The sequence below is a fragment of the Corvus hawaiiensis genome, chromosome 1 (genome assembly GCF_020740725.1).
Source record: "Corvus hawaiiensis isolate bCorHaw1 chromosome 1, bCorHaw1.pri.cur, whole genome shotgun sequence".
In the NCBI taxonomy this organism is placed as follows: Eukaryota; Metazoa; Chordata; class Aves; order Passeriformes; family Corvidae; genus Corvus; species Corvus hawaiiensis.
In genome coordinates, this window is record NC_063213.1 from 71,660,758 (window position 1) to 71,949,115 (window position 288,358).

Below are 288,358 nucleotides of genomic sequence, written 5' to 3' on the forward strand. Positions count from 1 at the left end.
CCACACCGGGACTTCTAAGTTTCCATTTTGATCACACTGCTCAAACATGAGAATGAGTCACCCACCATACTGAAAACCATGACCTTTGTATTTACACCGAAAAAGGAATGATAAGCTTAGGACAGGGAAAGAAAACTAAAGGGAAGGAAGGGAAAAAAACCCCATAAAACACCCAAACCCAGGCATGTGTTTGCTCTTTGAAACACAGTCAGCTGCTGTTATTCACATGCAAGTTAAAGAAGTTGTGGCTGTGGTTGGGTTTGTTTAGTGTATCCACATGAACTCCAAGGGAATCATGTCAGCAGCTCTGCAGTACCTGCAGCAGGCATATTCTGGTCACAATAAAGCAGGGCAAAGCTTTTTGTGTCCGTTCATCCGGTAAAGGAACCATGTGAGATATTTCATTTAGAAATAGAGTCCATCTTTAATTTAGTGCAATCCTGCCCCTCAGCCGTCCTCAGCAGCACACAATTATCCTGTGAGTGAACAAAATGTTGGCATGGAAGAGTGGTTACTGTCAAAGAAACCAAAATATGAAGATCCAAACGGAAACAAGTCTTATAAGACTTTTAAAAACTATTAATGGGACAGAATTCTTTAGTGTGTTTTTCCATCTCCTTCTAAGGAAGAACAAAAAAATACTAAATTGATTTCTAGTACTTTTCATCAACAAACCCCCAGCTGTAGTACTTCCTACAGAGCAGAGAGAATTGTAGTGTGGTGGACCTGAATAGCACCTGGCAAAGAACATGACTTTGAAGAGAACAGACTCCAAGTGCATCAACATTCAAATATAGTAGGCCAACCTGACTGAGAAAACCCAGCCACTGACGTGGATTTATTTTTTATGCCTCCGTCATACTTGGACCATCCCTTCAGACAAAAGAGACAAAATCCTTGCAATGATTGTTTTGTGTAAGTGAAGACAATGAACTGGACAGGTTTCTAATGTATTCCTGAAGTGTGGCCCATCCAGCAGACAGTTGGATCCATGGGGTGAGGATGAAAAGAACAGGGGTTGCAGGAAACATTTATGAGCAGCCTGCTGAGACAATCATTAGAGCTACTTGCATCCATCTCATTCTCCAATACATTCAAAGAGTGTTCTCAGAAGAAAATTTGGCTGCGCACCAGTGGGCAGCTGCATTTTTAAGTGGAAAACCCTGTTAAGTAAAAATTTTCTGTGTTATAGCATGAGCTCTACCATCTGTTGTCTAGCTCATTTATGACCAGCTAAGCTTGCAAAAAAACCCATCGAGGAACTGAAATGATGCAAAAGGCAAATGTCCCTGAGGAAACTGTTTTGTATTTCCCACAGGGAGCAAGAACTTTTGTGCTTGAGTGGTGCCTACAACACTAAAAGGGAGATAAAATAATGCTAGAACTGAACAAAACCAGAGAGAATGAAGAAAGTAAGCTGCTTCATAAGGCTATGTAATTGAGAACTGTAATACCTGCATGCTAAAAAACACCTTCTAGATACTCATTTAAGGTGCTTCAAATAATTGACACTTTGTATAAACAGCCTTCCATTACAATCCAGTGACTATCAATAGGAACAGTCTATTGATGCAGTGGTTTCTGCATTTGAAATGGTTTGTCCCCATGTGCTGCTTATGGCAAATTTCAGTTCATTTTGTATTCACTGGGTTTTTTTTGAGAGACACACACAGGCCTGATTTCATCTGATGGAAACCCTGGATGAGTTGCCAGCTGCTTCTTCCCCTGCAGGAGAGAGGAGACTGAGGTCTCATTGGATAACACCTGGTACTGGACACCGGGAATGACAAAGCCTCCAAGATGCTGCTGGCCATGCTGCCATTTCCACCAGCAGCAAGTTGCTGTCTTCTCCCCACATCTCTACAGGCCAGTGGGAAGATGGAGCACAGCTCTTTCAGCCTCTGCTCCTTACACCACCTTCAGCCCTTGCCTCCCACCCTCTCAGAGGTGGGAAATTTGAAGGCCCATTCCCAGGCACGAAATAAAGTTTACTGATCTATAACCAGACAAAGGCACAACAGTGGGGAATTCGGTGAAATGTTAGTGTTTTTCTTTCATTTTAGAAACCAGTGGAGGAAATAGCTCTGTTAGTAAAAATAGCAGTAGCTTCCAAGCTTTTGAGGGAAGACAGAAAAGGTGGAAGAGGAGGAGGGATTATATTCTATGTAAAAGTGCTTTGAGGACATGGGCAAGAGGACGGATCAGCTGGGTGCCTTTGGGTCAAAATTGGAGGAGTCACCACCAAGGAAGTGCTTGTGGTATGTGTCTGCTATGGGGGACCTGATATGGAAACCGATAAAATCTTCTTCAAATAATTGAAGACTGGCAGTGGCAGCCTTGGCTGCACTAATAAGATTATCCTAAGGAGGGTGAAGAAGGTGAATAGCAGAATAAAGCCCCAGACCTTCATAAGAGCAGAGTTCATCTTGTTCAGGGAGCTGTTAGGAGGTATCCCAGAAGTTTGCCTTGAAAACCAAAGGTGTTCAGGAGCATTGGGAGACTTTTGGAGACATCATGCTCCGAGCACAAGAGCAGTCCATCCACCTAGCAGGAAAAGGAGCAGGCACAGCAAGAAACTAGCCTGGTTAAACAGTGAGATACTGAAAGAACTCAGATGCAAAAAAAAGGAACATGAAAGTGATGGAAAAAGGAACAGGCTTCCACAGCAGAATATAGAAATACCACTCAGGCATGCAGAGACACAGAGGGAAAGGGTAAAGCTCAGCCATAGCCTGAGCTGGCAAAAGATGTCAAGAATAGCAAGATAGTACTAACATCCTGTATTGTGTGCTAGCAAGCAGAAGGAAAAGGTAGGTCCACTGTTGAGTGGGGTTGGCCAGTTAGTTACAAATGACAGGGGGAGACCTGAAGAGTTTCCTTTATGCCTTCTTTGCCTAGATCTTCATCAGGAAGAGCATGCTTCCAAGTCTCTATGGAATTAATGATGAAGCAAATAACAAACTGCTGACAGTGGGAGAGTGCTGAGTTAGCTGAGGTATGTGTTGACTTCTCCCAGTTGCCTTCTTCTTCTTCATGCCTGGAAATAGCTTCCAGGAGGGCCCACTCCATAATTTTTCAAGGTACTCAAGTGAGGTTGACTCATCTGTAATTTCCCAAATCTCTTTTTTTTCCCCTTTTTGTAGATGGGTGTAATATTTGCCCTTTTCCAGTCAGCTGGGACTTCCCCTGAACTCCATGACCTGTCAAAGATGTTGCAGTGTGCCTCTGCAATGATGTTGCCAAGCCCTCCCAGCAGCCTCAGATGCATTTTGCCAAGTCCCATTGACTTGTATATGTCCCACTTGTACAGGTGGTCCCAAACACTCCTGAGCTCCTTTGCTCTCCTTGGAAACCTTTCTAACAGTTTCTTGTGAAGCCGAAATCAGGAGTAATTTCATGTACGACCATCTGCATATATTGTATAGAAATGTGAGACCACCAATAGAAACATGATGGAACAGACCTGTCAACTTTGATGCAAGTAGAAACTGGTGCAACATCCATGGATTGACCAAGTGGTCAGGCAGGCTAAGAAATGAACCAGAAGAGCTGTGGTAATCCTCAGCCAAAACAAAAAAACCATAAGCCAACAAGCCAGAAGAAGAAGAAATAAAAAAGCAGTGTTAAAACACATCCGATCAGACATTCTGGCATCCTCACCTACTGCAATGGGGCTCCTTAATGTCATGCTGTCACTGCCTTGTTCAAAGGCAGAGAGAATTGTAATGAAGCATTTCTTCCCAAAGTTCACGCTTATGAATGTTCACATTTTACAACACAACAGATGTTTAATAATGTGACAAGTCAGCTGGACGGCCTGAAGGCAAGACTGCAGCAACCCTTGCTGCAGAGACAACACAATCATGTTGGAGGCCACAACCAACTTGGATGCCCAGCAGAAGGAAAAAACAAGCCACCACACTATCAAAGTGAGAGCAGGGGGAAACAGGGGTATATGCTGGGGTCTGCCAAGGTGCTGCAGAAGTGAATTCTCTAGTCATGGTGGATGATTTTTACAGGGGCAATGCTGCCTAATTTGCATGGAGGTATCTGATAAAATGAGAGCTCTATTAAATACCTGATTAGCACAAAGATATATTTCAGCAGGGTTCTGTTTTATGATAGACACAGGGGTGTAATTGCTCAGATACCATCAATATGTTAAAAAGGAGGAAACCTGAATGGACAAGTAAAAATTACATTTCAGTGGTGATACTCCCAGGTATGCTGTAAGCCTTGCAGAGTAACTTCCAGTCTCCGTGTGAACATGTAGCAAAGTACACAGATTAACAGCAATTATTGTCTATATTGATCTTCAGTGCCATATTGTGTTCCATGGGGGTAAGAAGGGCTGCTCCAGTGCCCTTGCTTTCCCATGGCTATATGCAGAATTACTCCTGTCCTGCCAGGTCTGAAGTGGCTGACTTTCAAGAACATCTAGTCTATTCACCAAGGATAATGCATGTGACTCCTCAGACTAGAAGACTTGTAAAAGTGCATGCTGTGGAGGAGGAGACTTCAGGAATGAGTTGGAATCAGTGCCTAGTTCTCAGCAGTAAAGCATTACCACACCAGCTCTATGAGAGCTCCTATCTGGTTCAGTGCAGGTGCAGAATATGCATTGCAGCACACACTGTGGAAGGGAAGAACTTCTTGTTAAAACAATTCAACATACAAAAATGTTACAAAAGCCTAACTAGAAATGTAATTATATTCACATTTTGCTCTTTTTTCTTTCTTTTTTTTTTTTTTCAAACAGGCACAGGCATATGCTAATGTATTTCATTTTCCTTATTTATTCAAATAAAATCTTCACCTTTTCTCAAATAGATATTTCAGATTTTTATTACCATTAATTATGTGTATTACAACAGCAGCCAGAAGCCTCCAAATTAGTGCCCAAGGCACAGGTCCCTGTTGTACAAACAGATGCTAAAAACCACCCTCAGCTCCAAACTGATGACAAATGAAATCACGAGGATAAAGAAGTCCCTTTGGGATCCATGTCTAAGGAGTCAGGCAGAGACTCAGGGAACATGCAGCATGTTAATGGCTGTGATATTGTTTTTTCACTTTGGGATAGACTCTAGAGGAAGAAAAAGAACTGGATCTGCATCCCATTTGCCATATGGGACTTACTACTTCATGCTTGCTGATGATCCTAGTTTCAATCCTTGCTCAGTAGGAACCTGAAATTCGATGAGTGAAAAATGTGTCCTCATTGAGGACACATCGTAAATTCCCACTGTCTCACTTCAAACCAGGATTTTGAGCCTGCTCTCTGGTGGCAGATACAAACCCAGGGAAGAAAGAAGCTGCAGAAGGAGAAGAAGGCAGACCTGCAGACAGGTAATTTACCCAGAGATGAGCACAAGAATTCAGTCCTGCCTGTCCTGTAAATGGGGCTGGTTGGACACTTTCCAGCAGGGCTGATGCCTTGGAGAATGCTTTCCAGAAAAATGCAACTGAAAAAATTAAGATGAAGTGGGAAAATAGCTACACCACCTTGCCTGAAGGTGATGGTGGTTCTGCTTCCTTGTCCCTATTGTACCAGTGCCTAGGGGATGCAGAACTACTTCAGAAGAGGCTAGAAAGAGGTTGTAAAAGATCCAGCAGGAAAGAAAAAAGAATACCACAGATAAGAGAGCCTCAGTTACACACCTTCAGAGAGGCAGAGGTAGCTTGGGCCATCACTGAATGGGACAATCTACCTGCCTGGCTGAGTCTAGGCTAGGGTGATCTAGTTTTTTGAAGGCCACATAGAGGTGAAAGTGAGACTTGGGTGAAAGTGAGGTTGTTCATTTGCCCTTTTTGCCAGTCACCCAAGAGAAGGTCTTGCACATTTGTACTGAACTTTACATCCCAGATATATAAACAATGCAGAATTATTCTCCTGAGAGGTGAAGGTGGTTAAGTCCATCCTTTTGTTTTATGCATGAGAAGCTCATTGTGACACAGTGATCACCTTGTCAGCTTTATAGGTGCTCTTTCCCCACAGAGCAGTACTACTGCAAACATTGCAGCTATGCAGTGAACCCCTCAGCTTTAAAACCTTCCTGAGGAGAAGCCTTCTGACCAGAGACCTTTTCCATCAGGGAACCCAAAACTACACTAGGTAAGAGATCCCTTTGCCGTCTGGCAGGAAAAAGAGCACTTGCCCTCCTGAAGGCTCTGGCTGCAGATAGATTCCTGCAGCACTCATACCTGCAGGAGAATGTCAGAAAATTATCCTTTGTCAGGAAATCATTAAAAATGTTATCTTTTTCTCTTGGGAGTTCCTTGACACTCTGTTCCCTTTATCTTTCTCTCCACAGTGGCTGCTGGAGAAGGCTACAGGATATTGGACAGGAACCAAAGCCAGTTGAGTAGTCAAGATTCCCTTCTAAATACAACAACTATTATTGTTTAATGCCAAACCTTTGGTCCCATTGCTCATCAGCTTTCAGTGTTACAAAGGCTACACTCTGACTTCAGCTCACACAGGCCAAGCTCTGGAAACAGCTTCATGCTATCTAAGTAAATCTCTGCATATTAGTGAAAATAGCAGAGGGAATGACAAAATTGTTTGGGCAGATAAAAGAATGAATGTTTGACCCTGACCAAATTCTCTGTCTTTGGGTAATCCCTCCCTCTCCTGTAACTCAGGAAATATCCACAGCTGGTTGTAACAGACCCTTTCTCCACCTGCTAGCAGCTGTTTGTCTTAAAACTATAGTGATGTTATTCCTGCAGCAGTATACCAGGCACACATCACTCTCATCTCCAGAGGTCTGAACTCCTCTGGAGAGGTGCAATAAGGCAGAGGTGAACCAGGGTCACTATAAATGCTCTTTGCTCGAGATTAATCTGATATGCTTTTAAGGCACATCAGCTGTATTTTGCATGTTATCATCCGCTCGTGGCAGCATTACACACACCTATTTATACCCACAAGTCAGTAAGTGGCAGACCAGGACCTTGGATCTGGCGCTGGTTTGAGACTGGAGTGTCTGCTTCCTTGGGGAAAGATGAGAAGGGATGATGCCACCTGCCACATGACCACAGGGAGGCAAAGGTTGGCAGCAGCACCATGGCTTCCTTCCACCTCCAAGACCCAGCAAAATGGGTACAGCTTAGTTGCAAAAAGGAAACCCCAAGGCAGAGTTCAGGGGCCCCCATCTGTCCAGTTCTTGGCCACGTCGTCCCCTCTCTGGGAGCATCCTGTGCACCTGACCAGCAGTGCTCTCCTCCTCACAGAGTCCCCAGGTGGACGAATCCCAGCTCCCTTTTGCCACTTGCCAGGGAGAGGTGAAAGGGAATGGGGGGCAGGCAGGGAGCCCATCTCCCCTGGGGGAGAGGAGAAAGCCCAGCTGCTGCTTCTGCAACAGGGGCAGCGCGCCCGGCTTCACGCGTGCGCCCGTCCCCATCAGCCACCTCCACCCAGAGCACCACCACCACCGACATGTGCACCATGAGGGTCCTTCCAGCTGTAAAATTTCCCAGGAGACACCAGGGGCAGCAACAGTCTCGCAGTCTGTCGTGACACCCAGGATTTTGGCAGCACGGCAGCAGCCCCACACTCCATCGGGGGCTGCCTGCCGGTGCCCTGGCCCGCAGTGAGGACACCGTGTCCCCTCAGTTCAACACCTTCTCCGAGAAGTGTCCCAGCTTCCCCTCCTCCTGCACAGGCTGGGAGGCTTGTCCACCACAGGACGGGCCCCGCTCCTGGGCCAGGGCTCCACCAGGCCATCGTGGCCCCCCGCTCCCCGCCGCCGGGTGGGTGCCCTGCAGCTCCGCACACTTCTCCTTGTAGTGCTGGGCATTGCCGGCGAAAGTCTCACAGCGGCTGAGGTTCTCCTCCTGCACGGGGCTGCCCACGTTCTCCTCGCTCGGCCCTGAGGCCGTTGCCCCCTCCTGAGAGTTTTGGCTAAGGTAGACAACAATGATGTCGCCCTTGAAATTCATTACTTGTCCACTTGAAATAAAGGTGGAGTTACTGTTTCCAGTCACATTTCCTAGGAAAGGAGGGGGTAGAAAAGAAGACACACATGATTAATATTTTCCCCTCACAAGGTGGACACTTAGTGCAGTGAACTTAATCTGCTGTGGTGGCTTTATTCTTGTTCCATTATTTTTTCCCCCATGACATGAGGATGCTCTTATAATCAATGCCTTCCACTGGACCTTTTCATTATTTCCATTTTCATCTCCTCAGGACAAAGTCTGTCATACACAGGGAGCCTGTCTGGAAGGGTTGGAAACATTTTCCCTTTGAGCTGTGATCTGGGAAGCCAGAGAGAGAACGACGATCTCATGTTCCCTTTGCTGCCTGATGCACAAAGCTGTGTCCAATCTGCCTCTGCCTGTGGTTTGTGAGGAAATGCTAATTATATCTGATTATGAGATTTATTTTTTCCTAGAGTCCCAGAAATCACACTCTTTACCAAAGAGGCAATAAAACCCCAATCAATCCTACTATTTGGGTTAGATAGCAGGCTTACTGAATAAATAATGAAAGACTTAACATCAGATCACACAGTTGCATAGTGTTCAAACGACACAGAGCTTATACAATTATTTCGTATAATCCAGATCATCCTTCTAGGTACACTCTGGCACTCACCTAACCCCCTCTTGGATTTAGCTAGATATAGACTGACGCCAGGGAAGACACAGAGTCTATATTATAGCAACTTAACAGAGTTATGGTTTCAGTCAGTCTGCCTGAGGTTAGAGATTTTTCAGTATAAATTCAATCTTTCTGCTATTCAAAGACTGGGCTGGTGACCTAAGTGACAGCAGGACCAAGCTCTGGGAATTAATAAACTTTCCTCAGAGCAGAAAGAAAATAACCGAGAATAAACTTCCAACATCAAACTAACAGGCTTGTTAAAGTTTGAAAATGAAACAAGCTGAAGAAACCAAGTAAACAAAATTTTCCTGGCCTGTGAACACACTTACTAAGAAATGTTTTTCCTGCTGTGCTTCACTTCATCATTACTTGCAGACTGATCTGACACCTTTTAGACATTTTGTGCCTTTCTTGATTGCACTCCTCAACACTCGAAACATTCCCATTTTCCTTGCAGATAAGCATGGCCCAGCCCAGAGAAATTCTGTTTTTCCAGTGGCCATGGGTGATGTTTGCACACCAGCACTAGGCACTGGTCTCCAGCTGTGTGGAGGAGTCAGGATCTGTGCCTGCTCAGAGCTGAGCCTGGGCAGCACTTGAGTGTCTCTCTAATAGGCCCTCCTTAAGCAATCTTATTTATTTCACCTAAACCACTGCACTGGCAGCTCTTTGCTTTCTTTCCAAGTGCTGTTGATTAACATGAGGTGTCCATAAGGGTTTTCTCTGCGGGAGATTTTCCCTGCTGGTTCTTTCCCGTGTTTGATTCAGTTTGGCTGTTTGCCACAAACAAAACTCTTGGGCATAATGGCAGTACAAAAATAACTGTTTGTCTTTAAACAGATTGCCTGTCGCTTGCAAAAGGTGCTATGAAGGTTAGCAGTGCTCAGCATGAGATCAAAAATTCAGAAGTATATATGACAGTGGGGAGGGAAAAAAAAAGGCAGATTAACACATTTATAATGTTTAGCTGAATGTGGCTGGCAAACCTTCTGTGCTTTCTGAAGATACTATGCTGAAACAAAAGGATATTTGAGGCCCAAAAGCACAAAAAATGGACACAAGAGCTTCCTAGACTGTGCCAAGAAAAGTGCTTCCAACCTGAAAGTATAAGGGACACATTCAGAGTGAAGGCATTGTTCTCTGCAGCGTTTCAGGCTTTTGATCTCTTCAGACTATCTGATATTAATTACAAAGACAGATTAATTTTTGTGGTAATTGTACTATGAACTGGAACAACGCAGGCAAATAATTTTCTCTGAGACATTTAATGGCCTCTAGGTGGTGAGAACTGTTCGTCACTGCCAAACCAAGCTGGTTTGGGATCTGGAAGTGAAAGACTTTGCAAATCCAGTCCCAACTATGAGTCAGCTAAGCCTTCCTGTACTCATGTGTTATGCTGTAGCCCTGCACAGGCCTTGAGGTGGGCCTGAACTGACCCTTCATGTTCTCACTGCCTTCAGTGGGGTTTGAAAAAGTGCTTGAAGGCTTACCTCCATCTCCAGTGGTGACCCCTGGAAGGGACACCTGTCCAGAGGTTCACTTTGGTCTTCTAGGATTGTTACACAGGAGGGACAGAGTTTACCAGTTCTGTTGTCATTTTGAGTGTTAATGAACTAAGAACAAAACTTCATGGAATTTCCCATGGTCTTTTTCCTCCCATTTTTCATCAACCCTCTTCCATACCATTCTGATTTAGCATAACTGTGTGCAAAACCTGGTGGCTTCAGTTGCTTTGAGAAGCTTTACAGAAAATTATTTTACATGCACCTTTATTCCATCTGGGCATGTCACAAGGTCTAGCAAAATGAGAGATGTTGATGCATCCACACGTGCAGCCCCGGTGGGACTGGGGTACTTCAGTGAGGAACCTATGGCTAAGCCCTGTCCCAGTCCTCATGCAACCAGGCACTGCCAGGGGGGCCACGGCCATTCTGTGGGCAGAAAAATTACTCTGCCAGCAAGCCAGGTTACCCACAGATCAACTAACCCACGCTCTGATGCTGCCCACAGCTCTGTCAGTATCTTCCTGCAGTCATGAGTAAAAACTGGCAAATTAGGAGCACGGTATCTGTGCTCAGGTTTCACCAGATGGCACTATAGCATGTACACATACGAAGGCACAGGCACAATGAAAATCCCATAAAAAGAATTATGCTGCAGATCTAAGATGGCACTTGATAGCATGGCCCTTATATCCAAGCTCTCCTGTTTGCTCTATTGCTCCTTAACATTTTCTCTTTCTCTTCGTGTCATATTTAGAAAGAAAAGCAGTACCAAATATAACTTGACTTTCAGTTGTACCTCAAGAGTCACCTTCCAACAATAACAAAAAAGATAATCTGTGTTCTCTTTACTCCTGCTGCATTTATATAGACCAGACTGTGAAACTGTGTCAGGATTTCAGGGAACTGAAGCAGCAGAAAGTTTCTGCTCTTCAGAAGATGAATGCTGTACACTTTCAGATTCCCATATGGAATGCATGTTGAGAGAAGAAGGGCCTTCAAGTGTGTTGTTTTGGGGCTTTGGCAGACTGACAAGAATGTCTCCGTAAGAAATTTAAGGCATGACATGGTTTTAAAGAAGGGCAACAGCTTACAACTGCTGTGGGTATTACAGTAATACTTGGATGTCCCACTCAACACTAAGGTCTCATTATGCTTGGCAGTGCACTGATATAAATAAAAATAGAGCATCCAACTTTACGAGATTATAATCTAAAATGACTAATAACATATGACAAGCAGATTGCAGACTTTTATATTGAAGAGAAGTCTGGGGAAGGAAAGTTTCATCCAGAGAAGGCACATAACTTCCCTTCTGCTGGTTTTGCTTCAGTGATTTTTTTTCCCCTGTTTTCATTTGACAGTTGTGATATATTTACTCTGCATAAACTAATCAGTGTTTCAGAGTTGTTTAGGGGACAAAGCATATGTGTATGGAGAAACAGTGTCTGTATGAAACTATTTTATGTGGACGCTTATATCCTAACAAATAAAAACAAAGAGCTATAAGCAGAAAATTGTAGATAATCTCTTAGTCCCAGTCACAGCCACCAATTTACAGCTCCAGCTGGAGTTTCACTGACCACTGTATAAATGTAACCGGACTTAAACCTAATGGCAAAAATGTGTGTGGACACTGGTGAATGGAAAGTATCTGCCTGAGCATTATGCATCCTTCCTTAGCTCAGCCTCTACGTTCCTCTATTGTCTTCTTTCTCTGTTTTCTCCAATACACACACCTGCTAACAGAACTGCCTGGCCTCTGCAGTGACAGCCAAAAGGTGGGTTCTGCATTGCTGGTTAGATCAGGGTGGGACAATGCTCCCTTGCTGGGCTCATTCTTCTTGCAGAATTCAATACAAACCAAATGGCCTTAACATTTCAGATTTTTTTTTCAGACTAGCTTCAGGGCAATTAAGTGAAATAGGATCATTTTATTCTTCTCCTAAATCAGATCCTCTGAATACTACTGAGCTAGCAAAGAGAATAATCCTACACAACTGAGTATGGGTGAAGCCTAATGGGCTTACCAGATGCTGGAGGGAGGTCTGAAGTGCTGCTGTTTGTCCCTGAAGTGCTTCTGTGTGTCCCTGAAGTGCTTCTGTTCGTGTTCTGGTGCTTCATGTTGGTAGTATCTGAAGATGCATCTTCCATACCAAGATCGTTTGCTAGAGAGCTCTGACCAGCAGAGAGAAAATTCAAACCACAGGTGCACTGTGCACAGGAACCAGTTTCTGGGGAGGTGGAGGTGCTGTCAGCCACAGAACAACAGGGTTTGCTACACTTTTGGGGAGATTCTCTGTACAAAATGCCACACCTCGCACAGATCTTCTCCGAGTCACAGTTTGTTGCAAAATGATCTGTGTCTTTGTTGCCTGTTTCCTTCAGGCAACTGTAGGCATGTTGGCAAGATTTCTGAAGAAGCTGGTCTGTGGCAATGTGTGCCCCATCTGTGTTGGAGGGAGGGTGAAAGCTTTGAGAGACTGATATGTTCTCTGTGCTCCCAATACCTGAAAAGTACTGGTTCAAGCTGTCATTCTCCCCTGCCTCCATTGGTTCTGAAAATGACGACACGGTTTTACTGGCAGTCCGACTTAGTAAAGATAAATAATCAGTGTTATTGAGATCCTTATCCATGTATTCATCTTCCGTGGGAACTGGTGGGAATTGGTAATCATCAGTCTCGGTTACCACAGAAAAGTCTCCTGCCTCACAAGGCTCTGTGCTGGGGCTCTCTTTCCTGCAAGGAGTGTGACCAGAGGTGCAGCACAAGTTTCCAGGGACAGGAGAGCCAGAGGGGCCCAGGAGACACGTGTCTTCAGAGGTCTGGGGGACAGCAGCATTCGTGATGTTCACAGTAACAAATGCATCTCTGGGGGGTTCCTGAAAGAAAGTTAAAGTAAAAAGGTCTTTAATAAAGAGATCACCAAAAAGTTATTTTTTAGACAAAGAAGGAAAAGGCAGATCATGGTCGTTCCTCTGTGTGGAGCTGCTGAGGTTGAGCAGCACTGCTATATTTGAGTCTTGAAGTGTAATTCTATTCTTCTGTAAAACTGTGGCTGGTGATGCTAGGCTCAGCAGGTGTTCAGAACAAAATCTGGTGGCCTAGGGGGTAATAACATTTAATCTTGTGAGACAACTATTCCTAGTTTTTTTGAGGGCACTTAAGAAGAGTTAATAAATCTAGAAGAATTGCTGGATTCTGCTGTTCCTTATGGACCATTAGTAAGACCCACCTAACTGCTTATAAAGTTTTGGAAACACTTGCATGTGTCTGAAGGGCTGTTGATCTGTGAAGGCCTTACTGCGGGCTGAATTTTTAATATCAGCAATGATTGAAGAAAGAACCTGGGTTGATTCAGAAGTTCCGGGACAAGCTAGAAAAAACCACAAGGTTGTATTAACCTGAAAGGTTAGGACAACAAATGCAAAGGCCCATGACATCATGTTGTCACAGTACTCGAGAAAGTAAACCTACATTTTTGGTAGCAGCTCCAAAAAAAGGGTTGGGAAGTACTTCAGGGGTTTTCTTCAGTTGATACAAGTTGTGCTTTAAAGATGGGTATTTGGGAACTGATACCTTTAATTTCTAGTGTCTGTTCAGATCTTCCAGGATAGAAAAGAGATTGTAAGTGCTGCCAGCCACTAATTGCTGTTGATTCACTCCTCTGTCCCAGAGGATCTGAGCGGCTGCCAAGACAGGAGGTTGCATGAAGACTTACGAGACAAAAGAGGAACTGCCTGCTCAGAAAGGTGGGTTTTTTTGGTATGTTTGGTTTTTCTTTTACGCAAAGAAATTTGAGTCTTTCAACAGCTAAGCTCATCACAGCTCCTAGAAGGGATGGTGGGACACTTGGGACACCTCAATCCACATCCATGGTGTCAAGCAGGCTGTGCACAAGAACTTGAACCAGTGCCACCAGCTGAGTGTTTCAAGCATGGGGCTGGTGTACTTCCAGAGCAAAAGCTCCTACTTATTTCATATTGGAATGCACAAGCAGGATTTCTTCCTCCCTAGAATTAAGGAGTCAAACAGCCAGTTTCTTCAGCTGATGGCTCTGTGTTTAATGCCTTGCATGCCTGGCATTTTTGGCATAGACCCAAATCCAGGTTTCTTCCTTGTGAGCACTCTGGTATATAACAAGGGGCAAACTCAGCTGAAGCTTTTCCTGCACTTAGAATTTAGATAGGCTCTCTCCTAGGCAGTCTCAGGTATTCAGCAACCAGTGGGTTCATGTTTAACTTTCTCGTCATAAATACTAAATAATCACGAGACCTTTATCTCTGTTAAAACTGGCTGAAACCAGAGAGCAAGTTCAGAAGCTATTTGTGAATGGTGATTTCACATGCCTCACATTTACAGAAAACCAGACTGAAAAAGCCAAAGCTGCGAGCAATTTTTGAGGAACTCAAAACTTGTTTTCTAGCCAAAGTTTACCATGGAGTCTGCTTCAGAAGGGGTGTCAGGAATGTCATGAGGAAAACACAAACCAAAGAGAAAATGCCACCATCTTTGACTTTACCTTTGTTCCTTTTATTTGGCTGCACACTTCATTAGCCCAGTTCTGTAGATCTGCTGTAGGGAAAACAAAAGAGTAGCTGTAACATATAGCAGGCACTTAAGTTAACCACAGACCTAAACACCCACAGTCATTTACAACCCGCAATATCATATTAAATAAAACCAGCAAGCCTGTTTTTACTGCTTGTTCAAGTGTCCCAGCATCGGTCTAGCTGAAGATTCATTGTAACTGGAACAGGGATATATTTCTGTGGAACAAATGTTTCCAAGCTCCTAAAATAGACCACGGTTAAACTGTGTTCCACATCAAATGGGGTTTCTTTCCTGGTCATATGTCACACCAAGCTATGACTGGCCCAACAACGACCCGCTCACAGCAGAAATGGTCTATTTCAAGAGAAGTCACATGGAAGGCCCAAAGGCCCTTCCCAGACAGGAGTGAGAAGCCTGGAGAGAAGAGGGTAAGCCATTGAAACCACAGGATGGCAGGCTCAAATATAGCATATTCTACTTAATCAGGGTATGCTTAGTGGGGAAATTCATTCCAATTTCTTTAGAATATCTCCCAAGGAAAACCTGTAAGTCCAACATGCTTTAGGGCAACAACTGACACAGTGAGCAATTCTTGTTTTGTGTTTATACATTCAGGAGACTTTGCAGGGCTCAAGTCCCATGTACATTTGAAGTTTACAATGTTTTTGCATGGCTGAAGATAGATCAGCTGTGCAGCCACTGCCAGTTCCCAGCAATGACTCTGTTGCTCTGATGTTGAGTCTGCACATTTACCACCAGTACCCACACCAAGCAGGAAGGGCTTCTTCCTGAGCCTGCAATTCTCCCAGGCTCAGGTGAGCAGGATTCCCCATGCAAAGGCAGCGAGGGACTGTCACTGCGGAGCAGCAGGGCAATAGAAACACCAAAGAAATTGCATTCCCCCCTAACCTGCTCTGCATCGCAAGTATTTGGTTTGAGAGCAGAGTCACCATTTCCTCCAGCCCATCCCAGAAATTCCAGATTTAGCACAACCCATGTTTAGTGTGGCAGAGGCAGCCTATTTCTAAAACACAGGCTGAAATATGCTTTACAAGAAGTGAGTTCTGTCTTCCTTTCCACTGCTCCCAACACTTTTCATAAATTGCTAGCGCTTGGGAAAGGAAATGATGGAAAAAGCTTTCCATGTTTAGGAGGGCAAAAAATTAAAAATGAACAGAACAATAGAGGTATGTCCTTCACTAAAGAGACCCAGGGCTTAACAGAGAGTGGAGGAATGTGAAGGTATTTCCAGTTTATTAATAATAAACTCAGCATCCCACTGTTATCCAGTATGCCTTTGGCTAGGATTTTTCTATTTTTCTACTTTAACTATTCATTCTATTTCCTTCTAGTATTCCTTCCATACCTCATCAGAACTTCAGCTTTCAGCTAAAAACATTGTCTCCATCATGTTCTCAAATACACATCAGGCCTTTGTCTTGAAATCCGTATTTTCACCTGTCCAGATGTAGGTTTTTGGGTAGAATGGAAAGTAAGGTGAAGAAGACAGGACTTATATGTGTCACTGCTTCCCTTCAGCCAAGGGGTCAGCTGTGCCAGGTGCTGCAGAGCAGCCAGGCTGCTGTGAAAGCCCTCAGCACCAGCCCTCCTCCTTCCAAACATGGTCAAATAGCCCTGAGGATGGTCACTCCCTGGGTTAAGCATAATACACTGTAAATCACTGCCTGCCTAGAGGAAAAGAATTTGGAGCCTGGCTTTGTGCTAGGTAAAGCATATCCATATAGACAGACATAGGGATAGCATGGACCTTCCAGTGTAATTCCTGAGCTTCTTAATCTGTTGGTTACCCATGAAATCAGAGTGCACAGAGAGCCACAGTTGTCACACTCATAAATACCATTAGCTATGATGTACCTGTCAGCTTTTTCCCCTTCTTCTTGTAGTATACGATGAAGACGACAATGCCAATTAGTGTCACAAAAAACAAGATGACAATCAACACGTATAAGATCCTGTTTGTTCCTGCAGGGTGTGAAAAAGATAGTGCCATCAACACGCAGCCTGCACTCAGCAGTATGACAATCCTTGCTCATTTTACCTGCTTTTCTACAGCAGAGGGTTGTTTTTCCTTCCTACTTGATCTTTAGTTTCTATAATGAGAACAACAGCTCTAGCACTCGTGCAGTTCTGTGACAAGCAGCCTCACTGAAGGTACCAGGTACCAAGATATCTCCATAAAAACCAGAATCTTGGTGTTACAGAGCAATGTTGTCCGGTCAGGCTTCTCTCAATGTTCCCTTTCAAGCTGCCAGCAAGCCATGGGGCTGAGGTTGATCTCACTCAGGGAACAGAGGACATACATCTTGTGGAGACTATAGATATAGGTGGAAAAATTTGTCCTTTATCTCAGGTTATGATGGATCACTGCATGCCAGGAAAGCAACCTCCTTGGTACCATATCCACATTGGAGAAGGAAATGGACAGTGGGCAAGAAGAGATATCTGAGAGGGATTAGGCTGAGACTGTATCTGCTGCTATAAAATAAGCAAGGAGAGGAGCTGCTACTCTTTATACATGTAATGTGTATGTGGAAAGCACATAAAAATGAACAAGCTGTAAACATGATGGAATCATGGGTATAACATGGCTATAACAGCAATGCTGCCATGCAGTTTCGGTGAGAGGTGTAAAACTCATCTTAGTAGTGGATATAGGCCCTAGAGTCACCAGGTCTGAAGCAACTTTTAAAGGTGGGATTTTCCAAGAGCATTCTCTTGGTCTACAGCTGCTCTCCCTAGAGTCACCCACAATGAGAATGGATTTAAGCCAGCCAAAACCTCTAGTAATCAGATCGCTCCTCCTCCCTGCTACTTTCCAACAGACAATCTGTATGAGGACACAAACCATCTTCTGATGGCTCAGGCATCTTCCGTTCTTTACAAACTGCATCAGACTTGTCAGTCCCAGGCGTGCTTTCTTCCATTCCTAGAGCTGTACAGCTAAAAAAGAAAGACAAAGAAGCTAGGTTCTCTCAAGGAAACTTGTTGTGCCTCCTACGCTTATGCAGAGCAGTACTTTCTGTTGTAAAACACATTTCTCCACCCCTAAGAGCCTCAGATACTTTCTTTATTTTTGGCTCAGTAGTTCTGTTGTCACTGCTCTCTCCTGTTCTCCTCTAAGGAGAATTCAAGCTTCAGCCTGAGAATGCTTTCATCACTGCACAGCCAACGTTGATGCTCCGTGGGCTCTACAGGCAGCCTGGAACACCCCACTGAGAAATGCTTTTGCCCAAGCTTCTCCCTGTCTTCTGGCCAGTGTGGTCCTTTTACAACACCCAGGGACTTACTTGGTCCAGGATTTACACTCGTCAGTGGATGAAGAGACATCTGAGAAGTAGCCTCTGGGACATGGTATGCACATTGTGTCCTTGTCTTGTTGCACTGTGTGTAGCAAAGGAAGAAAAATGTCATAGATGAATTTCTGTGGGTTCCTTCCAAGAGAGAGGAAGGTGACTATGCTCCCCATCCTCTTGCTCCACTCTCCCTCCACAGACGCCCTAAAAGCTTTCCTAAAGACTGGGGTCTTAGGTTATATCAGGGCAGCAATGAGAGTCCCATGTAAGCCCTGGAAAGTCTCACCTGAGCACTTCTCTACATGACCAAAATGAGAAATGACCAGGAGCCATTTGCAGTTATTGTAAAACAACACACAGCTGTTAACATCCTTCCCCTTCTATCAATTCCCTCACGATGATGCTGCGCCGCAGACAGTGACGCTGACTGGTATTGTCACTTCTATGAAGACACAGTAAACAAAATGCTGTATCAGGCTTTGCTAGGCTGGAGAAAAAACAGCAACTGTCCTCCAGGCCCATACAGCATTTCTTCCTCTGTTACTCTATTACTTGCTGTATTTTTGGGGTTCCTTATGCCTGATGCAGCTGTTCCCAGTGTTCACTAGAATTCTGAACTTGACTGTCTATTTTCTACCCACAAAACACCTGCATCTTATTTTAATTAGACTTGAGAGGAAATTAAATGTCTCTAATAAACCTTTGCATTACTAGCCATACAAAACAGAATACTTGCTAAAACAGAACACATGAGCTACCTGAAAAGTGTTAATCACTTTTAACTTGCTTATAACATTAAAAAATGGCAAAGCAAAGTCACTGCACAAAACCAGATTGCAAAATTGGACCTCAGGAACAACCCCCAAAAGAGTGCCTCTTTGAATACGGGAGCGACCCATGACCTAGTGACCCACAGTCAGACACCTCAGCAAACATCAGAAATGTACTGGACACCTTGCAACTACTGCCATGTCCGCATGACATCTTGCAGAAGTCACTTGATCCAAGATACTATTTAAACTACAGAGGCAGAAGCCTTCAAAATGTGAACAGTCCAGGAGGGTTATATGCAGTAGTAGTAACAACTCAGACATGCATCTTCTGCTGACAGTCCTCTGAGAGTCTAAAGTACCCTCCCTAATGTCACAACCCACACGATGCTGGCCTCATCCAGTAGGCCTGAGCTGGGCATTTTGTACCTCCCCTTTCTGTATCTTACCAGGAGGCTTGACTCCGAGGCCGGGAGCACACATGGTATTCCGCTGACAGCAGTCGCAGTCCTCATTCCAGTGGTAGCCCATCGTACAAGCACACTGCCGCTGGAACGTGCTGTTCCCTGGGTTCACTTCTTTCAAGGCTTTCCCTACAGGAGAAAGCAGATGAGAGTAAAAATCTCTCTGATAACAAGCCTCAAGTTTCTGAACTACCTACTTGCTTTGCTTGAATGGCAGATGCAAAACCATTCATGTTAGAGGAAATGGTGTCTTTCAGGCAGCACGGGAGACCCTTGATCAGCACAGGGCGCCTCACCAATTGCACTCCTGAACAATACATTTCCTTGTGGCTTGTGTAGAAAATAAACACAGCATTTGCAAGGGTGAGACAAACACATTAGGGGAAGTGAATGCAGAGTGTGCTGGGCAAAAGGACAACTTCTAAAATCAGCTCACAAGGGTGAATGGCCCCAGTGAAGATAATCACTATCAGCAGCACAGAGACTGCAGTCATGGTGCTCTGCACAGCACAGAATCTCTGCTGTATGAGGACCTCTTCCTCTCCCAGGCTCTTCTGCAAGCTCAGCCTTCAGTGTTGGGCACCTGAACAAAGCAACTTCCCTAGATCCACTTTCCCATCTTCACGCTTCACTAATTGGGATTAAAAGGTTCTGTAGTATGAACAGCTCACCTTGATCACATATTTTATGTAGCAAGCATTTATCTTCTTCATTCCAGACATCCATATACTCGTTTGGGCCACACGGCTGGCACACGCTATCAGAAGTAGCAGTGCATCTAGCAGACAAGTACTTCCCTGTGATTGAGGAAAGGACAAGTCAGTCATCTGGAAGCTGCAGAGCATCTGTCTAAGGAGGACAAAAATAATAGGTTGGGCGCTAACACTGCTGCGGACAATCATTTCTTCCTGTACCTTTTCAGTTTGTCAATCTGGTCTCCACTTAGTCTGGCACTGAAACATCTGTGAAGTGGATGGCCTGGGGAGCACAAGAATTGAGCTGCTTTCCATCTCCCGCAGTAGTTAAGTGCTATTCCAACAAAGCAGGTGCTGTGGCCCTTGCTGAGGCCAGCAGGAGTACTCCTGCACTAGGAAGGCACTTGTAAGCCTGAGATCAGGCACCTGCAGGGCATGTGCCAATCCATCAGCAGTCACGAGAGCCGCCTGCCTCACCGGCAACCCACAGAGCAGCTCCTCATGAGCTTCTCAGCCTCACAGCCCAGTCAGCACTCACATACCTGGCTCACACTTCCTGCAGCACCGTCCAGAGTACTCATAGTGTTGTTCACTTTCACATGGTGGAGTGATTTGTAGTGACAACTGGAGCAGGGAAGGAAAGAGAGGACATGAGAACCAATACGCCTGGAGAACTTCAGACCTACCCAGTCATGGTGCTGGCAGAGAGAAGGAAGACTTTCCTTCTGTATAGCATTGTGGATAGCCAAGCAATAAAAGTTACCCAACATTTGTGAATTCAAAGGTGCTTTGTAGACATGCTAAGGGTATGTACTTGACGCTGTAGACACAAGGACTTTTAATAGAGCCAGGTGACAAATAAATAACCCATCTTGCAAATTGTCATGAACTTTTGGCCTGCTAAATAACTTTTTCTTACAGTACTCTATTATTTAAAATCTACAACTTTAAAAGAATTGTAAAGAAAATAAAAGGCATAGAGATACCTCTGTAGTCTCTTCCACAGGAATTACCTCAGATCAAGACCTGGGAAACTGCCAGTTTTAATGTCGAGCATTAAGCAAACAAGCAAGGTGAATGATTTATATTCCTGAAAAAGAAGAAGTTCCCAACTTCCCACTGGGATACAAATGTTCCTGGCTAGTCCCATAAAATACTGGACTTAAATTTTGCAGCTTTTTATGGCTCCCACTGTTGTCCTGCAGAGGTGGTCTCATGGAACTGAGGCAGCCATCCAGAAAGGTGATGCAATTAAGCCAACAGCTTTTTGTGTCTCAAAAAACCCAAAACAAAACCAACACAAATCAACACAAACCATGCCCCCCACCCAACCACCTGAAATGGGTACATGACAGGGCATTTGCAAAGTGGGCAGCAGGGTTGCCTCTGGCCCTCATGGGCCTTTGCAGCCCGCCCCAGCTCTCAGCTGCCTGTAGACACAGTGGGCTCACCCACAGCCCAGGCTTCAGGGCTTGTGCTGGAGATCCTGGCCAGCCAAGCATTGTGCCCAGCCCTTCCCTGACCCTGCTCTGGCAGCCCAGAGTCCTCAAGGCAAACTCAACACTGTCACAACCAGTTGTTGATCTTGCAATTAGATAAGGTGATTCAAAATCGAGCCCGTAGCAAGGAACCCTTCACTCTTGGATACAGCTCTTAAAACCTCATTGACTTGGACAAAGCTGCAATAAAGCTTCTGCTGCTGGTTAAAGGGAGCTTTTGCCACCTAATAGCACATGATAACCCTGTGCCTGCTGGTACTGGTTCCCATTCCTCTAGTTAGCATTCTCCCCTTGTTTCCTCCAAGTCCTTACATCTTCTCTTTCCTCCTTTTCTAGTTTAAGCAATAGCAATCTCTTTAAAAATAAAATAGTTTTCCCTAAGCACCTTGCCCTCTTCTAATGCTGGGAAGCATCTTGTAAATTAAAGATGACCAAAAAAGATTGATTTTTTTTTTTTTAAAGACCACCTTTTGGCTTGGAGTTTGAGCCATGGGTTGGTGCATGACTTCTGTTTATCAAAACTGTGTTAGCTGTGTCTGGAACAGAAAAAGTAGCACAAGTCAGAGTTCTTGAGTTTCATATTTTTGCAGGGTATGAACAACTTACAGCCCCTTTTTTAATCATTACAACAATTCCAGGTCAAATTAAGAGTCTAGTCTTCTGTTGTCTCATCGTTTCCTTGTCTCTTACTTTGCATTCATTAGCAGAACCTTTCCTGCAATTAGATAACACATTTTTGGAACAAACACTGCATTCCCTGTTTACACAGCACCTCCAAGGAGGGGCACAGGATAACAACCAGCGCTGGAGAGGGAAGAGGCAATCTTGGAAAAGGAAAGCTGGGCCAGCCTGGCAGCTGAACAGTGACACAGCTCAGTGACCCCTACACTCGAAGGAGCTCGTCTTCTGTAGCGCACTTCAGGCTAAAACCCCGAGATGGCCAGCAAAGGGTTGAGGTGACGATGTGGAACCAAGCACAAAGAGTGTCTTGAGCAGTTGATTCTCTACCCAGTCATCCATAAAGGTAACAAATGTGGTGAGACCAACAGCAGGTCCAGTCACTCACTTTTTGTTACAGAATGTCCTCTTCTTCCTCGTTTGCCCCTGTTTAATAGTTCCTCTTTAGACAAAATGACTAAAAAAATTACTGAAGTGTCAAACAAGGGCAAAGTCATCCTTTTTACGGAAGGATATGCAAATCTGCTAAAGAGCATTCAGCTAAAGGGTCTGGAGTAATTTCTGAGAATCACAACTCAGCCTGAGGAGAAGCAGCAGGGCCCTGGACCAAGGCGAAGGGAGCAGGCTAATTGCTCGGCCACCTTTTGGAGATTGTTTCATACCACCAGGCTTTAGGGTATGATGAGGGCTGTTGTTATGGAATAGCTCGCAGCTGCATTAACCTGTGCTCTGTGCCAATAAGCAGCCTCTTCTGTGCCCGTGTCCTTCCCCTTCTCACACAAGCCAACACATTCATGAAGCTGCAACACTCCCTCTTTTCATTTATGCCCAGTGGTGCAAAGACAAGGCTCGCAGCACCCACAGGCTAACCCCCATGTGAAGGTGAGGGACTTTAGCCTGGTATGGACTGGCTGGACCTGCTGAGCATGAAAGCTGGGGGACAGAGGACAGGAAGGGAAACCAAAGCAACCTGGAGTTTTCTTATGGTGGGAGCCAAACTCAGGACTTTTTACTAACACAGCTCTGTTAATGTTAGGCTATCCCTTGTTAATCCCTCTGCCAGGCAGACGTGTCTGTCTCAAACTGTACATTAACTTCCTTTGGAGGCTGAGAAGTACTTGTGCTGCTGGCAGCACAATGACTTGATGCTTCACCATCACCAGCACATTCCTGCCAGTGTGTCCTTCTGAGACGGGGAAGTGCAATTCATTTACAGATGAGGAACTTGTACCAGGAGGCCATCTGGCTTTACAGAGGTGACAGGAAACCAAACCAAGTCTCCCAAGGCTCAAGTTTGCTCCGTAACCCCTGGAACATCCTTCCTCTCATCGGATGCTGGCCTATGGGTCAGAGTGATTTGGACACCACCAAGTTCTTATCTAGAGAGAGAAAGTGCCAACTTCCTCTGAAGTGCTTAAATGAGATAAAACCCAGCCTGGTCATTCTTTTAATGGTCTTGCTATTGACAAAGCTGCTCATTAAATCCCACCACCATGTGCAAGTAAGTGCTTCAAAGAGCTCTAGGTATCCTGTGTAAGTTTAATTTGTCACTTCAAAAGTGTGCAAAGCATCCAGATTTGCACCAGTTCCTAAAAAACCAGGCAGCTTTCCCATTTGATCAATATTACCTCAGAACAAGTTTATCCAACAGGGGAAGAGTCCAGGGGAAAAAAAGACAAACCTCCTCCAGGCTTGGTAGATATAGTTTGGTAAAGCACACCAAGACCTGCGTACCTTTAAGCACATGAGTACCACAATGGACTTCTTTGTAAAGCCTTGCTTACATCAAGGCTTGCAGAAAGATTGTGTTTTGGTGTCGAGTTGCAGGCAGCCTTTTCAGCTTCAGGTTTGGATATTTTTCTTGCTTATTTGTTGAAAAGGACACTAAGCAAGAGTGTGCTTGTGCTTTTAGGATTGGAGAACATTGATGACAGCACTACAAAGCAGCACTGTGTTACTCATACCTTAAAAAACCACACACACAGGTGCTTCTGAAGGGGAGAACCAGCAGCATTCAGACTCCTGTCCTCAGGCTTAAGGAAATATTTATTCTTTGTGCTGTTGAGCAATCGGAGGGCAGCAGAAGCTGTGTGTCATGGATGCTAAAATTACTCTTCTTGCTCTTCACATTTCAGAAAAGATAGAGTTGCATGGGCCTCTTTCCCTTAAAAGAAAAAATCTGGAAGAACAAGGTCGGGGGTTTCCACAGTCTTTTTCCCATGACACTTTTGAACAAGAACCTGAGGCCTCAATGAGCATTGCTCATTAGCAATAATCTGAGTTTTGCAAAAATTGAGATGTAAAGAGACATGTCAAGGAGTAACTATCTTTTAAGATGACACCTTCTTGATCAGTGCAGTTGTTTCTGGAAAGTATTCAAGTAATCTGTCATCATTTCACTGAGAAAAGCACATTTTTTTCTCCATTTATTGTTACAGCATCAAAGTACCTATGGGAAAGATAACTACAGTCTGTCCTGCTTTGCACACCCCACTTCTTCTTTATACTTTGGAGCCCAGGTTTATTCAAACCACTTGCTTTTGAGGTCCTTAGACTTGCTTGCTGTAAAACTGAAAAAATCCATGGATTTGGGGCCTTATTTGCCTTTGTTGCCAGGAGTGAGCTTTGAGCAATGTTTCCCGAACTGAAGTAGCCCCTGCAAGCACAGAAAGACAGGCTCTGCACTCGTCTGCTGCTGCTTCTTCAAATATGAGCCACTGCCTCTGCTCTCACAGGTACCGACTGTGCCCGCAGCCTTCCAGCTTCCTACCCGATCTGGGTCAGCAGTACGGCTAACCAGACCCCAGATTTCTTCAGCCCAGACCCCAGATTTCTTCAGCCCACTGCCAGTTTCAGAGGCTTTCCTAAAAAATTATTTAAGAGTAAAAATAGAATCTGGCTCTCGACGGGCGCTGCTCTGTGGCTGGTGCTCCCAGCACTCTGTAGGGGCACATAATAGTAACAACTCTGGAAAATGTTACAGTTGCGGGTGTACCAGGGGAAAGAGGAGTCCTGTGTTAAAGACTTAATCATAATCACGTTGCATGCGACAGTTCCCTCACGGACAGTCTTCACTGTCGATAAAAATTAAATCAAAGCAGCGCCCAAGTCACAGCTTTGCAATTCCGGTTATTTGCTTGCAGGCCTGTAATTCATCACAAAAATCTTAGATTGTGAATGAAATGCTTTTGGTGATGTCAACTTTCCAGTGACCAGTAAACCACATCACAGAACTACCACCACGTGGTAAAATAGAGCCGGGAAATGGCAACAGCTTAAACTAAATATTATTTCACTTTTAAAAATAGGTCCTTAAAACCTTGCTAGAGCCTGAATGCCTGAAGAGGCCAGAAAGAGTGTGAGGGATAAAACCGATAATGAAGAGTTGAAGAGAAAACTGTAACGTGCGGCCAGGACGTGGGCAAATGGTGGCAAAAGCCCTGTCCTCGCTATTCCCCTCGTCCCTCTGTTCCAGCATGCAGCCAAAAGCAAACACCTGAGCAACTGGTGCTGCTCCACCAGTGGGAAGGAGCATTCCTCAATCTCAAACCCACCAGAGCTATTTCTGGCCAGCAGCTACGCAAAGGAGAAGTGCTGCACTGACGGCTCTCACGGTGGGGTGAGGGCAGGCAGACAGGAACCTCAGGTATATCAGATATATCAGATGGGAGACAATGGAGGTAAGGGACAGCAGGGCTGAAACAGCAACTGACTGAAGCTGTGAATCAGTCTGCCTTCTTCTGTGGGCTGAAGATTTCTCATCACGTGCACAACATTTGTCATTCAGAGACCAAGTCATCTCCACACGGCAGCCAGAGGGGCATACTTAACATTTTCACTGCCTGGGCACTCAGTAGTGCCTGCATGTCCCCTGCACTTTGGTGCAAAACCTCATGCTTTAACCTATGTGCCCCCACAGCCACAGCAATTCAAAGACTAACAGCTACTAGGTAGAATACTCTGAAGATGAATCAGAAAATAAGAATCAGAGAATAAGGCAAGACCAACAGTTCATATCAAGCAGAAATAAAGACTGCAGAATAATGACATGATCAAAGATAATACCTAGGTGTGCTTGTGGTAAGGCTTGCAGAGGCAAATCTCTTCTAAATTAAACAGGTGCAAGAGCAGTGCTCCAAAGGAAAGTTTAGCAGCCTTACCACTCCAGGTACAGTCCCAATGACTCATGAGTAACTCTACGCCCTAAATTAATTAAAATTTAAAAAATTAATTATACTTAATTTAAAAAAAAAAGACACTAAAGCCACAATGATTTAGGGAGAGCATGCTCCTCTTGCATTTTAGTTCAGCAGATCATTTTTCTATGCTTCATCAGCTGAAGTTGAGTCTTAATGAAGAAATGACCATGATGGACTTCTTGGGCTGGATGCCAGATTAGGAGTCCAATGGGGACTTTCTAGGCTTTTATGTACCCTTTCCTTCCAGCACGCCCTAGAGTGGAACGTAACATACTAATCTCTTACGATATGAGGCGAGATCCCACAATCCTACCTGAGCTGCTGGGCAGAATGAGAGAGCTTGTAGAAGAGGGGAAGTTTGCTTTCACCACCTGATGCTCTGCTTTGGCTTCCTTCTCTTGGATTTTAGCATTGCCTGCAGAACAAATGCTGAATACTCTGCAGGCAGAAATGTGAAGGGCAGTGGTGGGGCTGCAGCCCTTGCCTGGGATGATGGCTGTCCGGAGGGACGCATGTATCACCCACAGACCATTCTGCTTCAGTGTGAGTTAGAGGGAGGATTGTATGACTGTACTGCACCTTCTCCATCGTGAAGGAATTGCTGCCTTTATTAAAGGGCTCAGGACTGGACTGAGAATGTATTAATTCACTCTTCAGGTGTCATCATGAGGAACCGGCTCTGCCAGTGACTGTGGGCCAGTAATGTCTATGGAAATATTCTTCCCTGATTTGAAGAGGCTCTGGCTCCTTTTCATAAGCAGCCTGTTTTACAACATGTGGTATTGCAGGGGAGAGCTTTTCTTCCTGTGAGATCAGATTCAAGGAACCATCTCATCCTTGCTACCAAACAATGCAAAGTTACTGAAGAATATGTTGCTCATAGGGCAAAACTCTTAGCTGTGGCAAAATAATGCACTTAAAATAATTTCCTTGTGTGCTACACAAGCAATTTTAGGACTTCATATGAACCTAGTTGCACATTTTTCCCTATCTGTATTTCTGCATTCCAGATTAATGGGTTGCCTAACAAAACTTCACAGTATTTTTATTTCCATACGAGATTTTTTTTCTTTTCCCTCCACTTTGACCACTGACTAAATATATTCTGCTCCCATCTGCAGTCACAAATGTTGTTCTTTGTCATTCTTGAACAGACCCTATATACTTTTTTTTTTCTTTTGGAGTAGCCACAAAGTGGTGAGGGTGAATGACCTCTTTTTTTTTTTTTTTTCCCCTTCCTTGGCTAATTGGCTCTTGCAGGGTGGATTAAACTGGCTAGCTTGGCTCTTTTACCAAAACACAGCCTTTCCTGGTCTCTTTTATCTAGATTTTAAGAGGGGAGGCAGCCAGAGGGTTCTGCAGAGGCTGAGAGGCAACCCTGGGTCTCAGCTCTCTGCCTGCCCACTGTGCTGCCATCCTCTGCCACAGGCCCTGCTCCAGCCACTCCTTTGGGAACGTTGCAGGGAGGCACCACAAACACATCTGGCCAAGCAGTGTAGGGAATGTGCCTCTGCCGTGGGGATGCTGCTGGGCTCCTGGGCAGCAGAGGACCCAGAGAACAAGGATAAGGGTTGGGTGCTGCAGCCTACACCGTGGCATCTGGCCAGGGCAATGTATCCACTCCCTTCCCGGGCCTGCACGGGCAGACCTCCCTGTAACTTTGGTGGGAAACGGATGGGGCGCTATCCCAAGGTGATTAATGACTCTCCAGCTTCGTTTGCAGCCATGACACCCTGGGCACTGCACAAACACCAAAGAAAGCCATGCTGAGGACTCACACCCTGAGAAGGCAAACAAAAAGGAAGTCCTGCACAAAGCAGCTTAGGTGACTACACAGGTATGGGACACAAACCAGGATGTCCTGGAGTGCCAGGGTGATGTCAGCATTACTCCTCCTGTGCAGTGCTGAGCCCTCCAGAATGCACCCCATCACAAATGTGATAGCATACTGCGGTGACACACAGACAAGGAAAAATCAGGAAACCTGCATATCCCCAGTGCCGAGGCATCGCACCAAGTCCTGCTCCCACAGGGCAGACACAACAGCAGGCTGCCCTGAGTGCCAGCGCAGCCAGCAGAGCCGGATTCCCACCTGCAGCCCACCTTGTGACTTCCAGCCATTGCTGCTTGTGGAGTTTTTCTTCTACTACATGAACTTTGGACCATTGTCAAAGAAGAGTAAGTCATAAAAAGGGGCAAGTTCTTGCAGGCAGGCTATTGTGTCACATAGACCAAGGCCTACTCAAGTCCAGAGTGCAACCTGGTTAAACATCACTTAAATTTTATCTTGCATTTATAACACACAAATATTTGCCTTTGCGTTTTCCATCAGCAATGATGAGCCATTCTCAGAGCAGCTGCTTCTCTGTGCAAGAAACGCCAACCAAGGCATCCTTAAAAATAGGGGTGCATGGCTGCAGCAGAAGCCAGTGCTGCCTGGCAAGCTGAGTTTCCATGGAAAGGAAGGGGACAGTCTATGCAAGGAGCGGAGCTGCAGCTGAGGTCATGATGAACCAGCTATCTCTGTTTCCCTCTTCCCTCCTGTGTAAGCTCAACCAGCTCCTGAAGCAAACATCTCCTCCAAGTGTCCAGCCAAGTGGAGCCTTTGCTGCAGAGCCGCCCCTTGCAGCACAAGGCCTGGGATGGAGGGAGATCTGGATTCTGTGGTCACAGCATGTGGTGGCAGGAACCCTCCTGGCTCTGGTCACCAGAAAGACTTCCTGGAGACCTGGTCATACAGAGAGGAAGTGGGCAGGGAGAAGCAGGAGGACAGCTTTGCAGTAAGCATTACCTTTTCATTGCATCTGCCCATGTACCTACTACAGGAGAGTCTTTCACCACTTTAACTCCAAGGGACGGATGGATAAACATAGCAAAGTGACTCAAATCTGATTCCTCTAAATAGTGTTAAGGTGTAAATGCCAGAGGGCACCACTTTGAGGTTTCCATGATTGTCTGTGTTGTGGTTATGCACGCATCCCTTTTACCATCTGTATTGGTTCTTGCCCAGCTGTCAAATTACATCCCACTTTCCTGAGCTTGAGGGTAATAGACAGTAATGGGCAATAGAAACAAAAAAAAAAGATCCTTAGGGATGCAGTTAATCTCTCTGCTTGACCTGTTCCTTTGGGTTTTTTTTCTTCTGGCACAGTATGAAGAAAGCCCTGTGCCCTAAATGACATTGGCCAGTACCTTGAGATGTCTGATAAGCTTTGAATTCTACCAACTTGTGAAATGTAGCAAAGGTTTGTTTTGGTCCTGTAGGTGGGAAAGAAGAAATTACATCAGACAGAAGATGCTTAACATGAAAAGAGAAGTGGGACAGATTTCTTAAATTGTGGGTTTGATGATGTAGTTTTACATACATTATATTCTGTTGATATGAGGTGCTGTAAGATTTTCCACACATTCTGGGAAGAACTGCAAAACAATTAAAGAGTTGCCAGTGTCCCTCATGGGAACCATTGCTGCAAGGGAATTTTTACAAATGAACTAATTGAATTACAGTAGCTTTGAAGCCCATGCTGTTAATGGTAGAATAAAGCCAGGAGTTTATATCAGATATTGTAGAAGTTTTGCTCTACTGAATGATTCCTTTGACTCTGATCGGAGAAGGAATAAGGGACCAGGAGAGCCCATGATGTAACACAGTATTGTCACTGTTACACTCTTCTTTCCCCTCTCTCATCATACAGACTGTGCATTTTAAGAAGTTAAAGAAAAATCTATATTTTGGCCAAAACTTTTCTATATTGCAAAGAATTCCAGATGCTTGCAATGAGCAAACCTTCCCTATGAAGTAGATGTTACAGAGTAGTGGAATGACCCATCCCGTGCCACAAAAGGGGAGATGAATCTGTGGTGCAACTGGCTTATTGCACACTTGCAAATGCACATTTCTCAGATACTTTGACTCCCATCTGATAGTAATGCTGATGCTCTTCACTGGTGTTAAGCAAGGAAAGGGATGTGACTATTCTGTGCAAAGAAGCTGAGCAGATCATGCCTCAGAAAGCAAAATGTCTCTGACAGGTGTTCAAAATCAATCACTTGGAAAGATCATGTTGTGGCTGAAGCACAAGATAAGCAGGGCTGAGCTCTGCTCCCAGAAGTTCTGCTCCACACTCGGTGTGTGACCTAGAGCAAGTCACGAATTCTCTGTTCCCATTTCCTCTTTGGTGAAAATGATGACAATGATCATGTCTGTTCTCAGCAGAATTATGAGTGAGTATGCAATAACTTACATTTCTAAATGTTTTTCATTCTTTGCAGGAAATGCATTGCAAATATCACTGTTTGAGCACTGTTCCACTTTATTATCAAGTCTAAACTAACACAAATGCATCAGAAAGACTTCAGCCCTCCCACAGGTATTCGCACATTTGTTCCATCAGAAAGCATCACTCTTCTAAGAAACCACTATTCAAATCAGTCAGACAAAGGAGAAAATGAAAGGCTGTCCCAGAGCAGCACCTCTCTAAGCTTGCCTTGCTTTCACATTCTTGGCTTGTAGGTTCTGCTCACTGTTGAAGGCAGAATATTAAATTAATGGGCTCTTTGACAAATTACATCTTATCCTTATCCTTACACTACAGCTTTCCTGGAGCTCCCTACAGCTTTGTGCTGCTACTTGTCCAAAGCAACGGCTATGCAAAGTTGCACTGTGTACAAACACAGACTCAGAATTAAGCACGTGTTGGATGCAGTGGAAAGACTTTACACATCAGCCCAAAATAAATACAAGTTCCTTGTTTTGTGTCTTGTGAAAAGCTATGAATCAAGAGGTGAGAAATGATGAGGAGCTGTGGCTCCTACATCAGGGTACCTGAAACATGCTAGGAGCTATACCATGGAAATCTGAAAGTCAAAAGCTAAGCCAGTTCCAGGCAGTGAGAATATTCCAAAGGGAAAAACTGCACTAAAGCCAAATGGCTCCAGAGGAAGCAGGCAGGTAATGGTTAGTGACCTGATGTAAAGGTACGAAGAGCACTGAGGTCTGTTCTTCCTGCTGCATTGAACAGTACTGAACACCAGGGCAGAAAAAAAGAGACACAGAGGATACCGAGGAACAAGACAAACCACCTGAAGGCTTTGATGTAAAAGCCACTTTTGAAATTTGCAGGCTCAGTCATATACATATGGAGGACACCTGGAAAGCAGCAATTTGAGAGAAGCCTGAGAGTTAGGGTGGACAAAATGAAATGTATGTTTTAGAGGGGAAAAAAAAGGCCTGTGTGGTTTCAGGCAACATATTTAGGACCAGGGATCCAAAGGAATGGCTCTCAGGACTGTGTGGTCAGACATTAAATTGTAAGCTGTAGACAGCAGAGGGTTTTTTGTTTTGGTTTGGGTTTTCTATCTTTTTTTTCTTGAAGCTGCACCTTGCTCTCAGGGAACCCAGCCATGGCCCGGTTACAGCACCATGCTGGGGGAAGCACTTCAAGTTACATAAGTCATCAAGAATAACAAGACACAGAAAAATACCAGAAGTTCAGATGAAAGAAATACAAATGGTAGCAAGGCTGCCAAACATTGATTAATGGAGGAAATAAAATGTAAATAAAGGGTAGCATGGGATTTGTAAATCCTGCCAGTCTAGAAGGGTCTAAAAAACCAGAAGGGAGGGGTAATTTTTAAGCTGTATAATTAGAAAGAGCAAAGCAAGATTCTGCAGATGTAAACCTCTGGAGGAAACGCAATGTACGCCATTCACAGGGCTGAGCAAGAGCTGGCTGTAGAAAATGGTCTTTCTGAGAGCAGGGGAAGACCAGCCACGATCCCAAGTGCAGCATGCTGACCAGCGGCCACCTGGCATCTCACAGAGCTGCAGCCAGAGCACGCTGTGTTTGCAAACAACCGCAGAGCCAAACCTCGCTCAGATCTTCCCCCGTCAGAGAAAAGGGCTGCCCTTGGGGGCAGCTGACCTGGCACCGGGCTTGGGTTCGTGGCGCTGTCATGAGCAGCACATCAACCTCCAAGCGAGTTCTGCGGCCGCTCTGAGCCTCAGCCGCCCGCTCGCGGACCCGGGCTCACAAGCCCGTCCCATGTCCCGGGGCCGCTCGGGAGCTGCCAACATTTGGGATGGCGGGATGGCCAGAGCGTGAGGGGACTCATCCCGGGGGGGAAGCTGCAAAGCTGAACCTGGGCTGCGAAACCCCGCGTCCCACGCCTGAGGGACAAGTGTGCCCACGTTCTCTCGAATAAATCTGTTCGGTAGGGTGGAGTCTGCCTTATTTTTACTCTACACGCAAATTATATCCCTCAACAGCCTCATTGCAAATATTTTCTGGTTTCTCACACCCTGCCCTGGGCAGAAGCAGGCTGTTTTCCCTGCAGATCCCCTGGCTTCCTTTGCAACTTTGGGTTTGGACTACTTTGATTTTACAGAAGCGAGAGAAGCTTGTGAGTTGCTGGGATAAAAACAAAACCAAAACCCGAACAACCAGAGCGGGGGGGAAAGGCAGGCGAAGCTGTTCTGCCCAGCCCCGCAGGATGCGGCGGGCTCCGACCTCGCCGACTGCCCCGAGCAGCGGGACGAGCAAACCAACCCCGCGGGAGGGACGCGACACCCACCTCCCCCCTCCGCCGGCTCCCAGCCTTACCTGTTTGCCAGCGGCAGCGAGGCACAGGAGAAGGAGCCAGCAGCCTGACGGGACGGGCATGTCTGGGTGTCCGTCTCTGCCTCCTCCCGTGGCTCCTTTTCCTGCCACCGTAGGGAAACTAGATCCTTCCAGCCAAGCCCCCGCGCCCCGGCAGCGCAGCGAGGCGCATTTGAGCTGACTACTTCTCTTTCTTCCTTTCCTTCCTCTCAGCTACACGAGGGGAGAAGAGAGAAGAAGAAGACGAGAAAGAAAAAAAAAAAAAAAAAAAAAGGCGCCTGGCTGTAGTTCCCACAGCATTTCCTCAGACTTGACATGCAGATTTTTTTTTCCTCGCTTCTTGTCCCTCCCTTTCCTTTCTCCACCCCCTTTTACAAGAAGTTTAGTCACCATGCCCACGTCTCTCCTCCGGCCGGTGGGGATTGCGTTCCCGGTCAGTCCTTCTCGGCAGGGCCATGCATCCACCTGCCCCCGCCTCCGCGCCCTCCCGTTCCAGCCCCCAGCACTTTCCCTCGCTGTGCGTCTGCCCTGGAACTGCTGCCTTCTCCTCTCCACCCTGGGTATCGCCTGTCACTGTCAGAGGACATCTTGGGCCTCAGGCAGCCTCCCACCTCGCCCCCTGATCAGCCCTGGCTCTGCCCGCAGCGCTGAGGAAAGCTCCTGTCCCATCCTTTCCCATGCCCTGTCCCATCTCCGCGCCCGTGCGACATGTGGTGCCAGCCTCGGCGTTCTGGCACAGCTCGAGGTCTCCTCCCTTCCCCCTCCACGTACTTTAGTTGATGTCGGGAGCTGGCGGACGGGATTGCTGCCAAGAGGGGAAGAAAAGCGGAAGATGTGCTTTGGGAGCTCTCCCAAACCACTCCACGCCGTGCATGGGCCAGTCCCTGCGACCTGACTCGGAACGGTGCAGGGCGGCCTCTTGACCCCCAGAACAGCTTCCACCGCCACCACCGCCAGCCCTGCGGCAGCCACCCTGCCTGGAAAAGAGTGGCTGCAGCTGATGGCATGCCCGGCACGGCCCGCGATGTCCCTCGTCTCACAAAGGGACAGGAATCCTCTGCGGTACGGCAGGACCGGGCTATTTACAGAGCTTGAGGATCCAGCAGAGCTGACCCTGTGGATACAAAACCTGCCCTGTGTTCTCATGCTGAGAAATAAGCTTGGGAGCATGTTTCTGACTTAGGCAAAGAAGGAAGTTATGTATTTAGATTTAACCCTTGACCAGGAAAAAAAACTAGTTTTGCTATGTTTTCAAATAAATAATTACATTCAAACACAAAAGATGAAGAGAATATTAAAAACTCCTCCTTCCTTGGTGGTGCTGTTGTCTTATATCTGCTCAGAGCAAGGATACACTCAGGACAGAAAGGGCTGCTGGGCTTTTTTCCTGTAGCTAGTGGAGGGCCTGCCTGCACAGCAAAATGAAGCTATGACCTTCACACCTACATAGTTTCCAGGGGCCGTAAGGCCTTTTTAATCTCCCTAAAGTTTCTTTCAATGTTTGACACCCCCATTGTCCTCAGCAAGCATTGGGCCCTGCCTGATCTGTGCTCAAGCTGTTCCTGGTATCCTCATTCCCCTGCCTGGCCTCTGACACCACGTGGCTGTGTGGTGGGTTTGATGCTCCACAGTGGGCTGTGGCTCCAAACAACGCTGCATGACGTGCCTGGCTTAGGGCCAGCGGCTGCTCGTGATGCCCTCACTCTTCTGGAGGTGACTGGGCAAGGGTTGTGCTGATGGGTTTCAGCAAGCCATCGAGCTTGCAATTGCACTGTCAGAGTCCTGTCACCCTGCCCAAGGAGTCAGGGTCTCACCACACTTGGGCTGGACAGGCTACAGCTCTGGTACCAAACGGAACTGAGCTGGGAGCGAGGAGGAGGGGGGATGGCCACAGCACCCAGCTTGCCTGGTAGGCAACAAATGCAAAGCTGACTTTCACCAGGACTTTGCAAGGTAAGTGTGTGCCCACCTTTGCAAGGGAAAGGTGTGTGCCCGGCTGCTGGCAGCGGTGTTAGCCTTGGCTGGTCCCGGAAGGAGCCCACTGAGAGGGAGGGACAGCACCGGGGGGAGATCCTTCTGCCAGAGCCTCGTCCACCCGTTGCTGAAAACATGCAGCTCTGTGCCAGCCGGGATGTTTTAAAATGTTTGTGTTTATGGTACAAGGAAATGTTTCTTTTAAAACAGAACAGTCTGTTAAGTCTCTTCCCCTTTTCACATTTAGCACAACACCGAGGCTATAGGCTGTGTTTATTTACCAGCTGCTCGTTCTAACCACAGATTTACAAGAGCAAACTCACACTCTCATGAGCAGTTAGATGTGTTATCAGCTTGCTCTGAAGGTGTCAAGTGAAGGGTTTGAAGGCATTGAGTAAAGCCAAGCCCTGTGCAGCTCAGAGGAACTCCAGACCATTCAGTATTGCACATCAGCTTGATTTACTTTTACATTCTCACCCCTGATCCTGCCTGAAATATTTCTTGTTTGGGCTGAAATTTCTCTCATTTTCTACCACTATGCGAAAACAGCCTCTTTTTGAAAGCTTAGACATTTTCCTCTGAGTTAAATTTTATGTTTCTGAGCCAAAACCCGCAGAAGCCACTACTGGGTGCTTTACAGTCTTAATTATGGATTGCAGTAGATTGTTAGAAACTAAAATGTGAATGCTATAAAATATGAACCAGGGATGTGTAGCGCTGTCAATTCTCTCACACTTATCACATATATCATTCTGTGTAGCACAAGTAAAACCTTAAAATTTATACCAAAACTGGTTTGTCAGCCTGTTCTAGAATTTTTTTTCTTACAGAACGTTATGTTTTCAGCTACCTTTGCAAAGCACCTGTTCTGAACAAAACCAAAATGCTTGAAATATTAAGGTTTCAAACTTAACAGTGATATTTGGGTGCCTCTTGTTTCTGTTCACCATGTGGCACATAAGCATAAACTGGACTTGCCTTTGGGAAGCTCTTATGAAAGAGGAGAGATGGAAAACCCTGTGCAACCTTAGAGGTGCAACAGAATGAAAATAATACCTTGGAGAATTTCAGGATCCCGTCTTTGGTGAAGCCTGCCATAGAAAACAAACCATGAGCCTGGCTGACCGATTAGCAGGGCTGCAGTCAGTATGGCCGAGAGAGAGAGAAAAGTGGGTATTACCTGCTAAATGCTATTCTAAAAGAAGCACATCAATGTAATACTGTGAGTTTTGCAGCTGTGTGAAAATTAACCCCCTCAGCACCAGTGTAAAAACTCCTCTTTTACAGGAGCTTGGATAAATGGCAACTCACTGCCAGCCAATGCCTGAATTTGTCTCCCATCTTTCCAAAAGTTTCGACCCAAAAAGCAAAGCTCAGGAATGGTTTGGTGGATACACCAGGGCATCTGAGCAGCACCTGTACACTCATGTTCACATCCCCAGCTGTTCCTTCACTTTATCACTGCCAATGATCTCCCCTTACCTGCACATGGACACCAACACCTTGTGATGCCCCATTTACCCAGGGGGGAGAACCTGGAGGCTCTGTGTTAAATCCAAGTATTCAAAGTGATGTGATGGAAACTTGGGCAGAGAAGCAACACGGATAGGCAGATAGTTTCAGTCTGGGAAACCTTTTCACATGTGCAGCAAGGCATCCCCTTGCCTCTCACATGCTGTTGAGGGATAGAGAATGAGATGAAGGGTTTTGATCAATCAAGATCAATGTTTTTTTATCAATATGTGTCACAAAGGTTATTTGGGGTTTCAGACTATGGACTAAATACAGGCTTTGTAAATACAAGCACCTGTTCCTCTGCAGGTGAGCAAGAAAGGCAGTGCAGTGCAAAGTTAGAGCTCCATGAAAGATCTAGATCTCTCTAAACCAGGTGGATGCTCGCAGCTTCTTGAGTGCCAGCAATCCATGCAGAGTCTGCCATGGACCAGGGAGAAAGGCTGCCTTCAGCTGCCTCATCACTTGCCACAGGGAGGGAGCCCTACTGTATGACCCAGCACGTGGATCTTTCTACACTTGGCTGAAGAAAAAAGGCTGAAAAATATCTGCACATTTTAGCACAGGAGGCTCTAGTTTTATTTGAGAACTCTAGCTATTAAAATAAATAAATTTAAAAAAGGTAAATCTATTATTTGCAAAAACCCCAACCCATACACAAAATCATGTTATCAACTTGAAACTGTTTTCTTCCAGTGAAAGGCAAGTTTCCATAGCATTCTTTTGCCAAGTCTCCTTGAAATTTTCAAACACACAAATATTTCCCATGACAGAGCAACTATAATAAAGCTCCTTAGTCACACTGGTGTGGTTTACACAACACACCTTTTACAATCCCACAAAAATGTACCACTGCTAAATGCCTGTCCAAAAACCTCAAGTCTGTAGTGTTCAAAAGAAAAATGCTCTCAACCACCCACCGCTAGTACGTCAGATATCTGAAGCACGTGCAAGCAGATGCTGAGCTGATAGGTTATCACCAGCCACTGTGGCAGTAGTTATGCCTGTGTACTTCTGGAAGGAAATACAAAGTCGTGGTGAATTTTTAACTTTGATGTTTATAAGATACCTGTTGACCTCCAAGACTTGAGTCATATATTCATCCTTGGGACAAGAGCAATACTGGCATGAACTGGGGAGCGTGCTCTGCCCAGGTTACTCCTCAAGCCCTGGAGATGAATCTTTAAGGCTGGCAAACACCCACCAACCCCTCAGCAGGGCGACTGAGACCCTAAATCCTTTACAACACCCCATTACCAGCTCCCCAGAGCCATCCTGCCATCTTATCTAACAGCACACTTGATCCCAAACTCCTTCGAAAACTCACCTGATTGAGATGACTCATACTTAGATCAATGGAATACATTCATCTGTCAGCAAGGGATCAGACCTAAATGAGCCCCTACTGCCTATTAAACATTGCAGCTGCTTGTTCCCCACCACCACTTCCCCTCCCCTTGCAGCGTATTTAAAGGGAAGGTGCAAATGCCTGACAGAACAACCCACATGATCCTACCAGGCACAGACTCTGCTACAGCTGCTGTCACTTCAGCAGGACTCGGCTCTGCTGCCTCCATCTCCTGAAGAGGCCTCTCAGGGGTTGTGGAATGGGAAAAATCTCTGTGAAAGTGCAGGACAAGGAGCAGCAGCACAAGACCACAGTCACAATAGTTTTGGGAATGGCAATATTCAAGTACCCAGCAAACTGTCCTATTTGCAAACACACAGTAAATGGTAGAAGAAACATTCTACCCTCTGCCCGTGTGCGATGGTGAGGTCAGAGGGTAGGGCACAGACCACCCTGACATGGGGTGACTGAGGGATGCAGTGGTGAGCACGTGCAATCCCAGTGCTTGGTGGAGTGCTGGGAAAGGAACCAGACTGACCATTGCCACGGTGTCGGCCCTTGACAACAAGCGGTGAGTCACTGTTTCAAGTCACTGACTTCTGCAGTAGAACTGCTCATGCTCAGAAGTTTCTAGGAAATGGAAATCTTCAGTCTAAGGAAGTCTTTCACCAAACTGGAAGTGTGATGGACGTTCAAGCTCAGCATGTAGTGCAGATGCCTCCAAAGATAGAGGCTGTTTACTACTGACCTGCCTGTTACTAACTCTGTAAGCAGAATCATCTTTTCCTACAGCTTACCTGTATGGATGAAAACTGGCCAGCATTAAACCTAAAGGCAGAGCACTGTAGGAACAGCTTCTCTGGAAAAATGATTACCCATTCATGGTTACTCATCTGGATTAATTAACACACGATATATAAGTGTACACTGCTGACATCCAGGACCTGAGCGGCTTTATTCAACAACCATGCTCCTCTGGGCTTTTGTTGACCATTTTCATTGTCTAAACCAAATTAGCTATTGATAAGAATGTCTCTGCTAGAAATACTAGCCAAATGCACTCAGAAAAACAGTGGATCAGTTTCCTTGAAATCTTGTTGCCTTCATTCCTGTTATTCATCAGCACTTATATTTGGTGCAGGAAATTCTGTGAATCCACCTCGGATCAGTCTCATGCCAATCAGTTTGCTGTATCAACACATCAGCAACTTTCTGCTCCATGAACCTGTGCTAGTACTTTGTGGTTTACTTAAATACCAACATCAGTAAGTTCCATATGGGAAATTACTTAAAACATTTTGAATGCATTATACTCACCTTAATAAATGCACTAAAATGTAGAGCCACTGACTCCTAGAACAGAAAAATGCCATTAACAGTGTCACAACAGAGACAGTAGAAATATCCCACAAATCCGCTTTTCTGCACCTTTTTGAATCATCATCCCTATGTAGCAATGAATTCCCACAATATATTACAAAACCTCTTTGTTCTTCACAATGGATGTTTTTCATGGATAATTTTTAATCTTTCAATCCATTAGCTTCCTCACCTTCCCTAGCTCCAAATCCATGCAAACACTGCTTTTAGTTCTCCTAACCACAACAGACTTTCATGTACAGTAATAGCATGATTGTTTTTCTTCTTGGGATAGAAGGTGAGTGGGAAGAGACTGACAGAAGAAGACTGAGCAGCTTTTCTTAAGGAGCTCCCTTTATTCACCTTGATTACAAGATACAAAAAGAGCAAATTGCCTAATTTAGAGTTCTAGAAAACAATCTCTTTCAGAACAAAATATAGGCATAGTATCAATTAGCCTTATGCTCAATCTACAGAAAACATATATTCAGGCAGCCAGGTACCTTCAGCCCACTGACCACTTTAGCTTAAGAACACAAGAGTCAATATTTTAAATAAAGATACTAAGAATTTGTCTGAAATTTCACTAGAGGCAGCATGAGACCTTCAACATTTAAAATCATCAAGTTGAAGAAGTTCAGGCAATGCCAATAAAGCAAACATTTAGGCTTCTTAGAGAATCCTTACTCAGGCAGAGCCATTAGCAATTAAAGACAACCCTTAGGGGATGAACTGCTTTCTTTTAACAAAACATTTTCTCCCAAAAGGTTCACTTATTTTGAACAGGAAAGGGGGAGGAGGCGGGGGGGGGGGGGGGGTGGGGGGAAAAGTTAATTTAAAATATTCTGGTAATTCTTCTCATTAAATGGGTCTCTCCCTTCTGTTCCAGCCCTGAATGCTACAGTGCCATAGTTTGGATGAATATTCAGAAAAAAACCAAATATCCCCAAACACCACACGGAACAACTTCTTGCAATCTTGAAAATCTGCTCATATTTGAAAAGTAATAAGCACTTTCAAAAACTCCTGCAACCAACATATACTAACAGACACCTGAAATTTGGAAGGCAAAACTCCTGAAGACAACCTGCATTGGAAGTTTGCTGCCTACACAGTAATTTTTTCACTTCAGTAGTTACTTTGTTGCTCTTCCTGGGATCCTTGCTCAAATTCCTACAACCAGAGTGAAATAGAACCCTGAGTAGCAAAAGCTACACTTTTCAAGAGAGACTGAATCTATTTGGGGTAAAGATGCTACATTTATACTAACAGACTAAAGAGTCTCATCCCGCTTTCTTTACAGTTAAATTGCTGTCCCAGTCTTTTGGCTTGTGCTGATTTGCAAGTTTTCCAAACACCGGATGAAGTTCAGTGTAGGTGAGCAGCCCTGCTCTGGAAAACAGAAGCTTAACCATGGATGTGTTATTTCAGTCTCATGCCTACAAAGCTGTCTCTGGCACTGCAACTGCTGGAGAAGTCAGAAAGAGAAGGAGAAAAAAGCCCCAAACCAAAACTGTAACACAGGAGACACAGGAGGAGACCCTGCATGAAAATGGCAGTGAAGCCGCATGTCTAGAAGCCAAGCACACAGAGAGGAAATTGAGCAAGTTCAATCTACCAGCTGCTATGTAAAAAGAGTTAAGGCTAAGGACTTTCTGTGCATTAGAGGTCTCTCCTGTAATAGCTCTGCTGATGTGATAATCTTATTCAGGGAAGAGCAGAAGTAACAAGACAAGGCAGGTATACAAAACTTTTTATTGACAACAGAACAATAGAGAGGAATGTCACCACTTCCCATTCCTCAGGAATGTCTCCATTTCACAGTCAGTCTGCTAAAAGCATACTTTCATGGTAACGAGCAACACAAAGGCATGGAGCTGTCTGTAACCTCCAGAAAAATGCTTCATCAGTGCAGTGTAAGGGGACGGATGGTGTGCACGTGAGCAACAGGCCCTGTCACAACACAAACGTGGCAGGCAACAGCACAGGCACAAACATGAAGCACTCAGGAGCCTCAAGTTATTTCCATTATTTCCATCTAAGGCTGATACCCGACGTGCTATTCCATCCCTATTCTGTTTCAGGAGGGAATATTTTATTCCCTCACTCTTTTTGCTTTCCCTGTCCTCAAAGATGTCCATACTTCCAGCTCAACGGTACCATGTCAGAGAATGCCTGAGCTTTTATATTTTGCTACCTCACACCAGTTCATGCATGCACTTGAGTTTACTTTCAGAAGCTTACATTGACATAGAGAGGGGGAAAAAAAGTGCTGCGTAAGAAGAAAAGGATTTAGTTGTTAATGCTTCCTTGCAAACAAAAGTATTTAGTAGTTGTTGAATATCCTCCCTGTAATGTCATTTTCAAAAAGTATGTAGTCAGTCTACTTAACATTTTAAAGAAACTGCACATCAAACTCAACATAATTTCAAATATTCCAAAATTAAATATGAACTGAAATTCAATCTAAACAACACAGTATCTTCAGTTGTCACAGTTCGCAGAACTGCACACTGAGTGCAGCTGTGAGCTGTCTCTCTCCTGCATAAGGTTTCCTCTGCCTGCAGAACTATACTGGGGACCCTGTGTAGTAGCTTACACATTTATTAACATTTATTAATTTATCATGTTTTTCCTTTACTTAATGGAAGTGCCTGTGGATGTGTGGACTTGTAAAGTGCTTTAAAATAAAACAAAAAACCCAACAAAAGAAAAGAAATCCCTCAAAAAACCACATAGATGTGAGAATTTTATCTGAAGGACTTTGTACAGCATTTACAATGTCAGCATAAAGCATTTGAAACATGAGCATTCCCTGCAGACTGATGCAGTGCAAGCAGTCTCATACATAAGATACTGCAATTCCTCTGGATTCAAGATGCACAATACTTACAAAAACAACCCTAGAAGCACAGACAAATGCTGGTGGCTCTTCCTCTTCTTTTTAGAAACATAATTAAAAAATCTGCATTACTCTCTCATAATTTAAATACATAAGTAATCTCCACTTTTATTACTTCATGACAATGACTTCAAATTTACATTATTTTAAGTACCGTCAGAATAGCTCCATGTATAATACAGATATTTGCTGATATCCTGTCCGAAAATAAAAAAAACCAAAACCTTCCACTATATAAAAAAAATTATGCTGGAAAGACAAGAACACAGAACAGGGACTTGGTACAGACTATGATTTCAGTTTTATATCAACCACAGTTAACCCAAAATTAACAGATACACAGCGATATTCAAAAGCAGTGCAAATATCTTTGGAGGTTAGAATAAAATTATACTACAAGAACATAAGACAGAAGAAATTAAAAGGCAAGTACTTCAAGTACAGGAACCAGTCTCTGTGAGGTCCACCTTAGTGTTAGCTGGGAGTTCCTTTTCCCATCTTACTTCTTCCTCTGGAACACATTAGCCAACATTGCACCTGATGTAGTCAGCTGACCCATTTTGTTCAAAAACTTGGTCTTTGTATCTTCACTCACCAGGCTCGCTGCAATTGACATTGAGCTAGGAAAGGAAAACATTTAGTGGCATAAGACTACAAATTAAAAAGAACGTTATGCTGTTATGTTACTTATTAAGCAATTAAATTGTCTTTGTGTTTCAGAGGTTTCAACAAAAAAGACCAGTCTGTGAAGAAGAATTGAAAACCCATCACTACTTAGTTCCATATATACGCTGTTAAATTGATTATAATGTGTTCACAGTGCCTGTGAAAATGGTAAAATATTTTTGTGCACACTAATTTTTAGTAGCTTTGGATGTCACCACACTAGCATTCGCTACCTGTTTGGGAATTGCTGTAGTGACAAATACCTCTGTGAAGGACTGGCTTTGCCTTCTCACCAGAAATGTCAATCCTTATGTTTATTTAGTCTAAGTTCAATACTATTAGTTCAGACACAGACCTTTCTAACTCAAGTACCCTGCCTCCAACAGTGACCATTAGCAGATGTGTACAGAAAAGCAAAAGCAAGGTAAGTACAAAACAGTGAGCTCTCTCCTTAATTTTCAACTCTATTTTCCAAATACTTGCACCTGAGCAGAGTTGAAAATTGGTGAGGATTTTCAACCTAGTAACTCTCAATAAATCTTTATTTTACATTACTTAATCAGCTTTCCTTTGATCTCCTTATAAATTTCTTGCAAACCCCACTCTGAGTCCTACTGGGTCAGCCTCTTGATGGGTAAGGAGCTTCTCCTTCTGGTTGTTGTCAATGTGGCTCCTGTTACCTGTGCTTGGATGTTCCTACTTGAGACATACTAGATAGGACAATAGAGAGTCCGTAGGTTTCCCACAAACTGGACTGGAAGGAGCAATCCAATCAATGCTGAAGCTACAAGATGCTAAGCTTTGAACAATATGTTAAGAAATTATCCTAATGCTGTGAAATTTACAGATTTTTTTTTAAATTAACAACATATCAGTGAGCTCAACTTCAGATATATATGACTGTTTAACACAGCAAGAGTCATCTGTCTCAAGACAGAGCAGATACACATAGCAGGAATATTAATAAATATTCCATATTTCCTATATTTGTAGTCAAAATGGCAAGCGTTTTTCAACATTAGACAAGGACAGTTTAAGAAAACACCACCAAATAAATTCTCCCTTGTGAACTCAGCATGGACTCTGCATTTCAAAATTATAGCTAAGACCACAAAATCTGTCTTACTGGCAAAGGCCAGATTGCAGGAACTGACCTTTCAGTCTGAAAAGTTATAAACAGTTCTGTTAGATACACTTGCATCAAGGAGATCAAACTGAAGTTAACTCTGAATTGTTTCAACAGAACTTGAATGATTTCTTCAAAGGTAGAAGGGATGCACCCAGTACTTTCTCCCATTTCACACCACAAAGAAAAGATGTTTAGTGATAACGATTTCTGGTTCTTTTTAAAGCACCTTAAAAATAAAGGGGAAGCTTTTCACTAAAGCTGTACTGTGGATTTGCAGATAGTTTAATTATAAACTTCTAAAGTAAAATATTTATTTCAGGAACAATCAGGCAGCCAGACATCTTTGGCTTGATTAAACATCTCCAGTCAACTAATGAATCACATATTTACAACTGATAAAACTCAGCAGAGAAATTACTGCTACTGTAAGATGGATGTCTTATGCAATTCCCTTTGATTTCATGATAAAGCAAGGCCGTATAAATTATGTAAATAACAGTTTACACTATCAGCTGGTTAAGGACAAGAAGCTATCTCAGACTATGAGGTATCCTGGAATTGTTTGTAGCTACAAAAACTTATTTGGGAAATACTGTACATTCCAAGCATTAGCAGCATTAAGAAAATAAAACTGCTCACTTCAGAAAAGAAAGCCTAGCAACTGGTGACAAACCTATAGTTTTAAACAAACTGTGCTTTCATTATTCTAATGATCCCATATAAGTTTGAGAAAAACAAGGAAGTATTCCATTGATTTTTGAAACAGTTTGGGGGTATCAGCCATCTGATGTCAAAAATTAAAAATCAACAACTGCAGAGTCAAGTTGTTCATGTTTTCTAATACTATGTAACTGTAAATAGAAACATAATCCACAGCACCCAGCATACTTAAAAATTTAAATATGCCCCCAAAGTACTTCCATTACTATGCAAATTGAATATTTAAACTTAGTAAAAATTAATATGGAATGGAATAATTTGAGTCTCACACCTTTAAAAAATAATCAAAGAACCCAACACAGCAATAGTATATCTTGTTAGAAACAATCAGCCCCACAGAAAAGTCCTTGCATTTATTCATTATTTAAAAACCCAAACAAAACCCAACCCACAAACAATGTGTGAACATCAAATTTTTTCCTGGTGTGTAGATAAATCAGATGTTAACACAGAGTTCTGCCTGTTTTATGGGGAAGCTCTAGGCCAAAACAAACATTCCTGGTGGGCATTTTATAACAATCAGTTTGAAACATAAGTTGTTGCCCATGATTGAAATACCTTGTTAATTACTAAATAAAATGTTTAACAAAATTGGCTATCCAATACTTAAAATTGCAAAGTTCTGAAAAAACCTATTTCTTTGATCCCATATCATTTAACTAACTTTTTCTAAGAGTAAAGGGAAAAGACAAGATAACATCTTATGATTGCTTTTGCATCCATTTTGATTTCTGTACATGCATTCCCATGCTGTTAACAAACCCCAGTGATTTATATCCCAGTTGCATTTAAATCCTTTGTCAAATATGTATTTGTCACTGAAATTAGGAACTGAAATTAGCAAAGGCTTAGCAAGAAAACAGAGATATTTATGTATATGAAAAGGTCATTTCTTCAGTGGTAAAATATTTCTTGTTAATTTTGTACAGTACAAGACTGCAACCATAGCCTGATTTTGAATAAGAAAGGGGAAGGCTAATTAAAGAACAAAGGAACACATTGCGAAGACTTATCCTTTGCATATCTTAGTTTTCAGCAGCTGCATTCTAGAAGAAAATACACTAGATGTTGTATCAGGTTTGGATTTATCTGTTTCTGCAATGGCTTAATAGGACTGACTCTGATTTTGAAGTATTTACTACTAGTAAAGCCTGAAGTATTTTACGTCGTGCATGAGAGACTGACCCTTTTTCTAATTTACGCTTCTATTCAATTCTTGTACACCTGTCCCACTTTAGTCATTCTCAAACTACCAGTTGCTTCCAGGACTATGGGCAAGCTCTTTCAAGAAGTAAATTCTATCAGTTTCTTACAGATAAGGAAGCATGACATGAACAAGCTTAAATAACTGTCTCAATTCTCGTGACAAAGTATTGTGATTGAGAACAGATTCTCTATTCAGATACCTTCTCACACTCTTCCTGGCAACACTGCTAAGGATTTATTAAGCTATACAACAATCCACAAGAATTTACCTGCTGGCATGTCATTCCAGGCAATAAGCAGGCAACAGAGCACATACAACTCATTGTAATGACACTGAACTTTCCGAATTTCCATGTCCCACGTGGGTCTGTTGGTTACTTTTGTTATCAGAAGTGCACACATACGATACCATCTCTACCATGTGAGGCAAATGGATGCACATGCACCATGTGTCTGATGCCTCCCTGGAGAGCTGGGTTTGCTCTGTTTGTGGAAAGGATGTTTTACCAAAGTGCAACACAGGTGGCATTTTCCCAAAGGCAGCATACTTCCTAGCCAGCACACTCAGTTGATACACTGAAGAAACTGTTCTCATGTGCACCAGTCACACACAAACCAGGACAGCAGCCTGAAGCAAGCCATTCCCAGAACCAGAACAATTCCCTCAGCCTGCAGGCTGCCACCCCCATGGGTGGCAAAGTGTCTGCTACATACACTGCTCTAAGCACTTAGCCAGGTACTCCCTGCTTTCTCCATTCAGGACAGAAATTTAAATACTGCTTTAAATGAATAAAAAATTGAGAACAAAGAACATAATCCCTATAAAAAAATTTGTTGTCCTGTGTTTTACACTGAAGACAGAAAGAACCACTTTATTAAAGTTTCTAAAATCTGTTTTCAAATACAGCATATGTCAGTGCAGGATTTCAGGTCACAAACCTTGGACACCATTATGGAATACACTCTGCAGAACTCTCCAGAATTACTCCGGAGGCGCATAAAAAAAGGGAAGTGGAAGTCTTACCCTTGTGGTTCTTGGACGGTCTTGTTTTCCACTTTCTGTTCACATTCTTTTATCATAGAACTCAAAATAACCTAAGACACATAAGGAAGAGAGAGATACATGACATTTGACATTCTTCCTTTAACATTAATACTTCTTATGAAATCTACTCTGCAAATGATTCTGACATTAGCAGAACTGTTCAAAATGTTTCCCTGTTTTTTTTTCAAGTGCCTTTGAGTTCCAGTTATCTGATAATGCCTTGTGGTTAGAAACAACAAAAACGTTCAAAACAACTTAAAGAACAAAACATTTTCCAAATAGTTACAGAAGTTCAAGACTCCCTCCTTTTACCTTAGGCTTTTAAAAACAAAGTTAAAGCACTCACTTCTGTGACACACTATTATCTTCATGAACATTATGCATGAAAGAAAAAGCAAGAAAAAAAAAAGTGTGATGGCATCCTAAGACAACCTCTTAATGGAAGGAAGTGCTAAAATCAACTCAGTATCATTCCACTGGTGCCTTCCAGAGTTCCTATGACTCCTGGCTTTTTTCCTTTATTTAAGCAATTACAGTGCTAAAGGTTTCTGCAGAGTATTTAAGACTGAAAACACCTCCACACTGACATTTTTAGCTTTCTCCAAAAATAAAGGAATGATTCCTAATAGTAGGCTTTAAAAAAAAAGAGTAAAAAAATCCTACAATTAATTCATGGGACAGGTAAATGCCTCCCTGCCCTGCTCACAACGGTACTGTTTTAAAACATTAAGACAAAAGCATTTGAAACATTTAGGCAAAAGAGTTAGAATGCAAAGTATGAAACTATAAATATATATATATACACACTGCATAAATGGAAAATTCCTCTGCTCACAGCTCAGAAAAAAGCTAAATATTTTTTTAAGACACTAAATTTAAAATCTAAAAGCTACAAGCAATTAAAATTAGTAGTGTCTTACCAAACCTGAATATATACAACAAAGGAAAAAACCTATTTCCAATCTCTAAAATACAGATCAGTCACTAATGGTTACTACCAACTGGTAACTATTTTTAAATGTATTTGTATACATTAAAATGCTGGTTTCTGTCAAGTCACTTTGGACATCTGCAGCACAACCATTAATTACACTGATAAAATGTGGCCTGGTCTGCAGATCTGTGCCACTGCTCACTCTATTTCTCCACAAGTATTACTTCAGCATTTTGAAACATTTCAGGTAGCAGGTGTTACATACCCTCGAGTGTTTCAGAGAGTGGCATTCAAATTGGACTATAGATCTTCCTGCTAAATTTGCTGTCCTCCATTTACATAAAATGTTATACACATACTTAATGCTCAAGAGTACAGAGGTACAAGAGAAATACATTCAGAATTCCAGAGAAAAAGAAAGCTTTTTGTTCTGTATCAAAAAAGCCCTGAAATTTCTAAGCACAGTCACCATAATTTTTGTTACTCAGCATTTCTACCTGTGCACTGGAGTTTCCCTACATTTTTGTACATCTATCTGAATCCAGATGTTCCAATATCAACAATATAAAGTCTTGATCAAAGAGGAGAATAATTTGTCAAGGACCCAGGATCATTTCAATAACATGATGGAGTTCCCATCCATTGCACAGCTCCTTCTGGGAAGGCTGTGTAATTCTTGGATGAAGTGGAGCAATTTTTCCCTCTTCCCCAAATTAATTTCTAAATTTCCACATTATGGCTTTGCATATACTGCTCAGAGCTATTCCCTTGGGTTCTCTTTATTTGGTCATAGGACTGATTATGAAATTGCATCTCCTTAGAGAGAGATATTTCAGAGCACTCACTATATTTAGGGACACTTAAGAGACTTAACATGCTTAAGTCTTATAAACAATACTGCAGTATATGGACTAAATATTTTTATCAAGTACTGACGCACTATCATGCAACTCAAATCCAGTTACTTTGAAAACCCATAGAAGGCAAGTGGAAAACAAGGAAGAAGGGACTTGACATTGAACTAGAGACACTGGTAAAGTATCTGAATGTTTGCACAAGGTGAAATGTTTCTTTTAAAGATGAGAAGGTCTGACCTAAATGCCCAACTTACACTTTCATTTATACGAAAGAAAGGAAAACAATCATGAGGTATGAGTGGTAAATGCTGCCTGACAGGACCACACAAGCCAATTCCACAATGTTACCTTTCCAAGATGAGCATAAACTCTGTACTGACACTAGAGCTAAGGCTCTGTAATTTAGAAAATGTGTGTTTGTCAAGTGATATGCCATTTGAATAAGGAATAACACCACAGTAGCCAAAATAATGAAAAAAGGCTTAGTTCTGTTTATGCAAATGTCTAATTATTTGAGCCAGTAAATGGCATTCATTTCAGAAAACATGATTTTAAGAGAGAAGGCTACCAAGACAGACACTAGAACTCACTGGGGCCTCAAAAGCCTCTATCATGATGCCTACAAACATCCTGTTGAAGCAGGAAGCTGATCAAGCACCAGATACCCATTTATACAAAAAAATGGATAAAAATTGTAAAGCCTGTAGTGAGTTTTCTAGCCCACTGGAGCAGGAGTAAATATTTTTAATTTTGTATTTCTCTCTGGCTAAAAAAACAAAGCACTTGGCATTATGCCTGAAGTCACACACAGTAATGCAGAATGTGGTAATGGAGGATTGAGAGCTGTCTTTACTTACTGATTTATTTTTAATCCTATTCCAGTCCTCAAACTCAAATCAAACCTCTTGTTCTAATTCAGGGCATCTTTTGAACTGTCCCTTTAAATCTTAGAAGTTACATTAACTACAAAAGTGAAGTAGCAGTATTTGTATCAGTGATCCCATTAGTGAAAGAAAATGAAACTTTTGCCTACTGCAGCTTTCAGACATATGCTTAAGACTTCCCAGTCCATCTTCCAGCTCTCTCTGAACACAGAGTACCTATCACTGCCACATCTCCAGTGCTGCCTGTAGTAAGGAAACACAATTCTGTTGCCTTTGAGTGATGCTCAGGTGACTACTGTTCCTTCCAACTCAGCCTCCTCGACTCAGATTCTTTCCTTTCAGGTTGAAAAGTTCTTCCAATAATACACAGAAAATAAGATTGATACTACAGGCTTTTAGATAGAAAATGTAACTGGAAGAAGAAACTTTGTTCTGAATATAAGAACTTAGGACTCCTAGAGAATACAGTAATCTCAATTCAGTCACTTTTGCAAACACATGGAAAATAAATTAATTTTCTCACATACAAAGTAATTCATGAAAGTGCAGTATTAACCTTCAAAGACTACAACAATATTCCTCTATACATTCTGATTAAATCTTTTCCTCCGTTCCTTGAAATGTCCATCCTGTTAAGATTTTCCCCAACATGCAACTAAATGACATCTCTTTGTTTCAATCTCTGTTAGTATTCAACCTCTTCAAGGATGTACCAAAAAAGTACATATGGCCAAGAATTTCAAGTTGCTCAAGTTGACTTCTTCAGCTAACTTTTTTTGTTTTTTGCTGCTTTCTGTAAGCTCCCACTACCAGAGAAGATCTTGTTCACTCCCATGTTGTCCTGTCTGCTTCTTTTAATCTGCTCTTTACAATTCACAGAATCACAGTGGCTGAGGTTGGAAAGGACCTCTGGAAGATCATCTGGTCCAACTCCTGCTCAAGCAGGGCCATCTGAAGCCAAATGCCCAGGAAGAACATGTCCAGATGGCTTTTGAGTATCCAAGCACGGAGACTCCACAATCTTTGGACAATGTGTGCCACTGTTCAGTCATTCTCACAATAAAAAAACCCCCCAACTCTGCCCATGGTCTCTGCTCCTGTCACTGGGCACCACTGAGAATAGCCTGGCTCTGTTCTCACTGGACCTTCTCTTCAGGTATTATCTGTACACTGATAAAATTCACCCAAGCCTTCTCTTCAGCAGGCTGAACAGGCCCAGCTCTCTCATTCTCTCCTGCAGCCCATCACTGGACTCTCTCCACTAATACCATGCTTCTGTACTGGGGAGCCCAAACTGGACACAGTACTCCAGATATGAAGTGTATCCCAGGTATTTTAGGACTCTACTTCCCTAATCCTTAATAGTTTCTTTCCCGCACTGCACCAAGTTTCATCGGCATTTCCTTGGATATATTGTAGCCAGTGATTTTAGTGTATCCTTTGTTTGATTAACTTAAGGACAGTAAAAATGTTTCCTTTTTCTTCAGCCTAGGAAGACCTGTGTTTTTACATGCATTTCTGACAATTGAGTATTTGTCTGCAGAGGTCCTCAGCTTCGAAATACATTTTACAAGATTTTACTGGTGTTGGAATCATGTGACCCTTATAAAAAAACTCCTCAATGCCATGTTTTGATACCACTTATGAGCAGCTCTCCTTAACTTCTGGTTTTAAATGCCATTACATTTCAACTTCTGCCACCTACATCTCATACTCAGTTAGTAAACACAGCTGCTCACCTCATGCTCTGGAGAGAGATGTTCCATGTCAGTTCGTAAACACTTCAGTCCTGGTAAAAAGTGATTGACCATTAAATCCTCTGAAATAACTAAAATCCAGGTTGTTAAGGTATTATAAGGATTGCCTTCTGAAATTATACTTTTTTGTTTTCTGTCCTCTGATAATGTTGCTCTATGGAACACAAGGACAGTAGCAAAACTAAGAAAATGGAATAGCATTTGACACTTCATGACTCATAAAAAGGAAAAAAGATCTTAAACATATTTAACATAATGTATTTCATACATCCATACAATTATTTTAATATTTTTTCTTGATTTATTGGTTAAGTTTAAGAGTTTTGTTTTTGCAGCTTTGTTTCTTAAAGGATCTATGGGATTCCACTGTATGGGGTCTGGCTGAGCTGGAGTTCATGTTCTGCACAGCAGCCCTCGGTGCTGTGCTTTGCACTGGTACCTAGAAAGGTGTTGAGAACACAGCAGTGCTTCGGCTACGGCTGAGCAGTGCTGGCACAGCATCAGTGCTGTCTCTCAACATTCCCCCCATCAGCAGGCTGGGGGTGGGCAAGATCTTGGGAGGGGACACAGCCTGGACAGCTGACCCAAACTGACCAGAGGGATGTTCCATACCATATGATGACTGCTCAGATATAAAAAGAGAAAGTAGGAATGGGGGCAGGGTCCATTTATTATTATGATGTTTGTCTTCCAGAGCAACTGCTACATGTGCTGAAGCCCTAACTCCCAGGAAATAGCTGGACATTGCTTGCTGATGGAAGATAGAGAATAAATCTTCTGTTTTGCTTTGCTTCCATGCATGGCTTATGCTTTATTAAACTGCCTTTATTTTGACCAACGAGGTTTTCCTCCATCTGATTTTCTCCCCCACCCTCACTCCATCCTGCTGAGGAGGGGAGTGGGAGTGGTTTGGTGGGCACCTGATGTCCAGCTAATCCATGATATTCACCATCTCTGAAAACCTCTCCCTTATGCTGAATAGATCATGTTTTACATCACAGATTCAAAGACAAACTTATTTATTTCCCAAATATTAAACTTCTCTCAGCACCAGAGAAATAACAGCTAAACTTCCCCAGAAAAAAGGATACAACAACAGGAAAGAGCACTGTAGGATTCAAACAGGTGGGTAGCGATATCCAGTCTCTTCGAATCAACAGACTGCTGGTTGTTGACCAAGGCTAACTTGTGCAAGTGTGGAATAACAACTGGAAAAGTAAATACAGAAGTAAGTTGTGGTTCACAAGTACACAAGTGGTACACAAGTAAGTTGTCTGCTTTCCACAGACTTGTTTAGCATTAAACAGGTGCTATGCAGCAACTGCAGGCACCTGAAACTTCACACATCAGCATGCAAGAACTGCAAACAATTGCTTTTGATGGGATTGCCCTTGCACATTTAATGGATTGACTCAAACTTGAAATAAAAATTTGTGGTAGCACCACCTAAAATAAAAAGATACCTTTGAGTATCTTTTTATTATTACCTTTGAAATAGTAACTGTTTGCAGAAGAAAAAGGAAAACCCCTTCATATAACCAGCATACTTATTAGCTTTTGGACAGAGAGAGGAAGACTGCATCTTCCCATGAATGCAACTTACATTCGTCTCTAAATCTGGGCTCAGCATTAGGTCCAACTCTTCCAAATGTTTTTATGATTTCTGTATGTAAAGAATATTGGTCTTGATACTGAGGGTCCTCCAGGAAAGATGCCAGCTGCATTTTTACTCTCTCCAGAAGCTTAAATATTTCCAGAGAAACAGAAAACACAAAAGAATGAAGATGCTAGAAATTGTTAAGATCGGTTCAGAGTATGTTTATAACCTTCCATATTTCAGATGACAGATCTTAAGACTTTTTTCTAATTTACAGATTTTTTTCTAGCAGATGTTCCAAGCTCATAAATGCACCTCTATGTTTTAAAGACTGTTTCCAGGGTTTTAATCTGATCTATCTTTTAACAACAGACAGGTGCTTCCATACAGCTGATCTTTCCTCCTGAGGTTTCCTTGAGTCTGATACTCTCTTTTGTACCTCCTATTACAGTTTCCCTCTTACTACTAATAACTACAGAGTTTTCCTGTTTAATTACAACTTAAGTAATGGAGTTTTTTGTAATGTATCTCAATTAATAGGCTGAAAATGTTGTTGCAGAGGACAGAGATTCAAAAGTAACCATCACAAAATCAATGGAATTAAAAAGATTTCTTCAGCAAAAGGCTAGAAAACTGAAAATGACATAGGTATCTAATTTGCATTCAAAGTTGAAAAAGTAACATTTTATGATACATTTTGGAAGGTGCTATCACCTCTGTACTCTAAGGCTTATTATAATTAGTGCAATGGATACAGTAATTTCTGTGTGGCAGCAAAACAATATTCTTCCCAACTGATTATAGGCATGCATTCCAAGCTACAAAATTCTAACTTTTCCATCTTCCAAGTACGTGTGAGTCATCACTGACTTGACTCACATTACTCACATTTCCTCAAACACATTCTTTTAGAATGTGTTGAAATTACGGGAAGAATGCAAGCTCTGCAAAAAGCTGCAAGGACTTACAGAAGCAATTGGATTGCACAGTTGTTATATGAAACAAAATCCAGCTTTCTACTGCTTACAGCAGAATCCTGAGTATCTTCAGAGTTCTTATCTTTTACCATAGTATCATCATTTAAAAAACAAGAAGGAATTGCATCTCTACATTATCTTCAAGGAATACTTTGGTAATGTCATTATGTCCTTCAGTGCCATCTCAGACACCAAGGGCTAAACCAGCAAACCAGCAGATATGACTGGAACAACAAGAGTCTTGCGCTCTTCTAAAGTACTTGGGAGCCAAGCAGGATATCCTAAAGCACCTAAAATAGTACAAGATACTTATGCAGACGTTTTTGGTCACCATTTTAAAATAGAACTATTTCATTTGGAAATAACTGAGTTAGATTTCACAACTGTACTGGAGAAGGTTTTAAAAAACATTCTGAGCATGAGATTTACCATCTTCTAGCACAGGCCTCCCCTCTACTTATCTGTCTCTGTTTGTTTATGTTTGTTTGAGATTTAGAAGGAAATGCTTTTGTTAGTTATGAGGGCTGGTTTGTCTAAAAAAAAAAAAAAAAAAAAAAAAAAAAAAAAAGAGGCCATTGCAAAACCAGAAAGCATTTTGGAAGAGAATATGACAACAAAAGAAAGAAAGAATTTATGAGTTGCCCTTTCTTTTACCCTGGATTTATAAAAAAGTCATCCACTTCTTATGCTACAAGAACACAGGTGGCAACAGGCGTCTTACCTCTCTCTGAGTAACAGTTTCCATGATGGTCCCAAAAGCAGGGATTGTAGCAATCCTTACTGAACTACAATGGAAGAGCAGTCTTTAAGATGTATTCAACACCAAGAACAAAATTACTTAAAGCAAAATTTAAAAATTAGTACTTTTAAGTTACATTAGTTTCTAGCAATGACAAAAAAAAAAAAAAAAAAGCAGACCAGGAAAAAGACAGGATTAACTCAAGGTCTCAGTCTGACACTCACAATTCAGGATCACTGGACAAGGTAACAAGGGCCGGAGCAACCCGCTTGTCAACTAATGCTTCACTCATGCCTCGAAGAGTCAGCTGTAAACCAGTCAACATGCAATAAAAAACGCTTTGGTAAACTTGAAGAACTGGGTTAGCTGTGACTGAGGATGGGCAGGCAGACTCTTGGGGTTGTTCTTGGTTTAGTCACCCACACAAGACTTTAAAGCCACTAAGACTCTACTCATGCTGTAGCATCTGTTAGTAACAAATTGTTAGTGAGATTAGCAAAGCATCCCTCTTTAGCTTGAAAGAAATACCACATCAGAATGTCCAGGAAATGAAGTGCCACAGTTGTCTATCAGAAATGAGATGCAGCCAAAACTACTTTGCATTTCATTAATGCAGATGATACTTAATTTTGCAGCAGCAGCAAAGCTGATAGCATTAGTGAATAATAGTATCCAGCTTTCTGCTAGAAATGATGTAAGCAAATTTGAAAACTGACAACATGATTAAATATAGAAAACAAAAATTAAATTACATGGATTTAAGTTTTCTATTTAAAGTTTCTTCAGCATTTTTATACAGTTTAATTCCAGGTGTTGCAGTAATGCTTTTTATTTAGAAATAAGTGATTTAAAGGTTACTTTCCTTTAAAAGTAATTCAATTTTTGTTCAGCTAGATTAAGAGACATAACTGATGGTTATTTCTTTCTATGTATTAAGAGGGATGCTAGGTATATAAGACAGGGAACTTACATTTCAGGGTCACTGGAGAGAGTAATGAGAGCAGGAACAACTCTCTGAGCTACCAGAGTTTCATGTACCCCCTTCACCAACAGCTGAATGGTCGGAGCAGGGGGGTATCACAGGTGATGCACGGAAAGAGCGAGCACAGTATCATGGGAAGAAGAACGGCACAACCAAGAGAGAGAAAGAAAAAACACAAAAAGCAAACCAAAATTAGAAGCTAAGCAAATACTGCTACACTAGAGCTTCATAAATGCAAAGGAGTGAAGAAAGCTAAAGTGGTCTGGCAATCAGCACAAACATGACAAATTCAACAATACAATGTTTTCTCTATTTTCAGATATTTTAAAACTTGAACTCGACCCTTTAGCAAGTAACTGCATGTCTTATTTCAGATACTAATGTAATTATGTATTACAGTTATAAATAAAGTTATGCATAAATAAGTACTAAAGCAATGTCAATTTGAATTTGACAATTTCATGTAAATGCTGTTCCTAACTCAATACAACAGCATTTATCATAGTGGGTGGCTGTCACATGCAATACGGAAGTCTTGACTAGGCCAGATGTGTGCAGATTTCCCCACACTGAGTGCTACCTTTCACACCTTTTACAACATGACAAACAGCACCTTCCCAGATGCCAAAAAGCTTTCCTGAAAGTCATTCAGGACTACTTGATATTTAACTACCATCCAAGCAGTATGCATGCTGGTCTATGCAGGCAGAAAACAGAGAATCCTTAAATTATCCATGAAGTGTATTTCCTCAAGTCTTTTTGCAAACTAAGAGATATATTTGTTGCAGTGCATCCCAAATGTTAAAAGCTTGAAATCACAGTAAAATTCATTATCCCTGAACACAACAAAGTTGTTTGAATCCAGATGTTCCCAGGCAATTTTTTTACATTACCTATGTAGCTATACACAAGCATTTGCTGCATATATTGCAGATGTCCTTTACATGCTTTATTCCTATGAAAACCTACTAATTTTCAAAAATGTCAAGCTGCAAATTTTTTTCATATTCAACAGAATGGTGGGTTTTGTATTCATCAATAAAAATAGGAAAGATTCAATATTTACATTTTGTGTCTCATGTAAGGAAGTCTGCATGTATTTGCTGGTTTTAGGAGATAAATATAAAAAGCTTATCAGTAAGTTTACATGAGAAATATGAAATGTCTTTTTAATATTTAGCTGTAGTCTAATTACTCATATTGCATAATGAACACAAATTATATTCTAAGATCTTCCCCTGGGAAAAGTGGTAGCTGTCAGTTTATCAGTACCAAAACCAGGCATTATTTATTTACATCCTCTAACTAGAGAAGATTTTACATTCAGCTATTTGTTAGAACACTCCTGCTTTACGAACTCTGAATTTAAACCAAATTAAGTTGTGAAAGATTGGAAGGAACCTGACTTTGCAGAAGCTTCCATATAAAGCAGTCATTCTTATTAAGCAACATTTGTGTGTGCCTTTATGTGAATGCATGCATGAGTGCACACAGACATAGAACAGAGTGTGGCCTCACAGACAGTAACTGGAGAAGGAAGAATGGGGAGAAGCAGAGTAAAAACATAAGACACTGTTGCTGCAAAGCACCTGGAGGAGCAAAGTTGCAACATCCTATACTTGTTATTCAGAAAGTATTAGGATGTCAATTCAACTACAACATTTTAACATTAATACATTTCACAATTATTTACACTGGCAAGAACTCCAAGTGCCAATCTGTTGAGTTCAGGGGCTACTCTTCAAACAGCTCTTAAGGACATAGCTCGCTGTTTGCTTGTGATGGTTTTACTCTCATATACAGCTTTACTAATTTTCATATTTATTAAAATAGAGAATGCTTATAATTTTCAATCCTGGACAAACAGGGACTTGAGTTTTCTTTACCAACCTTCATTTTGAGAAAAGCCTAGCAGTTATACAGTGCTTTGAAAAAAAAAAAAACCAAACACTTGGGATTTGTATAATTAGCAAATAATGTAGAATGATCTCAGCTTCATTCCCTTCTGGTCTGCCACATTTCTAAGTATGGTAAAGCATGATAAACAGATGCGTTCCATCATACAGAAAGTAAAACATGCTTTATAATACAAGTGTCATTCTGAAGATGTGTGCCTAGCCCTGAACCCAAACAGACCAGCAAAGCTTATGTGCTTCACGTTCAAACCAGAGCAATCAAATCTGTTTGTATCAGCATTCAAATGGAAACTACTGACCAAAAACATTAATACAGAAGCAACAGGAACAGCTGGATGAGCAAAGCCATGTAGCAGCACGTAAGGTTAGAGTGAGACAGACAATGTAAATTTTTATCTTGTTTTGATTCCTCTAAATCATTACTTACGCATATTAGAGCTTAAAAATGGTAGCACAAAGCTTCCTGCCCCAAAGGAGCAAAGGAGTGGAAAGGCCCCACATCACTTCTGTGTCCTTCCAACCCTTAACAGACTAAAGGTTTGGCAAAGCAGTTGGGCCTGCACTCTCCATGCTGCTCAGAATCTTAACTGTTCTCATATAGCTGTCCTGCAGGTCACATACTCTTCATCGTATTATCTAATCATAAATGGGCTTTGCCATTCAGCAGCCTCTGAGTGATAGAATCTTCCAGTAGTGAAACCAACTATTACCACCTCTTTGCTTAGGTGACTTCCCAAATTTACATAATGCCATGTATAAATACATATGCTATGGCTATCCAAGAAATGGCAATATGCTACTATTTTCAAGTAAGAAAAGCATCTAAAAGAAAGCTGCCTAGGCTTTAGTTAAAATTGAAGTATGCTAAGAAACAAGATATGAAATAGCATGCATAGACTGCTTAAAAATAATCAACATGCAGCTGAATTTGAAAAGAAGCTGCAACAAAGACAACAGCCTGTTGTAACTGAGGTCTTTCACATGTTTGGCTAATGTTTATTAGGGAAAAAAAAGCTGATTATTACAAATATGATATAAAAATTGCTTTTGCGAGATGGAAACTATGCAAATACATTTTAAGGGTGTCCAAAAATTGCCATCTCCTTTTTAAAAGGAGGGGCAAAAAAAAACCCCAGAAAAAAAGGACCTTGTTGGATGTTTTTAACTGAAGTCTAAGGATGGAGCTTGCTGTGGTTGTTTACTGTTCTCTCTGCTCTGACTTGCAGAGTGCCAGTAAAGAAAGTCAATGGGTAAGTTAAGTGCTCTTTTTTTCTGAGGCAGACTTGAGATTAATTTTTGCAAATGGATACAAGATGTTCAGGTTCAGCTAGAGGTCCCCTGCAAAGCTATCCAAACGAGTCAATGTAGAAGAAATGCACAAAAAAAGAGAGAAGGAGAAAGTAATGGTGATTAGAATATATGTTTCTAACATGCAGAGGACAAACAGTTCTCCTTGTTCAGCCAATGGAGTACATCCCGGAGTTTTTGCATATGCCTTTTAAAATGAACATGTGATGAAACAAAGGCATGATGTGAAAATAAAAACAAACTTATTAGGTATATGTTTGAGTCTTTATTCTGACCAAAATTTATAGATGTTAAGGGAAAGATGAAGCTGTCATTATGAAGCAAGTAAAGTAACTGTAAATTCTTTAGAATTCTTTTAATTTTTACAAAAAATACAAAGTTGGTTACATGTGTGTCTTCACCACCATATCTGGTACAAAGAAAACTAGTTTGAATTACAATGTAAGTGCATTGTATGAGCATACACAAGACCTACTGCAAATGGTAAGTTGTATATTAGACTACTGATGATGTGCTGTATAGCAAAAGTAAAGTTAAAACTCAGAGATGCTTATGTTCAACTACAGACCTATAGAAAGATGTGCTGTTGAACAGAGAACACATACAGAAACAACTGAACAACAACCTCCTGCTCCATCACACAGTACACAGCTTATGTCTTTGTAATTATTAAGAATGTAGCAACATTGTCTGATTGATCCCTGTTTTAAAAAATAAATTCTAGTTTTAAAAAGGTGAAAAAAAGTTTGGATAACACTTACCTCAAACATTCTAGCAGCTGTACATCGAACAAGAGCAGAAGTATGGACAACCCCATACCATAAAACAGTTAATAGCAGCTCATGATAAGCTGGGTTTGCACTAGAAGAAAACAGTTGGGTAATTGATCAAACAAAAATACTCCCAAGCCCTAGATATGTTCTTTACCTAAAAAATGCAGTCTTAAGAATTCCTTGTTCAACAAATCTAAAACTCCAGCACTTATCCATTCTGAAGGATACGAATACTTATCTCATTCTGAAGGACTTGCAATATGTTGCAGTCTAGAAAATATGCTGCATTTTTAAGTTAATTAAAAAAACCCAAGCCCAACTTTAAGACCATAATTTTCAATGAATTATTATATTGAATACAAATACATACCTAGAACAAATGAAAATAGTATGGTAAATACAAAATTAATTTCCATTCTCAGAGTTATTTTTGTGGAAAATTTTTCTTCGGGTTTTGGTGTTCCTATTTTACATTTCAGGTTTGTGTTTTTTTTAACTGCTACATTTTTAACCTAGAAATTACATTTACACCAGGGGAAAAAAGCAAGTACACCCTTTATTCACCCAAAGCATCAGAGTTATTTAAAATTACAAACATATTAGCAGCTTTTAATAAAAGCTTCTAATGTATTTAGATGTAGTCAACCCCAAGGTATATTCTTTACCCTAGTTCCACAAAGGAAGCTTTCAGGCTATCCAGAGGAGCATGGGACAGTGAAAGCATGGTCATTACATCTTCTAGGAATCCAACTAACAGCTTGCGGTCTTCTTCCTGAAAGAAGGGAAGAAGGCAGTACAGTGGTGAATGTGCTGGAAGGACTGCTGAGGTTTTGATGACAACCAACAGCTACAGAGTCAACAAACTATGAAAAAGAACAAACAAGGTTAAACGTTTAACAATTTTCTTAGGAACTTCAAAAATGTGGTTGAAGAACAAGAGCCTTTCAAAGCAAACACACAAAGAGATTGTGTTCCATCAACTAAGCACATACTCGTGCATAAATCGTTTTGCTAAAGAAACTTTAGGAACAGTACTTAAGCACATTTATGACTCCTGAAGGTTTATAATTGGTCACAATCCACTAAAAATTTGTAGGATTATGAAGAATTTCTTTTTTTCCTGTAAGGCATATATATACTAGAACCTGACTGATCATTGCTGGAGGATTAGGTAATATTTATAGTGTGTTTGTTTCAGTACCACGTAACACTAAAATTTTAAGACTGCAAGTAGGCCCTAAAAGGCAATCTATCTGTTTCAGTAAATTTTGCACAATGATGTTTGCAAAGTTCACAGTTAAATGGCTGAGAACCCAGTTCAGGAAAAACATTAATAGAGTTTTGACAGAGGGACATAGTAACAACATGATCTAAATGTGCATCACCATCCAACTAGAAAACTTTGCTTGTAAATGTATTTACAGCTGCCCATTCATCTACCTATCTTCAAAGCACAAGAACAGTAAGTTTTCAAAGAACACAGTAATGTATAGATATTTTTTTAAAAATAAATTTTTCACACCATTCTATATTTAACAAGGAAACAGAAACCCAAACCTACCTGAATATAACATGTAAGGACCCCTGTTGCATAGATGGGAACCGTGGCTTTTGTTAGCACTCCATTACCTGCTGTGGAATCTAATGAAACAGTGAAGAGTTTAGGTTTTATACATACATATGAGTATAAAATATATATATCATATATAGTAGACTTACATATGTGTATTTAAGTATTATATTTAACCACCTTTTTATATATACACCAATTTGCTAAAATATTGCTATTTGGATTTGAGATTTTTTTTACCTTACATACAATCTACAACTTCAGAGTGTTCCATTCAGATTAAGACTAGATTTTTCAGCATTTCACAAAGATAACAAATTTGAGAACTGCAGCCTAAAAATGTTATTTGAACAAGAGAGTGAAAGTTATTTTCCTGTTGCAGTTAAGATGAATTCATTTGAGTAAAAAGCTACTTACCTATGTTTTCCTCAGACAGTCTTAAGATTTCCTGGAACTGTGGTTTTACCTATGCAAAGGATGACGAATCCCATGTAAGAAAACTTGTCACCAGTGTCAATTAACTTAGAAAAATAAAAGAATTGCAAAACAAAGCAAAATAAAATTTAAACCCCCCCCCCCTAAAACCCAAACCAAAACAACAATAATTTCCTCTCTGGAGGCAGCACATACTGCTAACACTTCTATAAATTTATCTTTAGGTAATCCTCTCATGTTTGACAATTTCCCTTGAAAGCATTTTCTAATTATATTCAGAAGTTATTTTACTGAGAACTATTACATAATTCCTTGATAAAAATGTTTAGATATCACCTACAGAGAATATTTCAGGCTGGGAAGGCATCGATTTTAAATTTTTTAATCAAGTAAGGCTGGAGTACTTATGCACACCACAAAGAGTGAACAGTATGCTGCTCTGAAGAAAGAAAGTTGTTAAATAACCAGAATTACTTCTGGCTATTTATGATCTCTCCTACTCTCTCTGTCATTCACAAAGGAAATATGAAGAATAAGAAAGTTAAAAAAATAAAAATTGTCCCTGGTTGGGCAAGATGAGAAGGCCATTCCAAAATGACCAAAACCAAAATAGGACACAAATAGAGCTCTAAAAATAGCAGGTTTAAATGTACTTATAGAAAAGCATCAGTGTGACGTGAAAATACAAATGGTCACAAAGTGGGGGTGTTCTGACATACCGTAAATATAGAGAATATGTGTTATCAAGGTACTATTTATGTAGAATATTTAAGATAATATCTTACCTTAGTGTTTGTAAAAATTTTCCCAAATGTCCTACAAAGTCTCCAGAAAAATCTAGAGAATTCATGGACACAGGCAGTTGATGCTACATTGATCTTGCCAACTATTTCTATAAGCTGCGGTAGCCTAAAAATCAGGAAATGAAAGGATAGTAAATCCTACTCTAATTTTTTGCTTTTGTCCATTTACATTTGTATAGATCTACTGCTTATATTAATAAATACATGCACACACAGAGCACTACTGGTTCTAGTAAAACTAACTACATGTTCTGTACAATTCCTGACCTGTGAAGAAAGCAAGAGTTTAAGTGCCAGAAAAGTCTGACTCATATTTTCAAAGATCTGTTGCTATCATGAGATAGTCAGAATACAAAAATCTTTACTTCACAAGAGAACTATACCAATGCAAAAATAAAAGAAACAAGTTTTCAGTGAAAACAGTTACCTACATGTTCTGCTAGACTTGATATTTTCTGAATAAAATCAAAGTCAATTCAGCATGAAAATTAGAACTCCTAAAATAAAGTTTCCTCTTTAGTAATTCTCAAACACAATCATGTTTAGCACTCTTATATTCAGTAATTGTTAAACATGACCACGCTTAAGAACTATTAACTTTGACACATTTTAAAATTAGGTATCCTAAGACACAAATTAACTCACAGCTGATTCACTACCCATAACAGAGTCTCCCAGCCTGTGGTGCCCTCATGTTCTAGCTGATGGTCGTACAGTTGCAACAACACCGCCAGTTGTTCGCGGCTTCCAATTATGATGGCGACATCCTGAAGAGGCGACACGGGTCGGGGAAACCTAGTGACTGTAACAGCACAGACCAAGCAACCATGAACGAAAGAAGATGAAAAGACCATGGAGGTGATGTCAGAAACAACAGCTAAGAAACTGTGAAACTCATTAAGTGCCTTCTCTATAAGGTTATCAATTTGCTTGTTAAAAATCAGTGAGTTAAAATAATCTCTGAAGAGATTATGTAACCCTCAGTTAAAAAGAGAAAATACCAATAGAGGGAGGTTATGTTATTATTATACTCAGCACAGTCTGACCAAGGTCAAACTCTGCCTGACCAACCTAGTGGCCCTCTGTGATGGAGAGACTACATCTGCGGACAGGGAAGAGCTATAGATGTCACCTATCTGGACTGCTGTAAGGCCTTTGACAGTCTCCCAAAACATCTGCTCTAAACCGGAGAAATATGAATTTGATGGATGGGCTTTTCAGTGAATGAGGAATTGACTGGATGGTCACATCTGGAGGATAGTGGCCAATGCCTTAATGTCCAGACGGACATTAGTGACAAGCTGTGTCTCTCAGGGATCCATACTGGGACCAGTAGTGTTCATTATCTTCATTAATGACATGGACAAAGGGATTGAGTTCACCCTCAGCAGGTTTGCAGATGACACCAAGCTGAGTGGTGCAGCTGACACATCTGAGGGACAGGATGCCATCCAGAGGGACCTGGACAAGCTTGAGAAATGGCCCCATGGGAACCTCATGAGGCTCAAAGGCCAAGTACAAAGTGCTGCACACCTGGGTCAGGGCAACACTCTGCACCAATACAAGCTGTGGGATATGGAGGGATTGAGAGCAGACTTGGGGGTGCTGGTGAGTGATAAAACTGGACATGACCCAGCAATATTTTCCTGCAGACCAGAAGACCAACACTATCTTAGGCTGCATCCAAAGCAGCGTGGTCAGCAGGATGAGGAAGGTGATTCTGCCCCTCTGCTTCTCTCTCATGAGACCTCACCAGGAGTGCTGCATCCAGCTCTGGGGTCCCCAGTACAGGAAAGACATGGGCCTGTTGGAGCAAGTCCCAGTGAGGGCTACAAAAATGTGAACAAAAAGATAGAGCACCTTTCCCATGAGGAAAGGCTGAAAGAGCTGTGCTTGTTCAGCCTGGAGAAGACTAGCCTGAAACCTGAAATTTTTGAATGCCTTATTTAAGTAGTAATCACTCAGTGAAAAAGTGCTCATCTTCAAATTACTCAAGTCAGCTAGATGAACCTTACCATGGCATGTTCAGCATTTTCAAAGGAGTATCAGACAGTAATGTACCACTAGCTACTTTCCAAATTCTCCTTCAAGTTGTTACCTTTTCTTTGCATCTTCACACAGAGCACTATTATCAGCATGTGGCAGGTGTTACCAATAACATCTTTAAAAAGTATTTGCAACAGTAGAAAACACTCTACAGACTAGGACTGCTGATCTAAGGACAACTTCACCATGAGGCCATTCAGTCATAGAGTGGTTTGGGTTGGAAGGCACCTTAAAGATCACATAGTTCCAACCCCACTACCATGGGCAGTGACACCTTCCACTAGACGAGGTTGCTCAAAGCTCCACCCAACCTGGCCTTGAACACTGCCAGAGATGGGACAGTCTTCTAAGATATTACATAGATAGACAACAGATGGTGATGCTGCTGCATTATGCTGTGTTTTTCCCACTACATAAATTTGTAAGAATTAACTGAAACTGAGGCCAGCCTTCCTGAGCTATTATTGGCTATTAATGGAAATTAGTTATTCAGAAACCTTTAGGAAGTACAATTAAAAATTGCTTTGCTTTCTAAAAGCTTTGTATAAGAAGTAGAGAAAAACAGACAAATTTTTTTTTTTTTGTTGATAATCAGGTGTCTCAAGAATAGCATGGGGTGGAAAAAAGCAGCATTACTTAAGAGTTTGCTAAGGCAGACCAATATGAAAAGAATCCATGTATCAGAAATTAATCATTTACCTTCTATCTGTGGTACTTCTCCCTGAAGTTTAGCTTTGCTTGTAAAAGGTGCATTCTGTAGCACCAGTGCAAACAGTGACGGAATCAATGACTGCAGGGCAGACAGATACATGTGGAGCTTATGTTCATCCAAGCCATGTTCTCCTTCCTGAAACAAATGGGACATTTACTTCAAAGTTTTCAGTTTGGATGATGTTCCTTAGGTATGTATTCCCTGGCAAGACATCAACACATCTGTGATGAGCTACTACACATACACACTAATTATAAAGTGATTTAGCCTAATAATAAGCATATTTTGTCACCCTTAAGTCACCTCTACTCAAAAGATTCAGGCAATACAGCCTTTGGCATTTAGCAGTTCATGCTGATGAACAGACAGATACTTTGAAAGAACATTTTTCAGCACATTTCCGAAACGTGGATCCTTTGCCTCAGAGACCAAGGCACCTAAAGTGAATAAACTAGTCCCCTGTACTCTGAAAGCAAGCATCTTCTTTCAGTTTGTTAGATAGTTATGAGATACCAAATTTTCCCAGAACTTTTGAGATATCTATCAAATGAAATGTGCAAACTGGATCATAATTGGAAATGACCTACCATAACCATTCAAATATACTTTTATTGATTATTTAATAAAAACTGAAGTTTACTAAAATCTACACAATTTAAACATGGGGCAAATGCTATTAGGCTATAAAACAAAACATTATTAAAGAAGAGTATGTTTAGTCTGGGAGGTTTTGGGGTTTTTTCTTGTTTTTTTTACCTTCTTCCACAGTACAAGTACAGAATACAAAGAAAATTCTCCAATGTAGAAACAGCTGAGGACATACCCTGAGCAATTTTTCAATTTTATTAAGCAGTGTAGGTATAAGATGGAACTGTAGATTTCCCAGTTCTGTTGTCCAGGCAGCATAAGCAGGTAAAAATACCTGATGTGTTGCACTAACCACACGTTCTGAAGGGTCTCCTAAAGCTGAAAGCAGCAGCTCAAAACCCTGGTAAAAGACATTAAAGAATGCTATTATTTCTCAAAAGTTTATATACATGTTTTACCACTCTGCCTTCAAAAACTCAAAGAGAAAGTTCTTTATTTTCACTTATCTGAAACATTATTGGGCAGCATTAAGCTGACCTACAGGTAGGCTTTGTTGTAGCAAACGAATCTGTGTTAGCAAGTGATGATATCAAACTGGGTAATAATATCAGGTGGGCAGTTAAGTGGTATGTTCTTAAAGGCAAATTATGAACTATTAGAGCAGCTTCTGTATAAGGCTTACACCTGAAATTCTAATGCTACTTGTAGTTTTTCTGTTTTGTCTTGGTGATATAGTAAAATCAACATTCATATAAACAATCATAATTTTTAAAAGTATCTGGAAAGACTTGATAAAAATACAGGAATTTATACAACCTCCTATTATTATACAACCCCCTGTTCATGAAATATCACTAGCAAGCATTTTATCCCTACAGAACCCAAACCAAATTATACCTGTTGATATTTATCTGGATCATCAATATAGCCCATAATGATGCCAAGGCTCTTGATCACAGCTTCTCGTACTAGATCTGCCTTATCTTCCATTAGCATTTGTTGCAGCATGGAAAGTACTAATGAACTACGAATTTCTTTCTGTTCATAAACAAGAAACACATTTGTTAAATTCAATGAAACAAGCAATGTGGGTTTGTACCAACTATTACAAATAGTTTGCACTTCTATTAGTGCCCCTCCCTCCTACCATAAACTCCTCTATGAATATTACATGTTCAGTTTTTACAACAGAAGATGAATGAATATAAAATGTCAATAGCTTCATTAGAGACTTTTGTCCTACTAAGCAAGAACTAAGGTCCTTTAATTCACACGGAACCAAAAATAACTAAGAGCAATAAAACTACTATAGACCTAGACTCACTACATAATCACTGCATTGCTAAATTGGAGAAGTGGGAGTTTTAATTTAGGTTCCCTCCCCCCACCCTTTCTCTGAAGCTTCAAATTCTAGTTTACCACTGACGTAATTTTCGCTGCTTCTTCCAACTGGCAGCACTCTTGCTGTAACATTCCACAGTGCATGAAGAATGCTACAGTTGAGTGTCAATTCTTTTTTCATAGATTGTTTTCCTTAACTGGTCCTAAAAATCTCTTTTTTACATCATTTTTACTGAGTATTCGTATTGTTTTTAGAAATATTTTATAGCTAGGTTAACCTGCACTTCATTATAAACTTTCTCCTTCTTAAAGTGACTTAGTAAATCTCACGTGTGATACAAAGTAGCAAAGTGACTGTCTATGCATAACATACATATTTGGTAACGTTTAAAATTATATAGGATGCTTACATTATGCATCAGTTTTTTACCTTGCTTTCACTAGCAGGTATTCAGAGTCTATTAATACTTACTGGAAGGTAAGGTGCTAGAGCTCCACAGGATTCTGCTACCAGTAGCCGTCGCTCTGGGTATTTGTGGTTGATCTGGTAAAGAGAAACAGATGGACTATTTGCTTTGCAGTAACCAACATTCAAAATTTGTTAGAATGAACTGCGATGGAGGCATGTGTCTGCACCTCTTCAATAAACACTGACTGAACTCAGAAGTTGCACCTGGGTACTAAGCAGCCTCAAATACTTGCACTGAGGCATAAAGGTAAGGCAGCTATCCTGTAAGACAGTGCTTATAGTAAGGGAAGAGTCAGAGAAGCACATATGTGTATGAGAAGCATGGATGCATATGCAATAAAAAGGAAAGCAAGGTATGGGCTGCTGTACTCTAAACAATTTGCTTAACTCCTGAACTGGCATGAAATGAAATACTTTGTCTTACGAAGCCCTCCAGGAGCACAGTTCCTCCAAGAGCTACACAAGTGCCCTCTAGTGCTCTGAGCCAACCAGTGTAGCAGAGCTGCCCAGGTCTTGCTAAGGAATCAGAGTCAAAAGAAGACACCTGTACAAAGCCGAACTCATTTGCATGCTATTAAAGTTCTGCTCTCAAGGCCAGCATAAATATGTCACACCTCTAAAAACAATGCGTATTACCAAGAACCTCTTGATCCTGTGCTATTTTCCCTTTCTACTCAAAAGTTGCTTGAAAATTCTGCCTTACAAATTTAATATTGACACTTTGGAATCAAATTTGCCTTCTGCTGGAGTCAGATCTAGTGGCCTGTGTAATGGCTGTACAATGAAACAAGCAATATATTTCAATACACTTTGTGAATAAAAAATTTTACGGTAAAATGCTGAGAGCGAAATGTGAATTTTTTGCTGCTGTCAGATAAAATAGGATATGCAGCATATGGTGCAACTGTTTCTTTCTTTCTTGCTATGCAGTGTATAACCTTGGTGAGGCAGCCATCTCACCACGAGAAAAGACCAAAGTTCTCACTGCCGCCTTTGTCTCCATCTTGAAAGACCTGCCTTCAGTAGTCTGAAGTCCCTAAAAACCATGCCAAATTCTGGCACAAGAAGGAGCTTTGGCAGAAAATAAGCAGGCCAGGAAACATTTGACGAATTCGGACATACAGTAGTCTGTGGGCCTTGATGGGGATGTATCCATGAGTGCTCAGGGATCTGGCTGATGTCATTCCAAGAACACTCTTGACAACTAACAAGATGTTGTGGCAATGGGCGAAGTTCCTGAGGACTGGAACAAAGCAAATGTCACTGCTACCCTCAGGAAGGGCAAGACAGGGAAACCAGTGAAGCACAGGCCAGTCTGCCTCACACCAGCTCCTGGGAAGGTGTTGGAGCAATCAGTCTTACAAAACATTTCCAAACATCTGAAGGACAAGAAGGTGGTTGGAAATAGCCAGCATGTATTTATATGGAAAAAATGACACACAACCAACCTGACAACTTTCTGAGATGACTTTCTCAGCACACTCAGCAACGATGCCTGATTCCAGCTGTTCTGGTATGAAATTACTGAGAACTCTCTCAAGAATGAAGTGTGAAAAAGATGATTTCAAAGAAACTTAAATTAATAAATCGTAAGCTTCAGGACTAAACTGAAGTCTCAAGCATGAGAGAATGTTCTTTGAGTGTGTCTATCATTATTTTGCATGCATTCATCTAGAGCACCTGTAATAATTTTGGAAGTATGGAGATTTCATAGATGAAAAATACTATGGACAAGTGAGAGGCTGCTTTAAAACCTACTAGGCTGTGAAGGTTGTGAGGCACTGGAACAAGCTGCCCAGGAAGTGTTCAGGGCCACGTTGGATGGGGCTTGGAAATGGATGATCTTTAAGGTCCCTTCCAACCCTAATTTTTTTATTATTCTGTAAAATCTTTGACTTATGTGCCATCTTTTCAAATGCAAATTCCCCACTGGCAACAGAGATACACATCCTCTTCTGGAGCTCTGAGGGAAACAGCAATGACTAGTTTTCAGCTGGTAGGGCAATATAAATACCACCCTTGATATTGCAAAGACATACTGGAGGAAAAAAGACTCAAATTTCTGTCAGGTTTGTCTTCAGGGAAGATAAGCAGCCCTTGGAAACTAAATGTAACTAAAATGTTTATTACAATTTATTTTCCTTTTGTATTTAATAAGCAGTATTCCAGTTTTGGAAGCCAGTAACTGGTCACTAGTTTTGAGTGACCTTTTTAGCATTCACAGAGCCTTCCACTAAACTGAGTCAGTTACCAAGTCTTACCTGCAAAAGAGCAGGTAGAGAGTTTACAAAGACTAGCCTGATAACTCTGAGCTCCAGAAGGTATCAATGAAAATGATGAATTTTCTGAGGGCCCAGTCCTTTGCATCTGTAAATAGATTTTGGCTGGAGACCAAAGGCATGAATCCTTTTCATGATTTACACATCTACTGCGAAAAGTAGAAAATTATGTCTATACTTGAGTTCCTTCTATAAACTTGAAGCTTGTGACAATAAGATTCAGCTGGTATTTCACGGGAGAAAATAATGACTTGGTTCCAGCACTGCAAATAAAATCTGGCAAACTGCATTACATAAGTGCACTATGACATAGGACTTGGCAGTCTGATATGCTGTACTGTTACAGCTAGACTAGTTTCTCTTTTGCATCAGCAATTAGCAAGAAGTGGATGAGAAAAATGTGCTCTTACTGAGGTGAGATAGTTTTTTCAAACAGTTTAAATTTCTTAAGGACTAAGAAAACAAAATGCTGCTTACAAAATTAGGCAAAAATACAAAATTCTTTGTATGGCTCCTTTCAAACTACTGCTGTCATGAGACCTCTCAATCAACAGATACATCAGTCATTCACAACGAGCACAAATGCTGCATAGAATTTGTACTTCTACTGTCAGAAAGCATTAAGGCTATTAAAGCTTAGACTTTATTGTGAAACACAGATTGCTGTGTTATGCAAGAAACAGTAGAAAACTACCAGACCAGAAAGACTCTGCCATCAAAGCAGGCATTCCCACTCCGTCATGGCTTAGTTATTCATTGCCTTTCCAGGCAGTGATGAACTCCATTTCTTTCACTGTGGTAGGAAAATACAACACATTTTCACCTGAACTCATGTTGTTCTGCTTCTATACCTCAGATGAAACAGTAAAAACATTTCAGTTTGGTTGTTCAGTTATTTCTAATAATTTGGAGTATCTGTGAAAAAGATCACTGTGATTCTACAAGTGACATGTAAACTTCAGGCTCATCTCACAGGTGCCCATCTACAAGAGACTTGCTTATGACTACTTTGGTCTTTGATTTTCTGTTTAAGAATTTAAACTAGCTCAAGTGTGGACACTGCTCCAGGGACTTAATACAACATAGAAAGAATCAGCAAATAAAATATTTGAATGAAAATGGATTTCCAAGAGGCTGGAAGGTACAGTAAAATTATGAAGGTACCTACCTAGCAATAGGTTACACAACATTGATGATGAACATGTGCTTACCTACACTTCCATATAACAAGCTTATGCAGGTACAAGCAGGTAACTACAATCTCCAGACAGTCTTTAATAACCTTTCTGCTTCTAAAGTGTGTGTAACGTTAGATAAAAATATATATGATGAGAGCAAAGAACATTCCAGTATCTTTTTGAAAAATATTTTGAACTGCCATTCAATGAAAACCAAACCCAAAACCTTCTCCTCAAACAAATAAAACTCAAATTTATGAACATTTACTTGACTTTGGAGCGTAAAGCAAACAATAATCAGTTACCTGCTCCCAACACTGTGGTAAAAGTTCAGCTTCTACACGTGTTGGTCCAACATGTCGGGCAAATGCCACGCACCCAGTCAGTATCATCTGTCTGAAAATACAAATTTAAAGTTTAATCTGTTTATGAAGTTCTGTAATATATAACATATGTTCTTTAAGTTAGGAAAAGCACATGCTGACAGGCAATAGATAGCTGTCTGCAGTCCCAGTCAAGATTTCACACCATTCACACTGACTTACCGACTAAATATTAAATTGAAAGCCACTATTATCCCTGCTCATTGCAGGGTGGGGATTTGCTTTCATGACCTTCAATGTCCCTCCCGACCCAAACTATTCTATGATTTTACCTTGTTTTATATTCAAAATGCCTTTCCCAAAATCTTGCAGATCCTCAACTCCATAAACCAGTCTGAGAATCTCTGATTTGGGTATTTCTGATTTTCTAACGTCTGAGATTGGGAGTCTCTGATTAAATCTCTCATTTAATTCTTAGTACTGAATACTATCATGCAGTAAAGGATCTAAATTACCTAATACTATCATACCATCAGTATTTTATGGAAGTAATTTGATTTTACTTAGAAGCATTTGTGAGATGGAATGAATTTTCTTCAAAGCAAGAAGCTTGTTTCTTTTGTGACAGTTTTGCAACATTCTAACATGCAAGTTACTGTCATCTCCCACAAAATACTGGACTTCACTCTTGTGAGAAATCTTCCAAAGCTCATTAAAAAAGCAAGTAATCAACCAGTAGTATCTATCATCACCTGTTATTTGTATTCATATTCTTCCATTTTTTATCTTTCATTAAAGATTGCAAGAAATTGCCATTGTTCCATCTATTTCATAGGCACAGAGGTACATTTAAAATTTCAGTAAGATTGTACTTAACTGTCATTTGTGATACTTTATTTAATGAGTGGCTATCTTGTTAAGATGTTTTTTACTTCTATTTCTCCTGTTGATAGGATTGGAATAATATCAACTTTGAATGCAATTCACCAGTCCTATTTACTTTTAGTGCCTACATGAACTCTTAAATACCCAGTTTCAAATGATAATGTGTGGACATGAGACTCAATTTTATCACCTCCTCAGTAAGATTAGGACACTACTCAGAGTTTATTATTGTTACACTAAGAAATGTAATTCAGAATTAATTTGTTACCATTTTAGTGTCATGTCTAAACTCCTAAATTTTTTCTGTACCAATAGCACCCCTTAAGGTTGAAAGGCAGCGGTTCTGCTGGTTAGTTTTGAACCCCTTAGAGAACATACACCATCAAAAAAAGATTCATTTGCTTTAAGAATTTTTTTAGGACAAAGATCCTATCAAAAAGGTTGTTTCATTTTAATCCCAGCATTCTTTAGGCCAACAATCAGAGCACACTCTTTTGTTTTGTGTTGTGTGTATTTGGGTTTTTAACCTCACTACCACATTCAGAGAACCAGGCCTTTGATCAAGGTAAAAAGTAGGGAGAAAACAAAAATGGTTAGATAAGACTCAGCAATATGGAGACAAAGGCCTGTGGTAATTCTGGGTTCTACTGCAAACAAAACAGGCATTTGAATTACTATCTTTGGTTCTATACACTGCACCTAATCACAGAAATGAGCAATAGACTATACATTTTTAACATATTAGAAAAAAGCAGAACACAGCAATCCCTTGAAATTTTCTGCATTAGAAATGGAATAAAACAAAGCATTTTTTCTTAAATCAAACCGTTTAAAAAAAGATTTGAAATCTCAAAATTAAATCAGATTTCCTTTTGCCCTGCCTACAGAGATGAGAATTTGAAGATATTTCAAAAATATTTGAAAATAAGATTTTAAATATTTTTGCAACCATTTTAACAGTATATGATAACAGTCAGCATTTCAGGGAAAGGAAAGATATAAGGATCTCAGTAAGAGGTGACTAAAGCAAGGTTTTAATCTTGTCCTATTAGAGCCAAACATTAATATCACTTCTTCATGGCTCCTAGCCTCCAAAACTACCATAATTGTACAAAAAGGAGGTTATGTGAACACATTTTTGTTCCTTTGCAAAAGAGAATTTGATAGACATTTTGAAAAGTTGAATGGGACATTAACAAGCAAAGCCTTGAGGATAAAAGTGGCCTTGTTAAATATAAGGTTAGTGTACAAGACTACAGCAATATGCCAAGCACCAAAAAGCATCTCCCATAGGCAAGAGGCATAATCCAGGCTTTCCGCATAATTGTAAACATACTTCAGATATTTGACCTTGTAAAATAAAATACTTCTTCTAATGGGTTCATTTTTAGAAATGCAATGTCACATTTCAGTCTCTTGCATTTAGCAAATTAAAAATGTCATCAACTAATCAGCTGCTACACCAAGGTACAATGTAGTAGGCCTGTACAGTGTAGCAGAAGGTAAACAAATTAACAAGAGATAATTGACATAATCCTTCTGGTGACTAAATCTGAATGTCTTTGCTCACTTCATATTGCACAAGACTGCTAAAACATTACTTAAGCGTATTTAGATAAAAACAAAGCATACAAATACTACCATAAAAATCTTTAAATACACCCCCCCTGAAATTCTGAATAAGTATTTTCTATTTAATTATTAAACAGAATATTAAATATATATTAATATAAATTTATAATAATATAAATATACTTATTATAAAAATTTTAAGTATTCAGAATCTCTTTTATTTAATGGAATCTTAACTGGTTTTCCATCATGTTATGGTACCTTTAAAATCAACTATTATTTTTATGTGTGCAAATGTATATTATGTATACGCATGTTTTGTCCTGGAGTTTATGGCATTTTTCTGGAGTTTTATGGCATTGTCCTGGAGTTATGGCAGACTATTTTTACCAAATTTCTGATGAAAACAAGTTATTTTTATATTTAAATCTCTAATTCATAATAAAAAATGAACAAATTCAAGGAAAAAAAGCTTTTTCTTCTTTCTTAACTGCTGGAAAAGACACACTTAATGCACCTAAAGGGGGCTACGAAAAGTCTACCTGATAGGCTACCAATCCTGTAACAAATTAACCACAAGAGACTCCAAATGAGATGTAATTTCTTTCCCCTTCAACCACAAATTAATTTAGCTTCTCAATCCACATGAGACATTCAAAACATTTCGGAAGCAGATTTCTAATGACTCTGAAGTAAAACCAGGATTGCATCTCTTCATAATTTCCATCTGCATGGCGCCACTACGCTACAAGTTGCTTTTGTTTATTTAGGCATTTTTTTTTTAATCCCCAAAGCCATGGCTTTAAATTATACCTAATCTCTAAATTTTACCACGGGAATGGTTTAAAACTATGCCTGAACACTTCAGTTTTGGAGAATCTCCAAAAGAAATGCTTTCCACCTATTTCATAAACCCTCTTTTGTCTAAAGACAGCCTAGAGCAACAAAAGATACAGATGCTTTACAAAACATCTCTCATGAAAATAATAGAAGAACTACAGATCATGCATGAAACATCTTTCCACAGTTAGAGAAGGAAACATACCAGCTTGGGTACTGTCTTTCAACCTTAAGGATATTCTCATCAAGATCAGTACAAAGTCAGATTTCCTGAGCATTAGGGAAGAATTAAATTTATAGAACAAAAGGTGTAATTTGCTTCAATCTTAACCAAAATGAAACAAATTTCTTAACACTTCTCAGATGTAGATCAATGCTACATTCTTCTGAATTTTTTATTGCTACCATAGTAATGAGCCATAAGTAGAAGGAGCATTATTTTCTGCAAAGAAATGTGGTGGTTATCTTAACAAACATGTAGATCACTAAGACACACTAAGACAGGTTTTAAAAAAAGCTGTTCTGATTTAACAAAACAGTTAAAGTTCATCATTAAACAAAAAAAGGAACTGAAATGTTACACTGCAGCTTACAAGCATATTTTTACATTTCAGTAACTAGGAAGCACAGGTCATGGAAATGGAAAATCCTGAAGTTGGCATAAATTTGTCAATACTATATAAGCAAAATACCAGCTTAAACGAAACTTGTTTAATACCACTCAATAATATCCAATTTCTATTAGTTCTGCTGCTTGGACAGAGAAAAATGTTCCTGCTTGTCCCACACCACACAAGCGCAAACACACCTTTGCTCATCGTCTGGTCGTTTGATCAAATTGAACAGTATGTGCAGAAGCTGATCTCTCTCTTTGGGTTCAGGATGGAGGCAGGCTGTACACAGTATGAGTGGGATCAATTCCTAAAAAGTTGTGGGTAGGGGAAAACCAAACAAAGTAAAATCGCTTTGGGCATACATTCATTAACAACAAAAGAAACTAAGAAGATAAATTTAACACCACATAACATCAAAAAAGTTAGAAAAGATACTTTGGAGTCGTGATGTCTTATTGAGTGACCTGGGGAAAGTGAAGGTCTACAAAAGTTAGAATTATTTTCCTGCTAGGAGAAATCAGGGGAGAACCAGCACATAAAGTGAAAAGCTCTGCAAAGATTACAATTAACATATGCAGGTCACCTGTAACCAGAATTAAGAGAACAATCATGGTTTCAACTGTTTTCACTACCTACTGAACTGAAGCTCCACAGACATCTATGGAACAAAGCTCCTACGAAAAAAATGCCATGGAGTTAAAGATTAAAATTTCCAATTAAATGTGCACACAGTTTTGTGCACAAGTTTGAATAAGCACTGAGAAACATACATTGGTAAAGGTGACTGCAGACAGATTTTGTGTCGACTGAGAATAATCTGATTTTTGTAAAGGTTCTATGATTTTTTTTTCCATACAGAACCAATCTCTGAAGCTGAATTTTCTTTTCGGAGCAATTAAAATCCCTTAAGGAACAAATTATGAAGAAAATACTACGTAAAACACCAAGAGAAAATATGAGGATCTTCATAGTGAGGACCTTCTCTGTTCTAAATATGCCTACAAAGCTCATGGTATTCATTCCCAAAAGAAACAAATGTTTCTAAAACATTGTCTGGAAGTCCCTTCCCTGGACCTTGTTGATGTGAGCTTTTACTCCAACTGAATTTGGAAGCCAGACAGTTTCTAGGTGATTTAGTATCTTAGGAACAGAAACATCACACCGGGAGATCAGGAAAAAAAGAATAAGAAAAACCTCAGTGTCTGCAAAAAACATGGGCAAGTAATCTGGAGATTACCTCGCACACCTGCTGTGTACTTTGGAGCCATTTTCAGCAGAAAGACTTTTTGTGAATTATTAAGTTGTGACAAATAAGCAGGTGACAGAGGGAAACACATCTAATGTTAGTAGGAGAGATTATATAAAACCTGGAAAAATCTGTGGTGGTTTGGAATGACTTTGCAGGGAGCTGCCAATTTCTTCTTGCAGACATTCAAAGTGACCTAATTATGATGCTCTTGTGGACTTGTGGAGGCACCACTGACAACATCCTCACTGCTCAACTTGTATTTTCCTAAACAGCAGGAGCTATGTTTATATTAAACATAGAACAGTACTCCATTTTAGAGCAGTGTCTAAGCTAGTCAACTGCTGACAAGCTTTTTTTTCATTTTACAAGAATTCTACTTAGTCTGCCATTTTCCATCCCCAAAGATGACCAAGACCCAACCTAAACTGTATTTAACGTTCCGTGATTCTGGAAGATATTTTGGCAATATTTAACTCAATTATGATACAGATTAGGGAATTTCTGACAGAGGAAAAAACATGGAAATATCCTACCTATCACTTAAAAAAATCTAAAAGGAGAAAATGAGAAATAAAAAATAAATTTGAATAATTTGAACATATCCATTTCTTAATACTTTTAAGAGTAACGGGGTTGGTTTTAAATAAGTGTAGCACAACACAAAATAACATGAACTGCAGACGTGCATTAAAGAAACTTTACAAATTAAATTGCATGAAGAACTAAATAACTTTCTTCAGCTGAGAGCTTCTTTCCCTCTAGAATCTGCATGTTAGATTTTATTATTTTTGGATACTTAAGATTTTTGCTCATTTAAAGTTCTGGGAAGTCAGGGGGTTTAACCTATTTAACTTTTTTTTTGTACTGCACAGAATAATTTTCTCTCCTGCAAACACTGCTTTAATTCAAAAAGATTTGAAGGAATATTACTAAAATAATACCCACCCCAAACACCACTCTAAATACCACTACTTATACATTAAAGTAAAATCTTTTAAATAGGAAATCTGATTGCAATTTGTAGATACAGAAGAAAATTACTACCTTCACCATAAAGAATAAGCTCATTATAAAACTTAAAGCTAAAAAAAACCCTGTTACTTTAGTGAAACCTAAATTTCTGAAATCTACCCTAAGTTCACGTTACTCAACTGCCCTTGCAAGTATTCTTAAATACTCCTATGAAAAACTTAATAAAGAATATACCCCATGAAATAGGACATTTATGGGGTTTTTGGTTCATCTGTTGAAACCAACCCATTGACTTCACTTTCTTAGTATGTTTGAGTACCTACTCAAAAATCTCAACTGCTTACTCAGAACTACTGCAAGATTTTAAAACAGTGACATGAGGAGGGGTTTTTTTTTAAGCTTCTTATTGAATTTAAGGAAGTTCAAGTTGTCTTTTTTCAGCTGAGTCTGCATGGAAGGAAAACACCTGAGAATATTCACCTAGAAACTACTGCCTTGTGTCTGAAAGGCTAATGAGTAACCTAACAGCATTGACATGGGGCAGATACAAGGCCGGTTCTTTACCTTGCAGAAAGCTGGTTATTATAGCTGACGGAATTAGCTGTATTTTCTTGTCCATTGGTCACATTCTCTCATGCATACTATGGGAGAAGAGAGTGTTCTCTGCAACGCTGCATCAGTGCTTCTACAGTTCCTTCTATTAAGGGGAGTGGAGAAAGAGTGAGAAGTCTTCAACAGTGTTTTCTGTACTCCCTATAGCCCTCATGGACAGCAAGGTAGAACCGGAAGCAAAGAGGACTGTGGGACCAGAAGAACAAAAATGCTCTACAGAGGGACAAGACAGGTCAAGCGAAGTCTCCCAAAGACTTATAAGGGGCAGGTTCTTCTCAGGACATTCAGGAGCATTAACTACGAAAACCAAACTACAGGTAGGTTTGAGCTCATTTCTTCCTGTTGGTAAGGGTCATACCTTTGATGTAGATTTTTTTTACAGATCTCAGATTTTGAAACCAGCAGAGAAGCTATAGAAAGTAGTAATTTTCCAGTAAGACATGGTAAGATTAGTATTTGGTTGTTTAAATTCAAGAGGAATGTTCACAACATGGTTACAGAGACTCTATATAATTATTAATAATCAAGGAGTGGACTTCCAGTGCTATTTGAAACACTCTGCATTCCTTGGGAAGGAATACCACTTGTGCTGACAGTCATAAAGCAAGAACTTAAGTTTCAAAAAAACCCAACAACTCTCTCTCTATTTAATTTGGGATCCTTCCTAAATATCCTGTTCATCCCCAAGTCCTTCTTTTCTCTTTTGCCTCTGAGTTTCAGAACACAACTTTTGATACTTTATGTTGGTGTTAGTCAACAGGAGTGACTAGTGACTTTCATGGCCAGAGCAAGAAGACAGACTTCCACAGCTTTGATACTGTTTTCCTGTTAGATTCCAAGCAGACGGACATCGTAATGCTGTCAGCACTTGCAGCTTGATGCAATAAAACATTATGTGTCATAGGTCCCACCTCTACTACTGAAAAGCCAAGTTCATATCTGAGGCAGTTTATCTGTGAGCTACCCACACAAAGAACAGACTGAAAGAAGTTATTTTGGTTTTACAGTGAGAGAAGCTACCTACAGGTGGCTGACAGACAATTCTGTGAGGCTGACCTAACACACTGCACAGGAGAACTGAAACAGCCCATCTTCTCTCTGGTCTGCTTCTGTGTTACTCTCCATGTAGGTCTCTCCAAAGAAAAACTCACATTTTTCTCGCCATAGTATCTCTGGAAAATTTCTTCCTAAGTTAAACATCTTGCTCCATTATCTTTGAAAAGGATTCACGACTTGAGTTGATTAAAGTTCTCAATAAAGGCAACATCTACATGGGCATATGGAGTAGCTTTCCCTATGGTCAAAAGAATGTGGCTTTTTAATAGTAAGTAGTACCACCTGAACTATATGCAAGACAGTTCCTCCTACATATTATAAGTATTACAACAAAATATTAAACTTTGGGTTTTTTTAAAGTGCAGCATATAGTGAGCATCTTAGAAGGTAGCAAGGAATTTTCTGTCAGTGTTGTTTCCATCATTATATCTATGTTTTGCTAAATATTCCAACAAGTCTTCTACATCTTAGTTGCTCTCATTTATTACTGTCCTGTTGTTGGAATGTTCATAAGCAAAGTAATTATCTCAAAGAATAAATTTAACTAGTGTTAAGTGTCAAGACTGGTTACTTCAGTAGGTTCAAACAATAATATTTTTTATTAGTCCAAATATTAATGTATTAATATTGCAAGCAGGTGACAGTATATAAACCAGGATGACATGATCAATTTTGTTAATGTGTTCCTTTTAATCTTCTTTAATAGTCAATACTTATATTGTGAACTAATGCTATGTTAAAATTACTCTGTAACTTAGCCTCTGACAACAAGTAAATAAAATAAAATAATCTTATTGTCTGCAAATGAAATAGCTGCAGGTACCAACAAACCACTGATGGGGACTTTCTTGGGCAGGAATGTATTTGAAGTTCAGAATTTATCCTTTTAGTTTTAAAGCGAAACAAATATTTAATCATAGGATTATGGCATGACTCAAAACTTTGTGCTACTAATCTTACTAATATTAAAATCACAGCTCTAATTACCTTTCATGGGGTGAGACTATTATTCCAGGATCCAAAGTAAGCCTCTCAGAGATCCCAAAAGGATGCTTTTACATAAGAATCAATGGTAGGGTGTGGGTGTGAAAAAACTTTGTACTTCTTTGTCTGTATCTATTGTTTATTTGAAAACACACATATAAAAGTTTGTGATACAACAAAAGCTGGCAATTCAATTCATAAACATAAAATTCAACTCCTTGCATCCATGACCTATGTAAGCTTTACAGAAAAAACTGTGAAAGACGTCAGCTTCCAGACTAGAGAAGAAAAGGACACTCTATGAGACCGAGCTATTTTACTCTACGGAAGCTGTGCTAGGCCCTCATATCAAGGAGAAGGGAACAAAAGGACTTAAAAAATTGTTGTGTCTCATGTTTCTGGAGCACCCTCACCCCCAGAACAAAAAAGCCCTGCAAGCCAACACCAATACAGCATATATACCAGAAAAGGACCAGCAAACAGGCTGTGGTCAACACTACCCCTGTTTTTTAGAAACAATCTGCAGAAGCCTAGAGCAACCTAAGTTTTACAGAGTAACAAAGTATTGTAATTGTTCATTTAGATTTCTTTATTCTCCCCTTTAATGTGAAATTAAAGTGATCATCTAGAAGATATTGATAACTGACAATTTTCATGCCCAGCAACTCAGGTTTATGTACCTTTATCCATATCCAACCAGAAAGAAATCTGCTTGACACAACCCTGGAAACAGACAATTAAGTATACTGCCAAGATCTGACACAGTACTCTTTTACATTTCTTTAACAAAGCAAGTATTTTATGGCTTTTAAAGCATAAGACTGAGATGAAAATTTGTAGTAAGATACTCAACTCTACTGTGTTTTAAGAGACATGCCAGAGAATTAAAGTGCCTTGGTGATATTTACGTGCAGTTACCGCACATTAATGTGATTACTTTCAATCTACAGTGGAGATCTAGTGGAGTTGAGAATGGCATCAACTCAGAGACTGAAAATTCAACACTATCTTTGCTTCAACTTTACAAACAAATAAAAGCAAAACTCTATTCTTAACATGTTGAACTCTCTATAAATAACAGTTTCTCAGTATAACTATTTAGTGGTGCATATTCAGTAGACCACTACTATTATGATTTTGCTAAATTTGCATAACACAAAAGAAAGTTAAAGACTAATACTGGAATAATGGGCAAGATGAAAGATGTAAAAAATTCAATGAAAGTGTTGATTAAGAACAAGAGTAATAAGATATTAAGCAAAACATTTACTCTGGGCATCACTCCATTAAAGGACTACATACTGCAGAGTACGGAAGTTGTACATACAAGGTTACTCTTGTTTCCTGACAAAAAACCATTGACTTTAATATCTTAGAAAGTGTGAAGAAATGAGTATTGCACCGATTAGTTATTGCAAAAAGTTTTAAAAGACTGCTTCCCTCCCTCCAATTACATTTTAGCCAAAGGAATTTTTTTAATGGTACATCTGTCAACAAATTGAAGGTGGCTGATTTTACTTTTGCCTTTTTTTTTTATTGTTAATGTATTTTAAGTGGTAAAAAGATAATTGAGAAAGCAGATTCCAATGTAGATCAATTTTTATGAACCCAAGCTGCTCATTTGCAAGAAGTGTTATCACAGACTGCATACCCAACCAATGAGCTTTTTTTTTTTTTAAGAATTGGGTTTTAGCATTTTGTTACTGCTCATTTCACTTACGTGGATTTTTTGCAACATCTCCTTTATTTGTGAGTGCATTCACATATGAATCTAAATACTGACATACAAGTTTTCAGGGAGTTAAGATAACCTAGATGCTTGAGATGAAAACAAAACTAAATTTATATGTTGTTACATGAATTTTGATAACTACAAATTGCTTTGAGGCAATTTTCCTGTACGGTGCATTATTGATTTTACACAGTTGAACTGCTTTTTTTAGAAACAACTGAAATGATCCCCTCAGCCACTCTACTCAATACTGTGTCTTTCCTTCTTTCTTACCTTCCATTGGAATCTAAACTACAGACATTAAAGAACAATTAAGCTGCACCAATATATAAAAATAAGAAATAATTTCAGGAATGTCAACTATAATATTTGCTTACTACCAGATCAGGCAGGCTGCTACTGACCTTAAGATGCTTAAAAGCATAGGAAACATGGCTTCTGAGTCTCTGCTAAAGGACAAAAACTATTGAGAGGTTGTCAACCTCTGCAAACTCAGTTTCTCCAAAATGGAGATGCATAGCATGTAATTTTCAGCTTAAGATTTTGTAACCAATTTCAACATGACGAATGCTTAAAGAACAAAGATATTTCAGGGAGCCATCAAAAAATTATGTTTCACTCTAATCCTAACACATTGATAGTGTAAGATCTTAAATACTACCATTCTTCTAGTTTCAGAAGAGACTGGCAAACACTTTGCATTGTGAGTTGAACCTGTTACACATCCTTCTCCAATTAGTGATCATTAGGTATATTTTTACACCCTTCTCTGTGCAAAAGTCTCATTATAAGGTTGTTTTTGGACAAGACTCAAAGTTATACCTTGTGGAAGAGCCTAGTTCTTAGGTTAGCTTTTCATAATATTGATTATGATAAATACTGACAGATGATCTACCCAACTTTTCCTTCAAGCTCCATGACTACATCAGAAAGAACATTGCAACAGTTATAGCAAAAGGTGGCAGGTAACTAAAAAAAGGTATTTTTAAAGCAAATTTCAATTCTTGAAACATTAAGCATCCTGTGTAATCCAATTACTCAATTCTCATTTGTGGCTTTTTCAATTAAACTGAAACAGAGAATTTAAGGCAAAAATACATGTAATTAAATATAACTTTCACTGTAAAACAACCTAAGTAGGAAACAGACTAAAAGGCCACAAAAATGTTCAATACATTCCACAGATTATGCTACAAGCTGTGAGAAGAAGCCAAAATACCACATCCTGCCAAGCAGAAGGAAGGAAAGGAATAAATAAGAAATCAGAAATTAAGCACTGATCCAGGAACATTCACAGAATTATTGTGAAAGAAAGAAGCATTTCCAGAGCACCCAGTTAACACCTCTATCCCCTCAGAAAAAAAAAAAAAAAGTCTTTTATGAATTTTCAAAACATGGCACATATCTCAAGTTCACCATGTCAGCTGCTGACAATTACTTGTATGGTATAAAATTTTAGATTACAGGATCAGTACAAATTTCTTGCGGAATTTTCAAAGCCTTAAAATGAATTTATGCAAAACACACAACTAAGTCTACCATACTGTAGGTCCCCTCAACAAGGACTAAAACTTGCTCAACAAGATATGCTACTTCAAACCTTTTATTTCAGTGTCAACTACAGGGACACTGAATTTTTGTTTGATATGTCTTCTTCAGTTTATTTTTGTTTTAACATATTTGGTAATGTGCAATATTTAGACAAAGCAATTCAAAACCAGTCATTTTTTTCTTTCCTTTCTCATGCTATATAGCATGAATGATTATGCAAACCATCACCTTCAGTTACATTCAAAATATACATTACATGTTCATAATTTTTAGTTAGTCTCATTTTAAAGTTAAGGAAAACACATAAGCAAGATTGCTCATTTTCTTATGAAGAGGTATTTTTGATGAACCTTTACTTGGCTGATACATGGAGCTTTGAAGAAAAGACAGTAAAATAATTTTTTTTGCTGAAAATTATTTTTGTTGAAGTACATAGTGCTGCAAAAGAACCTGAACATTATTCCTTATTTAAACTGATAGACAAAATAAACCAAACAATGTTTGAACTCATGGCCCCTGTTCTTTACAATGCACATTGATACAGTATTCCCTAACAAAAACATTTGTGCTGCCACAAATAGATGGACCTACAGTAACAGTCTTGCTGAATGCTAATGGGTGCCTTAAGCAGAGGAAGAAATATTAGGATACCATGCAGATTTACTGAACTCACCTGACAGAGGTGTAAAACCATTTTCTAGGAGCAGAGATGCATGCACAAAAGTAAGAACATGATTGCAAGTAATAGACTTTCATGAAATTGGACACAGCATCTTCAAAATGAACAACAAAATATCATGATAAAAGTAAAATGTAAAATTTCAGGGTTCCTCACCTCTCGTTTTGCAAGCAGCACATTAGGAACAATATGAGGGAGGCAGCGTCCCAACATTAACATGACACTTTTTTCACTGTCTGCAATCCGAGACACCTAGAAAACCAAGTTGCTTGTTTGCTTTTTTTAGAAGCGCAGGAACAGAAAAATACCATTTGAAAGGAATAATAAAAATTGCAGCAGGCTGATCACTTACTAGAAAAGTATTTAATTTACTCCCACACATTAAGCTGTAAGTTTTTGACTTACATGAATCCACTTGTAGAGACTCAAAACTTCCCGGTAATTACACTTCTATCACTAGGTTCATTATTAAGCATAAAATCTGAAAGCATATCCTTATTTCTTAACTTTCATGCACATAGATTCACCTCTCCATCTATGTCTTGTTTCAAAGCAATTATTGCTTGTTTACCTATTGGTGCCATGCAAAATGAAGGATCTTTTAGTTTATGTCAACTGGAAATATACCTCTGATCCCAAACGGCTGTCTGCTGACATCCGACAGAAAGACAGTAGTGCTTGATGAAAAGCTGGTGACAATTTCCTGAAATATCATCAAAAAGGGAATGGGGGGAAAAGCATAAATCAGAAAGGTGATAAAGCAAGTCCTTTCACTCTGGTTTAATCAGCTAGGTAAAATGACATCCAGAAAGCATGTTTAAGTGATGCATACTACAGAAGTTTTAAAATTATCTTTGACTTTTAGGGTGTTTAGTTTGTAGCAAGAAAAAAACCTGAGTGTCCTAATTAAGAAGTTACTTTTAGTTCCAAAAAATGTAACATTTTTCAAACCGCTGCACAGACAAAAATAGGACTAAAGCATGAAGAAAAGGAAGCTTAGGCAATACAAGAGGAAGCATACAATTATGCAAACGGGGTGGGGTGGGCGCAAAAATCACACAAAACAGTAATTTTGCTTAATGCTCCAATTCTGCACATTGAACAAAAGCATTTGAGTAGTCAGTCAAGTTACAAGCTTCAAGCTTAAATAGAGTTTGCTCAACTGCCACTTTGGGATCTAACTTTGGATTCAAACGCAGCCAGAACCTCAAAATCAACCTTAAACTGCTGTCTAAGTCCTCATACAGGGTGCCTCTGTACAAGCACTGCCTCATGGCCACATCTAGCACCAGCCAACACAGCTGAGCTACTCAAAGCCTTACGCATCCATATCAAACCCTGATAACAGCCTCAAAACAGCCTTGTCTGAAGAGGATAATTTGGCAGAAATGCTCTCAGAAAACAATTACTGACCACTACATTAAACAGGCAAGCAGCAGCACTCTATTTTTCCCAGTAACGACAACTTCCTCTGCGCCTTATCTGAGGCTTGTACTTAGATGCTAATCTAACAGTGCTTCATCCACTATGTTTAAAGAAGAAAAACAACATTTGTCTTCCAAAACATGCACAGAAAGCATCTCACTCATTATCATCATCTGCTGTTTGAATCCTCCAAAGACACTGAGAGGAGACAACTCCTGTTTATTATGTGGAAACTGGTAACACTTTTGAACCCTCAAAAATGCACCCGAGCGCACAGAATCCTACACACAATTATGGGCATGGACGTGCATTTTATCTAGTAGATTGAAACATAATACTTCTTACAGTAAATACACTATCATTCACCCTTTTCTAACTGAAAAAGCCCATTAAGAATCAAAGCTCCTACTTATAATTACTTAAACTAATCTAAGATGATATTGATAAATATACCAGTTTTCCTCTTCTCACAACTCAGAAAATTATGATAAATAAGAATTTTTATTTATTACTTAAAATCAATTTTCTTTCTTAACAGTATGGATTTTTAAAGTAAATTTTAAATTTTAATGAAGGAAGCTTGTTTTAATTCTAATCAGCTTGGTTTTGTGCAAAGTTCACTTTTAAAAAGTTACTAAACTACTTAAATGATAGCTAATTGTAAAGGATCTCTTTCACAATATGTTAGTCCTTATGCTGTAAAATATTCTTGACTGACAGACTTACAAGCTCTACTCAAGACTCTACAGTTTTTTGGAGAACATGAGCAAGCACTGCAAAGCAGCAGCTTAACATTAACACAGAGGCAAGGCCTTGGCCAGCCCTCTGCCCAGGCTGTCCCTCAACTTAGCATTCATTCTACAGAATGTCATATCCTTTTCCACTTGGAATCCTACTTAAAATCCTACATAAGGGCAAAGTTCCATTCCCACTTTGCAGAGGCTGAAAAGTAAGTATGACAATATGTCACTGAATGTCCCTGTGCGGTCAATAACAGCAACCTCTGGGCAGCGTGGATCCTGTTACAATTGCTGGCTATACTTGGAGTCCAGAAAGCTTCTCCTTAATGAAGTCTAAAAAACATCCTTGATGGCTACGCTGGACAAAAACAATAGAAGACCAAGGCCTCTTGCACACAAGTCAGTGGCAAGTCTCTTCAAGGGCCAACAGATGCCAGTAGTGAAGATGTTCAAACATAAGAAAGTACAAAGAATAAAAACCTGAGCACTATTATTCTATTCCATATACTTTGGGACAAAAGAGTCAATTCACTCAAAAAGCCAGGACTGCTGTATACAGAAGACACCTTGTATTTGGTGCAAATTACCACACACCTTAAATTAGTTGAATAAACACATGTGGTGCAGTCTATTTAAGCCACTGCTAGTGCTTTGTACTGCAATCTGTTAACTGAGGCATTTTTCCAATGATGGCCATGTCCTCATTTGCCAGCATGCACACACAGCTGCTCTGAGTGCAGTCACACAAAACAGACTCACTTCCTCTTCTCTCTTCCCATCTGGGCAAGATTTATGCCAAGAATACACTCTACAGATACAGTAGTAACAATCTTGCCTTTTAGGATAGTCTTAGTTATTAACCCTTAATACATTCTGAATAATTTACAGTAATTGTCTTCTACAAATAACCCTGGATTGAAATCAATAAATATCCAGCATTTCTATTCTGCTGCTTCTCCCATAGACCTCAAAAGATTTAACAAATAATCTGTTTTCTTAGTAAAAAAAATATACTGTATTATTACAAATCTAGGGCACAATCCAGGAAGAAAATTTAGTACTAGACACTGATCTATAAAACAAATATGCTTTCCTTTGACCCTTCGCTGACACATTAAGCCCAAAGCGGAGTACAAAAATAGCTACATATTACACATGCATTACTTATTTCTGCAGTGAACTGCATTTGAGGGGACTTCTATAGTTAACTCAATGGGGATTCATGGCTTCATTGAACTACTTTTCAAATAAATCTGTGTGCAGTTATATTTAAAACAGCTGTGAGCAGCAAAACAAATGCTGTTCTTCTAGACTCTGTCATAAATTCCACTGGAAATACACAGTTCACTCCTCACTCAGTGATTTAATCCTATTTTGATATACATCCTCACTATCCCCAAACCATCAATCTAATATTCATGCACTTCATGCCACCCAGCACTCACCATTAATCTGAGCAAAAAGAAACTTGCAACAAGCCAAATGAAAGCAGATAGACAAGTATATAGCAATCAATGCACAACAGCTGTAAGTTTTGATTACTACATAGTCTAGATTTTCAGCTAGGATACGAAAGAAAAAGAAAAAAATCTGGAAAGCTTAAATCAAACCCCTGACCATTTTACAAAAAAACCTAAGCTGCTCTACTTTCCTGTTAAACACTAGTGTCAACTAAGAGAGAAGAAATTTGTTATGAGACTCTAAAGTATTATATTCAGAAATCAGAAATCATTCCTCCTATCCAATTCTAAAAGTTAAGATATCATTGAAAATGCAGCCCTGACCCTACAAGTTAGTGCAAGAAGTACAGAAACTCCAGAAAAAGCAGGATTGTTAGGGTTTGCAAGAAAAGAAAATTACTAGCAGGGTTAGCAACTCTTATTTTGGGTGGTCTTTTTCTTCCCCCCACTACAAGCTTGCATTTATTTTTCCATCTGCACAGAATGTCACACAGATTTCTACTTGGTATTTTCAGATGGAAAGGTAATTCTAGAAACAAATTACACTATCAACACCAGCAAAAGCTCACTAAGAGAACTGATAAAATACAAAGCAGGATGGCTGCCTGCTTCCCTAGGAACAGAAATGGTAAGATCATAAGGTGATCTATGTGCATATCTTTGTCCACAGTGGTGATAATTACAAGTTGTACGTACCCTCATTATGTTTGTGGTCCATGTTACTCCTGATGACTACAGTGGTTTAGCTATCACTTAATGAACAAGTCCCCTCTTCACTATAAAAACACTTGTACAGGTTGAAAGGGCTTTCTCAAGAACACTTACAAACTCAGTCTCCAAGTAATAACACAACACGAATACCCTATTTTAGTTAATAGAATCATAGCTACCCAGTGAAGGCTTGCCACAAAATCAAAACTCAAAAATGCAGTATTGCCATTAGATACCTTTCTGATAGTTAAAAAATAAGTAAATGAAAAATAGTACTGCTCTCTAGGAGAGTTATACACATCTACATAGAAATGGTAAAAAATTTTTCCAACAAGTCTCCAAGCAGAACAGAAGAGAATTATGAAATTAAAACTTAAAAGCAAATGGAACTATCTTGTCTTCCCATTCACTATTCTGATTGTACCTATTTTTTTGTTGCAAGAAACAGGGCTGGTTTTAGAAACAAGTAGAAAGTGAAAAGAAATTCTGAAACTTAATACTAAAACTGTAGGTTTATCATATGTACTCCTTCCTAAAGAGATTAGGAACAATATAAAAATATCAGCACTGTACCCTAGAGGTATGTTAAGTCTTTTATTTGCCTTCAAAACACAAATGATCTATTCATTTGGCAGAATTTCACTGTTAGAAAAATATCTACTCACTTTACAAGAATTTTTAATTATAACATGCAGTTTACAACTTATCACTAACCTATTAGGTTTATCAAAGTGGACTGCAGCTTTAGATGATGGAGTACATGAGGACAGTTTCTCTGCCTCTTTAGAGGGCACAGAATTTAGCATATCATCTTTAGAAGTCCTTGAATCCACTTCAGCTGATAAAGCAAGGCTTGTTTCCTCAATGTTTCCATGTTTATTGTCATTCTCAGAGCTCTTGATATCCAAGTACCGTCCATTGTCCTCTGAGACTGTGAGAGGCACTTGTTTTAAAGAAGGATAGGGAGCTACACCATAAACTGTTGACACAGCAAAGTTTTCATTCTTGAGAAGATCTATTTCACTGAAAGAGCAAAATATGAAGTATTTTTGTAGCTTTCATGCAAATGCTGTTCAAATCACACGACTGCAGCACAGAAATAAAGACAACATACTGAAGAGCTCAACACACTCAAGAGCTCTCTTCTTCAATTCATGTGTGTAAAAGTTTCCTGTAACAGAAATAACTTCCATCACACAAATTGCTCAAATAAGCACTAGTTTCATTGAGTACTTTGGTAAATAATTAGTAGCAGGAAAAATGTTGCACTCTGAGTGAATCAATGAAACAAGTGAGTAACGAGTTTTATCTCCTTCTGGCTGAAATATGAGCACTGAGACACAAATTGTCACAAGATGGAACTCTACCTAGGATGCAAAACTTAAAACACGACAGTGGTGAATCAATATGTACTATCCTATCTGGCTTTGAAATGGTAAGTATGCAAGTCAATAAAGCCACTTAAAATTTATGCACTTTCCCAGATGCTGCATTAGTACACCTCATAAGAGGAATGATATCTTGTGGCTTACAGAATTATGTTTTGACCTAAGCTTTAAGTATCTTTTTTTTTGCTGTTATTAAAGATACTGTCATGTCTACTAGTCTTGCTCTTCAGAAAGAAGACATTTGGTGTTAAAACAAGCATCTTTTTGACAGTACTTGCAAGCTGTACCAAGGAGTGACATAAAGCTAATTGAAGAAAAAACCTATGTAAAACAGATCAGAAGTGATTCGGCTTTCAAAGAACTAAAGAAGTTACATTGAAAGAACAAAACTGATTACAAAATTAAATTATATAGGTAATAATAGGGAAATAGTCAGTTTGAAGTCTCTTCCTTTTTCTAAATCAAGTACCATGTATTGAAAAGGAAAGACTGCCCTGAAGAATTCCTAGTAATTTCCTATATCTAAGTTATGTTTTCATATACGTGCTAGAAAAACATGGAAAAGTTGTTCAACATTTATCAGCAGTCAAGTAGGTTGATAAGCACATACCTTTCAAGTCTTTGGATTTGTTCCATCAAAGACCATTTCTCACTGTTTAACACACTAATTTGATCTTCCAATTTTTGCACTATTAAACATTGCTAAACACAAGACAGAAACAAAAGAGTTTAGTACAATAAAGCTAAGCAGTTCAGCAAACAGCTGCAGCATTTCTTCTGTACAGCCTTACTTCTATTGACCGTGGTGGTGTGTCAAACACAGGGACGGTCCCAAGTATAGGAGTGTCAGCCTCTAACTCATCATCTTCTACTCCAACTGATGCATCCACCACATCTCTCGCAGTAACGTGATGGTTTCCAAAGTCACGGTAGAGTTGTAACAGGTCAGGAGGTTTTGGAATGTTCAATCCTACATCATCCCAAAGTTCAAAATCCTTCAAAAGAATAAAAGAAACTAAAGCATACAATATACTTCCTTTTATTTTCATTTCTCTTCCTCATTTGACCACAGGTGATGCAATAGCAAAATAATCACATCAAGACTGCATTGTAGTAAATCAGATAGAAGCTTAACTCAGCAAGAAACAATAGTAGAGGAAGGATCCACTTCATGAAGCAAAGCAGTCTCACTCTAAAGGCAGCTCTAGGTAACATACTAGAGACAGAACCTTCCAAAACCACATACGTTACTGTTTTTTCCTAAGACATGAACACTTTTTAGAATCAGAAATAACATTGCTCAAATTCTAGCAAAAGCCAATGCATGTTGATACAAGGCAGAGATACCAGTTTTGTTCCCATTTCATTTACAAGTGCAGGTGTAATTTCCCTGAGGCAGACAGTCACATTATCACAGAATCATTCAGGTTGGCAAAGACCTCTAAGATTATTGAGTCCAACCTTTGACTGATCATCACCATGTAAGCAAGACCCAAGTACTAAGTGCCATGTTCAGTCATTTCTTGAACCCCCCCAGGTACAGTGACCCCATCTCCCTGGGCAGTCTGTTCCAACGTTTAACACTTCCATGAAGAAATTCCTCCTGATGCTCAAAACAGCTCAAACAGCTCTGTAGATGACTGATAGTGAGGTGCAAACAATACAAGGGCCTCCCTGTCTCAAACCATCACTCTATGTTTTTCTCATTGACATCTTATCATCCTATTAGTACAAGATTACTCCATGTCTGTATATATAAATAAGTACGTGCACTGTTACACAAGCGGTGTGATGGTCTCCTTAATGACAGTAAATTTAAGTATTTGTTTAAACTTTTTTCCTGTTGTTCCCAGCCTTCACTGTATTTTTTCCATAGTCTGGTCATGTACAGGAAGGATTATTTTCTCAAAGAATTATGTGAATAATGTAGAAAAATATGTGCCTACTATATGCTAATTGCAGTATATTTATATTTACCTTTTAGAATTAAGAATTTTGCCTTTTTTTTTTTTGCTAATTGTTTCACAACACAAAACATTCTCAGTTGAGAACACAAATAGTAAGGACAAACTATTCATCTCTTCTCTTTTGGGGGCTGTATTCTCACAAGTATTTGGACGTTAAGTGCAAATATTCAGCGGAGGTGATGATTCAGAAATTCTATTTAACAACATATTTGCTTTACCGATTAGGATATGAAACACAGGAAAAGTATAGGAAGACCAGTTACAGATAAAACTGGATGAAACTCTATATTTAATTCTTCTGGTAATATTCCAGTTTTGTGATGAATACATATTGGGTGTTGATGTTACTGGGTGTTCTACCCAGAAACAGTCAGAATGTAATTAGAACCTTCCAAACATTCAAAGATATTCTTTCCATCAAATGTAAGCCAACAGAGATATGTTGAAACTGATCATCTTAAGAAAAATGCATCCAAGCACAGCTATGTTGGGAAAGATCTAGCATAACACCTTATTACCAAGAACTTCTTCAATACTGTACTCAGTGCCACAGGTGATTAAGTATACTCACACACACATACAAATGCCCAGAAGACAACCAATGGGTAAATTTTATAGCCTGTACAAGTCAACTGAGCAGGATTTAAGGAAAAGATTATGTTTGAGAATCAGATCCTTGAGTTTAACTGAACGTGTGCCACACTAGAATATAAAGAAATACACAACTCACAGTATTTCACTTCTTGTTTTGCTTCCTTTAAAGAATGCAAGCATTCTTGTCTCCTTCCTACAAATTTTGGGAAACTGCTGCTCAAACTGCTGTGCTTTCAAACCATGGTTTATATATGAAAATGCTAACTAACATATTTAACCTTTAGCATACTCACATACACGAAGCAAACTACATGCAGAGGAAAAATCATTTAAGTTCACTTGATTTTATGACAAGATCAGAATATGGAAAGCAGGCATGTAAAACAACCCCAAACAAATCCACAAGCAAACTTTACCTGATCATGATTTTCATCTGAAAATGTTATTGATGTAAGCTTGTAACTATTCTTCAGTAAAAATTCATTAACTAGGAAGTTTAGAGCTCTTTTCTCAAGAGGTCTGATTGGCTCCTGGAAAGAAAAAGAAAATATACTAGATCTTTGGTTTATCTCCCTTCCAACTATGGAAGCATATCCATACTAAAATCCATGCAAAGCTCATTTATCACCAGCCACCTACCTGAATTTCAGGACTTGATTTATAATTTTTTCGTTCCTGCAAAGGAACTTCATTTTCTGGGGAGGAAAAAAAGAGTAACTAAATTTTACTCTCTCACAGAGGATGAGCTCAGATACTTCTACATTGTTTAAAGTAGAGACTTAAGAAAAGGTTTATGTACACCACCTGCAGCCTGAGTCAGGTTGGCTCGAAGGGCCTGTATGGTCTCCTTGGCTTTCCGCAGTTCAAACTCCAGGACTGGACAGGGATTTGGATTAAACACACACAGGCATCCAACCAAGGCAAGGGAAACAAAAATAAAATATAAAAAGCAAGGATGGGTGTGAAAAAAAAGATACTGTTTGTATTAAAAATAAAGCATGCAATCTTTATGGAACTTATGAACACATGCAGCAGAGTTGGTCTGAAAGCAAACTGGTGAACATTTTCCATAGTTTCACTGGCCTTAGGTTAGCTAAGTCAAAATTTCAAGCTGTCTGACAAGGACTCGCTGTAAGGTTTTGGGATAATATTTGGGAGCTGATGCTGTCAAATGTTCTGTTTTTTCGGGGCAAGAAGAGTATATGGGCAATCAGAACACAGATCTAAATGAAGCAAATACGCCATGGCAGCAGAGGAAGCTGTCTCCATGTAGCAAAGCTTAAACCATGAAGTTAATGTACAGTCCCATTGAAACCACAGAATTTTTTTTGAGAATTAGATCATACACCAAAATTTTAGCAGTTTAAATGGGAGATCTTGAAATGTACTTTATCTTACTAAAAAGAATAATCTCATTTTAAATTTCTCTTTAAAAATAGTGGTTTTAGGAATGTGCTAGAGTCGATTAAGATTTTGAATTCAGTTCACTGAATTCAAATGAAGAGATGCACAAGACCAAAATACCCAAAAAATGCAGCTCTTCTGCAGTACTTATAAAAAAGCTTGAAAGAAAAAAAGTCTTTGCACCATTATTCTTGAAAGTTTACAGTGATTTTCAAAGATCTAGAGTCAGCTTTAAATTCAAAAATACTTAATTTCAGCTTTCCATTCTCTCTTAAATTCACCTTTCAACTCCCCTAGTCATTGTTATGTGTTTCTCATGTTCCAATGTGTCCTCCAAAAAGGGCCAGTGGTGATTTGTGTGCACTGGGATTTCATGTGTTTTGATGCTGAGGTTATATGTATGTGGTGGCTTCAAATTTTAACCCCCTGGACCTTTGCAAAACACATAGCAAATGTTCTTTTTAACAACCATTTACAGTTAGAACATCTCAGGAAACCTATTTAAGAGATTACCAGATAAATATATGCATTTCATTAATTCTCAGATTAATCTCATCACACTTAAACGTAGAGTTACCAGAAGGAAGGCCTCTCATACTTAACTAGAAGAGATGAGCACAGAACACCTACCACGCTGAAGTGTTAGATAACCTATTTAGAACAGTTGCGTATCTACTTTATTCCCCTGCAAAACGAAAAGTGTTGTAGCACCTTTTAACAAGAAAGTTTCAATGAGATCTTTAATCACTGCCTGGAAACAATTTAACATGGCATTTTTCAGAGGACAAAGCACAGCAGAAACACTGCATTGGCCCTTGCTGGTAAAAAATGTTACTGAAATAAAACCATTTCCTCTGTTGAGCATCTGTTACTGAGACTCTTTTGATAATTAGCACTCATGGAAAAAAGATTCACTCAGTTTGCAGTTCTGCATAAAAACTGAAGGAGTAACTACAGTACACCACATTTGCTACATGAAAGTAACTTGTTTGATGCACAGAATTTTACTGCAGCAATACAAAAGCGCAACTGAGGATACAATGAATAAAATATGTAAAATCTCTCTAGCATTCAGCAATGCTGATCTGCAAATACTTCTGTGCAACAAAGTTAGAAAATGCTCTCATGGTAAAGTAAGTACCTAATTTTAGCACTTCCTCACATTTGAGTTACTTATTCACAGTTGTAAGATACTAATTTGTTACTTTTTGAAAAATTTAACTCAAATTAAGTAATTTTTCTTATGGAAATGACTATGTGTTAACATTTTACTCTTGTAAAATATTTTTGAAGACCAGAACAGTTGCAGATCAGGAGTGCCCTGCACTAGAATGATATAAATAATAAAAAAAGTTAGAAAAACAACACAAACTATAAAAACTCAGGAATCCAATTAAGGGAAATAGGAATAAGACATGTCTGAAGGCGTAGAAAGCCAAAAAACTCATGTCAGACAAACCCATGTCAGACGGCAAGAATTGATTTTTAGTGAACTGTAATGATGCTGAAAATTCCTAGAAGTCATTAGGACTTTCCCCATTCAACCTTGAAAGTAGATTACTCTGCTGCATGTTTCTGTTACATAGTAGAAGATTCTAGACATTGTATATTTGAGAAGCTGTCACTTGGTAGCATATCACAACAGCCACATAATTCTACCCACAACACAGCATTGTTACACAGTTGTACCTCATCTAATCTTACTAATGCCACCATTATAATTGCCATCATACAAACCTTGATGCTTTCAAGTCAGTCACAAATGTAGTTTTTATTTGAAGTTTGTACATGTTTATACAATCATACATGTAAATAGCTATAACATTAACTTCAGTCAAATGTTAAACTGTGATTAAAAGCTCTTGAAGTTATACTGAAATGTGATCTTCTGCCAAAACATGTAATGATTTTTAACTCAACATGTCTACCAATGAAATCAACACTAGAAACCCTCATTTTTTGATTCTAAAACATTCTCTTAAATAAAAAGGCAACTTTTAAACCCCTTTCTTTGTAACCATTATGAAGTATTGATTTTAATATAAATGACCTGATGCCTCTTCCCCTCCCCTCTCCTGCTACAAGGCTGAAACTACGCCTTCAGAAGCATTGACAAAGCCAGCTAAGGTTTAATTTCGTGGTTGACTAGGCTGATAACATGTAGAACTCCTAGCACTTGGTGAAGGAGCTGACACTCCTCAAGAATGACGCACAGAAGTTTTGCTGCAGACAGCCTAAGAAAGGAATAGTTTAGAAGGATACAGATACTCCTCTACACCAGCAAAGCAAAGAACAGAAATTTAGAGCCTTGAAGTTGGTTAATCTTCCTACAAGGAAAGGGCATTTCTGAACAATTTAGTTTGTCTTAGGAGAGAAAACTATTCCAAATCTCAATGGCTCTTCTGCTTTTTCTTTATTAAAAATTTCTAATCACTACAGCTACCATCCTGGAAAAAATTACAAAGTCTGACTTAAAATGGGTGAATCTTTCAAGCAAGCAACAATGCATTGGACCAAGGCTTTCAGACAGCCATTTTTAAATGTTTCAGCTTTCACGCAGCTAATCTAATACACCTTAAAAGAGAAGTGCACATCGGGAATGAGTAGCTTGTCTGCTGAGCTTTGAAATTTCAAAATTAAACTTTCTCAAGGGTCTTATTCTATTGACTTACATAGATTGAAAAGTTACCTATGAAGAACAACCTGCAATCTGGGATTGAACTAGTTGACATTTACATGAACAGCAATCTTGTTGAGCCAAGGCCAAAAAGTTGAGGAAATAAACAGTACTTCTAAAATCATCCAGCACTTGCATTGTACAAGCAGTATTATTTCCAATTATATTACAACATCATATTGTACATATGAATTACCTTGTCAGATTTTTGCATACTTCACTATGAAGTACTCAGTACTTCAGATAATGGTAGAAGGGTAGTTTTATGTTGTGAAGCCACTATATGGCATTTGGACATTTTCTTTTAAAAGTAGCTCTCCTTTGAAGTATCAAGGGCCCCTGCACTTACCCAGCTTTCCTCAAACTTTCATACTGCTACAAGCTTTGTTATTCCTGCCATTTTGAGTCTTTCCTCCTTGCCAAGTAAATGTAGAACTTCAGATGTCCTAAATCATGCCCTCTAAAACTTGTGTGACATCCCATTACATTTGATGAATCTGTGCCTACATTTTGAGTCAATCAGAAGAAATTTAAATTCTCTGACAACAGTTAGCAACGCAGCCACTGTCACAAACGTACTTCAGAACCTGAGGTTTCCCAACTCCCACTTTCCTGATATAAGAATTAAGAAAAGAAGTGGCCTTGAAATGTGAAACACTTCAGCACATAACACAAACAGCCCCGAATCAAAAAGCCGTGCTTCAGCACAAGAGATGACTACCACACGACAAAAATTAAAACCAGCAGGAGAGTTCACAAGCAAGTATCAGACAGCTTGTCACTCTAATAGTGGGAGGCCAACACTTGACTCAGTAGCCTCATTCATGCTTTGAAGTTAATGAGACAGGACCAGCTACAGAGAAGACCTGAACTACAGCAGACTTGTCTTCAGGTTCAACCCTTGGAGACCTTCAACCCGGAAAGAAATTTAAGAGGCTTATAACTGCTTCAGAGGGCTTAAGACAGGTAGCGAGAAGACAAAAACAGATCTGCTTTCAGGATGAACAAAGTGCAATGTTAGCAAGTGATAGTTGTATTACAGATGCCTTTTGTGTTCTGTTTTTTAAATTTTGTTTGTTGATCTTTTAAAAAGATTTTCCTCTGATTTTGGTGTGCATAAGTTAATAGTATCTACTGAAAAACAAAAGGGCTCTGTAAAAAGCAGAAACTGTGAACCTAAGTCTAGATAAATGAAATTCTTACAAATAATGAAGTGTTTTTTGAACTTCTCTCTTCCCTTCAAATCTCATTCTGCTAATCAGAGACTCAGCCTAGCTAGAAATCAATGCTAATACAGGAAAATCTGAGAATACGTATGATTGAAATAGAGTTTGATTGTAAGAATTAATTTTATCATCACTGAAAACACAGCATGTGTTTTTAAAATGATCAGATTCTCAGTTATGTCAAAGGCAGGATAGCAATAATAAACATTTTGAATTATGCAAAGTAGGGGGTTTAGACCATGGCAAATTTAAGATGCGGCAGAAGATTCATTTCTTTAGACTGAATGTCAGGCAACCTATTTAAAGCAAATGCTGTGAGTACTCAAGTTAGGCATATCCTTATTACACAGGAAGGGAACAGGTTTTCCATTCTCTAGCTGCTTTATGGAAATTATGAGTATTTGGAGGAGGTCTACTAACCCTACCAAATCCTTCAGTACTGAGTTTATCCTAGCAACAATTATTTCAAGCACTTAATACATGAGTTAGGATTCAAAACTTACCAGCAGTCTTAGAGAACAAGTTGTTTCCATCTAGTAAATTGCAAGCTGTAAGGATGCATTTTGGTTTTTTTTATCTTATTGTTGTATTATAATACATTATTAAATGTATTATCCAAATTGTTACGTAACTCTCATTTTCATTAAGATAGGGTAGATAAAGAAGAAAATTTATGTTTTCTAAATTGCAGTTAGTTTTTTCATACTAATCCACACCCTGACTGGCTTCTGTGACTTGCATCTTTTCAGTCAAGCTGATAATAACATTACAGAAGGGCTCAGGTAGCTTCCTTTTATCAGATTTCTCAAGTGAAAAGCTCACAGCAACTCTTCAAAACATGTTTGCTTCTAGGTCAAATTTTGATTCTAATACCAGATGAAATGAAGTGGTCTAATAGTCTTTAAATACTGAAATCAATTTCAAACAAAAGTTGACACAGTTATTTCCAGGAATTTTTTGATTGTTAAAACAAAAAAATATAGCAGCTAAGTCTACCACTACCCATAACGGGGAAATGGAATATGGTGGCTTTGGATGATGCATGTAGACATTTTTTTGATTTGGGGCTTTCTAACATTGCCAAGGTTGAAAAGCATTTGTAAAGTGGGTATGTTATAACTTCAGTTTTAAAGTTCTTCTGACTTGGAACTAGTTCATCCGTTTCATTTAGTGACTGATGTGCATTTATTTCCTATCTTTCATTTGATAAGATAGGGAACTGATATGGAAATCATGTGTTCTGTCCAAACAGTAAAAAACAAAGATAGCAGCATGAGAAGGGCATTTTCAAAGAGAAACTATTCAAACCTCATCCTCAGAACTATCAAAAGAAAAATATGACTATTCGATCATATGAAAGCCTCAAGCTTTCACAACAGATGACAATTTTAATCTCCTAAGCATCAAAGCTCTAAACTGAACAGAAAGAATTTTAGAAGAAACAAGCAAGATGGACTTCCACTTAGGTATCAAAGTGCATCTGCAGCTAAGAACAACTTCAAAAGCAGAAGTTGTAAGCCAGAGTTTGTTTAAAGAAGGAACTGGATTTGCAAAAGTTTTGAAACCTCTGTTGACATAATTTTTTAATGTACAAAATAAATACTTATCAGTTTTTGAAATTGCTCAGGAAGATGGCTTTTAACAGAATTGAGGCAACATTTTAAGCAATTACGACCGAACTAGAATTTTAAGTAGAAACGGGATATTTTTGAAAACTATCAGTCTTTACAAACATCCAGAAATAATATTCAGTCTTACTTCGTTCTTCTGTTACTTTTTAAGAACTCTTTGAAAAACATCTCTAAAGGAACACAGAACTGTAACGTAAATACCCTGACATACAATTTCCTCATCAATTACATATGACAGGAGTCAATCACTATATGGTAATTATCAAAAATACTGATCAATTTTAAGATTTACTTAATACTTAATTTTCAGCTGTATTAATTTCATACTGGAAGTAATCAATATTTTGTTACTAATGTTCTGTCAGAAGATTACTGGTTCTACTGGATGCAAATTCTCACTGGTCCATATTTTCTATAAGCATCTCTAACCCAGTTCCAAGGACAGCTCCAAGCAAACATCAGACTAGTTCTCTACTAACACTATCGCCAAGAAATACTGACTAGAATCAGGAAAAACCTACCAAGATTAAGAAAAGAAATAAAATACTGGGATTTTGCTTGTTTCTTCCTTGCATTCCAGGACACAATTCATAAATGCTTGGGCTCCTTGAACACAATTTGTTTATAAGATTAGTTTTCTATTTACAACTATTGCCTCCTTGAAAAGGACTACATATACAATACACATATTGAAAAAGAGAGTAGCTAGATAGTAATAAGAATCCAGAAGTTTCCACATAAATTGAAGAACAGCAAGTTCCTATAGTTCTAGGCCAGAACACCAAAATACTGGTATTGCTTTGTGTTTGTGAATTTCATCCAGTCCTTTAATTCAGCAACACTGGCTGGATAAGAAAAATGAGATTTTCCCACCATTTCACACTGACCCAGAGATGAAATTTCAGAATCAAGATCCTTTACAGAACTATGTTTCATCAGCCTTTCTGTTGCTTTTAGAGTAGAGACAATAGAATGGAACAGAGACACAGCTGCTTGCATCACTTCAGGTTTCATAAAGCTCAATCATGTGAGCAGAAGTCACAGCACGGACAACTTCCATGAGCTCAGGATATTGAACAGTATTAACTGACAGGAAGCAAACAGAGCTCTGTAGCCATTTTTAAAGAGCTTTTATGGGTTTCTCGGTGGAAGCTGTGAATAACTTAATATAGGAACTTGGAAAAAATCCTGAACAGAGAAACATGGATCACATGCAAAAGTGGTTACTAAAATAATTTCAAATATAAGAGAAGGTTCTGCCTTTGGTGATATAATAGATCCAAAATTAAACGTGCCAAAGGCTCAGAACAAAAGGCAAAAAAAGACACTCCTTTAAACCAATCTTATAAAATCAAAGAATCAAATTGGAGAGAAAAGCACTACAATTAAGATTTGTAGCAAAGAAGATTTGTGGAACTGTGTAAATCCCAAATTTGCTCTGGGTTTGGAAATGCTTATTTGATCTCCATGAAAGCCATATTTAAAAGATTACTTGCAACAGATCTTTACATCAGAAAGCTCTCACCCATGTAGTAGACACAGACCACTATGTAGAATAATTAATTGTATGTTTCAGCTGAACAGCAGTAGTCAATATCAAGTAGGCAGTATCAAGACACAGTTCTACTGTCAAAAGCTGGGCACAGTTTTCAATTATAGTATTTGTTTCTGCACTGGTGACATCTGGAATCACACAAAAGGACACCTGCCTGAACATTTACAGTAACTACAGCAGAAGTGTCTAAAGCATGATGCTGTCACTAAGCACCTAGTTAAACCACCTCAGTAAAATCTTGTCATCTTCAGAAACGTTCATTTAAATATACTTACGCTAGAAACAACAAATTAAACAGTAAAATTAACATCCTGTGATTCCTAAAACATATGAAACACTTACCTGCTACTCTTTCATCGGTTTCTCTATTGCCATCATCAGAGTATCTTGCAAAATCTAAAGAATCAAGAGTACTGATGCTTCCAGCACGATCTTAAGGGGGAGAAAAAAAAATTATCAGAAAGAATCCTGAAGAGTCTTTTCTAGAGAAAGCCAAAACAGCATCTCGTTTCAGGAGCTATAAATTGGAGGCTACATGTTCTGCAACACTCAAGTTTTACTGCATTTTCTAAAGGTCTGTAAGTAAAGAGTACATCAGTAAATTTGAACCAAAAATACAGCACTACAGCAAGTTCATTGAACACAGACTGTAAGAGATTCTTGCTCCCTCTAAAAGATGGCATTTCTAGTCTGTCCACAGCAAATGAGGAGCAGTGCACTGCAGTACTTCCCCTTTTCCACAAGGGCCAGGGACTTTGGCTTGGACACACAGGTGAGAATGTAAAAGAAACCAAACTGTTGTGTGACAAGTTTCATGCAGTTCCCGTTTAACAGAAAGCTGTAATTGCCTCAAATACTCTACTTCCTTTTCCCATTTTTAGTATTTTAAAGCATGGCAACGTGATCGAATACTTTTTTACAATCTCCTGACCTAGCCTTTAACTTCAGTACATACTCACTTAATCAACATTTACTAAGGAACACAGTATCTAACAAAAGCAAAGGAAGCACAGCTCATGCCATTGCAGGTATAACATTCACACTCTACAATTAAATTCTTAATTTAAAAAAGAAAAAAATAAAGAAATTCCATAACCAACATAAGGTTTGGACCTGATCTTGACATTTTTCATTTCAGGGGAAAGGCAAAGAAAAAACCATCAACCAAAATGCAATTTTGATATGTCTGTTGAAGCACACGTTCACCTTTTTATAATAAAAATGCACAAATTACTTGGTAACAGAACTCAAAATAAATTGAATATGTTCCTAGCACAATTGAACATGCAGAAACTATATTAAGTACCTTAGTATCTTTCTTCTCCTTTGAAATTAATTTCTATGTAGCAGTTCAGAAATAATTACATTAGAACTGTAGTCACATTAACAAAGAACAAACTCCACAGAGCTGTCAAAAAAACTCTTAACTGTCAGTGGAAATAGAAGCAATTTCATCACTTGTCAGTCAAACTCTGTCATGACTAACATCACTAAGTATTTAACCTCTCCTCCCATTCTGCATTATGTAAAAAAAGAACAAACAGCACAAAAAAAATTCTATTAATGAGTTTCTTTGTATATTTGTGCCTAAGTTGTACTGTAAGGTCTTATGACATCCTCTCTACATGTAGACCAGCACTGCACTCAAATAAATAACACCTGAATTAAGACTGATGAAAGTACTTACACTGAAAAGATACAGAGAATACTAAACTTACCAACTCTAGCTGAGTTCCACAATATCAAAACTTGCCTGAAAACCTTAACTTGTCTGTTCCATGGACATATAGTATATGACAGTATACAGTTTATATCTAACCACAGGGTTTTTTCCTGTTACAATGTTTTCTTATCCAAACAATGAAACAGGCTGTTGCTCCTCAGTGAGTCTCTATTCAGTCATTGGTTTTAAACATCCTTGTTCATATGCAGGTTCCAGTCTTACCCTCTCCAATTTTTTCAGACATTAATCTGATTTAATAATTCTCTGTAGGCTGTTCTTTATAGCTTAGCAACACAGTACAAACTCTTTGTTTTATATCATCTTTGGAAAATGGACTGTTGTGAAAACATACCAGTGGGGAATCACATTTGAAGAGATTAAGTTCAAAAGCAAACATGAATTTTGCATGCACAGTATGAAAGTCTTTAGAACTGACTTTTCAAAACACCCAACACCGTGATGAGTAGATATTGCTCCAACTTATTCCACTGGGAGTTACAAGATCATTTTTTGAAATCTAATACACAACATTCAAATGGAGATCTCAGTGACAAGCTGATGTTGAAGAGAAGTAACCAAGTCTCACATACAGCATCGCTATGGCAAATGCAGAAATAAAACAGTTCCCTCCTGCAGTCTTGCCATCTTCACAGATCAATTTTCTAATTGATCTGTGAACAGAAGCAAAGTAATATCAGAGAAACAATGCTCAAATTTTCAACTTAAGTCAACCACATCACAATTACTGAAGCATCCAAAGCCATAAGCAACACAATATTTCTTTATATGACTAGTGGTGCACTTCAGAGACCAAGGCTCTCCTCTGAAAATTGATAAACCCGGACATAAAACACAAACTTACTGGCCAAAGCCAAAATTTTCTTGAAAAAACCCCAAACCACCAAAACCCAGTTGCCTAGAGAAAAGAAGGGGGTAATCACAATCTTTGTCAGGATGTACACAACAGAAGCTGTTTAAGATCATACCAGCAACTGAATCCAACAACTCACAATATCAATCAGTTCTACAACCTTAATGGTCCTACAGGAACTCAGCAACACCAAGGGGGTTTACTATTTCAACACCCAGAAACTGCCTTAAGCACCACCCCTGCATGCACAGCAGCAATTTTCAGGGTTGAAACTTGTACATTCACCATTTAGACTTCACTTTATCATTACAGTGTTCATAATAAAAGCAAACATCTGACTTCCTTTTCATACAGGCCAACATTGAGAAGACACACAAGCAGCTAGACTCTGATGAAACCAAGGAAGATCTGCTAAGGAACACCAACCCCATGGCCTGTTTCCCGCTACCATGATTTCACTCTGCCAGTAATGCTGACCCTCCTTCCCACACAAAAGCACACGCCCAGTACCGCAGCCCCTAACGCAAGAAGTTTCATTATCAGCAGAGTCACGGCACACAGGCACCGCCGGGCAGGGCGGTGCTGAGCAGCGCCCACAGGGGAGACCAGCGAGCCCGCGCCACCGCCTCCCCTACCTAAAATGTCACCGAACGGAGTCTGGGGCCTTGCTACTTACCGCTGTCTTTGTAGGCAGGCATCAGCAGAGCTTTAACTCCTACAACTAATGTCATTGTCCGGAAAAATCATGGCATAACATCTTAGAACCTCATATTTTACACTTCCATAAAGGACGTACCTGCTCCGCAAGGGATCAGAGGGTGTAAAAGGTACCTCCCTGCGGGCAGCACAACAGCCTCATTTGTTAGGAAAATGGGCAGGGCTGTCTGAAGGAAAGAAACCAAAGGGAAGGGCTGTGCTCAGGCACACAGCTCACCTGAAGAATGTGAAATATCATCATTTGTCTGAAGTACAAATAGTTGTACTCCAAGACACTGAGTGGAAGCATTTCAACTACAGCATTCAGAAAAGAGAATTATTTTCTGAATTGAAAGGGGAAAAGAAAAAAAAATTAGAAGAAAACATATACTTAAGTAATTTTTAAAATAAAAATAAAAATCTTAGCCTTAAGTTATCTGGCAAAGAATATCGAAGGAACTTCTTGTGGAGAAACTTGTGAAAAAGGAGTACACTTTGGCTGAAATCTGCTTCTTTCTCAGAAAGAAACACAGCAGCAGGAATCCATTTTGTTGTCTTGGTATGTGCATTCTTACCAACAGTCTCCTGTGCATGGATTTTAGACTTATTTCTCTGAATTAAAACACTTTAGAATTAGCAATTCCTTTCTGCTAAAAGCTTTCCTAGTGAACAGTGGCAAAATAATTGCTGTCAGCTTCATGTTTCAGAAACGGTAAAAGCAAAGTAATAAGAACAATTTTGACAAGCAGGCACAAACAACTGCAGAACATGGATCACCTCAATATGGAACAAGAAAGTGCCACGGGTGCATAGGGAAGCACTGAAATTGGCTTAGGGTTTTCATAATTCATACTAGTGAAATTCCAGGAGACATATTGGGATAATAAAGGAGAGCCTGTGCACAGTTCTTGTCTCTTACCTTTACCACTGGAAAAGGATGAGTGAAATCAGAATGCCAATATTCATGTACTCAAAGATACTCAAAGTTAAGAAGTTATTTAATCCATTTGTTTAAAAATCCAATGTGTTTAATTTCATTTGTGAAGTTAAAAATCACGTTCAACACTACATTTTGATTACTAACTTACACAATCTTTTAAAATATTGCTTCATTCCAGAGGAAAGGAATTTTAATTCTTTCCTTATTCCCAGAACTGCCACCAGATGACATGCAGATTTCTCCTGACACCTTCTGTTCCCTAGGCATATATCCAGCTCTCCCTACAAGTTGAGCATAAGTACCAAAGTAGGAAAATGTAAGGAAACCTCAAAGTGATACATCCCCTTCCACTGACATACATAATATGAGAAAGGTTGCATTTCATTCACTCTGATGATAAAAAGATTGTTTTTTACCAGCTTACCCTAAAGGACACCAACAAGGATCCTATTAGCCGTATTTTCATATTAGCCATATTGTCACAGTATGTGCATTAAGCAGAAGCAAGTTGCAGTCTTCTATAAAATCACATTAAATAACCTTTACATGCACATGACACCGTAAATCAACTAAAAACGCAGCCAAATTAAGCAGCATTATTTATTGACAGGAAGGCTCAAGAAAAAATATTTTTAAAATTAATGTTTTAGAAGCTGTTTGCATTTACTTTGCAAACATCCAACTGATCTTAAAAAAATTACTAGTTGATAAAACAGCCCAGTTGTAATATTTCCTCTAAGATCGCAGGAAATCATATCATGTACTAACAATTAACCAAATGGAGCATATGAAGACCAAGAACTCCACATTTTTTCCTTGAAATTCAAAGAGAAGAAATGATACTATGCTTGTACAAGACAGATTCACTTTGCAATGCTAACTAAATGTTCACTTGTATTGAAAAATATTTGTAACCCTGAAACCAGACTATTGCTATATTTCAAACTGCTGGGTGAAATAGCTGGCTAACCACATTTTAAACTGATTGAAGAAATAACTGGCCACTGGAAGTCGGGTTTTGATTAGCATACATATGGAACTAGAAGTGAATCCTTCCCAGTCAGGATCAGACTGCAATATCCCACTAGATATTGCACATACTAGGACAATATATTTCCCAGTTTAAGCTAGGCTTTACATGAATTATATGGCTATATGGAGGATGAAACAGATGAAGGCAGATAGCTTACACATATCATAGGGAGATACAATCTTTTTTGGGTTTTTTTGAGATAGAAAAGGTCTGGATAATAACTTATACCCATCATGCTATATCAGGGCCATCAGCTGGACTCCCAACATCCACCCTCGCACACCACTATTTGGAGAAGAAAAAACAAACATGACTTTGCATTGAAAAAAAACCCCCAAAACCAAACAAAAAACCCACTATTTGAAGACATTCTACCTGATTGCTTAATACAATTTTATTTGTCAATTACTGTAGCATTATCAAACGGGAACACACAACATAGCACAGGCTTGGAAAAAACTGTTAAGAATATTCATGCTGCTGGATACTAGAAAGATTTATATCAAGAACTCTGAATACTCACCCAAGCAGAGCTCTGCTTCTAGAAGCATGGAATTTTTATTTCATTTAGTCTTTTTCTTTTTATTTTTTACTTTAGAGAAAGTTAAAATGTTTTAACATTAGTGTTAGAATTATCTTACAAGCAATTTAATCCACTAGTAGTAATTTCATTTGACAATAATACACTCTCTTCACTAAATTAAATTTTCACTACATAGGATTTCACTAGGGACAAACACTCAACAAGGCATCCCAGTTCAGAGTCAGGTACAACCCTACTTAGAAGCCATCTCAGGTTAATGCCTTCTAGCTTATTCTGAATAAAACCAGACGTTGAAAGTTACATAAGTGAATGACTGAGGCTATCAAAAATTATTGCTTAGCATCATCATCTTGATGGCTACTGCTAAGTAAGAAAAAACCCAATATGACTCCAGAATACAATTCTCGGCAGCAACAGAAATAAGTTACACTTCATTCTTGAACTGGGCACTGAAAACTTGTTTGGTAGAACAATTATTAAAATAGGGAATTGCTAAGGTTTGATTGAATTATGAATTAAAAACCAAAACAAAACAGGATTATTCAACCCACAAATACACTACACCTTAACACACGGCAGTAAACTGGACTCCAAAAATTATGAACTATCATACAAAAAAGTTGTTGGGGATTATAAATGTCAGAAAAGCAATTACAGCTCTATGTGGAAGAATTAAAGTAAAAACCCCCCAACTTACTCTGAGATACTCTTTCAGATCTATAAAATGTGAGAAGCTATAAAAGCCCCCTACCACAATGTTTTTTGACCAACAAGCTTTAAAATAATCATATAGTTCCATTAACTTTAGAAAACACACAAGTTTTTCCTGATGACCTGTGCTATTCCTACGAGTTAAGCTGTCCCTCCTCCCAATATACACATAAACCCCTTCTTGCATGGGGGAACCTCTGATGGAAAATTCTCCATCTAAAAGAAAATTATGTCACGAAGAGATCAAAGCTGAAACTTTAAGGTGTCTGGAAATCAAAGGTTGGAAAAAAATTTCACAGACATCTTGCAAAGGACAACAGTACCCACATTTTATGTGGTATAGCTTATCTTTACTTTTAGGACACCTACCTAATTTTTAAATGCAAAGACACAGGCCAACTAGCAAGTACTCTGATAACAGATCCCAACTGAGAAGTTTCTATGAAAATTACTCAAGTCTGACACTTTTTCCTTTCTTCTCTGTGCTACAGATACAATAAAAGAACTATTGAAATTCAGACCTAAGGAAATGCAGATGTATAAAAACACATTTTAGGTCTGTTTCTGTTGGCAGTAAAAAAGTCTGCAAATGAGGTATTTTACCTACCTTAAACATTCCAGACCTAGAGCAAACTAGCCAGTAGGGTCATGCAGCAGATGGCCTGCTCTATTCTAGAGATACTGGTCTGAAAAAACCATGTCCTTGAATAACTTGTATTTTCAGCTATCCTGTACAATATCATAGGCACAAAATAGCAGAAGCCAAGGAAATGGGACAGAGGCTAACTGAGAAAAAGAATAAATTTCTTCTTGTATTTATCTGTACATGTTTAAGTCCCATATTAGTCCCGAACCACATATATGCATATGTGAATAAACCAAATTGTGAGAGAGAGAGCACATGTGATAGAAGGTGTGGGATAATGTGAAAACCCAAAGAGTTTTAATGAAGTCCTTTCTACATTAAATCAAACAATCAGGCATCATTAACCCTTTAATGAGTGATCATCAATTCGCAGTTTGTATTTGTGACATTATACAGCAACTGAAATAGATAGGTTGTGCAGTACGTATGAATAAAAGAATTCAACTATATAATTTCCCATAAATGATACTGCAAATTTATTTAAACCGTACCACATTTCACAAGACATCTCTGGAGCAATATTTCTTTGAAAAGTTTTAAATGTCTGCTGCATTTAAAATTTCTGCTATGTTTCAACTTGTTTCAGGCTTACTGATGCTGGATCTTTCAGCAAAGCAAACTTGATCCATTGCAGCAATTTGATCTAGCATGCAACCTTTACAGTAGGAACAGACTTATGTAACTATTTTTTAAACCAACTTGAACTTGTAGAGTAAATTTTACCAGATCGACACATTCCACATCACTATGGTAACTCTGGGATGGAATAAAAAGTCTTAAATTAATTCACTGTATCAGGCACTAAATTGTAAGCACCTGACCTACCAACCTTGCTTTGCAACTCAAGTGCCTCTTCTGCTCTCTCCAGATGTTCTTATTCAATGAGACCTGCAGAATTTTCCAAGTTGGTATATTCTGAAAAGAAGACTCCATACCCTCATCAAATGAAAAGAAAACTTAGTTAAGTAAAGCTACTAGAATAAAATTAACTTCCAAGCTGTCAGAGCAATCTACTTACCAATTACCTTGAACAGACATTCAATACTACTCCACAATGGGCAGCAGATTGAAAACAGATGATCAATACACTTACCTACTTCATATTAATAGCAAATTCTAAAAATTCATAGGAAGCATATGAGGGTAAACCCCTAAAGCTGGTTAGGGAAAACTAACCTGTGCTTGCTGGCCAAGAACACAAAAAAATCCCAAGCAAACAAAATCCCACCAACCAACAACAAAAAACCCAACCACCAGATATGTAAAACAAATATTTTGCAGATACATTGCAATAAAAAGGTATTACTCTCACTCCCATGACAGGCACACTGCAGAAGCTCATCAGAAAGATGAAATTACAAGTAAAAAATAGATAAGATCGTGCACCCTAGCACAGAAATAACAGGCTCACAGAACTAGGTTACGATACAGATGCACCCGAGCTGATCTCCTGGAGAGCCATACCAAGACCAGGCTGCTTTTAGAGGGAGGCTTACTGCATAGACACTCTCAGGCAGCATCCAAATTAGTGGAGTCTGAAAGAATTAAGTCAGTGCTGCACAAAGCCATTTGAATGTTTCTGCAGTGAACACTTGAGGTCCAGAGGGGTGTGACCTTGGGGAAAGCATCAAACCCAGCCTGACTCCCTACACATGTGCAGGGAGTAGCTCAAGCTGCAGTGTGCTTGAGCAAGCAGACCTTCCCAAAACAGAACAGCTAAGGGACAAGCATGGCATGAAGGTACTTCTCGCAGCTCATGAGCCCAGCTGGCTTCAGCAGAAATCAGAAAGCATCAACAGCATCAAATTAACTCCATATGCTTGGTGCTGCAGCACTGCATTGTCCAAAATGTATCCATTAACTTGCACCACAAGGATTTTTCCATTTGTTGCAGTAACCCAGCTTTCCGTTATACACTAATATCAAGCAAAATTGTATCACTTTAGTCCTTAAATGGTTCCCCTTGCTGAAGGACTACTTAAAGCGCATAGGTAAAGTCTATCTTCATTCTCAAGCACTGTATTCTCTCAGGTTTTTTTCATATTTAAATCTTGGTAAGTTCTCATTTGCCCGCTTTCTACATTTATCTTAGGATAGTAGTAAATTTTCCAGTTAACTTTTAACTTGTGTCCACGTAGTCTCTAGAGAATTAAAAAAATAATGGAAAATAGCAACTGGAGATCAAAGCATCTTTCCTATGAGAAAAGGCTGAGAGAGATGGGGCTGTTCAACCTGGAGAAGGCTCAGGGGGAGTCTCATAAGGAGTACAAATAATTGAAGAGGGGGCACAATGAGGACAGAGCCAGGCTCTTCTCAGTGATACCTGTGACAGACCACAGACAGTGGGCACAAAATGAAACACAGGTGGTTCCTTTGGAACATCAGGAAACACTTCTACTGTAAGGGGACTGAGCACTGGCGCAGATTACCCAGAGGGGTGATGGAGTCTCTATCCCTGGAGGTACTTAAAAGGCCATCTGGACATGATCCTGGGAAACCAGCTGTAGGTCACAGTGGTTCTGCTTGGGCAGGAGGTTGGACCAGATGATCGCCAGAAGTCCCTTCCCACCTCAGCCACGCTGCGATTCTGAGATAATTTTTGCCATGATTTCTCTTACTCCAGAAGTTTTTTTCAAATAACAAAACAGCTCGTGGCTTTCTCTCTTCTCTAACATCAAACAAGGTGAAAAAGTACTTGTTATATAAATACAAAATTTCTGTGACTTTTTATGTAGGAGTATTTCCTTCAATTAAACAACAAAGTAATCAGCTGCATCACCATCGTGCAGAGATATATTGCAGGACGGGAGGAAGAAAATTGCCTCTACCCTACAGTGCACTGGAAGAAAGAGTTCACTGTTTCTCAAAAGCTTTTTCAACTTTGTCTTAAAAAAAAAAATTACAGTCTTTTTAACTATTTGTCCAACACACTCAATATGCTTAGTGCCATGTCTCAGGCATTCACATCATAAATAAATAAGGCCTAAAACCTTTATTGAATTATGCTATGTTTCAGCCTGTGCTAGAGATTTCAACTCAGTTGCTCAAATCGGCAACTTTACAATACACTAGAAAACCAAATACAAGTAGCACCCTGAAGACAGGAAGTTGTCAATTTGAACCAAACAATATAAGGTTTCAGGACTAACCGTTACATAAAAAAAAGCCCTTCTCATGGTGTATTTTAAAGAGCTCCATAATATAAATTACCTAGCTCAGATTTTGCAAAAAATCTTAATTTAGTTGGGAAGTGTAAGAACATCCTGAAAAATACTTTTTCCCATATTTTCATTAATTCTGTGTTTATAGAACATAGAAGTCCGGTATTCACAAGTTTTCAATTAGCAGAGATGAACTGCATACAGATCGGCTTCCAACATAGCTGATACCAGTAGCTACATGATAATAACTTGCTTCCAAATACTACACAAACCTTTTTTATCAGGTAATGAAACCCGTGTGAAATTTTCAGCAAGCATTCTCTCAGCTGGACAGTTTATGAGTCACATCTTCAGTCAAGAAAAAGGTAATTCTCAGAGGGGAAAAAAAGCTACAGGAAATTCAATGTAACTTATACAGAATTGAAATTACACATGGGAGAACTTAGAAAAGTTGCCAGTGGTTGGTTCTGAAATGCAACGCTCTAGCTCAACGTTCCAATTTCCTTCTTTCCACCTACCCAAAACCCAAACCCCAATCTCTGCTTTCCCTAACAGCAAAACCATCAGAAGGATAGTGTGCTGCTTCAGCACAAATCCAGCTTGTCTTGCTGAAGCTTTCAGCCACAGGATGGTTAAACTCACACATAACTGAACCAGCTACAGTGCCTATACAAAGAGGTTCACTTCTGCTTTCCCCAACATCAAAAAGTAACAGGAACTCTGGCACAGGAACAGAACAGAAGTCAGGACAAAAGCAATTAAATTCCCCATATCATAGCTGTGAGGATCCTAAAAGAACCAGAACATGCACTAAGTTACTACAGGGGAAAATACAATGTAGTCATCATAGTCACTCATTACTCAGTGGATAACTTGATATTTACCTGCCTAGTAGTAGTGGCTTCTACTCTGTCCTCCTTGGTCCATAACTGCAATGATTATCATGCTACCTTATCTTGTTACTTATGGGGACTAACCTGTCTCCTGAACAATCTACCATTATATCCCGAATCAGCCCAACAGAGACATTAGCCAAAGCTTAGACTCATCCATCAGGGACAGCTTCCAGCAGACCCAGTTTTAGTCATTTGACAAGTCCAACAGTTGCAAAAGCCTTAAGAAGTTTGTAAGCTATGAAGCGCATGTCACTGAAAACTTGTCAGAAACACCAGTGTCAGTCAAATGGAGTGGGTTTAAAGCAGTCACAACAGGAAAAGTTCACCTGGCTTCTGTATCAGTAAAGCCAACATCAGAGCACTATGAAGCCTCTCAGGTTTCATTCAGGCATGACTCTTTTCTGGCACGTTTGAAGTGAACTCTGCTTCCCTTCAGCATTATGTACAAACCTCTACTCTTTCAAATGTTTTCTGTACTTCATTAAAAGTGACAACCATCAGCCTTTCCCATCTGTTGACACCAGCAGCTTTGATTACCTATTTATCCGCACCTTTCCATCATGTCCTTTCTCAGGGGAGCACCTTTTCCAATTCAGGTAGAAAAACCACTCTTACCCACAAGCTACCATTCTACCTCTCAGTATCTGCAGATACAGCCAACAGGACTAGATATTTTTGCTTGCTTTCATAAAGTAACAAGCCAAAGTACTTGAGCTGACAAAACCAAATCACCTAACAAGTAGTCATTAGAATAAAAATTATTTGCCGTCTTCCCAATTTCCTGTCTTATTTAGACTACTTAAGCTGAGGTATAATGAACTGTTCGGAGGTAGCCCTGTTCTGCTCTATTTTCATTCAGAACATGTTGAAACACCAATCACGGCAAAGCCCCGCACAAAATTACAATGTTTGTGACTCGGGATTGAGAAGAGTTGTTACCAAGACATCCCCCTCTCACAAAAGTAGAATCTGTACACTCTTCCTGCTTGGCTTTTTGCAGTAGGATCCATCTGAATTTCAAAGGCTACAAGCAAAAAGAGCAATGCTTCACAATATTCCAGCCCCTGCCCCCCCCAAATCCCAAGCCTGCCCCGCCAAAAACCCCAAAGGAAAATCAAACACCCCAAATCATAAAGAAAGCCAGGAGCTTACTATGAAGAAGCAGCAATACTTTATATCTTTGTGTTCACCGATGAGGTTAATCTAACTGGAATCAAATCCCTGGAAAGTTATAAACAATTTTATTATGACAATAACTAGAGAAAAATCATCTCCTGAAAGCCACAAATGTAACGTAAGAGCTCAAACTCCTTCCTTATGATTTTCATTAAAGCTATTTCAAATTTTGTGAACGCTGAGCTTTTGTAGCCATTAAGAACAAAATAGACAGCAAATTTTAAGAGTAACACTAGTTCTACCAGTATAAGCTGCATTCCTTCAGGAAAGGGCATTCATCAAACAGAGCAACCAAAGGGCATCATGTCAATCAAATTTAAAAAAGTTTTCTTCACTCACTATGCACAAGCTTGAATTATGGTCATGCATATAATAAACACATTTGTGGTCCAGGAACTCAGATGAGACATTTGAGCAACAGTTTAAATTTTGAGTGTCTCAATTTGTACTGTACCTTCTTATGCAAAAATGATAGGGACAAAAATTTATATTTAATGTGTAGGTGGTAACTAAAGCCTTGTAAAAGATCTGAATACAGTAAGAAGGAGGGACTTCCAAACCATACCATTCACATGACCAGCATTAGTAAAGTGGTATCAAAACGATCTAGCAGACACGGAGCAACTGCTATTGTAAGCAATGGAAGAAGATCTCAGAAGTTTGGGAACATCTAGCTGAGATACAGGACACGAAGGATGACTGTACCCAGGTGCTGTGCATCTAAAGGAATAGTGTGTTACTTCCTTCACGGCTTGAATTTGCTTCAAACTAGAAAAGCAAAATTGCTAGACACAAGATACATTTCCGCATTTTTCATTACAACATATCTTAATCTCAGTTTGTAGATGTGATGTTGCTGCTGCTGATGGAAAAAGGAAGGGTGTTTTGCAAAGTAAGAAATACCAGTCATCTGTCATTTGCTGTTGCAACCAAGCACTCTGAAGCACGGTTCAAAGACAAAACAGCTTCTAAGTCACTCACTAACCACACGATGCTGGTTCAAATCCAATGACACTTCAGTAAAATCTCTTTGTAACAGTCTTTGAAGATGAAGAGAAGAAAAAAAAGAGCACACCAAAATAAATTCCAGCATGCACTCAGAGTTTAGACTGGCACTTCTTAGAGTCCTTTTAGGCAATGAACACTTGTACGGGAGTTCTCCCATTCTGTACATAAAGTACAAAAGCTTTCTATTGCTCAGTGGAAATCCTCAGGCAGCATTCCAAACATACTTCACATTCAATAAGAATTGCCAGTCATACTTTTTCTGCATCCACTCAAATTATGAAAAATCTCAGAATAAAGCCAGAGAAATTCATCTTACTTGGGGGTTGGGAGGAGCAGGTACAAAGCTAGCACTGAGAAGAAATTCTGACTTTAGAAATCAATAGAAACAATTTTTTAAACAATGTGACGCTTTTTTTTCACTGAAGCATAAAATTCACACGACCTTGAACTGGCAATCATGCCAAGCTGCACTACTTTCTACATCAATAGTTTCTATTAAGAAAACTAGTAGTTTATTCTCAAATACCTTTGGGCATGTTAAAGCAAGAGAAGGTACGTGCACAACTCTCTCATACGCTCTCTGCAAGTCTCCCTGTGAAGATCCACAAAGGCAGGTAGAACAGGCTGGGTCTCTCAACACAACTGGACATTTTGACTAACTTAGGAAACTGTTCAGATTTATTCTTGGATCTGAACTGTAGCTCAGTCATCTACCTAAATCAAGTAATACTAGATGCTTAAGAAAAAAGCGAGGGAACTCTTCCAAAACCCATGATTTTCAGCCCACCAGAGTCTTCTGCAATCTACTTTTTAGTAGTTGGAAAATGACATAACTGCAGAAGCATGAGATTATCAGCTCTTGTTCAACCAGAATCCATCTGAACAGCACTGTCACAATTGCTAGCTCAATGCTGGACTCCAGACTGCAAGAAAGTGTGATGGCACTAAGTTAAAAAAGCTGCTTGAGCTATAGAAAAATATTTTTTCATTGTTCTGCATCTGTCACCTTTCAATGTCACTTAATGTGAAGTGCCTTTTGAATCACTGTTGAAACAAAAAAACCCCTTTGAAATGCACTAACCTATTGTAGATATCAGATTTGAAGGCACCCCTTTAGGATAAGGTCTAGCATGATATTAATTTTAGCACTTCAGTATTAATAAATTTGTCCAAACTAAGTGTGAGTCCCCCCTTCTCTCTCCCCCCACTGCTATGGCCTCCTTCCTCCTTTTTTTTATAGGGACATCCCACAGGCATCTAACCATTAGCAGGTCAGCAAAATAATAATTAAGATGTTCTTACATAAGTGTACATTGGTCTAAGACTGCAAAAGGTCATTTTTTTTGTGTGCATAACAACACAGCTACACAGGCTGCTGTTATTCTAATTCTGGAGTATGCGCAGTATCAGTAAGTGGGAACAACCTTTTATGTTAACAAAGAAAAGAGAGTATTTGATCAATCAGATTAATCGACTGGAATCCCCAAGGAAACACCTTGGGGATGAAACAGAAATTTGTATCAGTTCAAAGCCCTGAAGCACAAGTTTTTCCAACATTCACTAATCATATCATGAAGACGACCACATTGACGATGTCAGCTGGACAAAGACAAGTATGAAACTCTAATTATTCATAAACAAGACAAGCAGAACATAAACAACACAGCAGGAATTTTAAAAAAAGCCATACATTTTTAAAAAGATCTTGAAATGCACTAACAAGTTGAAGTTTAGATGCCTCTATTATCCCAGCTCTCCAGATGCTATTAGTTATTTCCAAAATTTAAGTGTAACTTCGTGTCTTTGCAACATCAGAAACTCTTAAAAGAAACAAAAATACAGGACTATTTACAAAATGCCTTTAGGTATCTTGGCAAACACATAATTAAGTCTTTCACTTGTCTGCTACCCACAATTCCTTTCATTTCAATACCTTCCCCCGAGTTCATTAAGTCCTCAAAAGTCAGATGGCTGGGCAGCTTCTGTCTCCCAAAGCCACTTCCACAGGCTATCTCCTTTGTAGGGATCTTACGTTTCTTGACAGCAACACTGACAAGACACACAAGTGATTTTTTTCTAAGCCCTGTGTGCTACTTTTAAAACTCAAAAGCTTTTAAGGCCAGCTATGCAACAACTGTCCCAATATCTGCACTCCTTTTGCTCCCTGAAGTTATACCAACTCAGTATATTTACTGTTCCCCATCTCCAAATCCCAACATGGCTAACCAAAGATTACAGACACTTGGTAAACATAGCAGCATTAATTACAGGAAGCATCGTATTAGTTGTGCAAGACCTCTGAAACTCAGACCTATCTTTAGATGCACCAGCAGAAATAACACCCTAGCTCCTTATACCCCATTTCTGACAGTTTTTAGACTTCAAATGTAGCAGTCACGGCTTAACACCCCACTCTTTCTCCTACAACCGTATGACTTATCACTTGGCAGGGGGCACTAAAGGCACTGCTGAAAATCAAGGCTGAAATTACCATTCCTCACATTTCTTCCGCATTTGGCAAACACCCGTGACATTCACAGGGATACCGAAGCTCGATCAAACTACGCCTGTGGGACCAGGGTAACACGGATTCTGGCAGCCCACCTCCTCAGCGCCCGCCTGCCCCACTCCTACAGCCTCCCCCAGTCCCACGCTGATTAGAGAGAGAGCAATGACTGGAACAAGGAGCGATGCCAAACGCCTTTCCCGGCCGCCCAGCGACACCGAGAGCCAACCCCGCCCAGCCCCGCGCTCCCATCGCCGCCTCCCGTAGCCCCCCCCGCCCCGAGCCAGGGTCACTTACTGAGCTGCCCGGCCCCGGGCTCCCGGCCACCAGCTCCCCCGAGCCCGCTGCCGCCGCCCAGGCTGCCCAGGGCCCCGCCGGCGGGCGGCGTGCCGCTCTGCCGCTCGAAGTTGCCCGGGTTGGAGAAGAAATCGCGGAGCCGGGGCAGCTCCCGGCCGCTCTCCAGCAGCTCCGTGTGCAGCTCCAGCGCTGTCAGCAGGAACTGGTCCCGCAGTAGCTGCGCCGCTATCGCGTCCATCGGCACCCGCGGCAGCTCCCCGGCCCCCGCGGCAGCATCGCCCGGCGCCGCCGCTCGCAGACCCGGCAGCTCCTCGGGGCTCCCCGCCGCCGGCTCCGGCTGCTGCTGCGGGTACGCCGGCCCACCCGGTTCGGTGCTGCTGCTGCTGCCGCCGCCGGCCCGGGGCTCCTCGGGCTCGTCCTCCTCCGAGTCGCTGAGGAAGGGGTTCACACTGCCGCCCCCGCCCGCCGCCACCGCCGCCATCTTACAGCCCGGCGCGCCGCGACCGCTGCCGGGGCGCTACCGCGGCAGAGCCTGCGCGGAGACGCCGCCGCAGACGCCCCTGCTGGCGGGGCCGGGACCCGAGGCGCTGCCAGTCCCCTGCGATGGTGTTACTGATGTTGACGACGCTGCTGTTGCTGCGGGCGCTGCCGCCACTGGCGGCCACAGCGACTCCCCGCCGCCTCCTCGGCGGCCTCCCACCCGCCCTGCTGCCGCTTCCGGATCCTCGCTCTCGCGAGAGCTCCCGCAGCCAACCGCGAGCGGCGCCCTTGCACCCGGCCCCGCCCCCTCCGGCCCTCGCTCCGCCCCCGCCGCGCAGGGCGGGGCCCGAGGGGGCGGGGCGGGGCCGGGGGCGTGGCCACAGCCGCGGGGCGCGGCCGCAGGGGGCGGGGCTCCGTGACGCACCCGCGCTGGGGCGTGGCCGGGGCGCGGCCGGCGCGCGGAAGCGGAAGCGGAAGTGGCCGTGGGCCGCGGCGGGGGAAGAGGAGTGAGTCCTGGCGCGTGCGCGCCGAGCGCTTCCCGTGGGGAGGGGGCGGCGGATCCCAAGGCTGCCCCCGGGGCAGGGGCTGGGCACGGGCGGCGCCTCCCCGCTTCCGCAAAGCTTGGTCCGCTCCGCGGCCTCCACGGCGGCCGCCAGCCCGTATAGCCTCAGGGCGCTGCTGGGACGGGAGGGATGCGGGGCTTGGCTTGGCCTCAGAGCCCGGTCTGGGGGCTCAGACCCTCGCCGGGTTGCGTTGAGCGGGCCAGGGTAGGGCTTCCCGGGGAAAGCAGCGCCCTACGAGGGTCCCCGGGCAGATGGACATTGGACTGCCAAAGGAGGTGGTAGAGTCACTGTCCCTGGAGGTGTTTAAGGAAAGACTGGACATGGCGCTCGGTGCCGTGGTCTAGGTGACATGGGGGTGTTCGGTCATGGGTTGGGTGTCATCATCTCTGAGGCCTTTCCCAACCTAAGTGGTTCTGTAACTCGGCATTCCCAGTGGGCGTGTGAGCCATCTCCCAGCATCAGGTGTTGCTGGAATTAGGGAGGGCACAGATGGGTAGTAAGTTTATGGCCTTTGGAAGAAGGGTCAGGCAGCTCAGGAGGACTACAGGGATGTTGTGCGGTCATGCAGAGAGAAAATGAGAAGGGCTAAAACCCATCCAGAACTTAATCTGGCTACTGCTGTAAAAGACAACAAAATGTATTTATGGATACATCAGCAGCAAAAGGAGAGCTAAGGAGAGTGTTTATCCTTTATGGAATGCAGGGGGAAACAGTGGTAAAGGATGAAGAAAAGGCTGTGGTACAAAATGTCTTCTTTTTCTCACTGTTTTACAACATGAGTTACCCTCAGGATGCACAGCCCTTGAGTCAGAAAAAGGGAACAGCGAGCAGAATGATACTCCTGTTGGGTTAGAGGGCTCATCTGCTGGATGGTGAGGAGGCTCTGCAGAGGGACCTGGACAAGCTGCATCAGGCAGCACTACAGGCTGAGGGAAAAGTGTCTGGAAACTGGCCCAGTAGAAAAGGACCTGGGAGTGGTGGTCAACAGTTGCCTGAAGATGAGCTAGCGGTGTGCTCAGGTGGCCAAGAAGGCCTATGACATCCTGGCTTGTATCAGAAATAGTGTGGTGAACAGGACCAGGACAGTGATCATCCCCCTGTACTTGGCATTGGTGAGGCTGCACCTGGAATCCTGTGTCTGCTTTTGGGCACCTCACTACAAGAAGGACATTGAGGTGTTGGAGTGTGTCCAGAGAAGAGCAGTGGAGCTGGTGAAGGGTCTGGAGCACAGGTTATATGAGGACTGGCTGAGGGAGCTGGGGTTGTTTAGCCTGCAGAAAAGGAGGTTCAGGGAGGACCTTACTGTTCTCTACAACTGCCTGAAAGGAGGCTGTAGCAAGGTGGAGGTTGGCCTCTTCTCCCAGGTAACAAGTGATAGGAGGAAAAGAAAATGACCTCAAGTTGTGCCATTGAATTTTTTCCTAATATCCGTAAGATTGGATGTAAGTAAAAATTTATTCACTGGAAGGGTGATCAGGCATTGGAACAGGCTGCCCAGGAAAGTGGTGGGATCACGATCCCTAGAAACATTCAGACGACATGTGAATGTGGCACTTGGGAATGTGGTTTAGCAGTGGACTTGGCAGTGCTGGGTTAATGGTTGATGACCTTCTAGGTCTTTTCCAACCATAGCAATTCTGTGAGTCCATGAAATTGTGCATCTGGAAGTGTGAAGTTACCACTTTTAAAAAGATGATGCAAAATGGTTACTTTGTGTGTTACCTGGCAAAAAACTTGAAGCTGGAGTGTAGCAGCCGGTAGTGTTTGCTACTGAAGGAAGTTCAGCTCACTGAAACAGGGCCAGCATTGATTTCTATTTTGTTTTCTTGAAAATATCGTTCCATTCCCACTAATGGAAGTTCTGTGTAAAGCTGATTCACTAGGGCTTGTGTATTGGGGCTGAACTCCTGGTGATAGAATAATGTGACTGTTTAGCAGTGACATGGAGATGTAAAAGCACTCTTGAGTACTCACTCTGAACTCTTCCATTCACATGGTGGTGTGCTGTAAAAGACTCTGCTTTCCAGTTTTGGATTTGCATAATTTTCCCATGAATTTTACAATCAATTTAGCATTCTGTCCTGTAATAAACTTTGTATTTTATTACTGCTTTACTGTTTTATGTTCTTGATACACAAAAAGAGCCTAAGTGGCAGAGCATGAACTGGTGGTAGCATGAAGTAAAATAGTTGTATGTGGTGGGATCACAATAAAAATAGGGACAAAAACATTTTAGTGTTGCTGCTCCGGTGGAATTGAAAACCTTTAAAGAAACCTTCTGCTTTTTCCTTTCCTTTCTGGCGAGTTGGAGCGTGTTCAGAGTGAACTTGCTAGGAGCTGGGTCTGGTGCTCTGCCTCCTCTTCTGGGCAGGAGGGAAAGCCGTGCCGGGGTCCTGCAGCGGCCTCTGGTGGCGATCCGCGGTGCCAGCAGGGCGTGCGGCCCGGGGGGACTCGGAGCGCTCCCTCCTGCCTTTCTCTTCAGAAACGCCTTTCTGCCGACTTCTCTGCGCTGTGGCAGTAAGGACTGACTTGTTTTCACTCTTCCACACCGAAAATCAATGTAAAAGCATTTCACTGTTTCAGTGCTTTGGAAGAGGTTTATTTGGGTTTGTAAAACTAAATATTTACAGATGTCGCTCAGTTGCTCCAAAATTGTTTTTGGATGGCTAGGAAAAAACTAACTCCGCTGAAATGTGTATTCCAGGGCTGAAGAGTGTAGGTAGAAAAACGTGCTTTTAACAATATGCTTAAAACAGTTTCTTATATGCCAAAGGGATATTGTTTTGAGAAACTGGAGAAGAAAGCCTGATAGTGTAGTGCCTCAGAGGATGTGTGAGGCAGAAAAAGGTGCATGAGTTCTGGAAATGGAGCATTATATAGGTCTACTTGAGGCAGACAGCTACAAGTTAATTATTCAGTAGTCATTCTGAGAGAGGCAGATTGTTCATCAAGCTGCTTTGTCTCTTACCGGAGTTGCTGTCTCCTTCTAACTTTTAAAGGATTTGAGTTCTATGAAGAACAGTATATCTAAATACATCTTGGAAAGCTAAGTGTCCAAAATACATGGGCTTGTATAAAAAATATCTGAAGATTTTTTTTGGAGGAGGTGGTGTAAACAATTTTTTTCAGTCTATGCATGTTTTGTTTCATGAACTTTTAAATTTATGGTTCTCGAGATGAAAAATGAGTAGAAAAAACAGGCTTTGCTTTTAATCTGTTGATTTTGGTAGGAGTGTTGACTCTTGAGCTAGTGCCTCAGAGTTTAATGAATTTAAACATATGACCAGTTTCAGGTTCCCTCTTCTGTTTGGTGGGGTTGTGGGTGTGTAAAGTGTGCTTTCTTTCTGCAGTACTCTGGTAGAGCATCAGCCATTCTCACAGCCAGTGAACACACAGTTTAAGTCAAGATTTAAGGGGGTTTCTGTTTCAGCTTCCACAGATGAGGTTAATTTCATTCAAAGAAGTTAATTCTGTTAGGTACATACTGGAGTTTTTTCTGTGCTGAATACTTGATGTATATGAATTACTGTGTTCTAGTGAGTCCTACAAGGAAGTAGGGTAGCTTTTTTTCATCCGATTGGGATCCCAATTAAGGCACAGGGAGCAAAATAATGGAGAAATATCTGAAGCAAATCTGATTTCTACTTTAAAATAATGCTCGTCTGTGAGTTCTACCAACTCTTGCTTAAGTTTTCTTCTAAAACTGAGCTGCCCGAAAGAATCTTTGTCTATATATGTTTATTGAAGACTAGCTTTTGCCTCCTTTCAAAAGAAGCTTGAAGGTAGTTATGATTTTTAAGTTTGCTTTCAGACCTTAAGAAATGAATTTCAGTGCTTTGTAAACTCTAGGCTCTAAAATACTTTGATATTCTGCAGGAGCCAAATAATGCAAATGTTGAAACTCATAATGTTGGTAGCTTCTGCCTAAAGACCTCTGCATGTCTCTGAAATTGTATCTGTCCATCCCAGTTTCAAGTGAATGTTTTTTAATGAGAATAGCCTGTATCAGTAGTTAATGATTACTTGTGTGTTACATTCAGACCTAGCTTTACCCAGAAAAATTTACTTTATAAAGGGTTTGTTAAATTGGGATTTTAAGTAAAGGTAGTACAGCAGTGTGAAGGGGCTCTTGGAAATATTTTCAGCCTCACCAAAAATGTGATAATGACCCATGAAATCAGATTTCATCTGAATTAAATTTTGTTTAATTCAGATTTTATCTGAATTAAACAAAACAACCCCCCAAAATCCCTTTGAATTCAAGTTTGGCTGTGTTTTTCTACCTCCAAAACTGCTGTTTTGAAGTGTTACTGTAAACAGTGGGTATTTGGAAGCCTACCATCAAAAAAGAGACCGAACACACTGAGAGCCTAAGGAGTATTTTAGAAAACTTGTTCACGCTTTATTATGTGTATATTTATGGTTTTGTGAGAATGAATATATAAGCAAAAATTGCTGTTACAGTTGAGTGAAGAAGTGTAAGTTATGAATCAAAGATGTGACCTTTTATGACACTGCAGACACTTGAGTATTGAATTACTTGTGCCTTGTTCACCTTAGCCTGGAAGATGGAACCCATTGTCTGGACTGTAGGCTGCCCAGAAAGGTCTTGCAGAGGGTAACAGATGGCTCTGAGATGGGTGCCTTACCCTGCCTCACCATCGTGAGGGGCAGTGGAGGTAGGGAAGGGAAGCTGCTCTGTGCTTTTGTTGTCCGTTTCACGTTATTCCTCTTCAATTTAGTATTTGCACAGTTTTGAAAAAAATTCCCCGTTTTTTTCCTTATATGGCCTGCTGACTGCAACTGATGTGAGATGCAGGCTTCAAAGAACGAAGGAGTCTGAGGACAGGCTTTGAACATGCTGAGTTAGGCCTTTTGTTAGGAGGAGATGGCATCCTTTCCTGCTGCCAACACAGAGGTTTGTGTTGGGAATTCAGGGAACGAAACTATAGCAAAGTCGTCTTTATTCTTCCTTCTGCTTGGTTTCTTTTTTTTCCCCTTGAGGGTATTTTCAGTGGAATTAATTCTCTAGAGTGCTTAATGATGCAGTTGTACACATGGCTGTGCCAGCCCAAGGAAGAGATTTGGCTTCGGAATAAGTGGGAAGGAGCAGAGGAGGACAGGACAGCTCTCTGCAGCTGTACTGGCTTGGTTTTTCTTGCAGTATTTGTAACTGTGAAAACCTCTTTTTCTTTTAACTGTTACCCCCGTGACAGCTGTTTTTGTATAAAATACCTTATAAAATATATCTGCCTTGCTGGTCCCAAGTATTTTGGAAAATATGCTTTTAGTCACAAGCAAGTTTCTATAGGTGGCAGGGTACAAGTGAATAAGTGATACACAGATCACCTCAAATATGAGAACCGGGGAGTTGTTGCCCATCTGTATTCTCTAGGTTTCTGTGTCTCTCTCTAGTGGTTTTTGGTTTGTTTTCTGAGCTCTTTTTTTCTTTACAGTGAATCTACTGCTGTTCATTTGCTGAAAGAGTTTGAGTGCTGGGGAGGTTTCATTTTAAATCAGCAGTTCCCTATATTGCAAAGAAGCAGGATACTGATTGTTTTCAGGAATAATGTTCTGTCTCCGTTAATTATTAGAGTGAATCAGCAGCTGAAAAATAAAGGTGTCTTATACAAATGAAAAGTGGCTTGGCTTTGTCATAAAACCAAATATAAGCTCACAGGGCTTCAGTGGAGGGTGTTTGCAAGTTGATATATCATAAATGCTAATGAATGTTAACTACTTGGTTAGTCGAGGCTGATGTAGGAGCAAAGAGAACTTTGTTCTAAAGTGAATGTCAGTATTTCAGGCCACAGTAATTTTTAGTTCAGTGAGTTTTGTGTCCTGTGGGAGCTTAAGGAAATGCTTCCTATGTGAGCAGCTAGCAAGTATGGCTGCTGGTGGAAGAGTTAAAGAGAAGGTGATTCCTTTGCATAAAGATTTCTTACTGGACCTCAACGTATCCTTGGACAAGTACTGTGTATGCTTATATTACTACTTGATGCTCTTTGAAAGTGGGTATAATCCATCCTTTTTGGCATTTTTCTACACTTTACAGCTTGACTCTTGCAATTCTTTTAAAAAGTTTGTTTTGCTAACAAAGGAATTGGGATTTTTTTCCCCCCTCTTGTGCATATTTCCTTATGAGGAAGCAGTACTTCCCGACGGTGTGCTTGCGGGCTGGGATTTCCCAGGTTCCGGCTCTGCCGTGGTGCCGAGAGCGGCGCAGGACCCTGGAGAGCGCCGGGCTGTGGGCGGGCACCGGCCCCCGCCCCCTCCGCAGCCTCCGAGCTGTGCCCACCCCTGGGTGGGGCGTGTAGTGCACCTCCCATTGGGATTGCTTTCTGCTGTGTGCTCGCCTCAGGTCTTAAATGGGTTTTTGCTCTCAGGGGGGAGCTTAGCTTGCTTCTGTGTCAGCTTTGTTGGGAGTGGAAGTTTGGCAGGTAAAGATATATAAAGTATAGATGTTGCTAGCCAGTTGAATAGTATTCAGCTACACATTATAGTCAACTGGCTAGCACAACTAAGTCGTACTTTTGAGCTCAAAAAGTTCTGAAGTCCGTTCTTTTTTTTTTTTTTTTTTTTTCTAAGTAAGAGGGAAAAAACCAAAAAAACCCCAAGTTTTGAAAGGTGGGAAACTACAGATTGGTTATTTGACTCCTGTATGCCTTTTATGAAAGTGGTACTCTGTGCTTAGAAGGTTGCGGTCCTTTTTTTTTTTTTTTTTTCTTCCTTCAAACTGAAGCTATAGGTAAATTTGCATTCAGAGGCTTCTATATAAGATTCAGCAGATGTGCTTGCTACTATTTGACATAATTCCTGTTTATTTGTAATGGTTGCTATCAATAAGCAAATGTGACTTAATAGAAGAAAAACAACTAGTGCCAACTTTTTTAAACTTTCTTTATTCATAGTAGCTTCTACAGAACATACTTCAAACACTGTTTGGGTTTTTTTTTTGTTAAAGGGTGGTTTTTTCCCCTCTGTGTGTATGTATAATACATTTGCAAACTAGTTTTGCAGGACTGCAGCTGAAAGTTGTTTTTTTTCCATACTCATCCCTGTGCGTTCTACATTAATATTTGTTGTATGACTTTAAAGTATGATCCTTGCCCCTTTTGTTGTTAAAGGGCAGAACTGTCGTGCTTGTATTGGTACGTGTGCTTTATTGCATAGTTCTATTCCAAATGGCTTTAAAAATACCTCAGGGAGCCTTCAGCCTTGGTTTGTGAGGAAGGGCTCCAGTTAGAGCAAAGACTGCTGTGGCAAGCTCTCTTCCATGTGTTTGTGGTCTCTTTAAGTGCCACTTGTCCCTTGACCCTGACCTGTGGAAACTGGGATGGTGGGATGTGTTTTGTCAGACACTGTCAGGCTGATATTCTTTCCCTAAAAGTGTCCCATAAAACTTTTAATGTGAAGAATCTGTCTACAAAATCTCCAAGCAGGTTAAGAAAAAAAACAGTGACAGGAAAAAACCCCTACTTTTTTGTTTTGTTCAAGAATGCAGAAGTCTGAGGGAATCTGCTAATTGTGGTAGCACAAAAAAGAATTAAACAATCCCTATTGAGATGAAAATATGATGTTAAGCTGTATAACAGCAATGTTTGAAGAAGACCTGCTGTCAGAGTATTGCTGACTTGGAAATCAAGAAATATGCGAGAGGATTTGCAGATACCTCCAGAGAACAGGCATAGGTACTCCAAGTGCTGTGACCCAGTGAAATAATTCACAGCACGATCACTCAAGGTTTCTTGTTGTTGGGTTTTGTTTGTTCTGAATTTCTAGCTGCCTGCATACTGAGTGGAGGTAATGCTGAATTTCTACTCTGTTTTGCCTCCACTTGGCTAACAACTGGTACCGAAGGGTGGTGCTCTTGTTTTCTCTTTCATGCCTCAAAGCAGTCATTGTTTCTTAAAGAAGTGCTCTTGTTCTCTTTATCGCTGCTGTCCCGTTTTCAGTGTTGTTCTCAGGTATGGGTTTTTTCCTGGGAGACTTGTGGATACAGTTTCCCATGTTAAAGGATCATTCACAGAAAATGGCATAGACTGACGCTGGGGTGACTGATTTGCAGTATGTTCAAGTATTGGGACACTTGATGTTTCATTGGTGCTTTGCAGGCCATAGTCACATTTCTTCCTGAAAAATTCTGGCAAAAGAGACTTTTCTAGGCAGGCAGAGTAATTTTGATTATCAAGTGATGTTAAAAAGAAAATTAAATATTCTTGGAGCTCTTTGCCTCAGGTTTGGATGTGCTTTACTGAACCCTTTACTGAATTTAAAATTTAAAATAGTTGTCATTTGTTATTACAATCCCTAATACTCAGTGAACAAGTTGAACATAAAATAATTTTAAGCAGGTGGTTTGAATTACAAAAGCCACTTCAGTGCCAGAGCAAGTGGAAATGCTGTTGTTGCAGTTTCATTGTCTGGCAGAGTATGTTATACTTCAGCAGAGGAAGAAAATGAAAATTTGGGAGAGAGGAAAAGGGAATTTATTATTTTCCCACTTCATACATGATGAAGTCAAGATGAGGATTTGGGGTTTCCTATGTTTAAGTAGTGGGTGAAGATATGGGAGTTACTCAGAATTGGCTGGTAAGTCTCTTGTATAAATTCCAGCCTTGTGCAGTCAATAGGTGCATGGGCTGTGACAGCAGGAAAGATTTGAGTGCATTTCCTGACTAGTGTAGCTCTTTAAAAATCTGAATTAATAAAAGAATAGGGTACGGACTGCTAACACCATCTTAGATGTTGTATAGCTGCCATACCATTCAAAGTACTGTCAGACCACCCAACTTCTATTTGCTTCTCTGCCCTAAGAAAAAGGATAATTTTTTATGTGTGGACAAATTGTACAGTCACCACTTTGACAGTTAAAGTACAAAATACACAACACTGTTTAGTTGAAAAATATTAGTCAGTCAGAAGCACAGCAGACATTCTTGTCTATTTCTTTTTTCTGTAAAAGATACTTACCAAGGCCATTGATGCTTATTGAAAATGCATTTCCAATGGATTTTATTCATCTTAATCAACAGACTTGACAGTATTAGTGAAGCATGGTCCCTCTAAAAGAAATGACTAATGTACCTTGAGCTCCTTGTTTTGACACTTCGTTGTCCTTAAGAAAATATTCCTGCCAATGGGGCATATTCCATGCAGTATTTTGTGCATGTTTTATTGCATATTTGGAGAAAGAAAAATATAAAAGGGAAATGTTACATTTCTAATGAAGAACTATATTGTGTTGCAGTAGAGGTATGGTTTTCGTTGCCTTATAAATAATGCTGAGAGATTGTAACTTCAGAGGCAATGCAACTTAGATGTAGATTACTTGGGGAAAATGAGTGCTGCATTTAATTATGTCAGCTTTCCTGTTAATTGTTGAGGGACCTGGTCCAGCCTGGTGTGCTGTGGATGTAGCTTCTATGGCATGAGTCAAAAAGAAGGTTTTAAAAAAAGCAGTCTTGTCAGCAAATTACAGATGAACTTGAAAAGAGGGAAAAGCTCATGGGAAGAAGGTTTGGGCTTGCGTGGCACATTGCAGCTGTCTTGCTCCCCTGCCACCCTCACAGTCTGGGTGTTTTAGCTTTGCACTGACATGGCTGCTGGTGAGGAACTTGTAGCTAATAGCACGATTTTTTGGTATTGTTTTGATGTGTGTGAATACAAAGAAAGAAAGAGTCTTTTCATCCCATTTGCCACCAGCTGGGAGCTTAACCTTCTCCCTGAGAATTCAGAGTGAGGGGAAAGAACCACCAAAAAAATCCTTCTCTGATCTGCACGTGTCACTTTATTCTGGAAAAGTAATTAATTGCAGTCAGAAGGTCCTTGCTACTTTTCTTTCTTTAATCTAGACTTTAAGAAAGGTGTCTGCTGGTTCTGCCTTGCTGTCTCCCAGATTGATAGCTCCCCTGCATCTTCTCACTCTCTTCTCTGCTTGTGTACAGCATCCAATGAAGTGAGAAGCTCTGAAGTCTTCTGCAGCCCCTGGCATCACCTGGGCACTGCTCATTTTCTACTTGCTCCGTTTGTTCATGTGAACAACTCGAATTTAACGGGCAGTGAGTAGCCTGGTGGATCTTTAGTACTTTCCTGTTAAGGATCTGAGAAGGGTCTTTGTTTAAGAATACACCCCAGCTTGTGTTTTTGACTCCAAATTGTTTGAACAAAAATATTTTATTGGAATAGTTTAAGGTCTGACATACTGGGGGTTGGACAGTATCATCATTGGTTCTGTATTTGGTTTAGGAGATGGTGACAGAAGGTGAAAAATGTAGAAAGAAAGGAAGAAATTGGAGTCTGATATATTGCTTACTTGTTGGGCTGAGGCTGTAGAGGAGCTGATTTGGCTGTCTGAACTGTATTAGGATTCTTTTGTAACAAGTGATGTGTTTGGGTGGGCAGTAAGAAATGACATGTGGCAAATAGGCTGCAAGACGCTTCTCTTATCTACAAGACTGAGAGCTTCTTTCTTTCTTCTTGGTGTGATAGGCAATGACTTAACAGAATAAAGCAGAGTAATGCAGTCAGAATTTGAGCAAAGCTTGTGTTTTGCCCTGTGAAAATAAGGGCTGTGGAAGGTGCTGCACTAAATCACTTGCTAAGGGGTTGCCTGCAAAAATATCATAGGACACAAAAATATTGAGATATCCTTGGCTTAAGTTTTCTTGACAGAAAGATGTAAGATGTATTTTCAAGTGACAGTTTGTTTATCCACATTTTTGATGGCCAAGCACCTGAGGGCAGAGATATTTTGGCACTAGTCATAAATACTTAGATATGGCTCCTCATCCTCAAAAGTGTGTGTGCTTAATACCTTTCAATTTTTCTTCTCTCGACAGGCTGTGGCTTTTGGTTTTTCCTATAAGCTAGTGCTTAATCCACTTTTTCCTTTTATCCTGGTTATTTTTTTTCTTGTGAGGAAGAAGTTGTTATTGAAATTGTTATCCTTGTTATTTCCATGCCTTTCGTGTTTTTGTCTTGAACAGTCAAGCACCAGGCTCTATAGAGAAATTTGCATTCAGCCGAGTGCAATTAGGAGCTTTCCAAAGCCTCTGTACCTGTGAGAAAGTATTTGTAAGCTTGAGGACAGAATACTTTTCACAATGTTGTGTCACAGTGGTGACACACAAAGTCCTGCATTCAAGGAGCAGTGTAAGCTAAGGTACAGGCAGAAGGAGCGGCTGTGAGGGATGTGGCAGGAGCAGGTGCTTTGGGAGCTGCCTGTCTGGAAACCATGTGATGATGTTGAGCAGTTGGATGTGTTGGGCCCAGATAAATAGTTTAGTGTAATGTAGTCAAACTGTGGTTGCAAAAGAAAGTATCTTTTTCTTTTTTTCTTTTCTCACTAATTCTATAGATACTACAGTCTAAGCATTACATTTGAATTGTGTTGATTGAGCTCTTTTTTTCTGTGAGCAAAGACTGAGGCCTGGGGAGAATTAAAGCAAAGAGAATTAGCTAGTGCGGAAAACAGATTAGGTTACTAATACTTTAATTAGAACAACGTAGAATATGCTAAGCTATAGAATTTTTTGTAGCACTGGGAGCATGCAACAAGTATCTGATAGAAGTAACTGCTTTGTTTAGTAGGGTGTTTCGTCTCATCAGTTTAAGGCGTGAGTAGTTCGGATTCTCTTATCAAGCACAACTGCATCAAAAGAAAAAGCCCTATGGAAAATAAAACTGAATAAAATGAGCTCTGGCACTGAATTTAGTGGTATTTCTGTGATTGTGATTTCATATATTAAATTGATGCAGGAACTCTGAATACTTAAAAATAAAAAATAAGCAAACTGATGTTTACAGATATGCCAAATCTCTTGGAATCTCACTTGTAGACATAAAAGCATGTAAGTTCCCGACTAACAAAAAGTTTTTGTTTGTTCATTTAAATGTGACTGCTACATGTCTCTTTGAGATGTTGTATTTTGTTATCTCCGTTTTTTAATGTGGTTTTCTCTCCAAATCTCTAAAATGAGAAATTGCTATAGTAGTGTTTCAGATTAGAGTTGGAGTTGTTGTATCTGTGTTTCAGTAAGGCAAATGGGTGGAATTGGAAGTTATGGTTAAGTTGCATGCAGATCTGAATTTTCTTTGGATTAGTAAGTAATAATATGTATTATCTTTTAAATATTTTTTTTTTTAGTGTGTTTCTTTTTCTTCCTCTGGTTTTCCTGGCCCTTTAAGTTTTTTATTTTAAAAAACACCTTTCAAAGTTTTGATCAGAGTTAAGGTTATGTGGTAGTGAAGCCTTTTATCCTTACTTGATAAGAGTGGTAGGTTTACCATATGGTAGCTGCCTGTGTCTGTTCAGCTACTGGAATTCTGAAAGTAACAAGATAAACATAATATATATATATATATATATAGTCATTTAGAAGCACTAACTAGATTCTTAAACAAGCTGTTTCTTTTAGAGAGAGCTGCGTATTTATGTAGGTAGTCTGAACCTTCCAGGCTGTTAAGAACATCTGTTTCTTAATTGATGAATGGAGATGGTGTTTGGTTAAGGTGGATAATTAGCTAATATTTCAATAACTAAGTTAGAAACTTGGACAGCACTAAGTCTTTTGTCAGAACTGAGCCTCATGCAGGCTCAGGTCCCACACTTACCTCAGCCAATATTCATATTTATCTCCAGGAGTCATCACATGATCCCCACAGCACACTTGGCAAAAACGGACATTTTCCAGCATACCTGTTATTAAGCATATTTGTATCTCTAACATGGCATCAGAGGATGACAGGGCGGGGGGAAAAAAGCATTCAAAAAGGGAATATAATTATTTGTGAGACATGATTCTCCAGCTGTTGCGCTTCTGTCACTTGTTTTAGAAAGGGAATAGCATTCTGTGCTCAGCACAGCATCTTTGCTCTTTTAAAAGAAGGTTTCAGTTTCTAGGCAGAGTATAATGAGCCCAGATTTGATGGCAAACTTGGAGAAGAAAAAAAAGCAGTGTTGGATGGATGTTTGTTATAGGATGGCTTTCTTTAGCTGTCTGGCTTGCATTTGCCTGAACAGACTTCAACTCTGTCGTGCAACCAGCCAGTAGAGGGTAGTGTGTTCACGGAGACATTGCATTGTCTGAGTCTTCTGTCGCTGATGTAGCTCACAAAACAAATGGCTTGATTCAGTGATCTTTTGAAGCCATCTAATAAACCCCTAAACACCGGAGATGAGTTGCTGAGACATAATGATTATCTGAAACTCTGAATTAGTCATGCAGTGGCTCTGACCAGAAGTTCTGGGGGAAAAAGCTTGTTGGAAACAGAAATTGATTCTGGATTCTGAGTGATGACTGTGATTTTTGTACTGCCATTCCATAACAAATGAAATAAATATTGATTCTGATGTCTCATCTGCCTAACTTTAGGTTTCTTGCTCTCTCTTAGTGTTGGACTTTGCCTTTGCCAGCCGGCTGCTGCCATGGATATACCAGTCTTCATACTTGCAGGGCTCCTTGTGCATTGTGTGTTCTTGGTCTCCATTTTTGACATCTACTTCAGCTCTCCCCTCGTCCATGGAATGACTCCTCAACAGACTCCACTGCCGCCTCCGGCCAAACGTCTTGTGCTTTTTGTTGCTGATGGTCTGCGAGCAGATTCTCTGTATGAGTTAAACAGCAATGGCACACCCTGGGCACCTTACCTGCGGTAAGTCCAAAACTCTACTGAGCCACAAGGTTTTGATTCTGGAGGCAGCTCTAGGTAACACTGAAAAAAGAACAAGAAGAACAATGACAACTGTGGTGGCTTGAGTGCTGCCTTCCCTCTGCCTTTGAAGTAACAAACTTTGAAGAGCTACACTGTGCAGAAATGTGTGAGCTTGGCTGGTATCCCTTGTCAGGAAAGCTACTAAAACTGGGACAGTGTAAATTGAGTCCATATTGTCCCCTGAACACTACAGATGGCCGGTAACTGAGAGGGGAGTGAACTTTCTCCATTCACGTCAGCGTGGTATCAATTCTGAAGCCCGGCAGTCGCTAATTTAAACTGCTTCCTGGATGCTCAGTTTAAGAGTAGTAGTTCATTAACTTCTTGTCTTCTAATTCTAAGCTACTGACGAAACTTTTTAAGGAGTGATTAAAAGAGATGTCCTGAATGGATCTAACAGGAGGCTGCCACTTCCTCTTTGTTCCACCCTTCCTGTCTGCATGACTCTGCTGCCTTCCTTGTGCTCTCTACAGTGTGTGTCTAATTGCTTAAAGGAATGATTTAGTTTAAGGCTGTGAAAAAGTAATCCTGCTAAAAAAGTGTTGAAAGTCATATCCTTGTGTGCTTAGAACCAATTTTCATTAACTTTCCCTGTTTCCTTATATCAAGATAATTACTTGATCATAAGAATTAATTTCCTAGACTGAAAAAAAGAGGCGGTATTAAATAAGACTACTTTCATGTGGTGGTAGAATTGATCTGGCTTGAATATCAGAGCAAGCCCAGATAATCAGTCATCTGAAGCTCTTAGGGTTTTTGCAGTCCACTACTGCAAAAGTAGTACAGAAATGTGAGGACTCCTTGCTACGGGGCTTGCCAGCCCATATGGGCTTGCTCATACCTACTGCTGCTGCTGTTACTGTTTTTATGAGGTGCTGTCTGCCACATCAATTTGAGTTTACTACATCGTCTTCTAGTAGTGGACTTCACACTTACTCCAGAGCAGTTTCTTTTCTTAGCAGTAAAACTGTTGGTCTTTTGCATCACCAACCAACACCATCAAGGTGTGAATGCTAGGAGCAGTGGTGAGTAGTGGCCAGGGAAGAGGTATAATGGGTATTTTTTTCACTAAATGATTTGAGTTTTTAAGTTTCAGCCATTCAGCATTATCATGCCTATCTAGAAAAAAGTTAAACCATGTATTAGCTTGTCTACTGCTGGAAAATTGGGACTTTTGCTGTCTCTGCTTTACCTTGTCTGTGGAGTTGGGGACTTTCTATTTCAAAATCTGTAGAAATAAAGCATTGTCACCTGTGCTGAAAGTACATGAGTGAATGAAGGGGAAGAACTACCTTGTAGCAATCAAAGATGCTGGTAGGTCACCAAGTGGAAGAAAAGGTAAGCAGAGGTGGGAAGTGCTGTCTGTATTTTTCTCATCCCTGGTTCTGCATAAGAAGTACATATGTGTGTGAGCATGTGTATGTGAGAGATGATGAAAAGAAAAAAACATGCAGCATGTCATGCCTTCTGAAATGTGGGGGGTTCAGGCAGCCCAGAGCATATCTTCAGATCTGTTACATGAGCTGCCACAATTTCAAAGCAGCAGGCTCAGTGTTTTGTCCCTGAACCTTTTCTTTGAGCTACACAACTTCCATGAGTTAACTTCGTAAAGGGAATGACAAGATCAGAGGTTAGTTTCTGGAATTATTTCCTTCTTTATTCTGCCAAGTTACTGCTGTCTGAACATTCCTTTTTCAATAACACTAACTCAAAGCATACGCAATTTAATATGAAGTTTACTTTTTTGCATGTTCATTCTAAATTCCAAGTGTTTAGTCCCTTAGCCACTTTATAGTAGTGGGCAGCATTGCAGCCAGATTACTAGTCTTATCCAAGTGGAATACTTTGGGAACTACTGCATTGTTAATAAGGAAAGATTATTTTTAAATGAGCAAGAACCATTCTTGAAGCAATGTGCTATTAAAAGAAACAAAGTTTTAGTAGGTACGTGGAATTAAATATAAATATCCATTAGGCTTGAAGCAGATTGTTGGATAATACATGTACACCAAGTACTTAGTCTTTTATGATATCCTTGAAAAATCTGGTTTTCAGCAGTGTTGTCACAGCTGTGAGGGCCAGTAAGTGACCTGAATTGCTGCAATGGTGATTTCAGGGAAGATGTTTTCTTCTTTGCCTGTCATGTTTCAGCCATATTACTATATCATATTAATACTAACCATTGTTGTTATGGGCAGCTAATGTTTATACTGTCATGGAAATTAATTTTTTTCAGTGGTTCTTATGAGTAAAAGGCCTTAAAGTCATTCAAAGTATTCATCTAAATGAATTTTGAATGGGTAAATGACATCTTTATATGTCATTTTTTCTGCCTGGTGTGTGATGTTGTTGACTTCAGATCCTGAAGTCATCCTACTTTTGACAAACAAAGGTAAAGAGTTACTTTCCAATTCAAAAGAAATCCAATTCTAATTAAAACAATTTCCTACCTGTTGTTACAATGAAGTCTGAGGAGAGCTGCAAGTGTTTTATTTTTGTTTTAAGTCTTCCATGACTGTTAGTGCAATACAGTCCTGATCAGCCTATAGTGAGAAAAATAAGAAACCGCTTTAAATAATACATAAATTCTTTTTCAAATGAATTTTTTCAGTACGACTTACTGTATCTCCTAGCTGAGATGAGAGTTAGGAATAACATGTTAGAGTGCTGTGTCTCTATATGCTTTTATACACTGTAATATTTGGGCTATTCCAGGTAGTTCTGTGAACTTTCAAGTAAGTCTGAGAATGTGAGGTCTAAAATGAGTTTAAAAAACCCCCAACAAACAAACAGTGAATGCTGCAAGCTTGGAGTGGAGCCTGAAGTTTTAGGTTGTTTAAAGGCATGAACTTAGAATTTACTTGGGCTAAAACACATAAACATAGCAAATTTGGTAGCTGATATCATGAACAACAAAATTATAATTTCCTGGTAACTTGACTGTTAAAAACTGCTTTGAATGTGTTCAGAAGATTCTGCTGGTTTTTCCTAAAAATCACTGTAAGATATGTCCTGTTGTGTTTTGTTTTCTTTCTCCTCTTGCTCTGACAGCGAGCAGTGAATCTTTCTCTTTCCAGAAGGTGGAGACAAGAAAACAGCGTATGGTAATGCTCACGTCTTGCTTCCTGACAGGCTCCAGCTGTTCAGATCTTAGGCAGATGAGAATAGTTTATGAGGCTGTTTCTTATGCTTGGGCTTTGTCCTCTATTTTCTTTGCTTTTTATCTGTTGTAACTATTTATTGTATATGTATAAACCCTAGACACTTGATGTATTTCTGTGTATATGGTGAGCAGGTATTCTCCTTCACTTCAGTGTAATTGAAAAAGATGCAAGGTTTACTTAAATTTCTTCTTGTTGCCAAGATTATTTTCACCTTAGATTTATGTGGGGTTCGAATTCTCTTGGTGTTTCTTCCAAGATTCAGCACAGATAAAAGCAGACCTGGTCACAGGAGCTAATTATAATGGAGTGTATTTAAAGAGTAAGATAAGATTGAACTAGACACTTTCAGACTAAATGGAAAGAACAAAGAAGAGTAACGCCAGGCAGAAACAATCTGTTGGAGAAAAAAAAGGAAGCTAAAGAGGAAGGGAGCAGAAAAAACCAGTATGTTAATTTTAAATGTATTAGAACACCAGCTGAACTCATCTGTTTGCAGTGCTGATGGGCCACAATAGTAATGTTCTCTGTGCAGTGTTATAATATAGAACTACTTGCAGGTTAATCTTCTGCTTGTTTTACTGCACAGCAGGTGGTGATGAAAATCTGTTTTAGTCTAGGGGTTTTTTTTTCATTTCCTGCCTCACATCTACCGGTCACTCGTTTTATCTGCAATTTGTTGTAGTTCAACAAGTCATGAACGTTAACTGCCTTGAATCCTGTTTTCAGGAGTATTCTAGAGAATAATGGCAGCTGGGGAATCTCTCACACTCGGGTCCCAACAGAATCCAGGCCGGGGCACGTGGCACTTATAGCTGGATTTTATGAAGATGTCAGTGCAGTTGCTAAAGGTAAGCTGGTCCTAAAGCTTTGAATGTTGTCCTCCAAAGTAAGGTGTTTCAGTGATGTGCTGGGCTTCTGGGTGATTATTGATAAATACCTGCATTGTAGTTTATATGCCAAGATCATTTAGAAAACAGTAATTTTGGATGGATTTCCTACTTCTAATATTGATAGCTAGGAAAATAGCTTACATAAATTAATATTTTGTAACATGGTTGAATTTAGCACCCTGAGCCTAAAAGCAGAAGTATCTTACGGCCTCACCTCTTCATGTAACAGAGTTTTCAATTATCATTTGGGATACTCTAGGGTATGGCTAAGTAGATGTTTCAAACAAGAAATGAGCTGCAGTATCTCAGCTGAACCATTGCTGGCTTGAGTTGGAGACCAAAATAAAGCAGAAGCCCCAAGCATGTGTTTTGTCCAGAGCTGTTACTGAGTGCTTGGGGCTTAATTATATGGAACAACCCTTCAAATTACTGACTTGGTCTTTTGTGCGCTCCTCTGCTTTCCCCGACGTTTACCGGCCTCAACACTAGTCATGTGTGTTGGTTTCGGACAGGGAAGGCGAGAGGAATTACTTGGTCTTGTCCATGTTCCTAATGAAAAGGTTCTTCCTTCTGACAACCACTACAAATGCAGGATGGGCAGGAATACCTAGTTAAGAGCATCTCTCTATTTCTGTCAATTGCCTTTTCGTGGAAACAGAAAATCTTGAAGGTTTTATTGTGAGGAAGTGTGACATGACTTCTGAAAACGTACAGGTGTGTACCTTACTGCCCGAAATGCCAAGAGCTGAGTTCAGACAACAGGAGATGCAGAATTCAGGAAAATTTTAGCTGTTTAGAAGGTAAACCAGCTGTGTGCTTTGCCTGTTTGAAACCCTGCATAATGAGATTGGCCTAGGTATTCGGTTAACTTCTCAATGAACGGGGAGCTAATTATAACAGATGTTGAAATGGAATTAAAATCAAGATTCACAAATTGGAGTTCATTGTGAAATAATATAGGGGAAACTTATAAAAAAACCCTACAACATTTTGCATGGACTATCAATTTTAACAGTCAGTGAGAGCTTCTGGCAATGCCATTTAAATGCTTATTTAAATATTTATTTAACAGGATGGAAGGAGAATCCAGTAGAATTTGACTCTGTTTTCAATGAAAGTAAATATACCTGGAGCTGGGGAAGCCCAGATATTTTGCCAATGTTTGCAAAAGGTAAGACTTAATTTTATGAATCTTTAACACATAGTCAGGTAGTAAAAGAGAGACTTAGATTTTTTGAGTTAGAGAAGAAGGTGAGTATTTTCAGTTTGTGTATTTCTGTATACTTGATTTCTAGTTTGTGAAATGAAGATGGGGTGGAGGAAAGGAAGCAAGCTTTTGATGAGGATATCCCTATTTATTACTCATTCATTTAAATAGACCTTAGCTAATTCTGTCAGTATACTAAAGAAACACACCTTTAGTTATAAGGACCTAGTGTTTTTTTTTTTTTGTTGAGGTTTGAAGCTCTTGTTTTGCAAGCCTGTGGCTGGGATTTTTCTTTGTATGTCTGCAGCTCCCAGTGAGTTGGGAGATAGAACTGCAGCCATGCTTTTTCAGTGTCGGAGCTGGAGAAGTAGCTTATTGTGGGTTATCCTACTTCTACTCAGAACATTAATATGTAGGGGAAGAACTGAATGCAAGGACTTCCTGGTACTATTCCTGAAGCTGAGGTCTATTGCCCGTGGTGTGCAGTTTGTTAAAGTCTTGTCAGCCCAGTGCAATTGGTGTTTGAGCATGCAGAGATTGCTGAGCGACACTTCAAACGTTTAAAGGTTCTCCAAGTTTAATATTGTTGTTTTCTTGGAAGAATGAGTGCATATACACCCTTTCACATAATCTCAGAATAAACAGACTGAAGTGAAAGGGGACAAGCTAAGGGCATATGCTGCTGCTCTGCTCTAGGCATTGGTATTGACAAATAAGAAAAATGGGGTAGGCAGGGGAGGAGTGGAATGTAACATTGGTTTAGAAAAAATATACATCATCTTTCTCATGATGATTCTTGAACTTTTTCTGAACTCATGTGTCTTCCCCCTCACATCCTGACATTCCCCCCACGCCCCTATTTTCTGTTCTTTGCTTAAGCCTCATAAATTTATGATGAGCTGTAAAAATATCTCATGGTAATTTCCCACGACCTCAGATTGCCGTTTGTATTTAGAAATAGTGTGATGGTGGCTGGGGAGAGGGGAAAGGTAGTTGCCCTTGCACAGATTATTTGTGTTTTTAGGAATATGTTCTTGGGAAAATATTTGGGGAATTTAAGAATTTCCCAGAGCCCTGTCCTTCTACTGGTTTTGTTTGAGTAAGATGATAAGCAGAGGACTTGGGAGCAGCTTTGATGTTATCTGAAGAGATGTGCAAGGATAATACTCTCTATATGGCTTGTTCTGAGTGGTATCAACAATGCAGCTTCCTTTTGCAGGGGGGAGGAAAACTTCCCAAAGTTGGCAAAGTTAAAGTGCAGCCGTGTATCTGTGAAGGAGATGCTGTGTCAGAACATGAATCATGGTTTCTCATGATAGAAAGACAGATTAACTTCATTTAGTTAGAAAAAGAGTTCCCTTTCTTTCAAAGAGGCCAAGTTTTCTAATACAGAAGGGAAAGGAATCAAGTGTTCATTCTTTATCTTTACTTTTACAAAAAAGCCAAGAAGGACATAGAGAGAAATTAAGCCATGTGCCCCTTTCTTTTCATGTTGCAAATTAGTGAGGCCGCAGGACTCTTCTTGTGTATATTTTATCATGCCAAAATGTTCTGAATTTTAATGTTTCACCACTTGCATTGGATGTTGCATAAAGACTATATGACACCTGCCGTGTTTTGGGAAGGATAGGAAAATCCTTTGTTTCCTGTCACTGTCTATTTTCTCCTGGTACTTTTGTTGTAATAAAATAGATATTTCAAGAAAATAGTTGAGAGTCCTGTAAGGAAGTAAAGAAAAATGCTCACAGATTTTTTAAAATATGAAAATAGGTATACGTGAAATCTAAATTTGTCAAAGTTTTAATGACTGTGTGATTAGTATTTCAGTCTGAGAAAATGTCTGAAGTACGCTTGTATCTTGAGTATATAAAAATAATAAAAGGTATTTGTTTCTAATAGTTAAACTCACTTAAGATACACAAATTCACAGTGCTAATTTTAAACTTATTTTCTATGATGTTTTTAGATTATAACCTTGAAATGATCTAAAAGTAATGTGGTTTAAAAATGCCTATTTTGTTTCCAGAGTACTCCTTAAAACTTTGAGTTTCTCTTCTAGACTTGCCAGGATTTGAGGTTTGACCTGAAAAATCCAACCCTGCACTGTTCTGTCAGCAGTCGGGGTTGGAGTATATTCCAGAGTATTAAATGTCATGCTGAAAAAGGAGCTGAGACTGTTGCTTCTCTGAAGGGAAGAAGATACTAGTCTGTTGCACCCAGATTGCCATTTGCTTTGTGGGCTTCCCCTCTCTTTTTTGGAAGCTTCCAGAAAGGCTAGGGTCATTTTTTTAACTTGAGTATGAAGATGGCTATCATCAAAACTGTGGGAACAACTGGGAAAAACCATTGTCAGGGTTATTCTGGACAGACAGGCCTCTCTGTCTTCTGGTTTAGTTCCTTGTTGTTAAACAGTGCAGAATTTCTCATATCCCTCGCATGGCTGGATTTGATGACAGCTCTCTGATGGCCACACTCTGTCCTGCTCAGTGTCTGACTGTCTTTCTGCATTTATTCTTTTTCCCCTTCTTTTGTGCCTGCAAAATTTGCTAGCAAATTCTCCTGCTGGTCTGGACTCTGACCCATGGCAGGCTTGTCAGACACAGGAACTGCCCCCTAGCAGAGCAAGACATTAACTTTCAGCGGGACGTAAATCTTATTGTAAGAGTGTGGTAACTTGATCCCTGATCCTAATATTTGAATATTGATGCCGAGATATAGTGGCAGAGAAGAGAGCAAAAGCAATAGGTGGTATCTTGTTTGGAAGTTTCTGGCACCTCCAGTTATTTCCCATAGTGTAATGGCATCATCAAACCCAGCAGAGCTCTGTGCTTGCCTCTAAAAGATGTTTTCATCCCTAGCTTTCTTCTACTTCCCTATCCATCCCATCTTTGCTTCCTCATTCTCAGACTTTAAAAAAGCATTGTCATACTGTTGCCTGCCCCCTCAAACAACAGAACTAAAGTAATACTTCATAAAATTTTGTGTAATAGAATTTCTTACTAAAAAACCCCCAAAGAATAAAGAAACAGTTATTTTATAAGCTATGCAGCCACTTCAAAACTTTCCTGGTATGACTTCACTTTGCCACTGTTTCTCTTCATAGCAGTGCTTTGGTAGAAATTAGAAATGGGTAAGTGGTAGATGTGTTCCTTTGCTTTGTCTGCTAACTGTGTGCTGTCATTTGGCTTCTTTGGTGTGGCACTTCTCAAGGAAGGACTTCTCAGGTTTGCTGTGACGCTGTGGAAAAACACTACAGCATTCTATCCTCTTAGACTATCAGTCATCCTGGCAGTGATGGACAGGACTTGTTTCTTCTTTTGAACTGATTTATCCCCCAATTGGAGCTCCTGAATTCACTTTTTAATGCCTGGCAGTATTTTTTTCCTTTTCTTTTAGACTGAGAACTGCAGTGAGTGTTCTGTGTTATAAGTAGTAGTAACATCTCCGGGGTGTAGGGGAGAGCTGCACCAGAAAATCTGTGCCAGCTTTCATCTTCCTGGCCTGAAATACCTGCAACCCTCTGTGTGGGTTTCCACATAATCTTGGCTAAGTAGCTCCCTTATGCTAGGATGTTAGTTCATTCACAAGCCTGGAAGCTTACAGAGCTGCACTATATAATTGTACATCCAGCAAATCAGATATATTCTCCCTGGCCATCAACTGATCGAAGAACATTTTCCCCTCTGGGAGTTTACATAGTCACAGTATAAATGGCACCCCTGAGCTGTAACAGCTCTGCCATTGACTGAATTGTTTAATTAAACTTCACCTAGCTTCAAATCTTTTCAGGACTTCTGAAGTTTAATTTCTTGCCAGTCTTTGTCTTCCCCCTGCCTGCTCCCTTCTCTGCTCCCTTGACAGTCAATAGATAATGAAGTCACATTATCCAGATGATGTGTTTGCACATCAGTGGCCCTTGTGTTGTACTTTGTGACTTGAACATAGTCTAGTAGTTCCTCCTTTTCTGTTTTGGATGCTTGTTTTATAAAAGATGGAGAGTTTGAATATTGTCTCCCTGAAGTTGTCCCCTGGGCTTTTGATAGCTAGAATTGATATACAGTAACCCTCCTGATGCCTTTGTTATATGTGATATATGATGTTTTCCTGTGGAAAAGACCTCATTGATAAGGCATTGTCTTCTATGATTCAATTGAAGTACCAAAAGCGGAGCATATTTTTCTTAAACAGCCTGCCCCCAAAACTGTGTTCAAATGAGACTATGAATATGTATCTTCCCTGGTTGGAAGTTTCTCAGTGAAATTCTTTGTTTCAAAACCAAATTCTGTTGAATTTGCTTAAACTGGGGTTTAGGTTTCACCTATCTGCTTTTCCATATTTTATTTCCTCGCCTGAGCATACTGGATAACATTGTTCCTCATTCCTCTGAGGTGCTGATAAGCTAATGAGGTAAAATGGTATCCAGGCTTCAAAAAAAGATTAATTATGGGAAAGTTTAAAATAAGGAGAAAATTTCTTTGACTTCTTTCAGGATCATCATTCTTGGTAGATTCTTGGTACTCCTGTGCATGAAAGTATTTTTGACTATGAGAAAAGCAAAAAACCTTGTATCTTGTATGCTATCTATATTGTTTCTGCAGGTGCTACTGGAGATCATGTTTATACATTTTGTTATGCAGCAGAAAGTGAAGACTTTGGAGCAGAAGATGCAGCCAAGCTTGACATATGGGTTTTTGATCATGTTAAGGTAAGCAGAGAATCTTTTTGTGCTACCTGTTTATAAAAAGCACAGTTGCATGTTAACTTTATCGTAGAACATGTAAATGCTTTATCATAGAATTAGAAAGTAAGAAAGTTTTGAAAGACCTATCACTTGGGGTCATAAGTAAAAATTTCTTGAATCAACTTTCATGACAAGTGTAATGGATGCTTAAAGGAAGTATTTGTCAGTCAATACTAATTAAAAAACTAACATGAATAAAAGTACCCTTTAAAAACATTCTTGGCTTTTCTTTGTTTTGTTTGCCTATAATGTGAAACCCATCTTGGAGTACTACAGACCCCTTTAAGATCTTGAATGCAATTAGTTAAGGACTTTACAACAGGTATTGCAGCATGGCAGAAATGATAAGTCTTCCTTATGAAAGCAAAATGGACAATATTATTTACTTTTTTTGTCAAGCTTGTACCCTGACTATAATAGTTCAGTGTGGCTTTTCTTGATAGATGTAGCTGGCTCCTAATTTTCCACTGTGGTTCACACTATGCTGTGGCTGCCAGAGGAGTCACAGTTTGTTTTGGGGGACGAGGGTATGGAGACAGGGTAGGCCATAGAGCTGTAGAATTTGTTGATGTGGTTCTGTGCTCAGCTGACTTGGGTCAGTGCTGGTTCATGACTGTTGTTTTCTGTGACACTGTCACCATAAGTGTTAATAGTCCAAGCACATGATTTCTGATTATTCATTAATTCCTATATTTATGTTATTCCATGCTGCCTCACTTATTCTGGGTTAAGAAATGCTGGTCGTGGGCATTGGTATATAAATATCTGTATCACTGAAGCAATTAAGTGAGTTACTTTCTGGATTTCATAACAGTGTTAATGGAATTTAAGACTTAAAACATTTTTCACAAGGCCTCTGGGCTGTATGCATTAGTATAGCTAACCAGCATAAATCAAATCAAACAAAAAATAAAACAAAATAAATCAATAAACCAAATCATCATCTATTCAGTAAGTGAAGGGTGGTTCTGCTTTAAACAGTGACATAGGGTGCAAAAGTTCATTGTAGTTTGCTAATTTTCAAAGGAAGTGATTTTCTGAGTTTGCAAGTGAAAAGATGTTTTTTTCTAAGTGCCATCCTCTCCCTGAATGTGCACTTGTGCCATGTTGTGTGTTGTAATGCATATGAATAATACAAATCAAATTAGGCTGTCAGTTACACTTGAATAGCTGTTGTCATGAAGTTGCACCCTGCTGTCATTTGGAGCTGCACAAGTATGTGAGGGTGGTACTACCTTTCTTTTGCTTCAGAACACCTAATGGCATTTATCCTTTCAAGCTGTAATGATATATTTAAAATACATGTCATTACTGATTACTTTTTCCTTGGAGCCAGCACCATTATTTTTAAGACTTATTTTGCCCATCTAGAATTCCATACTGTGAATGGATAGGACTTGATTGACTGGCATAAGCCACACATTCCATTAACCATCTCTTCAACTACACGTCAACAATTGCTTCAGGAGTGTGAAACTTGAGGCTTATTGAAACCAAGGTCACTCTGCTATTATAGCTTGAACAACTTTCAGCTATGCTAGTGAGATTATATATATGTAGGAATGGCAGTATGCTGGAATCTAAATTTTGCTTTGCCTACTCTTTTTTTTTCCTCCTTTATGTTTTATCTCGAGTATTTAACAATATATTGTTTAACTCATATTGGGCAACGTGGTCCCTGGATTTCTGTCTCTTTAAGAAGCAAAAGACACCAAATGTACTTCCTCTCTGCTGTGTAATCCGCTGGTCCCAAGCATTGTGAGGGTCACTTGTACCTTCTTCTGCCCCAAAAAACAATGGGGATAAAATGAAGAATGGCTAATTCATGTTTGGGCTGCTAGTGCTGGCACTCTTTTTGTGCGAATTGCTTGTTCTCTTTAAAAATGCCAGCTACTGGTAAATTTGTCAGGAGATGGGAAACTGACTATTTTTTATTTGTATCTTTGTGTAAATCATGACTAGAAGAAAAATGATAGCTCTTGATAGTTCAAGACAAACACTTGATAGTTCTTGTCATGTCTCCTTGTGATACAAGGTGATCCTAACCCTTTCTAGGGACAGAAAATATACCATAGACTAGGCTGTATGGATTTTTTATCTTCAGCAGCATGAAAACTCAGCAATTTTAATGTGCAGTAATAACTTGGGAGTTGTTTGGAGTTCCACATGGGCATGGAATTGATTGACTGGGGGTTTTTTTTGTTTGTTTTTGGGTTGTTTGGGGTTTTTTTGGTATGTTTGTTGGGTTTTTCTAAGAAGCATTTAAAATTATTAAGGAATGGAGTTTAATCTACTGTGATGTGGCTCAGTGATTCTCAGTTAAATAACCTTTACCTAAATCATAGTTTGAGACTGTGCTAAGAAACTTAGGAGCAAAATACTGGGAGTCTAGATCAACTAATGGGAAAAAAAAAAGGTTTCCTTGATGCATTTCTCATTTTTAAAAATATTAGTGGAAAATAGTTTTGGAAGATTCAACTCATTCTTTTTGGATAAAAAGTTTAAAACTCCAGGAACTCAGTCTTGCAGATGAGTTCCAGTAATGGCCTAACCACAATGTATTATGATCAAAGGGTAGAATATGCTCAAAATGTTCAGTTAATGTCTTCTCACTGAAAGGGACATGTAGATGCAGATGGCCAAAAATTGTGGGTTTTTTTTTCCTTTATTCTTTTCTCATTTTGAACACAGTATTCCATTCTTCCTTTGTCCCCTTTCTGCTGGAAAAAGGCCATCCAAGCCTTCAGACTGTCCCTTCTGTGCAGGGTAGTGGACGGAGTCCAGAACTGAATTATGTTAAACTTTGAAGCTCTGCAGACAGTGCTGTGACCGGATGTTGATTTGTGCCAGTGGATTTCAATGCAGATAGCTCTGCTCTCATTAACAGTACAATGGTTGTATGATTTCTTTTCAATGTGTTGGTGTCTTGTGCATGATCATGCTCGATGGATCTAAACCTGCCTTGTCCTGCCTTTGTACTTTTGTTTTACGTCCGAAAACTGGCGTAACTATTACAACTCTCCCATCAGCACAAATCAATGTGCACAGCTTTAAGCAGCCAATTAAATTAAGTTGTCCTAGATTAAGGAGCTTTGTGAAAGGAAAAAGTTTGTTTGGTCTCTCTAGTACATGCAGTCAGCAACAGTTTATCAGCTCTACTAAAGAATCATGCTTCCATGGAAGACTCTGAGGGAACAAAAGGTTCCCAACTACTTAGATGTTTAACATTTTCAAGTTCATGTTTTGTTCAGACATCCGTAAATCATTTTTTAGACCTTCTAAGTAGTCTTTATTTTTTCTTTGCTTTCTCCCATCTGAGGAGGGAGATGATTAGATCAAGATTTCACACAGTCATAACTAAAATTCTGTTGTAGTAGTTTAATTAGTATTACATTATAATTAAGTTCACAGCTTGCTGTAAATGTTTTAATGTGGAACTTACTGTTCATCTCATCAACCTGCATATCAGTTATAACCAGTGCATAATTTTGTTGTTAGTTGCCAGAAAATCAAACAAAAGTTGCCAGAGTCGTTTAAAAAGAAGTTTGGAAGGCAGCTGTAGTGGTCTTCGAGTCCAGCTCTCTGCATGAAGGAGGTTCAGTTACAGCAACATGCTCAGGCCTTGCCCAGTCAAGATTTGAGCATCTACAGACAAACCTTTTAAGCAGCTCTTCCAATATTTGGCTATAGTTATGGTTTACCAAATAATTTTTAAAAGTCTCTTTGTCTTACTGCAATTTCCCACATTCCAAATTGTGAGTTTCCCCTTGTCTCATCTCTGAGGCCCTCTGATCAGTCTGGCTCCATCAGAGGATTGAGGTTCCCTTCACCCTCATGGTAGATGGTTGTATGCAACAATGGGACCTCTCCTTAGCTGCTTTTCCTTGAGACTGGAAAAAGTGAGTGCTCTCAGCCTCTTAGTTCTTTACTGCTGTCCCTGAAACTTCTTGGTGAGATTCAGCTTACGTATACAGTGGAGGTAATGTTACTGAATAGAGGAAATAAAAGGGAAGCAAAAATAAAAATGTGAGACAGGAAGATATAGTTAAAATATAGTGACGGGTTGGAAACTAGTGTTGAGTAGAGGTAGGACTCAAGTTTTGTGAACACTGAGGACCAAAAAGAAGTGGCCTTTATCAGGAGATACAAGGATAGTTCTGGACAAACAGTTTAGCAATATCCAGAGGAAGGTGAAGTGTTTTTTGCCCTTAGTGTGTTTGGTATTCTGCTTGCCAACTCACCACCTTTATCAGCCATCACTCCTTGTGATGAGCTTCCTGTTGTTTTTTATGATTTTTTTTTTTAAGTTTTATGGGATAAAGTTTACTGTTTGCTCTGGGAAAAGACATTGCATCTTAGGTTGCACTCATCTTCCTTTAGTCATCTTGTTTGTAATTGGCCAGAATTTGGGCAAACTCTTACGACTGCTGCTGCTCTGGCTTATGAGGTGGCTGGGACTGGGAAAGTGGGATGCTTTTGGAATGTTGTAGGGACTTGTCTGGTGGGAGAAGAGAAGCTCAGGCCTTGCCTTCCTCTGAATGGTTTCTTTTGCTTAATCTTTCTGTGATAGAAAAACGTGTGCCTTCTAATATTGATCTACAGTTTAGGATTTAATTTTGGGAGTTTCCTGTTTGTCTGTTTTGATATACTTTGTTTTGATTTCCTTTTATTTAATTAAAATTAAGGAAACAGAGTTTTATTGTATCCTGCAAATTACTCGTGTGCTCTGGAAAGCTTCCTCAGTCTGTGGTCAAATACGTGCAGGTGGACAGATCTCTGCGGGAAATGAAAATCTCCTTAAAAATAATTATATTGCTATTTAATGTAATTGGATTTCGTTCTTGTATCTTTATTTAAAATATCTCTGGACTTTGGTCATGATTTTGTTTAGACAAGAGCTGAAGCTGAGAGCATGCAAATATTAGTCCGTGCGGCTTGTGTGTACTCAGGGAGTTAGAAAAGTGGAATTGCATACTGCCATGGTTTCCTGGCACAGCTCCCTGTGATATCCTCATTGCCACTTTGGTCTTCCTCTGGGTACAGTGACTTTTGTTTACACAAGGTATGAGCTTTAGATTTTAAGAGCTCCATCATTATCACAGCTGTGTGGTGGACTGCCCTGTCCTTTGGTGGCAGAAATGGTTCCCTGCCTCTACCAGCATTTTCCCTGGACTCTTGCATGAAGTTCAAAGACACTCCCACTTACGTTAGTGTACTGAAAGGTTCTCCTGATGCTCTTTGAACTAAAACCCTACCCAACTTTGTTTCCTTGGGGAGTGCTGTTACTAAGGAGCTGATTCTGGAATAGCTGTCTGCCTGCATTTTGCATTGCTGTAATGTGGCTGGTCTAACACAGAATAGCCATGTCAAGACTCATTCAATCTGAGGGGAAAATCCTCCCATGGCATCTGCCTCAGGGATGCTTAAGTAGGCCATGTGCAAGGCAGATATGTGTTCTGTAGTTTATGTATTTGCAAAGCATGTCATGCTTTGTTCTGTTTTAATTTAGTTTCTGCAAACAAGTTGTAGCTTGGTATCTCAGTCCTGCAGAACCTGCTTCCAAAGCAAGTGTATTTGAGACCTTTGCTTCCAGTTTGAATTCAGTAAATCAGTAGAAATATAGAGCCATAAATGGTCTCAGGAATGGTCCATCAATTTGTTTATACAGGAGCAAAGAAGGGATGATGTATTTCTTCCTATGCAAACTCAGAAAAACCCTGTACAAAACCAAAACAAACCAACAGATAAAAACCCAAGAAAAAAAGCCCCGCAAACAACAGAAGAACACCTCAACTTAAATGTTGTCTTAGATAAGCTGAAAATTTGGATGACCATACTGATAGCAGTTGTCCTCCAAGCAGTAAATTGGGAAGTCATTATTTTTCCTCTTTTTAAACTCTAATAACTACTAGCATTTTGACATGGAAACAGCAGTGTTTTAGTTTTTATAAGATGCTTATCTTCTTTCATTTTACTCGGATTAATATATTAATGGCTTATTCCATACAGAGCTTCTTTAATTCTTCCAGAAGTAATCAAACATTGTTCTCTGCACTGAATGAAGAGAAAGTGGTTCTGTTCCTGCATTTGCTAGGCATAGACACCAATGGACATGCTCATCGGCCAAACTCAAGGTAGTTGAGATATTAAGTATATCTTTCTTACTAGTTTTAAATGTGTATAGTAACTTTTTTAACAGTGAAATTTATCAAACCAGAAACACAGCTTGTAGTGTTGGGGGTCATATATGTCACCATGATTATCTACATTCTGAACTTTTGGGGTTATTTTAGTTTTTAAGGTCCCATCTGCAGAAATGACAGATTTTTGCTCTGTACAGTATGCCTGGTCATATTCCTGTACTCAAGTCTGATTTTTAGCAGATTGTCTTAGTTATAGCCAACACATAATCTAAAGGATATGTAGGAAATGCAGTTTTAAACATAAAATGGATACAGTTTTCACATACCCCACTGCTGAAGTGGTATTGTTGAGTTTATGGACAACAGTAAGCTCAGCAATAATGGCTGCAAATTCTGGTGTTATGTTTTGGCTTTCCTTATTATGCTTAAACAAAGAGAAGGGTTTCAATTAACAGCTCCGATCACCAGTCCATCTTAAAGTGCGTTATTTGAGAACTTCCTTTTCATTTCTTCACATCCTGCTATGCAGGATTTTACATCTTTCTCTTGATGCCTGCATACTTTTAAAATTCTCTGATTTCCTACATCGTTCTGAAGTTCATACTTGCTGTATGTCTAATGATCATTTATTATGATTGTTTTGAAGACAGAGTTTTAAAATTGACTTTAGCAACAGATAGGAAATTAGTTGTCTGAAAGTTAATCATGGTCATTTTTTCTAAAAATACACAAATTTTTTATTTAGCCTCTATTCCACAAAACTAGGGTCTGTCCTGATCTATTAATCATCTCAAAACACTGGCCGCCTGGTGAGATCTTTCTTTGCTATTTAGTTACCAGTTTAAAGCAATTTTTGCAACTTACCTTTTAAGGTGTTTGAGTTTTCCAGAATTCCTTAGTTTTGGCATTCTGCTTAACTTGCCTGACAGCTGTGAGTAGTAAAATTATAGTCTTATGTCTAGGATAGGTCAGATTTGAAATACAAATCTGTTTGAAACTGTGGTTTCAGTAATCTGCAGACTGTGCTGCAATGACTTAATATCTCAGTAAGACTTAAAGCGGGAAAGATTTTACATCTAGGAAGCCTTTTTTTAGCTTGATATTCATTTGAGTTTAAAGCTGTCTGTACTTGAAGGACTGGGCTTTATGATCATGGATAACTTGCTTTATGCCAAATGTGAGAGCCACCTTGAATGTAACATTTTTTTCCTATTTTTCAAGGGAATACCAGGAGAATATTAAACAAGTTGATGAGGGTGTGAAAGAAATTGCTTCACTGATTGACGATTTCTATGGAAATGATGGAAAGACTGCATTTATTTTAACTTCTGACCATGGAATGACAGATTGGGGTGAGTCTTTTTAAATGTTAAGTCAGTTGAGTTTATGGGCGTCTGCTGTATGATTAGAGAGCTGTCCCATGAGAAGCTTTGTACCCCTTGCTTTGATTTGGTAACCTAAGTGTTGCTTGTATATGAAAATCTATGCAAATTGCTGTGACAGCTACATTCGATCTCTGGACAGAAAAAAGACACTGAGGTAAAGCTTTACTTCCTCAGTGACTGCTAGTAGGGATAGAAAGATCTCTGCAGAAAACCACCTCAAGCAGGAAGAGATGGTGTTATTTGGCTGCCAGCAGCAAATTTGGTCTTGTTCCATCTCCTCTGGGAGATACAGTTCTCATTTTGGTTCTCTAAAGCACCTCGAAAATGTGGGAAATCTGTTCAGGAGCCGGTGAAAAACTTTACAGGGAGAGGTTGTAGTGGGGGTGGAGAATCGTTTTGCTTATTTTGGCCTTCTAAGCACAGCAGAAAGGATGGGACTGCTGTGTTATCTTTCTGGAGGAGACTGCTGCTGGAGACAGGTGGAGGAGCTGAGAGTACAGAGAGGAGAGTGAGGCAGGGGCCAACTGTGCTGATACCCACAGAGGGCACTTGGGAAGGGCATGGCCGCAGTGGCCAAATGCTTTGAGGGCAGATGAGAAGAGTTTACAGTGGTAAACTCATTTAGACATTTTTTCCCTAGTTCTTTCTTATTTTTTCAAGAATCTTAAGAACATTCCTGTCCTTGTGTGCAGCCAGTGAAAGTGATAAATCTCTTTTCCAATGCTGTGTGTTTGCAGCTACTATGATACCTTTGAACCAAGGCTGCTCCAGGCATGGTTGTGGTGAAACAACAGTCAGCATCTTACTCAGTGTGTGAAATTCTGAAGTTTTTCAGTTGAAGGGATGCAGACTTTTTCTGTCATCAGAGATGAGAAAAATATTTGTATATTTATTCAAAACCAGCCTAATTACCATCTGCTCATTTGCAAAATAGTCCACTTTGACTATTATTTACTGTTGAGCTGACTGCCACTTGCAATAAAATTTTAATTATGCTATACTTATTTGTATATTTCAAGAAATTATTTCATAGTTTTTTTATAGGGAAGGGGGGTGTGTATATATATTTTTTTATATACGATCATAGGGATCTTAAGAGGTCCAACCACCTGCTCAAGGCAGGATTAGCTTTGGAGTCAGACACAGATGCTAGGGCTTTATTCAGCAGGGCCTTTAAAACCTCAAAGGGATGGAGCCAACCCTTTTGGGCAGCCTGCTCTGCTGCTTGCCTGCCTTCACGGGGGCGGAAGGGTTTTCTTTATCTGCAATCTGAATTTCCTTTGTTTCAAATTATGTCTGTCATCCTCCCACCTTGCACCACAGTGACCCCCTGGCTCCATCCCCTCTCAAACCCCCTCACAGTGGGCTACAGGTAGGATGCTCTGGTATGTCCTCCCCAAAGCTATTTCTTCTCCAGGCTGAACAAGTCCCAGTCCCTTAGCTGCTTCTCACAGGGCGAGTGCTCCTCACTGAGACCATTCCAGATGATGGGTGTCTTTCCAGTACCAGAGGAGCCCAAAACTGGATCCAGTGTCTAGAGGTTGTCTCACAGGTACTAACTAAAGGAGGATAATCCCTTCCCCGTACCATGCTTCTGTTAACACTGCCTGGGGTGTTGTTGGCCTTCTTCACTTCCAGAGTGAGCTGCAGGAGTGTTCTCATTATGTACTGGATCCTTTGAAGAGGGAATAAAAGGTGATAGGAGTAGCTTCTTCAGGCTTTGAGAACCACTGGTCTGTCACAGTTTTCTGTCACCTCTTTCTGTCTTGAAGAAAAAGCTTGATCTTTTGCCAGAAATGTTAATAAGTTTGAAGTTGACTTTAGTGAATCCAAGAGCAAACCCAGAGATACTACTCAGGTCCATTGTGAGCTGTCTGAAGGACAGTTCAGGAGCTGGTTTGGTATTTGAGCTGGTTGGTAGTATCAGCCTCTGCTGCCGCCTTTCAGTGGTTATTTGCAGAATGGGATGTACACCAGCTTTAAAACAAATTAAACAGTGGAAGGACAGGGGGGACCTATTAGGGAAAAGAATATGATGTGAATTAGACATGGACATTGTGGTTGCTGGCAAAAGCCAATGAAATCACTTACTTTCTCAGTCTGACCCCATGATTTTGCCTTCAGTTGTTGTCAGATGGAATTGCTGACCATCAACACAGGATGTTCCACACCCACCTTCACCTTGGCCTCTTGTTCCTGCTGCCATCCTGGCACAAGTACTACTCTGTGGTATGCTGGACCATGGAACAGAGAGCTAAACAACAGCACCTTTTTTCCCCCTTTCCCCTGAAAAGTTCTGTTTGGAGGGTGCTGGGGAGTGGACCTGGAACTGACCCAGCTGAAAATAATTATTTTTCTTCCCTTCTTTTTATTCAGATCAGTCTGAAACCTCGTTTTGTATAACAGGGAGGGAGTGGATACAGCTGCCTCTCTCAGCTGTATCTGCCTTAAAGTATTCATAGAGGCAGAATCTCAGTGAAATGCTGATGGAGCTGGTGGCTTGGCTAAAATGTAAACTCACCAAAATATCACTTTCCTCCTGCAGTAGTAAGAATATAACTGATGTAAGAAATAATCCCTGCTCCCTGGAAGATGGAGGAAGTGCTCTCTCCCTAAGCTTTTTTCCTCAAGTTCTGCAAAGAAGAGCAGTTGTTGCTGTGTTCTGAACCCAGAGTGTGCCCACCCAGGAACATCAGAAATCTAATTCCCAGACCAGTGTGTTCTTAAGCTTTGGGCTGTTTAAAGTAATCAAAGTTGGCTCCTCAGCTCTGCCACAGTGATTGTTTTAAGGACAGAACTGGGTATGAAATTGGGAATAGCCTTGAGGCTGTACAACAGTGTGCTTTCTCTGTCCTTTGTATTCATTAAAATATATATTTATAGACAGGGAAGAGCGTGTGGCTATGCAAATACAAGGAAGATGTGTAATCTTGTAGACCATGCAGTGACCCACATAGGGCTTGTATAACAAAGTCCTTCCCTTTGAGGCTGGGTTATCTCACTATTCTTGTACCTCACCCACTGGGTTCAATGACCATCATTTCTTTCAAGCTTGTGTAGCTCCTGCTTTGGTACAACTGCTGCTGAGATGTCAGAGTTTTCAACCTTCCTGCTTTTGGTGGCCGATATGTTAATCCGGAGGGAATCAATTTCCCTAGGGAAGAAAGTAATGTTTTATCAATTTTTAAGGAATGTGCTACTAGACTTTAAAACCTTAAAAATGAGCTTCTATCACTGTGGAAAGGATGACAGTTGCAATGCATATTGCTTCCTGGTTTTGAAGTGGAAGTCTAATTGTTATTCAGAGATCAGTTCTGTATATTTTTTTCACATGTGCCTAATTCTACTGAAATTAGCCATTCCTGGTTTCACTGAGATGCTCAGGATAAACACATGCACATGTTTTGAGCAGGTAACTCTTCTATACGTTGAGGCTTTCAAAATATTATGGCTTTAGTTTCTGTATGTTAAATATTTGGGGTTTTAATATTTAAAGTTCTATCTTTACAGTCTTGACTTAACTGATTTCCCAACTTAAAACTTGGAATTTAGCCTTTATTGTTAGTGACATAAAAATAAGCTATGAAGGAAGCTGGAATAGGTTGTCTGTAACAGGCTTTTGGTATGTCTGTAACAAGACTTAGTACATGTGTGCATATTTTTATTGCATGTAGGTTTTGTTTATTTTTACAACATGTCTTAAAGTTTATACTTTTTTTTTTTTTGTTTGGTGTGTCTTAGGATCCCATGGAGCTGGTCATCCCTCAGAAACTTTAACACCACTGATTGTTTGGGGTGCTGGGGTAAATTATCCACAGCAAGTTACATCCCAGTTCTTTGAAGACAATTTTTTGAAAGGTAGGTAAAACATAAAGCTTAAGTGAAAGATTCTGGTGGAAACTGAGCTGTTTTTAACTATCTCACCTGTTGATCTTCACTAACTTCTATTCCATTTTAGTAAGTATGATTTGCTTTGTGTGGTGTGTAAAGAAAAGGTGGTAGGGTATGCCTAAGGAAGCTACTGCAAAATTGGGCAGATCACATCAGTCAGTTTTCTTTTCTAATCATAGAATTGAAAACTTTCTCTCTTTGTTGACAGGAGGCTATTCATGCTTCTAAAACTTAGTTCCAGAGGAGACTTAATTTTTAGGAAGACTCCCAGAGGCGGAAAACTATTTGTACAGAAACATGATAAGTTCACAAGTTCAAAGACTCCTTTCTAGCTTCACAGTACAACCCTGCAGACTTTCCAGGGGCTCACTTGTCTCATTTGCATCCTTGTAGCTGCTGTGGAAATGTAAACAGCTTTTCTCAATGAAAAATTCTGACTCTTCACTGTTGTTTTTCCCTTTTGTAATTTATTTAAGAGTAAGCTTTTTAAAAAAAGAATAAAATTTTATTATTTCACATACATAATGTAATAAACACTGTCTTACTGAAATGTCAGTGGGGTTAGAGAATCATGAGTAATTAAATTGTTCAAACTGTTCCTCTTTCATGTGCCCCATTCTTGTAGCCTGCTCTGTTTCTTAAGATGTCTTGAGTCTCGGGTTGTTGCTCACGATCAATGAGGTAATGACTTTCTATTTTATTGGATTGTTTGTCAAGGTACATTAGAGAAAACAGGCAAAAATTACTTCAGCCCTGAGGTTTTAACTCCACCCTGCTCTCAAGAAGGTATTTGGTAACAGATTAGGTCTTTTCAGATATAGACAGTGCCAACATTTCACTCTTTGTGCCTAACTGCTGCTATAAAACTATGACATCTGTGATAAAATTGAAAATGAGTTGTAGAAAAAACCAGGAAAACAGAATAAAACAAATTATCTTGGTGTCTGTGGTGGCTGATCTGCTAGACTTTTAAAGACACTTGATCTGTAAGGGTTGATCTGTGATCACTGAATTTTACATCTGTCAGTTTCCTTGATTCTCAGCATCTTTAGTACAAACCTCAGGATTTGACTTCAAGTCATGGTGCAAATGTTGTGAGAGATTTCAAAAAAGATGAGTATTGAGCTGACTCCCAGGTGCACAATAAGGAAAGCTATTTTGCCCTCATCTGTTAGGCAATGTGTATTTTCTTAAAGGAGGACATTTGACTGCACCCTGCTGTGCCTGCTTCATATTTTCCTTCTGATGGTTAAAAAAATCAGCAAACCAAATAACCACACAAAAAACTGAGCACACCAAAGCAAACATCAGAAACTACTCCGTTCATTTTGGACTTGCTTTGTGTCTGTCAAGCACATTGTTGCTTTGTTTAGACACTAACTTTACAGATTCTTAATTGCCAAGGATCATCTCTTTTGGAGATTTGAGTCTCTCTGAGTATCTTGGGAGTTTGAATTTCTATTTGAGTAATAAGTATCTTCTTAAAAAGTGACTGTTCTCTCTATGGTGGCGCATCAGAAAGTTTAACCTTCTAGAAGGTTACATAGCTTAGAAGTAAAGAGAAAATTATTGAAGTGGAACTTGGCACTTGCACAGGTCAATACATTTCAGCTACTCCATTGTTACAATCCCAGATATTTTCATAAAGTTAACATATAAAAGAAAAGCTGTTCAAAAGAGTTCTCTTGAAATGTTCTTTGAATATGTCCTTCCTGCTCCATACAAGTGCAGCTGTGACTGTGTGCAGGGGAAGAGGGCGTTTTCAAGGCTGCTGTGTCACTGATGTATGCAGGTGTCAGGCTTACATTTCTAGTTACATGCACCAATGTTCAAGTTCTTTCATCTACTGACAATCCTTTTTAACTTCTCTGAGTTAAGTGTTTATGGAAATATTGACAGAATGTTTCTAATGCTGACAAACTTCTTATGCTCTGTTCAGTGCAAGCAGGCTGTAGGCAGCTCAGTGAATTGTCTTTCTTCTCATTATTGCCATCGACGGTTCATACCTCCAAAGGCAATGCCAACAGGCAGGACTTCGCTTGTCCAGTTTGTCACAGAGAAATTAATGTTCTCCTTGGATGGCCAGAAGGGCACAGAGTCTGCTCTGGGATGACAGCCTTCTCATCAGTTTCTTCACCTGTGCTCTGCTTTCCCTCAGGCCTGGTCATGCAATCCTCTTGGAAAGATTTTGTTACGGCAGCCTTGTGTCCTGGGGGCAACATGTATTATTACCCATTTGGCTACTGGTTTGACCCTTCATGAGAAAGAGAATACAGAACTGCTCTCTGGCTCCTCATGGGCTGATGGTCGGCCCTGGGGTGCAAGCCCAGAGGAGTTTGTGAGTGAAGGAAGGCACAGCCTCCTGCAGCATCAGAACGCGGAGTGCTTGATGACACCTATACACAAACCTGTTTTGTAGAGGGCTCAGCCTGCTTTGCCATAGCTGAGGGAGCTCAGTGTACCCTCCACTGGTTTTGCTTCTGTGAGGTTTTATGTGAGATTTTCTTTGGTTCATGTAGCCTCATCCTCAGCCTCTTTTTGAACTGGGACTTCCCTGCTGTTTTGCTGGACTCTTTGCATCTGACAGCCCAGCAGGCTGCAGTAAAAGCAGGGCAGGATAAAGGCAAAAAAACCCCCCCATCAAGTGGGCAGAAAACTGCTGAACACTACAGGAAATCTAGACAGTGAGCTGGAATCATGAGGGCAGCACATACCAAGCCAAGGCACCTCACTCCTGGGAGTACAGCCCGGACTGGCCAGTCTGTAGGTGTGTCCCAGTCCTCAGGAGTTCCTGGGCTTAGTGTCCTATGGCTCCTGGTCCAAAGCAGATGTCTTCAGCTCTGCATTTTGGAATATCTGAGTAGGGCATGTGGAGATGAAAAAACTTCTCACAAATCAAGATGTTTTCTCTAGCAGACCTAGTTTCTTCCTACCTTACGTGCATTGTGTGTGCATACACAGTTTTCCAGTGTTTTTCTTCGGAAAATTGTACTTAAAAGGAAAACAGGCAATTCCTTTATGTAATAGAAATATGGGTAAGAGTCTGTTTCTCGAAATACAAATCCATTTCCTTTTCTGGGAAGCAAAAGGAAGCAAACTTGTTCATTTTGGTGTGAGTTTAGCAGAATTCATGATTAATGCTGCTAATACTGCCCCTGTGTTGCCATGGGAACTCCCTGTAGCTGTCTTGCTACTGTTAAAGTACAAATCCACTCTTCAGGGTGCTTCTGGGACCAAATAACAGTGGACCTGTGCTCAGACCCTCATGCTAGCAGTGGTATGAACTAATTGCTGGAAATAAGTTTGGTGTATGCAATACTGCAAATATATGAAAGAAAAAACCAAACCTTGCTAAACTCTGTTTTTAAATAACTCTCCACCCCCAAAGAAAGCAAGCAATTTTCTCTTTATTTCCTTGGAGGCCAGCGTAGAGCAGGAAAATATAATTTTCAACCAGCTTTTTGTATGATGTGCCAAAGCTTTAGGGTGTAATGTTTGTACCACACTGTACCAGTGCATTTAGGACCTTGGATTAGCCTTTTTTACAAACTATTGAAGAGATTCTATAAGTCTCCTAAACCCAAGTTTGATTCTTTTAGTTGGCACAGGAGGTAATACATCACTGTGCTGAAAAAAATAAAAACCTTGGCCTTTCTTGAACTGATCTAGGTCACAATTGCAGGCAGCAATTTATCCTGCTGGATAAAAGAAAATGTAAGCTGAAATGAATGCGTTTTGTTGTTCCTGCCTGTTGAATTCCATCTGTAACCTTTCTTGAGCTAGCATCCTAATGTAAAATCATAATTTTCATTAGTACCAACACTTTGCAGAAAATTGCAACAGGATATTAAATGTCAACTGAATAACTCCTTTCAAATCTGTGTAGATTCAGGTGCTCTGTTATGTCTTGCAGAATGGAAACTGGAGAACTTGAAGAGGATTGATGTCAATCAGGTATCAAACGTACCTAATTTAATAGTTCATAAATTTTCACCTTAAATTATGTGTTTTGTGTGATTTAAAGTAATTCACTTAATTTGAATGAATGATCATACCAATGTACCATTTCCCTAGAAACAGCAGCCATAATAACTTAATGAGGATAAGTTTAAATTCCTTGTTGACATGTGACAGCTGCATACAACTTCTCCTGAAGATGCATTATTGTCCCATTTAAGTGATCCGACATGGCTGTAGGAAGAGCACAGTACAATATACCAGGTCCCCCAAGCTTCTGTCATTGAATCAAAACCATTTCTTGTTATCATGGTAAACTGTGGGGTTTTTTCATCTGTGATTATGGCCCAAGTATTTTGCAATTTAGATGATTAGTACTGTAAAGGAAGAAAAGAAGGTGAGCACCTTATCCTTTGATCTGTAATCAGTCAAGCTTTTTTAAACCATGGTGCTTTTTGCTTCCTATCATCCTACAAAACCCAATATATGAATAACAGACTCCAAACCTACTCAAACAAGGGAAATAATGTCATGCTAGAAGGTTCAAATCGTGAATGTTCTGGATCAACTGCTTTCAGCAAAGCCCTGGTACAAAACTAGAGATTAGCTTTCCTCTCAAGGTTGGTAGAAGTTATGGCAATGTTGTTTTGAGACTGTATAGAAGAGTCTTGAGTATTGCTTTGTCCTGGATAATGGAGTTCCCAAAGACAGAGCTTTTGTCCTGTAGTACATGTGTGACTATGGGTAAAAATAGCAAATGAGACTTCTAATTACCATTACACTCCAAGTGTATTGTTCTCTACAAATAATGGTTTGGAGTCTGCCTGGTAGATCTGAGGCTGGCGCAGTGCCTGTGGTTTCATTGTAGTTTCTTCAGATTTATGCTGGAGAAACAAAGAATTTTGGTGCATAGTTTTATATTGAAGGAAAATATAAAACTGGTAAGAGGCAGTGTTTATTATCACGAGTAGAAGGTAATGGTAACTTATTTCATGAAATGCCTTCGTGTAGATTGAAGGGCCTTTCCAAGGGCTGACTGGACATAAAAAAAGTGCAGAAACTCCCTCTGAAGGGGAGAAGGTGAGTAATCAGCGCTGTGGAAGCATGGGATAAGGAATGTTGTGAAGAGCAGTATATCCAGTATATTGCTTAAAACTGTAAATATGAAATTAGTTCTTTTGGTCATATAAATAGTCATGAAAAGTGATATGCCTCTCTGAGTGCAGTAAAGGAGGTGCTGAATTCCTGCAAATAAATACTGGGGTGGTTATATTTGCTTTTTAAACTAAATGTATTTTTGAAGCTTGATCAGCAGTGGAACTTCACGTTTTGAATCTAATCATGCCATGACTACTGGAAACTAAAAACCAAAAAAACTATAAAGGAGAGTTTTATGTTACAACTTGGCAGTATTGCATAATTACCTTTTGCAAATGCAGATATGTTAAAATTAAGCTAAATTTATTAGCTCTAGAGGCTGAAACTATGTTAACGTGGGAATGCTTCTGTTTGCACAGGCTGATGTAGCACCACTGATGGCTTCCCTTATCGGTGTGCCTTTCCCCCTGAACTCTGTGGTAAGAAGTACAAATGTTTTTCTATGTTATAAAAATCTGTTCGCCATAGAGGAAGAGGTGTTGGGGACAAGACTTGAGGTGTGTGAGGGGAAAGATTACACATTTGTGAAAGTGCTATAAGGTGTGGAAACTGCTCGTAGTTTTAATTTTATGTGTGTGTCTCTAGTTTAGAGTACAGACTTAAATCTTTTTATGTGTTGTATAGGGCTTTCAATTGGAAAGGCAGCTGGTCCTATTGTAATCTGCAACTTTATACTCTTGAGCTATATAAGTTTTTTGTTACTTTGTTTTTAGGGATGGTAAAAATGCAATATGGTTTGAATAGCGTGATTTTGATAGTGAAAGCTAAGCTTGTAAACAAGCTAGTTCCTGCAATTTAATGTTCAATTATTTCTTGATTAAACTAGTGTACTTCCTTCAGATGTTATCTTGTGCCTCTAATTTAGTGAATAGTGAGATGCCTTTTTCTTCTAATTTCTCTCATGTGTTGTTACATAGTCCAAAAGTTGCCTCATAAATATCAATTGACAATTAGCATTTCATTAGTCTGCCTTCATGCTGCTGGTTTCCCATATAAAACACCTATTTACAGCGTATTTTGCAAAGTATTTCTTCTGGAGACTCTGCCCCAATGTCTCTCACCTTGTCCTGCACTGCTTGCTGGTTGTGTGCATAACGGGTGGCATGGGAACTGCTCCCTTTCCTATCACAAGTACTGGACTGAGTCAGGCCCAGGCAAGGCTTTGGGTGGAAGACTTCTAAGGATTTCAAAAATGGCTTCTGATTAGTGGTTGAGTTTATATTATTTTATAGTATGTAGTTTAATAACAACTTCTGTTATTTATGTTTTTTGCATTCCTGTAGAAGCTGAGGTATTACAAACAATCCCAGTGATGTTGCAAAGCTGTGTAAGAAGAGTATTTTCAAAGGAGTCACATGAGTTATTTCAGCAGTAATTTGAAGTATTCTTACTGCTCATTTGGCCAGCAATTCAGTTAAGAGAAATTTCTGTTATTTCATTTAATTTTTTTTACTTATTATGTGTATTTTTCTTCCTCAGGGAACTCTGCCTTTGGAGTATCTGAACAGTAGTGCTCATTTCAAAGCAGAGAGCATGTTCACCAACGCTGTTCAGATTCTTGAACAATTTAAGGTATTAAACATATGGTAAAAAACCCCAACTTACCTGAATAATAGTTGTTGCTATATGTAAAATAATTATATGACATATCCTATACATAGTGTGCTAAATTGAAAGGATTAAAATTGAATGCACATTCATTTAATTGAATAGCTGTGAGACTTACCTGAAGAAGCTTGAAAGACTTTAATAAACAAGTTTGGTTGCTTTTTTGTAAGGAGAATGAATGACTTTTTTCTTGATTCTTAACAAAAATGGTGATGTTTATTGGTGTTAATGTAAACCTACTTGCAGTATGTAGGTAGAATCTGAATGCTGGAGAAGGGAAATAATGCCTTTGCAATGGGGGCCGGGAGACAAGGCTTTAAATCAGGGTCAGTACACAAACAGATCACAAAGGTAATAGGCTCCTGTGCATTAAAGAAATTAAATTAGTGGCCTAATTAACTTTTAGCTAATGCTGTTATATCTGTTGTTTTGCTTTGCAAGTGTTCATCTCTGGCTTCTCTGTCTTGATTCATTTAATATTGGAAATTACATTATGAGAACACGAGTGGTCCAAACAAAATGGTTCTATTTCACTATGCAGTAGAGTAAGAAACTGTCCAAAATCCCCAAATCCCAGTTTTGGCAAGGCATAGAAATGCTCTGAGGGAAAACCATCCTCCACAGACAGAAGCTGAGACATGAAAGAGCTGTTATCCTGTCTGGAAATCCATGTCATGATAGTGAAACAATGAACCAGCGTGAGATGACATGAGGAGATCAGCACCTTCGACATCTTCTGTCCCTTTGTGAATGCCAGGTTCACAAAGGTGTGGATACCAGGGTGGCAGTGTCAGCAGCAGACTCATTTTCAAAAATATAGTGGAAAAGCTGGCATGTGACAGGGAAAGTGACTGGTAGGGTTGGACATGAAGTTTGAAGCACACTGATATCGCCTCTGCAGTTGGAAGACCTCTGCTTTAAGAATTAAGGATGTCACTCAGATCTTTTTCACTTAAATTGGTATCTTTGAGATTTTTTTAAAAAGAAGTAGTTCTGCTTCTCCTTTCCTTTGAGCTTACTTGTATTCTTGTTCTGTAGTGCTGGATTATCTTTGTTGTTGTTGTTGGCTTCTTTCTAGCATTGTATTGAATGATCCTGTGTGAATTTCCTTTGTGTTTCTCTGCTGAAGCAGAAGTAGTGCACTGGCTTAGATGTGCCAAGTGGATTTTTACTTTCCCTGTGATGGACTGACCTGACCACAGTTTGTGCTCCCTGGAGATGATGTTGCCTTGGATGGATAGGATGAAATGTGTAGGTTGCTGCTTCCACCTGTCAGGTTTTACAAGTAGTGTGCTTAGAAAGTTCCTGGCTGCACATTATGCCAACAGTCAGACTTGAGTCAGGCAGCTGCAGGAGGCCTTAAAGATGATTTGGAGGACCTTGGACAAAGTGTCTCTGATGGCATCAAAACCTTCTGTTTTTGTCTGTGTGCAGGTTAACTGATTTAACAGCATTGCTTTGGTGGTGTTTGCTGCAGTATACTGTTCTTGTCTGGCATAAATGGTGCTGGTTTCATTGAGGGAGGTCGGCACTGAAGCCTGATAGCACTTCTAGCCATATCTTCCTTTTATCCTGCAAACTGTAGAAGTCCTGAGAAAATCAGTGGCTGGAGCATGGTTTATTTTATTTACTGTAGAGCAGGTCTGAGTTTCCAGGAACTCAGAGGAGTTGCACATACTGGAGTATAACACCCACTTTCATGGACAGTATATTGACACTGTTATTTCATTTCTTTTCCAAAGTCTTAGAAATCTTCTGTGATTTTTTTGTAGTTTAATTCCTGATACAATTTTTAATCTTGTTGCAACTTGCATGTAATGATTTAATGCTCTTTTATGCAGGTTAAGATGAGTCAGAAAAAGAAAACCACATTGTCATTTCTTTTCACACCATTCAAGTAAGTGTCTGTAAAAACTATGATTATTTTACCTGATTGTTTGTCTTATCACTTGCTTCAGTATTTCAGTGAGCTGCAGCAACACATTCAGTCTCTTAAGTCTTCTTTTAGGTGAGAGTGTTTATCTGACTATGGAACTTTGCACTAGAACTCTATGCAATTAACTACTACTTCTCACCAGAACTTTAAAATAGATTTATTTTTTAAAATCTATTCCTTACATTTAATTTGCCATTAAGGATTATCTGTCTAAACTTTTTTTTGACAGTATAGTGATATAGATTGCACAGTAATTTTCAATGATTTTTTTTTTTTTTGCTATGGTTTTTGCAGCATTCTTTGGGAGATACAAATCCCTAGAGGGTCAGCAAATGCAATCTGTTCTAGTTTGTATATATGTATATACTGAACTAAGGATTGTTTCTTCTGCGATTTAAATTCTAATGAAGAATAAATAAAATACATTGCATCCAGAAAAGAACCTTACAATGTTAAGAATTTGTGTTGCTTAGTCTTAGTGTTTCCAGGGCTGTGAAGGAGTCTTTGCAGTGATTTGTGTATCTGGGAACTCTATTCTAGTGTATGGAACATTTACTGCCCCCCTCACCCTTCTGTCTTATCTAATTAAAGGTGCCTTTTCCTTTTCCTTTCTTCTGTAAAGGTTTTTAAAAGCTTTGCCATGGGTGTGCGTGATAGTGTTCAGTTCTGCTCTCAGTTTGTGGAGTGCTCCAAAAATGCCTTGTCACAGGAGCAGCTGTTTTCCTTTGGGAAATAGAGCTGATGTTAATTAAGATCTTTAAATCATAGCAGCAGTAAAAAGTACTTGAGTCACTTCCTGAGAAGTATGGTTATTGTTAAAGATGATTGCTGTCTGTCTGAACAGACATTTACTGTGTTATTTTATGCCTCTAGCTCCTTCAAAGGGAAAGGTTTGAGACAGTCTGTGAGACTCAAGTTAATCTTGGGCACATAATGAATCTTTTAGAACAAATTCTGAATAAGAATGACAGTTGCATTATCAAAGATTTTACTGATCTGTATGAAATAAAATGCCCTTCTGGAAAGGTTGGCCAGTCCTCTTTGATAAATGACTATTAGTTTGATTTCACAGCTCTTTAAAGTTTACCTTTCCTTAAGACTGATTCGATAAAATAGGATGTGCTTTTCTTAATGCTGCTATATTTATCTTCAAAGGAACTAAGTATTACCAATTGCTTTATGGATTGGTGTCTTTCCTGTTTTATGATATGTTTGATTGTTTTAAGTGGAAATGCCAGAAACATTTATCACTTTGAAAACGCAACTAAAACCTGGTATAAACATATTGTTACTTTGGTATGGTCCACGGCAAAAATAAGTTTATTTTCTTCAGATACTCTTCAGTTTTTTCTGAATCAAAATTTGGATTAATAGTTCTTCCGGCAAAGGTTTTTATTTGAGACCAAAATCATTCCTTGGATCTGTAAATGTCATGGATGGAGTGATGCATCTCGCTCATCAGAGAGAAGTAATAACACATTCATTGATATAAACCAGCTATTTCACCATGTTTGATAGTAAATGTGACAGTGTCACAGACAAGATTGTGGCACGGTACACTTGATTATTTACTGCATAGAGGATGGGTCAGAAAAAGCTGTCATGGAGACTCTCCTGTTGAGTTGTGAGGTTCAGAAAAGACCCCATTACATTCTAACCACCTTCTCAGAGGGAGTTTAGGTGCATCTGGGTCCTGACTTAGTCCCAGATTTGGTCAATGGTTTGTGTCTAAAGGATTACACATGCACAAACAAACCATTGTGTTAGTTAGCTAAGACTGCAAGTTTGGCATGCTATTAATCACTTGCCAAGGGTCTCTTGTGGCAAGGAATATGTCAGCTTTGAGGAGCAGCCAGTAGGGGTGGGGGAGGCAGGGAATCCACTACCTTACAGGAGATGCCTGTGCTTACATGTTGTGGGGATGAAGACTTTCTTTGTTGTTTCAAGATGATGCTGTTTATTCATTCTAGGGAAGCAGAAAGACTCATACCATGGATGGTCACACATTACTGCAAATACTCACCCACAGTGTGCTGGGATGGGGGTAGTTTGGCCAGATTCTGATTAGTCTTCGCAGCTTTTCTCGACTTTCAAAACTTGGCTCATGTCTGGGAAGCTATAAAAGGGTCTTGTCCAACCTGTTACTAATAGTTGGGATGAAGTGGTTGAACACAAACTTACTTTTAAGCAGATGAGTAACTTCTTAGTGCTCCAACTTGCAGGAACCGAAGGAAGACCTGAGGTAGTATTAGGCATGACCTGTCTATAGATCCATCCCTCCTTCCCCTCCTTCACATTCAGATGACTGAATGTGTGTGCAGTGAACACAAGCCTAAACTTCAGCTGCAGGTGCATGATTTGATGTATTAGTGTAAGGCAAACCACATCTGTTCTTCAAACAATTATGCTTGAATCTGAATGAGATAGAGAGGGAAAGGCATGTATCCCCTTCTGCTGTCTTTGCTGAGACACTTTTTTGGTGGTAGAGAAAATGGTGTAGAAGGGTATGGTTACTTTTTCAGGAGAAGTTAAAAATGCAGAGGTGTGGGGACACCTACCTCCTGTCCCAAGCAAGAGAAGTCTTGGTATGCTGTGCTACATTTCAGAGTAACTGGTAACTGTGTGGAGGTTGTGTTTCTGCATAGCTGTATGCTCTCGGGACTTGTCAGCCCAGGTTTAATGTCAGGTTTGACCCCTGATCTGTACTAACCTATGGTTGGCCTTACCTGCTGCTGCAGCTGAGCACAGTTCTGTGCTGTGTTTCTGCACTACTGTCTTTTCCTTCAGACACAAATAACTTCTTCCACCTTTGTTCATTTTCAGTTGTACAAAGCAGTTATACCCTTTTTTTATCCTTCTGATGCCTGAAATATGTAACTTGAAGCTCAGAAAGTGTGTGCTCCAGCACATAATGCTTTTTTCCTTCATAGTTTATTGGAGGTTAGTGAAGTTTAATTCATGTCTGAAGTGCTTTGGGATCATGAAGTTATGTAGAAAATTTTAAATATTTTTTTTGGTGATTATTACAGATATTGTGTTATTTCTGCAACTTGATGACCTGAAAATGGACAAAGATATCTCTGAGAACTGAATTTCTTAAGTTACCTAAATTAAAGATGTAGCTGAATAAAGTCTGTATAATAGAAATGTAAATATGAGCTCCAGAAGAAATCTGAGTCTAGATCAGATTGGGACATTCTGGTTTTAGAGATGATGCAATTTCTAATGAATATGTAGTTTTCAGAGGGGGTGGAGAGGGGAGTATATATTCACAAACAATGTGTTCTATAGAAATTGCAACTTAACAAAAACCCGAACTTAATTTTTTAGTGAGAAATAGCATTAAAAGGTTTGTTTTAGTATTCTGAGGGGAAAATCCTGTTTTCTAGTTTGATTTTTCAGGTGTTTTATTACTGAGTGAGTGAAAACTGTTCATGACCTTCAGCTGCAAGGACTCAAAAACTAGTGTTTGAGTTGTATGTTGAATATATTGCACCAAAAGCATTAAGCTAGATTACATATATATATATATATATATATATATATATATGGATAAAATAAGCCTATTTTTAAAGTGTTGGCAACAGAAGAAGAATGTTGAATTGATATAAAGCTTCTGATTTCTCCAGGGAATCTCATCCCTAGCAGAAATGTGGCTGGCACAGTAGACTGGAAATGAAGGCGGCCAGCAGATATGTGCCCTTTCCTACTTGGATCTAAATTGCATCTATCTGAAATCCACCTGTCAGGTGTATAATGATGAGAAGGAGGATGGAGCTGATCATTGTGTTATGTGATGGAAACTTCAGTAGTGTCTACTGAAGAGCCAGTCTTGAGGCAGGTTAAAGTTTAGATAGCTCTGTCTATTAATAAGGATGTGTCTGGCTGCCTGTAATGCCATTTTTGCTTTATCAAAGTGCTTTCATCAAGGAACAAATCTGGGTAAAAGTGTATCTTGAGGGTACTTGTGAAACTGTTGAGAATACATTTCAGAAACTCAGCTCCAAGTGTCTGATTCTGCAAGGCAAGGTGCACAGCCCGCTCCCAGGGGAGTGAATGTGCAAGAGCAGAATAGTGTCCCTTGCTGATACTGAATACTTACCTGCAGTTCCAGTTGGATGTATGAAAGAAGTTACTATCTGAAATTTGTTTCCTTCCCACTTCCTTTCTCTTCCTACCTTTTCTTCTCAAATACAAAAGACATTATTTTCAAAATCCATTTGCTTAGCAAAATCAGAGGCTTTCCTTGCAATTCTGAGAAAAAAAGTACAACGCTTTGACCTTTGTGTGTAAGAAAAGCAGGTGCCAAAATAGCAGATGCTTTGAAGGAAGTGAGAGGACAAAGCTGAAGGCTGCTGACAGAGGAAAACTGATGTCCAGGATAGTGAACTATCTTTGCTTTCTGACCATTTGATGTACCTTAGGGCAACTGCCAAGCTGGCACAGCTCAACGATGAGTGTGCCAAGGGGCCAGATGCTACTATTGCAAAATCATTCCCCAAATTGGCATCTCTGGACTGTGGAAGTAATCCTACAAGAAGTATCAGAAGGACAGTGTAGTGCAGTGAGTAAATGGTGCATCAGTGTTGCCCTAAAAGCTGTGTAACCAATTAATGCAATTTGATTGTCCCAACAGGTACAAGAGATTTAAGATATTAAATTGCACAGAAGCACAGGAGTCCTTTTGCATAGTCCTGGTGTACACAGTGCTTCCAGGGATGGCTGTGCTTCCAGCTGTTCAGGTTGTGGTGCTTCACAGTAAGATGGCAGGAGCAGTAGTTTAAGAACCACTGCACAGAAATAAATCCAAGAGATGAACAGCTAAAGTACGATCAGTGCTTGCTTACCACTAGCTGAGCTTTTTTATTGAATGGCTTGAAGTTTATATCAATAATGGTTGGGGGTTTTTTAGCAGGAAATAGAAACTTGACTTTAAATAAGATACTTGGGCTATCTTCTCATAGATGAAAAATCTCATACCACCTTATGCTGCATTTTTAAAGTAACCTAATTGTCTGAATACTACATATTAATCATCTCAATTATTTTTGTGTGTATAATTGAGTTATAACTTGCCTATTTATATAGACAGTCACTGCATTTTTAATGTGCAGTGTACAGCTATTAAATAAAAATGTACTTCTCTCCATAAGAAAATGTAACTCTTCCTTTGCTCTACCCTCTAGTATGAATTGAGATATAACTCCCTTAAACATTTGTATGGATTTGGTGCAAGGAAGTATCAATCATGTAGAGACTGAGTCTTTCCACATAATTGCACATTATGTATTTTGTCAGCGATAGAAAAGGAAATAGAGTGTAGAGTGTCTTTGAAGATTACAGAAACTTCAAGAAACTGCCATGTGCACAAATACCTCTCTTTTTTTCCTTTCTCTGATGACTGGAGATACAGCACTACATTGTTCCCTCTGTCTCATGGCCTTTCAAAACTTAGATATTCCCACAAAATTGACATTTGGATCAAAGTGAAGCAAGTGATTTCTTTTCCACCACTGAGCGAGGCAGGGTTCCTTAAGATGTCAGTACATCCTTTGAAACATAATATTCTTGTTTTGTTTAAATAAATTACATTTATTGAAATAACTGGTAATACGTAAGATATTTGTGATACATGTGATAATGCTTGCAAGAGCAAACATTAAGAATTGAATACCAAGAGGAAAGGGTGAAAATATTGCAGTAGGGAAGGATAGTCTAATAGTGATTATTCTCCCTGCACGTTTGTTGGAACACTGTGTCTTCAGAGGACCTTTTATTTAGCAGAAGCAGTGATTTATCTGCAAAGAGATTTCAGCCCGTTTATCCTGTGGTCAAGAATGAAGGACAGCAGCTTCTATCAATTTCAAGTGAACCCTGGAAAGGAAGCTAGCCTTTTCTTTTCTCTACTTTGTCCCCATTGTGTTATCAGGTGTGAATCTAGGCATAAGGCTGCTGCTGGGACCGCTGGTACAAGCAGGCCAGTGTGGGCACCTTGAGCCTGCTGGTGGTGGGAGGCAGACTGGCAGCCCTCTCCCCTCCACCCTTGACTTTAAGAACCTGTGTATATACATGAAAAAGTAGAACTTCAGTGCTGTAGAGACAGTGCTCAGATGAAAAGAATGGCTTTGTATTAATTTTCACAAAAAGCCCTCCTGATTAAATAGTATAGGTATTATCTCTTTAGGGAGAAATCAATGCCTGTTCTTTGGCAAAATTGTCAGCTTCTCTCTCACTGAATGGGCCATGTCTGAAGCACTCTGCTGCTCAGGGAGGATGCAATCCTCTTAGAAGGCAGACATCCTGCTGGTCTTGAGTTTCAGAAGTGCACTCGGGAGCTTTTAGTGTGTACATGAAAAGCTAGCTGGCAGCGGCTTCTGCACAGGAGGACTGGATGTAATTGGATTTACTATCAAGTAGGAAGTAGGTAAGGTCTTTAGAAGGAGCTAAAAGGCTGGTGTATAAGATAAAGCATCACAAGATTAATGTATATTTTTCTATTTCCTTGTATTATAAATCCTTTTGGCCTTTTCTTGGAACTTCATGCAATAGGGGTGAGGGAGGGTGTACAGCAGGTGGTAGGAGGGGATGGACAGAGAATGCTCTGCTCCAGGGCATGAGGTAAGGGGCAGAGTACAGAACTCTTTCTGGATATCAGTAATAAAGGCCCAATAACCAATAGCTTAATAAAATAGCTGTCTTAATAATATAAAACAAACAGAAGAATACAGATAGCAAATAAATCATATGTCCCTTCAGATGCTGGGTACCCTGTGTTCATGGAGCACTGGATCAGTTTTCTGATGTTGCGACACAGATGCTGGCTGTGGGGAAGTTCCCTTGTTTTGGTCATTCAAGCTGCTATATTATTTTCTAGTAAGAAATCATCTCTGGTAATATATTCTGTTGTCAGTATGGAGGTTTACATGAGAACTTCTTGCAGCTCTTACATACATGAGGACAGGCAGGCAGTGTAGTCCCTGTTGCAGAGTGGGAACTGCCTGCAGGCTCCTCTGTTCTACCAGCTGACTGGGTTTGTCCCATGGCCAAGGTATTTGGGCACCACAAGCCTGGGCCTACTGAGGGTAACTGCTATGTGGATCATTGACTCCTTGAAGTACAATGGTCTCATGGTCAGGATCAGTACAGGTGGTCTCCCAGATGTGTTTTGGTGGCCATGAGGCCCTGCTAGTAGGTACTTGCCCAGCACAGCACAAACTGCCTGCTCTGGATGCAGCTGGTTGAAAAATGGTCACTAGGGTTTAGGATTGGCATGTAGGATTGTGGAGCAGAAGAGGAGCTGTGGTATAACACTACATAGCCACAACACTGCAGATACCTAGATCCAGCTCATTGTTATAAATCATACATAAGTCATTGATACAAATCATCATGTATCTTGGAGAGCTGAGGGCTCACTTGCAGCATTGGCAGGGTGTTATTTAGAGTCAGCACATATCCCTCCCCTGTACTACTAAAATAGAAGAGACTTTAAAAATGGTGCCTTTCTTTTCCTTCAAGGATCTTCCACCTTCTCTGAAAAGCAGTTTCCCTTTCCAAGACTTCAGCATCATGTCCTGCTATGGCTTTCTGGACAAACCCCCAGCTCCTGGATTATCCCTGCATCCAGCTTCTCACTTCTGCTTTAAGGGGGCCAGAGGGACAATTTCAGAGTGTGGCCTCCTCCCTTCTGGCCTCTGATTCTCTGAAGCCCTTGCTGTAGTAGTTTACATGCAAAATATGCTGTGTGCAGCCCAGTTACCTTAATTGCTTCTCTGGTCAGTGAATTTGCAGCTGGCAGTTTAGTTGTCAGCTCCTTTTTCTCTCATCTTTGTTATCTAAAGGATTTACATAAATATCCTAAGGCACTCTGCAGTTGAATATGCTACATCAGGGATTCTGATTTGCGAATATTAAAGGCTGTTTTAATTCCTGAGACTTGACAGTCCAGGGTTAGAGCATTAGCAGTCAGACCATTTCCTGTGGGTTCACTGATGTCCTGCTGTCCTCCTCTGCATGTTTGTGAATCTGATGAATACAAAAGAATAGAGGTACCGATGGGCTTTTGCAATGTGTCAGTGAATAAACTTTTTGCTACCTTTGGCCTGTGGAAGTGTGTGTCCTCCTTTCATTTCATTATGCATTAAAGAACAAAAACCTCAGAACTTAAAGGAGCCTTATTGACTTCCTTAATCCTTTTCTTTCTTTTGGAGTGCCAGCAGTGCTTTTTAACGCTTCTTAAAAGAAAAAGGAAAACTGAGTTGCAAAGATAGCTGACTACAACCCTACAACTAGACTACCTGACTAAAATTTTAAACACAGTAGTCAGAAAATCCAGAAATACAAAAACCCACTTGAAATTTAGAACCTCCAAAACTGAAACTCCTGGCAGTGGAACAGCAGGAGCAAAGAGATTAGATTAAGTTGGGAGAGGGAATATTGTGGGTTCCGGGCTTTATGAAGCTGTAATATACTCTTTATTGTAGGTTTATGTACAGCACATTTTCTTTTAAAAAGCACAACTTTAGCATACTAAAACTATGGCTGTAATTTTAAAAATCTGTAATCAACATGTATCTTCTAATTATGAAAATCAGGTTTCTTAGGACTTGCCTCTTTTAGCAGCTTACCTGAAAATATTTTAGTAAACCAGTAAAATTAAGGCCATCTAAACAGATTAAGGATCACTGAGTTACCCACCAAATTGTTTAATCTTTGAAGCTTCACTCTTTGATCAAAACTAAAATGTATGCAAAGGATTGTCTCTGCATCTCATAGTATGTGCTTTCAGTCTGTCTTTGGCAGATACTGTAAAATAGTTCTTTCTTCTGAAAAGGCACATCTAAAGAACTGGAATTGAACGCATTTTGAAAATGGGAGAAAATTGGCTTCTGGCCATTAAAATTAATGTAAATAAGTAATTTGGTGAGGTCCATAGAACTGTAACAGCTTTCTTTTTCCTGATCATTGCCCCCAGTAACATCATATACTTTGTATTGCAGAGCAAGTTCAACAGAAAGTAAATATCATGGTTCCAGACTTTGACTTTTGAAATATTTATTTGGTCAATTTTTCCACATTTTGTTGAATGAACTCAAGACTTTGCATCCCTTGCCATTCATTGTCTTTCTGATTGTTCTCTGCTACGGATGAGCTGGGAAAGTTTTCTCATATGCATTTCATTCAGCTCCTACAAGACTGTACACAGTACTTTGGAAAGAAACAAGAGAATGGCAAAGTTGGGTTCATTTGTGGTTGCATTGTCATCAATATTAAGTGTCTGCACTCACGGGTTGCTAACTGCAGCAAATTTGATGTAGAACAGAAATAAGTGTGCAATCATGTTTCTGCTACATGAATAATGTTGAATGCAAGATCTGTGTCTCTACTCTCCCATTACCCACCTGGTGCTTTCTCAGGCGCCATCTCTGTTGTGCACTGGGAATGTTTGAAGGCAGCTCTCAGGGGAGACTGACTGCATTTTTGAAGCCTGTTGCTGCACTGGCTCAGTTGCTTTTGAATAGCAGCCCCACTAAAACATCAGGCCAGTCTTATATCTGCGCTTTTAAGATGACATTTTGCCAGCACTGGATCAAATTATTGCTGTGTGGATCAAAGCAGTAATAGTGGGTCCTGTAAGTATTATTTCAGCTGCTTGCTGAACTGCTGGAGTGGAAGCCATCTCTTCTCTGTAGTATGGCGCTCTCACAGAGGGATGTGCGGCAACAGAGTTTGAACATACTCAGCTGATTCTGTTGCTGGCAATTTTCTCCCATGGAGAGAGCAGACAGGCACTGGCACCTGCCCCCAGTAGTGTCTGGATGGCAGAGGCCTTGGATGCTCTCCTTTATATGGTGTTCAGAAGGTCACCTATACAAAATCCTATCAGACTTTATTGAAATGCTTGCTCCCATCATGGGGTTATCACGAGGGTCAAGGGATGTGTGTCCATCTCCTTTAGCTTTTTCGTTTTGCATCAACAGGAGGAGCTGGTGCTTTCCTCCCCATCTCCCAGATAGCCAGTATAAAAAGGTAGAAGACTGCTGTACAGCTGCTTCTGATTTGCTGTTGGATAAGGGTCATAGGAATGTGATCACTGTCTTTTGCAAATCTTGCCACTCTTAAAGAGTTGGAGGATGCACAGTATTTTCTTTTTTTCTGATGGGGAGAGTGAAAAGGCAGTGATAGAGGGGTGTAGATGTGCATGAGCTGACATAGGTACATGGGGTTTGTGTGTATAGGGAAGCAGCTGAAATAAATTTGTTTTCATCTGACAGTGAGCTAGGTGAAGATCACAGTCTTTCTCTTTGTACTTTCATCTACAGGTCTGTGATCCTTCCTTGACTTTCATTATTAAATCTGCAGCAATTTAAGTGTTCAAGTAAGACAGACACGAAGGGGTTACTTTCTGTAGTAGAATTCTGGAAAATTTACTGTGCAATAAAATTACCATAAATCTTTACCCAAATAACCAGGCATAATAAAATTAACAAACTAGCAGTGGTGGATACAGATATATTTGCAAGGCATCTCCTTCTGTTCTGAGATTTTTTATTTCATGGTTTGACTGCATCATGCTACCTATGCCGTTGGGGATGGTAATTTCTGTAGTGTGATGATAAACAAGACTCATTGGCCAAAGAGAGATCCCTTTGACATTGCTATGGTGAATGTTCTTCATCACAGTCTTGTTGTGAATTGCTGTCAAATAGCTTAGCTTATATGAAGCATGAATGATGTGCTGGAAAGATTAATTTTGTCAGGTATACCTATGACAAGGGTAACTCACATCTCAGAAGAGAGAGTTTACAAGCACTTGCATGATTAGCCCAATCATCTTGTTTCATAATTAATTATGTTTATTCATGGATGAAACTGTGATTTCTGTCTGGAACCAGGAAGTTAATCTCTGCTAGCCATAATGAAAAATAAAGTTACTCTTCCAGAACCACCATCGTTTTCTGGGAAGAATGTAATCTTGTCTTTAGAATCCTGATGGTATTGTGGATGTGTGTGTGTTTATAATCTACGTGACCATGGAGTTCTTGCTTTTTTTTTTTTTTTTTTTTTTTGAGTTAAACCTCTGAGTACTACACTTTTCAGTGCATGTGTTTGGCAATACTTTTAAGGAAAGAAGGACAGAATTGAGTCCTCTGACTGAATTCTCTTTGTGTGTGTCTCTTAATAGGATAGGTATTTTTGTGTTATGGAAGAAGACCTCAGATTTTACTAGTCAAGACTATTCATCTTGAATTTGTTAGAATTGGATTTTGATGACGGATAGCTGGCAAGAGCATATACACATACACTGTAGTTTTCCTTCTAGAGTTCAGAATCTTTCTAATGATGATCAGTAAATTCACTTCATTGCTATTAACATTGCTTGTGTGGATGTATGTATTAAGTCACCTTGAGAATACATTGACATTTACTAGTGCCTCTGGGATGCTGTACAGTAAAACACAGGGAGATAAATCTTATCAGTTTATTATTTCCTAACACTGTATACTACTGGAGACCTTTAAAATACTTTAAGTTAAAATCAAGTGGTGCTAAGAACAGCTCAAGCTTTAGCTTCTCAGATTTAAATTTTCCTTGTGGTTTTGTTTTTTGGTAAGTCTTGTAGATTTTATAGAACCACCATTTCTAAAGTCCATGGGTTTTTTTCATAGGCAACTTTCCATATTTGTTCATGGCTCATCTTTGTCTCTATGCTTTCTGCTACATCTAGATTTCTTTTAAATCTCTCATCTACTTTGTAAGCTTCAGGAAGTGAATCAGTGTCCTCAATGGATGATAAACTGCTTATGGTGAGCTAGGCCTATTCTTTAATTGAGGGATTATCAGCATATTTGGTAACCTTTTTAGTCTGGTATAAAATACAAAAATTCTTTAATCACTTCTTTGCTTTTTTGTTTAATACAGAGGTAAAAAATATCTTAAGATAATGATCACTCCTTGCATTTTCATAGTTATATATGAATAATCCTTAGTTTCTGGTGAAATTCATAAATTTTACAAAAACAGTTGTTAGACAATTGTAAATTCAACCTCTTGAAAACTATATATATGTAAGGAAGGTAAAACGTGTGTTATAATATTAGCTTTTGAAAATTAACAATGCACCTGCCAATGGTAACCCCATTTGACAAAATAATTGCTTTCAGTGTTTGACTTACTCAACATTTTACTGTTTGAAAACCCCTTTTATTCTGTTACACCATCCATGTACAGAGATCCTAGGTGCTGTCCTCTAAGAAGGAATAGGTGAAGACTATTGTTCATTAATAATATAATGATTCAGTGAGAATAAAAAGATAATAAGTGGGTTATAGCTAAATGACTAAAAATATGAAGTAAAATATAATTTTGGCTTGGAAGATTTTGCATTGAATATGACAAGGATATAATTCACAGAAAACAGTATGGGTAAAACAATAAAAATGACACAGGGAACATAGGAATGTCTTGAATGCGTTTAAGTCCTAAATAAAGTTTCTGAATATTTATTCCAGATTTTTTTTAATCTTTACCTAAAATCTAAGATATGTTTGTTTTTTTTTTCCCTCCTCCTATTAATCTCCACACATGATGAAACTCCCACCTTGGGTGGGTGTATTGCTCCCTTTCCTCTACCAGACGCAAGGTTGGCTTCCAGAGGCACATGTCATGAAGGTGCAGAAAACAACCAACATTCACTTTGCTATTTTTCAAGTCTGGTTTCTAAAATCCTTTGTTTCCCCTCAAAGTTAAGGTGATCAAACTTTTACCATGACCTTGTGACCATCTTTTTTCTCCCTTTTTCCTTTTCTATGGGACCTCTTTCTTCCTACTTGTTTATAGGTATCATCCTTCAATTCTTTTCTAGATTGAAAAGAGACAAACATTTTCTTAATACAGTTACTTACTCTTCTCAAAAGTAAGATCAGTTGCTGTTCCAATTATTCAGTGTTTTGGAAGATTCCTGCACAATACTACTGTGCTCTGAACTTAATGAAATAGCATCAAAATATACCAGGATGTTACTACTAATAAAAATTCAGGTTGTTCAGGCACAGAATACTTGGAATATATTTCATGGTTCAAAGGATGATATGTATGTATTGCTGATGTATCAACTGCTGTATCAGCCTATCAACTGGGTTGTAGGCAAAAGTGATTCATAGCTGTTTGGGAGCTGCAGGAATGAGCATTTCTATGCAGCAGCTGCATAAAATCAAGACCTGCTCCCGTGGTTCAGCTGAGTGACCACCCAGGCAACTGCTGCTGATTTAAATGGTGGGAGTCACCTGATTTGCCACTGCCTGAAACATGAGTTTGGTGGTCCGTCTATGAGGCATGTAAAGGAGCAGGTGTGGCAGAGAGAGGCATGCAATTGGGCCATCCTGTGCTGTGGATGCTGAGAGCTGGTGCTGTGCCTCTGCTGTGTTGTGGAAGGTGTGAAGGAAAACTGCTGTGTGCATTCACTGGCTGCAGAAAGCTGTGACCCGTGGTGGTTTGCCTGTGGTGTCTAGAGCAACAGTGACTGTGTTGTGGCTTATAACTTATGCAGGGTCAGCCTGGGATTCTCAGGCCTGCTGCTGTCCCTAAACTTGGGAAGAAAATGGTACAGGAGCAACAGGTCCTTCTCCCTTCATTTGATGGAGTTTGGTTGACTGGCTTATTTGTCCTTGTTACTACATTCTGTAGGGGAAGAATGGTAGCAATTGTTTAGGTTGATGATCAAATTCATTAAAATCAAAGAGATTTTTATCACTGACCTCAGTGTAGCCAGGTAACTGTGTTATCCCCTGCTCTGGGGACTCAGCTGATAGCTGCTTGTGTAACAGGAGACAAGGTCATACTTTCCAAAGAGAAGATTGTTAGGCATCATCTACTGTTAGTGTGGAACCTAAGCAAATCATCCAGTGCTATCTTATAAACTGCTTACAGCCATATTCAAATCAGTTAAATTGCTTAATTTTTGTATGTGCCATGATTCTTGTCCAGACCAATGTTCAATAATAATGCACAAGGGAGATAATTTTCAGCAGATTAGATGGGATCAACTACATAAAAGAAATGTCTGTTAATGCAAAGATTTTGAGATAAGTTAAAAAGCAGCTGTGTTGACACGTGTGAAGATGAATGCAGAGGAATAGATTAGTCTCAATTACCTAATTGCTTCTAATGAAGTTCAGAATATTTTGGTTTCATTACAGACTAATTCTTCTAATTGCAAAGTTCTTCTTTTCATGAGCAGAAAAAATTAATCATTAATATCTCTTTATTTTGTTGTACAGACCTCTTTCTGATTCTGAACAGATCAACTTGTTAAAAAAAATAAGACTGTATATTCAGCAGCAGAAGTATGATGAAGCGGTAAGTCTGTTTTGGCTCTATGTAAATATTTTGTTTTCTTTAAATCAAAATGAACTGAGAAATAAAACTTTTTTCCTTCCTTATGATGCACCTCTCATTGACTCAAAACCCCCCTGGAAGTCTCCAAAATTTTGCATTTTGATATGAGTTATAATGAATAATACTGACCTACTGTATTTTTTTCTCATACTTCTTAAATTGTTTGTTGCCATTCCGTAATATAATGACACACAGTGTATGTTTTTATTTTCCACAGTAGAAAAGGGTAAATTGGGAGATAAACTGAGGAATGTAGTTCATGTTCACACTTCTTAGGCTGCTAGTTGCATAAAAAAAAGTGTGGTATCTTGCTTCATCACAGATCCTGCTTTTTTTGTTCTTTTACCTGAACCAACTGTTCATGGTTTCACTTTCACATTTCAGTGTGTCAGACTGGGAACCATACATAGAACCATGCTTCTCAGTTCCAGTATTACGTTCCTAAGCACTTGCTAACACTCACTGTGTGACAGAGTACTCAGTTGGTGCAGGTTCACTGGTACTTGTATTCTGATGTTCACGGAAAGAATTTGTAGAGCTAAATTATACCAAGAAGTCTTTCATTTTAACCGTTTTTTTTCAATTTAATAGTTTTTGCTTGGTCATTGACTTCTGTGTTAAAAAGTACATGAAAATATTGAATATGTAAGATTATATTTAACCTGCCAGATGCATGGAAGAATTCCATTATGTGTTAGGGTTCAGTTCTTTTTTCCTAATATGATTCTTAGGGTAATAAATTACTATTTTATGCACAGGACAGCTAAATCTATTTTATTCTTATGCCTTTTTACTTGCTTTGTTGTAAAGTGGAAATAGTTCGTCTTAAATAAATGGATCTATTTTGCTGTGGGAGAAAGTTTTCTTTTTTGTTTCCTAATACTTCTACTTGGCTGTCACATTTACTTTTAGGAGACATTTTATACATTTCAGGAGTAGAACCTGCAATTTTGTCTTGTTGGTTATATGTAAATCTTACTCCTTGTTTGTTGGAGTGCTCCAGGGGTTTAAGTTCAGTCTTTGATCACTCACACATCAGACTTGTGCCTGTGCCCTGGTTGTCCTCAGCATCCTGTATTGCAATGCAGAAAGATTGTTCCATTCCCAGAAGTTGGGGTGTGGATGATTCTTTGCCTGAACCCTGCAGCTCTTTGTATTGCAAATATGCACTCATAATTGTATAGAATAGATGTCATTTGGGGTGAGTTTGCCCACTGGCAGACTTGTGATCTCTTCAGTAGTTGCCGTACCTTTTTCTGTGTTTGTCATTTTTGAATCCCAACCGGATACCTGCACATATAAAAAACCTTCATTGTGTACGTTCAGCTGCTTCTTGTACTCTTCCAAATCACACAGATGAGCCTCCCGTCTTTGGGTAAATCACAGGGGTCAGCACACCCAAATGACACTCACGGTGGGAAAACCCATGGTCTTTATCATGGTGTCTCCTCAGTGGAGGCATGGAGTGAGGGGACCGGTGGTTAGACTGGTGTCATGGGTTAGCATAGCTCCAGAAGTGATTTTCTTGCCAAGAGGTGCTTACAGCTTCCTCTGTGACCTGACAGAACCTGTCAACTGGCTAGTTTGAATATTGACAGTTTTTTAATCCACTTAAAAAAAAGCTTGACATGCCTCTGTGGTCTGCATTTAAGAATGGACAAACCCCGGGAAAGCTCTCTCTTGCTTCCGGCCTTGGGACAGGTAACTGGCCTGGGCCTGTGCAGCCCAGCAGGGCCGGGACACACCATCCTGGAGCTGTGTGGCCCTGTTCCACCCGCAGCCCCCATGTCCCTGTTCCGTGCAGACGGCACGGGCTGGCTCTACACACCCCCCCCTCCAGTGTGGCTGAAGATTCAGTGGAAGCTGCTCCGCTGCCCAACAAAGATCATGTGGCCAACGGCGATAAGCGAATTCCATCTTCAAGGCCCGGGTGAGATTAACCCTTTTAGTGCTCCAAAGTCAGTAAAGAAGGAAGAGCTGAAACCCTAAGGGAGGAGAAAGAGGAAATGCTTAGAAGCTGAAATTCTGTTGTAAAGCTATGGTGGTGATGGACTATGATATAACAGAGTACCCATTGTAATTTCATGAAAGCATGGGACATAGAGCATTCAAACTGTACTTGTGAGCAAAAGTACCTGTGCTGGAATAAGCAAATGCTGAAGCAGCTGTAATTTGATGAGAAGTTTGAACAAGGAGAGATGGAAGTGATGAGGACTCTTGCTCCAAATCGGAAGGAGAAGACCTCAGTTCCTAGAGATGCTCCCAGAGATAGTCCTAGAGATGAAGATGATGAGGATCCTTTTTCTCCCAGGGAAGGGGGAATGCCTCTATTCCTAGAGATGAAGATGCTCCCAGAGATGGATGAAGAGAACCTTTGTTTCTGAACAGCTCAACCTTTAAATGGTACCCCAGTAGCTCAAGATTGGACCCTTGAAAGCAGTTGTGGGGAAAGCTGCGAGTTGTGGGAAGGGACTCTGACATGCGAGCAGAGAACCAACCCAGGCACCTGTCTCGCTGTGATACTGAGCCATGAGAGAACTTCTTGTGGAGATGTCTCCATAGCATGAGCAAGAGAGACTCCTCTCCCTAAGTGAACTGAACAGGGTTATTATGGAAGTGGTAAACTGACTGAAAATCTCAAGGGTTGTGTTTTTACATTGCCAGTGGGAGAAGGGAGAAAGGTGAGGGGAGGAGAAGTGTTCTGAAGGTGTGGTATGATTTTTTTTTTTTTCTTTCTTTTAGGTCTGTTAATAAACTTCTTTATATTCTTTTAAGTTTTGTGCCTGCTTTGCTTTCTCCTAATTCTTATCTCACAGAAGGTAAATAAGTAAGTAATGAGTATTTTGGACCAAACCACTACACTTGGTGTTTCTGCCCGATTTACAAACTGAACCTGCTACAACTGGGTACAACCCTTTTTGTTTCCAAGTGATTTATGTCCTGAGAGCTACAAGCAGATGCTCTGTGAATGAATCTGGGACTGCAGTTTAGTCTCTGAATTCACCAATGGTTCTTGCAGTATCAGGCTTTACTGAAGTGGAGGACATCAAACCCCAGGCAGGGAATGCTTCAGGCTGTGGAGAGTGACCATGTTTCAGTTGCATCCATAATCCTTCTCCTATGTAAATGTGCCTTCAGAAGCACGTGACTGTTTTTTAAGGGGGTAACTTACACTGGAATATATACAGTCAAATGCTTGTGGGAAAACAAAGTGGCATGCTTGTTAATAGGTGGTGTTCAAGGTGTGCTGTCTGTGTAGCTTTCACCATCTAATGACTGTCATGGCCAGGGAGGATGGTGAAGGAGCCAGGTGATGGTTGAATTGATATCCAGCAGGAGTCCCAAGCAGTGTGTACTCCAGCAGTTGGTGCTGGCCAAAACACTATACCTGAGCATGGAGAGGACACATGTGCCAAGAGTGGTGGAGCTGCTTGAACTCCAGTTGCTGTCAGGTTAATTTGTGGAATGGGAAGCTCACACTCTTCTAATATGTTGCTTAAATGTTTTGTCTGCCTCCAGGTAGCCCTGTGCAAGACCCTGATTAACCTTGCTTTGGAAGGCTTGTCTTACTACCATAAGTATGATAGATTATTCCTGGGTCTAAGTATTGCAGTGGGTTTTGTGGGCTGGACGACTTACGTGATTCTGGTCATTATCAAGGCCCACACCAATTTGACCAAGACTGTCCCAACTAATGAAAAGGTAGGTTGGAAGCATTCAATTATTTTTTTCTATCAGTTTTCAGTATTATATGTGTGCTAAGTGACTCTGTGCAGGATAAATTGCACACCTTACACTTCTTTTGTAAGGTGTTGAGTTTTCCAGCTACTGTAATCCTGTGTAGTGTTGCTGCTAAATCCATTGATTAGGATCAGTATTCCTAAACTGCGTAAGTCTGAGTATGCAGTACTGTGCTTCTTCAGTTTTTCTTCCTGCAGCTGTCCATTTGAGATGCTAATGCAAGTGTAAGCAAACATAGTGATTTAAAACTATTAAAGGGTCTGTCTTTAAACCAGGTTTGATTTTTCCAGGTTTAATTTTCAGCATCAACAGCACTCTGTTATAATAATAATTGTTTAGAAGAATACAGAATACAGCCTTCCAGTTTCATTGATGTTCTTCACTGTAAGGCCAAAAAAACCCCAGCACGTAAATTATTTTGTTCCTGCCCTCTTTGGCAATTTTACATCTGTTCTCAGAAACTGTGCAGTCCAATCGTGGCATTTTTAAAATGTATAGCCTGCTTTGATAGAAGGTGAGCTGTTGTTTCACAGATTGGTGTGCTCTCTTGATCTTTGTGATTTGCAAGTGTGCAGCAGAAGACATGAAAGATGAAGGAAGCTCTTTTTGACAAGATTATTATGGTTTGATTTTTCACAAAGTATAAAATCCTATGAACTTAATTTATTTTCAGTCATTCATCAGGGAAAGAGACCTCAAAAAGGTGAATAGGCAAAAAGCTAGCATTTCACTAGAGAAGGATTAAAGCCTGCAGGGGAGGGAAAATTCTCCCAAACTTCAAGAATTTGTTCAGAATAGAAGGAATTGTTTCATTTTGTAATGTTGGTGAGAATGAGCGCTCACTTAGCATCTTTATTGCCTTCAATATAATATGCTGAGAAGATTCCTATCATGCTGTCTTGAGGTTTTTACTACTGGCTGAAATGAGATAGTCTTGACCTTTAATGAAAATGCTCAAACAAAATTAAAATGGAAAATATTCATAAGTGCTGTACTGCGTGATTTAGGTTTTCTTTCATCAAATAACTGAGAGGAGATAATTCAGGATGCATGTTATGTTAGATACAAACAAAATAATTACAATAAATAGACTGAGTATCAGGAATATTAATAACTACATTAAGGAAAAAATTTGCATTCTTAGTTGATGTAGATTTAGTTTGGTATATTGATTTTACTAGTTGAAGGCAGATTTTATGCTAGTGACACTGGCAGAAAAAAATTCGGTTTCTTAGTTCTTTGTCTATAGAATTTCTCTTCCCTCAGTTTTCATAAGAGGCCCTTTTCTGTAGAAACCTTTTTAGTGTTCCTAAATACTTGGAGAATCACAAAGTGAGGCTAATGCTTCATATACAGAAGTTATTTGGTTTTTAGCTTATATTGGAGCAACTTAAAGAAATTTGCAGAGAGTAATCTACCACTGACAAATAGCCTCCTGCAAAGCACCACCTTTTAAAATCAAGGAGCCTCTGAGTAATGGAACTGCATATCCTGTATATCTTTAAAAGTTTTTGTTTCTTACGCTGAGTATGAAAAAAAAGCAGTTTTTTTTTTTTCTTTTGGTATAGAATGTTGTTTTGCCTAGCAAGAAGCATAACCTTTTAATCTATTTTAAACATTTACAGAAATGCAAATCTGGTTTCCATTTTCAATGCATGACTGACTATATTGGACTCTATAATATTTATGTCGCTATATGGAATAAAATGTTGATTGTGTGTGTTTACTTATTCAGTGATAAATTATATTGTGTGCATATCATATATATACATATTCATTCTGTCTATATGTCAGCAAATGTAAAATTTAAAGCTAATAAAATTGCCCTAGGTCAGCTTTCTATATGACATATCCTTTCTTAGTCTAATGGCATATCTTAGCAAAAATTCTATTTTAAAAATCATTTAGAACTTGCATTTGCTGTCAGTTTAGATCAAGGCAGTTGTACATCAGTTACAGGGAGGGCGAGCCAGAAAAGATGTTAATCCATCTAGGTGAACTGCTAGCTGATTGTCTCTTCTTCTCAGCATATTTAATGTAGTTGTGTATCTGTCTACTTAACTCTTTCAAAAAATTAGCATTTGTGCAGAAGAAAACAGTGTCTTCATCATTACCTACACTAAAAGCTGCCATTGCTATGTCCAGTTGTAATACATACAGATTAAATTGTTTATTTAAAACTTGTACATAATCTTCCCTTACCAGTAATTCTTCTGATATCTGAATGTCCCTGCATAAGGAAGAATAGTTCAATGACCAGATAAAAGGCAGATGCAGAATGACTGTTTAATGCTTCTCTTTGCACAAAAAAGAGATGCTATCTGATGATTTAGGACTGACCTGCCTGTCTGAGATAACCCATTTTAAAATTTTTCTTCTTTCTTTGATGTTTCTCCTTAAGAGTGCTCTCAGTCTGAGAACATGTTTCTTTGAGTACATAACATTCTAATCCCATACCGAATTTCTTTTACTAAGAAAAGCCCAAAGCAGGAGCTGTAGGTTAGGATTAAATATAATAACAGTTGTAGCTATGTTACCTTTTAGTGCTGTGCAACACTAGTCCTCTGTTGTATTTTGAAATTGTGGGTTCTTTGAGCAAGGCAGTTTCTCCTGTGGAAGACTGGTCACAATCCTCCTTTTGTAGCTGTTCCTAGATCCTGAATAGTTGTGGTTTTTTTCTGGTAGGAGTTAATGCTTAATATTTTAGTTTAATTACTTCTCTTACAAATGTCTCAAGCAGGAGGAGGAAATATGCTGATGGAATTTCATTAAATGCTTTGACTGTAAGGCTATGAACTTGAACTGAATAGGTTATATTCTGGTTTTAGAATCTAAACTTCAGAGTTCTTTTTCCCAAAACCCTTAGCATCTCTAACTTCAGATGGATTTCAAGTGTCCATTAAACATTGCATATATTGTGTTCCAGATTGTACAAGTATGCGTTTTGCATGCAGATTTTACTGCAGGACCTTATGAGGAGACATATTTACAATTAGATCATCAAACCCTACTGTTGTTTTTTTTAATCTGGCTGACAACTTTGTCTAGAGTTGTGTAGAGACACATGGCAGCTTGTGTGGCTGTGTTAAAATAGCATTTGTTTTACTGTGTAACTAACAAATGGAAAATAGTGTGTAGTTTAAAACATGTTATTCCTGATTCAAGAATGTTTGTCCAAACATTTGTTTTTCAGAAATATACTGTTCTCTTCTACAGTTTTGCCTCTGCTGGAATGATAATAGCTTTTTTTCTGTTGATTCAAACATGTCCTTGGACATACTATGTATACTGTCTCTTGCCAGTGCCAGTATGGTATGCAGTTTTGAGAGAGTAAGTAAAGAATGCAATTTATTACTGCTGTTATAAGACCAGGTTTGGACTTCCTTTTTGTAGAGAATTAAATTTTTCCCATAAATTTGGGAGAAAAAAGTTAGATACAATTTTATTAAACGTCCTTTAGTGTTTCCTGAGACATTCCAAAGGACTCTGGTTTATATTTCAGTTGACATGATGAGTAGTGTCCAAACAGACTGATACAGTTGCCAATTCTAGAAGATATCTTTTCTATTAGCAAAAATAAAATAAACTATTTCCATGAAAAAAAATTTCAGTACTCTCATAGCTGTTGCAAAAGAGTGCTAAAATCTTTGCAAATACCTGTAGCAGCTGACTTACTTTGCAAAATGATCCTGCAAAGTGTCAAGTGTGCTGAACACCAGCTACTTTTGGAGAACACGTTAGTCATGTTGAGGAATGTGCTCCCATATTGAAATATATTTGTCTTGTTTGGGTCTCCTTTTACTTCAGGCCCAAAAATACTTGTTATCTTCTGATTCTATTTACTTTCCTGATCTACTGGCAATTTGTAGATACCAACTCAGTATTATTCAGAGAAAATGAGACCAACTGCAGTTAGATAATGAGCTGTCTCATAAAGCACAGGAAAAGCTAACAGGGAAGGTTTTTCTCTCTATAAAGCTTCTGAATGTTTCATCAGTTATGACAGACATTAAGCACAACATAAACCAAAAATATTCATATACTCAGAGTCAGTTGGGGTAGTGAATAATCTGAAGCTTGTCCAAACACTGGCGAAGATGTGCCAAATATGGGAGGAAAAAAGCTGGAGGGTTTTGTTGTAGATTTTCTATCGAGTAAAACTGGGGAGAATGATCATCTGGCCATCACGCATGGGGTCTGGGCAGGACCAGCAATACCTCTTAACTTTTTTTGTGTTCTGACCCCATCCTTGCCCTGTAAAGGTAAAATTCTATGTTATTTCTGTGGTTTTTTTTTTTTAATAAATGTTATCTTGTTCCATCATTTTGAACAGAATTCCCGTTATTCAAGACCTTGCCACAAATGTTTTGTCACTTCATATGGGTCAATCTATAGGATTCCTCTTGGTTTGTATACTGGGAATTGAAATACTAGTAAGTATTTTATCCTTATGTATCAACAAGGTATCTCATTGCTAATATTCTACCTCTTTGAGGAGTTAATGTGTTTGATTTTCAGTCCCTTCTTGAATTTTTTTAAATTAGGTCTTCAGCTTTTTCTACCGCTCTGCACTCACCATTGGCCTTCTTGTCTTTGCTGGCTGGCCAGTGATCACACAGCTGTGGATTCAAGCTAAGGTATTGTATTGCTTTGCTCAAGGTTTTAAATGGTGAACAGCTGGACTGCATCTTAGGATGTTGGGAATGCTTCGGAATGCTGCTTTGAATTCCTTTTCAGTTATGCTCTTTTCCCAATCTCTGTCATGGGTAGCATGTAGCAAAGCAAGGGAATTTAGTATGATCTGGCTAGATCTGTTATGCAACGTAAGAGTGCTTAAGAGTTTTGAGGTAGCTATGAGTTAGCTATCAGTTTTCTGTTGTTGATCACTAAAAAATGCTTGACTCAATCATATGAAATGCACACCAGTTATCAAACTGTTGCAGTGACTATGGTGTTGACATGTACGATTGGTGAAAGTGTCACCATTTAACTAATATGATCATTTATTAGAAAAAATATTGAAGATAACTGAAAGGCAGTTGTCAATTCATTATTGTCTTATCAGCTGGGACACACTGTTCCTCAGAGGCAGCTTTCTGTATTGTTTTTCTTAAGAAAAACCCTCAGTTTTCATGCAGTGGCATGAAATTTAATTTAAGATACATTTCTTCCATTAATTGATTCCAACATCTCTTATTTCAGGGGATACCTAAAACCTAGGGTCCTGGGATAGAGAAAAGGAGTCAAATTGCTAAGTCTTGCTCTCTAAGAGCTGTCAAGATGGAGGCTTGTATTTGTTAATTTACAATTTTTTTGTTCTAGTTGAGTAATCGAGTAACTTGTCTTCAAGCTGGATATACACAGATGATGTTTTGTAGCATAAAATTTCCTTTCAGGAATATGAATTTGACTTGAACTTGAAAACTTAAAATGATACAGCTCTTAATGTTTTTAGTTAAATAAAACACCTGGGATAGGGTTTTTTTTCTTCCTAGCAAAGAGTTTAGAGAACTACTTAGATGATTATGGTGGCTAAATCAAATGGCACATAGATGCAAAGACTGGATAATGTTACCATATTCTCAGAATATTCTCTCTCAATGCTGACTAATTAACTGCTGCAACCTTCTGAGAATATTAGTTTTATGCCTTCCTTCTATAAGGTCAATTGACAGATTTCTGGTGCCTGCAATGTGTGTGAAGGCCACGCTTTGAGAAGGTGCTTGTAAGTGTAAACTTAGCTTTAATTATCATTGTCTTTGATGGGATTTTGACAGCTATGTAAATGAAATTCTTTTCTGTGTTAAATTGAAGTGCTGTAATACCAATGACCCTGTGCTCTTTCTTTTTTTTTAGCTAATTTTACTCCTGGGTCATGCAGGGTCTTTGCTCATGGGAGATGCTAGTAGCTATTAGTAGTTCCCTGAAGTATTTCTTTATGATTAGACAATTGTCTGTCCACATGACCTCCTTCTTCTTTTAGACAAAAGCATTGATCTGGACTCTCCTGTGTGTGCTCCTGGCAGTATTTCCGTTAATGCCTGTTGTAGGAAGAGAACCAAACATTCCTCTGGTGTAAGAATCTCATCTTGTTCTTTAAATTTTTTATTCCCTCTTTGATTCAAAATTTAGGCTGCCTTTTGGTATGTGTGAGGAATTGTATTATTGAAATCTGGCTGAGACAGGAATTGAAATTCAGAATTTAAATAACATGATTATATAGACCTCAGTTATTCACTAATGAGAATGAAAATAGACTTCTAATTCTTTTGCCATATCCATTTGGTCTTTGTGTTATTCTGTAATTTCTTGTCAAGGGAAAATTTTACAGGAAAATAGAGGTGATCATTAAAGGGGAAGCTTCAGTGGGGTGCAAATATGGTAAACAGCACTATGATCCATGAATAAGAATTCAGTCAAAAGCAATATACTTTTGACAGCATCTTTCAGAATTTATCCATGCAATTTTGAATAATCTGTCTTTGAATAGCACTCTGTACTAATGAGATATTCAAGGAAATAAAACAAACAGGATAGGCAGAACTCTCTTCTTCCTCAGTGTCTCCTGTGTCTCTTCTTTGTCCACTTCTGCATCTCTGTCCTGAGTCTTCCTTTCTGGTATTGCTTGTCTGATTTTCTACAGTTGTTGATTTGCATTGTTTTTCTAGTACATCTTTGTTATCTGTCCCTCTCCTCTTGTGAGCCACTCTTTGGTCATAGGAGCGTTCTCTCACATCTGGATGCAATCCAGGTGGCTGGCCTGAAGGGTTGGGCTTGTGGTCTCATTGTAGTTACTGCAGAAAGAGTGAATTTACCCTAGACTGTGATGGTACCGTGCCTCAGCAGAGCCAGGGTGCTTGATCCTCAGTGAAATACGGGATTTAAGCAGTAATATGTGATTGCAGGTAGAATTGAGAGCCCAGATATTTCCAAGATTATTGGCATTCTGCCTCAATATTTTCTACTGTGTTTTAAATCTGTCTGTTGAAAACCCTTCTTAGTCTTGATCCTTGGGCACATTAGAAATATTCAGCACAGATTTGCTTGGATTATATTACTGCCTCTCAGCTGTATGTACACCTGTATGTGTTTCTGCTGGTCCCAACTGAGGTTTTTCTATTCTTTAGAACGTATGTGCACAGCTCAGAAATCAAAATGGAATTAAATTACCATCAGATCTTCCTCTCTGACACTTCTTTATATTCACCTTGCCCAGGCTGTACATCTTTCTGTTTATTCTTCTGATGAAACATTTTACCTTTGAAACACTGTGTTTATCTGAAACTTTTCAAGGGAGTTTTGAAGCTGGAAAGACTTGAAGCAGCAATTAAAAATATATGTATATGTGGCACCTCAGGATGTTGAAGATAAATTGGTGCTGGAGGAGAAGATACAAGAAGGAAAAATCAGAATCCCAGTGAGAAATAGGTGCTTCTGTTTTTGAGCAGTGGCACTATCTGTCAAGTCAGGGCTTTTCAGTACATTAATAAAACTTGTATGGTAGGAGCAGGGAGCTCCTGACTCAGCTCAGTCATAAAAAGGAAACACAGGGGTGAAAGCAGGATTAGATGATCCAGGAGGAACCTGGAGACACTGAATATTCATGATAGATTAGGAAAGCCAAAGTGCTTCTGGGGTTGAATCTGGTGTGGGATATCAAGTGCAACAAGACAGCATACAGCAGCAAAAGACATTTTTGATGATATTTTCTGGGATTTTATTGTTCTTTTGTTTGTTTTTGCAGAATAGCAGCTGGTTTGCTGACCCTCTTGATATCTTTCTTCTCATTGGCATCTCTTTGTAAAAGTGAAAATAAGTACAGAGATAATGAAGATCTGAAAGTATATTTTTATCAGGTCAGTTGTTACTTTTCAGTAATTCTGTATGTTAGAGGGTTTTTATGTGCAAATATTTACTTTCTAAGAACACTTTTCAACCAAGGCCACAATTTTCAAGAAGAAAATGGCTGTTCCTAAGAGTTTTCTCCTTGGCTGTTTCAAGAGGACCATGTGCACGTATTTAAACATAGTCATGCTGTGTTCCCAAAAGCCCATCCTGTGCATAATTATATTGATTGATAAATAGATGTGCATATAGATTTTGATGCTCTGTGTGGGGAGTTTGAGAGTTTGTCCTGCTTTTGGTCGGTGTACAGGGCTTCCAAAGACCTTTTCAGTAGTTGCACGTGCACACTAAGGACAGGCTTGCTGGTTCAGGAGGCTGAACTAGTTCCAGTTTCTGGCTGTAGAAAAACAATGTGAGACTGATATTGAGCTGGTTTTCTGTGGGTTAAGTCTTTTTTCAGGTGAATTATAGCTTCATGAAATAGGTAGGTGTTTTTCATTCTGGGAGCTAATTAAGTTCTAGAGAGCTTTAAAATTCTAATAATACCTTGCATGTCTGCTGTCTTTTGTTATTTTTTTTCCCCTCAACTTATTACAAGATACTAGTTTTATTTCAGGACCAGCTTTATTGGTTATGATTTAGTGTGTGCTGGAGTTTCTTGCTGAGCAAAGCAATGCACTCATTCTACCTGTGATTTAGGTATGGAGCTCAAATTGGTTGAAAGGAGGAAGGGAAAGAGTAATGGATGCTTAAAATGGCTTTACCTGAGCATGAACACATGTAAAATTAGGTGGTTATGTCTCTTACTTTTTTCAGCCTACATGTGGAAAAGAGATGTCAGTTCCTTTCCTAAGCATTTAGAACATAAATTTCCAGCATACACTCAGCAATTGATTTCTTGCTGGAATGCCTGAAAAAAGCTTACACTGGATGGGGGAGTGAGGGACCAGCTCAGTAGGTGGCTGGCCAACCCAACTCACCACACAACTGCTGCAGCATCTCATGATGATGAAAAAATAGGTCCATAGTAAAAAAGTAATGCTAGAGTATTCTTGAGCAAACTTAGAGAATCAGGAAATCCACTCACAGAGTGATACTTAATTAGATGAAGATGTTCTGCCTGCTTATTCGGGAAGTAACATCTTCATTTTCCTCCCAACTTTTAAGAAGATCATAAAGTTCCTGAAATTGCCTCTTAATCAGAAGATATTTTACAATAGTGACATCTAATTACTAGTCTCTTATTAGATTTTTGTTTTGGTACCTTAATTGGGAATGGAAAATATGGGATCCACCATTCACATTCTGGGTAAGGGAAGGATTGGGAAGTGATATTATTCAGATGTAGAGGAAGAAAAGGACATTACAGAGGCATTATATGTGTTTCTAAATAAATATCTTGTTTTGAGGTTAGGTTACATTTAGCGGCTTTGAAACATACAGGAATACAAAAGGAAAATGCTTGTCAGAATACTAGTATTTCTAGGCAATGGAATTCCCTAATTCTACTTTTATATTTTCCTTTGAGTTGGACTTCTCAGTGGGAACAGGAAGCGGTAGTCTTCAAAAATGCTCATTGGGAGCATTTTGAAATCCTGAGTTTTGATTTACAGCTCCCAGACAGTTTTAAAGGTGAGATGAATCCCCTAGTCAGGGGAAAATACCTATTTTTTAGTGGCAAACGGTGATCAGGCCACTGAAATTCAAATAGGTAAGCACACTCAATCAGGTTCCTTCTCTGCATCTGCCAAGGGATTTCTTAAAAGTAGGTTTTTCAGGTGCCCCATAGGTGGTGTTTGGAGGCAGTCATCAAAGGTTATGCTTTCCTCTGATAACACTGTTACTTAATGTTTGGGGTTGCTGATGAGTTAAACCTGAGCCAACCTAAACAGTTCTTTAACTCTATGATCTCTGAGAGGTCATTAAGGCTTCAGTAATGATGAAAACAGGAGTCATTCATAATCCATCAGCTAGACTGCTGCAGTGTTTACTGTATAACTTCATTTTTGCTGGAGAGAGCACCAGTTTCTCTTTGCCATCAGTTTCATAGGTGATGTCCAGTTTTTGCCACAGTACTGAAATCATGCTGTTTTCATTGGTTGATAATGTTGCACCAAGTTATTATTCTCAGGAGGTTTGGACTTCCTGTGGGTCCAAGGTGGTCAGTTTATTAGTCTCCTCCTCTAAATTAGAATTATAGAACAATTTTGCTTGGAAAAGACCTGTGAGATCAAGTCCAGCCATTAACCTAACACCAAGACCACCACTGAACCATGTTCCTAAGTGCAACATCTACATGTCTTCTAAAATAGGAGAAGTAAACAGTAGGAATCCATGTCATAGTGATGGAACCAGGGGACAGGAAGGGTGTTTTCAACCAGCCTTGTGCCCAGCTGAGGACGCTGTTTCTCCTGCCATTCTCCCTATGGGTTGTTATGATGGTTGATGCTTAGGGCTCCCAGACAGAGCTGCTGGCAGTGTCAGGACTGCAGGTGTCACCCTTGGTTTCTTCTTTCTAGCTGTGACTTGCAGGTATGTTTGTCTGAGACCTGCTCTTTAAGATGTTCAAGAGTTATTTCTGAGCATCAGAGAAGGTTGTGAAGGATGAAGGGAGACAGGTTCTTAGCTGGAGACCTCTGTGTGCACCTCCAAGTTTCTTCTGCTCTGTCCTGGAGATGTTGGTGGAAGCCAAGAGCTGTCTGAACTTAGTTAAATGGCAAACACAGATTCTAACAAAAGCACGTGCTGAGCCCTTCCCTGGACACTGGCATAGATCTAGCAGCAGTATGTTGTGCTTACTAATGTTGCCAGGACAAGTCTTCCAAGGTAAAGGATATATTATGGAGGGTGGCACAAAGTCAGTGCAAAGGGACTTCACCAGTGCCTAAGGGATATCAGAGGGATTAGCAGAACTCATGACACTAAAAAGAACTTGATAAGATATATCAAAGGGGAGAGATCTGACCTGAATACAGCAAAAGTGTCCAAAGTAAACACCAGAGGTCTAAAGGGTCCAATTCCCTGAGCTTTTGGATGCCTAATGTTTTGACCTCGGTTGTTGATGTCACAAAGAAATACGAGGTACATGTTCTTATGGCCTGAAATTAAATAGAAGCAGCAGATACTGAGCACCTGTGAAACTTGCCAAAAAAGAATGCTGATGCTAAATGTATCCTCTGGGCTGATCCCACTAGGTAGCACTGCGTCTAGCAGGGAAATAGCAGCTATTCATATGGTAAAAAGTGATAGATGTGAACAGTGTAGCTGCTGTGCACTAAAAAAGCCACAACAGCAATTACATCTTGTAATGCAGTTTTAAAGCACGTTTGCAAAGTACTGTGCATGCTTGATTTGCCTTTTAGTGGAACTGCAGAGTTGTGAATAAATAGCAGTAATTGAAAACTTGGCTCAAGTGTTTTCTTGGATAATTGTCACCTTTCAAAAATTACTGACTCATGGGGTAATTTTCATAAGGTTTTTTGCATGTACTTGATGACTGAATGGTGTCTCTTGAATTAGTCAAAGAAAAAAATACCTCTCCAGCTTCTCTGCTTCTGCAAGGCAGAGGGCTCTGCTTGAGGTGGTTCAGTCAGTTTAATTGGGAGGAAAAAACCCAACAACTTCCTTCCATCTCTTAAAATCCACCTCCAATTTCTTCTGCTTCTTCTTACAGGAGCCTTCCCCTTTGCCCTTACCCAATTCTGCAGCAAAGCCAAAGGCTCTGCTTGTTCTTTGTGGCTGCTGTTTGAGGACGAGTGCACCTTGAAGGGCTGGGGGCGTGTTTTCTGTGGTTTGCGTGTGCGTTTAAGTAGTTACTCTTGACAAAGAGCATATCATGTCAAATCAGTGATCCAGGTCACTTGTGTATGCTACTTTAAAATAGCACAAGTAAATAATAAGAATACTAATAAAAAGTAATTTAGACAGAAGCTTTAAAAAGCTGGTAATTGTAAATTATAAAAAATTATAAATTTTTGACGCTATATATTTGACTTCCTGTTCTTATGGTGATTCAGATGAGGTGTTAATGCAACTCCAAAGCATATTTACATCTTTAGTATGGGATGGCAGAGATCCATACATGAATTTTGTTTCATTGTCTGATTTCTTCTTTCTAGATGTTCAGTGTTGCACTTTCAACATATGTTGTGAGCAGTACCCATAACAGTCTTAAGAACAAACAGGGATTGCCTGTAATGAATCAAATTATTAGCTGGATGACTCTAGGTAAGAAAATCTTCCCTCTCAAACTTTTATGCTTGCAGTTTGTGGAGTCTGAGGTTGGGTGGGGGATGATGTCACTTTTTCATTAGCATCTTACTTTCCTTTATCTGACTGCTGATAGTTCTTCTGTATGTCTGCTTTCCTAAGTGAGTTTTTTTGAGAAATGTGTTAGTCTTCTAAAATATTATTCCTTTTTAAGTTTGTGATAAAATGCAAATACCTTTGATTTACAACCAGCTTTGTCTTTTATTTTGGGTGTTCTGAATATTTTGAAGACCCCTTTTAGGGGTATAATGGCATAAATTCCCTTTTTGTTTCACTTGGAGTCAGATATGGGTGATCTGAGATGTTCTACAAGCAGTCCGGTTGAGCATAGGGAAATGACCAAAGGTTGTTGCTGTAATTCAGTGTAAACTTGAAGCTGCATCTGATGGCAGAGAACCTTGGGGTGTAGGAGTGATTTTGAGAGCTGCCTTGCAAAATACCTGTGAAATAATGATGATAGTATATTTTTGATATCTGTTAGAATCTAAATATTAAAGAAAAAAAGCAATTTACAAGTCTGAATTTTTCACCACTCAAAAAATCATTGTGTGATTAAACAGAGCAAATGGAATTGTTACTGGAGTTCTGGAATGCAGTGAAGGAATGCCTTTCATATTTTTATGTAGAAAATAATTTCTATAGGTCTCCATAAGAAAATGTTAAGCATTGTTTATCCCTGAGTGATTTGAAATGTGGCGTTTGTTTTAGAGCTAAACATATCCCATGCAAAGTTTGATAGCAGCTTTTTGCTACAGGCCAAGATCAGGAATTTAAGCATAACTTAATAAAAGAACTGTGGTGCATTTTACCTACTTGCTGGTTGTCTTGTACATTCCTGTACTGGTGACATTGTTTTAACTTAAGCAGATCTTGTCAGTTTTAGCAATCCTGCTTCTGTTTGAGCAAATGGATTCAAGATGAAGTTCAGTGATTGTGATCAGTGTGTGTGTGAGCAATGCTTTCTTAGTAATGTAGCTTTCTTTGGAGCATTTGCCTTTCCATCATGCTCCACTAACTCTTTGTAGCCTGCTAAGCTAAATGGGGATCTCTGTGTGGATGAATTTCTTGCAGTTGTAAAGTCAATGAAATCGATGAAGTCCTGCTTGGCTTACTGGAGCAGGAATTGAGTGTAAAGGTTATATTTCTCTCCTGTGTAAGGATGAAAGAGAAACATTTTTCATCTAAGAGATGATTCAGGCAGTCAGAGAGGTTTAGAGTTATGAGGAAAAAGTATATTAGAAATTCTCTTTGTTGTGGGTGATGATAAAAATAAAGCTAACAGTGAAGTAAACTGTAGGTACTCAAAATGTCTACTTGCTGCCACAGTAGTATTGAATATTTTAGCAAAGTCTTTCAGACTGGAAGTAATCATTCTAAGTGAATATGATATACAAGGTAGGAGCTTTGTGTACTTGCTGAAATTGCTCTCCATAATTAAACACAGAAGGAAGCAGGTAAAACACCAAGGCATCCAACATGTCCTCAGTACTCCTCTTGGAGAGAAATGCCTTGTCATTACCATAACCACAACTAGCACCTGCCTTGTTGCCAGTGTGTACCAGATGGGACACACCATAAGAATTAAGGCACCAAACTCATTGTAGTTTTTCCAGGTTGATGGGATTACAGGTGGCCCAACTCCTCTTTAGCTTTTCCCTTAGTTGTAGAAGAATGGCACTGTTATTGAACTCTCAATTTGCATGTCTCTGTGTATTTATAGACCCAGAAACACACAGTTATCAGTATTTGTTCATAATAATACTGATTTATTATTGTGTCAGGATGCTAATAATACTTCTGAAATTTTCTAGGGAATTTTTGCACCCTTCCTAGCTATTTATTCTGATTAATATGAAGCCTAACTGTTTAAATTTTAACTTTGACCTAAATTTTTTTTTTTTTTTTGAGAAAGGCAGCTGTTTGGGGAACCAGGCAAATGAATTAGTGATGGCTGGGTTCCTGCAGGCCTGTGTCCAACCAGCTTTAGCTGTTAGACTGTATGGTTCATTCAGTGTACTTAACTAAAAACATAAAGGCAAAACCAGGAGGTGTAACATTAATTCAACTGCTTCTCATGTCCTTCAGAACCATCTTAATATTAGCAGATATTTCTAAATGAATGTATATTATGTCTTAAAATTTTCACCTGTGGAAATTTATTGTAGCAACCTGCCAAATTTTGAGGAATTTGGTGTCACAACTGTGTGCTGGGGTCATATACAGAGGTTTGTTTAGGTCAGCCAGAAATGTGCAGATCTTTTTAGGATTAATATCTGATGTATCACACCAGAGATGGAAGAGAAAGATTAATTATCATCTACCAGCCACTCATCTGTTTTCATCTATGATTGTACTCAGAGTGATACACATCTGATATGTTGAGTGTAATTCACAGAGGCCAGTTGCCATGCTGAATTTATTTCCAGCTGTTCTGACTTGCAGTGAGGTCCCTGGAGTTCCTCCTTGAATTGGGCCTTCTTGGAGCCCCTTGAAGTCACTTACTCTGTAATTGTAGCAGTGGCCAAGGCTGAAAGCCAGGAAATAAAACACACTGACTTAGGACATAGAAACCTCCTCACCTCTTTCACTGATGTGTTTACTATAAATACTAATGTATACAATGATGGTAATCACAAGCGAGTACTTCCCATGTCTTATAGTTTTGTGTTCCTTAGAGTGATGATTAATTTTGACTTACTGTTGATGCAGCCTTTGAATGATTCAGTAATGTGAAGTTACTATACTGCAACAAAGGATCACATGAATGTTATTTGTCAGCATACTTTTTTATAAACATGCAATTTTCATACGAATTTAAAAAATCAGGTTTAAAGATTAAATCAGAGCAATGCTTTTCCTTCTCCCTTTCCCATCTTTAAGCCTTGGCCATCTTTCCTATTTTTCTTCCTCTTACTCACTTTTGCAGTAGCCCTAATTGAATTACAAAGGTTAGAAGGTCAGGTTGGATGGGGCTCTGAGCAACCTGGTCCCAGTGGAAGGTATCCCTGACCATGGTAAGGGGGTTGGAACTAGGTTATCTTTAAGGTCCCTTCCAACCCAAGCCTTTCTGTGGTTCTAGTACAGTGGAGCAGTGGCTTTGTCACTGCAGTCTTTGAGCTGCCAGGGGTCCTCAGGGCCATGGTAAGTAGTTCTCAGAGTAGTATTAAACAGTCAGGTTTGACTGGGGTTTAGGGTAGTGCTTCTGCATCATCTTGAAGACTTACTAACATCAGTTCATGAGAAATTATAAAGGCTGTGATGTAGAAAGACAGGGAATTAAAATGATACAGAACTGAAATTACTTTTGATGAATGTGAAACATTCCAAACACTGGATTTTCTTTAGCAAAAGTAACTTGGGTCATGTATGATCTGTATTGAATTTCTGTACATAAAATGTCAAGATTTGAGGAAAGTTATCTTGTTACTGAGTATGAAATGTTTTGCATGATGTGACTGATGGATCTCTTCTTATTATTGCAGTTTCTTCCCCAGTGTTGCTGCTACTGAGCCCCACGTTTCTCTTTCAGAGACTGTTCAGCATATTGCTCTCCCTGATGTCCACCTACCTACTCTTCAGCACAGGGTACTTCATTCTTACTCTGTTTGGGTTGGTTTTACTTATGAAAATCCAGGGCTATTTGTGAAACTGCTTCATCTCATGCACATTTCTATTAAAGGTGTAACACGTGCTTCCAGCATTTATCTCCTTGTTTAGTTTACTAAATAAAATTTCAGGGGAACTTTCATGTTCCTCCTTGCATTATAAACATTAGTTTGTTGACATTCCTTTCAGCTAGTCAAGGCAGTGGCTGGAAAGGTGTGTGTTCAAACAACCTTGCACCAAAATAAGAAAGTTTGGTTTAATTTATGCCATTTGTTGTTTTGACGTGTGCTTTTTTGCAAACAAAAGGAAATAGCTTCTCTCCCAGCTGCTCAGCACTGGTGTCTAGTTATGGCTTAAATGATGTATGCCAGGAAACAGGTAGTCCTAAAATGAGGGAAAATTTTATTCTGAGAGATTTTTGTGGAAGTAATTTTTTTTTTTAAAGGGATGTTGTTCCCCCTAAAGACCAGGCCTTTCTTCTTTTTGGATAAAAGTCAATTTCTCTGATGTTTTAAATGAAGAAAACACTGTGTCAGCCAACCCTTTCTTTTTTTTTCAGACTTGGTAGCTCTTAAGAGCATAATTAATGGGGAGTATAAGAACTGTTCTTTCTGCCTCCCCTCCCACTTATTCTCTGAATTTAATTACACTGGAAAATTAAGTGGAATAAAACATCTTGCAGCAGACATTTTACAATAGCTGTCTCCTGTGGATACTCTCATTTTAGTTGAAGCATCTCCTTTTTTTTTCTAATCTTCTGCATCCTCTTTCTCCCACTTCCCCATTAAGACTTTGATCCTAATGTTGCTCCTGACTGCACACCTGTTCTTACATTCAACCTTCTTAGCCTGTGCTGGCTACTGGATAAAGCACGAATGTTGTTCTCTCTGAGGCTGGCAATCTCCCTCTTTGTATTTTGGCCCTGCACCAGACCATGTAAATGCTGACAGCTCTCTGCTGTCTTCCTACAATGTCCAAATAGACCCAAAAAATTTGGAACAATTCTTAAAAAAGAAAACAAAACCCAAGGCACTGGTGCCAACAGTGTCCAGTGTTTCTCTCCTCAGTGCACTCTTATACCATGTCCTGATAACCCAGCACATAGCCTGGGTAATTGCAGCACCTCTCTAGGAGTAGTTAAGTGGAAGTACCGAAGCCAGCTGAAGAGCATTGCATACAACCACTTGTCAACAGCTCAGCTGAAGGCATTTAATCTGTAGGCAAGTGTAGACCATTGTAAGGGTTGTAGTGTTTCTATTAGTGACAACACAATTGTTTTGTCTTCATGTTTAGCTGCCTGTCATTCAGATAATTAAAGTGGAAATGTCTACTCAAAATTTTTTGTTCCAATTTGAAACTGCTTTGTAGCCCAATGGAAACAATACCAAGATTAACTGCAATGATTTCCTTATTTTTTAAACAAACAGGTGTGTGTCTAAGAAGGAAAAAGTAAAAAGAAAAACATTTACAATCTTGTCAGGACCAGTATTATAGTCAGTGACAGTATTATAATTTTATCCTGAAAGAAAAAAACACAGGAGGTACCATGAAGTGCAACTGGAGAAACTGAGTATTATGCAGTTTCAATTTATACCCTTATGTTATCTTGGGGTCTTAATCTCTCACATAAGTACACTCATACTTTGGAATTTGAGTGCTGTAGGAGCCAGAAGTACTCCTCAGAGGTTGAGAGTGTAACTAGAACAGCTTAGTGGCCATGGTTAGAGTGTGACTTGATGCTGCTATTGTGAAGGATTGGAATACAGTGAAGAAAAGAACATTTCACTGAAGTAAAATGTAATGCTCTTTTTATTATACAGATGTCTCTTTCCTGAGAGCCAAACTGAGGTCACCATAATGAGTTTGTGTGATCAGGTCCTACAGAGACAATCTCTAGTTGCTGTTTAAGTTGGACTGTAACCCCTCAGTTCCAAGTCATTCTCATTAAAAAATTTCTCATTTTGCAGAAAATGAATGTCAAATATGTTTCTTTTTTTCCTGTTTCTTTCAACTTTATTCCAGTTTTGTTAAAATTAAGGAAGGTACTCATGCAACATTGTGGCAGCCATTAAACAAAAAAATGCAAAACATGACAAAGCTGAATCAATCTCTGCTTCTCCTACTTTTGCCATTTGACTACTGTATGGCTTTAAAATTCAGCCAACTGTGGGTACTCAGAAATGGGGAGAGAAGGGGGAGAATGCCACTAGGTCTTGGTATATCCTTTGTGTGAAGAAAGAAGAAACATGTCAGCATTTGATGTTAATTAGTTGTCAGTGACTGCACTTACTATGATTATTACATTACTTTTCAGATATGAAGCTCTCTTTCCACTGGCACTGTTTGGTTTGATGTTTGCATGGATAAATATGGAACAAGAAGCACTGCAGCATTATGGTCTTTCACTCAAACCAAAGGTATCAGCTCTTGATAGATATATCAGGTTAATTAACAGTTTGTTGGTTTTTTTTTTTTTTTTTTGAGGGTGCAGTAAATATTCTGAGTGGTTTTCAGAGAGGAACACTTTGCATTTCTTTTCAGTTTGGGAAGCCAGTATTAGCTGTTTCATGAACTAGGAATATGACCTTGTAAGAAAGACTTGTAACTCATGTTATTGAAGATATTGCACATCAGAGCCATTTCTAGGAATGCAGGAAGACAGTTTGACTTAGTAAGACACAGTGGTATGGTCTGTAGGCTACAGAGCTCTCTCTGTCAAATGTAGTGATAATTCAGCATAAGGTGCAGTAACTCTTCGGAGTAAGTACAATGTCACTGTACTTTTTTTGGTCTGATCACAGACTCACAAGTGAGAGGCTGAAAAAAAATTACTTGATTTCTGAAAAGACCCATAGGAAATATTAGAAATCTTCATTTGAGTTTGTCCTGTCTTTGTTCAAAGATGGAGACTTATTTCTGTTTATACTGACAAGGAACTGGAAACTAACTTGGAAATAGCACCTTCTCAGATTTGCCTGGAGGAGAAGAGGGAATTTTGTAATCAGTACAATTTCTTCCACCTTAAAATTTAGTATATTGTCAACAATTTGCAAAGGCCATGCTGCTCACGCTGCAACTTAGCTCTTAGATTAGGTCTAGGGTTGAACAAACTGGAGCTGTGGCGCTGTTTTGGCCAGATCCGAAGTGCCAGTTACAGTGGTTTGGGTCCTTGGAGCCAGGTGGGTGTGCACCACAGCTCTCCCTGGCTTCTCCCAGACGAGCCCTCCTGGGTACAGATATGTGGGAGTGGCCAGAGTCACTTGAAGAGAAGTGTTGGTACACATTTTTCCTTCCTTTTGCAGCTCATAATTAGGGAAATGTCCTGGAGGTTGAAACCTGAGCCAAGGCAGTCATCAGATTGAACCTGACACATACTGTGGTTTTGTGGTGCTCCTACAAGGAAGACAGTTTCAAAACTTGAGAGAGGCTCTACCAATTCAAGGCTAAAAAACAGAAGTAAAACCAGGAATCACTTTCTGTTTGTGCTACCTTTACTTATGATAATTTGTGTGTGTTTTGTAGCATCTTAAGCAATAGAAATGGAATCTGAATATCAAAATTACACTTAGTGTGATGGCACGATTGCGACTGAAGGTGTTTAGTATCTGTGGGATGTATTTTCTCTTCCACTCTAGAACCCACACTACCTTTGGCATCTTGTTACAAGCCATCTGAGATGCTTGCCTGTCTGATGTTAGTCTGGTGTTCTCTTTATTGTAAAATAAAATTCTATTAAAGTAGTATTAAACCATGAACACTTTATTAATCAAATGCAAATGAAAAGAACATAGGTAGGCTATAATTCTGTTTGAAGTTGTCACTCCCTGTATGTCAACATTCTCAAGTGAAAGGAACAATAATACTTACCCCTGCTTCCTGTTTTTACATTAGAAAATATGATCCCTAGAATGCCTGTTAATATATGCTGCAAAGTAAATCTTGTATTAGAGAAACCAGCTCAATTCTCTGATGATGAGAGATTATTTTAAATTAAAATGTTATCAGTGTTGAATGTCTATTACTTGATTTTTTTCTTTTCCCCAGTGTAAAGGAGTTCATTGACCTCTTAAATTCCATGAAGATAATTTCTCTTCATGTCAAGTGATATTGTGCTGAGAACTGAGTAAAGGAGATGGAGAGTATTTTACTATTTTCACTCACAAAATAAGTCAAATGAGGATAATTGCAGTCTTTTATTTTTGAGGATCTTTATCCATATGCTTATGTGAGCAGTGGAAGTGTATGTGTGTAGGAGGAATATTTCTGATGAAAAAAGATGATTATAAATCTAAGGCTTAGAAGTTCATTTTTAGTGTAGATAACAGCGGAAGCTCCACTGTTCATTTGATCATCTCACTTGTACAGTCTTTCTGGCAGATTCATTAATTCATTAAAATATAATGAAAACATGGGAAAGGTTTGCAGTCCTTATTACAGTACTCTAATAACAGATGATAGGGAAGCAGGTTTCTTTCTCATTCATTTCAGTAAAAATATGGTGGCTCTATCAAAGTCCATTAGTTGATATTTAGTATTGATTTCTTCTGCTGTCTTTCCAGCTTGCTGTTTTCAACTTCACCTGTGCTGTGGATATAACTCAGTTTCGACAGCTCCACCTGGATGACGTCCGGAGGTCCTTCTTCTTTGTATCCTTTTGCTGCTTGCTGCATTCCAGGGGGAAAAAAGGGTTTGTTTCAAAAGGATCTGCAATCAAAATTTGTAGCCTGGTACTCACTGGGAACAGAAGCTGATAAAGGTGATTTGACTCATATTGCTCAAAAGGCAATGGTCTTGTACATTACGCTTTTTTCTCAGTTAAAAATGCACTGTTTTAGAATCTGGCTCCTTGCCCACTTAGGACCATTGCAGTTGAGGTAAATTTTCTTCTAAGGAGTTCTGTTTTCAGTTTGGTTTTGTTTCATTACATTTTGGCAGGAGGGAACTTGCTCACCTTCACAAATCAGTTGAAGTAGGTGATATTATTCTCATTTTTAGAGTATGGCAGTGTGTTAGGAAGCAAACGTTAGGTAGCAAGCAGATGAAACAAGAAGGAAAGTTCCTGCAGGCTCTTAGTGAAACATGTTCCCAGAATATGGCTGAGAATTATTTATATCATAAGTGATTTCTACTGGTAGAAATTATATGGGCTTAGGAGGGAACAGCTGTTTGTTCACTAACATAGCAGTTAGTTTGCATTCCTGTAACTGATAATGCAGCTGTTATTTTTTTTTTTAAACAATGTACGTTGATAACATTGTCATTTTTCTCTTTCATTGTGAGACTGCAATTAAGTGAGAGCTATTTGGCAGCAAGGATGATGGGTGGGCAAATCGAAGAGAAAGTGGGTCAGTCTAGAACACAGGGGAGTTTAGTGCAGGTGAGTTATTGTAGCTGGGGAGGAAGTTGTCTCAGTACTGATTCCTACAGAGATGGGCTTTACGGTTCGTCAGATAACCAGATCTGAAAGGGTGGGTCACAGTCACAGAGTCCATGCTTTTGGAATTTGAAACCGTGTTGTTGGACACTGGCAACCTGCAGCAGACACAGTGTAACAGATACCAATTTAAGAAGGCAGATTAGTGCTAAGAAAGAAGGCAAAATGATTTGCTAGAGGTTTGATGTTTCTGTTTGCTTTAGTATACCTAAAAGAGCTGAGACACCTTGCAATAATGCATCAATTTCATTTGCTATTTTAACAAAAAATCTGCTAACTTCAGTAAAGCTACTGCTGTCTGTCAGATGCTAAATATTAGCCAAAAACCATCAAGCAATCCAACCGTATTTTTTAAAACTCTAGTGTAGCACTTCTTTAACACTGGAATGTAGCTGTGTTGGTTTTGGCTGGAGTTCATTTTCTTGACAGTAGCTACTGTGAGGCTGTTTTGCATTTGTGATCACAACAGTGTTGGTAGTACAGTGCTTGCACAGAGTAAAGGCCTTTTCTGCTCCTCACACTGCCCCACAAGTGAGCACCACTTTAATCTAAAATACTTGAATGTGTTTTGCTCAGCTCCTGAAAAAATAACTAATTTGCAGTCTCCTTTACCTGCTCAAAATATGTTGTGGCTTTTTTTAATTTAGATGCTGTTTAATGTTTAGAAATAGTGGTAGTAGAGGAAACACCTTTTCTGCTAGAGCAGTCATACTGCAATTATGACCCTGTGAACTGTGTGTCTTAATCTTGTCCCAAGGCTCCTCCACCAGGCCCAGTAGCTGGCATCTGCTGAGAAACCAGCAGGTCTTTGAGGGAAAGATTCAAATTGCTCATGCTTAGCATTTTGATTAGACCTATGTGTTACTGGTATTTTCTTGTTTGTTTTATTGCAGACCTGTTCTTCTTATAAATCTCAGCCAGCAGAACCACGCTAGGCTGTTAGACTGCTGTGTTACTAAACTTGAAATTTTGTGATACTCTTGGGAAGCATGATTTCTTCAGTTATGCTGACCTAATCCTTCCAAAATATTGCATGCAGAATCCCAACGATTTTACTGAACAGTTGGTAACAAATTGTTTATGGAGAGATTTAGATGATCCAGTGCAGGAGCCATAACAGGAGCAAAAGGACCAGAGGGAGCACTGGCAACAGCAGCCCATCCTCACTGACTAACCCTCTGCCTTATGCTAAAAACCAGTTAAAAACCATTCTTCAGCTGTAGCCACGTGAGCTATAATGGGCTCCAACGAGCTCAGGAGCAAGAAAAATACCTTTCATGGGCTCATGCAGCAGCAAGTGTTGTATCTAGATGAAAAAAGTAAGGTTTATCAAAAAATTTCCAGCTGTACAGATACTGCCGGAGTCATTCTCCCTCAAGTAAGGACAAAAGTGGGAGTCCCATATTGCCAAGGGTAGACTCAGCATAATCTTTGGACAAAAAAATCTATAGGAAGGATGGCATAGGAACCTTTAGCCTTTTTTAAGAGCCAACTACCTCTTCCATGGTCAGTTCCTCAATAAAGTCATCTCTTTTGGTGTGTAGAGCACGTGCGTAGGTCATTACTTTCTGCAAAAGCTTGTGTTTGAATGCATAGCTGGGTTTGTGGTCCACGGATGTTCCTATCTTGCTAGGCAGGGACCCAAAAAGCCAGCTGCAGCTTTCTTACAGGGGTCTCAAGAAAGGCTCTAAAACCTTACTCAGGCAGTCTGTGTCTTTTAAAATTGATATAGTTGTGTGTGAAATCTAGGGTAGGGCTAGAAAATACTTTGGATTTCTTAATGCATTGTAAACCTGTAACAGTGAGTCAGCTTCTTGTGGTTTCATGATAGATTTTGAAAGTAAACTGGAATGAAGGATGAGAAATGCTGGTTTTATTTTATTGCAGCCATTTCTGTAGTGTATTTTCCTTAAATACATCTAGGTTTTTTTCATAGTGACAGCCTTTTTTGGCACTGGAAACATAGCTTCTATTAACAGGTAAATTTTACTCATTTATTTGAGACACAGAATACAAAAAATTCTTCCTGTGGTTGACATACAAAGCGTAAATTTAGTTAGCAAAATCAGGGCATCAGAATCAAAGCAGTAATCAGTGGAATGATAATTTATTTTGTTTCTGCTCTCTGTAACAACTTCCCTAAGAGCTTGGGCTTGTTGGTTGTGAGGTTGTCTCAATTCCATTAGAAGTTATTGACAGGATGAACAGAGAGAGCTTGGTTGCCCACCAACAGAATGGCACCTTGAAAAACACAATCAGAGAAAAAATTGAAGAGAAAGAAAAGTGAGGTTGGCAGTCCCTGCTCATTTAATATTTCATCAAGAGAAGATAAAGTTGGAAGCCTTGTTTAAAAATGTATATACAACCCAGTGTGTTACAGGGTAATTAAATGCTCTGTTTTTTTAATGGAAAACACCATTTCAAAGATATGTAATGTCTTTTTCATGTTTCTCTAGTTTTGATCCTGCTTCTGTCTATTGTTTCTTGACTGTGTTCAGTCCCTTCATGATGGGAGGCTTGCTTTTACTGAAGGTTAGTAATCTTATCTTGGTGAAATTTTCTCAAAGAACTGTGGAATAAATAACATATCACATACATAGTTGTCACTTTGCAATTCACAAAAACATATTTATGTATTTGAGCTTCATTAGGCTTCTTAACCATGTGTGAATCTTTCAGCCTTTGTAGTGTTTCTAGAGAGATCATTCTGTTTCCCAAAAGAGAAGCTAAAGTTCTTGGAAGTGTAATTTAACAGCATTAGGTCAGTTTATTGTATTAAAATGGAAATTTCAAATGTTGAAAATACTTAAATAATTTTAAAAATTATAAGCTTTTCCTGCAGTGTATAATAGCTATGGAAATGTTGAGGATATATATATATATAATTAGCTCTATCTACATTACGTCAAATAGAGGCTTTGAATGTTCTACTGATTAGGTTGTCATTTTACAATGGCTATTATTTTTTATATTTTTTTAATAGTCTGTCAAAGATTGGGTTGCACTTCTGGTTTGCAGGCAGGGTGTGGTAGCTCTTTGCTAGTATTTGAGTAGGGGATCTGCCAGAGGTATGAAGGGGGGACACCAAATTTATGGGTTATTACTAAAATAAGCAGTATTTCCTACCTCTGCTTTTCTGCTGTGTCTGTCCCAGAGAAAGCAGACTTAAGTTACAGGTACACTTTGTGTTGTCCTGCAGGACACAGATCAATGGTGCAAACTTTCTGGATGCGAGAAGTCAGGTTTTATGCATTGCCAGCTTAAGGATTGCAAATCAACTTTGCAAAGAACAAAAGGCAACATTCATGTTTTCTAACTTGTTTGTTGTGTTCTTAATTTACTGAACCATTTACATTTGCTTGACTTGGCCCTGGAGGGGCAGTGTGATCCTTGCCTTACTGAATCCCTTCTGTATTCGTTCTTTTTTGTGGTTGTGATGTGATTGTCCTATTACACTTGAAACTCTGCAGCCTCTCATGTTAGATGCTGGATCTGAATAGTTCTGTCTTCTAGCTTCGTTTAAGTATTTATTGCTAGTGCTAAAATGGATAAATAAAGTGAGGATATGTTTTAATTATAGTTTTCCATATTACCTCATGGCTTATTTCACTGCAGCTCAGCTATGACCATGGAAGGGGGTTTTTATTCATTTACTGAAATTGTTTCCTGCAAAATTATTTTCTACCCTGTCTAGCCAATATTTTATTTTGTAACACACCCATTCTGTGATAATTTCCAAAACAGGAAAATGTTTCCACAACCTGCCCAGATTCTTTTGTAAATATGACTGTAAGCCAAAATATAGCTTGTGTTTTAAACAGGTAGCAATCCCGTTTGTTCTGGTATCATGTGCTTTCGAAGCTGTTCAAGTCACAACACAGCTGTCTTCTAAGAGGTATGTTAAGTGCTATATTTCTGCATTAGTATGGGTTTCAAATCTATTTTGCAAGAATTCAGAATTTTCAAATCTCTGTGTAAATTTAAAAAAAAACTCTATTAGATGTCATTGTTGCTTTTATTTGTTATTAGGGCTTGGGGTTTTGTTCAGTGATTTCTGCAAGCTCAGGAGTTTTTCCTTAGTGATAAATGAGTATAAATTGAAGTGTTGGCCTTGTCTGAAACAATCAGATATTTAATATTCTTTGTTGGCAATACACAGAAGGAGCACTTTTTTCTCCATAATGTTAAAAAATGAGCATAATTTAAAGTCTGATTTTTACTTAATACTGTGTCTCTGCCTATAGCATAATATTTTTAAAATAGCCTATTTGTAATGTAACCAGTTTATATCTTTGTAGCACTGACCTCACCACAAATAGCATTAAAAAAAAAAAAAAAAGGGGTACTGGATGTCCTTGCGTTGCAGTTCAGTGCTTCCCAGATGTGTTCAGTATTACATATTTTTTGCAGTAGGAGCAGATGGCTGCCAGTCATTTCCCCATCTCTAAAGACTTTTCAGAAATGAAAGTATGGGTGCTCAGCCTCACAGAGTGCTGTATCCTTGACTTGAAATATCCTCATGTTTTCCCTGTCTCAAGACTTTAATTTCCTTTGTTAGCCCTGCTCACCCCATTCAGCAGACCCAGAGCGCATGACTGAATCCTCTGCTCATCGTGTGATATTATGGATGGTGCTGAGGTGCAGGAGGTCCCTGTCACATGGTTATGTGGTTTTATCACTGTGGGATCTTATGTGGGGTTGACCAAAAGTCCTGCTGTGTGTGGCAGGAGGACTGCAGAGACTTTCTCCTGCACGTTGCTCAGCTGAGCGTGAGGAAGCTGCCCTCGCTTGTTGTGATGCTTTTCTGTTTGCTTTCATCCTGCCTGTTCCTGCCTGTTGTCTCCTTGTACACCACCACCTGGTACCACAGAGAGATGGGGTAGCCCAAAATCTGACTCCCTGTTGGAGCAGCAGCACGATGCTCACCACCCCTTTTACCTGCTCTGCCTTAGCTGTGTGCGCACTGTGCCTGTGCCATCCTTGGATCCCCAAGGAAGGGTGCTCATCCTCATCACTAAGGCTTGTACAAGAGCAGGGCTGCATTGAGGACCTGGGGTTGCTCAGATGACCAGCTAGTGATTTCCATTTCTAGGGCTCAAGTATCATAAAGGTCAGCATTTCCCAATTTGTGAATGCTTGCCTTGGCAGCGCTGGTGATATTGCAAACTTTTATGGAGTGTCCATCTGAGTGTGTGAGAGGGGAAAAGATACTGCCTTCATAAGCCAAGGGACACAAGTATTTCTGTGCCACTTCATGAGGCTGTGGCTGTAACTCTGTCTGGTGTTTGTGCCAACTTCATTTTGCTGTGCTCAGGTAACAAATGCAGTGATACTGCCACAGCATCCACCCGGGAGCAAGGCAGAAACCGCAGGGAAGCACCCAGGATCCCTGGAGAGGTTGTGCTCTGATTGTCAGCACATCCTGAAGTCTGTGCTGCACTTCATACTGCTTTTGCAGCCCCTGCAGATAAATTAAGCCATCCCTGGGAACAATCTTGTCTTTGCAGTGTATAACATGCCCTGAAATTAGTCTTGTCCTTCTATTGTGAAAGGCTTCCTGCAGTTCAGAAGGGCAAAAAGTGGATTTTTATGATTTGGACAAATTGCTCCTAAACTCCCTGTTTATAGATTAAAGACTTCCCCCCCCACCCACCCCGGGGAATATTCTGTCCCAATATGTTCTTGGAGCTTGCCTGTGAAAAAACAGCCGTCTAGCTGAGTGCCTTCTAAGTACTATAAGATTGCAACATCCTACTTGAGCCATAGGTTAGTGGAGGGAAGCCTTTCCATGAGTCTGAGATACAGTTGGTTTGTTGCATCCTGGTTTACCAATGAAGCATGACTGATGTAGGCAATATCAGAAAGTTCCTCATTTGGAGGCATTGGTATGGGTATCCCCCCAGTACATGCTCATGCAATGCTGCAGCAGGACATTTTCCAAAAAAAACCATTTGTAGTTTTATGATGGTAGTACTGATAAATTAGCTGTATTCTAGTTAAAGACTTTTTTGTTAATGGGTCAGCTGTTTGCAACATTACTTCAGTGTCATTAACTTAGAAACCAGTTTTAACCAGTTATAGTGATTGCTTTCATGTAATTTAGGATTTACATAGTTTGAGGAAAAGAAGATTAGGTTAATGGGGGAGAAAAAATAGCTCTGCCTCCTTCCTTCTGGTTCATTTTACTAGCCACGGCCTAATTTCCAGAAGTAACCTGCTACCTGATATTTAGGCTCACAGGTTTGGGAGCATGCCCCCAAAATGCAAGGTGTTCCCAGAGCAGGTTATGGGCATCCAGAGATTTTGAAGGGAGGCAAGCACCTCCTTCAGCAGCCTCTGACCCAGCAGAGTGGTTATCAGGGAGGGACTGATTGGCTCAGGAATCTGCCAAACAGTTTTCCTCGCTCTTTGAGTCCATCATGAAGCTCCTAAATCAGCTTGCTTTGGTCTAACCTGCACACAGCTCCCTCAGGAATGGGCAGGTGCTGTTTGTAAGATTCTTTTGTTCTCCAAAATATGACTCATGTTAGGTTTCTCCATGGAAAAATTGAAGCTCTGTTAACGTGAAATTATAAATGCCAGATGTCCTAGTCATGTATTTTAATTGTTTTCTAATAGATTGAAATGTATCTGAGTGTTTGAAAGGCAAATGCAAGAAATCATATCTTACTTTAATTTCTTTCTGTGGGTTTTAATAAGCTCTTTTAATATCTGTGGCCATAAAGGAAGGTCAGTGGTCTGACTTTGCTGGGTTTTTCTTCTTTGCAGCCTTTTCCTCATTGTTCTTGTGATTTCAGACATTATGGCTTTGGTAAGTTGTTGTTGCACATTCTCTTCAAATAAGATCAAGAAGCAGAGAGTTTTCCTAATTCCATCAAGAGAGATCTGAATTTGTTTCAGACTTCAAAGTTTTTGTAACTAGGGCAGAGAATTGGATTGAAATCCTAGCATAATTTAGAGATAAAACTCTTCCAATCACTGCTCTTCAAATTTCATGTAATTAATGCTTCTGAAGAAGCAATGTTCTCATAAGAATAAGAGACAAAAGTGAAGTAATAAGTTAACGTTTGGAGTTTCTCATGTGCTTTGCAATCAAATTCCTTGGAAAAAATTAAACAAGAATATCAGTTTTAGCTGTGTGCAGGGTTTAGTTAATTGTTCAGGAATTCTGAACCTTTTACCCACCCCAACTTCTCTTGAAAAAGAGAGGAAAAGGAGAAATGCATTACCCACCAGCTCCATTAGGCTTGTCAGACTCCAGGAGATCAGCAACATCTGAGAACACGCTTTGTGCCCTTTGTAATAAGCTGTCAGCAAATGCTATCTTCACAAAGCCTGCATCCACAATCCAAGCTAGCTAAAACAACCCAAAGCTGAACAATACCCCAACACAGTTTTGCAGATTAAAAGTATGTATTTTGTTGCCCACTCCAACTGTCTTCAACTCAGCACGCATGCCACTGGGTATCACAAGGTAAATAGAAACCTTTTCAAACCAGCAGGTAGAGCTTGTGTTGTCACTTTATACATGCTGGTTTTGTTTTGTCCCTTGGAGTAAGCATTCCTGATCTTATTTCCTAGTACAGTGTGATCTCTAAATATCACCTGATTGGAAAAACAATGAGTAAAAACCAAATAATTGCTAATTTTTCTGTAGAGTGGGAAAAGGAGAAGGTTTGGTTATGTCAAGTTTCAGATAAGTCTGTGTGACTAATCTGATTTTGGGTAACTTCCACAGGAAAAGAAATAGTATACCAATAAACCACATTCATAGCATTTCACTAATAAAATCAGTATAACTAAACCAAAAGAAGACTACAGGTATTTACTGGTGTGTAGCAAGCCCCAGTATATCCAGGTCTTATATCTCATGTATTCTTATATCTCATGTATTCTCCTATTTTGGTTTAAGTATTTTGAAACAATTAGCAGGTATGTACTTGGTGTACAAAAAAAAAAAAAGAAAAGAAATTACCAAAAAGGTTTGATATGTAGGAACTCTGTCAAGAAAAGAGAAAGTGGGAACTAAATCAAGAAATGAGAAAGTAGCAGGAGAAAAAAAGAGAACATGTTTGTGGTCTTGAATCAATGGGCCCACCAGCTAGAATTAAGGTAATTCACTAATAGACAAGTAGTATCTTCTTGCAACATTATTCCCACTTTACAGGTGGAGAACTGCCAGAGTTGCCCAAAGACATTTGTGTTGAAATTCTATGAAAACTTTTAGGCACTATGCATTATTTGGCATCTTCTTATTTCAAACAGTGAAGTGGCTTGGCTTTTGCAATTGAAAAAGTTCTGGTATTACTCTGTTTCTTGCAAGCCAAGCTAGACAGAACTTGGTCCATCTCTTGATGTTTTTGTTTGATACCATGTTAAATTTATTTCTGGTTCCTAGACTATTCTTTACTGTGGTCCAAATGATCATTCCTGGAAAGGTCTTGTGCTTATTCTATGTGAAGAATTAGAAATTTGGAGTAAGCAGCCTGAAAAAATTGGCGTTTAATTTTCTGTTCCAAATGCAGTTTTTATGTACTAATCAAAGTTGTTTTATTTCCTAGCATTTTTTCTTTTTGGTTCAAGATTATGGAAGCTGGCTGGATATTGGAACAAGGTACAGTACCTTTTTAGCTTCTGTTGCATTTTTAAAGCTTCATAGGTTCATACTATTGTTTATCTACTCATAACTCTTGGAACTTTTTCCAATTACTCTCCTTAATCAAATGTTTCAGGGATGTTCCACATACTTTGAACACGTGTGCACACATATGGATACATATTCCAAGCTAAAACTTGTGTCTTAAAATCTGTGCCAGAGCAACATGGAGTAATTAATAAATCCAGCATGGCAAGAAATACAGTTAGTAGGATTTGTTTAAACAGTAATTAAACACAACCTATTTTAATTAATGTTTTGGGTTTTAATTAGTTGTAATCACTGTTAAAATAACAATTTATCAAAGTTGTTAACTGTCTTGTATCTACTTAAGCCTCCACATACAGTTCACTGCGAATTAGTGAGCCTTGTGTAAATATGTTGGTGGCTACCAAGGCCCATGCACTTATCTTCCCCCTAGCTGGGGAAGAGTGTAGCATTTAAACATAGAAATCACAGCTAAAATGAGAGAATTTGTTTTGCATTATGAGTCATATTAGCCTCAAATACAAGGAATACACGTTTCAGATTTACCTTCCCTGAGTTGTGGAAATAGATAAAATGCTGTAAGAAGCTTAGTAGGGATTGCATTGTTACTAATCCGGCCAATCTGGTCACTTGACACTGTTATTTACACTGAAGCTGAAGAGTGAGCCATAGTTAATATTCTGTTCAGTCTACATATACTCTGTACTTTGCTTTTGTGAGCCCCAACGTTCCCAGCAGCGTGTGGACACACATGTGCACACGTATTCTACCTGTTTTCTTTGGAGGTTCCAATTCCTGCTTATCGTTACCTTATGAAGGTTTCTAATGGGCAGAGGTACACTTAGATCCTTGCTGTGGTCAGTTTATGGTAAGTCAGATGGCTTCATCCCTTGGTTTGAATTTTTCTGCAGGTTAATAAGGATATTAAAGACCTCAGAAATTTTCTGTTCTGTTGGGCAAAAAGCTTTTTACTTGGAAGTTAGCAGCAAAAATATAAATCATTACAAGTACCCAAAAACTTCCTCTCTGATACATGGTCTTCATAGCATAGAGCTTTACAACAGTAATGCATTGCTGGATCTATTTCAGCTGGAAGGTTGCCTTGTTCTGAAGAGTTTAGGAGAACTCATTATGCACCACTGTAATTCTGCCCCTCTGTGTGTTTTGATCAGTGAAGAAAGCGCTGGAAAAGGCCTTTTGAAAGAGTAATTTGTGATTAATTTTTTACATGGTGATGCCTGAAGTGGCCACCTAAAAACGGAGACTAGACAAGAATAAGGGAATAAAGGTAAGTATTTATTTGAAGGGCCTTCAAAGGTACACCCTGGGCAGGCCAAAGGCTACACCCAAGATGGACAGATGGTCATGGATTTTTCACACTTTTATAAGTTTGGTTCATTTGCATATCAGGATCAATTCTCCAATTACAACCCCAGTTAATGATGTAACTACCCCAAGTTTGCCCTTCTGTTCAGATGTTAGTTTACACATTTTGGGCCTAGGACAATCTGGGTGTCCTTGGAGAGCAAACCTAGTTGTGTCTAACTAGCATGAGAGAACAGCAGCTAACAGGCCACAAGAAACTTCAGAGTTACACACTAGGCAGTACAGGATTTGAAAAATATAAAAAGTGAAAACCTAAGGCATCATGGGAAATGCATAATGTTCAGGCAGCCTCTGTCATTACTTCACTTTTGGGTGCTTGACTCTACCACCTATGTTATTTTATTGTAGTCTCTTTATATATCTTTTATATGTATGTGTGTATATGCACATAAGGAAAATAATTAGGTTGCGTAAGAAAAGAAATGAAGCCATAGGTGCAGAGCTAAGTGGTCCTTCTTTCATCTAGCATGACCATTACTCTAGCACCAGAACTTTCTCCTCTGAGCAGATTTCTAATGTGTGATCCTCAGGCTTGGCAAAATTAGCAGACAACAGCACAAGATTTTTTTGTTTGTTTGTTCCTGAAAGGGAGGATGAGCTTCAAGGGCTTTTGAGCAATTCCCAAAACCAGTGGGAGTGAGATACTAACATAACTCTTTCCTGTCCTCCTGTTGCAAGTGGTGTGACAGCTCTGTGGCATTCTCACTGCAGTGTTGTCTGTTGCTGCTTTGACAGCAAGGTCTGAAAATACCCTGCCTCAGTTGACATTTTCCACATTGCCAAAACTTTCCTGAGAAGGCTGAGTCAGTTAAGGAAATTATGGTTCTTTTTTTTCCCCCAACTCCTTGCATCTCAACAAAACCTTTGTAGGATTTCACAGAACAAAGAATAGAAGCTCTCTTAGGGACAGCTGCTCTCATATTTTTGTTTTTTTTCTTGTCACATTGATAGGAAGTGCATATGTGTGTGTCAGCAAAAATATCTGGGTTTGTGTTACATTACTGGTTACCACATCAGTGAAATCAGAGTTGGAAAAGCAGCAGCTTAATTGCCTGGTAGAGGTTCATGCCTCTAAAGTCTCTCAGAGTCCAGCAGTGTATGTGCCACATTTGTAAAGTTTTGATATATGTTTCCTTACTCATCCTTTTTTTGTGGTGATGAGCTTTCTAATTACCACAGTTCAAAAGTTTTTTATGTTCTCTCTCTACTAAGAATATGCAAGTTGAGGAGGAGTCTCATTAGGCAATATTTGGTTTGTCCAATAGCGAAGTTTCACGTAGATGAGATGGCTTTAAATCCCTTGCGATAAAAAGACCTTCACTGCTTTTTCACCTTGATGTTTTCTTTCCTAGTGGATCTCATTGTTTGGAAGTAAAGTTTGTTCACTGAACTGACTTTTCTATTTTTAAAAATTTCACACCTAACTCCTGGCTTTTACATCCTATTCTACCTTGCTTTAACCACATGGCAGGACATTTTACCATGCCTCACATTCGCCTTAACAATATGATGTCTTTATTCTCCCGGTGGAATTCACCATGCCACATAAGTATTGCCTTTGAATGGAAACGGATTTTTACCTCTTCCACTCTTCCAGTTCATTAATGAAATGCTGAGTAACAACAGATTCAACATACAGTCCTGTATTACCACATTCAGCAAATTATCAATGCACCACTGTTTCCCTCCTCTCAGTAAATTATCAATTACCATAAATATTTATGGCTTCTTAGAAAGTTTTCTATCCCCTTTTCTTAATGATCATGCCAAAATCAATGTCAGCTTGTCTTTCAGAGAGTGCTTTTCATTGTTTTGATATAATAATGGGATAATAATCTTGCAGTGAATGTGGAACTCAAAGCAGCAGCTTACACAAACTTCTAAGGTCTGCTAACCTTGTCCTCTACCTATATACCTGAATTGCATCATTTGCCCCAGAAAAACACACCATTAAATTTCTTTAAAATAATAGTGTAGTTTTCCTAGTGTTTTTGATGTATCAGTGTGTAATACACAGTCATGAGAAGTTTGTTCTGACAGATCCTTTTATTTTTGAATAACAGCCAAATGGAATAGCTAGCTTTTCAGCTTCTTTGTCACTAAAATAATTTCTCTGCAGCGTAAAAGGTGTGCTTATGTATCTGTATCTGTCCCTTTCCAGAAAGAGAGAGCAATAGCCTTTAAAGCCTAGTATATCTTTACAGTATACATACTTTGTAAATAGTTGTATAACCCGATAGTAAAGATAAACCTTAAAGGTTCTTTATATGGCTATTATATAGCTATATACAGACACAGTATAGTGTACAGATACTGTACTATTCCTTCTCTTTATAGGTGCTGGAAGATAAAGATATGATCTTAACTGTTCTTCTGCAGTTTCAGAGGTCAGGGGACATAGATAAAGCACAAAACCGGTTTTTTAGGTTTTAGGGATAACGGAATCGATTTCAGGGTTGGGATGCTGGGGCTTCTAGCTCTGACTGTTAAAACAAAGGTTTTGTGATTTGTTTTTGGTGAAACTGAGGAGAGAGGGTGTGGCATCCTGACTGGAAAAGCAGGAAATTTAAAATTCAGAATCTAAATCTGGGGTCTCAGTGTGTGCTTGGGAACAGTTCAAAGAGCATGTCATATAGAAATAATGTATCCGGACTCTTCTGGAGCTGCTTGTCCAAGTCCTTGCACAAGTTGGTTTTGTTTTACTTGTTTTGTTTCTAGTTTCTTTAATTGCTATGGTAACTTACTCCATCTTCTTGTCTTTCTAGCTTCTAATGAGGTCTGTCATCTTAGGAATTAGCCTGTCTTGGGAGAAAGCCAAGTTTTGGAGCAAGATTGATTCCCACTGCTTACCCCCCTTATTTTTCTTATGTCTTAGATTCTTCTTGTCTTTGATTCTTCTTGTCTTCTTTTTTCTCACCAATATACACTGTCACAAACAAAGCCAGGAGGTGGTAGTACCTCATATGTTCTCCTTGTGGTTCCTTGCCGCTGAAACAGGTGTCTTGCTCCCTGATAAAAAAAATTTACTATCACCATCTTTGCCTGTTGACATTGATCCATACATGGGGTGCTCACCTTTCCATTGAACAGTGCTGCCTTACCGTAGATCATCCATGATCCCCTACACCTGCTACCTCTACCATCTCATCCTTTATAAGCATTGCCCCACCATGCTCCATTATGCTATTCTCTTGTACCTGTTTAATTGCTCTTCCTCCAAGTGGATCTAATTTGCCCGGATCCTAGAATCTCACCCCTTTTTCTCATTAGCTCAGCTTTGTTTCTCAAAACAGAAAACTTGTTTTGAGAATTACCTCCTTCACTGTAACTACAGATACAGTCAAGGGTGCAGGTTCTGAATTGTATAGGGATCAAGATTTTTGCCACTGCCATTGTGGCATATAGCTGTAAGTCTTGTTTTCTTTGTTTAAATATAGCATTACCCCAGCCTAAGAAGTAATTTACCAGGTAGAGCTGCCCGCAGGCAGTGCAGTACCAGTTGCTGAGAGTCCCAGAGATGCTGGCTGTTTGTAATTACATGACAAGTAGATTGAAATTGTTTTTAATTGCTCTATGGCATAATATCTATCTATCTATCTTTGAACGTCTGATATTTTATTAAAGGCGCACAACTATGCAGCCTTGTGCAGTATAGCAAGGGAGAAGTGTGTGCAACACTGTCTTCTTTACAAAAGTATGGAGGATCCAGTCCCTCATCTGACAGGTGGCTAAGCAGAGTTTGAAGACACCTTTTTGCTTTGAGAAAGCCCCTCCCTATGCCCTGCCAAATCACTGATGATATCTGCAAGAGCTCCTTTAGGGGGTGCACAAGAACTCAGATACCTGTCTGAGGACCATGCATGGCATATATATGTATGTATTTTGTATGTATGCCAAAGGAAATCATAGCTTTCTGTAAGTGGCTGTTCCCTTAAGAGCCAGCAACCTTATCTACCTGTGGTGAATGTACAATCCTCAAGGGCACATTACACCATGAAGATAACTGCAGCAAGGGTTTAAATTTCATCTGTCAGTATGTCCTTTCCCATGGAGAACTGAAACCAAAGCTGTACCACACCCCGGTGGTCTTTCAAGGGCAGCTCTTGAGGGAGTTGTGTTATCTTCGTTGTAAATGTGCTGTGAACTACGAAGTCCAAAGTGCACTGCCCAGGTGACAGTAGACTTTGTGCTTGACTTCACGCTCTACCTGTGTCTTCTTACACCTTTCCCACAGAAACAGGACAGGAGCTTGGCTCTTGTAGATGTGCTACTCTACTGCTCCATTATGCTTGTTGAGGTCTGAACCCTTTTATGCTGGTGGATTTTTCTAACTGATTTCTCAAAACTGTGTATTTTGAGCAAGACATTTGTGATATGTATTGTGGGGAAACATAAAAGGTGGAAAAGCTGTTAGGTGTGAAAAGAAAAGCAGGTTTCAGAAAGAAAGCAAAAAGAATTTAGGAATCAGCTCTAGCTGAGACAACTTGAAGATAGGATACAATTATATAGCAAGCAAGGACATTAAAACAATGGTTAGAGTTTCTAGGTTTGACTGAGATAGGTTTTGAAGTTGCAAAAAATATGCCTAGCAAGATCGATAAGTTTAAGCTTAATAATGGAATATTGTACATTGTTATATAAAAGCATAACAAGCAAGTATTGTATACAACAGATGTACGTGCGCTGTTGGGGATTGGTTAAAACAGTTGTCTGTAAATTTTAGAAGGATGCTAATTTGCTAAGAAGCTTTTAAGAATGCTCTGTAACAAAGAAGTCTTTGGATGCCTGTGATGGTGTGAGCTTTGTACCATCTGTCTCAACTCTGTATGTGAGACTGATAAAGGAATAAAATAATAAAAAGGCTCCTGGAATGCCTGTCCAGGCTCCCCGTCCCGTTTGTCGACGAAATGCCGACAATGTTCTAGTCAGACTCAACTGAAACAGAAAAATCTGACTGTGCGCATCAAGTCTGTTTTCATGTTCTCTGTACAATTTGGTCCTTTGGTTTCTGGCACCCTGGCTGTGGAAGAACTTTTTGGATTACTTTTATTCTCTCACACTTGTTAGTGGCCCAGCTTTGTTGAGAGCTGGTGCTTCTCCACTTCACAGGGCTAAATTGTGCTAGGCCAGCGCCAGAGTTGTCACAGTCTCAGGGTTGTGAGGATTGATAGCGATGGCATTATGAGCTTTACTGCTCTTCTGTGGCTGAACTCTCAAACTGAATGAGTCCTCTGGCAGAAATTCCAGGTCATTAAGCCAGCAAGCGTTCCTTGCAATCCTTTTTTGTGACTAAACTCAGGCTTCATGGAGTCTGAAGTTACTCTGTTTGTCCTAAAGAGCCATCTACTTTGAAATAATAGGTATGGATGTATCAGGAGGTATGGGTACCTCTCATGTCAGAGTGCCAGTTTCTTCAGTAGTCCCAGGAAAAACCAAAGCCACACTGGATGCATAATGGACACGGGTGCAGCACTGTTTCGTCTGCAGCTCTAACCTGAAATGTCACTGGCTTTGTAAGATTTCTGGTTTCGGAATGACTAGTGGTTTACATTAACAGTACCTGATTCAGATCCTACAGAATCACAGAATGGTTGAGGTGGGAAGGGACCACTGGAGGTCACCTAGTCCAAGCTCCCTGGTCAAGCAGGGTCCCCCAGAACACATTACTCAGGATTGTGGGTTGGTTGGCTTTTCTCCAGGGAAGGAGACTCCACAGCTTCTCTGGGCAGCCTGTTCTGGTGCTCAGTCACCTGCACAATAAAGTTCTTCCTCATGTTCAGGTGGAACTTCCTGTGTTCCAGTTTGTGTCCATTGCCTCTCATTCTCTTGCTTGGCACCACCAAGAAGAGACTGGATGCATCCTCTTGGTGCCCTCCCTTCAGATACTGACAGACATTGAAGAGGTCCCTTCTCACTTGTTTCTTCTCAAGACTGAACAGGCCCAGCTCCCTCAGCCTTCCCTTGCAGGTGAGGTACTCCAGTCTGTTAATCCCTTAATCATCTTTGTAGCTCTCCCCTGGCCCTGCTCCAGGAGCCCCATGTCTCTCCTGTCCTGAGGATCCCAGAACTGCACACAGCTCTCCAGATGTGGCCTCACCAGGGCTGAGCAGAGGGGCAGGATCACCTCCCTTGACCTGCTGGCAATGCCCTTCCTAATGCACCCCAGGATACCTTTGGCCTGCTTGGCCACAAGGACACACTGCTGGCTCATGGACAGCTTGTTGCCCACCAGGACCCCCAGGTCCTTCTCTGCACAGCTGCTTTCCAGCAGGTCAGCCCCCAGCCTGTCCTGGTGCTTGGGGTTATTATTCCCCAGGTGTAGGACCCTGCATTTGCCTTTGTTGAATCTCAGGCAGTTCTTCTCTGCCCATCTCCCTCTCTCCAACCTGTCGAGGTCCTTCTGAAGGGCTGCACAACACTCTGGGGTATTGGCCACTCCTCCCAGCTTTGTGTCATCAGTGAACTTGCTGAGGAGGCATCTGCACGTGTGGATGTCAGGTTTGACTAAATGGTCTGTAACCCAGATGTCCCACATGAAGGGAAAGTCTGCCTTCCTCCAGACCTTCTCCCTGATCTTCTGGGTCAGGGATTCCTGAGAGCTAGCCTTGGCAGCGAAGACTGAAACAAAGAATGCATTCACTATCTCAGCCTTTTCTGCAGTCTCTGTTGCAAGGGTCCCTGCTCCATTCAGTAGCAGGCCCACTTTTTCCACAGTTTTCCTTTTGTTATTGGTGTCTTTGAAGAAGCCCTTCTTGTTATTCTTGACATCCTTAGCCAGATTTAATTTCAAATGGGCCTTGAACCCATTGAACACGGAACACTGAATGTCCTAGATTTGACTGAATGTCAAATCTCAGTCTGACTCTAAATAGCCCATCTGCAACACCAGTGAACATCAGGTAACAGAATTTGAGCAAGTGGAGAACAAGCTGACTGCTTGTTAGCCTTTTAATCAGTAGTGGCTTAAGGCCTTCCTAACCCAGAAGCTACATTTTCATATTGTGTTTATTAGCCACTCTTGAACTCATCTCTTTAATCTCTTTGCATGTGCTACCACAGCAGAGAATTCTACAGATTTTAGCAATGTTGAGTGAAAAAATAGTGGGGTTTTGGTTTTGTATGTTGCTTTTTTCTTCTTAAAGCTACTTGTCACTAGAATAGTGTTTTCTCTAGAAAATTGCACTTCATCTGACATAAATATCTGAGTTGTCTTACTAGCAAGCAACGTCTGCCTGATGGCAAGTTCTCTCTAGATTCTGTGTTATGGTTGACAGCAAATAAAAGTTTTGAATTGTTTTATTCGCATACACTGAATTACCCATTTGAATGAAAGTACACCTGGTACCTCTTACTCACTTGGTGTACACTCCATTGTGTTTTCTGCTGTCCCCCACCAATTTTATTTTGTCACAGACCTGGGTTTTTACATGACAGTGCTGCTATAATACTTGTCTTCTAAGAGCTGCTTATATAAAATTATATCCTAGGTGAAAAATTAGACCTACTTAAAATGAAAAAAAAAATTATTCAGAGGGTTGTTTATGTCAGAGTTTTTTTTCCTTACTCTGCAAATTTGTATTTTTCTCTCACTTTTTTTATCTGTCTCTTCCTTGCAGCATCAGCCACTATGTGCTGGTGATGTCGCTGACCATATTTATGATGGTGATGAATGGACTGGCCCAGCTGTTAACTACACAGAGACTTGGACATCCCAGAAGGACTAAGCACCATTCCACGTGATAAAGCATCTTCAGGCTTCCTCTGAACTAACCTCCAGCTCTGGAACATAAATGACAGTTAGTGGGACTAGACTGCCAAAATCCCATCCAGGGATCAGAGTGCTCTGCTGATACAGATTAAATGCTGTCACATGACTGAAATTTGCATTTGAGGGTTACCATTTTTAGACACCAACGGGAATATGGAATAAAAAAGGCTCTTATTCTTCAAGCATACATATTTCTTGAAAATGCAAACAGCAACAAAATTCTTTCTAAAATACATAGGCAACTATCTTTTGGGTTGGGTTTTTTGGGGAGATGGGGGTTTTTTTGTTGTTATAACTTGGGTGCCAGCTGTTTATTCACACATACTCTCATTGGGAGCATGCAAAGTTCTAGCTTTGTTTCATGTCTCGCATAAGCACGTCCCAGGCTAAAGCATGAATGAAATCAGTCTGGGCAGATCACTGGTTTCTGTGTTACCGATGTGGCACACACGTTGGAATATCTCTGAAACGGGCTGTGCTTTCTGCAAGCCGTGTCAGCATGCCTGTGAGATATGTTGAGGCAGGTTAAGGCTGGTGTGCTGTGAAGCTGTTGCTGTAAGACAACATCTTTCAGCTCATCCCACTGCAAATTGCTGCCGCTGACTGTGCTCTCCTGCTGCCTCCTGAGCTTGGGCGGGCTGAGCAGTATGACACTCAGGTAGCTGATTCAAATGAAAAGGAACCTGGTTAAATAGCAGTCAAATTCCCTGGGCCAGCTCATGACAGGGTGGGCAGGAAGGTTAGGGCTTATTGTTTCCATAGCAGCCCAGACTTAGGTCAGCATAAAGAGGTCATGAAACTGCAGCTGGAGTTGCTAGTTTGCAGAGAGTGATGCCATGTGGAGGCTTTTTTTTTTATCCTTGTTTTCCTTTTCACTTGTGTTCTGCTGCTGATTACAAGCATCAGTAATGGCTGCACAATGAATCTAATGCATATTCCCTGCATACTGATTACAAGTGAGAAGCAAGGAAAAGAAAAAATGTTGTTCATTCTGGCCCATTCTACAATGGCATCACTAAAAATTGTGCTATGTAATATCTGTGTGTCACACTCCTAACTTGCAGCCAGGCCTTTCTATCTGGGAGCTGATACATATGGTGCATGATGCTGGCAGCCAAGGCTAGACATACATCATTGGAGGGCTGCTCCAATGCTCTTTCCAGCCATCTGGCATTTGGCCATGGTCACATGTCTGTTTAACACTGAAAGCTAGTCATTCCTCTGCAGGAAGTTTGGCTGTGAGAAACTGGTCACAAACCTCCATCTGCTTGCTGTAGAAAAAAATGGCATCACAGGCCTGCAGTCATCTGTGCAGCATCAGAGTGCCTCATGAGAGTGTCTGAGTACTGTTAAGGGAATAATTTTTTCCACTAGGTAATGGTCCACTGGTCCCACTGGGCATGTTGTCTCACAGTTGGCCTCAGTTGCAGAAGGTATTTTGCGCTTGTTACGGGCTGCACCTGCAGACTGCACACCTAAAGGTGGGCTTGTGCCTGGTGCTGGTGGCTGTACCCTACAGCCAAGGCAAGGAACAACCACAAGCAGCAGGAAAGTTGCCACTGCAGCAAAGTCTGTGTGTAGGTGTGGGAATGTGCCACACTTGTTCCAGGATCCAGTGGGTGTCCGCTATGGAGAGCTATCCTCGCCTCAGCCTCACTCCACAAGCATCTACAGCATACTGTATGACTGTGGGTACTGTATCCTCAGCTTTGTGTGACCAAACTGATGTCTTGAGACCTCTGGCCACAGTGCTGTCCCTTCAGTACACAAAGCTGTAAGCCATTGATCATCCCAGTCTCCATTGCTGGAGTGACTGCTTTGCAGAACTACTGTTTGTAGAACAAATTCACTCATGGGAGCAGCTGAACAGCTGGCATTGGTGTGATGTGAAGAAATTGACTGAAAAAGTAGGAATGTGGGACTCACAGGGCTGCCACCCTTAAGTCACACCTTCTGCAAGCTTGTCAAAACTGCTTGTTATCTATGACAAGACCGAGTGGATGTCCTGCCTATTAGGAGGTACATACTGCTGGCACTGCAGGATCCCTGGGAGAATGCACAGGAGCTCAAACCTGATGCCTTTCCTTACCACAGGGGGCTGGTAATAAAACAGCATCTCAGCCTACTGCATCTGGTGCTGCTCATCTGTGGTAGCAGGAATAATCTACTCTGGTATGCAGGCAAGTGGAAATGAATGGGCAAAGTACAACCTGCATCACTTACTCTTTCTGCTTATGGTTTCCATGGCACCTTTTTCTACAAAATGGGTTTTGTTTCTTACATCCTTCCTTGTAAGAGAAGAAAGGGGACTATGAGCACAGGGCAGTATTTGCAACATGCGTGTTGTTTTTCCCCAGTGCTGCTCTGCAGGGGTTTGTTCTTGTTTGCCATTTGCTCTGGCTGGGCCATGGTGGTAGCAACCTCAGCTGACCTTTCCCTTTCCCCCTCTGGTTCCTTGCATCTCTGTGCCATTTGTGAATTCATTTTCTATCGGAGGCCACAGGAGTGCTGGAGAGCAGCTCTCATGGAGAGGCAGGATTGGCTGTGCTATTCTCGTGTCTCCCCAGGGGAGGCTCTTGCTGGAGTCTTGGCCTGCGCTTCTGGGTTGACTCCAGCACAGAGAGGTGTCAAAAATTCTCCCACTCAGCTACTTTACACAACCCCATGGGGTGTGTGACAAAGTCGACTCTTCCCTCCCACAGATGCATGTTCTTCTCCTGAAACAAATGGCATCAGCAATAAAAAGTGCCCCCCAAACTTAGCAGCTAAGGTAGGGAGTGAAATGTTGTGCTTGGATGGGTTTAAGCCTTCTTTTGTTCTATTTGTGGGTCTTCAAGCATCATCATCCCTATTCAGGGGGTCCAGAGAGGATTCAGGCCACAGAAAGGGGGTTCTGAGCCAGGAGGGTCTTCCAGCTCATGTTTTCTGTGAAGGGCATGAAGGCAGAATTACCCCAAGCCCTTCTGCCTGCCTTCTTTCATGTGCAGCAGAGCTACACACTCTCTGACTCCTGGAGCAGGTGAGGCTCCAGAGAGTGAAAACCTCAGGCAGGGAAAGGCAGGTAGATCAACATTATTGCTTATGTAAAGGGCTGCACAATTTTTATTTTTTTTTTAACTAAAAGCCTTGCAAAGCTTCTATCTTCTTCATTTCAGATCCATGGATCCCTGAAGAGCTAACTATAAACCCAGAGTGCCCATCAGGTCGTGTAATGCAAGAGAAACTGTACTGAAGAGCAGCTGATACAAAGGTCTTGTAATCTCCAGTGCTAGGAATTGTTCTCTGCTTTTGTGTCATCAAGGCTGTACACAGCAGCCTTTTGATATCTGCCCAGGGAGTGAGCTGTTTCTTCAGAAATGATGAAGCTTAGATTATATCAAGACCTCTTATGACTCAAACGAAATAACTTTCCCTTCTCCCTCACCGAGTAAATCAGATTTTGCAAGCTTTGGCAATTTCAGTGCATGGCGTGCCTGTTAGTTGTAAGTCTGCTACAGTCTTCACATTCTTGAATGAGAACAAATACGTGAATGAACATTCATGGTCTCACCCTAACCTTAAACTGCAATGTCTAGTTTGGAGAAGCCAAAATGCAAATGTTTTTTCAGCTCCTTCCACCTCAGCTAATCTGTAAGGATGTGATGCTCATTACTTCTCCAGTTTGTCTATGTGAATCCTTCAGTCCCTTTTCCCACGGCTTTGGAGTGGTGGGGGTACTTCTCCCAGATGTCTTTGGCAAAAAGAATGAGAACATGGAAGGTGCCATGCTTGCTTCTGCATCTGATAGATGTGGGGTTCTGTGAGCAGGAGCCAGCTGAAGAGAATATTTTTGGGAGCTATAGTGGTGGTATATTGTGGTAAGGAAGAGAGAACTTCTCTGTCTTGCACCTGCTCTGGGGTGTGCTGTGTGTCAGAGTGATGGGACAGCTCTAGATGCCCCCTTTTCCATCAACACATGGCTCCATCCAGCCTGAAGGTGAAAAACTTTCTTCTCCTGTGTGTTGTCTTTGGGAAGCTGCTTTGTGAGCTGCCATGGCTGGGGAAGATCTGGGAACCTGTCTTGCAGAGCTGCCAGGTGTGTGGTACAGCCCCAGAGCAGTCCCGATTATCCATCCATGAGACAGGACTTGTGGTGAGCCAGAACTGACTGTCACAGCAACTGATGGTCACCAAGTTCTCACTGGTGTCTCTTGGACTAGTTATGTTCATAAGGATGTGTAGTGTTGAATTCAGTTCATTGGCTTACAGAGGCTCTGAATTCAGCTGCTTCCTGCAAGGGCTCCCTCCTCACCCCAGGGCAGGGCACAGTATTTTAGCATTTGAGGACTGAAAAGAGGAAGGAGGAGGCTGAAAGCATGGCACTCTCCCTCTTCCCACGACCTTTGAAATCAAGCTTGTTGATATTTTCCTTATTTATTTGACTTATGCTTGGCATAACTTTCTAGCTTTGAAGGTGGATAATATAAAGTGGATGACAACACACCTTGTTTTGTTTGCATTTTATTTTCCATGCGAGTTGTAAGAGCAAATGCCTCTAGTGTTACATGAAGTGAAGCTGACTTAAAGGTTTACCTTTCACTCAGGTCACTGCTGCTGACAAACCTGTTAATAACAGCTGGGTATCATCCAGTGCTTTCTCTGAGACAGGGAGAGAAAGCACCAGACCAAGTTCCCCCCAGCCATCTGTGACTGCAGTAGGACAAGACCAGGGATGGAGCTCACTTCTGCTCTGAATTTCCTGCCATCTGCACCCTCCTTCTTGGGGTGTCACCTCTGCTGTGAGGAGGTCCTTCCTGACCTGAATTGTTCTGTGACACAGTGTACAGCCACCAAGTCCTGCATACCTGATGCTGGGGCCAGTGGCTGAGCAGGGGATGGGGTAGTGCAGTCAGGCCTGGGGAATTTAAATTTAGATTACTGCAAAAGCAATCACACCCAGGTCCAACGCTTTTGCCTCGAAGCGAGAAAGGAGGAGAAATATGAGAAAGCCATGTGTCACTACCATGGCTCTTCACTACCATGATTCCCACTACTTCATCTTCCTCCTTCTTCCTGCCTACGCCTGACCCCAAGCTTCAGCAACCCCAAACTGATCCAAAGGGCGCGTGCCCAGTAACAAATGTTGCAAAATTGAACCACTGGCATTTATGGCTGGGGAAATCTCTGACCAAGACCTAGACTCTTCTAATTAAACTTAGCTTATTGCTCTTGCAGAAATGCTGAAGGACAAGGCATTCTCAGTGCAGTTCTCATATTGACTTTCTGTGGAGTAACCTTTATATATCTCAATAGACGTGGCCTTTTACTGATGGACATCATTATTCTGCCTTCTTGGCATGTGAGGCAGTGCAAGACAAAAACTTCAGAGTAATTTCAACAGAGGCTGAAACTTGGTGGTGTGAGTCCCGGTGAGCACACAAGCAGAGACAGGCACTGAAAATGCTGTGATTTTATTTTTGTATCAATTTCCATATTAAGTTAAGAGAAACTTGGTGGTGTGAGTCCCGGTGAGCACACAAGCAGAGACAGGCACTGAAAATGCTGTGATTTTATTTTTGTATCAATTTCCATATTAAGTTAAGAGACACTAGAACTTACTGCACGGCTATCCAGAACTATATTTAGCTGCTCAGATGTTTGTGTCTCCATCTCACAAGATCTCCAGAAGTGAGTGGATATTTTCCATCAAGGGCTTGTTATATCTGACCTACTGTGAAAGGAAAATATCTGTTTCACCACCATGCATTTTTTCATAAAAGTGGTATCTATCTGTGTCTCTTCTAACCAACATTAATACATTATATTTCCTTTAAAATGCTACAAACTTACTTGCTTTAATGTAACTTGGTAATTAACTGGTAGTTACAGCCAAAAGAAGAAATGAATATGCATGTCATTTTAAAAGAATTACACAGTGCAGGAAAACCTCCTAGTATTTGGGATGATGGCCAAATCTTCATCCAGACGCTGCACTGAACTCAAGCCTCCTGAAATTTGTCTGAGGCTCCTCGTTTCCTGGGGCTTTATTTCCCCTCCAGTACCAAAACAGCCATGCAGTGAACCCTGCCTAAGATTTCTTTTTCCCAAGCATGAGGGTTCCCGTTGAGGATCCCTCCTACCCTTGCTTCTCCAGTGATCTGTGTCCTGGGTGGACCAGGACCTGACTTGCCAGCCCAACTCTGCAGCAGAAGCTTAGGAGCATTTTGCAGTCAGTGGCCAAACCCAGGACAGCTCAGGGGACAAGTTTTGTCCTGTTCAGTGGGTCATGATCCAGCCAGTCTATCATAAGAGAGCCTGTTTGCTTAGTTTGCTGCTTTTCTGTTTGTTTGTTTAGGAGTTTTTTTTTGTTTTTTTTTTTTTTTTTAATTTATTCTTAAAGCTTGAGGTTTAGTTTTTAGTTTTAGTCAAGTAATGATTGTGAGACCAGCTGGCGGTATTAATTCGTTTTAATGTGACTCAATCTGAGCAGTGTTCAAGCTTCCTCTTAGAAAATGTAGCTGACTGCGGTGTTTTTTTCTCAGGCAGTTTGCTTGACAGAGAATAAATTTTTACAAAAAGTTGTTCTACAGAGCAAGGGAACAGAGTCTGTCATTTTCCCTTCCTGCTGCTCGTTTCTTGCAAAAGTACCTGACATCTGGGGAAAGGCAGCCTTTTCATTAGTGGGTGCATGGAAGGCCCACGGGCAGGAGCGCAGAATAACTGGCTCTGCAATTTATAGAACTGCAACTAATTGTGTTTTAAGGCTCTATTTCAGTGAGGCACCATTGCTGCCTATCATTCCAATAAATATATTGGAACTGAATGGCAGTAACTATATTTTCTCTCCTCGTGGCAATTTTAATTCTTTGTGAAAAATCACAGCAGCTGTGAGCTTTCTGAATACAAAGCAACAGAGCACAGGTAAGTGGAGGTGACATTCCCCTGTAGTTCACAGCAATTAACCTCAGGAGGGAAAGAAAAATTAAAATGGTCACTGGTGTTTGGGAGAATTACCTTGTGATGCATTGCAAATACCCTTGTAGGCAGTGATTTAACTTAACCTGTGCCAAAGTTATGCAAGTATGCTTATGATACGTTTGACAGCTTGATCCCTTTCTCACTCTAGGAGTGGAGGAGGAAGATGGATCGGTGTACATGCTTCTAGAGGCAAAATGTGTGATTCTTGTCAGGTTAGAGCTAACTGGCATTATTTATTTGCTTACTTTGCAAGTCTGTGAATGCACCTCACCATTAAGAAGACAAACACGGTAATGATTCTGTTTAATTAAGGGAGAAGTAACTTTCTTGCCAGTTCTAAGTGTCGCTTGATCTATCTGAGGTGTCACAGGACTGGAGAACTCCTGCAAAGGGCTGAGGAAGCATTATTTGTGCTCAGTGCGTAGAGCTTTATGAAAGCAATTTACATATTTGCACACTGAAGCATAACTACCAGAACATAAGCGGGGTGATAAATGATTAACTATAAAAGATTGGCAGCATGGGCAAAAATCCAGCAGAGCACTTAAGCTTGTGCTTAACTTCAAACAACCTGGCCCTGCTTACGGTGTCAGGGCCTCTCTTAAGTTCAGGAATATGCTCCTGCACAGTAGTTACATGTGTGCTTAAGTGACCAGGAGGACCAGAGTCTGGCTAAGTGAGCTTATAAACAGGAAAAGCTTTCTCGTAGAATGTTTTTAAATTGGAATAGCAGCTGTAAGCAGGACTGTAAACAGATCAGAGCTCATCACAGATGGAGCATACCCAGCTCCTATTGATGAAGTGGGAATTGTCAGTTGCCTAGCATTTCTCAGACAAAGGGCAAAACCAGAGGTATTCTAGCAAAAGGCTAGTCTAGTCTGCCCATTTCAGCACAATGTTTCGTTTTGTGCATTTTGTTCTGGTTTTTAATTTTTCGGAACATAAACATGCTAAATATTTTATTGCTGTTCTGTGAAAATCACACTCTGCTTTGGCCAAATGCTACTTTCACTAAATGATATTATTGAAAATGGGATTCAGCCAAACCCCCCCCCCCCCCAAAAACTAAAAAATAAAACCCCCAACCTCCCAGCAGTGTTTTCATTTTCCAGTAATTTGAAATTGTTCTCCAGCATTCACCTTGCATCCACCAAGAATCCTGTTAGTAACTTTGTTTCATCACAAGCCAGTTTCTTACAGTGTATTTGGACGTTCCTGAAGCTGGAGGTTGAAAAAGCTGCTCTGAAGCACAAGTGTTAAGCAAAAGTTGAAGGCCCAAATGCGGGCCATTCTGATGGAGTTGGTTTTGGTCTCCATGTAACACTTCAGGAATATTTCCATGTGCCTGGTTGAAGTTTACCAAACTAGAACTACAAATGAAGTCCACCGCATTCTCCTTTTATCCCTTCTAAAGGAGAATATTTGGGCTTACATCCACTGTTAGAGTGACTTGCTCCTTGAGTTACCCCTCTCATCTCCAGCAGATACCTGGGAGCAATGGCTACTCTACATTCACTCAATCCTTGTGGGCTTTTACATCACCACAGAGCAGTACATGCTGCTCTTTCATGTTCTTTCCATTTTGGGAAGCTTTTTGGCTCAATTTTTCTTTTTTTTTTTTTTTTTAATTTATTTTATCTCTGCTGATATAATCTCTCTTAAAACATGCCTGAAGTTCTTGATGATTGGGTAAAGCTTAATTAAAGCGTGTCAGTGTGATGGTGTCTTTCATTCAGGAGACATGAAGGAAGATGATAATCTCCTTTTCTGGAATAAACGTGAATGGGTTCAGTGCCCAAAATGTAGGCTCTGGATAATTAACAAGAAGCAGAAGAAGGAAGGTGAAAAGATTTTTCTAGGGCTCAAGTTAAGATCTAAGCAATAAGATACTGTTACTGGAGTGTGTTCCTGGCCTGAGAAGCCAGGAAACAAGCAGGAAAAATAGGATCTAGAAAGCCCTAGAGACAGAAAAAAAAGTTGGAAATACAGTTTGGAGAGAATGGCTGAAAATTGTCATAACAAGTATGAGTGCAGGCTAGAAAATGATAAAGAAATTATCTCTGAATTGATTCAGATTGTCTTCAAGGCTTTTGTACTTCTTTTTTTCTTTTCAAAATCAACAGGTTTCCATAAAATTGCCTGAATCCCTCATCAATTTCTCCTCCTAATGGAAATAACTTGAAAGACACTGAACAATGATCAAGCAGCATGAGACACACCTACAATGAAAGCAGTCATATTTTTGTAGTCAGAGGGTGGGGGGGAGGGGGCTGGAGCTTTCTCCATATCTGTTTAAAGCATCAAAATGGATTTTTTGCTTCTGTAAGGCATGGACCTTGGATATAAGCCAGCAACCATCAAAATCTGCAGGAATTTCCTAAAGCCCATGGAAGCCAATGGATCGAAAGGTCAGTTGTAGATAGATCAACAGTCAAAGTGCTCTCTCAGGAGCATAAGTTAAACGCTGGTTATTACAAAATTCAAGTGCTTACATTTTTTGTAAGTCTACTATCATTTCTTTTTTACAGCCAGATTTAATATTCTGGATCTATATGGAATTTGTGGCTTTCCAGAATATTATTGCAGGTGCCACATTGCTGCAGCTTTCCCAGGTAATGGTTCAGGTGACCACGAGCTGATTGTCTTCTCATATGCAACCCACCCCCCTCCCTCCAGCCAAATCCTCCAGCTCCCTTGGTCTCAGATTTGAAATCCCAATCTTTACTCAAAAGTCTTTGTGTATTGGTCAACCCCATGAGCGTGGGCAGGAGCAACACCTGGTCAGAACTGAAGGAGGAACAAACCACTAACATTAATTTTCACAACCAATCCTGATTCCGTGGGAGGAAGGTATATCAAGGTGGATTTTATCACTGGCAAATTAACTTGAGAATTGGTGAGGAATGTGGAAGAGGAGCTGACAGCTCTTCCATTACCATTATTGAATGGTTTGGCTTTGCTCCTATTACTAAAGGAAGCTATATCTATATCTATCTATCTATCTATCTATCTAGTTTGGGGATTTTTTTTGTCCTTTTCCTCTGGACTCAGACAATTAAGAAGTCAGTAAATAACATAAATTCATACCAGGAGTGGCATGTGTATTGTTTTCTGGTTTAAACCAGTTCTTCTGTGTTTTGTCTTGCGTGCAAAATCCTTCCTGTTTCTCAAATGCAGGATAAGTAGGCAGTATATGTCAGAAAATATGCAATAATAAATGTTTATCTGCAGTTTTCCATTCCACATGCTGAAAATGAGAAAAGGGGGAAAAAATAGACATGTTAATGATGTCCTATCATTATCATATTCTCTTAAACTAGCATGGGAAGAGGATGCATAATTACCTGGACAGAGACTAAGTATACTGACTTCAGCTATTCCTCAGCTGGAGCTGTTTTTCAGTGTGTGAGCACAAAAAGCTTTAAGGAATAATGCATAAAAATGCTATTATCCTTGGAAAAAGCAATATGCAGCTGTCTTGGCCATTATGTAGGTGAAAACACAATGGGTACCAAGACTGCTGAGTACATTTGCATGAGATTAGTTAAATCATCTGAGCAGAATGTCCCCCGTCTGTTTCACCCCATGCTCAGATGCTGGGGAGCTTGGAAGAAAAAGTAGCAAAGAAGATGCAACACCACATGACCACTTCCATTATTTTTTTTTTCTGATTAAAGAGGAGGCACAAAAAGGTGGGGAGAGACTGGCTAGTCATGGGAAATGCCAGTGGGGAAGTTGTGCAGCTCTGGGTTCTGTCACAGTGTGCAACCTTGGGGTAACTTGATAAAGTGTCTGGGATCACTTTTTTGAGCTTGATTTAATTTTTAACAAAATGTCATGACACCAAAATTCCCACTCCAATCCACAGCATTCAGTAGAAGGGTCAGTTCTTCCCCTGTGAAATGGGAATTGTTTGAGAGGATGACCCACTCACACTTTACCCCTTCTCTGAAAGGTTAATAGCCTACCTGGCCATGAGGGGCAATTTCCTTTGTACTTGCAGCAGGAATCTGATCTCAGCTGGGGTGTCTGGGAATCTCAGTGATGCAAATAATACCCCCCTCCAGCATCAACTTTAGTGCCATTTGCCATGTTGTGACCGCCTGGTGCCGATAAGGTACAATGTTACTTGCTGGAGCCAAGACAGACCCTGGCCTTTGTGGCAGAGCGCCACTGATGGATGAGGCCCTTTCTCTGGGCTGCATTTGTGTGGTTCCAAGCCTTTGCAGGCAATTTAGAGAATATGTCCCCAGGATGTTGTGCTTTGGAAAACAGGCATAGTGATTGGAGCATGTTAGCTCAGCTGTGGTTTTACTGGCAATATGGGACATGAAATAACACAAAGTTTTCATTTGGCCATAGAAATGACTAAATAGAAGTACTTTACCACTTAGGGAGTGTTACATTCTTGTCATGTCTCAGCATTTTCAGATACAACAGATGAAACAAATTAAATTATGCAAGCACTAAAAGAATGCATTGTTAGCCCCATCTTTAACTTGCTTGAAAATAAATAAACAAACACAAATAACTAGAGAACTTATCTGAAAGATACCATAGGTTGGGTGGGATTTTTGCCTTGTGCTGGTCCATGTAACATATATACATGTGTGTGCATCTGTAGGTGACCCTTAAGCTGTTCCTGCTGCACGTGTTGCCTGGTGGGTCTCACAGTATAGGAGAAACCACGACTGCACATCCCTTATTTGCATTCCAGTTGTATACAGCTTTGGCAATTTGTTTATGCAATTGAATGTATGCAATTACCAATAACAGAGTCCACAATAAGTCCCAATTAATGTTGCCTCAGGGATCTTTCTTTATATTTGTACTGGTTTCTGTAGATTTAAGCACTCAGCATTAATGATGTATTAATGTTGTTTTCTGTTGTCTTTTTGGTGTTTTTTTTTTTTTGGTTTTGGTTTTTTTATTCAATGCTATGTTTCCAGTATAAAATCCACCATTTATTTTGTTCTCTTTGCTCAACAGGGACACTTTTTCCACTGACTCTTTATGAGACTTCTTCATGAGTACAAAAGCCATTTATCTTTATTGGTTGTATATTTTGCTCGTCACCTCTCTTGCATTTATGAATTAAATATTTATTGATTTTTTTCACAAAGAAGAATGCCCCACTGCTCATTAAGAACGATTACCACCAGCTATGCACAGAAAACCGTAAGCAAAGCAAACCTTCATTACTTCTGCATGCACTTCCATGTCAGAAGGGACAAGAACTGAATCTGTCTTTTAACAGAGATCCTTGTAGGGCTGGGTATTTTCTTTCAAGAAATCTGTATAATGGGCTGTGAAAGAAGAGATTGCATCTGTTTGTTTTGTTTCTTTTTTTTTTTGCTTTGTGATACACAAGCAAAAGTGAAGGAATTTTTTCTTCTCTTCCCCACTTTTTGCTTGTAATCTCATTGAATTGATGGGTATTCATTCTGATATCATATGAAACCTATTCAATTATAACTGAAAGTGATTAGCTTACTCTCAGTTTTTAATTAATTTTAAGGCTTAAAGGATCAGTGTAGGTCAGCTACCAGATATTGCTGCATGAAGCCTACAGCTCTGACTAGACCTTGCTGCAGGAAGGTGTACAATCTTGTGCTGGAAATGGTGTGTTCATGCAGCATACAGGACAAATCCCTGCCACCTCTGAAAATACAGAAGTTGTTTTCGACATAGATAATGTGCCTTCAAACTGCAGCCAAGGGATTTGATGCTGAGTCTCTATCTAAAGCATGGAAATGCCCTGTCAAAAAAAGCAGTCATGGAAAATGACTCTAAAAATTGTTTCCTCCACCCAGCAATATCCTGTAATGTTTGAAGTTATGTCCTATGAGCAGAAGACCTGGTGGCCCCCTTCCCCAGGCTGCCTGGCCACGTTCCTTGGGTGTTCTGTCGGCCAGCCATTGCTGACCCACATGCCAGTTGTGCCCAGTCTTGGCTTTTCCCTGGGTTCTCTTATTCTCCCAGACTGCAATGTTGCATCAGTCATGTGGAAGTTAAATTATTTTTGAGACTTACATCTCTGAGACTCCTTTGAATTCAGCTGAAATTGGCTGAGAGAGAGAAGCAGAGAGGGATGAAGACTTCTCTGCTGAGGACACAGGCTAGTAACTCTGGCCTCCCAATCCTTCCATCATTCTCCCCCCTCCCTTATTGTAGCCCTTGGCAATTGGAAATTAAGGACAACTTGTGGTCTCTTAACACTGTCCACATCATTAATTGTTGTCTTCCCTGATGGGGGAGACGTTCAGATTTTTGCCAGGAGAAAAAAGGAGGCGAATGGGACTTCATGTTTCTCAGTCTCCAGACAGGTGTTTATTAATTCTTATCTAAGGAGTACAAGCCACTGGCGTGGCCTAGACATAGCACAGAGCAGAGAATGCAGCAAGAAGACAACTTACCAAGATCTCACAGCCTTTTTAAAGGTAAATTACCCAATTAAAACTTAAAACGCAAGATATTTTCACTTTTTTACCAATGTCCAACAAGTTCCTAAATCACAGGAACTGCAGAATTCTTTATCCAATCATCCCAAACTACTTCTACTGCAGAATATGGAGTAGTAGAAGAAGAAGGTTTGGAGAACAACAACAATCCTCCATTTTGATGTTTTTTGCTTCTATCTATTTACTATGCAAATAGACCTAAAAACTCTAAATTTTTCACCCTGTGATAATCTCACATAGTATTCTACCACCTAATTCACACCATTGTAGATTCAAATTCTTCCCAGAGGCTAGGCAAATTTTCCCATGGACAAAGGCCAAAACCAGTGTTGTTTGGGGGGTGTAACCCTTCAAAACAGGCAGAGAAATATTCTCTGCACTCTGGGTTCCTACAGTCTCCAGCAGAAATCATCTAGGTGGATTACACTTTTTTTGGCAAATGCAGTTTTTGCCTCTGTACTTTGTGATCCAAATGGGCCAAAACTAATCCTGTCCCACTGTTCATTACTGACTTCCTTGAAGCTGGAAGGGTGCTATGAAGACTTGAGCTTTGGCTTTTTTGTCTCCGGCTTGATGGAGTTCAGGAAAGAAAGGGAGCTTCTGTGCCCTGTGGGGTTGATGAGTGCAAGTCTCCTGTGCTGGGCTGGGTCTGTGTCTGCAGCTCTGACCCTCCTCAGGGACCTGTTATGCACTGGCCCCTCCTGAGTGTACATGCACCTGTAGTGGCTTTTTTTCAACTTTTTTTCAGCTGGGCTGGCACTACTGGGATCACAATAAGGACAGACAAGGAACTGTGGGAAAAGGCCCTTTTGCTCAGCATCCTTCACTTAGGGATGCATTGGGTTTAACACTAGTGGAGCCAGCAAGCTCAAATGGCTTCACACTGGATGCATTTTTCAGTGGACTCCCATAAAAATACTTTTTCTTTTGCCAGTGCTTGGAGGTTTGCTTTTCTTTTTGAAGGAATAGAAACACAGAGAGGAAAAAGCCTTTCCTCAGCAGCACTGTTGACACAGCCACAATTTTCATTATCTGCACTTCTCTTTTGCAGCAGCAATAATGTCACCTCCCTCGTCTCCTCAGGGCTCTCCTGACGCATCAGTCAAATGCCCACAGCAAGATTGCCACGAAATGGCTTTTGACAGGAAGGGCAGCTCGTGCCCCGCAGCTGTGACGGCTCTCGGGGTGACTGGCTGAGGACAGCGCCAGGGTGAGCGCTGAGGCGGCATCAGACATCAGGCCTTGCGCTGCACTCCTCAAAACTCTCCTTAATCTGCTTTTCTGGTGGGAATTCTCCCCTTTCACTCCTGATGGATTCATTTCTCCCCGGGGCTGCAGCCTTGTTTGCTGTTCTGAAACACCTCTGTAGCGATCAGCTGAAAGGCAGCAGAACGGAAGGAGATTTTCTGTGTCTTGGCTGAGGAGGGTTAACGCTTTCTTGCCAGGCACAGGCCACACAGGCCATCCAAAGCTAGGCTCTGATTAGTCATCCTCCTACAATTTAAGCTCTACTGATAGTGCATCTTCATTTTATTGTTTCTACAGTAAATCCTGTTCTTGCATGACAGCTAAGGGTATGTTGCCCTCTATGGAAGTGACCATGCCGCTGGGATGGATACTTCTGAGGGCCAGGAACCACAGTGCCAGGAGGTGCAACTGGAAGCATTGCTGCCCTTTGATGTTAACAACCCTGGTTTGTATGATAAGGTGAACAATCCTCATTGAAATACTCACGTCCCATCTCTCTGTCCTCCCCCACCGGTGTTTCTAGGGTGAGGTATTGCCGTGGGAAGACCCTATCCCTTGACTACCAGGGTGCTGGGATGCTCTCAGGGATGCAGAGGGAGGAGGTTAGCTCCATATCCTTTGCTGCTACACTTTGCCCCCCAGGGCAAAAACAGGTTCCAGTGTTCCAGGGACACTTTGGTCTCAATAGGCCACCGGGGAGAGCCCAGGGCTCTGCAGCAGCTGCGTTGCTGCCTGTTGGAAATGGCCCGGCTCTGCCTGACAGTGAGTGATACATTCTCCAGTGGCATCAATCCAGGCACAGCTTCTCCCATGTCAGGTTTGTGATGAAAGACACTCTCCTTTGCCACTTCCTTCTCCTCCTCCCCAGGACTGACTCTTTGAAAATCGTGGCTGGTTTTCAAAAGCTGACTGTTAAAACGCTGACTGCTAAAAGAGATAGCAGTGTGCCTGTCCATGAAAGCCAGCCATCCTGGGTGAGCTCATGAGAAAATCTGATCTAACCTGCCTGTCTGAGCTACCCAAGGATTAGGCAGCCCAGCTGCACTGATATAGTCAGTAAAAGCAGCTGTTTATATTTCAAACTTTCTGATGCAGCAGGGTTTTGTAAAAAAGGCACAAGGCTACACTTTTTTTTTTTTCCCTACCTTTTTTCTTTTTTTGGGCAAAGCCTCGAGAGGAACAAGCAGTACTTCAAAACACTGCTGCCTCCATTTATTTAAACATTTCAGTATCTTGCTGTCATGTTCCCACCCCCCATTCCAAGCCTCAGCAAATAACAAGGTTTATTTTTGACGCTGTTAAGGAAACCAGGATGCATTCAACAGACCAGAGCCTTGCAGGATGCAAATTCCTACAGTTGCACCTACGGTGGGCATGTGGAGCTGATTTTCACCAGCGTATGAGCTTTAACTGGTGGCTGCTGCCAGTGCCCTGCTGACTGTAGGACTGGGGTTTTCAATCAGGTCTGGCCAAAACACAGCTGGGTTGCCCCTCTTGTGAGCCACTCAGACAGCCGCCCCTGGGCTATGGGTTTCAGATGACTTGTTTAGACAGAGGGGCTGCAGAATGATGGGAAGCAGGGGGATGGGGGGAGGGGGGTGAGGTTTTTCCTGCTGAGCCCAGGAGATGGGATTGCTGGGGTCTTCCTGCTTATTCTCTTCCTGATGGTTCCAGTGGTCCTCCTCCTGCCTTGGGCTGCTTCGGGTAGGTGTTCTGAGCTCCTTCTATGTGGAAGGTTGGTATGTGGCTTTTATCTCGAGGCAGAGAGGCTTCCAGCACTGCTCATGGCTCTGTGCTGGACACCTTTTGTGCTCAGGGTCCTTCCCATCCCCTTCTGAACATCAGAGGGGCTCCCACACCCAGCTGCTTCTGAAGGAGCTTTCCTCCTCTCTGTAAAGGTTTGTGATACCCCGGGAATGCTCTTTTTTTTCAGCCGTTTGTTGTTAAAGCATACTAACCCTCTGATTCCACCCCAGAAGGATTGGAAACCCTGTATTTTATGTTACTCGACAGTCAGCATTTTCACTAGATGAGACTGCATGATACAGAATGTTTACTTAGGCCTGAGGGTGTGTGATACTAGAATAAAGTTAATAAAATAAAAGAATTATTAATATTGTACTTAGCTTTAAGTATTTTTTTTGGTTTTGCTATTGCCTCAACCAGCTAGCTTTTGGGGGTAGTTCATTATCTGCTGCTAGTGGGGCTGGGATATTCTGTTACCTCTTCCTCTGATTTTAAAGGTGACTTTTAGAGAAACTATTCTGGTTGTCGTATCCCTTCATAGAAAAACTTTCTCTTCCTCCTGTCTGCTTGGTTCTTGGTGCCTGAGACTTACCCCTGGGACCTGGCTCTGTAAGGACTTGTATCGCTTCTGTGTTCCCTCGCCCCTGCTTCAGGTTACTGACTTTACATTTCTATTGTACAAGTAATTACCTCATTCCTGGCTCCAGGCTGTATGCCTTTGCTTAGGAAAACACTTGTGCTGTGACTCAAACATTTCTCATGCTATATCATTTATAACAGTGCAAAAGCCTTTGAGGATTTATAATTGATAGCTCGCCACAAGATTTGCAGACAGCCTCAGTGTATAAACATGACCCAAGGGTGATCTGAGGAAGTGGTTCCCAAAATGGTGGATGCTTGGCTCCCAGTTTATTAGGTTTTTGGGACTCCCAGCCCAGCAAGCTCCAGAAGAGATGCTGGAATTCCCATAGCCAATGAAGGGCAAATCCCATACCTGTTGCTCTCCCCCTTTTGGCAGCATGTTGCTGCTTTTGCAGCCATTTTTCTACATCAGTATCTTTGGCAGATGCAATCCCAAGGAATTGAGGGACCTCCAGCACCTGGCTGGTGGCCTTGAGGAGAGGTTTCTGCAGCCCTGGTGTGTTCAGGGCTCAGTGGTTCCCTGCCAAGACAATGGTGTTTTGCCACCATCAAGGAGAGGGCATGGGCTCTTCCGAGCAGGAAGGAGCTTGCTGTGCTTGCCAACCCTATTTCTCCTTGAGCTTTACACACAGATGGATACTGCTGGTGTGTACCTTCCTCTCTTCCACACCCCCAAAGGTGTCTGCAGGACTTTCCTAATGGTCCTATGGATGTGATCCTATGGATGGGTAAAGAAAATCTGATGTAGAGCCTTGCCCTTCCCCATAAGCCCAGCCTTTTCAGCGTTCATGTTATGATCTTTAAAAAGGCAGCTTGGAAAAGCACTTGTAACTGAAAGGCAAGGCCAAAGAGGAAACATTTTACTGAAAAATGATTTCTATCTTAAAAAGTGGTTATTTGCCTAGTTTCTATATTTAAATTTTTATCAGAGCAAAAACTACTTTTGTAGGAAAGTTTCTGTGTAGAAATTTTACTAGTTCAGTGCAGGAGTCAGAGTCCCAACAGAGGGTAACTGCTTGCTGAGCCATATTTGAAAAAATAAGTCTCCAGTTAATTTTCTTTTTGCTGAAAAAATACCCTCTGTCACTTGAGGGTGTCTGGCAAATTTCAGGCTCATGGTTCCATAGAGCAAAGCTGTGCTGGAGCTAAATTCAGGCTTTGTATTGGAAAGTAACTTGTGACCTTCTGTCCTTTTTCTACTACATCTTAAGAATGGATGTAAATCCATGAACTTAATTGTCGAGATGGGTCTCATTTGAAGGACTCCTTTGTTATATCCCCATATATACATACATGTTTGCTCTTCTCAAGTAGGGATGATGTTCTGAATTTGCAGCCAAGGCTTGATTCATAGATGATAAAGCAGCTCTGAAATTCTTGATGTAGCCCTTTTAAAAATAATTCACAGGATTAAAGATCTCTGTCAGGAAGCCAACTAAATGGTAAAGTTAATAATCTCTGCCAGGGCCCCAGGCATAGGTTGTCACCTAAAAAACAGCTGGGATTTAGGCTCTAGAAAACCACAAAGCCAAGGCCACCAGGGATACTCACCATGCTAAAGGCAGGCCAAGTTGAGTACGGTACAGCCAAAACCTTGCCGCCTCCTCTTCTTTCTGCTTGGAACTCGCCACAGCCCACTGCGTGATTTCTGACGCACACTAGGCTTATGGTTATGGATACACCTAGAGTTAGGCTTGAGAAAACCACAAAGCCAGGAGCTCCAGGGACACTCACCATGCGAAAGTCAGGCCAAGGTGAGCGCAGTACAGCCAAAACCTTGCTGCCTCTTCTTCTTTCTGATTGGAACTCACCACAGCCCAATGCTCGATTCCTGGCTCAAACAACAGTTAGGGTTAGGGTTAGGGTTACGCCTAGGGTTAGGGTTGAGAAAACCACAAAGCCAGGAGCTCCAGGGACAATCACCATGCGAAAGGCAGGCCAAGTTGTGTACGGTACAGCCAAAACCTTGCCGCCTCCTCTTCTTTCTGCTTGGAACTCGCCACAGCCCAATGCTCGATTTCTGACTCAAACTAGGCTTATGGTTATGGATACACCTAGATTTAGGCTTTAGAAAACCACAAAGCCAAGGCCACCAGGGATACTCACCATGCGAAAGGCAGGCCAAGTTGTGTAAGGTACAGCCAAAACCTTGCCGCCTCCTCATCTTTCTGCTTGGAACTCGTCACAGCCCACTGCGTGATTTCTGACGCACACTAGGCTTATGGTTATGGATACACCTAGAGTTAGGCTTGAGAAAACCACAAAGCCAGGAGCTCCAGGGACACTCACCATGCGAAAGTCAGGCCAAGGTGAGCGCAGTACAGCCAAAACCTTGCTGCCCCCTCTTCTTTCTGCTTGGAACTCGCCACAGCCCAATGCCCGATTTCTGGCTCAAACGAGGGTTAGGGTTAGGGTTACGCCTAGGGTTAGGGTTGAGAAAACCACAAAGCCAGGAGCTCCAGGGACAATCACCATGCGAAAGGCAGGCCAAGTTGTGTACGGTACAGCCAAAACCTTGCCGCCTCCTCTTCTTTCTGCTTGGAACTCGCCATAGCCCAATGCTCGATTTCTGGCTCAAACTAGGCTTATGGTTATGGATACACCTAGATTTAGGCTTTAGAAAACCACAAAGCCAAGGCCACCAGGGATACTCACCATGCGAAAGGCAGGCCAAGTTGAGTACGGTACAGCCAAAACCTTGCCGCCTCCTCTTCTTTCTGCTTGGAACTCGCCACAGCCCAATGCTCGATTTCTGACGCACACTAGGCTTATGGTTATGGATACATCTAGAGTTAGGCTTGAGAAAATCACAAAGCCAGGAGCTCCAGGGACAATCACCATGCGAAAGGCAGGCCAAGGTGAGCGCAGTACAGCCAAAACCTTGCTGCCTCTTCTTCTTTCTGCTTGGAACTCACCACGGCCCAATGCTCGATTTCTGGCTCAAACTAGGGTTAGGGTTAGGGTTACGCCTAGGGTTAGGGTTGAGAAAACCACAAAGCCAGGAGCTCCAGGGATACTCACCATGCGAAAGGCAGGCCAAGTTGTGTACGGTACAGCCAAAACCTTGCTGCCTCCTCTTCTTTCTGCTTGGAACTCGCCACAGCCCAATGCTCGATTTCTGACTCAAACTAGGCTTATGGTTATGGATACACCTAGAGTTAGGCTTGAGAAAACCACAAAGCCAGGAGCTCCCGGGACACTCACCATGCGAAAGTCAGGCCAAGGTGAGCGCAGTACAGCCAAAACCTTGCTGCCTCCTCTTCTTTCTGCTTGGAATTCGCCACAGCCCAATGCTCGATTTCTGACTCAAACTAGGCTTAGGGTTATGGATACACGTAGATTTAGGCTTTAGAAAACCACAAAGCCAAGGCCACCAGGGATACTCACCATGCTAAAGGCAGGCCAAGTTGAGTACGGTACAGCCAAAACCTTGCCGCCTCCTCTTCTTTCTGCTTGGAACTCGCCACAGCCCACTGCGTGATTTCTGACGCACACTAGCCTTATGGTTATGGACACACCTAGAGTTAGGCTTGAGAAAACCACAAAGCCAGGAGCTCCAGGGACACTCACCATGCGAAAGGCAGGCCAAGGTGAGCGCAGTACAGCCAAAACCTTGCTGCCTCTTCTTCTTTCTGATTGGAACTCACCACAGCCCAATGCTCGATTCCTGGCTCAAACGACAGTTAGGGTTAGGGTTAGGGTTACGCCTAGGGTTAGCGTTGAGAAAACCACAAAGCCAGGAGCTCCAGGGACACTCACCATGCGAAAGTCAGGCCAAGGTGAGCGCAGTACAGCCAAAACCTTGCTGCCTCCTCTTCTTTCTGCTTGGAATTCGCCACAGCCCAATGCTCGATTTCTGACTCAAACTAGGCTTAGGGTTATGGATACCCCTAGATTTAGGCTTTAGAAAACCACAAAGCCAAGGCCACCAGGGATACTCACCATGCTAAAGGCAGGCCAAGTTGAGTACGGTACAGCCAAAACCTTGCCGCCTCCTCTTCTTTCTGCTTGGAACTCGCCACAGCCCACTGCGTGATTTCTGACGCACACTAGGCTTATGGTTATGGATACACCTAGAGTTAGGCTTGAGAAAACCACAAAGCCAGGAGCTCCAGGGACACTCACCATGCGAAAGTCAGGCCAAGGTGAGCGCAGTACAGCCAAAACCTTGCTGCCTCTTCTTCCTTCAGATTGGAACTCGCCACAGCCCAATGCCCGATTTCTGGCTCAAACTAGGGTTAGGGTTAGGGTTAGGCCTAGGGTTAGGGTTGAGAAAACCACAAAGCCAGGAGCTCCAGGGACAATCACCATGCGAAAGGCAGGCCAAGTTGTGTACTGTATAGCCAAAACCTTGCTGCCCCCTCTTCTTTCTGCTTGGAACTCACCACAGCCCAATGCCCGATTTCTGGCTCAAACTAGGGTTAGGGTTAGGGTTACGCCTAGGGTTAGGGTTGAGAAAACCACAAAGCCAGGAGCTCCAGGGACACTCACCATGCGAAAGGCAGGCCAAGTTGTGTACGGTACAGCCAAAACCTTGCCGCCTCCTCTTCTTTCTGCTTGGAACTCGCCACAGCCCAATGCTCGATTTCTGACTCAAACTAGGCTTATGGTTATGGATACACCTAGAGTTAGGCTTGAGAAAACCACAAAGCCAGGAGCTCCAGGGACACTCACCATGCGAAAGGCAGGCCAAGGTGAGCGCAGTACAGCCAAAACCTTGCTGCCTCTTCTTCCTTCAGATTGGAACTCGCCACAGCCCAATGCCCGATTTCTGGCTCAAACTAGGGTTAGGGTTAGGGTTACGCCTAGGGTTAGCGTTGAGAAAACCACAAAGCCAGGAGCTCCAGGGACAATCACCATGCGAAAGGCAGGCCAAGTTGTGTACGGGACAGCCAAAACCTTGCCGCCTCCTCTTCTTTCTGCTTGGAACTCGCCACAGCCCAATGCTCGATTTCTGGCTCAAACTAGGCTTAGGGTTATGGATACACCTAGATTTAGGCTTTAGAAAACCACAAAGCCAAGGCCACCAGGGATACTCACCATGCGAAAGGCAGGCCAAGTTGAGTACGGTACAGCCAAAACCTTGCCGCCTCCTCTTCTTTCTGCTTGGAACTCGCCACAGGCCACTGCGTGATTTCTGACGCACACTAGGCTTATGGTTATGGATACACCTAGAGTTAGGCTTGAGAAAATCACAAAGCCAGGAGCTCCAGGGACAATCACCATGCGAAAGGCAGGCCAAAGTGAGCGCAGTACAGCCAAAACCTTGCTGCCTCTTCTTCTTTCTGATTGGAACTCACCACGGCCCAATGCTCGATTTCTGGCTCAAACTAGGGTTAGGGTTAGGGTTACGCCTAGGGTTAGGGTTGAGAAAACCACAAAGCCAGGAGCTCCAGGGATACTCACCATGCGAAAGGCAGGCCAAGTTGTGTACGGTACAGCCAAAACCTTGCCGCCTCCTCTTCTTTCTGCTTGGAACTCGCCACAGCCCAATGCTCGATTTCTGACTCAAACTAGGCTTAGGGTTATGGATACACCTAGATTTAGGCTTTAGAAAACCACAAAGCCAAGGCCACCAGGGATACTCACCATGCGAAAGTCAGGCCAAGGTGAGCGCAGTACAGCCAAAACCTTGCTGCCTCCTCTTCTTTCTGCTTGGAACTCACCACAGCCCAATGCTCGATTCCTGGCTCAAACAACAGTTAGGGTTAGGGTTAGGGTTACGCCTAGGGTTAGGGTTGAGAAAACCACAAAGCCAGGAGCTCCAGGGACACTCACCATGCGAAAGGCAGGCCAAGGTGAGCGCAGTACAGCCAAAATCTTGCTGCCTCTTCTTCTTTCTGCTTGGAACTCACCACAGCCCAATGCTCGATTCCTGGCTCAAACGACAGTTAGGGTTAGGGTTAGGGTTACACCTAGGGTTAGGGTTGAGAAAACCACAAAGCCAGGAGCTCCAGGGACACTCACCATGCGAAAGTCAGGCCAAGTTGTGTACGGTACAGCCAAAACCTTGCCGCCTCCTCTTCTTTCTGCTTGGAACTCGCCACAGCCCAATGCTCGATTTCTGACTCAAACTAGGCTTAGGGTTATGGATACACCTAGAGTTAGGCTTGAGAAAACCACAAAGCCAAGGCCACCAGGGATACTCACCATGCGAAAGTCAGGCCAAGGTGAGCGCAGTACAGCCAAAACCTTGCTGCCTCTTCTTCCTTCAGATTGGAACTCGCCACAGCCCAACGCCCGATTTATGGCTCAAACTAGGGTTAGGGTTAGGGTTACGCCTAGGGTTAGGGTTGAGAAAACCACAAAGCCAGGAGCTCCAGGGACAATCACCATGCGAAAGGCAGGCCAAGGTGAGCGCAGTACAGCCAAAACCTTGCTGCCTCTTCTTCTTTCTGCTTGGAACTCGCCACAGTCCGCTGCGTGATTTCTGACGCACACTAGGCTCATGGTTATGGATACACCTAGAGTTAGGCTTGAGAAAATCACAAAGCCAGGAGCTCCAGGGACAATCACCATGCGAAAGGCAGGCCAAGGTGAGCGCAGTACAGCCAAAACCTTGCTGCCTCTTCTTCCTTCAGATTGGAACTCGCCACAGCCCAATGCCCGATTTCTGGCTCAAACTAGGGTTAGGGTTAGGGTTACGCCTAGGGTTAGCGTTGAGAAAACCACAAAGCCAGGAGCTCCAGGGACAATCACCATGCGAAAGGCAGGCCAAGTTGTGTACGGTACAGCCAAAACCTTGCCGCCTCCTCTTCTTTCTGCTTGGAACTCGCCACAGCCCACTGCGTGATTTCTGACGCACACTAGCCTTATGGTTATGGATACACCTAGAGTTAGGCTTGAGAAAATCACAAAGCCAGGAGCTCCAGGGACAATCACCATGCGAAAGGCAGGCCAAGGTGAGCGCAGTACAGCCAAAACCTTGCTGCCTCTTCTTCTTTCTGATTGGAACTCGCCACAGCCCAATGCCCGATTTCTGGCTCAAACTAGGGTTAGGGTTACGCCTAGGGTTAGGGTTGAGAAAACCACAAAGCCAGGAGCTCCAGGGACAATCACCATGCGAAAGGCAGGCCAAGTTGTGTACGGTACAGCCAAAACCTTGCCGCCTCCTCTTCTTTCTGCTTGGAACTTGCCACAGCCCAATGCTCGATTTCTGACTCAAACTAGGCTTAGGGTTATGGATACACGTAGATTTAGGCTTTAGAAAACCACAAAGCCAAGGCCACCAGGGGTACTCACCATGCTAAAGGCAGGCCAAGTTGAGTACGGTACAGCCAAAACCTTGCCGCCTCCTCTTCTTTCTGCTTGGAACTCGCCACAGCCCACTGCGTGATTTCTGACGCACACTAGGCTTATGGTTATGGATACACCTAGAGTTAGGCTTGAGAAAACCACAAAGCCAGGAGCTCCAGGGACAATCACCATGCGAAAGGCAGGCCAAGGTGAGCGCAGTACAGCCAAAACCTTGCTGCCTCTTCTTCTTTCTGCTTGGAACTCGCCACAGCCCAATGCCCGATTTCTGGCTCAAACTAGGGTTAGGGTTAGGGTTACGCCTAGGGTTAGGGTTGAGAAAACCACAAAGCCACGAGCTCCAGGGACAATCACCATGCGAAAGGCAGGCCAAGTTGTGTACTGTACAGCCAAAACCTTGCCGCCTCCTCTTCTTTCTGCTTGGAACTCGCCACAGCCCAATGCTCGATTTCTGACTCAAACTAGGCTTATGGTTATGGATACACCTAGAGTTAGGCTTGAGAAAACCACAAAGCCAGGAGCTCCAGGGACACTCACCATGCGAAAGGCAGGCCAAGGTGAGCGCAGTACAGCCAAAACCTTGCTGCCTCTTCTTCCTTCAGATTGGAACTCGCCACAGCCCAATGCCCGATTTCTGGCTCAAACTAGGGTTAGGGTTAGGGTTACGCCTAGGGTTAGCGTTGAGAAAACCACAAAGCCAGGAGCTCCAGGGACAATCACCATGCGAAAGGCAGGCCAAGTTGTGTACGGGACAGCCAAAACCTTGCCGCCTCCTCTTCTTTCTGCTTGGAACTCGCCACAGCCCAATGCGTGATTTCTGACGCACACTAGGCTTATGGTTATGGATACACCTAGAGTTAGGCTTGAGAAAATCACAAAGCCAGGAGCTCCAGGGACAATCACCATGCGAAAGGCAGGCCAAGGTGAGCGCAGTACAGCCAAAACCTTGCTGCCTCTTCTTCTTTCTGATTGGAACTCACCACAGCCCAATGCCCGATTTCTGGCTCAAACTAGGGTTAGGGTTAGGGTTACGCCTAGGGTTAGGGTTGAGAAAACCACAAAGCCAAGGCCACCAGGGATACTCACCATGCGAAAGTCAGGCCAAGGTGAGCGCAGTACAGCCAAAACCTTGCTGCCTCCTCTTCTTTCTGCTTGGAACTCACCACAGCCCAATGCTCGATTCCTGGCTCAAACGACAGTTAGGGTTAGGGTTAGGGTTACGCCTAGAGTTAGGCTTGAGAAAACCACAAAGCCAGGAGCTCCAGGGACAATCACCATGCGAAAGGCAGGCCAAGTTGTGTACGGTACAGCCAAAACCTTGCCGCCTCCCCTTCTTTCTGCTTGGAACTCGCCACAGCCCAATGCCCGATTTCTGGCTCAAACTAGGGTTAGGGTTAGGGTTACGCCTAGGGTTAGGGTTGAGAAAACCACAAAGCCAGGAGCTCCAGGGACAATCACCATGCGAAAGGCAGGCCAAGTTGTGTACGGTACAGCCAAAACCTTGCTGCCCCCTCTTCTTTCTGCTTGGAACTCGCCACAGCCCAATGCCCGATTTCTGGCTCAAACGAGAGTTAGGGTTAGGGTTACGCCAAGGGTTAGGGTTGAGAAAACCACAAAGCCACGAGCTCCAGGGACAATCACCATGCGAAAGGCAGGCCAAGTTGTGTACGGTACAGCCAAAACCTTGCCGCCTCCTCTTCTTTCTGCTTGGAACTCGCCACAGCCCAATGCTCGATTTCTGACTCAAACTAGGCTTATGGTTATGGATACACCTAGATTTAGGCTTTAGAAAACCACAAAGCCAAGGCCACCAGGGATACTCACCATGCGAAAGGCAGGCCAAGTTGAGTACGGTACAGCCAAAACCTTGCCGCCTCCTCTTCTTTCTGCTTGGAACTCGCCACAGCCCACTGCGTGATTTCTGACGCACACTAGCCTTATGGTTATGGACACACCTAGAGTTAGGCTTGAGAAAACCACAAAGCCAGGAGCTCCAGGGACACTCACCATGCGAAAGTCAGGCCAAGGTGAGCGCAGTACAGCCAAAACCTTGCTGCCTCTTCTTCTTTCTGATTGGAACTCACCACAGCCCAATGCTCGATTCCTGGCTCAAACAACAGTTAGGGTTAGGGTTAGGGTTACGCCTAGGGTTAGGCTTGAGAAAACCACAAAGCCAGGAGCTCCAGGGACACTCACCATGCGAAAGGCAGGCCAAGTTGTGTACGGTACAGCCAAAACCTTGCCGCCTCCTCTTCTTTCTGCTTGGAACTCGCCACAGCCCAATGCTCGATTTCTGACTCAAACTAGGCTTATGGTTATGGATACACCTAGATTTAGGCTTTAGAAAACCACAAAGCCAAGGCCACCAGGGATACTCACCATGCTAAAGGCAGGCCAAGTTGAGTACGGTACAGCCAAAACCTTGCCGCCTCCTCTTCTTTCTGCTTGGAACTCGCCACAGCCCACTGCGTGATTTCTGACGCACACTAGGCTTATGGTTATGGACACACCTAGAGTTAGGCTTGAGAAAACCACAAAGCCAGGAGCTCCAGGGACACTCACCATGCGAAAGTCAGGCCAAGGTGAGCGCAGTACAGCCAAAACCTTGCTGCCTCTTCTTCTTTCTGATTGGAACTCACCACAGCCCAATGCTCGATTCCTGGCTCAAACGACAGTTAGGGTTAGGGTTAGGGTTACGCCTAGGGTTAGGGTTGAGAAAACCACAAAGCCAGGAGCTCCAGGGACAATCACCATGCGAAAGGCAGGCCAAGTTGCGTACGGTACAGCCAAAACCTTGCCGCCTCCTCTTCTTTCTGCTTGGAACTCGCCACAGCCCAATGCTCGATTTCTGACTCAAACTAGGCTTAGGGTTATGGATACACCTAGATTTAGGCTTTAGAAAACCACAAAGCCAAGGCCACCAGGGATACTCACCATGCTAAAGTCAGGCCAAGGTGAGCGCAGTACAGCCAAAACCTTGCTGCCTCCTCTTCTTTCTGCTTGGAACTCACCACAGCCCAATGCTCGATTCCTGGCTCAAACGACAGTTAGGGTTAGGGTTAGGGTTACGCCTAGGGTTAGGGTTGAGAAAACCACAAAGCCAGGAGCTCCAGGGACACTCACCATGCGAAAGGCAGGCCAAGGTGAGCGCAGTACAGCCAAAATCTTGCTGCCTCTTCTTCTTTCTGCTTGGAACTCACCACAGCCCAATGCTCGATTCCTGGCTCAAACGACAGTTAGGGTTAGGGTTAGGGTTACACCTAGGGTTAGGGTTGAGAAAACCACAAAGCCAGGAGCTCCAGGGACACTCACCATGCGAAAGTCAGGCCAAGTTGTGTACGGTACAGCCAAAACCTTGCCGCCTCCTCTTCTTTCTGCTTGGAACTCGCCACAGCCCAATGCTCGATTTCTGACTCAAACTAGGCTTATGGTTATGGATACACCTAGATTTAGGCTTTAGAAAACCACAAAGCCAAGGCCACCAGGGATACTCACCATGCGAAAGGCAGGCCAAGTTGAGTACGGTACAGCCAAAACCTTGCCGCCTCCTCTTCTTTCTGCTTGGAACTCGCCACAGCCCACTGCGTGATTTCTGACGCACACTAGCCTTATGGTTATGGACACACCTAGAGTTAGGCTTGAGAAAACCACAAAGCCAGGAGCTCCAGGGACACTCACCATGCGAAAGTCAGGCCAAGGTGAGCGCAGTACAGCCAAAACCTTGCTGCCTCTTCTTCCTTCTGATTGGAACTCACCACAGCCCAATGCTCGATTCCTGGCTCAAACAACAGTTAGGGTTAGGGTTAGGGTTACGCCTAGGGTTAGGGTTGAGAAAACCACAAAGCCAGGAGCTCCAGGGACAATCACCATGCGAAAGGCAGGCCAAGTTGCGTACGGTACAGCCAAAACCTTGCCGCCTCCTCTTCTTTCTGCTTGGAACTCGCCACAGCCCAATGCTCGATTTCTGGCTCAAACTAGGCTTAGGGTTATGGATACACCTAGATTTAGGCTTTAGAAAACCACAAAGCCAAGGCCACCAGGGATACTCACCATGCTAAAGTCAGGCCAAGGTGAGCGCAGTACAGCCAAAACCTTGCTGCCTCTTCTTCTTTCTGATTGGAACTCACCACAGCCCAATGCTCGATTCCTGGCTCAAACGACAGTTAGGGTTAGGGTTAGGGTTACGCCTAGGGTTAGGGTTGAGAAAACCACAAAGCCAGGAGCTCCAGGGACAATCACCATGCGAAAGGCAGGCCAAGTTGCGTACGGTACAGCCAAAACCTTGCTGCCCCCTCTTCTTTCTGCTTGGAACTCGCCACAGCCCAATGCCCGATTTCTGGCTCAAACGGGAGTTAAGGTTAGGGTTACACCTAGGGTTAGGGTTGAGAAAACCACAAAGCCACGAGCTCCAGGGACGATCACCATGCGAAAGGCAGGCCAAGTTGTGTACGGTACAGCCAAAACCTTGCCGCCTCCTCTTCTTTCTGCTTGGAACTCGCCACAGCCCAATGCTCGATTTCTGACTCAAACTAGGCTTATGGTTATGGATACACCTAGAGTTAGGCTTGAGAAAACCACAAAGCCAAGGCCACCAGGGATACTCACCATGCGAAAGTCAGGCCAAGGTGAGCGCAGTACAGCCAAAACCTTGCTGCCTCTTCTTCCTTCAGATTGGAACTCGCCACAGCCCAACGCCCGATTTATGGCTCAAACTAGGGTTAGGGTTAGGGTTACGCCTAGGGTTAGGGTTGAGAAAACCACAAAGCCAGGAGCTCCAGGGACAATCACCATGCGAAAGGCAGGCCAAGGTGAGCGCAGTACAGCCAAAACCTTGCTGCCTCTTCTTCTTTCTGCTTGGAACTCGCCACAGTCCGCTGCGTGATTTCTGACGCACACTAGGCTCATGGTTATGGATACACCTAGAGTTAGGCTTGAGAAAATCACAAAGCCAGGAGCTCCAGGGACAATCACCATGCGAAAGGCAGGCCAAGGTGAGCGCAGTACAGCCAAAACCTTGCTGCCTCTTCTTCCTTCAGATTGGAACTCGCCACAGCCCAATGCCCGATTTCTGGCTCAAACTAGGGTTAGGGTTAGGGTTACGCCTAGGGTTAGCGTTGAGAAAACCACAAAGCCAGGAGCTCCAGGGACAATCACCATGCGAAAGGCAGGCCAAGTTGTGTACGGTACAGCCAAAACCTTGCCGCCTCCTCTTCTTTCTGCTTGGAACTCGCCACAGCCCACTGCGTGATTTCTGACGCACACTAGCCTTATGGTTATGGATACACCTAGAGTTAGGCTTGAGAAAATCACAAAGCCAGGAGCTCCAGGGACAATCACCATGCGAAAGGCAGGCCAAGGTGAGCGCAGTACAGCCAAAACCTTGCTGCCTCTTCTTCTTTCTGATTGGAACTCGCCACAGCCCAATGCCCGATTTCTGGCTCAAACTAGGGTTAGGGTTACGCCTAGGGTTAGGGTTGAGAAAACCACAAAGCCAGGAGCTCCAGGGACAATCACCATGCGAAAGGCAGGCCAAGTTGTGTACGGTACAGCCAAAACCTTGCCGCCTCCTCTTCTTTCTGCTTGGAACTTGCCACAGCCCAATGCTCGATTTCTGACTCAAACTAGGCTTAGGGTTATGGATACACGTAGATTTAGGCTTTAGAAAACCACAAAGCCAAGGCCACCAGGGGTACTCACCATGCTAAAGGCAGGCCAAGTTGAGTACGGTACAGCCAAAACCTTGCCGCCTCCTCTTCTTTCTGCTTGGAACTCGCCACAGCCCACTGCGTGATTTCTGACGCACACTAGGCTTATGGTTATGGATACACCTAGAGTTAGGCTTGAGAAAACCACAAAGCCAGGAGCTCCAGGGACAATCACCATGCGAAAGGCAGGCCAAGGTGAGCGCAGTACAGCCAAAACCTTGCTGCCTCTTCTTCTTTCTGCTTGGAACTCGCCACAGCCCAATGCCCGATTTCTGGCTCAAACTAGGGTTAGGGTTAGGGTTACGCCTAGGGTTAGGGTTGAGAAAACCACAAAGCCACGAGCTCCAGGGACAATCACCATGCGAAAGGCAGGCCAAGTTGTGTACTGTACAGCCAAAACCTTGCCGCCTCCTCTTCTTTCTGCTTGGAACTCGCCACAGCCCAATGCTCGATTTCTGACTCAAACTAGGCTTATGGTTATGGATACACCTAGAGTTAGGCTTGAGAAAACCACAAAGCCAGGAGCTCCAGGGACACTCACCATGCGAAAGGCAGGCCAAGGTGAGCGCAGTACAGCCAAAACCTTGCTGCCTCTTCTTCCTTCAGATTGGAACTCGCCACAGCCCAATGCCCGATTTCTGGCTCAAACTAGGGTTAGGGTTAGGGTTACGCCTAGGGTTAGCGTTGAGAAAACCACAAAGCCAGGAGCTCCAGGGACAATCACCATGCGAAAGGCAGGCCAAGTTGTGTACGGGACAGCCAAAACCTTGCCGCCTCCTCTTCTTTCTGCTTGGAACTCGCCACAGCCCAATGCGTGATTTCTGACGCACACTAGGCTTATGGTTATGGATACACCTAGAGTTAGGCTTGAGAAAATCACAAAGCCAGGAGCTCCAGGGACAATCACCATGCGAAAGGCAGGCCAAGGTGAGCGCAGTACAGCCAAAACCTTGCTGCCTCTTCTTCTTTCTGATTGGAACTCACCACAGCCCAATGCCCGATTTCTGGCTCAAACTAGGGTTAGGGTTAGGGTTACGCCTAGGGTTAGGGTTGAGAAAACCACAAAGCCAAGGCCACCAGGGATACTCACCATGCGAAAGTCAGGCCAAGGTGAGCGCAGTACAGCCAAAACCTTGCTGCCTCCTCTTCTTTCTGCTTGGAACTCACCACAGCCCAATGCTCGATTCCTGGCTCAAACGACAGTTAGGGTTAGGGTTAGGGTTACGCCTAGAGTTAGGCTTGAGAAAACCACAAAGCCAGGAGCTCCAGGGACAATCACCATGCGAAAGGCAGGCCAAGTTGTGTACGGTACAGCCAAAACCTTGCCGCCTCCCCTTCTTTCTGCTTGGAACTCGCCACAGCCCAATGCCCGATTTCTGGCTCAAACTAGGGTTAGGGTTAGGGTTACGCCTAGGGTTAGGGTTGAGAAAACCACAAAGCCAGGAGCTCCAGGGACAATCACCATGCGAAAGGCAGGCCAAGTTGTGTACGGTACAGCCAAAACCTTGCTGCCCCCTCTTCTTTCTGCTTGGAACTCGCCACAGCCCAATGCCCGATTTCTGGCTCAAACGAGAGTTAGGGTTAGGGTTACGCCAAGGGTTAGGGTTGAGAAAACCACAAAGCCAGGAGCTCCAGGGACAATCACCATGCGAAAGGCAGGCCAAGTTGTGTACGGTACAGCCAAAACCTTGCCGCCTCCTCTTCTTTCTGCTTGGAACTCGCCACAGCCCAATGCTCGATTTCTGACTCAAACTAGGCTTATGGTTATGGATACACCTAGATTTAGGCTTTAGAAAACCACAAAGCCAAGGCCACCAGGGATACTCACCATGCGAAAGGCAGGCCAAGTTGAGTACGGTACAGCCAAAACCTTGCCGCCTCCTCTTCTTTCTGCTTGGAACTCGCCACAGCCCACTGCGTGATTTCTGACGCACACTAGCCTTATGGTTATGGACACACCTAGAGTTAGGCTTGAGAAAACCACAAAGCCAGGAGCTCCAGGGACACTCACCATGCGAAAGTCAGGCCAAGGTGAGCGCAGTACAGCCAAAACCTTGCTGCCTCTTCTTCTTTCTGATTGGAACTCACCACAGCCCAATGCTCGATTCCTGGCTCAAACAACAGTTAGGGTTAGGGTTAGGGTTACGCCTAGGGTTAGGCTTGAGAAAACCACAAAGCCAGGAGCTCCAGGGACACTCACCATGCGAAAGGCAGGCCAAGTTGTGTACGGTACAGCCAAAACCTTGCTGCCCCCTCTTCTTTCTGCTTGGAACTCGCCACAGCCCAATGCCCGATTTCTGGCTCAAACTAGGGTTAGGGTTAGGGTTACGCCTAGGGTTAGGGTTGAGAAAACCACAAAGCCAGGAGCTCCAGGGATACTCACCATGCGAAAGGCAGGCCAAGTTGTGTACGGTACAGCCAAAACCTTGCCGCCTCCTCTTCTTTCTGCTTGGAACTCGCCACAGCCCAATGCTCGATTTCTGACTCAAACTAGGCTTATGGTTATGGATACACCTAGATTTAGGCTTTAGAAAACCACAAAGCCAAGGCCACCAGGGATACTCACCATGCGAAAGGCAGGCCAAGTTGAGTACGGTACAGCCAAAACCTTGCCGCCTCCTCTTCTTTCTGCTTGGAACTCGCCACAGCCCACTGCGTGATTTCTGACGCACACTAGCCTTATGGTTATGGACACACCTAGAGTTAGGCTTGAGAAAACCACAAAGCCAGGAGCTCCAGGGACATTCACCATGCGAAAGTCAGGCCAAGGTGAGCGCAGTACAGCCAAAACCTTGCTGCCTCTTCTTCCTTCTGATTGGAACTCACCACAGCCCAATGCTCGATTCCTGGCTAGAACAACAGTTAGGGTTAGGGTTAGGGTTACGCCTAGGGTTAGGGTTGAGAAAACCACAAAGCCAGGAGCTCCAGGGACAATCACCATGCGAAAGGCAGGCCAAGTTGCGTACGGTACAGCCAAAACCTTGCCGCCTCCTCTTCTTTCTGCTTGGAACTCGCCACAGCCCAATGCTCGATTTCTGGCTCAAACTAGGCTTAGGGTTATGGATACACCTAGATTTAGGCTTTAGAAAACCACAAAGCCAAGGCCACCAGGGATACTCACCATGCTAAAGTCAGGCCAAGGTGAGCGCAGTACAGCCAAAACCTTGCTGCCTCTTCTTCTTTCTGATTGGAACTCACCACAGCCCAATGCTCGATTCCTGGCTCAAACGACAGTTAGGGTTAGGGTTAGGGTTACGCCTAGGGTTAGGGTTGAGAAAACCACAAAGCCAGGAGCTCCAGGGACAATCACCATGCGAAAGGCAGGCCAAGTTGCGTACGGTACAGCCAAAACCTTGCTGCCCCCTCTTCTTTCTGCTTGGAACTCGCCACAGCCCAATGCCCGATTTCTGGCTCAAACGGGAGTTAAGGTTAGGGTTACACCTAGGGTTAGGGTTGAGAAAACCACAAAGCCACGAGCTCCAGGGACGATCACCATGCGAAAGGCAGGCCAAGTTGTGTACGGTACAGCCAAAACCTTGCCGCCTCCTCTTCTTTCTGCTTGGAACTCGCCACAGCCCAATGCTCGATTTCTGACTCAAACTAGGCTTATGGTTATGGATACACCTAGAGTTAGGCTTGAGAAAACCACAAAGCCAAGGCCACCAGGGATACTCACCATGCGAAAGTCAGGCCAAGGTGAGCGCAGTACAGCCAAAACCTTGCTGCCTCTTCTTCCTTCAGATTGGAACTCGCCACAGCCCAACGCCCGATTTATGGCTCAAACTAGGGTTAGGGTTAGGGTTACGCCTAGGGTCAGGGTTGAGAAAACCACAAAGCCAGGAGCTCCAGGGACAATCACCATGCGAAAGGCAGGCCAAGGTGAGCGCAGTACAGCCAAAACCTTGCTGCCTCTTCTTCTTTCTGCTTGGAACTCGCCACAGTCCGCTGCGTGATTTCTGACGCACACTAGGCTCATGGTTATGGATACACCTAGAGTTAGGCTTGAGAAAATCACAAAGCCAGGAGCTCCAGGGACAATCACCATGCGAAAGGCAGGCCAAGGTGAGCGCAGTACAGCCAAAACCTTGCTGCCTCTTCTTCTTTCTGCTTGGAACTCGCCACAGCCCAATGCCCGATTTCTGGCTCAAACTAGGGTTAGGGTTAGGGTTACGCCTAGGGTTAGCGTTGAGAAAACCACAAAGCCAGGAGCTCCAGGGACAATCACCATGCGAAAGGCAGGCCAAGTTGTGTACGGTACAGCCAAAACCTTGCCGCCTCCTCTTCTTTCTGCTTGGAACTCGCCACAGCCCACTGCGTGATTTCTGACGCACACTAGCCTTATGGTTATGGATACACCTAGAGTTAGGCTTGAGAAAATCACAAAGCCAGGAGCTCCAGGGACAATCACCATGCGAAAGGCAGGCCAAGGTGAGCGCAGTACAGCCAAAACCTTGCTGCCTCTTCTTCTTTCTGCTTGGAACTCGCCACAGCCCAATGCCCGATTTCTGGCTCAAACTAGGGTTAGGGTTACGCCTAGGGTTAGGGTTGAGAAAACCACAAAGCCAGGAGCTCCAGGGACAATCACCATGCGAAAGGCAGGCCAAGTTGTGTACGGTACAGCCAAAACCTTGCCGCCTCCTCTTCTTTCTGCTTGGAACTCGCCACAGCCCAATGCTCGATTTCTGACTCAAACTAGGCTTAGGGTTATGGATACACGTAGATTTAGGCTTTAGAAAACCACAAAGCCAAGGCCACCAGGGATACTCACCATGCTAAAGGCAGGCCAAGTTGAGTACGGTACAGCCAAAACCTTGCCGCCTCCTCTTCTTTCTGCTTGGAACTCGCCACAGCCCACTGCGTGATTTCTGACGCACACTAGGCTTATGGTTATGGATACACCTAGAGTTAGGCTTGAGAAAACCACAAAGCCAGGAGCTCCAGGGACAATCACCATGCGAAAGTCAGGCCAAGGTGAGCGCAGTACAGCCAAAACCTTGCTGCCTCTTCTTCTTTCTGCTTGGAACTCGCCACAGCCCAATGCCCGATTTCTGGCTCAAACTAGGGTTAGGGTTAGGGTTACGCCTAGGGTTAGGGTTGAGAAAACCACAAAGCCACGAGCTCCAGGGACAATCACCATGCGAAAGGCAGGCCAAGTTGTGTACTGTACAGCCAAAACCTTGCCGCCTCCTCTTCTTTCTGCTTGGAACTCGCCACAGCCCACTGCGTGATTTCTGACTCAAACTAGGCTTATGGTTATGGATACACCTAGAGTTAGGCTTGAGAAAATCACAAAGCCAGGAGCTCCAGGGACACTCACCATGCGAAAGGCAGGCCAAGGTGAGCGCAGTACAGCCAAAACCTTGCTGCCTCTTCTTCCTTCAGATTGGAACTCGCCACAGCCCAACGCCCGATTTATGGCTCAAACTAGGGTTAGGGTTAGGGTTACGCCTAGGGTTAGGGTTGAGAAAACCACAAAGCCAAGGCCACCAGGGATACTCACCATGCGAAAGTCAGGCCAAGGTGAGCGCAGTACAGCCAAAACCTTGCTGCCTCCTCTTCTTTCTGCTTGGAACTCACCACAGCCCAATGCTCGATTCCTGGCTCAAACGACAGTTAGAGTTAGGGTTAGGGTTACGCCTAGAGTTAGGCTTGAGAAAACCACAAAGCCAGGAGCTCCAGGGACAATCACCATGCGAAAGGCAGGCCAAGTTGTGTACGGTACAGCCAAAACCTTGCCGCCTCCCCTTCTTTCTGCTTGGAACTCGCCACAGCCCAATGCCCGATTTCTGGCTCAAACTAGGGTTAGGGTTAGGGTTACGCCTAGGGTTAGGGTTGAGAAAACCACAAAGCCAGGAGCTCCAGGGACAATCACCATGCGAAAGGCAGGCCAAGTTGTGTACGGTACAGCCAAAACCTTGCTGCCCCCTCTTCTTTCTGCTTGGAACTCGCCACAGCCCAATGCCCGATTTCTGGCTCAAACGAGAGTTAGGGTTAGGGTTACGCCAAGGGTTAGGGTTGAGAAAACCACAAAGCCAGGAGCTCCAGGGACAATCACCATGCGAAAGGCAGGCCAAGTTGTGTACGGTACAGCCAAAACCTTGCCGCCTCCTCTTCTTTCTGCTTGGAACTCGCCACAGCCCAATGCTCGATTTCTGACTCAAACTAGGCTTATGGTTATGGATACACCTAGATTTAGGCTTTAGAAAACCACAAAGCCAAGGCCACCAGGGATACTCACCATGCTAAAGGCAGGCCAAGTTGAGTACGGTACAGCCAAAACCTTGCCGCCTCCTCTTCTTTCTGCTTGGAACTCGCCACAGCCCACTGCGTGATTTCTGACGCACACTAGCCTTATGGTTATGGACACACCTAGAGTTAGGCTTGAGAAAACCACAAAGCCAGGAGCTCCAGGGACACTCACCATGCGAAAGGCAGGCCAAGGTGAGCGCAGTACAGCCAAAACCTTGCTGCCTCTTCTTCTTTCTGATTGGAACTCACCACAGCCCAATGCTCGATTCCTGGCTCAAACAACAGTTAGGGTTAGGGTTAGGGTTACGCCTAGGGTTAGGCTTGAGAAAACCACAAAGCCAGGAGCTCCAGGGACACTCACCATGCGAAAGGCAGGCCAAGTTGTGTACGGTACAGCCAAAACCTTGCCGCCTCCTCTTCTTTCTGCTTGGAACTCGCCACAGCCCAATGCTCGATTTCTGACTCAAACTAGGCTTATGGTTATGGATACACCTAGATTTAGGCTTTAGAAAACCACAAAGCCAAGGCCACCAGGGATACTCACCATGCTAAAGGCAGGCCAAGTTGAGTACGGTACAGCCAAAACCTTGCCGCCTCCTCTTCTTTCTGCTTGGAACTCGCCACAGCCCACTGCGTGATTTCTGACGCACACTAGGCTTATGGTTATGGACACACCTAGAGTTAGGCTTTAGAAAACCACAAAGCCAGGAGCTCCAGGGACACTCACCATGCGAAAGTCAGGCCAAGGTGAGCGCAGTACAGCCAAAACCTTGCTGCCTCTTCTTCTTTCTGATTGGAACTCACCACAGCCCAATGCTCGATTCCTGGCTCAAACGACAGTTAGGGTTAGGGTTAGGGTTACGCCTAGGGTTAGGGTTGAGAAAACCACAAAGCCAGGAGCTCCAGGGACAATCACCATGCGAAAGGCAGGCCAAGTTGCGTACGGTACAGCCAAAACCTTGCCGCCTCCTCTTCTTTCTGCTTGGAACTCGCCACAGCCCAATGCTCGATTTCTGGCTCAAACTAGGCTTAGGGTTATGGATACACCTAGATTTAGGCTTTAGAAAACCACAAAGCCAAGGCCACCAGGGATACTCACCATGCTAAAGTCAGGCCAAGGTGAGCGCAGTACAGCCAAAACCTTGCTGCCTCTTCTTCTTTCTGATTGGAACTCACCACAGCCCAATGCTCGATTCCTGGCTCAAACGACAGTTAGGGTTAGGGTTAGGGTTACGCCTAGGGTTAGGGTTGAGAAAACCACAAAGCCAGGAGCTCCAGGGACACTCACCATGCGAAAGTCAGGCCAAGGTGAGCGCAGTACAGCCAAAACCTTGCTACCTCTTCTTCTTTCTGATTGGAACTCGCCACAGCCCACTGCGTGATTTCTGGTGCACACTAGGCTTATGGTTATGGATACACCTAGAGTTAGGCTTGAGAAAACCACAAAGCCAGGAGCTCCAGGGACACTCACCATGCGAAAGTCAGGCCAAGGTGAGCGCAGTACAGCCAAAACCTTGCCGCCTCCTCTTCTTTCTGCTTGGAACTCGCCACAGCCCAATGCTCGATTTCTGACTCAATCTAGGCTTAGGGTTATGGATACACCTAGATTTAGGCTTTAGAAAACCACAAAGCCAAGGCCACCAGGGATACTCACCATGCTAAAGGCAGGCCAAGTTGAGTACGGTACAGCCAAAACCTTGCCGCCTCCTCTTCTTTCTGCTTGGAACTCGCCACAGCCCACTGCGTGATTTCTGACGCACACTAGCCTTATGGTTATGGATACACCTAGAGTTAGGCTTTAGAAAACCACAAAGCCAGGAGCTCCAGGGACACTCACCATGCGAAAGTCAGGCCAAGGTGAGCGCAGTACAGCCAAAACCTTGCTGCCTCCTCTTCTTTCTGCTTGGAACTCGCCACAGCCCAATGCTCGATTCCTGGCTCAAACAACAGTTAGGGTTAGGGTTAGGGTTACGCCTAGGGTGTTAGGGTTGAGAAAACCACAAAGCCAGGAGCTCCAGGGACACTCACCATGCGAAAGGCAGGCCAAGGTGAGCGCAGTACAGCCAAAACCTTGCTGCCTCTTCTTCTTTCTGCTTGGAACTCGCCACAGCCCAATGCCCGATTTCTGGCTCAAACTAGGGTTAGGGTTAGGGTTACGCCTAGGGTTAGGGTTGAGAAAACCACAAAGCCAGGAGCTCCAGGGACAATCACCATGCGAAAGGCAGGCCAAGTTGTGTACTGTACAGCCAAAACCTTGCCGCCTCCTCTTCTTTCTGCTTGGAACTCGCCACAGCCCAATGCTCGATTTCTGACTCAAACTAGGCTTATGGTTATGGATACACCTAGATTTAGGCTTTAGAAAACCACAAAGCCAAGGCCACCAGGGGTACTCACCATGCTAAAGGCAGGCCAAGTTGAGTACGGTACAGCCAAAACCTTGCCGCCTCCTCTTCTTTCTGCTTGGAACTCGCCACAGCCCACTGCGTGATTTCTGACGCACACTAGCCTTATGGTTATGGATACACCTAGAGTTAGGCTTTAGAAAACCACAAAGCCAAGGCCACCAGGGATACTCACCATGCGAAAGGCAGGCCAAGGTGAGCACAGTACAGCCAAAACCTTGCTGCCTCTTCTTCTTTCTGATTGGAACTCACCACAGCCCAATGCTCGATTCCTGGCTCAAACAACAGTTAGGGTTAGGGTTAGGGTTATGCCTAGGGTTAGGGTTGAGAAAACCACAAAGCCAGGAGCTCCAGGGACAATCACCATGCGAAAGGCAGCCCAAGTTGTGTACGGTACAGCCAAAACCTTGCTGCCCCCTCTTCTTTCTGCTTGGAACTCGCCACAGCCCACTGCGTGATTTCTGACGCACACTAGCCTTATGGTTATGGACACACCTAGAGTTAGGCTTGAGAAAACCACAAAGCCAGGAGCTCCAGGGACACTCACCATGTGAAAGTCAGGCCAAGGTGAGCGCAGTACAGCCAAAACCTTGCTGCCTCTTCTTCTTTCTGATTGGAACTCACCACAGCCCAATGCTCGATTCCTGGCTCAAACAACAGTTAGGGTTAGGGTTAGGGTTACGCCTAGGGTTAGGGTTGAGAAAACCACAAAGCCAGGAGCTCCAGGGACACTCACCATGCGAAAGACAGGCCAAGGTGAGCGCAGTACAGCCAAAACCTTGCTGCCTCTTCTTCTTTCTGCTTGGAACTCGCCACAGCCCAATGCCCGATTTCTGGCTCAAACTAGGGTTAGGGTTAGGGTTACGCCTAGGGTTAGGGTTGAGAAAACCACAAAGCCAGGAGCTCCAGGGACAATCACCATGCGAAAGGCAGGCCAAGTTGTGTACGGTACAGCCAAAACCTTGCCGCCTCCTCTTCTTTCTGCTTGGAACTTGCCACAGCCCAATGCTCGATTTCTGACTCAAACTAGGCTTATGGTTATGGATACACCTAGAGTTAGGCTTGAGAAAATCACAAAGCCAGGAGCTCCAGGGACACTCACCATGCGAAAGTCAGGCCAAGGTGAGCGCAGTACAGCCAAAACCTTGCTGCCTCTTCTTCCTTCAGATTGGAACTCGCCACAGCCCAATGCCCGATTTCTGGCTCAAACTAGGGTTAGGGTTAGGGTTACGCCTAGGGTTAGGGTTGAGAAAACCACAAAGCCAGGAGCTCCAGGGACAATCACCATGCGAAAGGCAGGCCAAGTTGTGTACTGTACAGCCAAAACCTTGCCGCGTCCTCTTCTTTCTGCTTGGAACTCGCCACAGCCCAATGCTCGATTTCTGACTCAAACTAGGCTTAGGGTTATGGATACACCTAGATTTAGGCTTTAGAAAACCACAAAGCCAAGGCCACCAGGGATACTCACCATGCGAAAGGCAGGCCAAGTTGAGTACGGTACAGCCAAAACCTTGCCGCCTCCTCTTCTTTCTGCTTGGAACTCGCCACAGCCCACTGCGTGATTTCTGACGCACACTAGCCTTATGGTTATGGATACACCTAGAGTTAGGCTTGAGAAAACCACAAAGCCAGGAGCTCCAGGGACAATCACCATGCGAAAGGCAGGCCAAGGTGAGCGCAGTACAGCCAAAACCTTGCTGCCTCTTCTTCTTTCTGCTTGGAACTCGCCACAGCCCAATGCCCGATTTCTGGCTCAAACTAGGGTTAGGGTTAGGGTTACGCCTAGGGTTAGGGTTGAGAAAACCACAAAGCCAGGAGCTCCAGGGACAATCACCATGCGAAAGGCAGGCCAAGTTGTGTACTGTACAGCCAAAACCTTGCTGCCCCCTCTTCTTTCTGCTTGGAACACGCCACAGCCCAATGCCCGATTTCTGGCTCAAACAAGAGTTAGGGTTAGGGTTACGCCTAGGGTTAGGGTTGAGAAAACCACAAAGCCAGGAGCTCCAGGGACAATCACCATGCGAAAGGCAGGCCAAGTTGTGTACGGTACAGCCAAAACCTTGCCGCCTCCTCTTCTTTCTGCTTGGAACTCGCCACAGCCCAATGCTCGATTTCTGACTCAAACTAGGCTTATGGTTATGGATACACCTAGATTTAGGCTTTAGAAAACCACAAAGCCAAGGCCACCAGGGATACTCACCATGCGAAAGTCAGGCCAAGGTGAGCGCAGTACAGCCAAAACCTTGCTGCCTCTTCTTCTTTCTGATTGGAACTCGCCACAGCCCAATGCTCGATTTCTGACTCAATCTAGGCTTAGGGTTATGGATACACGTAGATTTAGGCTTTAGAAAACCACAAAGCCAAGGCCACCAGGGATACTCACCATGCTAAAGGCAGGCCAAGTTGAGTACGGTACAGCCAAAACCTTGCCGCCTCCTCTTCTTTCTGCTTGGAACTCGCCACAGCCCACTGCGTGATTTCTGACGCACACTAGCCTTATGGTTATGGATACACCTAGAGTTAGGCTTTAGAAAACCACAAAGCCAGGAGCTCCAGGGACACTCACCATGCGAAAGTCAGGCCAAGGTGAGCGCAGTACAGCCAAAACCTTGCTGCCTCCTCTTCTTCCTGCTTGGAACTCGCCACAGCCCAATGCTCGATTCCTGGCTCAAACAACAGTTAGGGTTAGGGTTAGGGTTACGCCTAGGGTGTTAGGGTTGAGAAAACCACAAAGCCAGGAGCTCCAGGGACACTCACCATGCGAAAGGCAGGCCAAGGTGAGCGCAGTACAGCCAAAACCTTGCTGCCTCTTCTTCTTTCTGCTTGGAACTCGCCACAGCCCAATGCCCGATTTCTGGCTCAAACTAGGGTTAGGGTTAGGGTTACGCCTAGGGTTAGGGTTGAGAAAACCACAAAGCCAGGAGCTCCAGGGACAATCACCATGCGAAAGGCAGGCCAAGTTGTGTACTGTACAGCCAAAACCTTGCCGCCTCCTCTTCTTTCTGCTTGGAACTCGCCACAGCCCAATGCTCGATTTCTGACTCAAACTAGGCTTATGGTTATGGATACACCTAGATTTAGGCTTTAGAAAACCACAAAGCCAAGGCCACCAGGGGTACTCACCATGCTAAAGGCAGGCCAAGTTGAGTACGGTACAGCCAAAACCTTGCCGCCTCCTCTTCTTTCTGCTTGGAACTCGCCACAGCCCACTGCGTGATTTCTGACGCACACTAGCCTTATGGTTATGGATACACCTAGAGTTAGGCTTTAGAAAACCACAAAGCCAAGGCCACCAGGGATACTCACCATGCGAAAGGCAGGCCAAGGTGAGCACAGTACAGCCAAAACCTTGCTGCCTCTTCTTCTTTCTGATTGGAACTCACCACAGCCCAATGCTCGATTCCTGGCTCAAACAACAGTTAGGGTTAGGGTTAGGGTTATGCCTAGGGTTAGGGTTGAGAAAACCACAAAGCCAGGAGCTCCAGGGACAATCACCATGCGAAAGGCAGCCCAAGTTGTGTACGGTACAGCCAAAACCTTGCTGCCCCCTCTTCTTTCTGCTTGGAACTCGCCACAGCCCACTGCGTGATTTCTGACGCACACTAGCCTTATGGTTATGGACACACCTAGAGTTAGGCTTGAGAAAACCACAAAGCCAGGAGCTCCAGGGACACTCACCATGTGAAAGTCAGGCCAAGGTGAGCGCAGTACAGCCAAAACCTTGCTGCCTCTTCTTCTTTCTGATTGGAACTCACCACAGCCCAATGCTCGATTCCTGGCTCAAACAACAGTTAGGGTTAGGGTTAGGGTTACGCCTAGGGTTAGGGTTGAGAAAACCACAAAGCCAGGAGCTCCAGGGACACTCACCATGCGAAAGACAGGCCAAGGTGAGCGCAGTACAGCCAAAACCTTGCTGCCTCTTCTTCTTTCTGCTTGGAACTCGCCACAGCCCAATGCCCGATTTATGGCTCAAACTAGGGTTAGGGTTAGGGTTACGCCTAGGGTTAGGGTTGAGAAAACCACAAAGCCAGGAGCTCCAGGGACAATCACCATGCGAAAGGCAGGCCAAGTTGTGTACGGTACAGCCAAAACCTTGCCGCCTCCTCTTCTTTCTGCTTGGAACTTGCCACAGCCCAATGCTCGATTTCTGACTCAAACTAGGCTTATGGTTATGGATACACCTAGAGTTAGGCTTGAGAAAATCACAAAGCCAGGAGCTCCAGGGACACTCACCATGCGAAAGTCAGGCCAAGGTGAGCGCAGTACAGCCAAAACCTTGCTGCCTCTTCTTCCTTCAGATTGGAACTCGCCACAGCCCAATGCCCGATTTCTGGCTCAAACTAGGGTTAGGGTTAGGGTTACGCCTAGGGTTAGGGTTGAGAAAACCACAAAGCCAGGAGCTCCAGGGACAATCACCATGCGAAAGGCAGGCCAAGTTGTGTACTGTACAGCCAAAACCTTGCCGCGTCCTCTTCTTTCTGCTTGGAACTCGCCACAGCCCAATGCTCGATTTCTGACTCAAACTAGGCTTAGGGTTATGGATACACCTAGATTTAGGCTTTAGAAAACCACAAAGCCAAGGCCACCAGGGATACTCACCATGCGAAAGGCAGGCCAAGTTGAGTACGGTACAGCCAAAACCTTGCCGCCTCCTCTTCTTTCTGCTTGGAACTCGCCACAGCCCACTGCGTGATTTCTGACGCACACTAGCCTTATGGTTATGGATACACCTAGAGTTAGGCTTGAGAAAATCACAAAGCCAGGAGCTCCAGGGACAATCACCATGCGAAAGGCAGGCCAAGGTGAGCGCAGTACAGCCAAAACCTTGCTGCCTCTTCTTCTTTCTGCTTGGAACTCGCCACAGCCCAATGCCCGATTTCTGGCTCAAACTAGGGTTAGGGTTAGGGTTACGCCTAGGGTTAGGGTTGAGAAAACCACAAAGCCAGGAGCTCCAGGGACAATCACCATGCGAAAGGCAGGCCAAGTTGTGTACTGTACAGCCAAAACCTTGCTGCCCCCTCTTCTTTCTGCTTGGAACACGCCACAGCCCAATGCCCGATTTCTGGCTCAAACTAGGCTTATGGTTATGGATACACCTAGATTTAGGCTTTAGAAAACCACAAAGCCAAGGCCACCAGGGATACTCACCATGCGAAAGTCAGGCCAAGGTGAGCGCAGTACAGCCAAAACCTTGCTGCCTCTTCTTCTTTCTGATTGGAACTCACCACAGCCCAATGCTCGATTCCTGGCTCAAACAACAGTTAGGGTTAGGGTTAGGGTTATGCCTAGGGTTAGGGTTGAGAAAACCACAAAGCCAGGAGCTCCAGGGACACTCACCATGCGAAAGTCAGGCCAAGGTGAGTGCAGTACAGCCAAAACCTTGCTGCCTCTTCTTCTTTCTGATTGGAACTCGCCACAGCCCACTGCGTGATTTCTGGTGCACACTAGGCTTATGGTTATGGATACACCTAGAGTTAGGCTTGAGAAAATCACAAAGCCAGGAGCTCCAGGGACACTCACCATGCGAAAGTCAGGCCAAGGTGAGCGCAGTACAGCCAAAACCTTGCTGCCTCCTCTTCTTTCTGCTTGGAACTCGCCACAGCCCAATGCTCGATTTCTGACTCAAACTAGGCTTAGGGTTATGGATACACCTAGATTTAGGCTTTAGAAAACCACAAAGCCAAGGCCACCAGGGATACTCACCATGCTAAAGGCAGGCCAAGTTGTGTACGGTACAGCCAAAACCTTGCCGCCTCCTCTTCTTTCTGCTTGGAACTCGCCACAGCCCACTGCGTGATTTCTGACGCACACTAGCCTTATGGTTATGGACACACCTAGAGTTAGGCTTGAGAAAACCACAAAGCCAGGAGCTCCAGGGACACTCACCATGCGAAAGTCAGGCCAAGGTGAGCGCAGTACAGCCAAAACCTTGCTGCCTCTTCTTGTTTCTGCTCGGAACTCGCCACAGCCCAATGCTCGATTCCTGGCTCAAACAACAGTTAGGGTTAGGGTTAGGGTTACACCTAGGGTTAGGGTTGAGAAAACCACAAAGCCAGGAGCTCCAGGGACAATCACCATGCGAAAGGCAGGCCAAGTTGTGTACGGTACAGCCAAAACCTTGCCGCCTCCTCTTCTTTCTGCTTGGAACTCGCCACAGCCCACTGCGTGATTTCTGACGCACACTAGGCTTATGGTTATGGATACACCTAGAGTTAGGCTTGAGAAAACCACAAAGCCAGGAGCTCCAGGGACACTCACCATGCGAAAGTCAGGCCAAGGTGAGCGCAGTACAGCCAAAACCTTGCTGCCTCTTCTTCTTTCTGATTGGAACTCACCACAGCCCAATGCTCGATTCCTGGCTCAAACAACAGTTAGGGTTAGGGTTAGGGTTACGCCTAGGGTTAGGGTTGAGAAAACCACAAAGCCAGGAGCTCCAGGGACAATCACCATGCGAAAGGCAGGCCAAGTTGTGTACGGTACAGCCAAAACCTTGCCGCCTCCTCTTCTTTCTGCTTGGAACTCGCCACAGCCCAATGCTCGATTTCTGACTCAAACTAGGCTTATGGTTATGGATACACCTAGATTTAGGCTTTAGAAAACCACAAAGCCAAGGCCACCAGGGATACTCACCATGCGAAAGGCAGGCCAAGTTGGGTACGGTACAGCCAAAACCTTGCCGCCTCCTCATCTTTCTGCTTGGAACTCGTCACAGCCCACTGCGTGATTTCTGACGCACACTAGGCTTATGGTTATGGATACACCTAGAGTTAGGCTTGAGAAAACCACAAAGCCAGGAGCTCCAGGGACACTCACCATGCGAAAGGCAGGCCAAGGTGAGCGCAGTACAGCCAAAACCTTGCTACCTCTTCTTCCTTCAGATTGGAACTCGCCACAGCCCAATGCCCGATTTCTGGCTCAAACTAGGGTTAGGGTTAGGGTTACGCCTAGGGTTAGGGTTGAGAAAACCACAAAGCCAGGAGCTCCAGGGACAATCACCATGCGAAAGGCAGGCCAAGTTGTGTACGGTACAGCCAAAACCTTGCTGCCCCCTCTTCTTTCTGCTTGGAACTCACCACAGCCCAATGCTCGATTCCTGGCTCAAACAACAGTTAGGGTTAGGGTTAGGGTTACGCCTAGGGTTAGGGTTGAGAAAACCACAAAGCCAGGAGCTCCAGGGACACTCACCATGCGAAAGTCAGGCCAAGGTGAGCGCAGTACAGCCAAAACCTTGCTGCCTCTTCTTCCTTCAGATTGGAACTCGCCACAGCCCAATGCCCGATTTATGGCTCAAACGACAGTTAGGGTTAGGGTTACGCCTAGGGTTAGGGTTGAGAAAACCACAAAGCCAGGAGCTCCAGGGACAATCACCATGTGAAAGGCAGGCCAAGTTGTGTACGGTACAGCCAAAACCTTGCCGCCTCCTCTTCTTTCTGCTTGGAACTCGCCACAGCCCAATGCTCGATTTCTGACTCAAACTAGGCTTATGGTTATGGATACACCTAGAGTTAGGCTTTAGAAAACCACAAAGCCAAGGCCACCAGGGATACTCACCATGCGAAAGTCAGGCCAAGGTGAGCGCAGTACAGCCAAAACCTTGCTGCCTCTTCTTCTTTCTGATTGGAACTCACCACAGCCCAATGCTCGATTCCTGGCTCAAACGACAGTTAGGGTTAGGGTTAGGGTTACACCTAGGGTTAGGGTTGAGAAAACCACAAAGCCAGGAGCTCCAGGGACAATCACCATGCGAAAGTCAGGCCAAGTTGTGTACGGTACAGCCAAAACCTTGCCGCCTCCTCATCTTTCTGCTTGGAACTCGTCACAGCCCACTGCGTGATTTCTGACGCACACTAGACTTATGGTTATGGATACACCTAGAGTTAGGCTTGAGAAAACCACAAAGCCAGGAGCTCCAGGGACACTCACCATGCGAAAGGCAGGCCAAGGTGAGCGCAGTACAGCCAAAACCTTGCTACCTCTTCTTCCTTCAGATTGGAACTCGCCACAGCCCAATGCCCGATTTCTGGCTCAAACTAGGGTTAGGGTTAGGGTTACGCCTAGGGTTAGGGTTGAGACAACCACAAAGCCAGGAGCTCCAGGGACAATCACCATGCGAAAGGCAGGCCAAGTTGTGTACTGTACAGCCAAAACCTTGCCGCCTCCTCTTCTTTCTGCTTGGAACTCGCCACAGCCCAATGCTCGATTTCTGACTCAAACTAGGCTTATGGTTATGGATACACCTAGAGTTAGGCTTGAGAAAACCACAAAGCCAGGAGCTCCAGGGACACTCACCATGCGAAAGGCAGGCCAAGGTGAGCGCAGTTCAGCCAAAACCTTGCTGCCTCTTCTTCCTTCAGATTGGAACTCGCCACAGCCCAATGCCCGATTTCTGGCTCAAACTAGGGTTAGGGTTAGGGTTACGCCTAGGGTTAGGGTTGAGAAAACCACAAAGCCAGGAGCTCCAGGGACAATCACCATGCGAAAGGCAGGCCAAGTTGTGTACGGTACAGCCAAAACCTTGCCGCCTCCTCTTCTTTCTGCTTGGAACTCGCCATAGCCCAATGCTCGATTTCTGGCTCAAACTAGGCTTATGGTTATGGATACACCTAGATTTAGGCTTTAGAAAACCACAAAGCCAAGGCCACCAGGGATGCTCACCATGCGAAAGGCAGGCCAAGTTGAGTACGGTACAGCCAAAACCTTGCCGCCTCCTCTTCTTTCTGCTTGGAACTCGCCACAGCCCACTGCGTGATTTCTGACGCACACTAGGCTTATGGTTATGGATACACCTAGAGTTAGGCTTGAGAAAACCACAAAGCCAGGAGCTCCAGGGACACTCACCATGCGAAAGTCAGGCCAAGGTGAGCGCAGTACAGCCAAAACCTTGCTGCCTCTTCTTCTTTCTGATTGGAACTCACCACAGCCCAATGCTCGATTCCTGGCTCAAACAACAGTTAGGGTTAGGGTTAGGGTTACGCCTAGGGTTAGGGTTGAGAAAACCACAAAGCCAGGAGCTCCAGGGACAATCACCATGCGAAAGGCAGGCCAAGTTGTGTACGGGACAGCCAAAACCTTGCTGCCCCCTCTTCTTTCTGCTTGGAACTCACCACAGCCCAATGCTCGATTTCTGGCTCAAACGACAGTTAGGGTTAGTGTTACGCCTAGGGTTAGGGTTGAGAAAACCACAAAGCCAGGAGCTCCAGGGACAATCACCATGCGAAAGGCAGGCCAAGTTGTGTACTGTACAGCCAAAACCTTGCCGCCTCCTCTTCTTTCTGCTTGGAACTCGCCACAGCCCAATGCTCGATTTCTGACTCAAACTAGGCTTATGGTTATGGATACACCTAGAGTTAGGCTTGAGAAAACCACAAAGCCAGGAGCTCCAGGGACACTCACCATGCGAAAGGCAGGCCAAGGTGAGCGCAGTACAGCCAAAACCTTGCTGCCTCCTCTTCTTTCTGCTTGGAACTCGCCATAGCCCAATGCCCGATTTCTGGCTCAAACGAGGGTTAGGGTTAGGGTTACGCCTAGGGTTAGGGTTGAGAAAACCACAAAGCCAGGAGCTCCAGGGACAATCACCATGCGAAAGGCAGGCCAAGTTGTGTACGGTACAGCCAAAACCTTGCCGCCTCCTCTTCTTTCTGCTTGGAACTCGCCATAGCCCAATGCTCGATTTCTGACTCAAACTAGGCTTATGGTTATGGATACACCTAGATTTAGGCTTTAGAAAACCACAAAGCCAAGGCCACCAGGGATGCTCACCATGCGAAAGGCAGGCCAAGTTGAGTACGGTACAGCCAAAACCTTGCCGCCTCCTCTTCTTTCTGCTTGGAACTCGCCACAGCCCACTGCGTGATTTCTGACGCACACTAGGCTTATGGTTATGGATACACCTAGAGTTAGGCTTGAGAAAACCACAAAGCCAGGAGCTCCAGGGACACTCACCATGCGAAAGTCAGGCCAAGGTGAGCGCAGTACAGCCAAAACCTTGCTGCCTCTTCTTCTTTCTGATTGGAACTCACCACAGCCCAATGCTCGATTCCTGGCTCAAACAACAGTTAGGGTTAGGGTTAGGGTTACGCCTAGGGTTAGGGTTGAGAAAACCACAAAGCCAGGAGCTCCAGGGACAATCACCATGCGAAAGGCAGGCCAAGTTGTGTACGGTACAGCCAAAACCTTGCCGCCTCCTCTTCTTTCTGCTTGGAACTCGCCATAGCCCAATGCTCGATTTCTGGCTCAAACTAGGCTTATGGTTATGGATACATCTAGATTTAGGCTTTAGAAAACCACAAAGCCAAGGCCACCAGGGATACTCACCATGCGAAAGGCAGGCCAAGTTGAGTACGGTACAGCCAAAACCTTGCCGCCTCCTCTTCTTTCTGCTTGGAACTCGCCATAGCCCAATGCTCGATTTCTGGCTCAAACTAGGCTTATGGTTATGGATACACCTAGATTTAGGCTTTAGAAAACCACAAAGCCAAGGCCACCAGGGATGGTCACCATGCGAAAGGCAGGCCAAGTTGAGTACGGTACAGCCAAAACCTTGCCGCCTCCTCTTCTTTCTGCTTGGAACTCGCCACAGCCCACTGCGTGATTTCTGACGCACACTAGGCTTATGGTTATGGATACACCTAGAGTTAGGCTTGAGAAAACCACAAAGCCAGGAGCTCCAGGGACACTCACCATGCGAAAGTCAGGCCAAGGTGAGCGCAGTACAGCCAAAACCTTGCTGCCTCTTCTTCTTTCTGATTGGAACTCACCACAGCCCAATGCTCGATTCCTGGCTCAAACAACAGTTAGGGTTAGGGTTAGGGTTACGCCTAGGGTTAGGGTTGAGAAAACCACAAAGCCAGGAGCTCCAGGGATACTCACCATGCGAAAGGCAGGCCAAGTTGTGTACGGTACAGCCAAAACCTTGCTGCCTCCTCTTCTTTCTGCTTGGAACTCGCCACAGCCCAATGCTCGATTTCTGACTCAAACTAGGCTTATGGTTATGGATACACCTAGAGTTAGGCTTGAGAAAACCACAAAGCCAGGAGCTCCAGGGACACTCACCATGCGAAAGGCAGGCCAAGGTGAGCGCAGTACAGCCAAAACCTTGCTGCCTCTTCTTCTTTCTGCTTGGAACTCGCCACAGCCCAACGCCCGATTTCTGGCTCAAACGAGAGTTAGGGTTAGGGTTACGCCTAGGGTTAGGCTTGAGAAAACCACAAAGCCAGGAGCTCCAGGGACACTCACCATGCGAAAGGCAGGCCAAGGTGAGCGCAGTACAGCCAAAACCTTGCTGCCTCTTCTTCTTTCTGCTTGGAACTCGCCACAGCCCAATGCCCGATTTCTGGCTCAAACTAGGGTTAGGGTTAGGGTTACGCCTAGGGTTAGGGTTGAGAAAACCACAAAGCCAGGAGCTCCAGGGACAATCACCATGCGAAAGGCAGGCCAAGTTGTGTACTGTACAGCCAAAACCTTGCCGCCTCCTCTTCTTTCTGCTTGGAACTCGCCACAGCCCAATGCTCGATTTCTGACTCAAACTAGGCTTATGGTTATGGATACACCTAGATTTAGGCTTTAGAAAACCACAAAGCCAAGGCCACCAGGGGTACTCACCATGCTAAAGGCAGGCCAAGTTGAGTACGGTACAGCCAAAACCTTGCCGCCTCCTCTTCTTTCTGCTTGGAACTCGCCACAGCCCACTGCGTGATTTCTGACGCACACTAGCCTTATGGTTATGGATACACCTAGAGTTAGGCTTTAGAAAACCACAAAGCCAAGGCCACCAGGGATACTCACCATGCGAAAGGCAGGCCAAGGTGAGCACAGTACAGCCAAAACCTTGCTGCCTCTTCTTCTTTCTGATTGGAACTCACCACAGCCCAATGCTCGATTCCTGGCTCAAACAACAGTTAGGGTTAGGGTTAGGGTTATGCCTAGGGTTAGGGTTGAGAAAACCACAAAGCCAGGAGCTCCAGGGACAATCACCATGCGAAAGGCAGGCCAAGTTGTGTACGGTACAGCCAAAACCTTGCTGCCCCCTCTTCTTTCTGCTTGGAACTCGCCACAGCCCACTGCGTGATTTCTGACGCACACTAGCCTTATGGTTATGGACACACCTAGAGTTAGGCTTGAGAAAACCACAAAGCCAGGAGCTCCAGGGACACTCACCATGTGAAAGTCAGGCCAAGGTGAGCGCAGTACAGCCAAAACCTTGCTGCCTCTTCTTCTTTCTGATTGGAACTCACCACAGCCCAATGCTCGATTCCTGGCTCAAACAACAGTTAGGGTTAGGGTTAGGGTTACGCCTAGGGTTAGGGTTGAGAAAACCACAAAGCCAGGAGCTCCAGGGACACTCACCATGCGAAAGACAGGCCAAGGTGAGCGCAGTACAGCCAAAACCTTGCTGCCTCTTCTTCTTTCTGCTTGGAACTCGCCACAGCCCAATGCCCGATTTCTGGCTCAAACTAGGGTTAGGGTTAGGGTTACGCCTAGGGTTAGGGTTGAGAAAACCACAAAGCCAGGAGCTCCAGGGACAATCACCATGCGAAAGGCAGGCCAAGTTGTGTACGGTACAGCCAAAACCTTGCCGCCTCCTCTTCTTTCTGCTTGGAACTTGCCACAGCCCAATGCTCGATTTCTGACTCAAACTAGGCTTATGGTTATGGATACACCTAGAGTTAGGCTTGAGAAAATCACAAAGCCAGGAGCTCCAGGGACACTCACCATGCGAAAGTCAGGCCAAGGTGAGCGCAGTACAGCCAAAACCTTGCTGCCTCTTCTTCCTTCAGATTGGAACTCGCCACAGCCCAATGCCCGATTTCTGGCTCAAACTAGGGTTAGGGTTAGGGTTACGCCTAGGGTTAGGGTTGAGAAAACCACAAAGCCAGGAGCTCCAGGGACAATCACCATGCGAAAGGCAGGCCAAGTTGAGTACGGTACAGCCAAAACCTTGCCGCCTCCTCTTCTTTCTGCTTGGAACTCGCCACAGCCCACTGCGTGATTTCTGACGCACACTAGCCTTATGGTTATGGATACACCTAGAGTTAGGCTTGAGAAAATCACAAAGCCAGGAGCTCCAGGGACAATCACCATGCGAAAGGCAGGCCAAGGTGAGCGCAGTACAGCCAAAACCTTGCTGCCTCTTCTTCTTTCTGCTTGGAACTCGCCACAGCCCAATGCCCGATTTCTGGCTCAAACTAGGGTTAGGGTTAGGGTTACGCCTAGGGTTAGGGTTGAGAAAACCACAAAGCCAGGAGCTCCAGGGACAATCACCATGCGAAAGGCAGGCCAAGTTGTGTACTGTACAGCCAAAACCTTGCTGCCCCCTCTTCTTTCTGCTTGGAACACGCCACAGCCCAATGCCCGATTTCTGGCTCAAACAAGAGTTAGGGTTAGGGTTACGCCTAGGGTTAGGGTTGAGAAAACCACAAAGCCAGGAGCTCCAGGGACAATCACCATGCGAAAGGCAGGCCAAGTTGTGTACGGTACAGCCAAAACCTTGCCGCCTCCTCTTCTTTCTGCTTGGAACTCGCCACAGCCCAATGCTCGATTTCTGACTCAAACTAGGCTTATGGTTATGGATACACCTAGATTTAGGCTTTAGAAAACCACAAAGCCAAGGCCACCAGGGATACTCACCATGCGAAAGTCAGGCCAAGGTGAGCGCAGTACAGCCAAAACCTTGCTGCCTCTTCTTCTTTCTGATTGGAACTCACCACAGCCCAATGCTCGATTCCTGGCTCAAACAACAGTTAGGGTTAGGGTTAGGGTTACGCCTAGGGTTAGGGTTGAGAAAACCACAAAGCCAGGAGCTCCAGGGACACTCACCATGCGAAAGTCAGGCCAAGGTGAGCGCAGTACAGCCAAAACCTTGCTGCCTCTTCTTCTTTCTGATTGGAACTCGCCACAGCCCACTGCGTGATTTCTGGTGCACACTAGGCTTATGGTTATGGATACACCTAGAGTTAGGCTTGAGAAAATCACAAAGCCAGGAGCTCCAGGGACACTCACCATGCGAAAGTCAGGCCAAGGTGAGCGCAGTACAGCCAAAACCTTGCTGCCTCCTCTTCTTTCTGCTTGGAACTCGCCACAGCCCAATGCTCGATTTCTGACTCAAACTAGGCTTAGGGTTATGGATACACCTAGATTTAGGCTTTAGAAAACCACAAAGCCAAGGCCACCAGGGATACTCACCATGCTAAAGGCAGGCCAAGTTGTGTACGGTACAGCCAAAACCTTGCCGCCTCCTCTTCTTTCTGCTTGGAACTCGCCACAGCCCACTGCGTGATTTCTGACGCACACTAGCCTTATGGTTATGGACACACCTAGAGTTAGGCTTGAGAAAACCACAAAGCCAGGAGCTCCAGGGACACTCACCATGCGAAAGTCAGGCCAAGGTGAGCGCAGTACAGCCAAAACCTTGCTGCCTCTTCTTGTTTCTGCTCGGAACTCGCCACAGCCCAATGCTCGATTCCTGGCTCAAACAACAGTTAGGGTTAGGGTTAGGGTTACACCTAGGGTTAGGGTTGAGAAAACCACAAAGCCAGGAGCTCCAGGGACAATCACCATGCGAAAGGCAGGCCAAGTTGTGTACGGTACAGCCAAAACCTTGCCGCCTCCTCTTCTTTCTGCTTGGAACTCGCCACAGCCCACTGCGTGATTTCTGACGCACACTAGGCTTATGGTTATGGATACACCTAGAGTTAGGCTTGAGAAAACCACAAAGCCAGGAGCTCCAGGGACACTCACCATGCGAAAGTCAGGCCAAGGTGAGCGCAGTACAGCCAAAACCTTGCTGCCTCTTCTTCTTTCTGATTGGAACTCACCACAGCCCAATGCTCGATTCCTGGCTCAAACAACAGTTAGGGTTAGGGTTAGGGTTACGCCTAGGGTTAGGGTTGAGAAAACCACAAAGCCAGGAGCTCCAGGGACAATCACCATGCGAAAGGCAGGCCAAGTTGTGTACGGTACAGCCAAAACCTTGCCGCCTCCTCTTCTTTCTGCTTGGAACTCGCCACAGCCCACTGCGTGATTTCTGACGCACACTAGCCTTATGGTTATGGACACACCTAGAGTTAGGCTTGAGAAAACCACAAAGCCAGGAGCTCCAGGGACACTCACCATGCGAAAGTCAGGCCAAGGTGAGCGCAGTACAGCCAAAACCTTGCTGCCTCTTCTTGTTTCTGCTCGGAACTCGCCACAGCCCAATGCTCGATTCCTGGCTCAAACAACAGTTAGGGTTAGGGTTAGGGTTACACCTAGGGTTAGGGTTGAGAAAACCACAAAGCCAGGAGCTCCAGGGACAATCACCATGCGAAAGGCAGGCCAAGTTGTGTACGGTACAGCCAAAACCTTGCCGCCTCCTCTTCTTTCTGCTTGGAACTCGCCACAGCCCACTGCGTGATTTCTGACGCACACTAGGCTTATGGTTATGGATACACCTAGAGTTAGGCTTGAGAAAACCACAAAGCCAGGAGCTCCAGGGACACTCACCATGCGAAAGGCAGGCCAAGGTGAGCGCAGTACAGCCAAAACCTTGCTACCTCTTCTTCCTTCAGATTGGAACTCGCCACAGCCCAATGCCCGATTTCTGGCTCAAACTAGGGTTAGGGTTAGGGTTACGCCTAGGGTTAGGGTTGAGAAAACCACAAAGCCAGGAGCTCCAGGGACAATCACCATGCGAAAGGCAGGCCAAGTTGTGTACGGTACAGCCAAAACCTTGCCGCCTCCTCTTCTTTCTGCTTGGAACTCGCCACAGCCCAATGCCCGATTTCTGGCTCAAACGACAGTTAGGGTTAGTGTTACGCCTAGGGTTAGGGTTGAGAAAACCACAAAGCCAGGAGCTCCAGGGACACTCACCATGCGAAAGTCAGGCCAAGGTGAGCGCAGTACAGCCAAAACCTTGCTGCCTCTTCTTCCTTCAGATTGGAACTCGCCACAGCCCAATGCCCGATTTATGGCTCAAACGACAGTTAGGGTTAGGGTTACGCCTAGGGTTAGGGTTGAGAAAACCACAAAGCCAGGAGCTCCAGGGACAATCACCATGTGAAAGGCAGGCCAAGTTGTGTACGGTACAGCCAAAACCTTGCCGCCTCCTCTTCTTTCTGCTTGGAACTCGCCACAGCCCAATGCTCGATTTCTGACTCAAACTAGGCTTATGGTTATGGATACACCTAGAGTTAGGCTTTAGAAAACCACAAAGCCAAGGCCACCAGGGATACTCACCATGCGAAAGTCAGGCCAAGGTGAGCGCAGTACAGCCAAAACCTTGCTGCCTCTTCTTCTTTCTGATTGGAACTCACCACAGCCCAATGCTCGATTCCTGACTCAAACGACAGTTAGGGTTAGGGTTAGGGTTATGCCTAGGGTTAGGGTTGAGAAAACCACAAAGCCAGGAGCTCCAGGGACAATCACCATGCGAAAGTCAGGCCAAGTTGGGTACGGTACAGCCAAAACCTTGCTGCCTCTTCTTCTTTCTGCTTGGAACTCGTCACAGCCCACTGCGTGATTTCTGACGCACACTAGACTTATGGTTATGGATACACCTAGAGTTAGGCTTGAGAAAACCACAAAGCCAGGAGCTCCAGGGACACTCACCATGCGAAAGGCAGGCCAAGGTGAGCGCAGTACAGCCAAAACCTTGCTACCTCTTCTTCCTTCAGATTGGAACTCGCCACAGCCCAATGCCCGATTTCTGGCTCAAACTAGGGTTAGGGTTAGGGTTACGCCTAGGGTTAGGGTTGAGAAAACCACAAAGCCAGGAGCTCCAGGGACAATCACCATGCGAAAGGCAGGCCAAGTTGTGTACTGTACAGCCAAAACCTTGCCGCCTCCTCTTCTTTCTGCTTGGAACTCGCCACAGCCCAATGCTCGATTTCTGACTCAAACTAGGCTTATGGTTATGGATACACCTAGATTTAGGCTTTAGAAAACCACAAAGCCAAGGCCACCAGGGATACTCACCATGCGAAAGGCAGGCCAAGTTGGGTACGGTACAGCCAAAACCTTGCCGCCTCCTCATCTTTCTGCTTGGAACTCGTCACAGCCCACTGCGTGATTTCTGACGCACACTAGGCTTATGGTTATGGATACACCTAGAGTTCGGCTTGAGAAAACCACAAAGCCAGGAGCTCCAGGGACACTCACCATGCGAAAGGCAGGCCAAGGTGAGCGCAGTACAGCCAAAACCTTGCTACCTCTTCTTCCTTCAGATTGGAACTCGCCACAGCCCAATGCCCGATTTCTGGCTCAAACTAGGGTTAGGGTTAGGGTTACGCCTAGGGTTAGGGTTGAGAAAACCACAAAGCCAGGAGCTCCAGGGACAATCACCATGCGAAAGGCAGGCCAAGTTGTGTACGGTACAGCCAAAACCTTGCTGCCCCCTCTTCTTTCTGCTTGGAACTCACCACAGCCCAATGCCCGATTTCTGGCTCAAACTAGGGTTAGGGTTAGTGTTAAGGCTAGGGTTAGGGTTGAGAAAACCACAAAGCCAGGAGCTCCAGGGACAATCACCATGCGAAAGGCAGGCCAAGTTGTGTACTGTACAGCCAAAACCTTGCCGCCTCTTCTTCTTTCTGATTGGAACTCACCACAGCCCAATGCTCGATTCCTGGCTCAAACAACAGTTAGGGTTAGGGTTAGGGTTACGCCTAGGGTTAGGCTTGAGAAAACCACAAAGCCAGGAGCTCCAGGGACACTCACCATGCGAAAGTCAGGCCAAGGTGAGCGCAGTACAGCCAAAACCTTGCTGCCTCTTCTTCCTTCAGATTGGAACTCGCCACAGCCCAATGCCCGATTTATGGCTCAAACGACAGTTAGGGTTAGGGTTACGCCTAGGGTTAGGGTTGAGAAAACCACAAAGCCAGGAGCTCCAGGGACAATCACCATGTGAAAGGCAGGCCAAGTTGTGTACGGTACAGCCAAAACCTTGCCGCCTCCTCTTCTTTCTGCTTGGAACTCGCCACAGCCCAATGCTCGATTTCTGACTCAAACTAGGCTTATGGTTATGGATACACCTAGAGTTAGGCTTTAGAAAACCACAAAGCCAAGGCCACCAGGGATACTCACCATGCGAAAGTCAGGCCAAGGTGAGCGCAGTACAGCCAAAACCTTGCTGCCTCTTCTTCTTTCTGATTGGAACTCACCACAGCCCAATGCTCGATTCCTGGCTCAAACGACAGTTAGGGTTAGGGTTAGGGTTACACCTAGGGTTAGGGTTGAGAAAACCACAAAGCCAGGAGCTCCAGGGACAATCACCATGCGAAAGTCAGGCCAAGTTGGGTACGGTACAGCCAAAACCTTGCCGCCTCCTCATCTTTCTGCTTGGAACTCGTCACAGCCCACTGCGTGATTTCTGACGCACACTAGACTTATGGTTATGGATACACCTAGAGTTAGGCTTGAGAAAACCACAAAGCCAGGAGCTCCAGGGACACTCACCATGCGAAAGGCAGGCCAAGGTGAGCGCAGTACAGCCAAAACCTTGCTACCTCTTCTTCCTTCAGATTGGAACTCGCCACAGCCCAATGCCCGATTTCTGGCTCAAACTAGGGTTAGGGTTAGGGTTACGCCTAGGGTTAGGGTTGAGACAACCACAAAGCCAGGAGCTCCAGGGACAATCACCATGCGAAAGGCAGGCCAAGTTGTGTACTGTACAGCCAAAACCTTGCCGCCTCCTCTTCTTTCTGCTTGGAACTCGCCACAGCCCAATGCTCGATTTCTGACTCAAACTAGGCTTATGGTTATGGATACACCTAGAGTTAGGCTTGAGAAAACCACAAAGCCAGGAGCTCCAGGGACACTCACCATGCGAAAGGCAGGCCAAGGTGAGCGCAGTTCAGCCAAAACCTTGCTGCCTCTTCTTCCTTCAGATTGGAACTCGCCACAGCCCAATGCCCGATTTCTGGCTCAAACTAGGGTTAGGGTTAGGGTTACGCCTAGGGTTAGGGTTGAGAAAACCACAAAGCCAGGAGCTCCAGGGACAATCACCATGCGAAAGGCAGGCCAAGTTGTGTACGGTACAGCCAAAACCTTGCCGCCTCCTCTTCTTTCTGCTTGGAACTCGCCATAGCCCAATGCTCGATTTCTGGCTCAAACTAGGCTTATGGTTATGGATACACCTAGATTTAGGCTTTAGAAAACCACAAAGCCAAGGCCACCAGGGATGCTCACCATGCGAAAGGCAGGCCAAGTTGAGTACGGTACAGCCAAAACCTTGCCGCCTCCTCTTCTTTCTGCTTGGAACTCGCCACAGCCCACTGCGTGATTTCTGACGCACACTAGGCTTATGGTTATGGATACACCTAGAGTTAGGCTTGAGAAAACCACAAAGCCAGGAGCTCCAGGGACACTCACCATGCGAAAGTCAGGCCAAGGTGAGCGCAGTACAGCCAAAACCTTGCTGCCTCTTCTTCTTTCTGATTGGAACTCACCACAGCCCAATGCTCGATTCCTGGCTCAAACAACAGTTAGGGTTAGGGTTAGGGTTACGCCTAGGGTTAGGGTTGAGAAAACCACAAAGCCAGGAGCTCCAGGGACAATCATCATGCGAAAGGCAGGCCAAGTTGAGCACGGTACAGCCAAAACCTTGCCGCCTCCTCTTCTTTCTGCTTGGAACTCGCCACAGCCCAATGCTCGATTTCTGACGCACACTAGGCTTATGGTTATGGATACACCTAGAGTTAGGCTTGAGAAAATCACAAAGCCAGGAGCTCCAGGGACAATCACCATGCGAAAGGCAGGCCAAGGTGAGCGCAGTACAGCCAAAACCTTGCTGCCTCTTCTTCTTTCTGATTGGAACTCACCACGGCCCAATGCTCGATTTCTGGCTCAAACTAGGGTTAGGGTTAGGGTTACGCCTAGGGTTAGGCTTGAGAAAACCACAAAGCCAGGAGCTCCAGGGACACTCACCATGCGAAAGGCAGGCCAAGGTGAGCGCAGTACAGCCAAAACCTTGCTACCTCTTCTTCCTTCAGATTGGAACTCGCCACAGCCCAATGCCCGATTTCTGGCTCAAACTAGGGTTAGGGTTAGGGTTACGCCTAGGGTTAGGGTTGAGAAAACCACAAAGCCAGGAGCTCCAGGGACAATCACCATGCGAAAGGCAGGCCAAGTTGTGTACGGTACAGCCAAAACCTTGCTGCCCCCTCTTCTTTCTGCTTGGAACTCACCACAGCCCAATGCTCGATTTCTGGCTCAAACGACAGTTAGGGTTAGTGTTACGCCTAGGGTTAGGGTTGAGAAAACCACAAAGCCAGGAGCTCCAGGGACAATCACCATGCGAAAGGCAGGCCAAGTTGTGTACTGTACAGCCAAAACCTTGCCGCCTCCTCTTCTTTCTGCTTGGAACTCGCCACAGCCCAATGCTCGATTTCTGACTCAAACTAGGCTTATGGTTATGGATACACCTAGAGTTAGGCTTGAGAAAACCACAAAGCCAGGAGCTCCAGGGACACTCACCATGCGAAAGGCAGGCCAAGGTGAGCGCAGTACAGCCAAAACCTTGCTGCCTCCTCTTCTTTCTGCTTGGAACTCGCCATAGCCCAATGCCCGATTTCTGGCTCAAACGAGGGTTAGGGTTAGGGTTACGCCTAGGGTTAGGGTTGAGAAAACCACAAAGCCAGGAGCTCCAGGGACAATCACCATGCGAAAGGCAGGCCAAGTTGTGTACGGTACAGCCAAAACCTTGCCGCCTCCTCTTCTTTCTGCTTGGAACTCGCCATAGCCCAATGCTCGATTTCTGGCTCAAACTAGGCTTATGGTTATGGATACACCTAGATTTAGGCTTTAGAAAACCACAAAGCCAAGGCCACCAGGGATGCTCACCATGCGAAAGGCAGGCCAAGTTGAGTACGGTACAGCCAAAACCTTGCCGCCTCCTCTTCTTTCTGCTTGGAACTCGCCACAGCCCACTGCGTGATTTCTGACGCACACTAGGCTTATGGTTATGGATACACCTAGAGTTAGGCTTGAGAAAACCACAAAGCCAGGAGCTCCAGGGACACTCACCATGCGAAAGTCAGGCCAAGGTGAGCGCAGTACAGCCAAAACCTTGCTGCCTCTTCTTCTTTCTGATTGGAACTCACCACAGCCCAATGCTCGATTCCTGGCTCAAACAACAGTTAGGGTTAGGGTTAGGGTTACGCCTAGGGTTAGGGTTGAGAAAACCACAAAGCCAGGAGCTCCAGGGACAATCACCATGCGAAAGGCAGGCCAAGTTGTGTACGGTACAGCCAAAACCTTGCCGCCTCCTCTTCTTTCTGCTTGGAACTCGCCATAGCCCAATGCTCGATTTCTGGCTCAAACTAGGCTTATGGTTATGGATACATCTAGATTTAGGCTTTAGAAAACCACAAAGCCAAGGCCACCAGGGATACTCACCATGCGAAAGGCAGGCCAAGTTGAGTACGGTACAGCCAAAACCTTGCCGCCTCCTCTTCTTTCTGCTTGGAACTCGCCATAGCCCAATGCTCGATTTCTGGCTCAAACTAGGCTTATGGTTATGGATACACCTAGATTTAGGCTTTAGAAAACCACAAAGCCAAGGCCACCAGGGATGGTCACCATGCGAAAGGCAGGCCAAGTTGAGTACGGTACAGCCAAAACCTTGCCGCCTCCTCTTCTTTCTGCTTGGAACTCGCCACAGCCCACTGCGTGATTTCTGACGCACACTAGGCTTATGGTTATGGATACACCTAGAGTTAGGCTTGAGAAAACCACAAAGCCAGGAGCTCCAGGGACACTCACCATGCGAAAGTCAGGCCAAGGTGAGCGCAGTACAGCCAAAACCTTGCTGCCTCTTCTTCTTTCTGATTGGAACTCACCACAGCCCAATGCTCGATTCCTGGCTCAAACAACAGTTAGGGTTAGGGTTAGGGTTACGCCTAGGGTTAGGGTTGAGAAAACCACAAAGCCAGGAGCTCCAGGGATACTCACCATGCGAAAGGCAGGCCAAGTTGTGTACGGTACAGCCAAAACCTTGCTGCCTCCTCTTCTTTCTGCTTGGAACTCGCCACAGCCCAATGCTCGATTTCTGACTCAAACTAGGCTTATGGTTATGGATACACCTAGATTTAGGCTTGAGAAAACCACAAAGCCAGGAGCTCCAGGGACACTCACCATGCGAAAGGCAGGCCAAGGTGAGCGCAGTACAGCCAAAACCTTGCTGCCTCTTCTTCTTTCTGCTTGGAACTCGCCACAGCCCAACGCCCGATTTCTGGCTCAAACGAGAGTTAGGGTTAGGGTTACGCCTAGGGTTAGGGTTGAGAAAACCACAAAGCCAGGAGCTCCAGGGACACTCACCATGCGAAAGGCAGGCCAAGGTGAGCGCAGTACAGCCAAAACCTTGCTGCCTCTTCTTCCTTCAGATTGGAACTCGCCACAGCCCAATGCCCGATTTATGGCTCAAACGACAGTTAGGGTTAGGGTTACGCCTAGGGTTAGGGTTGAGAAAACCACAAAGCCAGGAGCTCCAGGGACAATCACCATGTGAAAGGCAGGCCAAGTTGTGTACGGTACAGCCAAAACCTTGCCGCCTCCTCTTCTTTCTGCTTGGAACTCGCCACAGCCCAATGCTCGATTTCTGACTCAAACTAGGCTTATGGTTATGGATACACCTAGAGTTAGGCTTTAGAAAACCACAAAGCCAAGGCCACCAGGGATACTCACCATGCGAAAGTCAGGCCAAGGTGAGCGCAGTACAGCCAAAACCTTGCTGCCTCTTCTTCTTTCTGATTGGAACTCACCACAGCCCAATGCTCGATTCCTGGCTCAAACGACAGTTAGGGTTAGGGTTAGGGTTACACCTAGGGTTAGGGTTGAGAAAACCACAAAGCCAGGAGCTCCAGGGACAATCACCATGCGAAAGTCAGGCCAAGTTGGGTACGGTACAGCCAAAACCTTGCCGCCTCCTCATCTTTCTGCTTGGAACTCGTCACAGCCCACTGCGTGATTTCTGACGCACACTAGACTTATGGTTATGGATACACCTAGAGTTAGGCTTGAGAAAACCACAAAGCCAGGAGCTCCAGGGACACTCACCATGCGAAAGGCAGGCCAAGGTGAGCGCAGTACAGCCAAAACCTTGCTACCTCTTCTTCCTTCAGATTGGAACTCGCCACAGCCCAATGCCCGATTTCTGGCTCAAACTAGGGTTAGGGTTAGGGTTACGCCTAGGGTTAGGGTTGAGACAACCACAAAGCCAGGAGCTCCAGGGACAATCACCATGCGAAAGGCAGGCCAAGTTGTGTACTGTACAGCCAAAACCTTGCCGCCTCCTCTTCTTTCTGCTTGGAACTCGCCACAGCCCAATGCTCGATTTCTGACTCAAACTAGGCTTATGGTTATGGATACACCTAGAGTTAGGCTTGAGAAAACCACAAAGCCAGGAGCTCCAGGGACACTCACCATGCGAAAGGCAGGCCAAGGTGAGCGCAGTTCAGCCAAAACCTTGCTGCCTCTTCTTCCTTCAGATTGGAACTCGCCACAGCCCAATGCCCGATTTCTGGCTCAAACTAGGGTTAGGGTTAGGGTTACGCCTAGGGTTAGGGTTGAGAAAACCACAAAGCCAGGAGCTCCAGGGACAATCACCATGCGAAAGGCAGGCCAAGTTGTGTACGGTACAGCCAAAACCTTGCCGCCTCCTCTTCTTTCTGCTTGGAACTCGCCATAGCCCAATGCTCGATTTCTGGCTCAAACTAGGCTTATGGTTATGGATACACCTAGATTTAGGCTTTAGAAAACCACAAAGCCAAGGCCACCAGGGATGCTCACCATGCGAAAGGCAGGCCAAGTTGAGTACGGTACAGCCAAAACCTTGCCGCCTCCTCTTCTTTCTGCTTGGAACTCGCCACAGCCCACTGCGTGATTTCTGACGCACACTAGGCTTATGGTTATGGATACACCTAGAGTTAGGCTTGAGAAAACCACAAAGCCAGGAGCTCCAGGGACACTCACCATGCGAAAGTCAGGCCAAGGTGAGCGCAGTACAGCCAAAACCTTGCTGCCTCTTCTTCTTTCTGATTGGAACTCACCACAGCCCAATGCTCGATTCCTGGCTCAAACAACAGTTAGGGTTAGGGTTAGGGTTACGCCTAGGGTTAGGGTTGAGAAAACCACAAAGCCAGGAGCTCCAGGGACAATCATCATGCGAAAGGCAGGCCAAGTTGAGCACGGTACAGCCAAAACCTTGCCGCCTCCTCTTCTTTCTGCTTGGAACTCGCCACAGCCCAATGCTCGATTTCTGACGCACACTAGGCTTATGGTTATGGATACACCTAGAGTTAGGCTTGAGAAAATCACAAAGCCAGGAGCTCCAGGGACAATCACCATGCGAAAGGCAGGCCAAGGTGAGCGCAGTACAGCCAAAACCTTGCTGCCTCTTCTTCTTTCTGATTGGAACTCACCACGGCCCAATGCTCGATTTCTGGCTCAAACTAGGGTTAGGGTTAGGGTTACGCCTAGGGTTAGGCTTGAGAAAACCACAAAGCCAGGAGCTCCAGGGACACTCACCATGCGAAAGGCAGGCCAAGGTGAGCGCAGTACAGCCAAAACCTTGCTACCTCTTCTTCCTTCAGATTGGAACTCGCCACAGCCCAATGCCCGATTTCTGGCTCAAACTAGGGTTAGGGTTAGGGTTACGCCTAGGGTTAGGGTTGAGAAAACCACAAAGCCAGGAGCTCCAGGGACAATCACCATGCGAAAGGCAGGCCAAGTTGTGTACGGTACAGCCAAAACCTTGCTGCCCCCTCTTCTTTCTGCTTGGAACTCACCACAGCCCAATGCTCGATTTCTGGCTCAAACGACAGTTAGGGTTAGTGTTACGCCTAGGGTTAGGGTTGAGAAAACCACAAAGCCAGGAGCTCCAGGGACAATCACCATGCGAAAGGCAGGCCAAGTTGTGTACTGTACAGCCAAAACCTTGCCGCCTCCTCTTCTTTCTGCTTGGAACTCGCCACAGCCCAATGCTCGATTTCTGACTCAAACTAGGCTTATGGTTATGGATACACCTAGAGTTAGGCTTGAGAAAACCACAAAGCCAGGAGCTCCAGGGACACTCACCATGCGAAAGGCAGGCCAAGGTGAGCGCAGTACAGCCAAAACCTTGCTGCCTCCTCTTCTTTCTGCTTGGAACTCGCCATAGCCCAATGCCCGATTTCTGGCTCAAACGAGGGTTAGGGTTAGGGTTACGCCTAGGGTTAGGGTTGAGAAAACCACAAAGCCAGGAGCTCCAGGGACAATCACCATGCGAAAGGCAGGCCAAGTTGTGTACGGTACAGCCAAAACCTTGCCGCCTCCTCTTCTTTCTGCTTGGAACTCGCCATAGCCCAATGCTCGATTTCTGGCTCAAACTAGGCTTATGGTTATGGATACACCTAGATTTAGGCTTTAGAAAACCACAAAGCCAAGGCCACCAGGGATGCTCACCATGCGAAAGGCAGGCCAAGTTGAGTACGGTACAGCCAAAACCTTGCCGCCTCCTCTTCTTTCTGCTTGGAACTCGCCACAGCCCACTGCGTGATTTCTGACGCACACTAGGCTTATGGTTATGGATACACCTAGAGTTAGGCTTGAGAAAACCACAAAGCCAGGAGCTCCAGGGACACTCACCATGCGAAAGTCAGGCCAAGGTGAGCGCAGTACAGCCAAAACCTTGCTGCCTCTTCTTCTTTCTGATTGGAACTCACCACAGCCCAATGCTCGATTCCTGGCTCAAACAACAGTTAGGGTTAGGGTTAGGGTTACGCCTAGGGTTAGGGTTGAGAAAACCACAAAGCCAGGAGCTCCAGGGACAATCACCATGCGAAAGGCAGGCCAAGTTGTGTACGGTACAGCCAAAACCTTGCCGCCTCCTCTTCTTTCTGCTTGGAACTCGCCATAGCCCAATGCTCGATTTCTGGCTCAAACTAGGCTTATGGTTATGGATACATCTAGATTTAGGCTTTAGAAAACCACAAAGCCAAGGCCACCAGGGATACTCACCATGCGAAAGGCAGGCCAAGTTGAGTACGGTACAGCCAAAACCTTGCCGCCTCCTCTTCTTTCTGCTTGGAACTCGCCATAGCCCAATGCTCGATTTCTGGCTCAAACTAGGCTTATGGTTATGGATACACCTAGATTTAGGCTTTAGAAAACCACAAAGCCAAGGCCACCAGGGATGGTCACCATGCGAAAGGCAGGCCAAGTTGAGTACGGTACAGCCAAAACCTTGCCGCCTCCTCTTCTTTCTGCTTGGAACTCGCCACAGCCCACTGCGTGATTTCTGACGCACACTAGGCTTATGGTTATGGATACACCTAGAGTTAGGCTTGAGAAAACCACAAAGCCAGGAGCTCCAGGGACACTCACCATGCGAAAGTCAGGCCAAGGTGAGCGCAGTACAGCCAAAACCTTGCTGCCTCTTCTTCTTTCTGATTGGAACTCACCACAGCCCAATGCTCGATTCCTGGCTCAAACAACAGTTAGGGTTAGGGTTAGGGTTACGCCTAGGGTTAGGGTTGAGAAAACCACAAAGCCAGGAGCTCCAGGGATACTCACCATGCGAAAGGCAGGCCAAGTTGTGTACGGTACAGCCAAAACCTTGCTGCCTCCTCTTCTTTCTGCTTGGAACTCGCCACAGCCCAATGCTCGATTTCTGACTCAAACTAGGCTTATGGTTATGGATACACCTAGATTTAGGCTTGAGAAAACCACAAAGCCAGGAGCTCCAGGGACACTCACCATGCGAAAGGCAGGCCAAGGTGAGCGCAGTACAGCCAAAACCTTGCTGCCTCTTCTTCTTTCTGCTTGGAACTCGCCACAGCCCAACGCCCGATTTCTGGCTCAAACGAGAGTTAGGGTTAGGGTTACGCCTAGGGTTAGGGTTGAGAAAACCACAAAGCCAGGAGCTCCAGGGACACTCACCATGCGAAAGGCAGGCCAAGGTGAGCGCAGTACAGCCAAAACCTTGCTGCCTCTTCTTCTTTCTGCTTGGAACTCGCCACAGCCCAATGCCCGATTTCTGGCTCAAACTAGGGTTAGGGTTAGGGTTACGCCTAGGGTTAGGGTTGAGAAAACCACAAAGCCAGGAGCTCCAGGGACAATCACCATGCGAAAGGCAGGCCAAGTTGTGTACTGTACAGCCAAAACCTTGCCGCCTCCTCTTCTTTCTGCTTGGAACTCGCCACAGCCCAATGCTCGATTTCTGACTCAAACTAGGCTTATGGTTATGGATACACCTAGATTTAGGCTTTAGAAAACCACAAAGCCAAGGCCACCAGGGGTACTCACCATGCTAAAGGCAGGCCAAGTTGAGTACGGTACAGCCAAAACCTTGCCGCCTCCTCTTCTTTCTGCTTGGAACTCGCCACAGCCCACTGCGTGATTTCTGACGCACACTAGCCTTATGGTTATGGATACACCTAGAGTTAGGCTTTAGAAAACCACAAAGCCAAGGCCACCAGGGATACTCACCATGCGAAAGGCAGGCCAAGGTGAGCACAGTACAGCCAAAACCTTGCTGCCTCTTCTTCTTTCTGATTGGAACTCACCACAGCCCAATGCTCGATTCCTGGCTCAAACAACAGTTAGGGTTAGGGTTAGGGTTATGCCTAGGGTTAGGGTTGAGAAAACCACAAAGCCAGGAGCTCCAGGGACAATCACCATGCGAAAGGCAGCCCAAGTTGTGTACGGTACAGCCAAAACCTTGCTGCCCCCTCTTCTTTCTGCTTGGAACTCGCCACAGCCCACTGCGTGATTTCTGACGCACACTAGCCTTATGGTTATGGACACACCTAGAGTTAGGCTTGAGAAAACCACAAAGCCAGGAGCTCCAGGGACACTCACCATGTGAAAGTCAGGCCAAGGTGAGCGCAGTACAGCCAAAACCTTGCTGCCTCTTCTTCTTTCTGATTGGAACTCACCACAGCCCAATGCTCGATTCCTGGCTCAAACAACAGTTAGGGTTAGGGTTAGGGTTACGCCTAGGGTTAGGGTTGAGAAAACCACAAAGCCAGGAGCTCCAGGGACACTCACCATGCGAAAGACAGGCCAAGGTGAGCGCAGTACAGCCAAAACCTTGCTGCCTCTTCTTCTTTCTGCTTGGAACTCGCCACAGCCCAATGCCCGATTTCTGGCTCAAACTAGGGTTAGGGTTATGGATACATCTAGATTTAGGCTTTAGAAAACCACAAAGCCAAGGCCACCAGGGATACTCACCATGCGAAAGGCAGGCCAAGTTGAGTACGGTACAGCCAAAACCTTGCCGCCTCCTCTTCTTTCTGCTTGGAACTCGCCATAGCCCAATGCTCGATTTCTGGCTCAAACTAGGCTTATGGTTATGGATACACCTAGATTTAGGCTTTAGAAAACCACAAAGCCAAGGCCACCAGGGATGGTCACCATGCGAAAGGCAGGCCAAGTTGAGTACGGTACAGCCAAAACCTTGCCGCCTCCTCTTCTTTCTGCTTGGAACTCGCCACAGCCCACTGCGTGATTTCTGACGCACACTAGGCTTATGGTTATGGATACACCTAGAGTTAGGCTTGAGAAAACCACAAAGCCAGGAGCTCCAGGGACACTCACCATGCGAAAGTCAGGCCAAGGTGAGCGCAGTACAGCCAAAACCTTGCTGCCTCTTCTTCTTTCTGATTGGAACTCACCACAGCCCAATGCTCGATTCCTGGCTCAAACAACAGTTAGGGTTAGGGTTAGGGTTACGCCTAGGGTTAGGGTTGAGAAAACCACAAAGCCAGGAGCTCCAGGGATACTCACCATGCGAAAGGCAGGCCAAGTTGTGTACGGTACAGCCAAAACCTTGCCGCCTCCTCTTCTTTCTGCTTGGAACTCGCCACAGCCCAATGCTCGATTTCTGACTCAAACTAGGCTTATGGTTATGGATACACCTAGAGTTAGGCTTGAGAAAACCACAAAGCCAGGAGCTCCAGGGACACTCACCATGCGAAAGGCAGGCCAAGGTGAGCGCAGTACAGCCAAAACCTTGCTGCCTCTTCTTCTTTCTGCTTGGAACTCGCCACAGCCCAACGCCCGATTTCTGGCTCAAACGAGAGTTAGGGTTAGGGTTACGCCTAGGGTTAGGGTTGAGAAAACCACAAAGCCAGGAGCTCCAGGGACACTCACCATGCGAAAGGCAGGCCAAGGTGAGCGCAGTACAGCCAAAACCTTGCTGCCTCTTCTTCTTTCTGCTTGGAACTCGCCACAGCCCAATGCCCGATTTCTGGCTCAAACTAGGGTTAGGGTTAGGGTTACGCCTAGGGTTAGGGTTGAGAAAACCACAAAGCCAGGAGCTCCAGGGACAATCACCATGCGAAAGGCAGGCCAAGTTGTGTACTGTACAGCCAAAACCTTGCCGCCTCCTCTTCTTTCTGCTTGGAACTCGCCACAGCCCAATGCTCGATTTCTGACTCAAACTAGGCTTATGGTTATGGATACACCTAGATTTAGGCTTTAGAAAACCACAAAGCCAAGGCCACCAGGGGTACTCACCATGCTAAAGGCAGGCCAAGTTGAGTACGGTACAGCCAAAACCTTGCCGCCTCCTCTTCTTTCTGCTTGGAACTCGCCACAGCCCACTGCGTGATTTCTGACGCACACTAGCCTTATGGTTATGGATACACCTAGAGTTAGGCTTTAGAAAACCACAAAGCCAAGGCCACCAGGGATACTCACCATGCGAAAGGCAGGCCAAGGTGAGCACAGTACAGCCAAAACCTTGCTGCCTCTTCTTCTTTCTGATTGGAACTCACCACAGCCCAATGCTCGATTCCTGGCTCAAACAACAGTTAGGGTTAGGGTTAGGGTTATGCCTAGGGTTAGGGTTGAGAAAACCACAAAGCCAGGAGCTCCAGGGACAATCACCATGCGAAAGGCAGGCCAAGTTGTGTACGGTACAGCCAAAACCTTGCTGCCCCCTCTTCTTTCTGCTTGGAACTCGCCACAGCCCACTGCGTGATTTCTGACGCACACTAGCCTTATGGTTATGGACACACCTAGAGTTAGGCTTGAGAAAACCACAAAGCCAGGAGCTCCAGGGACACTCACCATGTGAAAGTCAGGCCAAGGTGAGCGCAGTACAGCCAAAACCTTGCTGCCTCTTCTTCTTTCTGATTGGAACTCACCACAGCCCAATGCTCGATTCCTGGCTCAAACAACAGTTAGGGTTAGGGTTAGGGTTACGCCTAGGGTTAGGGTTGAGAAAACCACAAAGCCAGGAGCTCCAGGGACACTCACCATGCGAAAGACAGGCCAAGGTGAGCGCAGTACAGCCAAAACCTTGCTGCCTCTTCTTCTTTCTGCTTGGAACTCGCCACAGCCCAATGCCCGATTTCTGGCTCAAACTAGGGTTAGGGTTAGGGTTACGCCTAGGGTTAGGGTTGAGAAAACCACAAAGCCAGGAGCTCCAGGGACAATCACCATGCGAAAGGCAGGCCAAGTTGTGTACGGTACAGCCAAAACCTTGCCGCCTCCTCTTCTTTCTGCTTGGAACTTGCCACAGCCCAATGCTCGATTTCTGACTCAAACTAGGCTTATGGTTATGGATACACCTAGAGTTAGGCTTGAGAAAATCACAAAGCCAGGAGCTCCAGGGACACTCACCATGCGAAAGTCAGGCCAAGGTGAGCGCAGTACAGCCAAAACCTTGCTGCCTCTTCTTCCTTCAGATTGGAACTCGCCACAGCCCAATGCCCGATTTCTGGCTCAAACTAGGGTTAGGGTTAGGGTTACGCCTAGGGTTAGGGTTGAGAAAACCACAAAGCCAGGAGCTCCAGGGACAATCACCATGCGAAAGGCAGGCCAAGTTGAGTACGGTACAGCCAAAACCTTGCCGCCTCCTCTTC

At 42.0% G+C, this 288,358-nt stretch overlaps 3 protein-coding genes and 1 long non-coding RNA gene across 13 annotated transcripts; 2 read left to right on the forward strand and 2 right to left on the reverse strand.

Moving 5' to 3' along the window:
- Positions 1-4,827: 4,827 nt before the first annotated feature.
- TNFRSF11A (TNF receptor superfamily member 11a) lies at positions 4,828-33,244 on the reverse strand. Of its 3 annotated transcripts, none has more exons than XM_048310802.1 (10): positions 32,890-33,244; positions 20,454-20,535; positions 19,888-20,013; positions 19,202-19,345; positions 17,977-18,070; positions 17,535-17,629; positions 16,544-16,651; positions 14,637-14,686; positions 12,144-12,996; positions 4,828-7,994 (listed from the first exon to the last, which is right to left on the reverse strand). In XM_048310802.1, exons 1-10 carry the CDS (start codon positions 32,947-32,949, stop codon positions 7,615-7,617), a joined length of 1,992 nt encoding a protein of 663 aa, XP_048166759.1. In that variant the 5' UTR covers positions 32,950-33,244; the 3' UTR covers positions 4,828-7,614. The 3 variants fall into 3 exon arrangements, with proteins under 3 accessions (XP_048166759.1, XP_048166756.1, XP_048166767.1); XM_048310799.1 differs by having other exon boundaries at positions 14,637-14,689; XM_048310810.1 differs by lacking the exon at positions 32,890-33,244 and adding an exon at positions 20,131-20,194 and having other exon boundaries at positions 14,637-14,689; positions 20,454-20,538.
- Positions 33,245-40,820: 7,576 nt separating this feature from the next.
- RELCH (RAB11 binding and LisH domain, coiled-coil and HEAT repeat containing) lies at positions 40,821-117,665 on the reverse strand. Of its 8 annotated transcripts, none has more exons than XM_048310831.1 (30): positions 116,948-117,664; positions 101,082-101,171; positions 93,051-93,122; positions 92,886-92,941; positions 92,663-92,776; positions 90,477-90,680; positions 90,296-90,387; positions 89,012-89,320; positions 84,589-84,664; positions 84,118-84,213; positions 83,956-83,979; positions 75,321-75,433; positions 71,198-71,288; positions 67,439-67,510; positions 66,523-66,663; positions 65,861-66,025; positions 65,025-65,172; positions 62,925-63,081; positions 62,262-62,385; positions 61,459-61,507; positions 61,033-61,112; positions 60,137-60,243; positions 59,460-59,559; positions 54,717-54,799; positions 54,475-54,538; positions 52,783-52,921; positions 52,271-52,387; positions 51,162-51,250; positions 46,727-46,797; positions 40,821-42,601 (listed from the first exon to the last, which is right to left on the reverse strand). In XM_048310831.1, exons 1-30 carry the CDS (start codon positions 117,426-117,428, stop codon positions 42,481-42,483), a joined length of 3,645 nt encoding a protein of 1,214 aa, XP_048166788.1. In that variant the 5' UTR covers positions 117,429-117,664; the 3' UTR covers positions 40,821-42,480. The 8 variants fall into 8 exon arrangements, with proteins under 8 accessions (XP_048166788.1, XP_048166778.1, XP_048166815.1 ...); XM_048310821.1 differs by lacking the exon at positions 54,717-54,799 and adding an exon at positions 55,463-55,545 and having other exon boundaries at positions 116,948-117,663; XM_048310858.1 differs by lacking the exons at positions 54,717-54,799; positions 93,051-93,122 and adding an exon at positions 55,463-55,545 and having other exon boundaries at positions 116,948-117,663.
- Positions 117,666-117,878: 213 nt separating this feature from the next.
- PIGN (phosphatidylinositol glycan anchor biosynthesis class N) lies at positions 117,879-223,356 on the forward strand. The gene is made up of 29 exons (XM_048310906.1): positions 117,879-117,933; positions 131,386-131,646; positions 135,597-135,718; positions 136,833-136,931; positions 141,566-141,672; positions 147,718-147,842; positions 149,073-149,203; positions 152,978-153,094; positions 157,041-157,081; positions 158,602-158,661; positions 159,722-159,814; positions 161,692-161,747; positions 176,066-176,144; positions 179,703-179,885; positions 183,118-183,254; positions 184,258-184,357; positions 184,469-184,561; positions 185,908-185,999; positions 187,669-187,780; positions 191,888-191,996; positions 195,521-195,623; positions 197,959-198,061; positions 200,204-200,290; positions 203,002-203,057; positions 203,535-203,610; positions 204,900-204,973; positions 207,847-207,889; positions 209,640-209,692; positions 218,725-223,356. Exons 2-29 carry the CDS (start codon positions 131,420-131,422, stop codon positions 218,846-218,848), a joined length of 2,802 nt encoding a protein of 933 aa, XP_048166863.1. The 5' UTR covers positions 117,879-117,933; positions 131,386-131,419; the 3' UTR covers positions 218,849-223,356.
- A 4,759-nt stretch (positions 223,357-228,115) lies between these two features.
- LOC125329246 lies at positions 228,116-230,958 on the forward strand. Its single transcript, XR_007205110.1, has 2 exons — positions 228,116-228,241; positions 228,362-230,958. It is a non-coding gene; the product is annotated as an uncharacterized LOC125329246 (long non-coding RNA).
- The last annotated feature ends 57,400 nt before the right edge of the window (positions 230,959-288,358 follow it).

Bases quoted from the DNA above. Each gene is read 5' to 3' on its own strand.
- TNFRSF11A (XM_048310799.1), bottom strand. From the start codon at position 32,949: ATGCCCGTCCCGTCAGGCTGCTGGCTCCTTCTCCTGTGCCTCGCTGCC. The intron at 20,014-20,453 runs GTATGTGAGTGC...CCTCAATCACAG, and splicing joins CTGCAGGAAGTGTGAGCCAG to GGAAGTACTTGTCTGCTAGA. The intron at 7,995-12,143 runs GTAAGCCCATTA...CTCCTTTCCTAG, and splicing joins AGACCTCCCTCCAGCATCTG to GAAATGTGACTGGAAACAGT.
- PIGN (XM_048310906.1), top strand. From the start codon at position 131,420: ATGGATATACCAGTCTTCATACTTGCAGGGCTCCTTGTGCATTGTGTG. The intron at 184,358-184,468 runs GTAAGTATTTTA...TTTTTAAATTAG, and splicing joins TACTGGGAATTGAAATACTA to GTCTTCAGCTTTTTCTACCG. The intron at 184,562-185,907 runs GTATTGTATTGC...TTCTTCTTTTAG, and splicing joins AGCTGTGGATTCAAGCTAAG to ACAAAAGCATTGATCTGGAC.
- RELCH (XM_048310831.1), bottom strand. From the start codon at position 117,428: ATGGCGGCGGTGGCGGCGGGCGGGGGCGGCAGTGTGAACCCCTTCCTC. The intron at 75,434-83,955 runs GTGAGTTCAGTA...ACAACTTTTTAG, and splicing joins TGGTTTTACACCTCTGTCAG to GAATTGATCCCACTCATACT. The intron at 59,560-60,136 runs GTAAAGAATATA...GTTTTCTTCTAG, and splicing joins GCTTCCTTTGTGGAACTAGG to TGCAAACCCAGCTTATCATG.